General features: G+C 39.9%; 2 protein-coding genes and 1 pseudogene across 5 annotated transcripts in view; 2 read left to right on the plus strand and 1 right to left on the minus strand.

The window, feature by feature from the left end:
* Positions 1-1877, plus strand: part of SAMD9L (sterile alpha motif domain containing 9 like) — a 10670-nt gene extending 8793 nt beyond the window's left edge. For both annotated transcript variants that reach the window (XM_009512236.2, XM_064444615.1), the window contains one exon: positions 1-1877. This exon is cut by the window's left edge and continues 5405 nt beyond it. The gene's annotated coding sequence lies outside the window, so the exon portion shown is untranslated.
* Positions 1878-31653: 29776 nt separating this feature from the next.
* On the minus strand, positions 31654-32920 carry LOC135311792 (uncharacterized; annotated as a pseudogene).
* Positions 32921-99789: 66869 nt separating this feature from the next.
* On the plus strand, positions 99790-240914 carry CDK6 (cyclin dependent kinase 6). 3 transcript variants are annotated; one of them, XM_064444616.1, is made up of 8 exons: positions 99790-100363; positions 102415-102905; positions 131335-131470; positions 159656-159823; positions 200893-201002; positions 224899-224949; positions 228578-228713; positions 230562-240914. In XM_064444616.1, the coding sequence occupies exons 2-8, from the start codon at positions 102673-102675 to the stop codon at positions 230706-230708; spliced, it is 981 nt and encodes a 326-aa protein (XP_064300686.1). In that variant the 5' UTR covers positions 99790-100363; positions 102415-102672; the 3' UTR covers positions 230709-240914. The 3 variants fall into 3 exon arrangements, with proteins under 3 accessions (XP_064300686.1, XP_064300687.1, XP_064300688.1); XM_064444617.1 differs by lacking the exon at positions 99790-100363 and adding an exon at positions 100388-100481; XM_064444618.1 differs by lacking the exon at positions 99790-100363 and adding an exon at positions 100936-100958.
* The last annotated feature ends 2879 nt before the right edge of the window (positions 240915-243793 follow it).

Genomic DNA, 243793 nt, shown 5'->3' on the forward strand with positions numbered 1-243793 from the left:
TAATAGCCAAGCTGTACGTGTTGTGAAAGGACAGAAGTTCTGGTGTTTTACCTTCTCAGGGCATTTCTAAATATGTGATTATTAAAGATACCACTACTTTCTGCTGTACTGTAAAAGCACACAGTTGGCATTTGATGTCCATATTAAATAGATTTTATTCTTTTGTGGTGGGTCTTCTGCTTTATATAAAATTCATCCAGTTTGGTCATTCCTTTCCATATAAATTCCACTAGTGATGGATTTCTTATCAACTCTGATCCTTGCAAAAATCGGCAATTTAAATGCTTAAAGTGGTCATTGATTGCACTATCTCCCTCGTGTATAAAACTGCCTGCTGTTTAGACACAATTAATGTTCCAAAAAAGGAAAAGATATCAGTGAAAAACACCAGAAACAAGAAGTTACTACTGTTACACTTTGCTCTACATGCATACAATTCATGAAAACCAGAGTTCAATGCAATGAACTGCCTGAAAGAGGTCTGCAGGATGGCTTTTTCATCACCCCACAAGTTCTCTTTGCTCTTTGTGTCTGGCAAGGAGGCAGGCAAAAATAAGTGACATGTCAACAGATTAGTAAAAACAAATTGACAAAAATAATAAAGCAGGGGACCATTCTGCTCTAGTGCAGCTCTTCTTTTAGTTGTAAATATGGATAAGGAGTTTTATTTTATAATCCAGACTGCTTTTTAACTCTAGCCAAAATATATTTCTCTTGGCAAGAATGCACTTCATTTTAACCTGTATCCACTTTGTCTCTAACAGTATATTTCTATTTCAGATAGAGTGCTATAGGATCAATTTTCATGATAATACATTATTTGTTCTAGTTAGCCCTCAGGATATGACCATACAATTTATCCATTACTAAAGTATTTACCCTTCCAAATAAAGATAATTTGCCATGTTTTCATGGCAGTTGAAGACTTCAGTCTTCATCTCAGTCAGTCACATCTTCTTGGAACTGCGAATATTTTTATGTGCTGGAACTCCGCTGAGCTGTGTAGGGTGGCACATCGGGCACACCCAGCAGGGTGCGGTGGCAGGCGGCTGCAGGCTGCCTCATGGCGGGAGGCCATGAGCCACCCTGGGCCCATTGCAGCCAGTTCCAGCACTGGTGTGAGCACCCCATCGCCTACCAAACCTCCACTATCAGACAAGTTTAAGAAAAGCAGCAGCTGTGTTGGGCAGGAGAAACGGTGGAGGAGATGGTGTTGGAGGGAGAGGGACGTTGTTGGGGCATGGCTGGAGGCACACTTCTGCAAAGGAGCGACCCACACCAGGGCAGGGACACCCCTGAGGAACTGCAGCCCATGGGTGACCCATGCCTGGGCAGAGGAAACAAGAAGGAAGGAGCAGCAGAGAATCAGAAGAAACGAATCAGAAGCAAGGAGTGGCAAAAATAAACCGCTACACACTGAGACCTACCTCCTCCGCTGCGGGCCCGTCACCTTGGCATGAGGATTGGAAAGGACTGAGCAGAAGTGAAAACAAGGGGAGCTGCAGCTAGGAAGGGGGAAGGAGAGGTGTTGTACTGAAGCTAAAAGGGGAAGAAAGGCATTTCCCTAAGTGTTTGCTTAGTTGTTTGTCTTCTTGGTTTCTCAATACCCCAATCAGTAATTAAATATTTATGTTAATAGGCAATAAATTAAGTAAAACTCCCCAAGTTGAGACTTTTTGCCTGCAACGTGTGTACATTTACTAATAACCCTTGGGATCTGGTACAGTGAGTGCATTACATGCTAGACACTGCACTTCATGCCTGTGTGAGTTTACAGAAATACATATTTTATTGTACATATCAGGCTGTTTGTTATAAAATTGTACTTTTATCAGCAGTAGTCCTTAATAAATACAGATATTTGATAAAACCCTTAATTGCACACTGTGGAACTGTATTTGCTGACAAGTATCACACACAAAGGCTGACAGAATTGCTTTTTACAAGGACTTCCTATTTTCCATTACTTATTAAGACCATTTTTTTCATGGCTCATAACTTTGTTAATCTTTGTATTTTGAAAACTAAGCTCTCCCATGCCAAATATCTGCCTCAGATATTAATTAAAGCCAAAGGCTCTGTAGCTTCCAAGTGTGAGGTCAAGAAAAAAATATGTTGCATTGCCTGTGTGAAACAACTCTACCAGCTTTTTCCAGCACACTCAGGAATTCTTTGGAGTGGTGTTTAAAAAAAGGTTTACTCTGGTAGGAGAAAAAAAGGTAGAAGTGAGGGGACATTTGTCTGCATAAGCTTAATTTTACCTGCTTGTGAGGCCTGAAAAAACTGGCATTTATGGCATATGCAAACTTGGGTTTTAACAGCAGAGTCTATACACAGGTGACAGCCCCAGAAGTTGCAGGTCTGGGCCGTGATGGGCCAAGTCAAAGCCAAGAGCTCAGCCCTGTCCTCAGTGCTGAGTCTAGAAACCTGGAGGAGACAACCTGGTTGTACAGGAGCCAAAGCCAGGTCTGCAGGAAGCAGGAGAGGCAGGGAGGCCCAGGAAGCTGTTTGACTTTCACAAGCTATAGTGATACTATCTCAGCAGCTCCCCCCAGTGCGCTAATGGTGCAGCCAGGCAGGGTCCCCGCTGCGCCCAAGCAGCATTTGTGGACTGTGAACTCCTGTGTAGGAACAGGAGCTGAGGAGTCCTCTCCTGGTGGAGCATGAGGCCTGCAAAACTCAGTTTGAGGGGGGAAAATTGGGAGTACTGAGGATCCTTGTCTATCTAAAATCAGAGCTAGAAATACAGAACATGGAGAGGGCTTGACAACTGGTGACAGAAAGGAAAATTTCCACTAGGGAAGTCTTAGGGGAAACAGACTGGGGCACGGCTGCTAAGATTTAGGTTGAGAACAGTGGCAGGGTCTAGACTAGGCAAGAGGGAAAAAGAACTGAGAAACAGATAGCAGAAGGTGATGGGACAAGAGGCAGATATGGAGAGGCATGATGCTTGAGGGAAAGAAGCTCAATGGAACAAAAAAGCACACAAGGGGGAAGGGAAAAAACAAGGTCAGCTGCTGGCACGCAGACTAGCAATCACACCAGCTGACTGAGCCACAGAAAAGGTGTGCACAGGGGTGTGCAAAGTCCCTCAGTTCTACGTCCGAAGGGGATTGTACTTCCTACAGGAATACTCCCTGGGCCAAAGACTCTCAAGATGTGCCACCAGAGCAGGGACTGTAGGGCTTATAAGGTCAGACAGAACAAATAGAGATTCTCTAGAAAAAAGAATGTGAGGACATGCTGTCTTCTAATAGATAAAAGGCTGATGCAAAGAGGCTGATAAAAATGAAGGTAGTAAAATGTTCTCCAGGTGCCAGGTGGGCATGGAGTGAAAGTAAAAACATACCACAGGAAGGATTCAAACTATACCTCAGAAAAAAAAACAAACAAACAAACAACAACAAGCCAAAAGTATCAGTAAAAGTGACATACTGGGATAGACTGGAACATAATGGGAATCTGTCTTTGCAGGTCTTGAAAAATGGAGTAGGAAAACATTTGAGATAGATTCAATAGTTGTAAGTCACCCACAGACTACTATTTAATAGCCATGATATTTCAAGTGTTTAAATAGCTAAATCCTAAGTTTGATCCACGTAGCCAAAAATAAGTATTTTCTATAATAAGCATCTTTTACTGTTTCTCCAGAGTATATCTTCCTTCTGGAAATCAAGCCATATTCTCTCTCCTTCCTTTTTTCACCATACCTTTTTTTTTTGTCTGGACTCTTCTGCCTATCTCCAAAAGAAGTGAAGGCTTAGGCAGCAAAGGTAGGAAACAACTTTACATTGCTCAGGTAACTGCTCACATCCCTGTTGTATGGCCAAGTGAAAAGGACAAGTCCATTTCTAACACAGTTTGAGCTACCCTTTCTCCATGTTGTAAACATCAGAAGCATACAGACTTTCCTCTGAAATGAATGTAAGACTGCTGAAACAAACCAATTGGGTGTAAAGTGCAGAGTTTTTTTCTGAAATGTTTACACTTAACTTTCTTTGCATGATATCCAATATAATTTGCAGTGTGTATATTTGTATATATACATATATCATATGCATATATAGTATACATACTGTGGGACAAGTACCACAGCTGTTCTTCCTCGTTTCAATTTAATTTGGAGTTCTAAATTATCTTTGTAATTTTTCTCACCATGCTGGCAGCTCTAAATTAACTTTTCTCTTGTTTAATCTAGAAGTGCTAGCATTGGGGAACATGGTGAAAAGATACTGAGCCATGGGGAGCAGTTTAGCTCTATTTATATAATGTTGCATCCAAATATTTTTGAAAGGAACTTACCAACCTGGGACCAGCCCCACATGAATGCATCCATGATTAAAGATGAAAAAAAAATTGAGTGATTGCACTCCACATACACGTTCATGAGATGTGACATCATTCCTGTGCTATTGGACAGGTACAGAGGAATCATGTACATTTGAGGGATTATGCCATGGAGGAGGTAGCTTGGTCTGGGAACTGCACAAACTGTAGCAAAGCTGCTTCAGCAAGGACTACCTTCACCTCCTGTCCCTTATTGTCCTCTTCTCGGCCTTTCTTCTGTGGTATCTCTGACTGTGAAATGACAAGATGCTTTCTTCCCACTCATTCCTCCAAAATCTTGGATCTGTGCAAGCCCCCTGCCCAGATGTCACTCACAGCTGACCCAGTATGGAGGAGAATGAGAGCTGGCAAACCAAGGGTGTCAAATCATTTGTGCCAGGTTGCAGCCATGGAGGTCCCCTGACAGTAATAAACATGCTCAGCTGGTCACAGAGCTTCCTATATCCTCAGATCCTGGACCCAGGGCAAAGACAACTTTAGCATCATGCCACCCTAAATGTATTACTGGGGAAAGCATCCACAGAGGACATCTCCTAGATGCTCAACATCAGAGGAGATTCCAGCCACCTCTTAGAGGCAAAGATGAAAATTATTTTGGTGGTTCTGTCTTCTCTGAAGTTCTGCCAACTCCTGCTGATGCCATAGTCCTATCCCCAGATATTAAAAAACAAAGACTATGTAGCTTTATTGCCACGCTCCCTTCCTTTGCCTATGCAAAGAATGTGTCTCAAAATGAAAGACTTTCCTCTTCTCACCATACGCAATCTGTAAGTAATTCAGTGTTGCAGTATGCAGCAAGAGCATGTCTTTCCTCTTCAGAGGCCATTGTGATTACAGCCTGACAGTCTTGTCGTCAGCCACTCTTTAACTTCAGCTATCCACTTTGAGATATAAGCACATCTCTATAAAAGTATATGATATGAATAAAAAATATGATTTAGCACTCTTTTTATATATATTTCTTTATAATTAATATCTAGTCAATAGGGAAAAAAACCTTTTCATAAATTTGCAGTAGGCAGCCACATGCACTACACGTGCTAGCTGGTAATGTCTGAAGTCTGTCATCTATTCTCCATGTGATGTAAGGGAAGCAATTTCATGCCAATATTTCTTTCTATCTGTAAAATGGGACATATTAATATGTACCCATAGTAAGGATGTAAGAATAACTTAATACTTATGTGTTAAAATTTAACACTCTGGCTGCCTAGTCCTCCTCCTGCCTCTGTCAGGTGGAAGGAGCAGTATCTCTGTTACTCACACTTCACACTTTTATTTCAGACTGAAACTGTGTGGCCCAAGGCTTTATACAGAACAAATATGCTGTGTTTATTCCTGGGTTGTTGGGGTTTTTTCTCACGAAAATATGTATGAGACTTAAAAGACTCAAGGTTGAAATAAACTAAAATATCTGTGGAATGGGAAAATAAGGCAGGAGGAATTTTATCACAAATGAGAGCTGGGCTTATCTACAGGGCAGGCAGTGATGCAGTCTTGCATGGCAGGAGCAACCAAGATGATTTGCATATAAATACAGCAATAGCAAAACTCTGAGGAGAGCCCAGTGCTGGGCAGGCCAGGAGCAGGCCCCAGCCCAGGGAAGCTGTGGGAGGAAGGCCCTGAGGAAGAGGCCGTTCACCGCCAGAAGCTGCCACCACACACTTCACCTGTACAGGTGCTGGATGAGAGATGACCCTGGGTGCTTTTGGTACGTGCAGCTACCTGTGTTAACACTCCCTCACTCCCTCCCCCCAAAAAACCAAAATGGCCACGGACATTTAGTTCTTAGCCACAGAAGAGAAAAAGGGAAAAGAAACCAACGCTCCCGGCCTGTGTCAGCCCCAGGCACAAAATGGCAGGAGGGCGGGAGACGCGGGGGAGCTGCCGCCCGCTCCTCAGGCTCCGCGCGGCGGCGGCCAGCAGGCGGCGCTGTTGCTCCGCGCCCGTCCCGCGGCGCCGCGCCCTCCCGCTGTGGCCCGCGGGGGCACTGCGTGGGCCGCGCTCCTCCGCCGCGGTCACGCGTGTCCCGCCCAACCGCCGGAGGCCAAGGGGAAAGCGCCGCTGCCTCCGCTGATGCCAGCGGGGCGGGAGAAGAGAGGCGCTTTGGTCGCCGTAGGAAGAGACCACTCGTCCTGCGTGAGAGGGATAAGGAAAACGCCACCCACGGGGAGGGGGGCGAGGGCAGGTCCCACAGCAGAAGCTGCACGAGAGCAACCACGAGCAAAACCCATCCAGAGTGGGAGAGGGCATTCCCCTTCGCGACCGCTTGCTCCCGCGTCACAAACCCAGCAGAGGGTGACCACCAGCAGTGGCGTGAGGGGGCCGAGCGTGGGCCTGGCTGAGGGTGTAACCGGTGCCAGGGCAGTGGCAGGCCCTCTCTATTGCTGCCACCGTTTTGGCAGATGCTGAGAAGGAGCAGAGGCCAATGGGGCTGCAATGAGTGTCCTGGGCTTTGTCTAACCACAGAACACCCAAGCTGGGGTGCTGCCCGCAGGGCCCAATTCAGGTAGCAGTGTGGCAAGAGTTAATACATCCTGAGAGAAGAAGGCCGGAGAAGAGAGGCTGGGCTCAGCTGGGGGGGCTTACCCTTGCCCAAGGGGTCCAAGGAGAGCCAGCACCACAGACAGGTAGTTTCTCACTTTGGGTTGATCCCAGCTGGAAGCACAACCCACCTTCCAGCAAGGGGAGTATCAGCTGTGACAAATCCGTATTGCTTTCATTTGAGGACTCTGTTGCAGAAAGCTTTTTCTGATTTCCCTTTGCCTATTGGAAGCACAAACCTTCAGTTTATGTAACCTGTCACAAGACAACTCTGACTTCCCCTTAGGCACTTGCTTGTTCCTGGCTGTTGCTTAAAAGCTCAGACTGAAAAACGTGCTCTTTCCTACTCAGCAGCTGTGTTCCCTAGGAGGAGCTTAGGGCTCCACCACCTCTTGCTGAGCCAAACTGTAGCACCAGCTTCAGTGCAGCTATGGCTGTGTTGGGAGAGGTCTGGCTTCACAGCAGATGGGAGGCTGAAGCAGAAAGCTGCAATAGCAAAGAATACAAAAAGAGTTATGAATTAATAATGATAATAATGAGAAGGAGTGAGAAAGAAGGGAAGAAAGAAGACCTGTCCTCGTGCTAGCTTCCTACCTTCTTCAGTGATAATTCCTGTATTCAAGTCTTGTAACTCAAAGAAATGAGAAAAGAGCACAAACTGACTGTTTTAATTCAAGATGGATACTGTTTATGCATATGATGGGGTCCTGTGAAACAAAACATAGGAAGAGTTACAAAAAATACCTCAGATATGCTCAATACTATGAATGGAATGGTGCATGAGTTACCACACCATGATAAGACTCACCAGTGCACTGCACAGCAGAGGAATGTAAGAAGCAGCAGCTGACATCCTTGGTAAAAATCCTGTTGGCATCAGTGTATAGATTTCAAGATAATGATGATCAGTGTGGCCACAAGGATCATTTGGGAGTTATATGTTGGTATATGGACATGCTTTCCCAGAAGGCCAAGTAGAAGGCAAAGATGGAGGAGGAATGAGAGTCTTGTTAAAAGGGGAAACAAAATGGCATTTTGAAGTCCTGCCTAGGTAAGCTGTTTGTAACAAGTCTTGCAAGCAGGGTTTCTACAGAAGAACAAGAAAATGCAACTAATATTTGTGGGTAAATTTCTTCAGCCTGCAGTTGTCATGAAAAGGCAAGTATTAAACAAAATGGGCATAATAGCAAAAAGAAATTGTCTGTCTTGAGAACAAGCTGAAATGTCAAGGACTTAGAGTCTACGGTGTGCTGATAAGACACACCATTGTGTGAACTTTCCCTCCCAGAGCCATCCATCTCTCTTATCACTGCCTGGAGGTGGTTCTGTGTCAACTTTGCCTGCATCAGTAACTCATTCTGTTCAGCCATCTGTTCCACAGACATCAAACTGTTAAGAAGCCCCAGTACAGCACAATCTAGTCCAGTAACACAGGAACAGAAAAGAAAAGATCTCATTACCATTTGAATTCACAGGCTCTCCTGTGATACACATAGAATATTTTTTATATTAACATGAACATAGTAATTTCATGAGTAAATTCTTGGTTATAGCAAAGGGATTTAAATCAAACACTTAATATGCAACAGCTATGTTGAGAAGCAAAATAATTATTGAGTTAAACTAGGAGTTAAGGTAGTTGTTTCTCACTTTGCAGCCTTTAACTGAGTTAAGAAAACATTCCTATTAACTAGGATGAGTATTACATCTTGCCATTTTAACTGCTAATTCATAGTCTGAATGAGGTAGGCATTTAAAAGCCAATATCTCAGAACAAAATTACGAGTGTAGATTGTTGACAGGTTTCTGGTGCAATTTGAGGTTTCTTGTTTTTATTCAAGTCCATATATGATAGAAACTTAGGATTTTTTATTTTAATTGGCCATGTTGTTTTTCTCAATATGTCCCAAGAGCTTGTAAAGTTATATCTGCCTAATTCAGTGCCTTTTGGTATTTTTTTCTAGGTTTTTTAGCACTGTAGAGCTAAGATAATTAAAGGTCGGAGAGCTGGATTCCATTCTGGCCTGTAAATCTTCAACAAAACTGGTGCTGAACTTTCAATAACAAAATCATTATTGTGAATGATTACTGAGCCAGAGAAAACCATTGATTGACATTCAGATTCTTAACTGAATTTGCAGATGCCGCGAAGTGAGAAGATTTGGTGGGAGGTCTGCGAGAGGCATTGAGACAGGATCTTACCCTCACATTTTTAGAGAGCTCTCCTTCAGAGAAGCATTGCACTTCAGCATTGCTTTTGGGCTTGGGGAAACGGACTGCAGAGTCGTGCAAAGCAACATGCTGAAGCCTCGTTCAAAGGAAAATGAGCGCTGTGTTTAAAACAATAATCCCTTTGCCTAATTAGCATGTGATCTGATTGGTAAATTAGCCTGTATGAAGTTTTTGCTACCACAGCACAAGTATTTTCAGTACATGAGGGCTTTTATCTTTTAAAGATAACTCTTCCAGGAGGCAAAGATTCTGCTTATACATTGATCCGGTGTACCCTTAACACATTATTAAATGTAATCATCTGTTGTGACATACTCTTCGGTGAAGAGAGCTGGATATACAGCCTAATACAGTTTGCAACTGTGTAGCATGCACCCCATCAGATATAGTATACTCTAAGCTGTGTGTTCAATTCCATTATGTTCTAAAGGTTTAATACAACCTTTCCGGTTTTTACATGATGCTCTGACCTACTCACACGTTAATAGTGTACAAAGCCTGTCTTTGGAGCTGAAACTTGCTCAGCCTTGTTGCATATCTTTCATTTCACCTCTATCTGTGTTTTATATAACTCTGTCTACATTGTCTCTTGGAAAGAAATACACCAGACTTGTGTCCCCCAACAGAGCTGTGGTCTCTAAGGAAACTCATGCATTAATTAAGGAATAGTATAATGGACATCGTTTTGTTTTGTTAACCAATACCCCAAGGAGCATTGTTTCACTTATATAAGTATTTTACCCCTCCCCCACTAGCAAATATCAACATATTTCTGTTAACTGTCATGTGGGTATGCTCAAAACAATACTCAGGAGATAAAATTTTGTCTTTTGAAATAGCAAGCAAATTGGCACATGAATGTAATTTCTGTAGTAACTTGGCGCTGTCTTCTCTGGTTACTGGTTGTTGGCTTCCTCCTCAAAATGTTCTAGTCTTGAAGCCAACACCCATGGCCACACACTGGGTGTGCTTGGCAGCTGCAGGGCCCAGATGCCAACCACTGGAATGTATTTTATGTACCAGTGTCTCTGCCTGTGGCTTGGCTTTCTGGCCAGCCTTTAGCAAAGTCTCTTCTCTGGACTCATCTGGCTCCAGCGCTTGCTGCTCCTGCAGCTGTGGAACTGAAGCAAAAGCAATTTACAGATGAGCTGTCTCACCATTCCAGAAACTGCTTGCCTGCACCAGCTCCTAGCAAGATACATACACAGAGTCCTTTTAGCATGTGAAAAAAGAGATGTCCCAATTGCCTGTATTAACTGTGAAGGACCAAGTGCATGGATTGACAGGGGTCTGAAATGGCAGAGCACCCCAATAAACCTGAGAGATGCTACTGAAAGATACTTCTTGATGTCAGAAATGGAAGCCACCACCCCTGAACTCCCGAGAGGCAAACCTGCAAGGGACTCCAATTTCTCTATCAATCAAGTGTCTATTACAAGTTCCTATTTGCTAAGGATCCCGAATAGTACAATATTGGCTCAGCACCAGATATTTTGCTTATACGGTCCTGCATCACTCTCTTCAGCAATTAGTGTGGTGATCTAGGCATAGATTTATCTCTACTATTCCACAAGATTTAAAAAAAAAAAGTAAGTCCACCTGGCAAGCAAGCTGTCGCATTGTGAAGACTATATTTCCACAGAAGATCAGTTAGTGTAGCATGCAAAAATACAGCTTATTACCATATGTTATTTACTGAGTAGCTTTCTAGTATAATTATTAATGCTTTATATTTTGTAGGGCTTCTGATCTTAACTCTTTCATTGTAGCATTCCACTGTGGTTTCTCTGCTATAGTACCCTCTAGACTTTTACGTTTGTCTGGAAAGCTGGCAGCTCACTAAAGACATGCCAAGCAGAACACTGGAGGTGTGTTTTGCCGCACGCCCATGATACAGTAATTGACATAGCTGCAGTTACATGCATCTATCTCCACTAGAGAAACATACCCAGCTTCTGTTAAGAAGGTACAGTAAGAAAATGTTGATGTATCAGATACTGAAACACCCTCCAAGCTGAGACTGAATTGCAACCATTGACTGAAATACTTTTAGGTGTGTACAACACTACAGGAATTAATTTTATACCCCTTACTTGTACTTGCTTTGCTGCACACAAGGGTAAATTCATTGAACAGTAATCTCTCAACTTCCCAGGTTGTATTTAAGAATGACTGTGGCCTGAGAAAGTGCATAGTTGGTTAACCGTCTCATCTTCTGAACTGTATTTAAGAACAATTATGTTGACAGTAGAAGACAACACATCCAGTATATACACTTTTGGACAAGGTATACACACACAGGAATGAAAGAGTGTACGAGACATTACTACATGCTCATCTGGAAGGTGTCCTTTAGGGAAAAATGAATTTATGTTATGTTCTTTAAATAATATTGTGCAAATATATAACCAAAGATTATGGAACTGATTCTTTTCTGCCTTAGCACTGATACAGCTATGTTTTGTAACTATATTTACTTCAGTGCTGTCATTCACAATGCACTGATGCTACTGGGAGCACCATTATCTACTGGTGTTCTAAGTAATCTTTGTGCAGATTTCTCAGTGCACTTTTTTTCAGTAAGGCTTTTTTTTAATAATAACATTAAAATATAAAATTCTACAGTATGGTAATATGTGGTGAGGACTCTCTAAAATTTTATTCTACGTGAGAGTTCCTCTCCTGATGTTTAACCTGGTGAAAAAAGAAAAATAGTCTTACGAATCAGTACAGGCATTGGTAGAAGACGGAAAAGGTATAGTAAAATGGCAAGAGGCTAGTGAAAACCTTCAAGGGAAGATAAAATGTAGAAACATGATGACATATAGAATTTAGTGTAGGTAAGTCAGGGAAATCAAACTACTTGTGCTTATTGATGTTCTATAAATCAGCTGGAAAGACCTACATATTATTTTAAACTTAAAAAATCCACTCCATTTTTAGCACTCATTGAAAAGCAAGCAAGAAATTAAGTCACTAAGACAAACATTGAGAATAACACTGTAAACATTTTAATGCCACATAAATACAGTTTTACCTCTCTAAACTGAGTGTTGAGTTCATACAAGCTCAAAAACAATATGGGAAATAAAACTTTATTTTTACTCTCTCATTAATTCTTACTAGGGCAGAGAAAGATTTCAGTACAAAGGCAGACTAAAAATTTTGAGGCAATTTAGTTTAGGGAGAAGGGATAGTAGAAGAGAAAGTGGAGTGTAGAAAATGCTGGTGTAGTGAAAGCCATTTAGGCATCTTTATTTTGCTTCTTGTCACCCAAAGAGTACATACAGTGAAATTAGTAATAAAGGATGAGTATCAGTGAGTGACGTTTTCTACATTATGAATGTCCAATGCAATTGGAATACCCACTGATACAGAAAGCTTTGCAGTACTTTTTATAAAATGGTTCAGACGTTTGTGTGTATCATATAGATGTTTTCTATGAGATTAAGGAAGACAAAATATCTCAGGCATATCTACCTTCAGTTTGTAAGAACCACATAAGCTAGCTACGGGGTACATTCACCTGAAAGGCGTCTTGCGACACAGCTCTCAATGATGAGCGTTCCTCTGCTGTAGAATGTGACTTTCACTATATGTAAGTATATGGCCGTCATTCTAAACCTGTTTATCAAGGTTTACATTACATGTTTTCATTCATTTAAATGCCTGGAAAGGAAAATGTAGGTCTATATGAATGTAAGATGCTTTTCACCAGGTAAAAGTGAACTCAATATAAAGGTACTCATGGAGGCATTAAGTCTGCCTGTAGCCTGTGCCAATTGATTACCCAATCATTTCCCTTTGGCAGGAAGGATAAAATAAAGACTAAGTCCAACAAAACAGTGAACAATCTCAGGGAACTTTGTTGAATGGCATCGCAAGTGACAGAAGAGGCAAACTTTTCATTATATAAGCTTGTTGTGGTTTGACAACCACAGGTTCCTTCTCACTTTGATATTTCAGCTATTCTTTGAGCCCAGTTGCATCTTGATGTGCATAGAGGCAACTGACACATGGGTCCAATACTTTAAGCAGCGGGTGGGAAATGCAGTGGAGAAGTTACAGAGATGTTATAGATGCTATAGAGAAAGGGTGGGATTAAGTAAAAGGCGTGTTCTCTTGCTTCTGGTATTAAGAGAGCTCATCTCATAAGCAGGCCTACTTAATATTTTAAACATAACCCTCTGAGGAACTGATATTCATGTTTCAGTGAGTGGTACCCTGCATCATGCCATGAGTGAGTTGGAAAATGGTTCCTTTGCTGATGAGAGCCACTGTGCTGTTCACAATGACGTTTCTGACTAGCATATAAAATGGGGGTCCAGACTTCTATAGCAATCTTAACAATACAGCAGTTCAACCAATTTAAAAGGGCTGATCTCCAATTCCAGTAAGATCTTAACACTTCCTTGCGTACAGTCTTTTTTCAGTTCAGTAATGTGAAGTGGTCCTTCGATTCACACATTTGAAAGAATAAAACAAAATCCCACCAGTGTAGAATGGTAGAATGGAGACTCCAGGGTCTCCTTGCTCTAGTTTTACTTCTGTGCAGTTGCATTAGTTCAGTGGAAGTAATCCTGGATTCATGCTAGTTATTCCAACTTGAACTAATAAGACTAGAAATAATAGGCAGTGCACTTCAAAGATACACAGCTGCTTTGAAAGTGTAGAGTCCTCTTTACATGTCATAAACAGGAAAAATCGAAGTAGGTATATCTTATTTTCAAACAAATTATGGGGGCATAGACTACTGGTCAAATTTGAAAGTGAAATGGTCATTCTTGTTTATTCTGAATGGACATGAAGGATCCCAGTTCACCTTCTATTAAAGTACATTTTCCTCGCGCTTCCTGGCCAAATTCTCCTTCCCTAGTAAACAGCACAGCTGTCCATCAGTGGTTGTATATACATGCCATGTAGATGTATATGTTCATAGATATTGCATATGTGCTGTACCTGTGTATACAGTTTTACACTATGTGGATAGACACTGGAACTTCCTGCTAAGTGTGCATGTGTATGCATGTGTCTGCACATGTGCAACTGTCAGAAATGCTCCTTCATATTTATTATGCTATTGAACTTTTGAGATAAAATGACTGGTACAAAGAAGGGGCCTCATTTAAGTGCAATCTTTTAGAGCCCAGCATGGAGTTTACAGCTCACAGTGACATGCAGTCTGCCTGTATTTTTTCTTCTTTCATAGAAGAACATTGCATAGCAATTGGTGTTTGCGTTTACTGGAGTTCACATCTCAGGAAGCCGTTCAAAGAATGCAAAGGAAACCAATGTGTTACCAGAGAGAATATGGAGAAATTAAATAGTTAATTTTTAGTAGGCACAAATCACATTTCCATCAAGTGCAAGCAGTCAGCTGTTATTGTAGGTCACTAAGATACAATGAATTATTTTCTGCAGTTCGTGGAAAACATTAGGCAGCTGTAATAAAGTCAATGGTATTTCCTTCCTTACCGAAACATTACTTCAGCAACCCCCCCTGTTTTGTTAAAACGCCATTTCATGCTTGATAAAATGTAATTGATTTCTTCTTTTTGTATTTTTTAATTTGTTTTATTGATGGCTGCAGATAGGGGAAACACTGAGGGAAAAATATCAGAAGTGTCTTTTCATGTTCAGACAGATGACAATTGATCTAAACTATAAAGGCTATAAATAGAAAGGGGAAGGGAGCACTTCAGTGGCCTTTAAATAACATAGATGTTCAGTCCAGGAAACATACCACAACATAAATGTCTTTTTAAAACATTAAAACTCAGCTTAAACAAAAGCTAGAATATTTCATACTGTAGTTCATGACATTTATTTTTCCTTATGCATTTATCCATAGTTATCTGTAGTAACATACAGAGTTACTGTTTTCAAAGTCTTATCTTGCTTTATAAATATCTATTTATATCCTGCATGAAGTATCTTTAATAAATTCTTTTAGGTCAGACAGTAATACCTCTTTTGCTCTTGTTTTAAGATCTGTTGAGCATGAAGAATTTAAGGGTTCTGGGGAAGTCTGAGTGTATTAAGAGATGGTAAGTTTTCTTTTGGGACACTAATCAGGGGTGAATCTCTCAGAACACTGTGAAATGAAGGACAATAGACCTTGACTGTACATATGCAAAAACTGGTCAGCCAGCTGGTTGTGCATTATGAGGGAAACACTACTTTCTACAGGGAAACAGCAGCCTCAGTGTTTCAAAAATATGCACAGTCCTATGGATTGGCTCACAAATAGTAGCAGCTGGACCTCAAGTTAGGTACCCACACTCTAGTAAGCAAACTAATATTTCAGCGGAGGAATGAGAAAAATGTAGGAATTAGTAAGGGTTAGAGGGGTGTGTTTGGATGGGAGGTTACAGCATTTTCCCTAGCTGGGCAGAGATACAGCTTGGATAAAACCTGAAAATACTTGTGTTGCATTAACAATTGGCATGCTAACTTTTTTTTAACATTATTAGCACTGTATTAATAAGATGGAGTCTCCTTCCCCTCCTCCCTTTCAAACTGCTTTAGCTCCTTCAAATATATGTCCAACTGAATATGAGTTTGGAAATGGCAGATCACACAGCAATTTTTCCTGAAAATTCAGGAACAGTATCCTTGATCCTTTAGAGCTAGTGATGGTTTGTAAAGGTTTTAAAACTAACGTTGCTGGAGTTGGTAGATGTTGGTCCCATCATACTAGGGGGTATTAATATCTCTCTCTAGAGGAATGGCTTGTGTTTGTGTTTGTGCCTGGGAAATAAACTACCTAGCCTAGAACCTGGCTCTTTGCCACCTATTTGCACCATCACAGCATGGTGGCTTTCAGGAGAAGGTTTCCCTGGCAGGGAGGAGCTCATGTTTTAAGGCATTAATTCAGTTGGCATTACACTTATCTCTGGTTTATAATGTGTGGCTGTTAATGCTCTGTCATCCCCAAACTAGTGGGACAAGGCAACTGGTGAAAACAGTAGAAACTGCGAGGAATCCACTGCCTCATTCTGCTACCCCAGACTTCGTGGGTTGCTGCTAACCTGAAGCTGTGGATTTGCAATTGGCAGATAAGGAACACAGCATCTAGTACAATCAGTAAGATTTAAGTGCCTAGTCAGCTACAGCATTTTTGAAACTCTTACTACAAATCTCCTTAAGACCCTTAAGTATTTTTTAATATCAGCCCTCAGCTTCTTACGTCACCCTAGTGAAGCAAGACCTTCCATCTCACATCACACCTTTTGCCCATCTCAGCTATATTGTCTATTGTCAGCTCTTTGAAGAAAACCTCTCTTAGTGTATCTACATAGTGTACAACATCCACCCTGGCTAGTGAGCTCTATCATATCCGTGATCAGGTCTCCATTGGCAACCTCTTAGCATTGGGAATGCTGGGTAGAGCCATGGTTGTTCACATATGCAAGAAAAACTCTACATGGCATAGCTGCAGAGAAGGATTAACATGGTCTGAAGGGGAACAGAATGAAGAAAAGAGGGTGGTTTACTCAAGCTAGCAAAACAATGGTCGATACTTAATCCATATAAGAAAATCAAGAGTACAAGACTGAGGGCTCAGAAAAAGTCATAGAAGCTGGAGGACAATGCAACTTGCTTTTGGAGACTTATTTTGTGACTAGCTCTTTCATTAACATGCAACTTTTAGAATGGGATAGGTTAATTTAGAAGTAGTAAAAAAATTGTGAATTGTGCTGTGAATTCTGGATTAGACGTGCATCAGGAGCAGCAGTGAGTTAAGGGTAAATCAGTGTATACATCATATTCAGATAAGTTTTCTGCTGGTCTTTGTATTCGCTGCTGAAATGTTCGTTCCCTATTACCAGAGTTCTGTTCGTGTTTCTAGGAAGTGATAGTGGTAAGTGGGTCGCTCTGTGTTGATGCAACTTTCTGTGTGCAGTTCCTAATCTGTTGCACATTTTAGAGGACCTGCATGTGTATGTGATGAAGTTAACAAAGCCCAACATACTTCCTCAAATCTTTTCTGCTCTTTTTTTCTACCCACCATACATTTTCTTACTACCTTATTGAGCACTGTGGATATGAATACAGCTTGCTACAGTTTCTTAGAAAGAGCTGACTCTTAGGAGGTTCACCTACCAGTAAAGCAACCAACTCAATTAACTGCCCTATTTTAAGGTTGGAGAACTAACAGGAGGAGACTTCAGCCCAGTATGGAGGTCTGCATGGACGTACACATACTGTCCTGCATCATAAGGCAAACCTGAAGAGGTACAGCTGTAGCTCTCTAGGTGTACTTGACAAAGCTGTGCCTTGGTAATACATTATTTGATGCATTAACAACACAAAAGACTGCTTATCTTTTGCCAAACATTTCCAGAATGTAGGCAAGGGGTCATAACTATTTAGCTGAGACAGGTCAACATGGGAGTTATCTGCCTTTTATTATTACTTGTCTTCCAACTGCATTCTAAAAAACTCAATTTTTTTTTTTTTTATTCTATATGGTCCTGACCCCATAATAAAAGCCTGTTTGTGCCATAGCTTTAGCACCTGGTGCTAAAGCTGTGAAATTTAGTTCTATGGAAGAAAACAAATGCTATTAACTAACACATAATAAACTTTAAATCACAGGTTTGCAGTTTGTCTTAACTAATTTTATTTGCCAATAAGCATGCCTCTATTCTTATACTGAGAGCATTTCTGCATCAGAACCTTATATTTCCTGCAGTTAAACTGAGCAACTCATTGTCTCATCAAGGTTAAGATCACAAGAGTTCATTAGATCATCCAGGCTAATCAGTACATCGCAAGCCATCGCTTTTCACTCATTCACCACTGTACTCTATCTTGTCTTTAGCTAAACCATGTATTCTAAGAAGATACCCAGTTATTCTTCACACAGGAGATTTTTCCTTTTCCCCTTAGTAGTTTGCTCCCTGTTTTGATACCACCAGTTTATACTTTTGTTAGTCTGTTTCCTCTTCTAAGAAGTCATTTTTCAGTCCCCTGATAACATAAACAATTGTGGATTCTTCTTGTACATGATGCTCAGGCAGCTTGAATAGCTCTGCATGTTCTGTGGTTTCTCAGTATTTTTTAAAGCACCTGACACCACGGATGGGATTCATTTAACCTAAGGAGAAGCACCTACGGTGTGCCACAGACAGCCATCTTCAAGCTATTTTAGGATGCCTTTTATAATGAAAAGAGCATCACCTTAAATGAACTCAATTTCATTAACTACAAAAGCCATCTAGAGATTAACACACTGTGAGTGTGTGTGATCAGGTGAGACAAATTCCATTGCAGGACTGTGCATAGTATCATAATGTTGGCCAAGTCAACACAATTCACAAAGGTGCCATCATCTCTCTTGTCCTACTCAATACTCAAAAAAAAATATCCAAGGATTTATGTATCACACTCAGTGTTCATATGAAACTTTATCTCCAGCATGACCTGTAGCTTCTGAGTGTCTCTGCTTGAATAGACATCCTAGCTTTGCAGTCCAGATTTAGTTAGGGATAAGAGCAAGATAAGATACAGGGAGAAGTATCGCCTTTTTAGCTAAACTAACATTTCCCATATAAAATTTTCTTTGCTGTTCCCCAGTCAAAAGGTGGTGTTGCCATCCCTTATTCCATGTATGTCTTCTATTTAGCTGTATTAAAATGTGACTTGCTGGAATGGGCTCAGTTTATTACTTAATCTAATTTCTCTGCATTATTCCAGCAACCATTTATTTGCCTGCTAGCTCTAGCGCAAGTAGTTTCATATTTACTACCAGATCATTTGCAAAACTGCTGAAAAGCGTGAGGCATGAGTCAATGACAGAATTGGTCTCCAGGGAAAAATGGTTCTGATTTGTTAATTACTTTTAAAACTCAGGCCTTCTTTTTAATATTGAATCCATATTAGCTTACTTCTACTCTTCTAGACTTTCCTCACTATTTCAGGATTTCTTTAAGAACAGCATTGACATACCAGACATTTCCTCAACCAACTCTTTAAGGGACTTTTGGGTGCTAGTTATATAGCTTGCTGATTTAAAAATGTTTATTTCTAGTAGATGTTGTTTAATATCCTTCATGGTTACTAATGGGCTGCAAGCTACTCCATTATCAATGCATGAGAAATGTGTGATCTTGCTTCTTTCCAAATATGGGACAGAAACATTTGTTGAGCGTTTCTGCATTTTGGACAATACACATGCATAATTCTACTTGTCTTTTAGAATTGTAGGATTAAACTGCTCAAAGAGTTCTGACTTTTCAATAACTCCTTGTTGCCATTTTTTATTTAATGTAGCATTTCTTTGTGTATATTTACATGTGTATATATGTTGTGTAATTGAGCTCTCTGAGCTAAGAACTATAGAGGGCAGGCATTCTTTTAGTACTTACTTATAGTGGTTTTCACATCAAATACCTTTAGGATCTATTCTTATGACTGGGTTTGGTTTTAGGTGTAAGCAAATAGTGAATGTTAATTTACACTGTATTTTAAAATAGTGTGTAGCAAATACTGTGTTGAGTCATAAATATGAAAAAAGCCTTTGTACAGATATCTTGGATACCTAATTTTACATATTCCTTTGGGAACAAAACCCCTACAGATACACACTGCATTGTGTTCCCACACAAAATGATCCACCACTGCTTACTCATATCAGTCAGCCTGACATGGTTTCTTCTTCAGTGAATGTGCCTACAGGGAGGCCTACATTATTATAGTACTTTTTTAGTAATGGAAAAGCAGTGGTAGCTCTAACTGCACAAAATGCCTTTCAAATGGTTTGTATATATGACTTAATCACAGAATATCACCATACACAGTAACAAATAATAGTAATTCACCCACAAAAATCAGCTGGCAGGATGGAGGCCCCAGTACTTCACCTCACTTGTGAGGAGGAGGTTGGATTTTAAATTCTCAGGTTTCAGTTGGTTAAGTACCTCACTGGTCTCCCAGGGCTTCCTAGCAATTAGTGAAGGGACATAGTCTCCCTCAGAGGAGGCGTCAAAGCATGTATTTCAGTCAGGGCCCTGCTGTGATCAGCTTCTAAATCCTCTCCTTCATCTAGTTCTTGCTTATGACAATGTCGTGGTTTAGCGGCAGCTCAGCCCCACACAGCCGCTCGCTCACTCCCCACCGGTAGATGGGGGAGAGAATCAGGAGGGTAACGCTCGTGGGTTGGGATAAGAACAGTTTAATAATTAAAATTAAAAGAAAACAACAGTAGAAATGCAATGTAAAGGGGAACAACGAGAATTAAAAGAAAACAACAGTAGAAATGCAATGTAAAGGAGAACAACGAGAGGCGCAAAGCCCCGGGGGGGGGGGTGGGGGGAAGGGAGGGGAGAGGGGGAACGAACCGCCGGAACAAACTGCCCGCGCCGCAGCCGCGCGCCTCCCGCCGACCCGACGCCGCGCCGCCTCCGCGCCCCCTGCAACTGCCCCCACCTCAATATATTGGTCATGGTGTCACATGGTATGGAATGAACCTGCCATTGGCCAGTCGGGGTCAGCCGCCCCCACCATGGCCCTGCCCCTCCCAGCCCCCCCCGCCACGCGGCAGAGCGCGGGAAGCTGGAAAGGTAGCCGACCCCCACAGTGAGGAGAATTAACCCCTTCTCAGCCAAAACCAGCACATTCTCCACCCCTTATTCCATACCATTTACACCATGCCCAGGTCCCATATGATGCAATACAACCATACCAACCACCACCCCTCCCCTTCCCATCCTTTAACATAATACACAGACATCATTCCCTTAGTTCATGGACCTTCCCTGTACAATGTCCATTAAAAATGTCCATTGAGTTCATCCAGTCCATGACTCTGGGCTCCATCTGTTGTATCAGTCTTTCCGGGTGGGAGAGATGGTGTGTGGCGTTGGGTCGCTGCATACCGAGTCAGGCATCGTTCCATCACTGCTGCACGGCTTGTTTCATAGTTGATCTTCCATAGGTTGGGAGGCTCGTACTCTGATATCATTGGTACAACACAGAGGTGACACACAGTATTATATAGCAGTTCACATTGTGCCATTCAGTTCATTGACTGTTTTCACCCAAAATCAAATCCCCTTGAGGCACACATCGGATTTCTCCATCCTCCCGCATCACCCACCAAGTGCACCCAGGTCCTCGAGCAAAAGCAATCCCACGAATGGGTTTGCCTTTGCCGGAGGCAGGAAGAACCCAGACTGTTTTGCCCAGCATACTTTTTGTGTGCACTACAGGGACTCTATCCCCTTCCACAGTACGTAAGGATTCTGACTGGGCAGGGCCAGCTCGGTTGGCAGATCCCCTCGTGTTGACTAACCACGTGGCTTTTGCTAAATGTGTATCCCAGTGCTTGAATGTTCCACCCCCCATTGCTCTCAGTGTAGTTTTTAACAGTCCATTGTACCGTTCAATTTTCCCAAGAATTAAAAGAAAACAACAGTAGAAATGCAATGTAAAGGAGAACAACGAGAGGCGCAAAGCCCCGGGGGGGGGGGGTGGGGGGAAGGGAGGGGAGAGGGGGAACGAACCGCCGGAACAAACTGCCCGCGCCGCAGCCACGCGCCGCCCGCCGACCCGACGCCGCGCCGCCTCCGCGCCCCCTGCAACTGCCCCCACCTCAATATATTGGTCATGGTGTCACATGGTATGGAATGAACCTGCCATTGGCCAGTCGGGGTCAGCCGCCCCCACCATGGCCCTGCCCCTCCCAGCCCCCCCCCCCGCCACGCGGCAGAGCGCGGGAAGCTGGAAAGGTAGCCGACCCCCACAGTGAGGAGAATTAACCCCTTCTCAGCCAAAACCAGCACAGACAAGAAAAACATCATCTGTGGTGAGCAGAAGTCTGAACACTGGCTTTGACAAGGTCATTGTTGGCCTGTAGGTGAGTCAGTCTCAGCTCCAGGCAGACACATCAGCGCAGATCTGATACTTGTGTAGCTGGAAATAGAGTGTCCTCTGGAAAGCTCCACAAAGAGAGTGGCAAATATCAGGGTTGGTATTTGTGGTTGATACTGCTTCAGGCAGTTTGTTATCAGCAGTATAAGGTCATTTAGTCTAACAGGTCATTTCTTTTCAAAAGAAAGAAACTAGCACGCCCCTGGTCAGGGACAGACCATGTTCCTAACAGGGTGTTCTGTTAGAATCCACACACACACGACCCTGGAGTCAAATCTACAGATATCAGAAGGCCCGTCAGCCAGGATAAATACATTCAGCAAATCTAAACAGAAGGTGACCATCATCCAAAAGCAATAATAAGGACCTAAGAACCTCTGGAGAGCCAGAAAACATTAGTTATTTCAGAATCACTTGTTCCTGGAACAGGGTTTTCTATTGGTTGACTATTCAAGAACAGGATGAGCTATCTTTCTTTTTTTTTTTTCCAAGCAAACAAGGTTAAAAGTATTTATGGTTAGGAATCAGAATTTTTTTTTAATATTCCTAAAATTGAAAAGTTTACTGTGGCAACCTTTGAGAGGCATGTAATAGCCCAGGTGTGTAAATGTTAGGCAGGCTGCATTAAGAGGTCCTGTTTATGTCTGAAAAGAAGCTAACTCAGATTTACGTGTCCTTTGACAGTTCCATCTTCTGTGCAAACATTTTTTCCTACCCATCTTTCCATTTTTTTGGAAGTTTCTTTCTGGACATGCAATATAGAGGGAAAATAGATGCGTGCAGGTAGAACAAGTACTTCAGTATAACAAACCACGCTGATCTCATTAGTCCTAAACGAGCTCAGGTTAAAAAGGGAAATGTTCACAAAGAGCATGAGAAAAAATATATATCACTTTAACATTTTTGTGTCCTAAAACTAAGAATCAATCATGCCTCTTGGCTGACAGGCCTCTGAGCGCTTAATCTTGAATATAGGCCCCAGCAGGTAACTGTTGGATGCTCTCCATTTGAGAGAAAGGCAGATTTAGACTGTTGCTACATTAAATCCTCCACAAACACAGGGAGTTCTTTTCAGCATTTGCACAGGAATCTTACAGGCTCACTTACACAGCTTACACACAGCACCCACATAATTTATGGCTGTAGGAAATATTGGATCATTTGATACAATTTTACAATTGATGTTTATACAAAGCAAGACCATTCTTTTCACTTGAAGTAAAATTTAAATTGGTTTCATTTTAAGGTGGTCGTGTAACTCATTTTGTTATTGAGCGTCAGTGTCTTTGGCATGTTTCACCAGTTAACATGCAAAGGGGCAAGATCAGCCCTTTGCACCACCGAAGGGACATTTGTCAAAGGTAATTCTATGTGCAAAATTCTTATTAAGTCATGTTAACAAGATTTTTGCCTTTCAGTTCATTTTTGTATGAAGAAAAATAAATCCCAGACAGTGCTGATTAGCTCAATGTCAAAACCATGTTTTGAGTGGTTCCCTTTCTTTCTGTGTCAGTGTGATTGCCCAGCAAATGGTATGCATTAAAATAATGTGTTCTGGATTACATGAAGCATGCATCCAAACAGTGTTGGGATAAAATGTGCTGTAGCGTAGTGTAAATGGGATGGGATTTCTAAGGAACCAGTGAAGATTCACTTCAGGAGTCTAGGTTCATACAGTCAGACTGGCTTTTTTCAGATGTCATTCTAGTGTCTGGATCCTAAATGACTGAAGGCATTGAAAACCTTACCATTGATGGTGTAAGGCACAGGATCAAGCCATTACCTTGTAGATTCACTATAGAGGTATTGCCCTACAACTCATGAAGTCATCTACAATTGTACATAGTGAGTAATCAGTGCCAACTGTGCACCAAGAACTTTACACCCATTTTCAAATAGATAGTACGTCCTGGGTAGCATGAAATCTGTCTCAAGGTTATGTTTTCTTTATAGGATTTTTTGCTTTGACTTAACAAATTTCTAGTCAACTTGAAGTAACATACAATTTTATCATGCTTCCCACCCACCCTGTATTTTTGCAAACTCTGGGCATTTTTCAGTTACCCTAACCTACTCCTCAAAGAAAATTTTAAAAAGGAATTAGAAACTTGAAAAAAACATCTGCAGAACATATCTACAGAAAGAAATACAAGCAACTGCATGGCCACTTCCCCTGTGCTCCAAACTGCCTGAGGGAAAGCCAGCTCTGATCCAGAAGCCTTGTAATCACGTATCTCTAGCTTCGAAACAGACCTCATTTAATGGGGTCTCAGCACCACAGTAATTGTTTCAGGATCAGAGCTGCTTCATGGTTCTGGTTGAACTAGAGCAACTGCCCAGTTATCTGCTACTACCTGAATACCTATGAATTCACTGCACCATGCAGCCAGTAGATAAAAAGTTTACCTATAACCCACAGAAAGACCATCCTCAGATTTTAAGTTTCCTCAGCCAGGGTCCATCATTTTGTGCTATGTCTGTATAACAGCATATGGGGTTCTTGTCTACCCTTGGGCTCCCAGGTGTTGCCTTGATATATGGAAACAAATCCATGTAAGTTATATTCTAAATGTAAAAGTACCATCACCACCCACTTGCCTAAGTGTGTAGCAGATATTTTCAGTAATTCTTGCTCAGTACCCTGTATAATCTTTTAAATTTTAACTTTCTGAGATATTGTGCATCCACAACTAGTGCTGACTTTAGGAAAAGCTGACCTTGCCCTAAGCACAGACAATTCCAGGAGGCAGCCTGACCACAGCTCTGGTCAGTGTGTTGCACAGTAATTTCTGTTTGGGTAATTGGCCTATTTTAATGAATTGGTAGGTTAAACTGCCTCTGTAGTCAGTAGTGCCTTATAGGGTAAATCAGAGCAGGCCACTTAGGAGATTATCTTCACCGATCAGCCATAAAAGGCCCACACTTTTTTCCCCTCTCACTTGAGGACTATGTTTGCGTCATGATCCACTGTTGGGTTGCACAATTTGGCAGAAGTTGAGCCCCCTTGCTTTCTAACCAACCTCAGATAATTCTGGGCGCCTAGGGGCAGCTGGGCTTAACTTCTGAGTGACGTTCAATTGGATGTGTTATCGTGACCAGGTTTGTTGTATTCTCGGGAACAGAATTAAGACTCAAAACGGAGTCAAATGCCAAGTCACTTTATTTGGCCGCCAACAAGTACACAAGAGAAAAGGAGAGAAAGAGGAAAAAAAGGAAAAAGAGAGAGGGAGAGAGTTACAACAGCTACCACCGTGGATCTGCAGCGTCCCATTGGTCCGGTGTCTCTTCAGTCCGGTGGGGGAATGTGCCAACTGGTCTCTGCTGGTTCCGCCTTTTATAGCATTGTCGCGTTGCATAGTCAATGTGCTGGTTTGCATGGCCGCACCTCCCGCTCGGCAGTGGGGCGCATGCGCAGTATCGTCACAAGAGGATGCTCAACGGTTCCAGAGGGTTCCAGGGGGTCCGAGCCCCCCTCCCATCTGTTGTAAGATGACCCTGGGGCCAGGAGCATGTGCAGAGGACTGGGCCTATGTGCTCCAAGACAACAAGATATAGATAGATATATATATGTTCCTTTTGGGCAGAACCTCCTCAGTTGCCGTCGTGGTGAAGCCTTGGTAGTCAAGCCATTCTGCCGACAATGTTGACACTAGTTTCTAGTCCCTTACACCACCCCGTGGCTCAACATTGGTGGCAGATATAGAGAGACAGTAATGAAAGAATAGAAAGAAAGGTAAAATGAAGGAACGGGAGGAAAGTGTGTGAGAGAGAGAGAGCAGTAACAAAGATGCTAGCTACGCAAGCCAAAACATTATAACAATATCAACTCTAAACAAGGCCAATGTCTAACTTCAGTAACAATTCAGTTTCCAAATAAATCAGATTGGGGAGACAAACAGTTTATACAATTTGGACTGTGGATGACACAGATTGACATACAGCTCGAATGTGTTTAACTCCATCAGGTGATACAATGGGTACAAACTGCATATTTGTGACAACACATTGGATTAACTGAGTGAAACATGGGATGACACATGGCAAAAACAGTAACATAGCTAGACCACACAATAGGTAAAATAAGATTTTTTGATCCAAGGACCTCGTGGAAGCCAGGAGAACATATCAACATTCCAGCCTTTCCAGGTTTGGGTGGGAACATGGGCCAATTTCCATATTCCGGCAGTAATTTTTTAAATGACTTTGCCATTGTCATCGATTTTTAAACAGCAATTAGAATAATTCCATTTCCCACAGACCCCACCTTCTTCGGCTAGTAGGTAGTCGAGAACCATGCGATGTTGATAAATTGCAGTTCGCATTTGGGTTGTCTGGTCTGCCAATAGGTCAAGGGCCTCAGCTGTTTGATTGGTGATAATTTCTAATACGGCCTGCAGCCGGATAATGCGATTTAGGTTATAAATGGGTTCTCAAGCACCACTAATCCATTCATTGGGGTTCCAAGTTGCAGGTCCATAATGCTGTGTGATACGTTGGGGGATCCACATGTCTTTACCCCAGGACTGGCTACTCCCATCGGTGAGGGAGGTATCAATAACTTTGGATCGTTTTTCCTCCTTCAAATCATCACATATTTGAATGCCTAAAATGGTCTCCATCTGTTTCTGAGTAAGAAAACCAAGGGACGGATCACCCCAAAGCAACATATTCCTAACCAGTTTGCTGGTAACGCTTTATATGCATGGTTTCCACATATCCAATAGCGTCCCTCGAGGGCCACTGATCCGTTAGCAAAGGGTCCTTTCCAATGTTCCACACGGGGTGAAGGGTTCTAAACCAAATGGCTCACTTTCAACACAAGAATATAGCGATTCCTTTGTGGAGTTTTCACAACATGGTATGTCTGAACAAAGTTCTTCCCACGTTGTCCTCCAACGGGGCCAATCTATTCTATTACAATATTTACAGTTGTAAGCTCCTGCTTCCTGGTCCCAAATACAATCATGGCCTACAGTGTTGCCTCAGCTGGTAATTAGGCATGAGACACCAAAATCTGGAAATGTATTCTGGTATCGCTCTTCATTCACCCACGAGTTCATCCGTTTCATGTGGCCCCTCTCCCACCTGAACGGTTATGCTTATGTTCTGATATGTCCATTCACATGTGCTGTTACCCACAAAGACGCCATCCTTTTGTGTTCTAGCCAAACAGTATTTACCTTTCTCTGGAAATTTTATGTGCCGTGGTGAGTCATGTGAGCTCTGCCATGTTTTATTCCCTTTCGTTTCGCTATATTTACTCACCAACCATTTTGGTAGCAAAGGTATAGCTACCCAAACGGTCCTCCACATATCCAGCATTCTGTGAGGTTACAAACACTTGCTATTTGTTCAGCCAATTGCATAAAAGAATTCTTTATATCATTTCCTTCATCCCTGAAGTCTTTGAGGGGATAACTGATTGTTCCAGGGATCGCAACCCATACAGTACACCAAAAAAACAAAATTGACATTTTGCTCTACAAATCCAGCCTAAACTTACAAATGTCATAAAAAACAATCACAAAAATACAAATAGTCATAAGCAAATGTTAATCTTCCCACATTTGGTTGCGTTCCTGCGGAGATCTCCTGTGAAATGAAACAAAACGTCGGCTTGCCCAGTTTGGGCTTCATCTACATGGTTAAAATGAGGGAACAATCCAGCGAGTGTTAATTTTGTGCTCTTTCCCCCAGGCATCTTCAGCCTTCCAGGCATATTTATTAAGGGGTTCAGCAAGTATGAGGGGGAGGGCCCCATTTGTTGGCATTTCTATCAACACTGGCTGTCCAGGAGAGAAGGTTGGTTCCCTTGGAACACTAAGAGCTTGAGACTTTGGAATTAAAACTGGGGGTTTAGGACAAAAGACATTTAGTCAGGAAGTATCCATTTATTCCCCAGTGATCATTGACTCGGGTAACTGCATCCCAGAGACGCTCCACCCAATGTGGCTTATGAGGTTTCAGAAATCGTTTTAAGAGCCCATTAGTTCATTCCACTATCCCATTGGCTTGGGGGTAATACGGGGTGTGGAATACTCACTTGATTCCTTCTTCCCTTGCCCACTCCTGTACTCTGGTAGCAGTAAAATAACTGCCATTGTCTGACTGAATAGAACTAGGTTTTGGGAGGGAGTTAAACCAAATTTTCAGGGCCCCAGTTGCTCGTGGAAATGCTTTGGCCTGCACTAGGCCAGAAATTACTTCCACGCCTACTAATACATATTGTTTTCCTTCCAACTTTCGGAAACGCCCAATATGATCAATTTGCCAGACCTCCCAGAGGGTCTTTCTGTCTCTCAAATGGAGTGGAAACTCCTCCACGGGATGTCGCTCTAGCCAAAGTCAGCATTGTTCACAAGCTGAAATACAGGTCCTGCAAGCTTCCAGAGTGACAGGCCAGCCTCTGGCATGTGCCTCCTTGTATAAATCTTTAGACCCTCTGTGGCCACGTTTAACGTGTAGCCATTCTAGAAGCCTATCCCAATTTTCTCCTGTTTGGTCCTCCCTTCTGCAGAGGGGCAATTCTGGCCAATTTGTCCGCCCTATTATTCCAATCACTCACTGGAATACCCCCTTCCTGGTGGAAGGGCACCCATGCTATTGTGAAATCCCCATGGTTTTGCAACATTTAAGATTTCTTGCCACCTCTCCTTTTGCCACACTGGCACCCAATTTACCTCCCAGTTGTTCTGTTCCCAAAAAGGGAGCCATTCTGTGCACCCTTTGAATACTGCAAATGAGTCAGTGTAGGTATACACCCGAGTCCCCGCTTTTCCCTCACTATTAAACACCCTCCATACTGCCACTAATTCTTCCAACTTGGGCACTGCCCTTGCCTTCAGTAAGTATTTCCCTCTTAGTATCCACATTAATAGCTACAGCCCGATACTTCCACTGTTTGCCCTCTCATTTGGCGGAGGTGTCTGTGAACCATACGTTTCGCAGCTCCTCCGAAAATGGCGGGGCAATCTTAACTACAGAAGGAGGAGGGATAACCTCCTCCAGAAGGTTTGTCACTTTTTCCTGTATGTTTAACACATTTGGGGTACCTTAAGTGACTGTAAAAACACTATAATAATGTTTGATTTTAGTATACCATTTCCTCGCAGTATCCCTTTGGGCCACCCCGTCAGGGGCAGGGGTCCCTGCTAACACAGGCTTAACTACCTTAAAGGGTCCCCTTAAAACTGTAGGTTGTTGGCGTATAGTTCACTCCGCTTCTCTAAGAGCTAAGCTCACTACAAACAAACCCTTTTCCCAACTGCAGTACTGCTTTTCAGCATCCTTAAAGCTCCTAGAATATAACCAATTGGTCGAATGGGACCTTCTAGTCCTTTCTGCCAAAAATGAATTGACAATCCCGAGTGTGCGAACCCCCATTCAATTTGAATTGGGTTGGTGGGGTGGATAAGGCCCAAAGTTTGATGGGTGCTTGCTTCAAACACCAAAAGCTGCAATGCCTCATCGTGAGCTGGAGTCCATTTCCAAATCATCCTCTTTTGCAACAGGTCGTATAAGGGGCGTGCAATTATTGCAAAGTTCAGGATATGCTTTCTCCAAAAGACCAATAACCCCAAGGTGTGTTGCAGCATCTTTTTACTTTCTGGAATTTTTACCTGATCTAACACTGAGAGGGTGTCCTGAGGAATACAGATTGACCCTCCTTTCCACCAGATGCCCAAAAACTTAACTTCACTGGCAAGGGCTTGTATTTTTCCTTTGGGTATTTGAAGGCCTATTCCTTCCAAACGATTAATAATCTGTCCTGCATAGTCTGCACCAAAGCTATGGTATGTCCCCCTATTAGTATGTCATCAATATACTGATAGACTTTGACCTGTCTTTCTGATGGGATTATTGCCAATTCCTGTGCTAGGGCACAGTGGGCCAAAGTAAGCGAGTGTTTATATCCCTGAGGCAAACGGGTAAAAGTATACTGTTGTCCTTCCCAGGTAGAAGCAAATTGATCTTGATCACACTCCTGGAGTGGAACCGTAGAAAACATGTCCTTCATATCAATGGTTGCTAAAGATAGGGTGGGACTGTTCTTGAATGGTTGCAATTAATTTGGCTATGTTGGGTACAGCTGCAGTCAGGGGGCCAATGTTTGCATTCAGTCACCAATAGTCAATGGTCAGTCGCCATTTTCCATTAGGTTTGCGTACTGGCCCCACTGGTGAATTGTACAGGGAGTGGGTAAACACTAAAATTCTCCGCTGTTTGAGACCCTCAATTACTGGGGCTATCCCTTCCCTGGCTCCTAGCAGGAACAGATAGGGTTTCACATTGGTAATCTTAGAGGGGGGAAGGGCAGGAGCCATTTGCAATAGGCACACCTCCGCCCAAGATGTTTCAGTTAATTGCCTGACCTGGGGCATCATGCCACTGCCTTCCCTTCAACACCTCTATGCCTAAAAGGTTCGTCTGAAAAGGTCCTATGGCTACCATGGTATTGATACAAAAATTCGCAGATACTATCCTTCAAAGTCCAAACCTCCCCGTAAGAGGAAGCGGAGTATCCAGAAAGTTCCCGAAATAAAACTCAATAGCAACAAAGTCACTATTAAGCAGGCATCCTTTATCACAGCGCTGGGCAGCACTGGGGATTGCTCCACCACAAGTGCTCCAGTGATTCGGTAAACTTACAAAGATTATATGCTATAAAGTCACACATAGTCGTCGGGTTCCCAGGATTCATTAACGTATGTAAAAGTTCAATCTGTATGCATAGCTGTCTTCTTTAGTGGTCTTCGGGGGTCCTCCAGTGGTCTCCGATGGTCTTCCTCACCTGTCCGCTGGCTGAACTTTGGGTTTCCTTTGCCCATATATAGCCATTGAATTAGCTCATCAGTCCTTTGGCCTTGGACTATCACAAGGGACTGATTTAAACAAGTTCCTCGAGTGCTTGTGCCGAGTCTATGTTATCAATGAATTTACAAGCTTATTCAAGGTCTTTTTCATCCTATCAGGCACCAAGCTGCATTCTTCAAACACCTAAAACTATCGTTGCAGGGGATGAAACCACAAGAAAACAAGGATGCTTACAATTAAGGTCTGAGTCAGGGATTGTCAAGGGTTTAGTCCTTTCAGTATTGATGGGGGCTTCCTCTCCTGGTAACCACAGTGTCACTGAAGTCATAGGCATTGACCGCGTTTTTCCCAGAGTATTTAAGATAATTAGATTTCTAGATGGGATAGAGATCCCGTACCTTTCTGCTTTGGTCTGCATCAGTGCAGTTATTTGTGTCCTGGTATCAATTAGAAAAATTACCGGTCTTTTCCTGGGTCCTACAGCTACTGTACTCTCACATTCAAGGTGAGTTGTCTTACAAACATCCATCCTCCGCTCCCCTCCTCACCTTCGGGGAACGGAGGGTCTAGTTTTCCACCTTTTCCCTAGTCAGCTCCCCCTCAAGAGCTATCAGGGGTGGAGCATCAGGAACTAATCCGGGAGTGGCCTTCTTCCCTGACCATTTCTGTACAAGTTTTTCCAATTTTTGGGTCGCAAGTCCATCCATCAGGTCTCGAGGAATGCCCTTCTGAAGCCCTAGATGCCATAACCCCTGTCGACTTAGGGGTCTCTCTCTCCCGGGATGATTGTTGCGGAGTGGCCTCAAATCCTGGCCCTTCCTAATTGACAGCGGCCGATTGTTAACTTGCCCCTGCAGACCGTACAACCCTTGTTTCGTTTTTTTTTAACAATCCACCAACAGGGCCGTATTTTCTCCCAAAAGTAATTAATTCCTGCGCTACCTCCCCCCCCCCGTCCACACTTTCCTTCCCGACCGCCCATGGTTAGGGGTTATCCCTTCCAGAGTGGCCGTAGTTCTTTCTCCTTCTGAAGTATTTTAAATTTTCCCGTAATTGGATCCCAATGGGTTTCAGGGAGTCAGGGAGTCCCCAGATCAGAGAAGTCATCCTCTCTGGGTCTACAGGCATCATCATCGGGGAACTCTGGTTGGGCTTGAGCTCCCAATCATACATCATTTGCAGACAGGCTGCTTTCTGCACACTTTCCAATAATTGATCCACCATACCTGTTATGGCAAAGGGATCTCCCCTCTCTAAAGGGTTCAGCCCTCCGGCCCAATACGCAGCCCTCTGGGTTAATGACCATGGGGCTCAGCGATTACCTGTAGTTAAGAACACCCCCGGACCCCAATATCCTTCTGCTTCTTCCTCCGACAACAAAATTCCGTCCCCCCCCCGATAGGGAAACTCTCCACACATATTCTGTCTCCGATTCCTTCGGAGTTCTTGCAAAGTCTTTTTTCAACTTTGCTAGTTCAATTGCTGTAAATGGGACTTTTTTGGTGAGAACTTGAGGACGGTAATCGTTATTGTCCTCATACAAGTAGTCTGTTTTAACCAGTAGATACATGTGAGTGAGGCTTTCTACAGTTTCCCTTGCCTTCTGCAAGTCTTCCTGAGGATAAACTTGCCATGCTCCTGTCTCTGGAAGTTTCACCTCTACCTCCGCCAGTGTATCTGCTTCCTTCAAAAGTTGATACCTCAATTCTTCCTTCAGTATGGCATTTTGATTTCTCTCCTCCTGCAACTATCACTTGTTTTCCTCCAATTGTTCCTGCAGTGACTTTATGACCATCTGCAGTGAGTCTATTGTGACATCGGCTTGACAAAGCCTCTGCTTCCTATCTTCCACCGCTGCTGCCAGACTTGCTCCCAGTACTGCACAAATTACAGCTTTTCCTTTCCCCGGTCTAACCCTAGCTTCCTTCTGCAGTACCCTTATCCTGTCTACTACACTTTGCGGTTGATACCAATGTTTTTTCGCCCAATCTTGTCCCTGAAGTGAGAGGCGAGATCGGTGCGCCTCCAAAAGATCATATAGCTTATCTATCCCTTCGGCCGGTGAAGGGACACAATCGTGAGCATTAACTGCCTTCTGAGTGGCCATTTTACCTAACACAAAGGGGCTGTATCGTCCTGAGAGGGTCACACCTTAATGCTGCTCTCCGCTTTTCCCCTTTTCGCCCTTAGGGGCTCACACCTTAATTGTCCTTAACACAAGGGAGCTATAGCCTTCTAAGCGGCCCTTTTACCTAACACAAAGGGGCTGTATTGACCTTAGAGGGTCACACCTTAATGCTGCTCTCCGCTTTTCCCCTTTTCGCTCTCAGAAGGTCACATCTTAATTGTGCACTTTCTGTTCTCCGAGAATCCTGTCCGTGGCGCCAATTTAAAAACGTCACGATCCACTGTTGGGTTGCACAATTTGGCAGAAGTTGAGCCCCCTTGCTTTCTAACCAACCTCAGATAATTCTGGGCGCCTAGGGGCAGCTGGGCTTAACTTCTGAGTGACGTTCAATTGGATGTGTTATCGTGACCAGGTTTGTTGTATTCTCGGGAACAGAATTAAGACTCAAAACGGAGTCAAATGCCAAGTCACTTTATTTGGCCGCCAACAAGTACACAAGAGAAAAGGAGAGAAAGAGGAAAAAAAGGAAAAAGAGAGAGGGAGAGAGTTACAACAGCTACCACCATGGATCTGCAGCGTCCCATTGGTCCGGTGTCTCTTCAGTCCGGTGGGGGAATGTGCCAACTGGTCTCTGCTGGTTCCGCCTTTTATAGCATTGTCGCGTTGCATAGTCAATGTACTGGTTTGCATGGCCGCACCTCCCGCTCGGCAGTGGGGCGCATGCGCAGTATCGTCACGAGAGGATGCTCAACGGTTCCAGAGGGTTCCAGGGGGTCCGAGCCCCCCTCCCATCTGTTGTAAGATGACCCTGGGGCCAGGAGCATGTGCAGAGGACTGGGCCTATGTGCTCCGAGACAACAAGATATAGATAGATATATGTATGTTCCTGTTGGGTAGAACCTCCTCAGTTGCCGTCGTGGTGAAGCCTTGGTAGTCAAGCCATTCTGCCGACAATGTTGACACTAGTTTCTAGTCCCTTACAGTTTGTCATAACCAAAGAAGAAGTTGACCCTAAAGTGAATTCTGCTTTATTCTGATTCTGATGTTCCCGTCATAGTTATGTTTCTAGGTGTCTCAGACATACAAGAACTTCAACTAGTTTTTGTCACGTGTGAGCAAGTGAAGGTCAAAACCAGAAGAGACTTGTTTGAGATGATAATACTAAGACAAAATATTGATATTCAAAACACTTGAAAGTCTCCAGTCATACCAGAAGTTTTATTTTTGTTTCATTTAATTTGTCCCTTTCCCAGTACTAGTAACTTCTGGACTGTTTCCATCAAACTTCTTTATTTCCCTAATTGCAGATTTTAAAAATTGCAATATAAAAACATGAAAAGAAAAGAAAATAGATCTTTTCTTATAAAGTCCTGGGTGTTTTTTTCACAACTGTAGTCAGGGGAAAAAATGCTTTTGGAAGGTGTGTTACTTACCTCTGTGCTCTTGTTTGTTTGCAAATCCTACTTCAGGTTGTTCCAAATTTTTTTTGGATTTCAGATTGCTTTCCTAAAGATGCACTTCTCTCCACTATGTTTCTAGATCTGACAATTATTTAATCAATATGCTTTATTTAAGATTTTTGCATAGATGTCAATTTCTACAAGATTTTAGTTGCTTTGGGAGCATATGATGATGGAATGGGTTTATGCTCAAAGGATGATAAGCAGCTAATTTATATCATAGAATAAGTTCACTTTCAGACACACTGTGTAAGTGATACGTACTTTGTGCATATTACAGATGTTCCATTTCTTCTTCTAGTGAACTTAATTATTTCAGTGGAAGAAAATACTATATCTGCCTTTTTCTCACTAGCTAAACTGCCTTCATGACGCCCTTTCTGATCCTGTAGAACTGGAATGGGATACCATTAGTTTATGTCACTGGATTTGCATTTGGCATGCAAGGACCGTGGGTGGTGTTGCATGTACACAGCAAAAGCACAACTAAGTTTTAGACAGATTTTGGACTTAAAGACAATTTTAAAATACACAAACACCAGATTACATCCCATACTGTTGCTTTCTCTCTATTCCCTTTTCTCAGTATTCCCCTCACTATTTTCTGACTCAATTTTTTCTGAAGATATTTTTCTTTCTCCTTTTATTTTTGTATCTTCAATTCCTTTTATTCTTACCTTAATCGTTTTCTTTCTTTTCTTCTTTTCTTGCCACTTGTTCTTTCCCTTTCTCTGCTATTGTTTTTTTTTCAATTGGAGGATCAAAAAATGTTGCTGGAAAAATCTTACTTTTCCCTAGGTCAGAGCAGCAGCAGTACCATAAGTAGGTCTGATTTTCAGCTCAGTTACAGGTTGTGTAGAAACCTGGCCACTATCAACTTGCACTCACCCTGTACTTCTGGCATGATTTTCTTCCTTTTGCAGAGCATATTCAGTGACAAAGTTACGACATTTTCCTCCATGCATGTATCTAAGAGGTCCAAAGTGATGTAGCCAGGAGTGGTAAGGAAAAGCATCTTGGAAAGGTTGATGCAAATATATTGTGTCAGCTACTGTGCTGTTCTGCACTGACACACAGTGCTGCTGAAGTCCTTCCACTAGTGCATGCTAGAAGAACAAAAGTAGCAAGCTAAATCCTCTGCTGACAAGCTAAACTTCCCACTTCTTCCGCCAGTAGATGCTTGAGTTCTTGGAATCCTTTCTCTGCAGCAGTCCTGAGTAAGGCTTGCTCAAAGTTAAGTGAAAACCATACACCTATACCAGCTCACATGTGGCTGGCAGCAACATGCTTTCCCTTTTTTTTGCCTCTGCTTTATGACTTCTACACAAACCTCATTATTGCTATTATTGTGACTATTCATGAAGCATATGTTGCATGGCATGTTGGATGGGCTCATAACACAGATGTATCTTACATTCTTAGACTGCATGTGATGTCATGACTTTAATTATATTCAGTTGTAAAAATTGTGACTTGCTGCAGTACTGTGCATTACAAAGAGCCTGAAACAGAGCACTGAACAAGCTAATACTGCACCACAGTGAAATCAAAAGGGAAAAATATATCATTCTGTGTATATTCCGGCAGAGATTTCAAAGTTCAGGAGATGTCTATCTAGGCAATGAAAAAGAAAGCTGTCTTTCTGGTCGTCTGTGGCATGGGGACTTCAGCTGTATATAATAGTTTATTTCAGGAGTTTTCAACCTTTTTGTTTCTGGAACTTCGACAGTTCCTTAAAACTTCTGTCTTTTCATATTCCTGGAAGAGTGCAGCACGCAGTACTTCTAAGGTTTGAGATTCATGATGAAATACAATACACGTTAACATTTCCACCTCTTTTAAAGTTCTTAAAGCCTAGGTGCCACCTTCTCTTTCCATGCATCTTCAAGCAGTTCCATCTGGACAGTCAAAGTCAAGGCAAAAGTTTTCATATAAGACTGTGGCACAATATTAGAAAAATTCTAGTTTTATGATGTCTTACATCTGTATGTGATTCACAGCTAATGTAATGATTAGACAACATGCACAGAGGTCATATTTTGGTGTGACTTTCCATTACAGGTATAATACCAGCACGTCTACAACAGTGGCAATGCACCATTTTATGTGTACATGAGCAGTGTATGTGAACCAAGATTAAAACAAGGAATGAGTAGAACAGAACCAGTAAAAGGAGACAGGTATACATGGGGCAGATCGTAACCAGATTACAAAGGGCAAAAAGAAAATAATGTCTCTTAGACTGGAATATAGAACTGAGCTGGCAGACATCTCCTTATAACTCCCATGTATCCTAATATGATAGCTAGCCTTGTACCCTGATCACCAATTCAGACCTCATCATGAGGTCAGAATACCATTTTTGTCTTCTGTGTCAGAAGATGTTTACTGTCTCTATTTAATAATAACTTCTCTGACAGTTCACCAACAACTGCCCGTGTTAGTGATTCATGATAAGAGAAAAGCACTGGGGTCTTGTGAGGGAGAGTCACAGCTATACTACTAAATGGAACAGGTTTGGGATTGTTCTCTTGTTCTGATGCACATTTAGGCCACAAGGTTGAATGTGCATCATTTAACCAAAAGGAGTTAGCTATGTGTTCATGCATCTTACTTCTCCTTCATCCAGCACAAGGTGGACGCATCTGAACTGTCTGAACTGCAGACAGTCACTCTTACAATGATTCACAGTCCATGTCACATGCCTTTCCCAAGCAGTGGTTGGGGAATTGCTGACTAGCACAAACCAAAACCACGCAATGTAACAATTAAACAGTAAGGAAAACTGGGGATCCTGCCCCTGCTTTGATCATTAATATAGGCAGAGCTAAAAGTGCCAAGAACAGGCTGTATGGAAATAGAACCAAGCAGCAATATTTCTGAAGACAGAACTGTTGAGGGCTATGAAGCACTGGAGCAGGTTGCCTGGAAAGGCTGTGAAATCTTCATCCTCAGAGATATACAAAACTTATCTTAAAAAACCCCACACAACCTGATCAAAGTTTGATATTTGCCCTGCTCAGCGAAAGACCGGTTAGCACAAAATGTTCTCTTTGGATAGGTCCTTTACTGCTAGGGATTCACCAGCCTATAAAGTCAGGAAGGGAGATGGGGAAGCAGACACACTATGACTGATGGATATCTTGGATATTGCAGCATGTTCCTAAACGAGCAGCCTATTTTGTGGCTTGCCATTATTAATCAAAACCTGTCAGGCATGGGTATGCTGCAGATCTAAAACTGCACTTCACTGTAAACATTCTAATGACTACTTCCAACATTTGGCTTTCATTAAAGCCAGAAAAGTCTTTTTAAACTGTTTTTCTAGGACAAATATTGGTAACCTGGCCCTCCCAACAGAGTTTTTTTCAGCTCTGTTAACTTTTTGGCTGGAGTTTTTCTCGGGTTTTGTTTGTTTGTTTTTTAAAAGCCTCAGGAATTGTCTCTTTTGCCTGTCCATTTCTAAAGCTCTAAACTAGAGCCAGGATTTGGGAGGACAGAAACACAGAACCACAGAAGAATTTAAGTTGGAAGGGACATCTGGATCTCACCTTGTAAATTTTGATGCCCTTCAGCCCTCAAGCACTTAGATCAGGTTGCTTAGACCTTGTCCAGTCAAGTTTTGAGTATCTTGAAGGATGGAGATTCCGCAGCTTCTCTGGGCACGTGTTCCAATATTTGGCCACTCTCATAAGATTTTTTTCCCCCCTTCTATCTGATCAGAATTTTCATGTTCCAACTTGTTTCTGTTGCCTCCTAGTCCTGTCAGTAGTCCTCCATCTACTCTAAACCCTTCCATTAGATAGGTGAACATGACAATAAAATCCCCGTTAGATTTCTATTCTTAATGTGAAACTAAATCAGTTCCCTCAGCCTTTCCTTGAAATCATGTGTTTCAGCCTTCAGCCAGCTTCACGGCCCACCACCAGATTCATGGTAGTACATCAATTACTTTCTTGTACTGGGGAGCCCCCAAACAGAACACAGTACTAAACATCTGGTCTCACAAGTGCTGAACAGGAGAGAATGACTTCTTTCAATCTGCAACCAGCTACACTCCTGCACAGCCCAATTTGCAGTGGGTTTTCCTCACCATATGAGCAACCCAAGTGTTCATCCTCAGCTCCACTGGGATTACGAGGACACCAATACTTTCTGCAGGGCTGCTTTCCAGCCAGTCGTCACTCAGCCTGTACTGCTGCATGGCTGATTCCATCAAAGGTGCAGGATTCTGTTTTTAGGCATGAGATTCGTGTCAGTCTCTTTCTCCAGATGCCCTAAACAGCAGACCTGCCTTTCACTGTATCTCACTGTACTCCCCGCAAGATCATGTTGTCTGTGAAGCTTCTACAGGTGCATTGCATCCCAACATACAGGTCTTTATTTGACATTAAATAATATTGGCTTCAGTATCAGATTGGTCTCTGAAGAATATCACTGGTAACCATTCACTGGTTGAACTTCGTTCACAACGCTTTGAGCCCAGAATCTAACCAGTGTTCCAGATATCTTTTGTCCATCTAACCAAACAATATTTCACTGATTTGACTATGGGAGGCCACACCAAAAGCCTTGCTGAAGTCAAAGTAAACATCATCCTCTACTTTCCCTCTGTCCATAAAGCCAGTCATCTCATCACAGAAAGCAATCAGATTGAGCAGACTTATTTTGCCCATGGTACATTTACACTGGCTGTTTCTAGTCACCATCTTGTCTTTCCAGTGCCCAGAAATGGCATCCAGGAGGATTTGTTTCATAGTCTTTCTGGGATCAGAGGTGAAGCTGACTGGCCTATAAATCATCCATCCTTCCCTTCTTGAAAATTAATATGATATTTGCCTTTTTTCTGTCATTAGAAATACCTATATTGCTTGTTACCATCACATTGGAAATATAGCAGTAATCCTATGTACTGAGCTGTGTTCTGGTGACATAGTCCAGCTTTTCTTGTTGATATGGTCTCAAGATCCTTAGGAGAAAAGCAGTAAAAGTGTAAAATATGCTTATTGTTGATGTGCTCAAGTATTTTTTTTCTTACTTGAAGTATAGATAATTCTCCAGACATGTCTTACCTGTTGTCTGTCATTCTCTTCATGGGCATGAGCCACAACAAAATTAACTTTTTTTCTTTTTAGCTCTTCTCTTCTAGTAACTGGTTGAAATATTGAGCAGGCCATTTGTGAGAGAGTAAGATTAGAGCATCAGTTGATGATGAAAGTGAACTGATGTAGCATAATACCAGTGCTCAATAGCATTCATATATTTACAATTTCTAAGACTGGACACTTGAGAACACCTTGAGAAGGGTTAGAGCTTACAGGGAACCGAGGACAAGGAGGCACAGTGGTAAACTGAGAAGCTTTCTGAGAACAAAGTTAACCAAAATTGATACTATTTTAGGGATGCCTGGCTTAAAAAATCATGCTCCTTCTTGCTTAAACAGTCTCACTGTTTTGTTCAGCTGATATAAGTAGTTCACGCATTTATTTCTGAAGTACAATTCACAAGGGTAACATTAAGCTAACAAATCTGTCTGGGGGGGAATCTGTATCCTCATTACTCATCTGAGTCAGGCCAAAGAAAAGTCTTTAACTGTTCTTTTCACTTCTGATATTGGTTTTTGGTTTTGAATACAATGTTTGTTAGTTGGAGGAAGTCCAACAAACTGAAGAGAAATTTAAATGTACTACTACACAAAAGCCAGCTAGAGCTGAAACAATTTTATACCTAATAGTTGGAAATGAGGCAAGCATAACAAACTCTAAGCAGTTTGTTACATTCTGTGTAGGAGTCTGTGGCATTCTGTGAATCAGAGGAGCTGAGCCTTGCTTTACATCACTGTGGGTCAGAAGAAAATCCACTAATATCAGTGAAATGATTGATGCAAAGCCTGGATGTGTTTAACCAGAATCAGACCTAAGAGGAGAACATTTAGGCTTGAAAAAGCTGATTGGGATTTATATAGGCTGTATTTAGTTAAAAATATTAATGTTTGCAAAGAGATTTTGGAATGGTGAGAGAAGGTACAGGAAATTTGTTGGAATTCAGTAATGTACAGAAAATCCATAGCTGGGGACTGATTTAGCACAGTCGGGGATTATGCAGATTCCAAGCCCAGTCACATACAATAGGAACCACTATGTCACATCAGAGCAAATAAGGAGAAATGGTAGGGTACTTTTAAATCATTAGAGAATTTGGGAAGAATAGATATTGAGAATTACTTTTCTAGCTGCAGAAAAAAATTTAAGGAAAAAAGTAGGGAAGGAAAAAAGAAAACACTAAAGAGATTATAATAGAAGACAAATCAGCAGATTAGAGGAGAAATTGGAAGATTAGAAAAATGCGTCTAAATCTATACAAAATCAATAAAACAAAAAGGGAGAAGCACTCTTAAAGTGGGAATGATTTATGATGGTGTAAATACAATGCCCCAACTCAACATTTATAGGAAGGAGATTAATATCTCTTGAGAAGAGACAGGTTTAGGTATATTGGGGGGGGGGGAGGGAGCAGGATGTGCAAACCAGAAGATTATAGGCACTACAGACAGAAAAAGCATTAAGGACAAATAATGTATATCTAAATATTTTACATTAAATGATCAAGGAAGACTTGAACTTTTGACTGTGGCAGGAAAATGACTAAAAGGGAACTGGCATGGAAATAAGTGAAACTCTGAAATGAAATATGTAAAAATTCATTGGGATTAGAACAAGTTCCTGGAAACTAGTATTTTTATGAATGCATACTTCCAAAACTTGAAAAGATAAACGAGGAAGCTGTAGATTAATTGACTTAACAACAAGCATAAGATAAAATCTTGGAAACAATCTTAAAATATATGGTATAACAGCAGATGCAAAGTACATTTTATTGTCTCAGGCAGATGCTTAACAATTTCACAGAACTCTGAAGGCACAGCTTCCCACATTGCATGGGTGCAGTGAACACAAATGTGAAAAAAAGCACTTGACACAGCCCAAACCAGTATCAATACTGAATGAAGAAGAGATGAGCGAGAATAAGAAACTATGTGCTTAAATACAAACCAAACTGGCAGAAGAGCAGTAAGAAGCAGGTCTGAAGAAAAGGTACCAAGAGCAATTAGAAGTAGGACTGAAGCCTTCCACAATGGCCAGCACATTCTGCCATATAGTCCTGGTGTAAATGGATTACTATGGAAAATCAGTCCACTCCAACTCTTTATGTGGCAGGAGGAGAAATATACCTGCTAGTAAGATTAATTTAGATTATTTCACTGGCACAAGTTTGGTTTTAAAGCATCAGATGAAGCTTCAGGAAAAACAGGTAGCTCATGTTTTTGTCAGGTCCAAAGGTCGGTTTGGCTGTGTTCCCTGGAAAGTAAAATGACAAAACAAATGCATATCCATGTGCTCATAGCAATGACTAAAGTTTTGTAACCCAGCTGGTAAAACAAAATATGTGCTCAATCTGACAGGCCTTGAATAACTTGCACACAGTAAAAGAATACCAAATATTTCTCTGCTGTTGAGGAGAAAGATATTTTCTGGCCCTCCTTCGATGTGAGAATTGGATATTTTCCCATGTATATTTGTCATCTGTATTCTGAATGGACAAAAAGGCAAGATAACACACACTGCACTCAGACTTCACCCTTACCTTGATAACGGAAGCTTGCACTCGCTGGCCACTGAAGACTCTTTTTCCGTACTATATTTTTGTATTTTTGATGTTCTTCTGCTAAATGTGTCTGTATCAGTATGGGGAGCTTCCACAGAGGTGTAATCAGTAGTGATACCTGTTCACCAAGTTGGGGAGTTAATTGCATTTTTAGCCTACTGAAAGTCATTCTGCCTACAGCCTGCTGCTGGAGAAAGATTTGAGGTTTCAAGTATAGGTGCTCTTTCCCCTTTACCACAGAACTACCCCAAATATGTACCAGTATTTAGGGAGTAGAGAAACAAATCTTGAATATAAAGAGTGAGAATCCCATGACTGCAGCATTGACCTGCTGCAAGGAGATGGACTATCTAGAGCTAAGGGTGTGCACTGAAAAGTGCTTATCCCAGCTACAGACTGGCACCAGGACTCTTGAACAAACTATACAAACTGCCTCCCTTCTGCTCTGTACTAAGGTGTGCTACGTGGATTCTCACACTCTTTTATCTTACTTGTACCTGTAAAGAGAAACGGATACCTAAGTTGTTCTTATGCAGCTTGGCTAACTCACCAGCCACTGTCTCAGACAGGGTGTTCAGAAACCACCCAGACCCAGGGAATCTGCCAAAACCTATGCTTGCATTCCTTATGGTCAGTACCAAACAACTCACCTGTGCCTTCCAGTTTACTCCTACAGAAACCAGTTAAGCATTCAGATCCTCACACAAGACATTATTGGAGCTGTAAACATAAAATGCAACAACTTAAACTGAAGTTCTGCGGAGGTGGATTACCACAGCTTAGTTAAGTTGCCTTCTGTGGACTGGGTTTAAAGATTTTCATTTTGTTATTTCAGAAGCATTTAAACAACAAGAAATAAAGGGCTTTTGCATGTGCTTTTGCACAATTGTGTATATTGCTGAGACCTTAGTCATGTGTGGAAATATCAGAGTCTCAGAAGATGTAATGGAAAATGGAGAACTTTTAAGTGTACAAAGAACACAGTTTCCTTACTCCAATAAGAGAACAGTTTATACCATCTGGTATAAAATATACGCTAATCAGAGTATCTTACGTTCAATGCTGACACGAAATAGTGATGCCTTTAAAGACTGACCATGTTCTTTCACCACGGCAATTTAAAAGCTTCCTCATAAATATTTATCATCCTTCCAATCTGAATCTCTGAAATAACTGCTGCAAACAAACTTGTTGGCCTTGCCCACCAAGTCCACAGTATTTGGACTATTTTGCCTCTTTTTATGTCACCCCATCACTCCATATGGTGCGTCAAAGATGCCAGCTTTTGTTTTCCATTTATCTGCCTCTCTCAAATCTGTTTTCCATGCTTTCCTCCCTGGTGTTTCCTATACGTAATCTTCATAAGCTTTGTTCCTCAGCTGGGTCACAGGACCTTTATTTTCTGCACTGTAACTCTGCAAGACCTGTTTCCAGAACAATTTCTATACATGCAATAAACTAAATGATTGAAAATAGAAAACCTGAGGGACAGTTTAGAAGTCTCTTTTCTTTTAGTTTTAGAAAAACATTCTCAAAATTGACATTGTCAGGATGTATTCGGTTGATATATGGCAACTTTACTTGTACTTTTTTTTTCTCCTTCAATCTACCCAGGCAGTCTTTACAATAGGACACCTTCTCTGGTGTTTGTGTAGTATCCATAAAAGCAAATGACAATTTGTGATTTGTTTTAGTAAACAGCTATGATAAATAGAGAAATACTCAATTGTAATAACCCTAGAAAAAAGCATGCTCAGTCATTTATATGGAAGTCATAGAAAGAATAGTAATCCAAAGTCTTCAGCTCCAAATACAGACTTCCTGTATTACAACTTGCTCTGGATGAGCCCCGAGCACCACACAGGACCTGAACTTTACTTCAAATCAATGTGACAAATTTATCTTTGGCCAAATTTTGTGCGTGGAGTTAGGCCAGATGCAGAGTTGGCTCTGTGTCTGTAGTCTTAGCCTGCCTGGAACAAAAGTTAGACAGCATAACAATTGCTGTTAAAGGTCTTGGATTTGTCTTAGACATGTTCAAAAGCATCAAGAGGCAGCTATTTCTCTCAAAAGACAAATAATTGAAGTCACCATTAACATTTCTTCCTTCCAAATATAGGCACAGTGTAAGGATTTTGTGGATTTTATGCCAGTTAATTCTGTTGACTTCAATAATTGACGTGACTTTAAAAATCATTACACTATGACAGTGAAGTTTTACTAAACACTCTATTATACTAAAATTTCTTTGAGACATCTATTACTAGCTTACTTGCTCCCTATGTTATTTGTTGCCAACTGTTGACATATACAGCAGCAAATTTGATTATTTTTGTGTATGACAGTATTTGAAAATGTGCACATTTTCTGTCTTTGTCCATACCACCTAAACAGTTTTCATTTGCTGTCGTAGAATCAATATTTTGTCTACAATATGTAATGCTACTTTTTAATACTTGATTTTCTAACATAAAAATTAATTACTCTGTTAAAAAAATAGGATCTTCATCTTACACTGCACTTCAGGAAAGAAGCTGAGAAACAAGGCTGTAGCCATCTCCCTCCAGCAGAGTTAATTGTTTGATTTGACAATGCAAAAGGAAGTTGAGAAAACTGTCTAAAAATCCCATGCCATAAGTTAGCACTTGAGTTTAAGGAATCATCCTTTAACTGACTATAGTGAAACCCATTTCCCTAAAGTTCTGTGGACACCATTCTTCTAGTCATAGTAAAATAAATGAAAATGCTCCCTATTTTATTCTTATGTGAATATTGATCTGAAAGTGCATATGTCTTTTGTGTGAAATTGTACACATTAGAATTGTGTTGAGATTATTTTTTAGTTATTCACATTAATTCTCAAGAATTTTGTTTTTTAATATGCAGTCGGAAGCAGATTTTCCCATAAAACTGTCAAGGTTTTTCAGTCAACTTATGCTGCATGGGAATTTGCACCTTTTCCAGCCAATTTTTAAGCAGCGCTGTTCTATATTATGATAAACTGAATCTGAAGCACATAATCAGTCAGTGGGCTGAACCCCAGAAGTTGTGATATAATCTGTTGTCACATTTTTGGCTTTAAATGTCAGCGCTATTACAAAGGATGAAGATACTGATCACACATATCAGTATCTTAAACAATCATTCACACATCAACCACTGAGACGTTAAGCATGTCCATCCTACTTCTATGGATGATCTTCAGGGTCATTTGTGATCACAGTCACCCTGTTTGCTTAAACTCTGCATGATTCTGTCTGGAGTTGCTTGTTCCAGTAGCTAGCTTGTCTCTTCTCACTCTATTCATCATCCCATCTTCTTTCTCCATCATTCCTGGTATGAGTCCCAGCTGTCAACCCCATACTTGCTCAGCTGGTCCCAGTTTTTCATTATACTTCTAACAGTCCTGACTCCCAGTCTCGGTCTTATCATTTCCTTCATAGGCTATTACCACAACCCAAGTGCCTCATTTCTCCTCCATGGTCACTTCATCCAGGGTGTTCTGAACTTTATGGGCAGACTATTAGGAGGCTCTTTGCCTTGGAGTCTAGCTACAGCAGTGAAAGCTTGTCTTTGGCCATGGTCTAATTAGAATCCAGGCCGAAGATTGTGATGATCATTATTATAGGCATGATTGTAAGCATGATCAGATGAGACAGATTATTTCAGGATTTAAGCAAGCAAAGCCCAGGTTGTTCAAATTCTTACAGACTGGTCTAATTTGATAAGATTTTCTAGACTCCAAGAAGTCATGTCCTTCACACATCCCTGCAGCAAAATATGGCGTTTAGACCTGTTCACAAAAGCCCTTTTAAGAATTTATAATGGAAAGATAATATACTGCTGGTGATCTATTTCTTGGAGGCATCTGAAATGTTTCTGCTGCAACATAGGCTAACAAGACTGAGGCAGGGGATATGGATAATTTAATTCCAGAAGTCATATTTTAATAAAATTATAGCCTTATATATATATAGCCTTATAAAGCGTCAGAGTACTTCAGCTGTAGGCAATGTTATTGGTTTTACCTACAGTGCTGAGAAATCTTGCTGTAGTGTTCCTATTAAATACCAGCTAGATCACTTTTTCCTGATGTTTTGTCAGTAAAAATTAAAATATTACCTCAGGAATATGACTTTTCAACTGCAATTAGTTGGTTATAGAGATGATGAGACTTTTCATCTTTGACAATTTTTAAATCATCTGTATTACATTAAAGCTGAATTGCAAAATCAAGTAAGTTCCTAATAAAGGATTCAAGGTTTATAGTATGGCTTCTAACTGTATGTAACACTTCTACTGCTATACCTAAAGCCAGGTGTAGCACATAGCATTCAGGTCTGTAGCATATATATAATAGTCATTAATCATTTGTTAGTCTTCATAATCCCTTTATGAATGTTCCCTTTTATGCAATATGTGAAGAAACTGAAGACTGGATCATGAGAAAGTTTACATTGCTGCTCTGTCATGGGTTATGTTTGAAGAATTGGATGTGACATGCAATTTTTAAGATCTTTTTAGCAGAATTTTGCGGTTGTTTTCTCCACCTCTTTCTGCTGCTCTCTACTTTTATCTTCTCCTTTCTGTGTCCATTTCACTTCCCATCTCCATATCCCCTTCCCTCTCAATTCTAAATGATGCTAGACAGAGGAACAGTGGAGGAGTCTGGAAAGATTTATGTCAATAGACAACTGAGGTTTTGTTTAGATTTGTAATTCTTGGGCCATTCTCTACCAGTTGATCTTGCAGAATCTTAGACATTCTCTCCCAGATAGGAGTTGCTATTTGATTGGTTTTCAATATAAACTAGAGGACAATTGCTTTTTTTACTCAAGTTAAAAATAGGACTTGGTTGTTTTCCCCGATAATGACAGTCACCCTGGAGACAGGCAGCCAGGTGGAACTGAATGGGCATCATCCCTGCCCCCTTTGCATTTGCTGCATCCCCTGTCTTCCCTTCATAGACCTGTGTCCATCTGCATCACTTTCTCTAATCTGTCTTAAATCAATCAGGTAAAGCAAAATATGCCAGAAATGGCAGGCTGACTGCCACCTGCTAGTTTCTCAGCAGAAAGCTCTCACATGGTGCAAAACACCAGAGCATTCTCAGAATGGATCCCTGTTTCCCTGTAGAAGAAAAAGTCTAGTTATATTCTTCCACCTACACATTCAGAGTAGCTAACTCAAAGGGGTCATGTTCAGGATTTGTGTCAGGATGGCCAAGGTCAGAATCAGGATTTTACCGCTGTCCTTGTAGTAATTATTGTCCTAGAATTGCAGTCAATTTCTGGTGGGAAGATCACTTCCTCTCCAAAACAGTTCCTTCTGCAATGACTCGCTCAGCTGTGGAGGAAGATCTGCCAGCTGAAGTTCACAGATTTTACTCATATGTGACACAGAGGAATTCTGAGCCCAGTTGAGTGATTGAGCCTGTGGTTTAAAATTAGTAATAAACAAGTAATAGGGCATGAGGCAGTTACCACTGAGACAGGGATGGGAGAGAAAAAAAAAAAAAAAAACCAACACAAAAAAACTGAGTGATAACACTTAAAGTATATCTCCAAGCCACAAAACTGAGAGATGACACCTTTCTCCTCTCCCACAGAGTTCGACATCTAGTTTTCAGATTCTGGCCTCTGAAACTTCTGGGTCTGATACTTCGATTTGTTATTAATAGCAGGGAAAGAGAAAGAATACAAGTTCATAGATACAATTTAATTTATACTCAAATGCACATTTATTATTTGTGCCTATATTTTGAACCAAAAAGTCCAAATGAACATGTATTGCCACCTTATGCAGTCCTGGTCACTGGACTCTTCTTAAATCATGGAGAGGAAGATTAAGTGGTTATTGTTGGATTCTCTGCGGTACAATGTGTCCAAAACTGCACTAAGGTGATGTCAGAAAATGCTACATTTTTTCCCAACTATGAAATGAATTATGGGGAGATAGCTCACCAGAGCCAGAATTGTTAAAACAGCTATTTTGGTTGATACACTGTTATCCAGCCAGAAAGCACAGGTGCTTTGTTTTTAAGTGTTTTGGGCTTTTTGTTTGTGGTTTTTTTTCAGATGCTGTGTTTCAAGGTTACATTGACCATTTCTTCTGCACTCTCTTCAGGATTGAAACTGTAACAGTCACATATGTTGAGAAACATCTGAAGAATTCAACCTTCTCCTGTTTTCTTTCCTAAAAACAGATCAAAGGAAAAGCTACAATGCTCAAACAACTGATAAGATCTATGATGGTCAGGGCAAATTTCTGTCTGACTGTTCAGAAGAGATTTCAGTGCTATTTAATAGTTTTTAACTATTCAGCTCTTTTTAGTGAGAGATGTGAGGTGTATTTCCTCCAGTGTGACTCACAAGCTCCTTAAATGGGTGACATTAGTTTGTCTAAGCACTCTCAGCCACTGTAATTCCAGAGAATGAAACCTCAAGTTAGAGTTATGGCAGAGATGAACTATGGACTCAGTGCTCATTCAGATGGTTTCAGATCAGCAAATTCAACCAGTTTCCTAAAAAATGTTGTGCATTCTCATTAAGTTAGTTCAAATCTTCAGAATTTCTTGGTTTTTTTTTTTTTGGTTTAAGTTTTTAAAAATGCCATTTTCATTTTTCATTAGTTTTAAATCATCCTTAAATGAGACAGCTGGGTTACATTGATTCATTTAGGAAATTGGTTATTTTATCCAGCTATGTCATCCTGAATCACATATTAGTAAAATATTCAGAGATTTAAATTATTTTGTTTTCAACAGGGAGGCAAGTATCATCTTCTGTCTCCCTAGGTAAGGAGCACTGGGCCAAGTCCTCTGCTGGTGTATATCAGCACTGATCAGAAGTTATTCTATGTCTCTGATCTGTACCACCATCTCCCTTCTTATCACTTATGCCAAATATCAGAAGAACGCAGGCAGGAGGGTTATTATGTCTACTAGCAGATGGTGACTGCTGAGGATGTAGGCTACAGTCTGAGATGCCATTCTCCTGCCTCACAGGGAAGGAGAGGTTCTAACACCTCCAGATACAATAAAGGAAAGACAAAACCTCCAGTTTCAGCACTCTTCTGCCCTTTCTTTGTTCTCTATTTATGACGCGTGAAGGTCTCTCAGAAAGAAGTCCTATGACCCATAAGTGTTCCTCCAAAGAAAATCTTGTCCTTCTTGCTGAATAATGCATAGGATTAAATTCCACTGCACCTGGGGAGGAGACAGTGCCCTAGTCAATTGAGAGATACTGGACTGAGGTAAGGCTGGTTTTGGTTGTTGTCTTCTGCAGCCTTGCTTTAAAAAAATAGTGAATTGTCTGGTTAGTTTTTACCCTTGTTTTAATTTTATTTTTCATCTTCCAGTGACTCCCAAGTGGGGTGTATACTTGCCTAGAACTGTGCCATTAATAGAAGTAATATGTAAAACTTCTGGTCATGCCTTCTTCATCTGCCCAAACCTTCCTGACTCCCATTTTACTCTGTGTAAGTGGCAACCTCCATCATACTTGCCCCAGCTCTTTCCCATTCCATTACTGTGAGAAACATTTTGAGTCCAGCACCAGCCATGTAGCCAACAAAAAATAAGTGTGGCAAGGAGGGAGCTTCTTATCTAAATTGCACACTAACGCTGGAATACGGACCTTAATAACAGCTGTGAGAGGTGAGAGCCTGAAGTCTGGGGTGTAAAGCTGGGGATCTGTACAAGCAATGAACACATTTGATCTCAGCTTGTAGATACATACATGATATTTTTTCTTACCTACTCCAAACAGGAAAACAGCACCCTCTCCTTTTAAGATAGGGACCTAGGTATCTGAATCTTACCTCCTTGTATTTTCCCTGTTCCGAACAGGCTGTGTCTTGTTCTAACCAATTAATACTGCAGTCAGTTGTGGAGTGAACTAAAACTGGAGATTTTTCAGATCCCTCCCTCAAAAGATGATGGCTGAAATAGATAGTCATTGGCAATGTTCCTCAAGGGGGCATTCTAATACATTATTTATACGGTTCACGTAGGATAAGAGAAAGCCATCAGGGTATTGATTCAAATAATCCAAAAATCTGAACTAAACTGAGAGTAATTTATTTTTCTACAAACAGTGTAAATTAGTAGGAAAAACAACCCTGAAAAATGTAAATCTTTCAATAAAATAAGTATATGTCTGTACAAACCCTACAATCAAAGCCCATGGAGCAGATCATCTTGAATGCCATTATGCAGCACATGCAGGACAACCAGGGGATCGGGCTCAGCCAGCATGGGTTTATGAAAGGGAGGACCTGCCTCACTAACCTGGTCTCCTTCTATGATAAGGTGACCCACTTAGTGGATGAGGGGAAGGCTGTGGACGTTGTCTACTTGGACTTTAGTAAGGCCTTTGACACTGTCTCCCACTGCATTCTCCTGGAGAAGCTGGCTGCTTACGGCTTGGACAAGTGCACTCTGTGCTGGGTTAAAACCTGGCTGGACGGCCGAGCCCAGAGAGTGGTGGTGAATGGAGTCAAATGCAGTTGGCGGCCAGTCACGAGTGGTGTTCCCCAGGGCTCAGTGTTGGGGCCGGTCCTGTTCAATATCTTCATTGATGATCTGGATGATGAGGGGATTGAGTGCACCCTCAGTAAGTCTGCAGATGACACCAAGCTGGGTGGAAGTGTCAATCTGCTGGAGGGCAGGAAGGCCCTACAGAGGGACCTGGACAGGCTGGATCGTTGGGCCGGAGCCAATGGTATGAGATTCAACAAGGCCAAGTGCTGGGTCCTGCACTTGGGTCACAACAACCCCATGCAACGCTACAGGCTTGGGGAGGAGTGGCTGGAGAGATGCCTGGAGGAAAAGGACCTGGGGATATTGGTTGACAGCTGGCTGCACATGAGCCGGCAGTGTGCTCAGGTGGCCAAGAAGGCCAATGGCATCCTGACTTGTATCAGGAATAGCATGGCCAGCAGGAGCAGGGAGGTGATCGTGCCCCTGTACTTGGCACCGGTGAGGCCACACCTTGAGTACTGTGTGCAGTTTTGGGCCCCTCACTACAAGAGGGACGTTGAGGTGCTGGAGCATGTCCAGAGAAGGGCAACAAAGTTGGTGAAGGGTCTGGAGAGCAAGTGTTATGAGGAGCAGCTGAGGGAATTGGGGTTGTTTAGCCTGAAGAAGAGGAGGCCGAGCGGGGACCTTATCGCTCTCTACAACTATCTGAAAGGAGGTTGTAGCGAGGCAGGGGTCGGTCTCTTCTCCCAAGTAACAAGCGATAGGACAAGAGGAAATGGCCTCAAGCTGCACCAGGGGAAGTTTAGGTTGGACATTAGGAAAAATTTCTTCACCGAAAGGGTTGTCAGGCATTGGAACAGGCTGCCCAGGGAGGTGGTGGAGTCTCCATCCCTGGAGGTATTTAAAAGAAGGGTAGACGTGGTGCTTGAGGATATGGTTTAGTGGTGGGCTTGGCAGTGATAGGTTAGTGGTTGGACTCGATGATCTTAAGGGTCTTTTCCAATCTTAACGATTCTATGCTTCTATGATTCTATTAAATATTGAATTTGTGTTACCAGAATTGGACTCTCTTCAGATTTTGTAAAAAAGAAAATCTGTGAGTTACTGCAACATACCTGCACCCTCAATGAGACTGAGTTGCTCACAGATGAGAAAACAAATTAATATTATACCATTATCTGTGGAGCCTACAAAGAACATTGCTAAAGTACAGAAGATTACAGTTCATTTATTTTAATTTAGTAGAATGTCCATGTCTGAAAAGAGATAAAAAATACATTTGGAATGAGAACAAAGCAGAAAAAATAAGGGATGGAATTAAATCCAAGAAAACATGGAAAACTTCAGACTATATGGGATTCCAGAAAGTTTTTTATTAAGTTTACAAATTAGTGCTAATGGCTGCTCCTCGGCAAATAAGCAAATCAGTGTTGAGTGATGCATCTTTACAAGCTAAAATAAGCAAAATCATCTTAAAATAATTCTAAATACTGGAGATACATGAGAGGTATTTGCTTAAGCGATTACCCAGTGTCATTAGTAACTGCAGACTCCAACCTATTGGCAGTTAATCTCGCAGTTTTGAAATGGTCCCCAGGAGCTTAATTCATCTCAACCAAGCAGAATTAACTGATGGTAGATTGTTCTGTAATACTGTGAAACATGTAAAACAACCATGGCATAACCCATAACCATTTATATAACCATATTATGGTTTGTAGCCCATAATATATGGGTACATAACCCATAACCCGTACATAAAATACCTGAAGAGGCGTTTGAATGAGTCAGCTTAAAGTTTGTCTTCTACATTTTACACTGGAAACAACATCTTGTGGTGACTAGTTTCTCACAAGAGCTTCTTTCATAGGATTGGACTTCTATATAACAAGCATATTCATTTGTATCTGCAAAGGGGGTAACACTGAACCCTTTAGTCCCTATAGAGGAGAATGCCAAAAATATCACTTCCTCATTATCTTATTTTGTATAGCCATTTTTTACACATGAATAAAATTATTGACTACAGGAAATTAGCAATACACTTATAGCTTTGATAGAAAAAAGTGGATGTTATTTTAAAGGGTAAAATTAGGCTAACAAGAAAGTAGAACAAAAGTTTCCCACCACACTGGCTGGTTACAAATTAATTGGGCTGATTTAGACATTTTAGCAGTCTCCAGCACTTAAAGGTATGGATTTTGGCTTAGTTTGAAGCATCAGAAGTGGTAAGTATTTACTAAACTAAGCTGTTTTCAGTTGATTGCAATAAAAATAACAGGAACTGTTAAGGCAAAAGGTATCATGAGGTAAATACTTCTTACAGAGGTGAAGCCCCTCTTTCCATTTTATGGGACTGTTTCCATTTTGCACTAGATCTGCAACTGGCTAATTTATATTATCCTGTGTAAGCTGAAATCAGATCTCCTTTCATACCTTTTTACAAGTTCTGGGCAATTACATGGGGGAGGTTACACTGGAGAAAAACTGACAAGGAGCATTGGATATGGCAGGCCCACTGTATGAACAGTGATTATAAGATGATCCCATGCTAATTTTACAGTAGTTTTGTGTTTGCAGATGGTTAGGAAATGAAAGTGGACAATCACTGCTTTTCGTATGTGTTCCTTTACATTTATTTGAAGGATTCCTAGGAAACAACTTCGCAGAAGTTAGCAATACCTTCAGAAAGTCTTCTGGCAACTCAGGAGTCCTTAAATTATCCTTGGATGAACAGATTTTTTTTTCTACTCATATTTTTAATGATTTGGGAAAAATGAGCCAGATGTCATTTGGATCTCCTGCAGTACCAATTCCCAGCCATTGCTGAATCGGCAGTCAGGCTCAGGGAGGACTCTGCTGTGAGGAACACTAGGTCCAGAGCAGAATTAAGCAGCTGCAAATGGATATAGCACTCGTACTTGCAACTTTGATTTAATACACCAGACAAGAAGCTGAAACTGCCACTGGAGAGAAAATTCAAAACGCACTTGTCTTTCAAAAAAAAGTTGACTCTTCAGAGAGGTTTATGAACTTTGTGCAGTTATTTTCTGGTAGCCCTTTGTTGTGATTTCAAAAGAAATACCTATTAAATAATTGACAAAAGTAGGCTTTTTTCAGCAAATGCAATCGATATAAGGTCTAACATCATTACATTCTGCTGAGAAAGCAGCACTCCTGAAATCTGGAACTACATTGCATCAGTCAAACTACCAGCCAGGCTCAGTCATAACATGCTTTGCTAGAATGCCACAATGAGTGCAGTGAAACAGAATCAACAAAAACAGTTCCATATGTAAAGACAGGAGTTGAAACAAGGAACCTTCTTTTTCCAACTGGCCTTCTCACATAAGCTCTTTACATACTATTATGAACTTTTGTTTTAATCTCAGTCTTTGCTCGTTTAAAATGCCACTGTTCTTTTGCAATGTTTTAGCTTCATCTGTGCTGAAACACATCTGGCATGATAGATGATAGCTGCTTTTGGTTAATGCATGGATGAGGAACTCTGTCTTTTCTGAGGCCTTTTAGACACACTTGGCAAATTGCATACCTGTACTACACGGTGTAATGTTACCCAGGAATAAGGAATAAAAAGATCTCATGACTGGGACTCATAAAACAACACTGGAGACCAGACCATGGATTCCTCACCCCTGCTTTAATCCAAGAGACACACATTTACCTGGTGGTGAGTAAAGATTTCCATGGACTGTGTTTGGAGCCTGCTCTGTGGCAGGTAACTTACGGTACAGTTTCAGAGGGTCATCACGAGTGAGCCTAGATGGAGAAGGTAGTATGCAACAGTCGAAGAGTTTTTTTGGATGCTTAAGGAGACAGTGTGAATTATAACTACAGGTTTTTGCAAGAGAGAACTTCACTGTCTCCATTAAAGTAACAGTTTTCCAGGTCTAAAATATCAGTGTGTGAGTTTGTTATCTCAGGAGTTGGAACAATTGCTGAGTTGCTCAGGAAAATTGAAATAACGCCAGTGCTTTTGTCTTATTATGTGGATTTTGCTCTAGAACTAAAAACATTTGTATACAACTAGCAGTTAGGAAGATTGAAGTTGTATTACTCTTTCTGGGCCTTATCATATGATACATTTAGTTTAATGTCAGATCTTTAAAACCAATTGCAACAAAGATAGCTTGTCATAACTAAAAGAGAGCAAATAACACCAGTCATATCTGGCTAGCCACCTCTTCATTTCAAAAGTAAGACCATGTTCACACTACTTGCAAAATGGTGTAAGATATCTCTGGTTTAGTTCTGTGTGGAAAACGTGTCCTAAAAACATAACTACATTCAGCAGAGCTTGCAAGACAAGTGCTGAAGAAGATCTAGCATTTAATGAGTGCAGAGAAGAATTAAACGTATTTTAATTGAAGGTATGGAACTATTTGTTGGCTATGGGTGGTTTTGACAGCTCTGCAAATGTGGCTACTGCTTCAAAATTCACACTGGTAAATTTGCTATTGAGCTCTATGTAGAAACCACAGCATGATGTAACACTGCATGACTTGACTGGGGGCTGAACACAATGGACTAATTGCTAAAAGCATGTGAGAAGAGCTCCAAAACTAGGAGACCAGCTACAGACATTTGACTTGAACTGTTTAATGCTTTTTCTTTACATTTCTTTAACAAGTATGAAGTTGCCTTAGGACAAAATATTTTCAGGAAGAATAACCTAGAACTGGTAAGACAGAAGGGAAATTCAGAAGCATTTTTTTTAAGCTAAAACATCGGACAACTGACATAGAAACAAGACCCAAAGACCTCATTGCCACGTCTACAAACTAACCCGTCTACAGCTGTCAAGGCACTCAGGCTACTGAGATGAAAAATGTGACAGTGTTTGCTCTACTTGCAAAAAGCTGAAATAATGATGAGAGAAGTCTCCCTCTGGTATATCTCTGTCTAGGATACCACAGCTTCTGTAATTCTTGTAGAATGAATAAAAGAATTCTATCTCTCTGCCTTGCTGAAGAAATTGTTATGAAGACTGGAAGAATGAAAAGGGAGGTTAAAAGAAATAGTGTGAGGGAAAAGGAAAAGCTGACTTCAGTCTCATGGGATTTTTTTATCTTGCCCCTGAATCTGTCACCACAGATTATGTGGTTTAGGAACCCGATCAGACCAAACTGTCACTTGCCTCCTACCCACATGTTGGTTTCCTTTGCCTAGAAAGGAAAGGCGGGTGCCTGTCTGCGCCTTTTCTGAATACAGATTTTCTGTACAATTGCATCATGCACCCAACTGAAGAACACAGAAGTGCTCTAAGAGCCTCTGCTGGACATAGGCACTGAGTTCATTGGAAGCAAGAAAAGCTTCCTTTTATTTAATTTTTTTGTTAATATCCCAGAGTATGCATTTTAGGCAAAAGTTAATTTCATTTTAGTTAATATTAAACAAACTAAAAATTCATCCAAACTAGTTATCAGGCATGATTGTTCCCACATGCTTGGGACATCCTACTTATGTAGAAGGAATTTCCTTCTGAAGGTTGTCACTCCTTTCCATGAACTCGAAGGGTGCTTTGAAGGCTCTCTTAAAATAGACACCTCACTTTAGATAGCCAAAATAAAACCTACCCATGACAGTTTAGACACAGACCAGTGAATCCAATAGAAAGATTAATGAAAACAAATAAAGTCAGCAGGACTGCTTAAATTTAACCATCTGGCATAAGTTTTCATGGTTAATTTTGAAGACAAGGCTGTTCAGCACCTTGCAGAACCATTACTTGTTTTACACCTAAATCATACATAAAATATAAGTACATGCATATTTATGTGCTGAAGAAAGATCAGGTCATAAAGACTTAGGAGAAGATGTGCTGGAGCCCAGCTGTCAGAAACTCCTGCTGAGCTAACCATCTGTCTGTAATCACACATCTATCAGATTTCTGTCTGTAATTACACGTCTGACAATGGCCCCCTCGTCCCGCATGCAGACTTCAAAGAATTCAGGTTTTCTCCTGAAAAATATGATCTTTCCTCTGCTTCCTCTTTCTCCCCCTTTCCCATTCTCATGTAACTCTATGTACCTTGATTAGTTCTGCTTTTTTTGTTATTTGGGATGATTACACTGACGTCATACAAATGGAGAATCTGTGTTTATTCTGAGGAAAGAAGAATCTTTTGAAGATGCCAGGACACTGTTTGTTGGTAAGGTGACACTTTCACGGAGCAAATTGAACTTGCAATCTGCTTACAAATAAACTGCTATGAAAGCAATTGTCAGTATACTGAATATCAGATTTTAAGCAGTTCTCTAGGATTTTGTTACATTTTACTATTGCTTTATGGGTTCTCAGATTCACTTAGGCAGAAGTGTGAAGGTACTAAATTAATGCAACGTAAAGGTGATCTAGGATGTGTACAGTTGTTAGTAATTAACGTAATATATACCATTCCAGTGGTGACAGAGGGTTATGCCTTATATGATTAGTATTAAGGGAAAGCATGGAAAGTAATCAAATAAAATCCATCATATGCTGATTTGTTGTTACTTAAAACATACCCGGGTTGGAGTCAGGACCTTCCAGAGGCTTCTTCTTCTCCACCTGGTAATCTCCACCTTGCTCAGTCAGAGTAGGATGCATGTCTCTCCAGTATATCATTAATACGGCTGCCAGGGCCACAGAAAAGAGCTGAGCTTGCAGCATCTACCATGTTTTCTCATTCTCTTGCCCAGAAGTAAGGAAGTGAGCTCAGGACTCAGTTTCAGGTCTCCTGTAAGACTTCTCTGGCTTGTCCAACATCTCCTGGCTCTTTAAAAGAAACTGAAATAAACTCTGTTTCCTAAGATTTGTATTGGATTCATGCTGAGCAATCCTAGTTCTGTGCCTGCCATTTGGATTCGTTGCACCTTCCAAGAAATATAAAAAACATCCTTTCCTCTGATCTAGATCCACACTCTTCATTAGCTTCAACCCTCTTTTTTTAATGACTTCCATTTAGCCCATGCATGAAATGGCTACAAACATTATTCTGTCTTCTTCAAGGAATATCTTCAGCTTGGACTCCTCCTTTTCATTAGCCCCCCCTAACACTTCTAAAAGACACTTCAACACTTCTAAAAGAGATGCTGAGAACCCCAAGAACTGAGAAATAAGGAAAAAAAATGAAGAAAAATCTCAGAATGTTAAATAGTATCTAGTTCCTGGTTAAAGAGCATCTAGCAGTGAAGTATAAGAAGCCAAATGAAAACCAGAATGGTAAAGTATTTTGTTTAGAACAAAAAGCTGGAAGAAGTACAGGTCAGAGCTTTAAAGTGTGGCAGTATGCTGAAAAAGAATTCTGTTAGAAGTTTATGTAGGCTTCATTCACTCTTGGAAGTGTACAGCTCTACAGTCCCCCTTAGGAGATATGGGATACAAGTTTATGTTGTGTACAATTGAAAAGGTTCCTGTCCTTCTACTCATTTATTCTAGGGAGAGAAATAGGAAAGAAGATATTATTTCATTCTTTACTTGGAGCTCCTCTTCAGCAATTTGAACAGGGAGGTGGACATGCTTGTCCTAAGTGACTTCTACATTTACCCCACTGATATGTTAAAAAGAAGCTTTTTAGAGCTAGACACTGAAAAGTCACTGTAGATTGAAAATCTTTTAGCCTCATGTAGGAGGGACACTATATACCCCACAGATGAATAACAATTTCGTTGTTTCGTGATGAAGCTACAAAACCTGTCCCTGATACTGGTGCAAAACAGAGAAGAAAAGGTTGGTAAAACCACTTTGTATGGGTGATGGCACAGCTGTAGCAGGACCTTTCAGTTCTTGGAGTACACACCTTTATCCTCCCAGTATCTTCCCCTCTTACAGGATCTGAGGATTATAATGTTTCAGAAAATGATAAAGACAAGAAAAATCTCAGCTCTAAAAAAGAACATTTTTTTGAAGAAGGCAATGGATCATATCCTGACAATCCTATGTATTAAACCTCTCAGAGGATGGGATTGTCTGGCATAATTATTGATTTAGATAAAGAAGGCATCGTTTTGTGTGTGCATGCAGTCACGAATTACCAAATTACAAACTTGCTGTCACTCCCCACAAAACAGGGGATATTAATAACCCTATTTATGAATTGCACTGTTTGTTAAACTACCAAACTCATCACCTTGACCCCAGATGACTGATTCAGGTTTGGGTTGCATCAGTCATTTGTATCTTGTGTACTTGTCTCAAATGTATTTGCATCAAGTATATTTGTCTAGGTGGATAGGATTCATCACATCTGCATTTAGCCACCTGAAAGTTAAATGTCTAGTCGAAGCTCATCCTCAACACTTTCTCTACTGTGAGTGGAGGGAAAGAAGCCCCCTAAGATAGTTGTGTACGGTAGGTTGGCTGAACCACCTTCTGGAGTTACCTGTGGTTTTGCATTGAGTATGGAAGGACTCTAGATGCCTGGCTATGCTAGGCACAGCTCTTAAATGGCTAAAGTTAGGCAGGATAAATTTCATCAATCTCTGCATGAGAGTTCAAATTCTTTACTGCTGCTCAGTGAGAGGACGCTTACCTCATGTTTTGCAGTTTTACCTTAAGACAGTTAGCCATTTTGACCCCTCCCCTCTTACCCGTAAGAGAAACAAACAGACAAAACCCTCAAAAGTGCCTGTGTAGCAGTATGAATAAAGAGGTATTCAGAATGCATAAGGCTTTGCACAAATACTCCTTGCAGTATTCACTCGGCTCTTCTGATGTCTACGTATACGTAAACGGACTACATGAGTCAGTAAACTTTTCTGTATTATGTTGTTAACATCCCTCAAGCCTAAAAGGTTGGGCTGTCTCTGGGGAGTAAAAACAGCTAAATTTCCGTGCTTGTTTTTCAGGTTTTGACACAGAGAGGGTTGCCAGCAAATGTGTGGTAGTTGTGGTTTTTGTGATGCGGATACTTGGACTGACAGACATATTTAATTTTTCTACTGTATGCTCATTAGATAGCAATAACTTTCTGTCAGTGTTGCACTGTTCTACACACAAATCTGTGACCTGGACCAGGAAGCCTTCACAGTCCTTCACTGATCCCTGGAGCGATGCTGTCTTCCAGTGCGTGGTCACTCATCATAGAAAAAACTTGATCTAGGCACAGAATGGATCTTAAGAAAAAGAAATGGAAAAACTGCTTGTGTTTATTTGCAAAAGTGTAAATTTTAATATAATTGCATTACTATCAAAGGTTTTAAATGAGTTGTTTCAAATACTCTGTATTCAAACAGGTCAAGAAAAATGAGCCGTTCTAAAGTGCTCTGTGAGCTATGCTCTTCTTGGAGCAGCTGATTTAATATCTGCAGCTGCTGCTAACAAACAGAAAACCAGTCTCCTTTATAACTTCATTTTACTGTAAGTCAAACCTCAACTGCAAATATTTTTTTTTTAAATAATCAAGTGCAATCTGATATGCCTGAACAGCAGCACTTTATTGCCACTTTATCAGTTAGAGTTCCTTTGAAGGGATGCTGGTGACCAAGAAAATTAGCCAGATCAAAATGGTTATAATTGTTGACTTATTTAATCAAGTACTAAAAAAATGCATGTACTTGTATTGCCAGTGATATATTATTAACAAAACGTTTTGTTGCTATGCCGTTCTTCCTGCTTTATTGATGGTTCTTTTCTATCTCAGATTAGCAGTAAGCCATACAAGCAAATCTTACTTGCATGGATCAAAAAATTTAAAAACATAAGTTGCCTATTTGCTTTATTAAACACAATAAATCTACTCAACAGAGACATCTTCCTTGCTTTTATGCATTTCTTGTTGACAGCCTTTTCCAGAGTCTCTCAGTGCCATGGTATTATATTGCAGGTAGGTCGTCACGGGCTTTTGCAAAGGGTTCCAGGCAGCAATGGACATTGTGTTTTCACTTCCCCCTGTGATTTGACTGTCATACTGCAGGGTTTCTATTGTAAACACGACAAGGGTAAAAGTGCATTTTTTTCTCTAAAATTTGGAACTATTTGGATATTTGAAAGAAAAATCCAGCCACCCCGAGTGCAGTCAGAAACCCCCAAAGCACAGTTTGGGCAGCTTCACCTCCAGCACAGCTGTCTAGGCTTCTTCTCTGCATCTTCAAGTCACACTCCCCTGCACTTCAGAGAAGGGAGAAGGACCCCATCACAATATAAATGAAACATATATTTTTCATTACTCCTGTCACTGGAAAGTGCCAACAATAACCGATGGATTTACAAAGAAGAAAATCAGGTCCTTGTCCAGAACAGCCAGCAGCCTGGAGTAGGTGTTTGTATGTGCTGGAAATTACAGGCAAACAAGGTAAGTGAACATTGAATCACGTAAGCAAACATTTAATCACCAAAAGAGAGAGAATTAAATAGCATAGATCATTATGTCTGCAGTCTTTAGCTTTACTTTTTTACAGTTAACTGTTAGTTTTGTCTCATTGGTTGTTAACAAGTCTGACTTGAGAACACGCAGGCCGATGGGGGGAAGACCTCTGCTAGGGCTAAGTTTTGAGGAAGGTTTAAGCGTGGAGAATTACTGGTACCTCATGACTTTATAGAAGGATGTCTAAAGACAAAAAATACAAAGAGGAATTAAAGAATAGTTTTCAGACAGAGATCTGGAAAAAAAATTCGGACTTAAGGGAAGTGAAAAAAAGTCTAACTTAAGGGAAGGTAAAAAATTCTGAATTTACAGAAGCACTAGTGGAGATTGTCCTGGGAAGTGTGGAACCCCTGTTGTTGAAGGAAATACTAGGTTAGACAACATCTGGTAGTGATGAGACAAGTCTATCTGATACTGCTTCGAGGAGTGATTCTTTTTGTGATTCTTTAATAAATACCTTCACAATGATGAAGGGGCTTGAATGTGGGACTGTTTTTAGTCTGGATCTGTTTCAGTCCTGTCTTTGTAATGGAAGAAGTCAGTGAAACTTTTTTTTGTATTTAATGTAAAAATTCTTCTTATTCTAGAGCTGTCAAGGTTTGATTTTAGGAGCTTATATATAAATAAATAAGATTATTTTGGAGATTGACAGATGCACACAATCCAAGAGGCTGCCCACTCTTAAGCAAAAATTTGTACTGTGTCCAAACATTTGCTTCTATCCACTTTTGAATCTGCTATGACCTACCTTCATATTACTTTGGAAGAGGTGTGAGTTAGAAAGTAGACAGAATATTTTTCTGACTTCTCTCTGGTGTTACTTTGTTTTTGCCCTACCTAGAGAATGACATTCACATCATGAGTGTCTAGAACTCTTTTCAGAGTTGGGAAAATAGGAAGAATTGGTTCACTGTTCAGACTCATTCTGAAAGTTCATTCCGTATGTTCACTTCTACATGTTCATGACTGTCCAAAATCTGCGTGATATTTCAACCCACTGCTTCTGAGTGGTGCTCGCTGCTGAATTTCGAAGCCTGTACAAAGGCAACAGAGTAGACTGTCAATTCTTATTATGATTCATGTCATTCTAACTGATTAATTCAGTGAAACATGGCATAATCACACTAGGCTAGACATATGTCAGCAAAATTATATTTGTGAAAAACACAGGACAGTCCCAGCTTTACCCTATTTGTGGGGGGGGGGGTGTTTTGAAGGGGGCTGAGGGAGGTTTCCTACCTTCGTTCATTTCTTGGACCTCTTTCCCCAAAATAGGAAGAAAATTAGATTAATCACTCTCTCCAGAGTGATGAGTTTAATGAAAAATTATGTTTCTTATATATAGCAAATTTGCTTTTATCTATCTTTACCTTCTTCTCAAGGCAGGTACAGCACACTCCGTTTCTTAAAGCTAACTTTAAATAAGGATAAAAGCAAAGAGGCCTCAGCAGCCTGCTAGACTCTTTTTCAACATTCATCTTTCCTTCCTGTCCACAGCTCACACAGGGAAGATGTCAAAGGTGACAGCTACTGGAATTTTGCAATTAAATGTTTGTAACATAGGACCATGTCTTTCATTCCCAGAGCAGAAAATGACCATTTTGTTCCAAATTTCAGGATTCAAAAGGCAATTATGTAGGAGAAGAATATTGCTGCCTAATTTTTTTATGGTGCAAGGGAAATTTTATTTTTTTAACACGTATGTTTTATTATGAGCTGTGTCCTGTTGGCCTCTGTCTGTGGTGGACATCCATCACAACTAAACACAAGCGTTGATCATTTGTTTCTTGAGAGAAAAGATGAGTAAAGTATAGACTTTACTGATAGGAAAAATATCAAGTCATCAGGAGTTATTCTGAATCTTTCTTCTACCCCCCTTAGATGTATTCTTTGACTTTTAAAAGAGGAAAAGGTTGGTATGTTAATACTAATGGTAAGCACTCAGAAAAAGAGAGACAAGGGAGAAACCTATGACTATATGAGAAAAAAAGGCATGTGACAGTATCTGAAGTAACATAAGGAGCAGAGTACTAAACTAGGTCTTAGTCAAATAACACCATGAAACCTCATAAATTTCTTACCTTCAACAGAACAAATGAGAAAAGTAGGTAGATTTTTTTGTTCCGTATCTGCACTGAAAAAATTTCATTATAAATGTTAAAAGTATCCATTGGCTATAAAATTAGAATGAGAATTTAGAGTATTAATTCCTTTCAAAATCTCCGCTAAAGCTTCTGGCTGTGATATTTTGAAAGGCATGAACCTCAGAGCTGGGAAGTCATTACCCTTGCATTCTGCTTGAAGACTAAAATACCTATTCAGTATTATAGCACCAAAAGTCTTTCAGTACTTCTTATGACCACTTGGCTTCTCATTTGGCCAAGGCTGAAAAATATGTATCTATCACATCTTGCCATTGCCTCTTATAAAATGTGCACAGTAATGTATGCAGTGGAACAGAGGAAAGGGAGAGAAAATGGAAAAGGGAAATCCTATCATAAAGGACCCAAGAAAAATACTTGTTGACTTCAGACTAGACTATCAAACAAATCTTTCAAGGTAAAAGAAACCCTTGGTCTAAAAATGTAGTGTATTCAGCCTGCACAGGATGCTTGAACAAGCCTGAAAGAAAAGTTCTCTGACTTCTAGAGGCATCAAGAACTTCAGCAGCTTCCAGTCATGAGATGAACAGAAAAGACTTCGGTCCAGGCCCGTCAATTCCTACACAAGAAATGCAATGGCATTTGCAGGTTAGGATATACAGGGCTGGGCTGTATCACTTCCAAAGGGCGTTCAGCTGATCGGGGAAGGGCTGTGCACAGTGAGGGACAAGGACACTGATAAAGAGCTCTCTCTTCTTAACACAAGCCAGGTGGATGGACATTTATGTAAGATGTTGGGCCCATATTCAAACTGCCCAACTTTTGACACATAACTGAAACAACTGAACTACAAGCTTAATTACTCTTGTTTAAGCTTGGTTCTTACCTCTGGAGGCATTCTGTTCATCTAAGGTCTAAATTGCCATCTAGAGATTTCTAGGTCTTTCTGGGATGGGGATTTTATTCTGATTTCTTAGCTTAAGTCTGAGGTTAGGTCCAAAAAGTCCAGTCCAGAACCCACAGACATTCACTTTTGCCCAGGGAAAATGATCCAGAAGTTGCTGTTTTACTCTATATTAAGAGCTATAGAAAAAATGTTTGTTCTCCTTTTCCTCTCCTTTTATTTCTCTTTTTTTTTTAAAAAAAAAAAAGACCTTATTCATAGTGCTTGCTTTGTTAAATAAGAACTTTAAAACGTTTGACAGTCATTTGTCCTGTGTATACCACAAAGAGTAGACAAGCTGTGCTTTGCAGCAGTTAATATATTCAGGGCACTTAGGGTATGAAACACTGCAATGAATCCTGAACAATTCCTGCTTACCTTTCTGCTATGTAAGCTAAAGGCATGCTTTACTTCTTTCAGAATTTTATTTTAGCAGGTGTATGTTCCTTATTTGAGCAAAGAACATTTTTCCAATCGTTTTTATTTTTGCTTCTTTGAAGGTAACTTCCTGGAGATAGATCCAATTGCAAAGAATGATTCACAGGGTCCTTGTCAATCACTAAAAATTGAAGTTAGTGATGGAAAACTGATGTGGTCAGAAGATGAAAGAGCTATTTCTTCATTTTTCTGGGATCTCCAGGGCCTTTGCTTTTCCTGAGCCCCTGGATCCTTGTATTCCTGCTTACATCTCAGTGTTATAATTCTGAGATCAAATTGTTAGTTTTTTCAAAGATAATCTTATGTAAGCAAAAAAAGACCTCTGGGTAACATGTCAGTCCCTTTGGAGCCTAAAAGAAAGGGTGTCAAAGGCTCAGGATACAGATGAGAGACAATTCCCATTAACTTCCAGTGGCTGACAGGTACCTAAATAACATTTGTATGTTCAGAAATATTGCATTAGTCCCATTTTTAATAGTGTAAGGGGCAAAGGCAAAAATCCACCGGAACTTTATGTTTGCATTTTTACCTACGCAGCATTCCCCCTTCATGGATGCAAGTATTTTCAGCGTAAACCTCCTAAGGGACTCTAGGTGAACTTGTAGATTAGCTACTCAGAATCTAGAAGTTGCCAACTAAACCTCTCAGTGACCTCTGCTTTCAAAATTTTAATCTCTCTTTAGGAAATTACTTAGACTAAATTAAATTTTGGAGTCTAACAAATTTTAAAACAAAAATACATTTTAATTCTACACCTTAGCCAGTCTTCAGAAGCATTTCTTTTTTAACATTTAATTTCAGGGGGAGTTTGTAGGCTTCAAGTTTGGTCAGATTTTGACAAAATTTAAGACTGTACAGTTTAGCTTTGTGAAAGAAAAAATTACAGGGTTTAAACCCTAGTCGGTTAGATTTTAAAGCCTAGCAGCTGAACATCATAGGTGGAAAGAAATCCACAGATTTCAAATACAGGTCTTCCTAACTAATTTCAAACCTTACCATATCTGGTAAGCAACTCTTGTGCTTCCTGTTGAGGTGCTGGGCATTGTGGCAGTAGATCCATCTCACCAGCAGTGCGAACAGAAAAAACAGAAAACTAAGTTTCAGTGTGTGGCAGTGAATGTAATAAAGGAAAAAAGGGTTTGATTTATGAAGGAAAATTTTTTAATAAATAGAGCAGGAAGGATGAACTTCATGTAAACCAAAATGGAATCAGGCTGCTGACACTAAAAATAGAAAAGGTCACATGGAAATTTTTTAAGTTTGAAGGAAAGCTGGCAGGTGAGGAAGATTTTGGAATGCTGCATCCTCTAGATATGAAGTTATAAAACCCTGTAGCCTTGGTAAAAGATAGAAGAGAAGTTGATACAACTAAAGAAGAAAACAGTGAACAACAGGCTCAAGTAAAACCTTGTTTAAGCAGAGAATATAAAAACAGACAAGCAGGCTGACAAGAAGCTTATATGAATTTCGACATATATGCTATGAGTCTAAAAACAGCTGGATGAACTGGAATACTAGTTGATAAATGAAGATATTAAAATAGCAGGTAGTAGACAGAAATTGGTGAAAGCGATGAGACAGTGAAATATTGAGGGTGTAACATCAGGGCTATCCCAGCAGTCACCCAGCTCAGAGTGACAATGACTATGACATGCCAAGGGAGGCCAGGGCACCCACTGGGCAAAAAGCACAGTAATAACTGAAAAGTTTGTTTATGCCCATGCAGACCGAGTAAATATCTTGAAAGGTTACAGTGCAGAGACTGAAATTTTTTCTCGCCCTCCTAGACTAACTAGTTAGCAATTCATAAGGGAAAAGGCAACTCTTGATATAGTCCTAAGCAGTGCAAGGGGGACTGATGAAGAACCTGCAGGGTAGGAGGGATAAAAACATTTTTTATTTCAGGGTGCTTATAACAGCAGGAGTCAAAGCATGCTACTGTCTTCAGTAGCATTTCATTTCATTAAATTGACAGCACTTTTAAATATAAAATTAAAACTGTAATCTAAGAGGGTAAAATATTTGCATGTGGCATGGAGCTTGTTTGCTGGCAAAGTGAATGTATAATATCAATCCAAAGAGGCTTTTAAACAGTCACACAAAAAAGCCTCCAAAAATCATCAATACTAAACAGTAGAGGAGAATATTAGAAATGTAAATACAGTGGTTGCTCCTTCAGAAAGTTGAAGTTGTGTTCAGGTAAGGAAAATGTTAGAAGTATATAAGATTCAAGTTAAGCAAGTTAACCGTAAAGCCATAATAAAACAGGCCAGGTTACATTCTGAGGAATAACTAGCTGAGCAGATAATAACTACTAATAAAAACTTTTCAAACATATCAGAAGCAGGAAGCCTGTCAGACTCCACCAAATAGGTGATCACAATTTAAAGGAAGCACTTGAGAATGATACAGTCATGGCAAAGTTGCTAAATGAGTTATTGTATTGACATTCATCACAAAGAGCCTTAGGGAGAATCCACACTGCCTTTCTTCAGAAGTTAAGAGTTTGAGGCACTGTATCAAATTGACGTGTCAGCAGAAGAGGTTTCAAACAAATCTATCCAATAAACAGGAACAAATCACCAGAACCAGATGTTCTAAAGGAACTCAGATTTGAAGTTGCTGAACTACGGAGGTGTGCTATTTAGCTGTGTCATCTGTTAAGTTCAACCAATACCAAACTAAATTAAAGGAACTAAAGCTGGCCAATATACTTCAACTTTTAAAGGGGTTTTAGTAAAGATTTGAACAACTGTTCCTCTGTAGAAAAAAATTGTATAGAAATACAAAAATATTCAATTAAAATACATTAGAAGATATTAGAAGTGGCTTTAACACACCTTCTGCAGAAAAATTGTGCCTCTCCAGGCCATTGAAGAAAGCTCCTCAACAGAAATTATTATAAGTGCCATTGGGGGAAGGTCATTCCATGAATAAAGTAGTTGGCAATCAGGGGACAAAGTTATGAGTAAGTAGATGATCTTCGCTACCTGCAGAGTTTCAAGGGAGTTGTACTACAACAAGGTAAAAAGAAAGCTGTCATGATGCCACTTGATAAAGTAACAGCACTAAAAATGGCCCTGAGAAGAGAAATATTGGGTCCATTTTGCTTAGTTCCCTGAAGGCATCGGTTCCATGCCTAAGACTGTTCAAAAAAAGCAAATACATGTTGGGAAAGAATAAAGTGGGAAAACAACATTATGCTACTATATTATCATTTTGTGCAGAAAAAAAATCAGTATTGTTTACCTTTCTGCAAAGCCTTTTCTAAAAATCTATGAAAGAACTAGAAGAGGCGCAAGGATACAATATTGATAATCAGAGCTAGAGAAAGACTTCTATATATGCAGAGATTGCACAGATTAGGACTTTTAGACCTAGAAAAGAATCATTTACAGAGGATGGAGTTGAGAGTGGTGAAAGGAGAGGAAAACTGGAAACAGTAACTTACTCATTTACACCTATCTCAGAATAAGGAATCCCCAGATAAAATTCTCAGATGGCAGATTTTAAGCAAACAAGAGGAATATAAAGCATGCAATTTCATCATACAGCTCGTTGTCCAAGATGCCATAAGTACCAAAGTCTAAATGGCTTCTAAAAGCATTTACAGAAAGATTGTGATGAAAAGACATCATGTGGCTCAGGAATTCCCCAAAGCACAGATTTCCAAAAACAATACTCCTATGAACACTATCTCCCCATATTCACCCATTGTTTTATCATTTTCTACAGTCATTTACCTTTGGCCATTGGCTTAGTGAGACCATTGATTAACCCAATGCCCTTATGCTTTTTCTGAGGGTTCTCCACACACCAGAGCTGAGGGATATATTCTTCGTTGCCTTATGTCTTTTAGGTGACACTCTCTCACAAGTCACATTCTATGCAGCTAGTAAATCCACAACTGGGCTTATATATTATCTTGGTGGAAGACAAAAAAAGGTCTCCAAAGTTAATGGCTGCATTTTCAAAAAGGAAATTGATGCTTCCATTATAATTTTGTCTTATAAATTCTTTGGAGCAATGGTTGCTTTCTATTGCTTTCTGCTTCTTTCATGTAGCATAGCTAATTCTGAGAAACAAGAAGGCACCAACATAATTCCTCACGGTTCAGAGGAGAGATGTCTCTGCTCTTCCTGCTCCTAAATAGCTGTGCAGTTATCAGTACAGATCTCCAGGCCATAGATCAGAACTGCCTGTCTTCCTGCGTTGTGGCCATACTGCTCAGTGACTCCAGATGTTGCTGCAGATGCTGAAATAATAGAGACAAATCTAAAATCAGACACTGTTGAGCATTAGGTTTTGTAAACCTAACATGAGCTTTTCTTCTTTTAACCAATCTAATCTGCCTCCAGGGGAGTATATTATTCTGTTTTACTTTTGGCCTTCTTTCACTGGCTGACCTCCCCCTAATTAAGCCAACCCATTGGAGGGCCAGCATCTTACAGCTTCTAAGACATGCACGCCCAGAAAGTCATGTGTCTTTTCTGCTTGATCTGACCTTAAAATTAGAAGAAAAGGATTAAAAACAAGCAAATGACTCTCCTAAGAGAGAAGGGAGAAAATCCAGCTGCTGGCAGGCACACAGCAGCAGCAGAGCAGGAGCACATTCCCCCTCGCCTTCATCCTGGGCCCCCGAGTGAACACTCAGGGTGGTCCCCAGGGAGCTTGCATGGACACCACAGTCCACCCGGCACGAGCTCGCTGTCGCTCCCACAGGACTGACTGCAGAAGCACAGCAACAGTGTTGTGATGTTACATGAATAACCATTATGTCACCTGATGGTGATTTTTATGACTGTGTCAAGAAATACCGGAGAGAAACAGTTCAAATAATTTAATTAAGCCATGCAGCACTGAGAACAGCTGAAATTACAGGACACCAGGTTTCATATTGGCACTTCTGCCAACATGTGTTAGAGAGAAAGTATTTCTTACTACCTCCATATGAAGAAAAGTCCAAATATAGATAGAGAAATTTCAACTTAAATTGTCATCTTTGATTGATGTGTTTAAGTTGAGGAAGTGATACTGTATCTAAAGCCAAAGTACTGGAAGATTTTGCCAGCACCGTGGTCTGGGTACATCCATATTTGAATGTGGATCCAGCCTGATATTTTTCCTGTAAAATAGGCCTATGGTACTGTACTGCTAATCAGTTCTTCCAGAAAAGACAGACACACAAAACCTCCTCATTTCATGTAGAGGCACCTGCTTCAATGAATGATTACTTTGTTCCATTATTTTATATCTACACTTATCTTTATTGCAACAATGAAATAATTCTTGCAAAGCACATTCTTGAATTGACTATGTATTTACAGTACATAAAACCACTGAGACATTTACCTACTGATTATCCCAAGCATATACTTCAATACTTCTCTAAATACAACAGGCAGAGATAGACTATAGCTTTTACTTGAAATAAGACGTCCAATTTTTCAGACTGTTTCAAAACTATATTTCTTCTCCAGCAACAACGTGCTTTTGTGCCAACTCCTAAATAACCATAAATTTCTTTTTTATAAACCTTAATGAATACTTGGCCAAGACGCTGTAACTATTGGCTTCTACCTTTGAGCAGAAATGGAAAAAAAGTATACACTGAGTAAAATGGAAAAAAGATCACAGCAAGCCCAATGTTGCATTTTGCATTTAATGTGAAGGAAGCCTTGTTTTCGTGGTGTTGCAGTTTTCACTGTTTTTAATCTTAAAGTGGCTAATCAATTTAAGGTAAGTGGCAGGCATTTGGCCTAGTTCCCAGGCTCTGCTTTCCTCTGAGAAAAGAAAGGATTCAGTGAGACACACAGACAAGGGGCATCATCGGTGGCTCTCACATTCCAGGCATTTTAGCACAGATTAAGTTGGAATGGTTTTACTGTTTACTGAAATCTCCTAGGTGTTGCATTTTATCCCCCTCTGGCTGTGGTTATCCAGGTTGAGCTTCTCAGGTCAGGACCTCCGTAAGAAAAATGGCTTGTAGAGCCTTGAAGGGAAATACACAGCACAGGTCAAGGCTCCTTATTAAAATGCAATTTCAGCAGCTTACTGCAAAATGTAAGTCCCCAGACAACAGGTAATTTACCAGTGAACTTTTTTCCTAAAGCTTGCAGCAAGGCAAGAGCTGTTTTACATGCATTCCAGAGGAAAAAGCGAAGATAATCTTCTTAACAAGGACAAAACCTCAGCACTTTGTATGTTTGGAAATAACCAGCAGATAATTAAGTGTTATTTTTAGCCCTTTTTTTTTCCTTTTAGGTGCAATAAATTAGAGATTTCAGTGCCTAATAACAAATTCAAATTTAGCTTTATTCTGTAATTGTGAAAATTTAATAGATCCTTTTAAGAACTTGTGTCTTCAAACAATACCTTTTTATAAATATAAGTTATATATTTTAACATAGTCACCCATTTTGCAGACACTCAGGGCCAGATTTCTGGAGATATTAGTGTGACAAATTAGGTCAGGCTTCCTGGAATTGCACATGCACAAAGGGCACTGTGTGGGAGAGTTCGCACTATTCACATTCATAGGAGTTATCAGATGTGCGACTGTTTGCAGTATCAGGATCAGAGGTACAAGAGCGAGGATATGACAGTTGTTGGCTGTTTTCTTACTGATAGCTTTATAGTTTAAAAACAACTTCCTTACCTCCTCCCCTTTTTTTCAGTTAGTTATGCCTCTGAAAACAAATGAAAATGCCCAGTAATTTTTGTCCAAAAGTGAACTGGTAGTTTCGGAAATTTAAGCAGAATCAGAGCATGAAAAAATAGGGGGGTACATTTCTTTTTTTACGAGTTAAGACATTTTTCAGATATGTATTTTAACCAGTGTATAAACAGCTTCTTTTGAAATTGTCAGTCTTTCCACAGCTTGGGTTTTAATGACCCCTAATAACACATTTGAAGATATTCTGTTCCTTGAATGATATATTGAAGAATAATGTTCCAGATGTATACATAAGCGTGCATATGCATGTCAGTGATTTGACTGAACTGAGCTGACCCTGCCGGGTGCCTCTGGAGTCCCAGCCTCACAGAAGCACACTGGGAGGTATCCACACATTGCAACCAGGTGCCAGTGCCTTTCTGGAAAGCACCATTACGTAGTCCAAACCTCCATCATTAATGCCTTTTTTTCCTCAGTTCGGTCTTTAAAAAGCAACGGGTGAATTCAATGAGGAAATTTGCTTGTTTAATCGAGCAAGTTACATTAAGAGGGGATACAGTTGTAGTCTTTAACTAGGAGGTAATGAAGTGGTCATGCAAGGAGAGTTTGTGAAGGCTCAGATAGCCATCAAGAGCAAGTAGTGCTGAAAAGCTGCGTACAGTCCACACACACTGAGAGACAGAGAAGGAGTTAACAGCAGCCCCTAGGAGGGGCAGGAAGCTGACCAGCTGTATGCAATTGCAGCTGCTGCTATAAAAAGGCTTTGCCTTAGAGGGTAGGGAGTCACACTAGAAGGGAAGGATATTTTTCTGGTGAGCTTAATTCAGTTTTGAAGGGATGGAAGTGGGTTCCTGATGGTTGGGCCTAGGGGTCTCTGAAATTTGGAAGACCTTACAACTATTTGGTGGGTAGTGTGAATTTGACCCTGGTTAATGGCTCTTGCTCTTGAAGTTGTCTAGCAAATATGTGTCTTATACTTTGTTCAGAAAGCTGTTTCTGTAAGGCTCTATGTTCCTGTTTAGCAGGAAATTGTTGAATACTGTGAAAGATAACACTGTTATCTTGTATTGATTTTTCTGTCTACTGCTCTGCAGAAGCCTAGTGCTGATCCTTCTACAGGGGGAGATTGTTTTCTTATGGGACTGCTCTTATGAGGTCTGTGGAAGAGAACTAGGTCTAGGTAGGTCAGGAAGGGGTGTAAGATGCTGACTGTGTAAATTGGTAGCAACACTCTCCCAGAACAAGGCTACTCTTAATAGATGGTTAGGCTGTAAAGGGAAGGAAGCATCTTCCTAACAATCCTTGAGGAAATGACTTAAACCTTAAGGGGAAGAGACCAGAGGAAAAGGGCTGCTTTATATAGCCCTATGCATAGGGACATGTTTAAAAAGCAGGTTTTTGACTTGACATTGATTTATTCCACATATTGCTGTCCTCTTCCTCCTACCAGCATTTTTATAAATTCCTCTGTGAGGGATAACCCCAGCTGAATGTGTCCTAGTAGTACAAATAGATTTTTTTTTTTACCCCAATAAAATATATTAGCATTTTATCAGAAACTATAGGTGAGAGTCTTCCATCTCTGTTTTTCAGGTGAAGGCATATATGCAGGTCAAGCAAAGAAAACAGCCATAGGTAAATAAAAATAACTTGTTACCATGATGCTACAGTTCAGTTGCTGGAAGACTGCAGGTATAGCACATGGCACACAAAGCCCTTAGCCATTCTTGGACACCAGCTTTCCTCTGCTGGCTCTACAGGCTGGCTGGCTCTTACTTTCCTTTGGCTAGTCTGTGGAAAACAGAGAGGGTTTTATTAACCAAAATTGCACTGCTTGGGAATGGTTCGTAGCTTGCCAAACTAATCACAGCAAAGTGTCACAAGATTAGATTTGTCCTGGCTGAGTAATCCAGACTTCTCTGAGACAGAAGGCAAAAAGTAGCAGAAAAGGAGTAGGACAAATAAGATCTAAATAGGAGCTAGGACCAGTTTTGCAGCAGGGTGCAAAAGAAATAGTGAGTCTGATTCCAATTTGTATTTGAGATCCTCTGATACCAGTAGATGACAGTATAATGGAGTTCAGCACATACGAGATGCTGATGTTTGCCTCTCAGATTGCTTGCGTTGTAAGTGGTCATGCCAGACACAGCTAAAGAAGCCTGAGCTCCTTTCTTTTCTGCCACAGTAGGTCGTTGCACCTCTAATGTCCCATGAAAAGGCCATGGCTGAACTTGCTTGCACCAAGGTGCAGTATAATGGTAAACTCAACTCCTAACTTATGGTGTGCAGGGAAAGTCCCAATTTTACAGGCACCATGAATTGCATGTGGCATGGTGGCCATTATTTAAGGGGATGGAAATCAGCAGCTGACTGATAGTTTTGGTTCCTTCCTTCTAGCCCAGGTCTTCACGTGGGGCCCATTCAAAAGAGGTTTTTGAAGAAGGCTTCACTGTTTGTTTGCTCAGGGTTTGTCTACATAAAGCTCTGCTATGCCTCAATGATTCTGTGACGACCTTCGTGATGGCCTGTAACTAAGATGTCATGGATAGGAAGACATTGCTAATCAGTGAAACTGCTACACATCCCACATGAATACTCTTTATCTACCCTGTACATGAAGTAAAATATTTTCTTAATTTCATTGTGTTCAATCATTAGTTTAATTCTGGGCATACAAAGAATTGTTCTACTTAAACTTACTCCTGTCCAAATGGCAAGAATATGAGGAAAAATGATTTTGCCCTTCATTCACATCCTACTTCCATCCAAATTAACTTTCAACTGTGGACACTGTTGAGAAACTCTACCTAGCATTCCTATATTACAGAATAGTTGCACTTGATAAATGAGGTAGGAGGGGAGGCCTAAACTCTATTAAAATGGTGTATGTTGTTGTTTGGAGTTTTTTTTATTTACCCAAGCAGGCTATGCTGAGGCATCATGCTGTCTCTTGCAGAATGCATCTGAAGTTATAGGCTTGGAGAATGATATCAACAAAACAAACATTAGGTCAGACAGATGCTTTAATAGTTTAGTTGACAGAATACCAAAAGAATAGTAGCCAAAAGACCTTCATTTAATCCCCAGTTAGGTCATTTATTATTATTTATTTTTTACAAGAGCAACATGATTAAAGAGGAGACTCATCATTTGGATTATAGCATTCAGACACTCATTTGAAGAAAGCCAAAAAATGGGATTGTTGATTGCTTATAACTGAGCTAATTTCCCAAGCTGTTGGCATGACAGGCAGTATTCTTTTGACTTCAGCCAAATTTTTCAGCAGGGAAATCCTATGAAAGTTCTCTTTCTTCTGAGAGCTTGGTAGGAGCAATGCTCTGTGGACATCTGGATTGCAATTGTTAAATCAGGTCACTTATATCTTTACCAAGCTCCTGTATTATTTCAAATTAGTGTGTGGCATCCCCCTCAAAGGTAAACTGGAATATAATATACTGTGTTTGAAATCTATACCCATGTACTTGTTTAATAACCTAAAAAAAATATTTTAACAATTCCATTCACTTTCACAAAGTTTCTGTGATTGGTCACAAATAATTATATCCATATTTAAACCTACATTTTGGAACATAGGTACCTCTTAGGGGCAGTTTTCCATTAAGTTTGCTTTAAGGCTATGAAGCCTGACATTTCTCATGCTCCAGGTCACAATGCACACTTTGATATGAATCTATAAAATATATGAATAAGATTGCTTTTAGAAACATATGTCGATTTTTCTGAGTATATCATGGTTTGGATTTTTTTTTAAAGGTCTCTTATTAGAAGGAGCTTTGGGTGAATAGCAGGAAGTTCTTCAAATATTCAGATGCTTGAAAGTAAATCAAATAGGCCAGGATATTTGTTAATTAACTTCCCCACCAGAAAGCTGAGAGAGTAACTGTGGAATTCAGATGTTAGCTCTGCATTACTGTAACCATACCACACATTGCATCAGCTTTTCCAGACAAATTTAGAAGCCAAATTTTAAGACTCATGCACTTAGCTAATTCATTCATTGAAGAATTTCCAAGTAAATTTTAAATCTATTAAAAATGACAATTAATTTCCCTAGAGTATTCAAAATCTTCTGTAGATCCTGTCTTTTTTCCTAGGTCCTGTATTCTTTTTGTGTGTGTGTTTTGGGGGGGTGGGGTGGGGGTGGTGTTTTGTGTTGTTGTTTCTTAGAGATGAGTTTTTACAGTTTTCAGGCCTCTAGTTTAATAAAAAATCAGGGAAGGGAGGAAAGAAAGAGAAAAATGAAGGAAAGAAAGGAAAGAAAAATACTGTGGCATGCAATTGTAAAGGTATCTGATAAGGTGAGTCCCACTTTTTCAACCATTTTATTTAATGAGTCCAATTCATCCTGTATCTAGTTCAATTGACATTAGCTAGGAAATTCACAAAGGATTAAGTTACTGTTGAGTGCCATAAAGCAACCTTGCAAAAGTTCTTTGACAGTCCGGTTTAATAATATTTCATTGCTGTTTATGCAGCAAACAGAATATTATCTTTATGTCACAGTTCTTGGAAGAAGGCAGATAGCTTCTTGTTTATTAGCGAATTTATCTGCAATAAATTACAGATGCACCTGATGGCATCTGGGTATTTATCTGAGTCAATGGTAGATGCCTCAATCTAGAAGTTATAGTTATTTCTTTCTTTCTTTTCTTTTTCCCTTTCATTTTGACCCTCGTCCAAAACCAGCAAAATTCAGAAAACATTGACAAATATTTTAAATTTTTTATGAATCAGTTAATTTGTAGAAAATTTAAAAATAGGTTCATCATAGTTTTTCCTACCCTAACTTATTGCAGATTTGTACAGTGTACTCAGTAGCCTGCTGGTGAACAAACTGAATCATAACTGAAAATTTCAGAATTGTCATGTGCTGTTTTTCCTGTAAGTGACATTTTACTGATTTTTTGAAAATAGATCGTCTGCTGTGCAGTGTTGGGATTTATCTAGCTGGTTGATCTTGGTCAGACAGTCTTGAAAGGAAATGGAGCAAAAAAAAGAAAGCCGGGAAGTGCTGGGTAGCATAGATGAGCAAAATCTTCACTTCATGAATGCAGGTAGAAAGCTTTAGGACAGCCTGTTTGCTTAAAGACTCCATGACTTGTAGCCTCATATTGTTGTATTCTGCCTGTCTAGATCTCCCCATCACATCAATTAAGTATTTCATTCTTCTCTACTTCCCATGCTGAAACTTTAATGTAGTGTAATTGTTGCCTACAGGTGGCTGGCTTTTCCTGGTGGGTGTAGCAATACCTGTTTGCAGCAGGTTTGCAAAGCATTCAGGAGTCCTCAAGAATGAAATACTACATGCAGTTCAAATGCAAAACCTAGTAATGGGCTTTTGTAATTCTTGTAAGTAAATGCACTTCTTTTTTTACTTTCTTGTAAAGAAATGCACTTTTTTTTCAGTTATTTCATGGCATTCTGATCATTTAAAAGGAGAAAATACGTTCTTCCCATGACAAAAGGTATTTTTAAAATAAGGCATACATTTTTTACATTGGAATAGTTAACCACTAGAAGACACAGGCAAAAGAAATAATTCATTCTTCATCTCTTGATGTATCTAAGTAAACAATAGAAGCTTTAGTGAACATTCACTATAGTCAAACACAAAGTATTATGTTCAGCACAGACTGAGTGACATTTAATAGACTGATGTAGATAGTGAGAGTAAAAAGCTATGTCTTGTGATATATCAGAGGTTAAAAGAAATCCCTGTGCCCCCTTCAGTCCTTAAAATCTATAATTAAAGGGTGTTAAAGGCCAGTTTTGCACTAATGGAAACAGAGAACAACCAGAGTATAGGACAGTGGTCCCCATCAGAGCTTGTCTGAAAAATCAGAATATTGTAACCCTGTTTTTACAAGATATCATAGGATGAATGGTCAAGATATCCACTTACCTCTTATTCAAAAGATACAGCATATCTCCCTTAGTATTGTCCCAGTATTAACCAAGAAAGTAGAGAAGCTCCCACTGAAATATCTGTCCTCCAGCACCATAGCTTACATTCTTACATTCTAGTGTTATCCTAGCTTAATTACAGACCTAGAACATGTCATTGGGTATAAAATAATCAAATTAAGAAGTCAGGTAAAATACTTTATATGAATGTCAGTGGAGAAAATTCTAGAATAGTACTATTGCAAAAGCACATGGACTAATAATCTGAGTGCATTTCATCCTGGAAGATATTCTGGAGCAACCTAAACAATTTAGGTGATATTTCTCACTGGGGTGGGTAAGAATGGGAAATCTTAATTTCTTAAGTTGTGAAAAAGATGAGATTTTTAACAGTATAAACAGTATACCCTTCAGGTTAGAAGTCATATCTGGAATCTTAAAAACTGCTGCATTACTGTTATTGTATTAGTATGTATGTTAAAAAAAATTATCTAAGAAGGTTTTTGGGAAAACATGACTACTCAGCCTCCTCACAGTCTTATGGCAACTGCAAAGTGCAAGTACACATAATATAACCTGACAGGATTTGGGTAGGTTATAAATCTGTAGATAAAAACAACCTGAGATATGTAATTTACATGGATTTCAAAAAGCTTTGATAAGACATTAACAAGGAAGTCAAATAATCATGGATCATTGGGCAAACGGCTTGTCTGGATTAAAAATTTTTTAAATGATAAAATCAAAGCAGCAATGAACAGGTGCTCTTCAGAGTGATAACAAATAATAGTAAGACATGCCAGTTGCTGCTGTGGGTAATGGTGTAATTTGATATGCTTAGAACATGTGCCATGAAAGAGGAAGTAAATTTTCATTTTGAAAAGGTGTTATATTCAAAGTTAAACACCAACTGGAGGAATAGGAGATGTAATTGGCTATTTTGAAAGCCTGCTGCCTTTCAGAAGGATTTGATAAGACCTGAAAATGGAAATAAAATAATCTTGGTTTTCCAAGCCACTTTTTTTCATTGGAACAAGATAAAAATGGGTAAGTATTATAGGGAATGGAAATTCAGCTGCAATTGCTCATTCAATTCTTGTACCTTGGTTGAAGGTGATTGAATACCAGAGATGAAAACTATTTTTGAATCAACATATGAGAAGTCATACTTGCAAGACATCTTGTGTCTGCTGATAAACTCTGATTCTTTGCTTAAGAATGAAATAGAATTACAATAAAATGTGTTTTTATTTCTTGTCAACAACTAATGTTAGCAATGGTCATTTGGGTGTATAGGGGTATTAAATGCAATACTGTCTTACCTTGTTGTTAGAAGTTGTATACGAAACTTGTTCATTGTCCAAGACAGAGCAAAATAACTAGCAAAGATACATTCAGTTCTGGTAAGGTCTCCTTTGTGTATCAACTTACCTTTACAGTCCTCTAGTACAGAGTGAAAAGATGGATAACATAGAGGTTAAATGGTCTCAGGTACATGCAGACTTATAAAGACAAATGTGATGTTAATCCTAAAGAAAACAAAACTTGAAAGGCACCTTGACTGAAATATTGAGAATTCTCAGGGATTCCACAGAAACTCACAGCCCATCTGCTGTCCCCAGCTGTGCAATGATAGACCAGAAAAATGCAAAGGCATTTCCGACAAAGATAAGGAAATATCTCCTTCAGCAGTGTGTAGTCAGACTGGAATTCAAACTGCAGAAGGTAGTTGCAAAACTGCTGCAGTTGGATTTTAAGAAAGGAATGTTCATTAGTTGTTTATTCATTAACGTTTGTAGCTATACAAGCCAACCCTGTGGTAAGAGTGTGCAAACTTCCTACCTCAGGGCATAGGAAATCAAGACTAAACCTTGCACACGTAGTGTTTGACAATGACAAGCAGTGACTGGTTAGGAAGATTCTTAAACTACTGCATTTAGTGATAGCTTGCAAATCTGACACTTTCCTGCCTTGAAACCTGCTCTTGAGGCCAGGCTGCCTGTGTGAATTGTTGCAGCAGCAGTTCTCAGGGTTCCCCAAGCTGGACTCACTGTGAACCTGACCTGAGCCATGGACACAGTCGGCTTAAAGTTCAGTCCTCAGAGCAACACCAAAGAGAAGGAAATGTCTCTGTGAATAGATATGACAGAGTATGGAGGTGGGAGAAGACTAATAATCATCAAACAGTGCAATGTCTGCTTAATTTACTATCAGCAGCTTTAATATTCAAAGGCTCCTAAAATAATCAGAATGTTTTTCTCCTTTTCTTTCAGTTGTCCAGTCTGAGCTGTTCTTCCAGGTGCAACTGTTGTCCTCATTCCCATGACAAAACATATCCCCTTGTTCTAACTTCTAAACCTTCCACCTGTGCCCGTGATGCACAAATCAAGTACCCTTTTTGATCAATTATCATCTCCCTGTTTTCTGTGCTTTGTTTTTTGTTCACATCCTCTTCATTCCCTGTGCAGCTCTCTTCAGGCTATTTTCTTCATAGTCTTAAACATCACCATCAAAGGACTTTTCCTACTTTCTCTGTTCAGCATGCCTTATCCCTGGGCATGAAAAAGTCTATACCTAGTGTAGGAAATTACATCTAGGCCCTAGTTATCTAGAGCACTTCTTGCACTCCATCATCTTGTAATAACTCAGAAAAAGACATGCCACTTACTTTATTGCCTGAATAGGAAGATATCCAGGTATCTTTTTGCCTTTTCAACAGTTCTGCATCTACAGGCTTGTACTTCCTACCATGAACTTCATTGGACTTGTTTTGATGCTGGCCTGTTGGGAGTAATTCAAGGAGTGTTGCTCAAGATCAGTATTCACCTGTTATATTCTTCTAGCTCTTCCTCATTTCCAGCCTTTAAATCATGTTAAAAGACAGGAAAGAAAAAAATTATTTTGGATTTTTTTTTATGTAAACAATACTGAGTGAGCTCAGGGCAAAGCGTCCATCTGATAACCCATCACTTTAGAGATGCCCATACTAAGAAAGCCGACAGCGCCATGCATTGAAAACAGTTTGTGGCTCAGAAAAGCAGCTGAGAACCACCAAGTGAAAGTGGATCACACTGGGCTGCCCCAGCCACTTCCAAATCTCTGAGGGGTTTGAGCCTAGGTGAGTCACAAAGTATTGGTATCCCTTTAAGAACCTTCTTCTGTAATAACCAAACCACTTTGTAATTGTTCTGCACATTAACTTACTACTTTGTGCCTTGTACATTTTAAGCTCTTCAGAGAAGAATCCATGTTAACTTCCAGCACTCTGTAAATGATGAAGTCCCCAATAACATCCAGAGGTGTAAATGAACAGAGATCTACTAGGGACCAAGGTGGCAGAGCAGGATAGCTCATACCCAGATAAATGTTGTCTCCAGGGACTGTATTCTTTAAATGCCTTAGAGCTCGCATGAAACTACAAGTTTGAGGAAGAGATTTTGTGGTAGAGTTGGATGTAAACGAAGACAGAACTGGTAATGGTTCATGTTCCATGTGATTCCACAAGTCTGCAAGTCCGTAATATCACAGTTGCACCAAAAAAAGTGAAAATACTACATTGCGTGCACATTCTGCCTATATCTAAGTGAAGATATAACAAATAATAGCAGAACCAAGCCAAAAACTTTTCTTACTCCTGCTTAGTGGATATCCTTTATTTTTTTAATGAATCTACTATAATGCTATATTCACAGAAATTTATATGCATTGCTTTGGGATGCGTTGTGAAATTTGGATGAGTAGCTCAGATACAACCTTACAGAATAGACCCCACTGTTGAACACAGTTGTACTGGATCACCCTGCAGGTGTCTCCAGTAACAGAAGTGTGCTGTGGGCTGCAACACAACTTTAAAAGAAAGAAGAAAGTAATCTCGATATTCTCAGTTTGAACAACACAGTGCAGTACAACATAGCGCTGACATGTTTTAGCAAGGTGATTGTTAGCTGATGGGAGCTCTGTCCCTGACACAAACCACAGCAGGCTTTATCTGTAGGAGGCAGCCCCTGTCACTAGGTATGCCAGTACATGTTTCTCAGATTTGTTGAAAGTCAGCAGCAAAACCTCAAGATGGTATTGGCCATCCAAAGGAATGAGAATTCTTTTGCAGGTTCTGCAGTCCTAGGTTAACAACCCATTGGCATAAAAGTACAGTGAGAATTCATTCACCGCAGTGAGAAAAGATCCAGAATGAATGGTCTCTTGGATCCCCATGAAAATGATAGCAGAAGGATAAGGAGAAGGATCTGGTTAGCGTGTCCCGTCTTGAGTGTTTGTTCCGGGTACTGACAGCAAGGCTAAGAGGTTGGCCAAGTGCACATTCAGCATTAGCAGATCTCAGGGAACTCTGTTACAGAGCCAAAACCAAGCTGTGCCATCTGAAAGACAGAAAAGGTCAGGATTTTGACATCTTATAATTTGGCTAGTTTTGAACAGATCTACATAGTTCCCACAAAAAGCATTTTCTTGACTCCAAGATTATGCCACTGCCAAATTTCAAAGCCTATTTGAAAACCATGGAGATATGGAAACTTTTCAAACAAAATTTTAATGTGGTTGAAAGCATAAGGCATCCTAGAGATAAGGGGAACACATACTGCCTGTTTTGTAGTTCAGCTGCCTATAAAACAACATAGCAGAGATCCTTAGAGAGTAAAGGTAGACTTCCTCTTCACAGGCAATGTATATCTTTTTTTCAGAGCTGCTGTAATCCAGAAATAAACTATTATTACAGCCCTGTTATATGTTATGATAGATATATTCAAGAATAGCTGTATGCAGCAGAGGAAAATACAGGTTGAAGGGGTGGGTAAAAGGATAGATACTTGTTAAAGCTCCAGGATGAAACTCATTTAAGTCAAGAACACTTTGCGCTCGGATAGTTAATAGCAAGCAAATCAGGCAATGCAGAGGGAATTTGCGGTGAAAGGATCCCTTTCAGTCTATATTTCATGGTTCTCTTTAAGGAAGGGTCCCCTCTTTTATTTTATTTTTAGATCAGTGTCTTTTATAGCAGTCATTGTGCTCCCTGTCCCTCCCTCTGAAACGACAGGATGGGTTTCAGTTTATCCCAGTGGGAGCCCAGCAGCCTGGAAGCCAAGTGGTTGGATATCTTTGTAACTGCTTGGCAATTCCAATCAAGACAAAAGTTCTCCAGCAGGTTAGAAAGATGGATTCAATGACTATGGGGCCAAAACAAACCAACAAACATTGGCCAGATTAATCCCTCAGTGTAAGCTATTAATTGTGCTTTGGTATGATAAAACCAAGAATGAATCTGGCACCTGATGTCTGCCAGTTCTGTCTCGAAATAATTCTGACCTGACTTTCCGAGGTACCCACAGTTCCTGCTGACTCCTTTGGGACAGGTAACCACCCAGCACGCCCAAAAATCTGGCCAGTGATCAACTGTAAATTTCCCCACAGTATAAGATGCTTTTTAGAATGCTTTCTAAGGCACTTTGTTGAATTCTTGAAGATTTATCAAATCTGGAAAGAACGTATGAGGGGGAAAACACTGGAAGCTTGATCATTTATCATTTAGCTGCTGTGATAAGTGGAAAAACTGAACAGAAAACCAAAAAGGTATATTAATACTGAAGTGTCTAGCTTTCTTTCTGTACACATATAAAGTACTTGGGGCTGGGAAGGTACCACACCCAAAACTTCATTTTTCCTCAAGCAACCGCCTGTTTTCTTTTTTTTATGGCCAGAGAAAAAAAATGTATTGACGTGCCCTGATCCAAATATGCTCCTGTGCTCTGCTGTGGCTCTGTGTCATTCCCTCATTGATATGGCTAGGTCTTTAGTTGTCATTGTTTGTCAGTGAAAATACATTTATTTCAAAGACCAAATTTGCATCTTCTAGGCTTCAGGATAGTTTGTGGCAGTGTGTCAAAGCCACTGTGGAAAAAGCCATGTTTAAGCTACAGAAATATTTCAGTCCCAGTACAGCTGTTATTGACAAATGAGTCACAGAAGTTGTAGAGGCATATTCATTTATTAATTTACTGGATCTAATGCATTACAACTAAAACATTCATCATATTTAACATACAGCATATTGTACATTTGCTAATAACTAGCAAAGTAATTTTGTGCATTTTAAATTACTTTTGCCACCACACCTTAAAAACACTAGACCTTTTTTGGGATACCAATTCAGTTCTTTCCTTGGACAAGAATGGAGTTTCTCCTATTTCCCCAATATTTCCTCTTTATTTCCTTGTGCACTGAAGTCATCATTCAGTTAACAGAAATGAATATGATTCCAGGAACAGTGCTTATTAGGAAACTACTAGTCCAGAGCCAGAAGAGGGAGCCTAGAGAGCAAAATATTGTTATTTGTTTGCCACCAACTTCAAGGCTGAGTTGTTTTTTATGTTGTGTTGGTTTGGGTTTTTTAATAATTGTTCCTAAATAGATCTGCAGAGGGGCATAGAAATGGGGATAATAAGAATTGTCCTCCTCAAGCTTCACTGTTATACAAAATATCATCAAAGAGTAGAATGCATTGACCTTTGATCATCAGATTTGGAGAAGACACACAGATGCCATAGTGCAAAACTCAGCCTTTATTGTGGATCTCAACCATTCCACTCCCACCTTTTGTAGATGTTGGCAGGGAATAAAAAGCATTTCTACTCCTAATCTTCTTTTTCCCCAGTCTCACCTCCAAACCTTTATTACAGTGTGGGTTTTTTTCACTCCTTCATTGTCCTTCTCCTTATTTTGGCCACTTAAAGAAATGGGGAAGGGTCATCCCTGGTGCCATGTTTGCTGTTAGCTGTCATGTCAGCTATCCCCTGTCCTGTTTTATATGGGTCAAAGGGATCGCTCTTGTAAAAAGCACCATTCTCTGTGGTCCCCAACCACAGAGAGGAATTCCCTTGGCTCCTCTTGATTCCATCAGAGCCACACATGATGCCCTGAAGCTGTATTTTATGGCTCCAGAGCCACAGGCTCAGTATTATTTTGCATGGTGGAAGCCAGTGTTCCCTCTTGAGAAACAAATATCTTTAGACTAGATGTGAAGTTCACTAAAATCAGTTTCCCTGTGTCTCGGGACCATTAGGTCATCAATATCAATCAAGCATGAAGAAAAAGTAGAGGGAAAGAAGCAGTTGATGAAATCCATCCTGAATCCTTGATTCACAGGAGTGAGATGTACTTTTGCAAGTCCTGGCAGCACCCAAGAACAAAGTCTTTTCATTCATTTATTTTCCTGAACAAATGCTACAGGTTGCCCAGAGATGATGTGGATTTTCCATCCTTGGAGATATTCAGAAGCCATCAGGACATGGTCCTGGGCAACTAGCTTTAGGTGACCCTGCTTGAGCATGGGGGTTAACAGATGTTCTCCAAAGGTACCTTCAACCTCAACCATTCTGTGATTCTGTGGATACAATAAGAACCAACTTCAGTTTGTAGGCATAATTTAAATATGATTGAAACTGAAAGGTAACTATTGTTCTTCTCAGCTTACATTGGTTTATGGTTTTTACTATCTTGAAAAATATGTTCAGCCTTCTCTTGCTTTGTTTAGTTTTAGCTTCTCTGCTTAGTTTCCTTAGATACCAGATCTCAAAATGCCACAAGTACAATTCTTTGAAGGTATTTGTGACCCAACAGAAAATGCTGAACATCTAGAAATCTCATTCTTTTCTGCACTGCAAGGGGATTTCTACTTCAAAGGGGCTGAGAAGGAGTCTGGACCAACTATATAGCAAGACTAAGCTGAAAAGTAGCTTCTTTCCCAAACTGATCACAGAATTTGATACCAACTTCAAGAGTAATTCAGATGCTCAAAGAAACTGACCTCATGGTTTAGTACCAAATTTTTGGATTTCCTAAGCTGTGTGTTTTAAATTGCTACAATACTTTGCAATATCATCAAATTTTTTTTGCAAGACTCTCTCATTACCAACCATTACCCTCTAAGTTTCTGAAAAAAAAAAAAAAAAAAAATTAAAAAAAAAAAAAACAACTGGTGGAAGGAATCACTTTTGAGTCTGGTTTCTATACCACTGACAATAGGCTTGAACTGTGGGGTCCTGTTGTTTAAAGGGTCTACTTAGATAAAGCCTGTTCCCATCAAAAATACCAACAAAAAAGCAAATTATGCTGAACCTAATTGACATAGGTTATTGTAACTCACACTTTTTATGGAAACAGGTACAAATCAGAAGAGGTTTCCTTCTTATATAAAGTGGAGCCAGCTTTTGAGTTGCACTCATTCCAACTCCTATTACAGTCAGTGGGTCTGCCTAAAATGTTGTCAGTACAGATTTTTGCCCATAGAGTCTTAGTATTCAGCTACGGTTTTTGGCATGCTTTGAAGCAAAGTATTTTTTCCTGTTTTCTAACATTAATCTCCCATCCCTGGATAAAATGAACAAACTCAAAAAGAATGGAGAGTCGTCGCATCCATTTCAAAAGGTAGTTAGTGGAACTTAGAAGCTAAAAGCAAGCCTTTGATAGGAAACAAACCATGCTGATTTAAAAGAATGTTTAATATAATAGTATATTTCCTGTAATTCATAATCCTTACTTCCTTGAGTCTGAAGTATTCCTTTACCTTTTATAATTCTCATTCTCCCTTCTGGGGTTCATGAAAGAAGATACCGTGTATCATTATTTCCCTTTAATTAAAATCAGAAACAGCCCAGAATTGAGAGGTGCCTGAAAGAGCAAGGGAAGAGAACTTTATGGAAGCCTTTGGGGACAGGATCCCAAAGGCTACTCTGAATAACCTAATTTTAGGCATTTGAGAAGATCTGTTTGGTTTTTACAGTTATGATCATGCACCATTTTTTCAAGATGTGTATTGTCATCTCTGAAAGATTTTTCAGACTGAAGCCTTTAGTAACGTTTTGTTTGCATTGGAATAATGATAAGTCTCTTTAATTTTTTGATGTCTAAAAATACCCAATGGTCCAATTTTCCCCTAAAGCTCCTAAGCACAGCGTTATTAGTGATACCTCAGGTATTAGGGGTTTAGACCAGCATCTGATGATAAGGTTCCAAAGCTGAACTGCTCAGGTTAGTTTAATGGTTTAAATCCTACAGTTTGCCCGCTCTAAAAAAATATATTGGTTGATTTTCATCCCTCTGACTTGGAGGGCACAGAGCATTCGTCGTGCTTTTGGGTAGGTGCAGTTCCCCTAGAGAAAGGCACGTTCTCCTACACCAGAGGGCATTCATTTCACCTACATTTGGTGATCTAAAAGCTAGGTGTTCTGTTTAGAAACAGATAGATACTCATAGCATGAATCATCTTGCCTTAAAATAGATGGTTAAGAGCATTAGTATGAATAATTCTCTGGAAGCGCCTAGCCTCTAGTAACCATGGAGAGAAACTAGCCAGTTTGTTTATAGCAGCTGCCTAAATTTTAGATAGCTAGAACTCAGGAAGATGGACTTCTCCATAGTTTCTGACTATTGCATATCTTTCAGAATAGCTACGTAAGCAGACAACTCCTATCAGACAATAATCTGCAGCTATAGGAATAACATTTTGAAGGTGCCTCTGCCTGTTGAAAGTGGTCTTTGCTAGCATGGCAGGGAATGACCAGCTCCTGCATGTTGAGCTGGCATGTTTGCTCGAATGGTGAATTCCCTGTTCAATTGTATATCTGCTGTGCTAGAATGCATCTTAGAGATCTATTCTTACTCCTTTACATATCAAAATACTTACTTATTTCATTAGAATTTTTATTTATATTGCATTTTCAATCCAGGGACCTTAAAACACAAATGGGGAAACAGGTTTAAGGAAGATAAGTTCATACTTTTCCTCCATTTTAGTTACTTCTATGCACTTCCAAAGTCTATTTCATTTAATTAGGACTGCTATATATTTCTGAGGCATCAAGAAAGGTCTAGCCTTTGACTTCAGTGGACTTCAACAGCCCTGTTTACCTCATGGGAATGTGGTTATCCAGATCCATTTTTTTCTTATGTTTACCCATGGATTCAGCTTTGGCAGTTACATGCTTTTAACTGCCTGTACACAGGCAGATACAGATCTCCAGTGAAATTGGTTTTTGCAATTGGAAGACAGATAGCAATTTGCTCAACTTCTATATTCCAAATGGCTGAGCTGGTATGGATATACTGCAAGAGTCTCTTTTAGGCTTTTTTTTTTTTTTTTGCTGTGAAGTACTGTGCTGAATTCACAGTAACCTTGTTCACTTAAAATTATAATTTTACAGATTCATTGTCATGGGTGAACTTAGCAACAATTCACATAAACTCAAATTTTTCAAGAACAATGTATGTTTTCCTTTCTGCTAAAGAGTTGAACAACTAAATAAAAATCAGTTTCCAAATATCCAATGTCCAGTGCATGGGAAGACAAAGGCACCATGATGGTTATTCAGAATAACCACTTTGTAGTTTCATTTTAAGTTTGTACATTGGTTATTACCCTGCAGCAAAAGGCAGTTGTGTGCTTAGTCTGATGTGTGTGGCACTGACAGCTTACTTTGCTGAGTCAAATTTCTTCTTGGGTAGCTGATAAGTGATAACCACTGTTACTGGTTTCATTCCTATGTTTTTTCTATGTTGAATCAGAGTTGATATAACATTACTGAAAAATTAGTCTGTTGCAGCACTCTTAAATTTGTTCTTTTGGATGATGGGCACTAGAAATTTCATTGGTGGATAATAAGTGAAATTAGTCCATAATCTTTACCCTCAGATCTCTTTCTTATGGTGCATGAATAAGTCCCCAACCCATTATGGAGATATAAAACATGACTTTGGAAGCAGGAGCCTCAAGTTAGACATCTAAATAATAGACCTGTTTTTTAAAATCTTTTGAGTCCTTGAAAGCCTCTGAGTTCCCAACAGCTCCCCTGGAAGCTCATGCAAGCTGCTGGGTGGACTTTTGAAAGCCAGGCATCCCATTTGCATGCTTTTCTCCCTTGAACTTTAAGTAGTTTTTTTAGAGGAGCTGTCACATCTGATACAAAAAGCTGTCGCTTTTGATGCATCCCAGTGTCTAGGATTTCCAGCTAGCTCTGTGCCTTCTTCCCTTATTGTGGTGGATCCTATGTAAAAAAAGAAACATTTTAAACATCATAACTATAAATGCAAATCACCCTATTAATTAACTGTTGGTTCAGTCCTAAAAGGTGCTGAGCCTCTTTTGGAGGTGCAGGAGCCTTGAATTTTCTTTGCCTTCAGTGAATGGGAATTCAGCTCCTCCTTGCAGTCTGAGACTCCCCTGAGCACAATTTTGTGGCAGGCAGAACCCAAACTCTTCAAGAATGATTCCTTTTACTCTAATGCATCAATGCTTGTTCCTGTATGAAGTGGAAGAGTCTTTGACATACACAAGTACCCTTTCCCTTTCTCTCCATCACTCAGAAAGTGGCTTTACTTGTCATTATACTGTAGTTTCTGACACTTAAGGATAATCTGTGTTTGGGGGATGAGAGCATGCTCCATGCCCTGGAAAGTATGTATATATGCTAGATAAATGCTAAAACAGTAGCAAGAGATCACTAAGACAATAAGGAAGGAGGGCATGGCTGTATCAATAAGTACTTTTATTCCATAAGCCTAGTACAGAGCAAAATGGCAAAATGGGGGAGACGAGGGGAGGAAGGGTACAGCAGAATGTCTGTGGCCTTGCTGCCTGCTCTGCCTGCACCAGAAGATGGGGACAACCACTGGCAGGAAGGGGGTGCGATGGCACTGCTGGTAGCCATGCTGGGCAAGCTGGACCTGAAGCACCAGAGGTCTCCGGTGCTTCTGTCTCTCCCTCCTTTTCCCTCCTGCAGTGGCAGCAAGATCCAGCTCAGCTCTGCAGAGTCCTGTCCTAGCTCGTCCCTTAGCCCTGCCGCTCCCTTTCCTGTGGCAGGAACAGCCTTCTTATGGATCAAGGTGGCAAAATTCAGTTTTTCCTCCATTGTGTCTGCCTGGCACCGTTCTTTTTGTCTCTCTTTTCCTATGCCTAGATTTTGTGCAATGTCTTTACTGAGTTTAGCAGTTTTGCAGGGCTTCACAGTGTCTTTATATAGAGTACATCAAGTTTAGGTATGAATGATCATTGCCTGGACCTCAAAACTCACTGCGTCTCTACCTAAACCCCCAAATCTAATAGTTTTCAGGTTTTTCCCAGTTTTACCTAATTCAGGGGTGTCTCTCTTTTTTTTATATATATTAACAACACTGGAGGGGAACATTGATCAGTTTTCTCAACTGAAGCACGGCCAAAAGAAGTCAGGGGATGCATTCTTTGGTCATGCAAGGCATAGTAAGAAAAACAGCTGTCATGTGATCCCAGCATTTTACACTGTTTTTAGAACAGCAAAGAAAAGGATTCCCATTTTCCTAAGGAGACTGAAGCTGATAGAAAGAACCTGGACAGAAGCAATATTTTCTGTGGTGCCACATGACTTTTTTTTTTTCTTTTTTTTTTTGCCTTTAGGCATGGTTTCAAGAGAAAAGGCAGTCCTATGCAGCGTGTTTGTATTTTAGCCACCGCATGCTCATGTAATAAAAAAGTGAAAACTGCAATAAGATTCTTATCTTGCAATAAAATCCTTTGGATAATTAGTCTCTGATAAACAGTGGTTTAAGTACGGAAAAGTACTCTAACTACATAATAAATGTAAGAACACCTTTAGTTTTTAACTGCAACAATCTGGTTTTCTCTGAATGACAGGTGTTATGGCAAAGCTGTTACTCATAACTGTTAAGAGCTTTCAAGAACTGTGGAAACAATATATAAACGTATGCTTGGAAAGAAACCAGTCTAACTTCTGCCTTCAGGTAGACTTATGAGAAGCCTGTTGTTCTTCATAAATTTTTAAAATTACTCTCTTAATGACTTTTGTATTACATTACTATTGGACATTTCTGGAAACAGCTGTATCCCCAAATGCAGAAACCTGGATTACTGAATTCAGTGTACTTCAGTTTAGGCAGCAGGAGAGTGGGAGTTTTTGGGACTGTGATTATAAATCTGGACATCCAAATTCCTTGCAAGTTACATTTTGATGCATTAGTCTTTCCTGGAATTGAGACATATATAAGAATAAACTGAAACATCCAGTCACAGAATTAGTATAAAGATGTTCGCTTCTCAACTGTGCCAAAGGGTAGATCTGGTCGATGTTTTCAGTTGTGGCATAAAAATAGATCAGGGAAATTTATCAGTGAAGCAGAGAGACTTAGAAAGATTTCAGTAAGAGCTGCTTTTATACCAGTAGTGGACAGGCTGGATGAAGCAGGCTGTATATACCTATCTCCTTTATTGGATTCTGTTCTTGCTTCTGGTTTGTTTTTTTCCGTTAAGTACTTAGAAAATATGTGCAGTAAATTTAGACATGGCAAGGCTTTTAGGAAATTAAAAAACCAATAACATAGCTATGTTAGTCGGGTGTTAGAAATCTCAGGAGTAGGTCTAAACCGGTCTGCAGTGAGGAGCCCTAGTAAGTCACTGGGTTCTGTCTGTCTGTCCTGGTGGGAAGGTGCTGCAGGTCCTGTCCAGCCCAGAAATCTGGGTTTACTTTCTGCAGAGAGTGGAGCGTAGAAAATAGGGAAAGGAGGAGGAAGAGGGAGTTGTACACACCCTGGTCTTGCCCTGACATGGAGTACTGCAGCACTCCCAGGTCTCTTAGCTTAGAAGGAGCCCAAGTATTTGGTACAATTTTGTTCATAACTTTGTAATTTATTAAACCTGATTTCAATATATTTGCATTATCACAAAATACAGAATTATACAGTTTAACCCTCAGGTAATTATTTTGCCTTTTAATGTCATCTTTTTTTAATACCTGGTGAGGTTTTGTCAGTGATGTTAGATCTTGTTCAGAGCAAAATATTTGAGCTGTGTGCGTACACGCATGTGCGCCTATGTACACCCACGCTTGAAAGGTGATGCAATTTCCCATTAAGTTTGGGGTATTCTTAAATAGGAAGAGAAAAATAAAGATTTTACTTCACTGTCATAAATAATGACAGTGGTCCCTTGAGTAGGACCCTTCACAATCTTCACCCTGTGAAACAGGGATAAAGGAATCTCATTAGCAATGGCTGGGCTGGTGCACACACTGTTTCTTAGTTCCTCAGCTTTATGTACTAATAGCAGAGGCAAGGCTAGGAACCTGAACTTTGGGATTTTAATCCCTAGTTCTAGGCATCAGACAATTTGCTTTATCTTGAAAAAGTAATAAGAGAGCAAGGAACCAACAGTGCTACGCTTGAACTCCTCTCCTAGGCATACATTATTAACCACTGTCAGAGACAGCGCTAAAGAGAGCTTTGTTCAGACCCAGTGTAGCTGTACTTTTTTTTTTTTTTTTTTAAATTGGCTGTTGACATTATCTGGTACCTGAAATCCCACATTTACCCCCTCTGCTTGGTATAGAAATTAGAAATGTGACAACCTGACATCACTGTTGGCTTTTAATAACTACTGCACGTTGCTTGCACCAGGCATGAAAACAAAAAATTAATTTTCTAAAGCAGCTTAAGGAGAGTATCTCTTGATGAAGGCCAGACTGCATACTCAGAACTGACCATCCTATAATAGCGGTCGTACAAGTAGGGAATATTGGCAGGCATCCATCGTACATAATCTACTGCATAATTATATTTGATAGAAGCTTTCTGGTATGTGTGGATAATGAACAGCTCATGTATTTATGAATCTGGAATGTTCCTAAAATGAGTTAGTGCATGCTCAACATTAGTTTCCCAAGTCTTTTTCATACTGTAGTATTACATTACATATACTAAACAGATTAAACTGTATTGCAGCCTTAAGGGATACATTATTCCTGTGGACAAGCAAGGGCATTTATGCAAGTAACATTGATTAATTTTAATAGAAGTTATGCACGTAAATCCATGTGCAATGAGATCACATTATACTCTACAGAATACCGGCAGAAGTGCTTTTATCCTGAAAACAAACCTGCCCACTATTTGCAAAGTCTGATTTTCCTTTAAAACAGTAGACAGCAATACTTTTAGCCACTGTTTTCTACGTGACTTCAGCATACATTGTATTTTGTGCCTGCTATCGAGATATTAAGGTCTACACAAATGTGCGTATAATCAAACCAATAACAGTGGCAATTTGGATTCAATAGCGCTGTATTTCTAAGTTTATATCATGGGCAACATTAAAGAATTGTTTACCAGGAGCTATGGCACTAGGGTGAAACATATAATCCACAACAGCCTCCATAGCTCTCGAAAAGGGAACTACTCCTTCAACTTTACATGGGTATAACTTCATAGAGATAAGAATAATATAGTCAATTTTGTAGGCAGGGTAATATATGTGGGGTATAAATATATATTTTTAATAAAGTTTCTAATATAAAGTGCGTGGGGTTTTTAGATGATGTGATAGGTAAGTATATTGACATCACTTACCAACATTCGCAGCATTGTGCTTGTCATTTATGACAGTTTACACGTAAGTGGCATCACTGCATGTCAAATACAGGGAAATTATACTGGCTGGTATAATTTGTTGTCATTCCTACTAATTTTGGTTGCTCTTAAAGTTTTGCCTTCCTTCTTATCCCAGCTTTCTTACCCATGGAATTGTGTAAGGCAGACCAAGCTTTCCCCTTTCCAAATTGTTGCTATTGTATTTACCAGCTAATGGGGAAGAAACGGAGGTGGGTCCACTGATGTGACACTGTAGGCAGCATGCTGAGTATTAAACACGTGCTACTAAATGTCAGAGAGTAGTTAGCTACAGGGTTTCCATGTTCCCAGTGCTTTTCCAGAATATATAAAATTACTTATCCAAAATGTTATGCATTCCATGCAGCTGTTGTTGGTGCGTATATACTGTTACTGTCTTTGTACTGAGGAATGGTACGTAATCAGGAACACATACAGCTAGATGGGAGATGATCTCAGAATGACCTAGTCCATCTCAGTTCTCTGGAGCAGGATTAGATCATTCCCAAAAGATGTTTGCCTCTTGTGTTTGCCTGACCCTGTGCTAGAATATTTGTACTTAACTATATACTTGGTCTTTAGAAAGTGTTTTTTAATGCCTAACATAGATCTGTGCTGTAAATTAAGCCCATTTTTTGTTGATATAGATCAAGAAAAAGTACAGATCTTATAGACCTGTATAAATCAATCGGTGATACAACATAACTCTCAGTTATTTCTACATAATAAAACACAGCTCCGTGTTGCAGATGCTGAATGGCAGCCACTCCTTATCCCCTCCATTACTTGACTGATAAGACATGATGCTTCTTTGGTGCTTTAGGGCAGCAGTTGCCTACCAGCTCTCAGCAATTTTACACTATTCATTTTTTCTGCAGTCAAATGCTACAGAATTTCAGCTTAATTTTTGATATATTTATTTTTACTGACACCAGAGATTGTATGTGGTCCTATTTCTATTTGATTTATTGGCTAAATGTTCATTAACTTACAGTGATATCATACTTTGGGTGTGTTCCTATCTTGTACACCAGTTTTCTAGCACCCTATGACAAATGTTACTGCATTTTTCATCAAGCAGGAACAAATATGCAATTTCTCTCCAAAATGTGACTGTACAGATGGCATGCTGGGGTTCTGGGTGAACTGGCAATTTACTTAATTCCCAAGTGTAGCACAAAAAAGGCTTACTGGCCACCCACTGGATAAATGCTGTGTGGCCTCTGGGATAAGGTAGGTTCTTTCTGCATGACAGAAGGAGACCCACAACAGGAACATGTTTAAGATCTTGGTCCATGCATTATCTACATTCAAAGTCTGCTCCCTTTCTCTGAAACACTAACAGAAGAAAAATTTATAAAATCTTGTATTAGTCACTGTTACCAACAGATAAGACTATGTTTACTTGGGGTCAGATCAGCTGAGGAAAGTCCTATTTTTTGTGGCCAACTTTCCTGATCACAGCTACACTCTAAAATAAGTCATATTGTGAGTAATTTTTTGAGACCCGAGTAACACAAAACATTTAGGATTATGGTATACAAACCAAACAGGGTTTTCTTTAAAGCTTCCCCAGACAACATCAGTTTTCACAGCTAAAGATCTGTCTCTGCTTCTCTCCTACACTGAATGGAAAAAAAGAGATTAAGAGGAAGCATTCTACAAAAGGCATGAAGAAAAAAATAGATGGCAATGCACTGAATATATATGCACAGATGTAAATACACTTATCTGAACGAGATGTAAAAGCCACTAAAACAAATAAAGACAGCAGAAAAAGCAAGGGGGAAGAATCTTACCCATGCCAAATAGTGTAGAATATAATGCCAATGAGCAATGACTGCAAATTAGGGAAAACACTTGGAAGAAAAAAAACCACAGGTGCCTTCTCTACTGTGTCCCTCAGTCGTTGGCTACTGCCAACTTCAGGGTGGCCGATACTTCTGTCCCTATGAGCCCCATTCCAAAAAGAGTCTTAATCTTCAGGCCAAGACAGATACCCCTTGGCTCAGCACTGAGCTGAAAGGAAGAGTGCCAGCAAGAGACCACAGATGGGAGATGGCACCGGCTCCTCGGGAGTCCCACCTCGTGCTGCATGCCGTGGGGTCCCGGGATGAGCTGGCAGCGTCCATCTCAGCAGACCTGCTGGCTTGCTTCCCACTGTCACTCCTGTTAGGGATTTGGATTACCTAGCAGCTTCCACAGCGGCACAGCCCAGCTGCTCGTCCCGTGGTGTAAAACGTGCCACCAGGACCCCACTGCCTCGGGCACCTTCTGCAGCCTGCTTGCCACGGTTTTTCTGCCCCTCTGCTAGATGATAGGATCAGGACTCCGTAAATCTCCATCATCTTGCTTTAGTTCTCCCCTGCCAATTTGCAGTGTGATTTTCAGCAAACCTTTCCCCTTCTGTGTCCTTCCATTTCCCTGGCTTTGACTGCAAGGAATTTGGTGCAAAGGCTGCCTTTCAGTATGAAGCTGCATAGCATGGAGTGCAAGAAGGGACCCAGTTCCTAGCTAAAGCTTTGAGGATACAAATAGCGGGCTGTTTTCCTGACAGTAGGTATACATTTTGCCCTTGATCTTCCATTGTGTAATAATCCCCAGAGTCAGCTTTCTGAAGAAAGCCAGCGAAGTTCACTGGCTCTTGCCTTAAGAGCTGGGTAAGAAAATACGGCTGGTGGATTCGCTGAGGTGCATTCCTTGGAGTATTCAGAGACTATTGGAGCAAACAGGTTCGTGTTAGTTGTAGGCATGCTTTTCACATGGCACGTTTCTTGGCCACCCCTGCGACTGGTAATTACTAAAGCATACACAAACAAATATGGGGAAATATGTGTATGCTTAAATGCCTAAAATTATGTTATGGTTCTTTGTACTAAGAAACAATAGCCCCACAGTATAGTTTATTACTGTAATAACGGAAAGATACAATTTGTGAAACATAAAATTATCTGCTCTAAACAAAGGCTCTGATTGAAAGAAAAATATACTAAATAATCATACTGTAATTGGCTTAGATACCTTAGTCACTGCCAATTATGCAGTGACTGCATACTTTTACATGGATTAGACATTGTTTTCTCTCACTTCCATTAGTTAAAATATCATGTGAATGTTAATGAATTCTTTTTCTGTAAATATGATTTAGGGGTTTTTTGTGTTCATGCTCAACTACCTAAGAAGGTACATATGGAGAATATTTTAATATTTCACGTTGGAATTAATTCTCAGTGTTCAGTTATATCACATTTCTCATTATGCCTATGCTTCATTAAAAGTAGCTTTAAAATATTTAGTCTATATTTATAGTCCATTTTCACCCACATAACACAGCTAATGATAGGTGAAAAGAATTCTTTCCCAAGTTCAGTATGAGATGTGATATCTGAATTATGTTTTCAGGAATAATTTTCTGCGCAGTATAAATACTAACTGTTTTGTCTATAAAACCTCTTTCGGCTTGCTAAAAGGAACTTCTAAAAAGCCACAATTTATGCTACCATTTTAAGTCAAATTCCGGCTACTGCAGGTTCTAAATATTCATATTCACAAGAGTTGACTGATGTCTCTCTGCTACAACAATAGTTGGTCTCTCATCAGTTCAGGTGTTTTCTTGAGGATAAATGCCCAGAAAAAATGGTTAAAAATCATATTAACTGAGACTGAAGATGCAAGCTGACAAACAAAACCCAGCAATAACACCGTAATCAAAGTAAACGATTTTCCAAAAGCTTTCTGAAAATCTGTACTTTGAAAAGGATGTTTCACACTGTTTCATATAACACTTCTTGTAAGATCAAACTGTGAATCCCCGGCAGAACCTCAGCTGTTCCTGAAACACAGATAAAATACACAAAGCAAAACAATACACTGTGCCTCATCTTTTCTGAAAGTCTTAGTCTATTCATCACACTTCTTGGTATTGCCCACCACTACCAGCTTATTTTAATCAACTGCTTTATACTCATTCTGGTAATTGCTTGTTATCCACTTCCACACCACTGGCTTATTCATTATTTCCAGCAAATCATTACAGACCTCATTTTATGAAAATGATTTCTATACAGCATGTAACATAATTTCTTTTTGGTTTTAATGGAGTTTGATTGCAATTTAATTCCAGTTCAAAAAATATATTAGAATTTTCCTTTTAAAATGAATTTCAGTGTAAGTTGCTTCTCTTTCTCACTGTGATTAAAAAAAAAAAAAGAATTAAAAATAGTGGAATTAAAAAATACTGAAAAACATATTTTTGGAAAGAAAAAGTTGATGGAAAATCAGAAATTTCTTTTCTTCCTCTTTCAATATACATTCCCAAATTTTTGTTTTTCCAGAACAATAAAATACTTTAGAATTCAGTAACTTTAGAATTAGCAACAAATGGTATTTGGAATTAATTTCATAACAATATTTAATAAGCTTCTTAAGACATTAATTTCTAAAAATAGCTGTAAATTTCTAAAAATTAAGATGTTTTCAGTTATAAAAGAAATAAGGGATTTATTAATTATTCTATGAGGAAACCTCCGTTGCTGATAAAAAATAAACATATATTATCTATTCTAAATCAGAAATGTTAAAAGTAGAATGTTGCTTTCATGAAAACAAAAGATTAAACATTTTTAAAGGTTGTTACGAAAAGGAAAAAAACCCTTTATTTAAAGTGTATTTTTTAATTATAACTATTCTAAAATGTATATTATTTGAAACACCTTCTTGACTTTGAACTTTAAAAACAAATAAGTACACTTTATATTTTCAAAGAATTCCAACAATTTGGGTAAGTAATTTCAGCCTTTACAACAAATTATTTGTAATATCCATTTTAGCTGATGTTTATATTTAATCATGTTTGGAAATTTCTTCCTGAAATCACTTAACTTTTATATAAAAGAAAACAGAGAAATTGGTTTAGGTCGTTTTAGAGGTTTGTATAGCTTCTCTGAACTCTGTGCTTTGGGGGACAGAGCAGTTTGGTTACCTGATCTTCAGGTGGAGAGAAAGAAAAAAAAATAGTCCCATCATTTTTTTTAGAAGTCCCTGAAAAAAACCTGAGGGCCATATAAAGCCACTTTAACTATGCGGCACTTCTATGTTTTAAATTCATTGTTTGATAGCAGGAGCATTATAATCTCCCATGGCAATCGCTACTGACATCGCCACACAGAAAGGCAGGAAAAACACTTCTAAAGGACAGAACCATTACATATACTCCCCCAAAAGACTGGGAGAATGTGGGATGAAAGGGGGAGTTTGTGTGGAACACTGTTTGTTAGGAGAACGATAAATCAGCACATCTGAGCACAGAGGTAAATGTCAGGGGGCTGCAGAAATCTCCTTTCCACGTTCATCCTGAATGGGAAGCTGCAGGTTTACCGGCCAAAGGACCCGGTGCCCCTCAGTCCCCTCTCGGGAACAGAGCCCGACTGCAGTTTAAAGTTCCACAAATCTTCAGGGGGAGATGGCAACAAGACGTCACTTCTCCTTCCCCAGAAGCGAAGCCTTTTGCATGTAAAGTGGAACAGGTAATGCCCCTGCAACCTGAGGAGGGTTTTCTGTACTAAGCTTGTTACAGCTGCTTAACTATTATGAAGGAAAGGAAAGGAAAGGAAAGGAAAGGAAAGGAAAGGAAAGGAAAGGAAAGGAAAGGAAAGGAAAGGAAAGGAAAGGAAAGGAAAGGAAAGGAAAGGAAAGGAAAGGAAAGGAAAGGAAAGGAAAGGAAAGGAAAGGAAAGGAAAGGAAAGGAAAGGAAAGGAAAGGAAAGGAGGAAGATACATTTAAGAAAACTATAAATGTTACAAAACAGAAACAGGGAGGTAGTGTGTGTACATATGTATCTTGCCAATGTGATGTGATCTTCTACAGCTTTAAAAAGAAAATATTTGTTCTGTGCATTTGGATCTTTGACACTTTCACATTATGGGATTTGCTGTTAACTTTGCTGTCTTTTTCTGATAAATCCTGGACTTCAGAAGTTGTTGAGGAATTTCTGTGATTTAAACTAAAATATATTATGAGCATAAATTAAGTTCTTGCAAAGTATGTGCTGTCTCCTGCAAACACTCACATGCCACTGGCCTTTTCTTTGAAGGGGTGAGTGGTACCAGGTCCCTCTTTTCTCCAGGGGAAATCAGAGGTCTCCCTTCTGTTCTCAGCCCCCCAGATGCTGCTTCTAAACTGCTCAGAAATAGGAAGGGCATGTGGAATTGCTGGGGTCACTTTTGGAGCCAGGAAAACAAATTTTATTTAAGCTATAGGATTTCACGTATGCTTGGTAGCACTGTGAGTCCAGATAGAGTCATCATGTTATATGCTGCTTTCTGATATGAATTCTTTTAGCTTCTACAGGATTATATCTATTGTTTTACTACTTCTTAATCGGTGTATGATGCCAAGTCCTCAACCTACACTTTTTGAGTTATAAACCCAGTCAGTTAAATTATGCTTCCCGTTCTCGGAGGGGATCTGAGTCCACTCCCTCCCAGTTAAACTACCATAAAAGCTGGTCCTGGAGCTGGTCCATAATCATCCTTGAGGTCCAGAAAAGCATGTGCTGGTGGGTACCAGCTGGGAGAATGGGGAATTAGGCACTCCAGATGTGTGTTTTCCCCCACAGAGATGGAGCAGATCGGCATCTGTTTTGTGATTTTTTTTTTTTTTTCCCGGTGGTGAATTTCACTATTTGTAGGAATCGGCTCCCTACAAAACGTTCTCCACATCAGAGAACAGGCTGACTACATGCCCAGCTCCTCTGCACACCCTGCCCTCCTCGCCCCCCTGCCCCCTGCGTCTCCAGCCGCAAGCCTGTCGGGGCAAAGACTTCGCTGGGGGGGGATTCTTCAGCAACGAAGTTTCTTGATGCTTCCCGAAAGCATTCATGAGCGCTTACTTCCTGCCGGAGCTCTGCACTCTCTGTGAATAGAAAGTTGCAAAAAAGCACAGAAGAATCCGCGTTTTTCTGGAGAAAAAAAAAAATAAATATGGTTATTTCCCAGGAAGGGGGGGGGGGGGGGAAAACCCCAAACCCTCAAAGGGTTATTTCCCAGCGCTAGGAATGAGTCAGGCTCCTCAGTGCTGCCGCAGCCGGCTGAGCCCGCGGCCGTGCAGCGCCGAGCACGGCGGGGCCGGGGCCGGGGCCGGGGCCGGGGCCGGGGCCGGGCCCTGCCGGGACCCCCCGGGGCGCCTCGCCCGGGGCCGTGCCTGGCCGCGGCGCTCGCGGCGACCCTTGCGGTATGCGGCTGCCTTTGGCAGAGGCACATGAAGGATTTCATTGAGTGTGAAGACAGAGAGCAGAGACAGAAAGCAGAAGGAGGCGGCTGCAGCCTTTGTAGTCGGGGAGGAATGCGGAAATGTTGAAGCACTATGTCAAACTTTTTTGAAACGGGGTCAAGTCACATTCAGCCAGCGTGGGAAAGCAAGGGGAAAAAAAAAAGTTGAGGAGAGGGGAAAAAAAAAAAAAGCAAGCTGCTGCTGCTCCCAGGCTGAGCAGAGGCCGAGGGAGCCAGCGAGGGGAGGCAGCGCAGCGCAGCGGGGCAGCGGCCGCGCCGAGGGCCGGTGCCCGAGCCCCGAGCAGCCCCGGGCAGCCCCGCGGAGCCCCGGGCAGCCCCGCACCGGCAGGCTGCGGCCGGCGGGGCTGCGGTCGCGGCGCTGCAGCTCCCCGGGGACCGCCGGCCGCGATTTTTATTTCGCGTTTTCGTTTTCCCCGGGCAGGGTGGGGGCGGGAGAAGCGGGCTTGGGGGACGAGTGCGAGCTGCCTTCTGCGCCAAGGTGCGGTCCGGCGGCGGCAGGAGGATGCGAGCCGAGGGCGGCCGAGCCGCGGAGCAGCTACCTGTGTGGCCCGGGCGGCCGCTGCCGGGACCTGCCGGAGACATCGCCATGTGAAGGGGCAGACCCCGGGCCGGCTCTCCACCCCGCCTCGCTCAATGGGAGGTTTGTTTTAGGGAGGACTCACCCCCTCCCTCCCCAACCCCCCCCCTCCCCCCCCCGCCCGGGGCTGAGGATTATTTGGGGATCTGGTGGCGGTGGAGGCGGCCGTGGCGCACACCAGGTAATGCGGGGCGCCCATGTGCTCCGCGCACCCGGCCAAGCGGCGTGGCCCACACGCCGCCCCCCGCCCTGCCCGGGGAGCCCACGCCGCGCACCCCGCCGCGGACGGTACCGCGGACGCGCCCCTTCGGCGGCGGGGGCCGGCGGCAGCTCGCCCCGCCGTGCCGCCGCAGTCCCCGCGGGGTCGGCGTGGGGGCGCCCCCCGTGTCGGTGGCCGCGGAGAGGGCCGCTGGGGAGGGGGCTACCCGGCTACCCTCCCGGGGAGCCACCGGGGGACCCCTCAGCGTCCTGCCCAGTAGCCGAGCCGGGCCCCCCCCCCCCTCCGTCGCCCGAGAGGAAGCGAGGGGACGCGGTTCCCCGCATGTCCCCCGCCGCGTGTGGGGCGCCTGCAGAGGGGAGCTCGGTGCCGAGGCGGGAAGGGTGGATGGGGACCGGGGGGCGCCCCCGGGTACCCCGCCGTGCCCCGCGAGAACGAGCGGTAACTTTCCACCCGGCGCAGCGGCCGCGCCGAGGAAGGCCCGCCGCCCCCGCGGCCACGCACACGCGCGTCGCCGCTGCCCGCCGCCGGGGGGAGCCCTCCCGCAGCGGCGCGGCGCGGCGTGGGGCGGTGCGGGATGCGGGGCGCGGGCGGGGGGCTCCGGGGCAGGTGTCCCCCGGCGGCGGCGGGGACGGGGACGGGGACGGGGCGCGGCGGGCCGTGATGCGGCCGGCGCGGGGGTGCGGCGGGAGCGGAGGTGCGGAGGGCGCGGGGCCGCGGTGCGGTGGCGGCTGGCGGTGGCAGCCGAAGTCGGCGGGGCAGGGTTGGTGCTTCTGGCTGCAGCCGGGGAAAAGCGATGAGCGGCGGGCACAGGCTTCGTTCAGATTGCGCTTTTCATCTGCAGCTAAGGTGTAAGATGAGCGTAAAGGTAGAAAATACCTCCGGCTTTATGTGTGGATTCAAGTTAGGGGATCCCCGACCGGGCTATCTGGGGCGCTTTAATCCTAGCACGGTAAAAATGCAGTGTAGGAGAGGGTTACAGCCCCAGAGGTCATGATATTATTATATTAAAAAGGGGTAGGGGGGAGGAGAGGATTCATGTGGAGCTTTGTGAGGGGAGAAGATTTGCCCCAAGTCCTGCAGAAAGTGTGGATGAAACTGGACGCAGAAGGAAATGCTTCTGCTCTCCAGCCTCATGCACTACAGAGCAGAGTGTGCTGTTCCTGAAGACCATCTTTCACCACACTGTTCTGCAAGGAACTGCCAGTCACACATCCAGCGGTAGCAGTTTCCACAGCCAAAACACTTGCATGTTCATAAGTTTGCTAAAGCGTACATTTCTGAATCTACCTTTAGCACAGAATACTCGGTAACATACTGTTATCGTCTTCTACATATTTCTACTCCCTACAGGCGCTTTGACGCAGGAACTTGTCTCTTGCAATGTGTTTGTGCAGGGCTTATCACAGGGGAGAGCAGATCGAGGCTGAAACCTCCAAGTGCTATCATTTATAAATAAGTAACAGTACTATAGCATGGGATATATTTCCAAGACACCACCACTTGTGCTGAAGAAACCGTTGAGTCCTGCAATCCTGACATAAGTTCCTGGACATGACTTCCTCTCAGACATGCAGTTAGCTCTGCCATCCCCACCATCTCTGTCTCACAGGCTCATCGTATTCAGCCCATTGCTCAGTAAAATCCCACGGCACGGGGTTGCTCTGTAGCTGCGTGTTGTAGCCTTCTGTGCAGAGTATGATAACTGTGTAGGGTTGTATCAGCCACGCAGGAACATTGATACATGTGTTACCCTGGTGGTTCACCTCTTCCTTTGCACCATGTTGTTGCTGTGCCTGTAGCTATCTACTATATTAGCATAATTTTCTCACTTATTGAATGATGCAAAGTAATGAAATAAACTAAACTCACTTTTCTTCCTTGCTTTGTCTTCCAGATCTAATTGGCTTTACGCAGACAATGCTCCCAAAGACTGTATGATAATTCCTGGTGGCCGAAAGAGGAGGCACATTGGGGCCTGTACGGAAGAGGAACAAGAACAGGAGGGCAAGAGCTTCCTACTGCCCCTCTGGCAGAGGTACCAAGTGTGTGGCATATCTGCAACGCGAGCAAAGCACTAGTTTTCAGAAAGCAAGCGAGACTGAGAGACACCCCAAGGCACCTGCAGCACGGGAGGAGGAGGAGCAGCGCCAGCATGGATAAGGACAGCACAAACCTGGCTGACCAGCAGTATGAGTGCGTGGCTGAGATTGGGGAAGGAGCCTACGGGAAGGTGTTCAAAGCCCGAGACTTGAAGAACGGAGGTCGCTTTGTTGCACTGAAGCGGGTACGGGTGCAGACCAGCGAGGAGGGGATGCCGCTGTCCACCATCCGAGAGGTGGCGGTTTTGAGGCACCTGGAGACATTCGAGCACCCCAACGTGGTCAGGTGAGGAAGCGGGGCAGGCGTCCCGATCAGCGGGGTCCTGTTTTTAGTACATTAATTGGGCAAGCAAGAGTTTGGGTACATAAATGGACTGGACACTAGTTTGGGATTGTGGATGAAGTGAGCACTGAACTGTATAAATGGAGTGTGGTTTGAGGTTTCAGCAGGCCGTGGCGCTGCCTGCCAGACCTCACCTCATCCCTGTGCATTGCCTCCCACACACACAAACACCCATCTCCAGAGGCATAGGTGTGTGACTTAAGTGTTTGAGTGGATGGGCAAGGAGCCATATATACACTATTTCCTCAGGCATCAGAGAGAATGAAAAAACCCCAACGTCTCCCTGGTTTTGTCTCAGGTATTAGTTCTGCCAGCTGCAGCTGATTTTTAACAGCTCTATTTGTTAATGAAATCGCAAAGAATATGAGAGTGGCAGTGCAATGTACGTTTTACCTTTTTAGATGCTTTTGTATGGAGTTGCAGATTATCATGTTAAAGAGAAGTAATGCCTTAAGACTTCAAGCTTTGCAGGTGGCCGTACGGTTGCATACTGTTTGACTGGTACTAATTTCACCATGTGCTGATGATTATGCTACCAAGAGTGCAACAGTACAGACATCAGGCCTTGCTTGCAAAATGGTGGCAATGGCCCCAGGATGTCCTTTCTGTCATGTTGGTAGCATAAACCCCGGATGAATGACCTGTGTTCTTGAACAGATTCTCTCAATGGTAAGGCTGGCCCTACCATAACCTTTTTAGATAGCTGGAAACCTCCAGCAGCCTGTGAGCATCTTTTGTTAATATTATGAACTTTAAGAAGTAAGCTTCACTTTGCAGATACCCATGCATGTAATGATCTGAAGCCAATCAGCATCTTGCTGATGGTGCTGTATTAACAATATTTCCTTATTTGCATTGTTTTATGCACATATTGCATAGCAAAGAGAAAATATTTTATACTTCATTAACATCAAGCCTCTTTCAGTCCTAGAGAAATAGATACTCTGAAGTTAGAGGTGACCTTCAAAATGGCATGTAGCTGTGATCCTCCTCTTTCAGGGTCTGAGATGGGGGGGTTTTAGTAGGTGCAAGAGGAAAGGTGAGATAGAGAATAATATTTAAAATACAAAAGCGAATAGCTAGAAATAAATTCATTTTTGTCCATCTCAAGGCAGCGTAATACCACAGTCTCATTTTTGTCTAAACTGAAGGGGCAAAGCATGTGCATTCTGAAATACTGGTAATGGAGCGCGGTGGTTCATCAGGCTCACTGCAGTGAGCAATGGGATGGAGGCTGCAGCTCACACTTTTCCACTGCTAATCAAGCAAATCCACAATTTGGCTAATAACCATTATTTTGACTGGCACCTGTAATGCCAAAGGCTTAGTCAAGAAATTTCAAAAATGGGGGCTTCTTCATGTGGACAACGTGGAGTATTTGGTCACCGAATCAAGTGGCTTAGTTTGCAGAGGAGCGCACGCAACGTTCTTCCTTGGCAGTAGAGATAAACTGAGAGTTCTCAAAATCTCTGAAATCCAGCCCAATCATTTATGAGAGTAAACGAGGATTTAGTTGTCCAGGTTTAGACATTCACATATTTGAAAATTGTAAACCTTGTTTGGGAATAATTCAACATAACAATCCTTATGAATTTTTCTGGCATTGGGATCTTTCCATATGAAGTAAAAAATGTTTTTAAGAGCTTTCTAATCCTGAATTCAGCAAAATCATGAAAAATAAAATTCTTGTTTTCCAAAGAGCTATTTGATGAACTGACTATGCAGCTTGTTTTACTTGGGTTAAGTGCAGTGCAATCTCAACATAGCGTTGCATAAACATATTGAAGCTTAAAATATTTTTACAAGTTTGAATGAAAATTCATTCTCTGCAAGCAGTAAGTATTTCAGCCAGCAACATGAGAATGTAGTTTCAATATAAAAATCTCTGAAAGTGCGTTCCAGGTCCTCACAGTGGTGTTGTGAAGCCTTGACCTTTTGCCATAAGCAGCATTTCAGATGCAAGGGGTTGGGCTGTGATATATCAGGATGCTTGGGACCTTGGCTGCACACCTTTTTCCACAAACAGGCAGGGGAATATAAGAAGCAGTTTCAAACATCATCTCTTCTAAAATGGGAGGAATGCTATTTAAAAACTCATCTCTGTTGTGCATGTTTTTAATCTGTAGAGTAGATTACGCTGTAAGTAGCACTTTGGAGTGGCTGAAATCGTATCCTTACAATGAAAGATTATTTGAAAATATTTAAATGCCCCAGTTCCGTTATAAAATACAGTAGAAGAGTTTGTAATTTATTGAAATTAAAGGTCTGTTTTTGTAGTATGTAAATATGCTCAGAAAAGGAAATACTGTAAAAGAAAATCTGCAATTTTAAGCAGCTGACCTAGCTGTACTTAATTATTGAACAAATTTTGCTCACAAAAATGTTCATTGTTTGGGCAGGCATTCTGGAAACTGGTATCGTGGCCAGGCTAGTAAATAAAAATAATGGCAAATGCATTGTCTATGTACTGGATTAAAGCATACATCATTTTCAGAGCACTGAGATAACAGGACAAATATTTGAAGTCAGTTCTTTTTTTTTTTTAATGTTGAGGGGACATCTAACTTTTTTTTGAATATTACAGGCAACTAGCCTGAGAGAAATAAGTGACAACTGCAGCTATAATGTCGAATCTGTTACCTCTGAGTAATGGCATGTGTGATCCCTGAGTTGCTCAATGCAAACCGACAGTCATTCTGTGAGTCAAGATTTAGACAGACTTCAAACCAGATGATCCACAAATGCCCTGTGCTCGGCTGTGTTACTCTGGCATCAGCTGACAGCAGTGGCAGAAATCACAGGCCACGTCTCATCACACTGAACTCAAATGGTAGGTCTACGCACCTCCAGAGAGTACAGCAAGGAGCTCAGCAGTCCAGGGCTTCTCTGTCTCCATGAAGTGGTGCTGAACCTGAAGAACAGTTTGGTAAGGAAAAGGCCCAGTACTTGCTAGGCAGAGGTGGAGCTCCATGTCTTTGTTGGTCACAGAACCATGACGCAGGACCAGCATTGCTACTGCAGCCCAGGTTTGTCGTAGTGGTTGTAGATTCCCTTCCTCTAAAATCCTGATAAATGCTTGGAGCCAAAACTGGTTTGCTGTGCTTGGCCGTGGGGATGGAAGAGAATTTTCTCCAGAAAGTAGAAAAGTCTAAATAGCGTAGAATAATTTAAAACAAAATATTTATCATATTTTTCCATGCTAATTATGAGAGTTTTGTTTCACATTCCATCTCTCCAAGTGTGTCATTTCTGTATTTGTACATTAAAGAGATGCATTTTTTGCAGCACAGTTGCTTTTATAACAATAGATAATGAAGTCAGATAAGACTTCACTGCAGAATGAAACAGAACAAGGTGCAAGATAAGAAGTGAAAGGAAGTCTTATCTTCATCGGAAAAGTGATGGTAGTGGAAGACTCTGGACTATTGACTATAATGTAAATAAGGCCTGGAGGACTGATCTAACATTTTGTAAGACTGTCAAAAATAGTATACAGAAAGGCATGGGGAAAATACAGTTAAAACGATGATTGGTACATGCTTAAAATCCTCTCCTGTACACCTTTGCCCTTGTATAGAGTTCCCTTCCATCAGGACACCTTACTCTGTTCTATTCATCTTCACAAAACAAAGTAAAAAATAGAATCTTCAAGAGTAAATCTTACTGTGAATTGCTCTAAAATTAGGTATGTTGTAGGTATTGAAATGTCCTTTGTGACTGGTAGGATGATTAAGGTGCTCTTCTAGCTCACCTTTCAGATAACAAGGTATAATGCTTTACTAAAGCTTTACTATATACAGTAGTTACATCTGGCAAAAGTTGGTCCAGCACTTACGTAGCTTAGTGCTGTTCTGTTTAGGAAAAATGAAATATATGTAGACAAAGGACAGACTTTGCCAGGAATAAATGACATATTAGTTTCAGGAAATTCCTGTGTGTAAAACTGGGAGTATTCCCTGCTGCAATATATCTGTAAAAATTCTTCTTGTGATTATAATGCTAAATTCCGCAATATATTGTGTTCATTTTATCTCTCTCCTGCTGGTAATCAGATGAATAATTTTCCCCTAATGTTAATCATCCATCAAACTGTGAATTTGCACTCTGGGAAGGTGATACACAAGACAGAATAATTTTTGCCATCCTTGTTTTCTAACATATATATATTTAACTGTTTTAACAGTGTTAAAAATTAAGCAAATAGAGCAAACCTGGAAAGCTGTATATTTTTGCTCCCTGACTCATATTTTTTTGATATGTACAGCTTTTTTAGTATTTTCATGGGTCAGTAAGTCTTGAATTTTAAAATAACCAAAATTATACTGAGTATAATGTATTAGAATATAATCTAATCTGGGTTATTATTTCAAAGACAAGTGTCAGAAATCCTGCCATTCGAGGTCATCGTTGCCATATATACCAAAATGGAATTAAAAAATCTTAGTTCTTTCCTTCCTGTTAGCTTGCAGAATAGGTGTGCCAGCTAACTGACTTAGGTTCAAGAGAAAGATCCGCCTAGCTGGAAGCGTAGCTCTATTCCTCAGTCTTTTTGGTATAGGGATCTGTGCGAGGGACACCCAGTAATTATGAGTATTTTCACAATTATGCCATGTTCAAGGTTTCATGTTATTTTATATCCACTGAAATATAAATGACACTGTAAACTGCCCTCTGTGGTACAGTAATACAGTCATGCTGCTTTTTCCCTGCTTTTGCAGGCCAGTGGTCCATGCCATTACCTCTTGGTTTGCACTTGAGTGCTTGATGGACCTCATCAGCTTGATGGACCCCTGGCAACCTGAGTGGGGGGGCGAAGAGGCTGGGGCACACTTGCCTCCCCCATTCTCATGTGCCCTGACGTAATGACCAGCACTTGCCTCTCCTCAAAGGTCCCAGAAGTGTATAATGGCTTAGTGCTTAAAATTGTTATACTTAGAAGGTGTCTTTATAAGCGTCATAAAATTCCCTGTCCAACCTGATGGAGCATTCAGAACACATCTGTAGCAGCTCATCAATACCTAGCTAACCTTTTGCAAGGCAGTTTGAACTTGTAGTTGTTTTGCTTTGTTCTGTTTGTTAAACTGAAATGATTTGGGAACATACAGAGGGAAAAGAATTTCAAAATGCAGTAGCTTTCCAGTTTGTGGTGACGCTGATATTGGCTGCTGGCTTTATTACTGTACTGTTATTAAGTTTAAAGGATGATCTTCTCAAAATCATTGAGATGTTCCATCCCGTCAAGTGAAACATTTCTATTTTAGGGGGTGTTTGCCTCCAGTGAATTCTGCTTCCTTCCTCACTTCCTTTTTCTGCCAAGCTAATGTTAATCTAGTGTATGACATCATTCTTACGGATCAGCTGTGCGCTGTATTGTGCGATACAATTTATGTTTCTGTCGCACCACTCGTATGGCATCTGGCAGGCCCCTGGAGAGAAAGAAATGGTTACCTCTGCATTGCTAGGTACAGGGATTTTCTTGCACGCAGAACGAGTAAAATAAGATGCAGGGATGGAACGAAGCAGAAGAAACTGAACTTGATACTTGCCAAGGTTGAAGGGATTAATGTGGCAGATGACTCTCAGCTGAGGTAGAAGAGGTGGATGAGTAATGGGAAGGAAAAACTGAATGAGCCTCAGAGTCAGTTTTAGTCTAACACAAACAGGATGGTCTTCGAGGCAGATGTGAAGACGGGAAGTGCCTTGGCGGGAGAGAGGCATTTCCAGGCTGGAGAGCGGTAGTGGCTGGAGGGGAAGGGAGATGGTCCCTGCACTGACCGGCCACTGCAAGGAGGAACACTGCAAAGGTCCTGGGGAGCAGGGGAGCTGCCTACCTGGAAATACAACTTCTCTCATGGCAAGAGGGCAAAGGGGAATGATGTGGCTGACACTGAACAGGGTTTGGCAGTAGGTAGGATTTGGAGAAGTCTGTTTAGTTGGCAGAGGACATTGAGAAGTGACTGCACATGAATGCTGGTCTGTCATCGTCTACTTGCAACCCTAGCATACACAGAATAAGCACGTACAAGGAAAATAAGTGATATTCTTCCTGTCCATATTAATTGTTTATTAGTAATGGATGTGATGATTTAGTTTGAATACATGGTCTGCCAGAAACAGGACAAGATATGAGCTTGTCAGGAAGGAAGGGCTGAATATTGAATAGCCTTCTGAGCCTTAGGAAATTCAGTTTCTGGAGTGAGTACAAGCTTTCTTCAAAAAGTATTTTATCTTATTCTCAATCTAAGCTTTTTACAAAAAACATGTTTTCAGTCTTTGTGTGAGTAAATATTAGTCATTTTAGATTATGTCCAGTGCTCCCTTCCTTCTTTAAATCTGTGGATGGTTGTATCCATGCTGTTCTTGGAGAGATCTGGTCTTGCTGGGTCCTGCCCAGAATAGGAAACCAAACCATTGCTGGTGGCAGCCTGTGACTGCCAGGCAAAACGTCAGCATCCCCCGGGTTTATGAATTGGGGTCCAGGATTCAAAACTGAGCCTTGAGAAAGACAGGAGAGTGGATGGCCCATCCACCAAAAGGGCCAGAGTAGTTTACTTGGGACTTAACAGGTTGCTTCATGGTACCTACCGCCGGCTGAAAGGTGGAACAGAGCAGGGAGAAGGAAAGTGCTCACTTTCCAGGTGTTTGAAAGAGAGTAGGATGGAGGCTGTAACTTAGCAAAGCACTAAGAGAGTCATTCAGGTACACTTGGTGGGATTTAAGTCACTGTTTGAAGTTTAGCGATGTTAAGTGCATTATTGAACAGAATTAGCTATGGCATTAAGTATGCACTGAATTTTAAAATCTTTTTCTGAATAGATTTCAGGGACAATGTACATAAGAATATGAATCACAGATATTGATTCTTATTCATTTATTAACTGAAGCCTTATTTCCCAAGAATTTTTCTATTAAAAGGTAAAATAGATCATGCAGAATAAATAATATCGCTGTCCTGATATAGCAGTAACATGAATTTGGCATCAAGGGTGGTATTTGTAGTAATTCTTAGTTGGTTTAATTTAGTACCAAAGTTTTAAAATTAATTTATAAAGTTTCATAACCCTAAATAAAATAGAAGCTGCTGTTCATTCCATAACTTGGTAGCTGTATATAAAACATTTGGTTTTTACTCATTATCTGACATCTAGTTGTTTTCCAGTTTTGCTGAACAAGGTGATTCTTAATGATCTAACATTATCAAAAGATAACTCTGCCCATATACATATATAATGAAGCTGTGCTTTTTCATTTGAGATGAAATTTCTCCTCTTATATCAGTTCTTCATATATTTCTCTTATAATCTGAAAAAATATTTTAAATTATGCATACATGATTATTTAAGAGCTATACCTTTAAACTATAAAACATTTGTACTTAATAAACAAACCACTTTAGAGTTTTCCAAGGAGTGTTTTTTTCCGTCTTGTACCTTGACATTTTCCATTTGGGAAGCTTTTGATGAGATGATCATCAAAGAGCGGAAACGTGACTGTTGATTTCTGAACTGTTTCAAAATACCTCATTGCATCCAAATTATTGTATTGATGTTCCTATTTATTTATTTACTCTTAGCCTTTGAAAATTTGTCCCATCCTTAGAAAATGTTCACAAGAAAATATTCCACTAAATAATCCTTTTAAAATCAAGCCTTAAAATTCTAACACCACAGTTGTATTTTCTTTAGGTGGAACAAAGAACATTTTATATGAGTAATAAAACCTCTTCCATATGATGCTTTAGATGTCATTTTAGGGTTTTAGAAAAAGATGGGTCTCTAGCCTAAGAAGCATCCCAGATAATTTTAGGACCAGATGATGATTTCAGATACCTAAATACAGGTTGTACTGGAACGTGCCAATTTGCTGATATTGGTGGAGTTGCCCTGGGGTAGATTTCCCATGACATACCTAGCAAACAATTTACAAACTTGCCAAAAAGTTCCGTACTGTTTTAAAAGCGCTCATACAAACACTGACTGCTTATCACTCTGGATTATCATTAACAAGTGACTGATTTTTTCTTAGTAAAAGAAAATAAAAAAATAACTTGCATATGAATTCATCTTTGCAGGAATTTCCCATATATAATGACTGAAAATTCAGTTATAGTGCAGATGAATCACACTGGGTTTAAATGAAACCTATTGAGTTTGGACTTTTCCAACATTAGTCAGTGCAGAATGTTACTTGTTTTTATAGAAACAGAGAAAGGAAGTGAGAAATAGAATGGAAAAGCCTATGTGATTTTTTTCTCTCTTTTATGTGAAGTTTTGGCTAGTCTTTTAATATCTATTTGAAGTGTGGTCACTATGATAAATATCTGAAGGTGTCTGTTGCTGTTTAACAATGTCAGATAATTCCCTTCTCTCTGAAATCAATTAATTATAAACTGGAAATTTCAGTATTTTGTTCACTGTTTCTTAAGTTAGCATATTTCTAGGAGCTTTCTGTGAATGTAATTCCTAGCTGCACTGGTGCTTTTGTTTCTCTTCATCAGTGGAGCCAGGGCTCTACTGTAAGGATAGAATTCTATCACTATTTTTTTTTTTTTTTTCACATTTGATGTGGTATTTTGCATACAGCTGCAGAGTAGACAGTTACCTTTGAAAAGAACATTTGGCTGGTTTAATTTGATTAGAGCAAACCACCTCAATCATTTCTGAACTAAGACCGTTTTCATTTTAACTTGGCAGTAGGAGTTGGGAATGTACTGACTGTGCTTAGATGTTTGGGGGAGTTATGGTTTGGATACACAGCTACGACCGAAGGGAAACAACCTTAGAGGACTTTGCCCACTCTGCTCCTTCCCCATAACAAGGGAGGGCTGTGAAGCCATTGAATGTCACATTTAACTTTCACTCATTATGATACAGAATTGTATTACTTGCGAGTGTTTCTACAAAAAATTTGAAACTTTTAACGCATAGAAATACATAATCATACATTTGAAAAAACCTCCATGATATTAAAAACAGATATGGGATATGAAAGTCTTTTATTTACAAAAAACTACATCCCTAGCAACAGCATTTTTAATAAAATCCAGCATATAAATAGAAGTATGGTGGGTTTCTCATAGATATATTGTATCAATGTTAAAATTGTATACTTTTTTAGTAGGTCTTTGTACTATTCCCACATTCTGTCATTCTCCTACCTTTGACTTTCTACCCCTTTCCTCATCATGTAAATATATTATGATGGGGTTTTACGTTGCATATTAAAGATGAAATTAGATTCTTCAGATTTACAGTAGTATGTTTTTTACTTTTCAGTTGCGCTCACTGGTGATCAAATAATTTCCTAGACAACTCTTGTGGCTCTCTAGAATATCAGTGTGTCTCATAACAAATGACAGCCCTTCAGTGAATTACAGTTGAATGGCATTCTCCAGAAAAGATGGTTTTTATCTTTAAGTGCTCTGACTTTGCAGTAGTGGATCATCATATAGACAATATTTTAACCAGAAGTTTACAGTTGAAGGAAGATCTTCTGGTTATTCTTGTATTATGTTCTGAAAACCAATATACACAGTTAACTGTTCATCTATGTGAGCAGCCTGACACTTGCTATTAATGGGGAAATTGCGCCCACATCTTCCAGCTAATCCAAGAATGCAGTTGTAAATTTAAGGCTTGAGTTTCCACTGTTGGAGTTAAAGTTCATAGACCTATACTGATTCAAACAGCTCATGTTGAACTGAATTATGTTCAAATCATAAATTCCTAATGTTAAGATGAACAAAAATGCATTAGGACAGGCGGACTGTGCAGAGGTGTCCCATCAGGCACGCACATTTGTGACTTTACCATTCAGATTTTAGGTGCTGCAACTACCGAGTTTACCAAACTGGGGAATAAAAATAGTTCTTTCATTGGGAGTTTTTTCATCAAGATGGACTCAGAGGTTCTGCCGAAACATCTCTCTGAAACATCACTCCTAATTAGATTCCCTTTTAGCACTACAAATAATTCCTCTCTACCTTAGTATGTAGTCTCTGAAATGTTTGATGTCTATGTTGTCACCTAAGCAATTTGTACAATGCTGTGCTTACCCCCAGACTCCAGGTTACATCACATACATGGTCTTTTCAGTGCTATGTACATCTCCTTTCTACAAGAGAAAATGCTTCTATAGCTACAATTAGAGACATTCTGATTTCTGTACAGCATTGAAAGTTTATGTCTAACTTGTTATTCACTAGCACAGTGCTAGAGCCTTTATTATTGATTTCCAGGTTTCTTCGGGACGGTGAAAGTTAACGACCTGTATTATTTTTCTCTGGTAGGAAGTAGGTTATAAGGTGAATCTCATTTTGCTAATTTTATCTAACAGCATACTTTGTATTTGTGATCTTTACAACGTAGAGTCTGAGCAGCATCTGCACTTTTAATTAGTGTGTTGTTTATCCTTAGATAACCTTCTAGATTATTAATAGAGATAGGCCTACCCACTTATCTCTGTGGTTTCCTCACAGACATCTCAAATCAATTTGTTGCCTTAATGTTTATCTCTGCTTTAAAACGCTGAGCAACAAGTCTTGATCAAAGCAATAATACCCATAACTAGACAGGTTTGAATCAATGACTATAGTCTGAAATCAGGATTAAATGTCTCATTAAACTTAAAAGATTTGGCATTCTTGGAAGGGCCCAGACAAGTTAGTACTTCTGCAGAACTGAGCACCTATATCTTTTCATGGCGTGGAATCCTGTTCATCACATTGCCTTTACGTTTGTAACATCATTAAAGAAGAAGAAAGAGCTACCTGGCATTGCTGAATTTTCTGCTGCTTATTATTCCTGCTGTGTCTCTTCTCAAGAAATCAAGAAGGTTTTATTACTTTTACATTTATTTGGTCAAAATAAAACATCTTTTAGAGATGTCAGTTATTTCAAAAGCATATCTTTATGCAGCAGTGAAAAAAAGCCCAAACAGAATGAGGCTAGAACTAAAGACTACGGCAGTACAACAGCAAGAATAGTTAGGAGTTGCACCGAAGAGTCAGGTAACCCATTTGACTAAAAATGAAAGATATTTGTGGCTATAGATAAAACCCAGGTAGGTGGATAACACTGATGAAGGAGTCTCATTAGTAGACACTTTAAGTATATTGAAATGACCCAAATCAATAGGATATTGTGATGTCCCTAATAAAATAAATTTCAAGGACTGCTTGGTTTCCAGTAACCCAAAGCTGAAAGTGGACAAGACCATTTTGCAGAAACAAAACTTAAGTTATAAAAAGAAATTTAAATCTTCTGCCATCCTCTAGATCAGTGAAAGGATATTGAGCTTATAATTCTGGAAGAAGCTGGAAAGTTAACTAAGTTTACTAAAACAGTAATAAAGGACAATTTCAACCACTGTTCATAATAAAATGGAAAAATGAGACAAGGTTTAAAGACAAAACTTACAGACGCCGTCAGTGAAGCAGCTTTTCCTGGAGTGCAAGGAAAAGAGCTCTCTCTCTGCGTAGCCTGAAGTAACTTGCAGTAGCTCATTTAAGAAATTCTTATAGTCAAGATATACAGTCATAGCGACCACAATAATTAATCTTATATATTTGGGAAAGGGATGGTTCCCAAACTCGATGTAGTAACAATAGGCTTTAGAAAAGAAAGATTAAGGAACAGGGGGTAATAAAAAATTCAACAGTCAAGAGGAAGGATATGAAACTGCTTAGATTTAACATGGTAGGTACTGAAATAGAGGTTTGTAGCAACACATTTTGGTATTTGGGACATACACCTTTCCCTGGTGTGATGCTCTTGTCCAGCCCCTGGAAATCCTGGCTGCTGCCTTGGATCTATAGTTTCTTCCTGGCTACTAGATATAGCAGGACAGTTTAAACATATGGGTTCCTCAAACTCTCTGGAGGAATGGGGAATGTCAAAAGGAGACACCAAACTTTGTCTACTCCTTTTTATGACTCTGCTCAGTATATCATGATGGATGCACAGAAGATGCTCATACCCATGCATAAAAAGGTAGAACAGGAATGTAAGATAACCGTGAGCAGATGTTTAACTTTAACCATCTGAGTATTAAAAGTGTGCTCCATCCTAGTCCTTTAGAGTCTTCCCATAGTGAGTGCAGGATCTGCTTTTGGAGAATAGTTCATCCCGCTCACCCGCGGTACCGCCCCGGAGCAGGATTAATTGCCCTCTGCAAATGCCTGCCTCTCTCTTGTTGGCTGTGGAGAGAGCCCGGGTGGCTAATGCAGAGTAGACGCCCAGCTGTAGCCTGCTGCAGCTAGATGAGATTAATGCCAGTCAGTACGGTCCAAGTTTGAAGGTGAAAACACTACTAGGGATTTTGTACAGCAAATAAGAGAAGTTACAAAAGGAAATAGGAGATTACTGGGGGACGGGACGCGGGACAAAAAGCTACTGTTGAAATCAGAGGGCACTTGAACTATGAGAAATTGGAGAAGGTAATTGAATAAGAAATAAGTATTATAGGGAAACTTCTTTTTTTTACCAAAGTCTATAGTATACGGATTGTTGGTAAGAGTTTGTGCAAGACACTTTATCAGTTGGTAAAAATTATGTGCTTTTCCTAATAGCAGAGTGTGGGTTTCTGTGAAATGGGCTGGCTTCAGACAATCTGCTTCTAGTTTGCGCTTGGCATTAAAGTACAAAGAGGCACAGGATGTAGCTGGAATGGGTGGGCATGGCCTGTACGCAATTACCCTGTACCCAACGTTAACCTCCAGCAGAAGCCATTTTGGTCAGAACTTGTTAATCTTTTACAAGGGGAGGAGTAGCTGAAGATGTGTGTTGGATGTGTTAGCTATGGCCAGCCATGCGGCCTACGAGTGGTTTAAGGCACCTTTCAAAGTTTTGTCAGAGGTAGTTTCTCTTGCGTATTTTTCTATTTCCCTCCACTCTGCCATACTGGTCTCACACAGGATTTGCCTGTGTGGGCTAAGCATCTCATTGCTGATAAAAATCTGGTGCTACACGTGGTTTCATTGCCTCAAATGCCTTTCAAGCAAATTACTTTATTGTACAATTGCAAGTAGTTGGAAAATTCTGGTTTCTAACTTATATTCTACTCTGAATTATCCAAGATTAGAGTGCTTGGAAAGCAGCGGTACTATACCTTTGTCTTTTGGAATAACTTTTTTGAATTTAAAGTTTTATTTTTCCATAATCTCAAAACATGTCAGCCCACGTTGCACGGTAATAGGCTGCAAAATTAAAATCAATCAATAATGCTAACAGATTCTGGTCCATCATTTTTTATGTTGAATGTCTTTTGGAGCTAGTTCTTTTATAGCTTGATTTACAAGTCTCGAAAACAGCTTTGTTATTATGGAACTACTGAGACAATACGATTGTACTAAAGCAAATAAGCTGCTCTATTAAGCTGTTCGGATATTCATATTACGTGTGTGTGTGTGTGTGTGTGTGTGTGTGTGTGTGTGTGTGTGTGTGTGCGTGCGTGTGTGTAGAAGAAAACCCATGATAATTTCAAGATTTGACTGCATTTATACCACGAGGTTCAGAATTCTTATTTTGTACCATGGGTGACGATTGTTAGACGTGTAGGACTTCAATTAGTTCAAAGTCTGTGCCTTAAAAATGCCTGAACAATTTTATTCTTTAAAGTTAAAAGACAGAATTGAAAGGGAATGAGGGCAAGGCAGGAGAAAAACCATCCTGAAAGCTAACTGCTTTTAAAAGTTACATGACATTGAAATTGGAACTTGGAACCGAAATGTCATCTCACTCCTAAGTATAATAAAATAGTAGATTTTATTAAATGTATTCTGGAAAGAGTACATTAAAATTATAAAGCCTGATGTGAGTGGCAAAGAGCCCAGGCAATATCCAAAAGTGTAAACATCTAATGGCTTAACTTCACTGGGGCACAGTGCTGCAGCAGGCAATTGGACAGGGGATGTCAATATTTAAAAGCAGCAGAACTGATTTTTGAAACAGATGGTTTTTCTTCTTCCTGCATGCAGTACAAATACGTATTTTTAAAGGCTTTAAGGAATATTTAGATTATAAGATTATGTGTCTTCTTTTGATATTGACCCTTTTTTAATTTTTCAAATCTTGTGAAATCTAAGGTCACTTTGATCTCTCTTCTTTCAGGCATGAAATTGCCATCTTTAAATTGCATTATTCACTCAGTTAGGGAACCCATTCATCCCAGAGCACATCCTTTATACAAAAAATATTGCAGTATCATCTTGTCAGCTTTTAAATGGAGGCTTTTCTTCAAAAGACTGTTGAGTTCTTGAAATAATTGACCTAAAATTTTCTGAATGGACATGATTATCATGGCATTTCTAATATATTGATCACCATCGTTTTCACAAGCTTGAAAAAGTGTTCTTGTGCTTTGGAAAATCTAAATCCATGTCACTTCTGTGCCTTCTGGAGTAAAATCACATGGAATGTACTGTGCTTAGGTGAATAGTCATATACAGTAGGGGTGTGCGTACAGAGGCATTCATGGAAATGAAGGCTACTGTGTCTTCCTGGATTTAGAAGAAAAAAATGCTCTACTGTGTATGTTTCTTCCAGATGGACTTGAGGCAGTTATTTCTCGGTCAAATATTTTCCTAATCCAGACACAGGTTCTTATTTCAGGACATATAGATGCTAGTTGTGATGTCTGAAAACCAAGACATGCCTGCATGAAAAGTAGGTAAGGGAAATCACCAGAAATTTTCACTTTTTTCTTCACAGAGTCACTTCAATTCTGTGATAACTCAGAAAGTGGCTGAATGGACCTTTATAAAACATATGAACTAAGTCATTTCTAAGTGGAGACAGCTGGGGTCTATTTAATATCCTGTGTAAAATGGTAGAGGTCAGCTTCCTGGCATAACTTAGGAGTTTTATTTCACGAATCTCCTACTGCTGCAGGGACCTGGGGTGATGGTGAGGCTCTCAAACTAAAATGCACTGTCAGGAAAAGCTCCAGGGCCGTAGCTCTTGTTCTAGCTCTGCATGAGGTGTGGGATGATAGGAAGCGTCTTGTGGCCTGCGGTATCTCTGCATCCTCATAGATGTCTGTTGCGTGGGTGCTTATTAATGCAGGCAACTAGTCTCATTTTTTTGTTCCAATCCTATTATATTCTTAAGATTTAGGCATTAGAATACTAATTGAAAATCATCAAGAAGTTACACTTTGGACAACAAGTGGTTCTCAAATGTACTGACAACCCTAAATACCTCAGTTATTTCGGACCTTGGTTCCTAAATCATTTATCTTGACAGTTTTGTGACGTCTTTTTTTCCCCCTTGCAATTAATGCAGCCATATCTTTACTATCTAAGATCATATATTTCCTTAATGTGTTCCCTGTATCTATTCAATTTAATTAGTCTTGATTCCTTGAGTTGTGGGTGAAAAAAATTTTATTTGTAGGCCAGTGCCACAGGTAAGTGTTCACTACACACAGAGAAGTTACCCAATATAGCAATTGATATCACTGATAGTCCAGTGACACTCTAATTAAAAGCCTGTAGGGCAATAAGCATGAAAATTTGTATAAAACTTGTACATAAATATGATGTCCAGTATGATTACCTACATTTCACAGTGTGAAAATTTGGCTTTTCCTTGACTACATATTTAAATAGAAGATAAATGGAAGCTCTAAAGAAGAACTAAGAGGGGTAATTGTTTCTGGAAAAAAAAAATGGTAGTGTGTCACTGGAATAGGCAAGCTGATCACTGCCAGAAAAGGCTTTGGTAGCCTGTGCTGATTCTATGGACCCTGTATGGTGTGTACTGTTCCCTGTTTAGACAACTGTACAAGGGCTCAAGACCATCAGCTGTGGTTTAAGTTTCTGTGCTGTTTCTCCAAACAGAGGTAAATAGGATGATTGTAGGTTTTGGGCTGGATTAGAGAAAATAATGAGGAGCAATTCCTTCAGCCCTTGATGTCTCTTGGCTTATTCTTGAAATAAAAATAATCAGATCAATATAACAATTCATATAGGGCTTAGAAAGGGTTAGAACAATTTCCATCTCACCCAGTACTTTTTTCTGAAGTGAGAAAGAGCAGATAGCTTAGGGAATGGTGTAAGCACAGGACAGACCTGAAGTGATAGTTCCTGGCAAATGAAGGCTCGACAGTTTTGACACCGACTTGCTCTATGATCTTAAGTAATCTCCGTCCACTGCTTTGTAAGTCCATGCAGAATTTGCAAGCAGATGTGAGCCAGCCCTGCCTCATTCCCAGGCAGATGCCTACTCGCTCTGCCGGTGCTTTGAGCCAGCTGGAAGCTGCGTAGCCATGTTAGCGCTGCGGAGCCTCAGCCATTACGCTCTGCTGTCCTCCGATCTTCCCAGCTCGGCTTGAGCTGACACTGCCTGCCTGGACATCGCAGAGCACGCTCTCCTTTGCTTGCAAAGCTTGGGTAGATGTACTTTGTTTTCATTTGCCGAGACATAAAAATGTTTTAGAGTTCCAGGAACCAGACCTTGTTTTTGCAAGATTTATTATATTTGCTCATTTCTTTCAGAAATGTGGAAGACATTGTTGCAAAACAACCAAAATACAGTTTTGTCATGTATTTATATCTGACATACACTATCATTTACAAAATGCTGAATTTATTTCAAAACTACCCATGCATTACAATGTAAACCCTCATCTCATGCTGCTGAAAGACTCCCCAAAAGAAATAGTTGCCTTTGCCCCGAAGTAGTAAAACAGTCGAATAAAATTTATTGCCAGCTCAAAATGCTACTAACACCTCATTTTCATTGCCAAACTCTGCAAATAATCTTTAATTTGTTTTCTTTTACATATGTGTGCAAGAGCTTAAAGGAAATACTTAAAGAGCTGTACAGCCTATAGAATACTTCACTCCGTGTGCATTAATCTTTAAATGGCTGGCTCACAGTGCCATGTAAACTGGCTGGAAAAGGAGGAAATGTGTAACCATCATCTACCTGAAGAACTGGAGGACAAAAGCACCTGAGAATCCTATAGAAATAGACATTTTTCATTTTCTTTGCATGTGCTATGAATTAATTTAAAGTTTAAAAAAACGCAGCTTAGTAGAAGAAATGACATGACAGCCAAGGAGCTTGTATGGCCACGTGTGGATGACTGTGAATGGGAAAAAAAGCAGCCATGAAGTCCACATTTTTAAAACCTTCTGAGATTTAATGTCTTAAATTCTGATGAAACGTGTAAGGAATTTGCATGCTAATGGAAATGAGGATCCCTTTTTATGTATCGAGTGTTTAAGGGCAATTGGCCCCTGGCTAAATTTATTAAGCCAGAAAAATCTTGTAAATTTCTATTGAAGATTTATTAGTCCCATTTGTTTCTGTTCTGTACAACATGAATATTAAACTCAATCCTGCAAGTTTGTCACAGGTGAAACTCCCTTTCAAATTAAAGGGAATTCTGGACCTGAGCCAAAGCCAGTTAAATACATGTACTAACTTCATGAGGCTTAGGTAAAGGCTCTTGTGTGCAGAGTGTTCTAGGATTGATCCTGGTCTGTGGGGGTTGAGTGAGTAGGGCAGAGGCATTTTCAGTGTCTTTTGGTTTTTTTTTTCAACTTCCCTCGCATTTTGTTTTAAGTTCATCATGAGAAGAAATATTTTTAAATATCTTTAAAAAACAATCAAACGTACTCTGGAATTCTGCCGAGTAAAATTGCTCAGTTATAGTCTTCCTGGGAAAGAGTCATCTCTCCTAAATTCAGTTAAATTCAAGCACCTTGTCTAAATTAGTCATCTAGGCGTCTTCCACAGCAAGCAGGGAGAGACAGTACTTCTCCCCGCCCTGCTGAGTGATTCAGCCAACCTACTTCTTTCCCTTGAATATATGGAGGCCTACACGGCCCATTCAGACTAACCACCAAACCCCTAAGCAGCTCCATTATATGAGTTGTATCTCCTCCACGGCAGCTGAGAGGAGAACTTAGAGGTCCATGAGCTCTGCTAGGCTCTTGTGTAGAAGGATGGCATTTGATCTGTCTGATGATGGGTAGCCAAAGACAGCCTTCAACGGAGTAGTTAGTTTTCTTGCAAGCCTTAAATCCGCTTTCTGTATGTGCTGAATTTGTTACCTTAACTTTGTATTCCATTAGTTCTGATGCTTTGGTTTTAGAATAAATATCCCCTCACTGTCTGCTTTCTCTTATAAACTTAGTTTTTCTTTTAGAATGCAACTTATAGAGGAGTGCAATGTTTAGGTGCATAAATCTGGCTGTCTCCCAAAACCAGGCCAAATCTGTTTGTGTTACCCATGTGAGCAGTTGCCTTTGTCTTTTGATTTTTGGAAATCATCCGAGCGCTATTTACTTTTGGGCAGATGGGATGGGATTCGTAGCACACCAAGCGGTGGTGGCAGGACACGGTACAGTGCCGCTGGCAGGTCAGTTGAGTTCACTGTGCTCCCTTCCAGGTTTTGCTGAAGTGAATGGAGGAATTCCCTTTGTCTGAAGTTAACGGTGCCCCTGACATCACAGCACACAGGCTTCTTGGGAATACATCTGGCATCAAAGCCTGGTCAAAGTCATTCCCCAATGAATGTGTTGTGCTTCAACAAGCACTGTGAACTGTGTCTCTATTTTATGTCTTTTAACCTCATGCAGGACAAGCATGTGTGGAAATCAACACACAAAATGTAAGACACCTTGTGGATTTTCACTTGGTCTATTGCTGAATGTGGCAACTGCGTTTGCTGCCTAACCACCGTGCTTGCGTTGGAAGTGGGTGGATATGTCTGGTCCATTTTCAGGAAATTTTGAGCAGTTCTAGTGAATCCATAAACAGGTTCTTTGAACAGATTTAGACATTTTTTAGAAGTTGTTTTCATGCGGTTTAAATATCTGGTGTTAAATTGCTGTTTCCATTTGTAAGATAACAAGAACTGTTCATATATGTTGCTGTTTTCTAGTCCCCCGGGTAAAGACTGGGAAAGCAACAGTTCACAGTTTTGTTCATTTCAGAATTTAAGGAAAAACAAATATTGTGATAAACTCTTTGGAATAAATTACGAACATCGTTTGCAGAGATGTATGGCCATATTCAAGAATGAACTTGAGTCCTAAAAGTAATTAAAAAGTTAGGAAGGAGAGACTGTGGTACAGATAAGGACACTGCGGTGCAAAAGGGGAGCTCACATGCAGGGCCCCAGTTTGTACAGTTCTCACTTCATGGGTGAGAGAAGCAGACCAGGAACGACAAACACCAGCTATCATAGTAGATGCTGATTTAAATGGCATACAGGGATTTACATGGCTCTGTCCAGGTAATGACTGGCTGAGCATAAGGAAGAGAAAAATTACCTTTTTTGGCCTTTTGTCTTTCATTCTATGTGCACAATGAATTACCTTTTTTTTTTTTCTTCTCTGCTTTCATTTCTGAAACATACCAGGCATATAAGGGAGACGAAGCTTTAGATGATGTATACTTCCTTAGAAGTCACTTAGGTTATTTGCATGCTGGAAGTTAAGCACAGCGTAATTTTCTTCGGTAGTTAAGGGCTAGTGGATTGTGCAAGATCAAGACCTATGACAGGTTTTTTCTGCTTCCCTAACTCCAAAATTGCATTTTTGTACTGACAGATCGAGAATTTTTTCATAAAATACTGCTCAAAGCTTGTGTTATGTCAACTGACTCTGCTGTCATAGCAATAAACAAACAGACACTGTAAGAAGTTTGCACCTGATTTCCCAGAGTGGTGCTTGTTTCATTCTCTTACCAAGTATTTTCTTTGCTATAATGTCATCTAGAGAGCCAAGAATGTTGTATTTAAGAAATAATACGTAATAATAAACCCAAATATAAACAAATGGGCATGACTGAGCCATGCAATGTTTTACCCTGTTTTACTCCCATGTATACTAATTGCTTTCTGTTTAATACATGGATATACAGCATGTTACATTAGAAAGCCTACAGATTTCCTTAATAATTCCTTGAACACATTATAACAACACAATTCAAAGGACTAAAAAGAATTAATTTGGTTTTCAAATTAACAGCTGTCTTTAGTATTGACTTTGTGCATATCAGTATTGTCAATTTTAGCCAATTTAGCCTTTTATTTTTCTTTAGGCTTTTTTTCCTTCTGTTTTCCTGCTCTTTTGCTTTTGCAGTGGAGTTCACAGTATTGTTGAACTGTGGAAGTTTTCCCTTTCTAGAAGTCAGCTCTTGATCCTTCTTTGAGAAACACAGACCATCTGGTCCTATCTCTACCTATGAGAAGTTGTAGAACTCTATTTTCTTACAAGGCTTTAGGGTGTCTGTGTCTCACAAATCATTACAAAAATACTTCTTCTGAGGAACTTAATCAAAACTGTTGTTAATGCCAGTAAAAGAACAACAGCAAGACATTTTGCACCTAGTGCTCTCTCTCCCCTCCTCATCACCCTCACCATAGCAGCTTTGGGCTCCTTTCAGCTGCTGCCAGTCAGTAGTGGCCCCTCTTCCTAGGAAGTGGTAGCAACATCATCAGGGCTCAGGTGTATTTGCACCATTTGGCAAGCCCCCTTACTTTACTTGTTCAGTGGCTCTGATGGCTAGATTTGCCCTTCAGGAGTACTATCAGTCAGGCTGTGGTTGCTTGTATTCCTGAGGGCTTAGCATATGCTGGAAGGTTAATTTGAATTCAAACAGAACTTGAGTTTTATGTACAGCTGCCATCCCTCAGTAGAATTGTGGCTGTAGAGTAACCTGGAAGTCATTCAGGAACAGCAGTCCCTGCATTGATGGTAAGCACCAAAAGAGTAGACCTGCCATCTTCTATGGTACCTTCTTGGTTTTTAAGTTTCCCCATGCACATCTGAAATGCAACAGTTGGAACCAAATTTGCACTGGAATTACTTACCACTTTAAAAGTGCTGAATTAAACACCTCAGGAACTGCTGTGATATTGCAAGGATTTAAAAAACTGTATGAGATGGTACAGAGTATCAAACAGGACGATTGATTTTTTGCTGTGGATAATTTTTATATGGAGTTAGAGGGTTATTATTTCCTTTGTTATTTTTGATAGGTTGGCATCACCATTAAGTCTCAAGTGTAGATATATTAGATTATTAAGCTACTAAGGAATGAATGATAATTTATACTGTTGCAAAGTCTTCCAAAGATAAGTTGTTGGTTTTACTTAAATCTAGGAAAGAGATGACAGCTTAGATTTAGATCAGGTAAGTTTGGCTCAAGCAGGAATTAAAAAGATAAACTGAAATGTGGAGTCTGTAACAATCAGTTTGACTGTGAGCTACACATGAATAAAGACTGGATTTTGTTGTATACCATCTTGCACCAGGTACAGCTGGGAGTCCAGAGTAACTTCTGTGCTCCTTTCATATGAATTAAACAAAATCAATATTCAGGCATAGGTTTTATTTACATGTTGAGCAATTTAAGGAATGTAAAAAGGAATGCAGCTTTTCCTGAGGAAGATATTCTACAGAAAATCTAAAGCACTTAATAAAAGATGCACATGCACTGCCAGTGAATCAGAGCATCTTATTTTGTACTTGGAACTGGAAGCGTATGGAAGCTTACTGGAAGCTCCGAGTACTGTATGATGGCAGTGTACATGACTCTGAAAGGCAGTGTATGTTCGCTTGCTCAAGGATCACATGAGAGCACTATGAATAGGTCAGACAGCTATTGCTGATCCTAAACAATCTGTCAGCAACTGTCTTCATAACAGGCCATGTTATTTTTCTGTTTTGGGGGTGACTTGGCCTGTCCCTCGCAGAGAGAATCTGACAGTCTGTTTGGTAAGGCAGCGCACAGGAGTTTGTGTAGGCACCAGCTGGCTGGTATTTTCCCTTGGTAATGGCAATTGCTCACTGTGTGGCCGGTTTGGATTTAAAATCAGTTGCAATGAGATGAAGCTGGACTGGTGAGGAGTTAAGGACTTCAAAAACTGGTGAACTGTAGGACGAGTCCTGAAAGCGAAGTTCTGCAAGGCAGGATATTGTTCGAATTACCAGATCAGTTTCTGGTCCCTGCCTATTAAAGGTAATCTCCCTTTGCAAAGAAGGTGAACAAGAAATGGCAGTGTGAGGGCTAAAAAAGACAGCATGCTGCTATAAACAAAGAGAGGTGTAGAGAACATCTTGTCAGGCGTATTTTTCCCTGAAGTAAAACCCTTAACAACTGAATCTTTTAGTGACTTGGGTGGCACAGTGAGTAAATGTACTTGGCCTTTTCATCTTTTGGGCATAAATCTTGGCTTCTGTCAAAAATGAAAATTAGTTTTGGTGGTTTCATCAGAGCAGACATTTGTCTGCATCACAAAACCATTCAGTCTGGCACCAGGGCTCGTCGTTGCTCGAGTGGGGCCCAGCGCAGGAGAGCAGGGGTGTTGCAGGTCAGGGCTACAGTCGGTACTGAGCGTTGAAAGCTTGCCCATTCAGCCCACACTATCGGACTTTAGCCAGTGCTATTTACTTCGCTTTCAAGAGCATCTATTTCTCTCTGTCACTTTCTCTGTCTCTCCTCCTCACACACACTTAAAGAACAAAACCATCTTTTATACAGCTAAGCATTTTAAATAATTTTTCCAAGTCAGAAAGAGAGAGAGACTGGAAAAAATTACAGCACAAAGCTCAGCTTGCAGATGAACGATTGCCTTGTCATCCTAATATCCCCCTTCCTTCCCTTAAACCTCACTGGTGAGTGGGCTATAAGCAAGAATATGGGCTGGGCTCTGCGGGAGTAGGTCTCCAGGACCGGACTTTCTGCTGCCTTGCTTTCATCATGCAATTGCTTCTTCGCGGTAGCTCTTTCTGGTCTGGGCACAGCAGATAATGAATGAGTGACTGCAGAGTTGAAAACATCTATCTGCATAACATCTGCTTGTCCTAGATAAATTCATTTATTGTATCTGATGTTATGTTCTGCCCTTTTCTGCTATTTGCCTAAAAGAGGTTTCTTCTGAAGGCAAGAAGAGATCGTGCTACTCTTTCCCGGAAGGGTAGCGGAGCAGGAAAAATGTTCACAAACTCCAAGAACCCAGCAGAAATGTAGAGATTAAGGATTTGAAATGTAAAGTTGCCATGAGCTGTGTTGAGATACCCAAGCTAATTTTAATTAATTGAGTTTGACTCTAGGTGTCTGATGGCTGCTGGATGGAGCTCATGGTGGGCTAGCTTACAATCACACTGTACGTTTTCAGTACCAGGGTGGGTCAGCTGAGCATGGTCTAAGTGTCTCTGCATTATGTTGCAGTCTGCCATGGAGGTGTATCCTAAGTATTGATGCGCATTGCTGCAGCTGCAGCTGGCATGACAAGCACATTGGGAAGCTCCTGAAGACCCCATACAGTTTTGAAAATGGAACTTAGGTTTTGCATTATTATGTGGTTTTACAAATGTTATCCCAGAAAAAAAATGCACTTAGAATATGAGCTACTTTGAATTTAGTAGTCTTTTCATCTGCATGTGCTGTTTTTTTCTGTCTAAAAGTCCTTCACTAAAGCTCCCTCGAGGAGGAAGAATCTACCTCTGAAATACCAGCTTTCAGAGGCATGGAGGAGTAGGTGATTGCTGATTAAGATGAGACAAAGCAGCATGTCCTGAACAAAGGGAAAGAGCTCTGTCATACGTTTCAGAGTGTGAAGCTCTATTTCCTGTTTTGCTACATGGGACATGGTTCTCTTAACGCACATGTTCCACTCCACTTGCCCAGCTATTGTCTTCTTCAGCTGAAATACGACCCCTTTGTTACAATACATTGGGTATATGTGATTCCAAGTAGAGACTGGTTGCTGTTAGCAGAGTCTTTTTCCTCTTCAAAAGCAAGAAAGGAGAAGGTAGCTAATATTAAAAGCATGGGGGAAACTGTTTTTTTAAAAGAAGTACGTAGTTTAAGAAGTTGGGGTGAACAAAGGACCTGCTGCTGAGTGGCTTCCAGAGTACCAAAGAGTCTAAGGCTGCTGGAAATTTAGACTCAAAGGGTGCCTGACTGTCATTCTTCGGTGCTTTTAGATATGAGGGACTGAAATTTTCTGTCCCCTTGAAAATTACAGACTCAAAGGAATAACCTGAGCCAAAGGCAGTGAAAGCAGAAGCTGTTCAGGCTGTTGTCCCCCACCCCCCATTCGTCAGTAAACCTCAGTCATGACCTGTAATAGTCTTGGTATCCCAATCTTGTGGCATTTGCATAAACACTGTCAATCATACATAAATTCTCTGCTGGTTTTCTGTCATGTGGATAAATACCTTCCAGAGTTAGGTTGAGACCACCAGACTCTTTCCATCTGAATCTTTGTCCAGACTTATGAAACCTTAAAACTGTAGCATATTACTATGCCACTACTTACCACACCACAGTCTTAAACATTTCTGCTACTCATAAATCAATGGCTCCAGTTGTCTTCCTCTGTCATGCACAAGCTAGGAAGTAACTCTTCCTAGGAAGACACTGTTCCCAAGAAAATTAAAGTAAATCCATGCTACTGAAAAACTTCAGAGGGCAAGGACTGTGTTTTTGTTTAGTGCTGTGAGTGACCAGCAAAGTAAAGGGATATGTGTTCATGTTGAATTAATCCTACTGCAATAAAAATAACAATAAGCCTTTGGATGCATTGGCAGCAAGTATCCAATTCTTTGGTCTTCCCTTTGACTATGATCTGGCTAATTTTCCAGATGTACGTACTCATCTTTTTGACAATAGCCAAGAGAACTGATGCCCCTACAGTTTTCAGGTCTTACGGTCAGATCTGTTTTTTGGTATTTCTTGCACGTGGCTTGGGCTGATGGGTTTGATCTCCATTGCTGTTATCTCAGTTTGCTCAGGAAAAAAATGTTTATTCCACTTCCAAGTGGGTAACTTTGTAGCAGTTCTCAGAGCATCTCAAAAGCAAGTTCAGTAACGTTTAAGGACTTTATAGAAGCAGTTCCCAAATCAGTAGCAGTCAGTAGACGCAATAGTTTTCAAAGGAATTGGCATAACTGTGTGTTTTCTTATAAAAACATTAAGCATTCAGGCTGTGTATTGTAAAATGAAGATGAACTGAGATTGCATTTATCAGATTACATGCTGTAAGAAGCTATGGAGAGTTCAAGATGCATCATCTTGTTTTCTGCATTCAGAAAACCCAAAGTATTTTTTAGGAAGGCAAGTATACTAGGTTATAGTAAGATCCGCCAGGCACCAGACACCTAAAATGAAACAGAGTCATAGATTTGTAGCTGATAAGCTTTTTTTACTTTAGTACAACTAACTTGAAAAAATGTCTGCATTAAAACACAGGTAGTCTGTAAGTGTCAGTTCAACAATGTTCCAGTTCTGATCGACACATCAGGCGATGTATGACTCCCAGCCAAACATCTTGTTAAATACTTGCAGGATTTCCCATAGCGGATCTTACTTTAATCAAATAATTCAAACGTTTCTTTTGTAAGTACAATAGACGGGCAGGGCTTGTGTTTACAAAGTATTCAGCATGGAAATCCTGTATTAATTGAGGTACATTTACTTCACTTAGGACAGTGTCCACATGGTAACTCTTTAAATGAAAGGCCTTTTGCTGTTGCCTGTTCCAGAGAGGCAATCACATGCAAAACTAACCCGTCACATACAGAAAATCATGAGGAAATGGCTCGAGAGATGTGCACTGTTGACAGCAGAGATGTTCCTAGCAAAGAAGACAACTTTACGGATGATTTTCTCACAGTGGATGTGAAAGAATGTAACGTATAGAAAGTAGTTTTGTCCCTATGGAAACCACTAAATAAAGAGGCTGTATCTTTCTCGATCTATTTCCAGAATAATTAGCATAGGCAATGCCAGATGTTGTCTTTCTGTAATGTCGTGGATTCATATAAGCTGCACTTGAAATTATTATCTTTCTAAGGCAGCAGCTGTATTTTCTGTGAGTAAACATAATGTGCTTCCATCCAGCCTGGCGCAGGATCTGGAGTTTTTATTATTAACAGTAAAGCATTTAGAGTTTCACATAAAAGGTGTATAAAAAGGAAAGATAATATTATTACACAGTAATAGGTGACTAGAATTGCACTCCTCTGAGTTCCTTATTTTACTGTGCCAGAAAATGCCAGAATCAAAATAGGCCACATACAGAAGAATTAAACAGAGAATCAGCATTTCCCTCCACAGTGACCTGGAAATTACATGTTGCTTCTATATTCTATTCAGTGAAATCTTTTTTTTCCTTTTTTTTTGTCTTGAATTATAATTCTGCTATAGTTGAGAAGATAATTTTGCCAGTGTATTAAATACCTGGCAAAAAAGGTGTTTTAGAACATTTTTAGGTAAATGTAGGTCAACACAAAGGAATCATACAGTTGGAAATATTTTCCAGTGTTTATGTTCAGATGTTCAGACCTGTCTGGCTCCTCTCTATTTGCATGTGTTGGGGTTATAGGCAGTCCGGCTACATTCCACATTGATTTATATAAATATATTGCAGATTATTAACCTCCAGCCAAATACCAGGATATTTCACTTTTCAGGAAGGTTTGTGACTTTTCACAAAACTGGTTTACTGTGTACAAGACATCTATCTTCCGTGTACGCCCCATTAAGGGAACCATAAAGAGAACAGTATTTGTCTTTATGAGAAATGTGCCGAGACATTTGCTGTTACAGTCACTATGTTACCATAATAATTTAAATAATATTTGTTCATATGATGATTACAGATTAAGTACAGATTAGTCTTCCAGTAGAGAGAGGGTGACAGTCTCTTCATATTCTGTAACTCAGGTTTCCAAATTATTACTCACTGAAAAGCTTCTTTAAGCTAAAAGGAATGTGCATGCATCCGTTTTCAAAACATGGTGGCAAGTAAACAGTTTTAAAGTGTCTGACCAAAGATTATTTAGGAAATGCTGTTGAAGTGGGACCATGGCCGTAACATGTTAGGTCTGTGTCATCTCAAGTGAAACATACTGCTCTCTTACACCTGGATTACGGTCTTCACAGGTAGTGGTGCCAATTCTTATCTTCCCTTCTCTTGTGGAATAATTTGAAATTAAAGGTAAGAAGTAAAAATGCAGTGCAAACTGTTTTTCTTGTCTGTTTGTCAGATGTCCTCTTTGAAAAACAATGACCTGTGATCTGTTGTCTACAGGCTACTAAGCCTTTAGTCCTAGGACAGAGAACAAAAGTATTACTTGATAGTGTTATGAGAAATCCTGCACTTTGCACAAAGTAAAGAAGCAAGAGGGAAAGATACATGTAATAAAACAATGTAACTGCTGTGGTGTTGACCAAAATAAGCAGTAGTATCAACGCTACTTTGGTTTGTTATTAATGATAGGTTCTTCAGTTTAACTGTATAGACTTTCTTCTCAATAACTGTATTCATATACTTTTAAAACCTACTGTCACCTAATAAAAGTAGTGATTGATTTTCTGCCTCGCTTCAGAGGGAAAGGCAATCTGATCTGTACAATTTAAAACTAAATGAATAAACACATTAGTAACGTATGTGAGCAGGGAACAAGCATCCTTCCATCTGTAAGATGGTTTCCTATTGTGATTTTGTAGAAGTGGGGCTTGGGGAAGGATAGCAGAAGTCACTGGTATGAGTATAGGTGTGAAGTACAGAAGGTACTTTGTGAAAAAGATAAAAGAGTGATTAAAGCTGGTATAGTACATGAAGTGAAGAAGATGAGAGAAATGCTAATTAAAAAGAGAAAACAATAGAAAATAGAGTAATCAGATAGGAATGTGACATTATGAAGAGCTTCGCAAATTAGGTTGAATTTGATGTTGTGCAACAAGGTGAAATGATAAAGAAATTTCAGTAAAAGAATGACAGAAAGCAACAAGACAAGAAAGTGTTCTCAGTAGTGGCGTCTCGTGCACAAAGCTTTTTTCCAGACTGTATCCTGACTCTGAAGGTATTCCTTGCGTCCAGGAAGTTACAAGAGTAACCAGCAAAACAATTCTGTTTCTGCCAAAGCAGATTTAATTATAAAGCTGAGTAATGCTGAACATGGGGGTTATGTGGGAAGAAACTGAAGGTACGTGCAAACACCCTGTATATTTTTTATCAAAAATGTTTCTTGCAATTTTTTCTTTAAAAGACTGTAAGTGCTGCAGCATAGAATGTCAATAAATATCAAGTAACTTTCTGTGTTAAATCTAGTTGCTCTGTCCAAATAATATTTTCTTTTCATGTAATTATTTTACTTTGAACAGCCGATGAATTCTTAATCCTATTTCAGAATCCACACATGAAAGAGAGATATAATATTATTGATGTATCAGTAGTTATCTGATGAATCAAGAGCTCAAAGATTGCTCTACCTTTGGAAAACTCTTTTTTCCATTCTATATACTGTAAGAAACTTAAATAGACATGTATGAACTGCAAGGTGTGTACGTCTATACTGGTTTTTGTATACTTACCTCCTCTTTTCTTTTCCTCCTTTCAGATTGTTTGATGTGTGCACTGTGTCACGAACAGACAGAGAGACCAAGTTAACATTAGTGTTTGAACATGTGGATCAAGACTTGACTACTTACTTGGATAAAGTTCCAGAGCCTGGGGTGCCTACTGAAACTATAAAGGTATTTAAGAAGAAAGACTTTGGATATTATTTCAGAAAATATTTGATAGGAAGGGCAAAGAGATAAATCACAAAGACAAACTGCATTTTGATTCCATAGGATTATGTTATATCAAAATTGAGTAATGCCCAGCTTGGGACATGAATTGCAGCACAAAGATCTGTATTCGCTAATGGATGCAATCTCTTTTTGGAAATGTTGCACTTGTTTTTTTTTCTCTTTTAGATTTATAAATCCACATAATCTCTACTTTTTTACCAAATGTAGCATTCTAAATCATTGACAATGACCTTTGCCTGCAGCTGTAGGCAGGCGATTCTATTATTGTTCAGTCCAAGACTACTTGAACCTTCTGTAGAAGGTGTCTGGTAGAGTGCTGGATATTGTTAGAATGGATAAAATAAATCCTGTGCTCCCATCCCCTTCCCTTTGCCTTTTCTTTCCCCAAGAGACTCCTTCTGTTTCATGTCCCTCTTGCCAGAAATGTTTCTATATGCTCGAAGAGCAGGAAATGTTCACCATGGACCTGTGGTGAGCTCTGCAGAGGATGTGCTCCAGGAAGCGGGTAGCCATGACCAGTTGTTGTAGAAGTTGGGAAGACTCTCAGTAACTGGTTTTCCCATCATGTTATCTCATATTCTGCATGTGTAAGGGAGGACCTGTTCCCAGAATAGGGCGTTTTTGCATTGTTGGTATATAAATATGCATACCAATTCCTCTTCTCTCCTGGGAATCTCACAGTGAAGTGCTACATTGAGGATCATAGCTTGAAATGTTTGACAGAATGCTTATGCCTGGGAAGGGAAGCAGAGGGATTGGTGTTCCTACATTTTGACTTTGTCTGTTTAACATTTCTTTTGATTTTTTCTTTTTTCATTAGGAGAAATAATTTATGCTTTCAGAGACGGATTATCTTGCGTTTCTATAAGTACTTTCTGGAAGTATGTTGTGTCATCTGAGTCTGGCAAAAGTCCTGAGGGAGGAAAAGAAAACATGAAACTTATCTGAAATTTAATTCTTTTAATATTTTTTTTGTTAACAGTTTCTAACTTAGGAGTTGTTTGATCTTTCATTATAAAATTAGACATAAAACTGATAAAGATCTTTTAACTTGTATCAAAGTCACAAATGTGTAACATCAGTCAGTTCCAACAACCATGTTTTCTATGCAATCTTAGTGGATAAAGTAAAATACAAAAAAAAAAGGATACAACTTTGATTCAGTCCCAGCAGAAGACTGCAATGTACCTCTTGCATTTGAAGGACTCTTTTATGATAATGCTTTTAGGGTTCTACTTCCTTCTAGCGCTTTGAAGCTGCCTAAGGGAACGGTATTTCAATGTAACTAACACTGTGAAAATAACATACAAGGTGACTGACGTATTATCTAACTAAATATATTGAAATGGATGGGAACTGAATGACCAAGCCTCTGAAATCTCAGTTTGAAATATCTTTCGAGCTATATTTCATTTAAAGCAAATAGACGAGGTGAGCATTGGACTAGAAAGTTTGTGATTTTCTAAAAGCCTGTTCTAAATTTGCACTAGTAGACTGTAATACGTATGTGTGAACATATATTTCATGAAGTTTATATACTGGTGAAGGAAACTGTTGGGTTTACTTTTGAAAAGCACTGTTCTGTATATGTGGTTTACTAGTTCAGCCCAGTTGATATATCTGATAATCTGGCACAATAAAAGAGAAAAATTTAGCCACACAGAAACAAGGAGGAGCAATTCTGGTCTTTTATGTACAGTGCAAATTCCACTGCAGCCAGGGAAATTAGTGAGTGTAATAGTCAGCTTGTGGTACTTACAGCTCTTTCTAAATGGGTGAGGAAGATGTAAAATTGCTGTTTACTTGGTCATCGCTGTTGATTTCAACATTTGCACAGTAGCTGATGTGTTATTTCTTGAATTCTCTTTGGCATGGGAAAAAGAGAGGTTCAGTTAACTTAAGTTGCACCCTGTTGCTTCACTATTTATGTGAAAAAACCCAGTTTATGGAGGTACTTTTTCTGATAGGCAGGGCTGATCACATGAGGAAGGGTCTCAAGGCTTATTCCTAATTCATTTTGATACCTTTCTAATAATCCAGTGTTTATGGATATTCCTGGTAGAAACTGAAGCAAAGCATAGTTCTCCTGGCTCAGGGAAATATGGCCATTTTGCAGTAACTGAGCATTTAACCCAGAGCACATACATCGTTAAATGACTAATCTGACTTTTTATAGTTTGGCTTTTGAGGTTAATATGGATTTGTACTTCATTTATTTTCCAGAATTGCAGACAATTTGTATAGAGTATTTCCCCTCCCCACTAGCACAGTACAAAACAACTGCCAGTATTGTGAGACCATCTGTTAAAGTTCTGCATGTGTCAGCAACACAGAGGTGCCAAATGAGCCAAGTAAGCTCTGGATAGCTTGAAGTTGAAGGATCTAATATACCTCTTTGGCACCATGGTGTAAACTCAACAGTTGTTAGTGCAACTTGAATGACATAAAATTACTATGAGAGAAGTATCAGCCCCAAAAGATCTTTTCTGTGTGAATTAACTACTATCATTACGTATCATTTGTGGGAGGGAGACTCAGTTTTTGCTGGTTTGGAGCACGCTGGAGTTTTTAGTTACCAACTGTCAAGGAATATAAGTTACAGTGGTACCATTTTAAGAATTTCCTTTATGTTTAGCAGATAGTAGTCAGACTGTAGCAGTTCAGAGAAACTAACCATATGGATCATTTAAACACAACTAAAGCTTTTGTCTTAATGCAGCTCAGCAACGCCTTTCTAACGTCTAAAGCCCGGCAGCAGGAGTTACCCCAGAGGGTATTTTAGGAACATATCCCCAGGTGCCCATAAAATGACAGAAGAGAGGCAGTTTCCCTTTGAGGCATTGCCAGGTAGTGGGAACACTTACCCAAGATGTAGGGCAGACGTGCTCACTTACACTCCCTGTCACCAGGAGCAGGAATGCTGTGCCTATAAGCTCTGGCATCTGAGCTCTAGGTTATTCTGGAAAGAGGTATTTTAAATCTTTTCTGCTGAAGCACTTCCATTATTTTTTAATGGAGTATACTCCATGGAAATACCTCCATGGGCTAGAGGGATGGAGAACATGACTCCAAATACTTGTGGACATGGCATTCACCTTTGCAAAAGAACTACATTCAAGCCCTTTATCTAATTAATTTGTCTTTGTAACTACTGGATTATAGTCCTCACCCTTGCTGGCTTCCTCTGTCAGACCTGATTAATATGTGTTCCATACAGGATGAATTAGAATCAGCAATGACAACATCTTTCTTCTTTCCTCTCTACCCATCATCTCCTCCCTTCTTTTCTTCCTGGGATACTCTTTAACTTTAGGGCAGTTTATGTGGAAATGGAAGGTATGAGTTAAGTTTCCTTTGGGACCCAGCTGTTAGTCATGCACAGGTCTTTAGTGATGTTAATGGTGTCAGCAGCCGAGTCTCTGAGAGACTGGAATCATTAGGAACTTTTGTTAGTTGTCTTAAGGATAGTGGAAATGGGAATGACACGTCTCTGCCACAGAAAGATTTTTTAAAAAAAAAAAATAGTTAACAAGCCACTAAAGTATTTTGATGTGTTAGTCTTTGGGACCGAAGCATGTTTAAGCTGGGTGGTCACATTTTGATGTGATGCTTTTGAGGCTGGCGTGGTTTTTTTGATCCTAAACAATTTGGATATGGTTATGGTTGTTATAACACTAATTACATTTTTAGTATGGAAATCATGTGCGTGCAAACAAGTTGGTGTTTACTGATTTAAGCTATTGCCATGTATATAACAATATTTAGCTTTAAATTATTATATGCACGTGATGGCTTGGTATATAGAGCTGTAAATTAAGTAGTTTAGGAATGGCTCTTTGGAGTTCCCTCCAGTCATCTTGTTCTGCTGGGCCAAGCAGTCTGTAAGAATGAGAGGTGATCACAAACTGTTGCTGAGGCTCTTTAATTTTAGTAATGAACAAAGTTAACTTTGCAAAGTAATGCCATTATAAGTGAATTTGTGTTCTTCTTGCAATAGTTTTCTTACAGCTGATCAGAACTTTGCCTATCCAAGCTACATGTGCTAACTGGGTTATGCCTGTTTCAATCTGACAGTCAACAGAGGAGGGAACAGAACAAAGGTCTACGGTATAGCAGGTGCATACGTTATCTACCATGGGATGTTAGAAGAGCTGGGAATGTCCTTTTACCCAGGTCTGTGATCTGTGAATCTTCATGGTATTCCCCCCGGCCTGGAACAGGGCAGCCAAATCACAGAGAGAACAGTGTTTAAGGTATATCCTTTTCTCTGGTCTCCTGGTTCCTCACTCAAGTAAATGGCTTCTGGGGATATTATTCTGTATCTCCTTTGCATAGGAAGCCTACATCTCCTGATCTGATTCAGGGATCCAGAGTCTGCTATTTAGATGCCTAAAATTTAGAACGTACAGCGGTGAACCTGATTTCCTTTTGTGGATTTATCTGATAGGAGCCCAAAACCTGAATTTTAAAATATTACCCCCAGTCCTAGCATAAATGTTGCTGTTGCATCTCTGTGCATTTCCTGTAACTTACATTACCTGCTGTCAAACCAGGCAGACTGGTCACATCTTTGCAAAACTCTTAGAAAATTAATATGAAGAAGTTGCTTCTCAGAAAGCAAACCAGTGTTCAGTGTTGTGAGGTGAGTCATCAGCCATCTGCCACAGTTGTACCTACTCAGTCGGTCACGTATGAGATGTGGAGCAGATGTCACACAATCATGCAGTTCTGAAAACAACACAAGATATTCCAGGAAAACAGATTCGCCAGTACTGAGAGTCTTCAGAGTATGGCTGTGTGTAACAACATCAAAGTTAAAAGCCACTAAAAAAAGAGCCTACTCAAATTAATAAGAAAGATACTAAGAGAAGAGCTGTTACTAACATTTTCCTGTCAGTACTTTTGTGGTAAAGAAAGAAGCAAAACTTAGTGAGGAATTTAGAGCCCACAAATAATGGATCAGAGGCCCAGCTGATTCTAAGAGGTGTAAATCCATTAGCTTCAGTTAAATTATGCCTATTTACAGCTGCTAAGGATCTCATTCTTTGTGGAGTATTTTGCAGTAAGTTTTGTTTTGAATCCATATTATGAACTAAAGAAGAGTTGCCCCTGTGAATAAATTAAAAACAAAGGGACTGAACCAGATACATTATTGTGGGATAAATCTTTTTTTTTTTCCTCTGTTATTCTGCTACCGGGGGTTGGACTGCTGCATGGAAAGGTAGCATGAGAGAGCAGGTGCCCTGCGCAAGTGGCAGTTCTGAAGGAACTAAACCTTAAAAAGAGGATATTCTCCAAAGGGTGGTGGTTCCCTCAGTTGCAGATGTTGTCATTTCTTTCCCGTACTGTGCTGCATGTAGAGACACAGCCACATCTCATTTGGTGCAGTTGTGCAGGTAGTCATGTACAGTCTGACCGAGGGGCTAGCAGGAGTCATCATTCAAATGAAGGGACTGCTGAGCACAGGATGTTACAAAATATAATGTCGTATCTGTACAGTTACTTCTTAGCTTGGACCTTTTTACTGTCAGTGTGCAGCCACTGATTTTAATTATGGTGGTGTTAAATATCTCCAAATCCCTACCGTCATCATCGTCTATGATCTCCAAACTCAAATGCAAACATTTTCAAACTGATTATAATGTATAGCTGGTGTTTTGCAGTGCTGTAGCCCAGGACTGCCCAGACCTCCATTGCTTGCAAACTGAGAGCTCATAAAAATGTGAGGCACTCCAATAATTTTAAATCACTCTGTCCTGACTAGAGTGATTTAAAATCATTGGCACGCTTCACATTTTTAGAGTTGTTCCAGTTTGGAAAGCAGTCAAGCAACATTGTAGCATAATGCATGAAAGCAACCTGCCTGAAATAATAATTTCAGTCTTTCAAAACAATGACACTGAATTAGAAATGTCACTGTGAAAAGATGTCTATCAAGGACTCCTTAAATAGACATCTCAACCTACTTTTCTTTTATGGCCCAAACTCTCAAGGCAGCAGTAGAGTCCAGTAGGGCCTTGAGGGACTCAAATCCTTTCTGAAGGCAAAAGGAAGCTATTGTTTTCAATAGATGGAGGGCAAGAAATCATCTTTATTCAGAAAGTCGAAGGGAATTAAGAAACTGAAGAGATTCTGAATTGTGGGAAGGGATGGAGATTGAGCCTTTGGTAAAACAGAATTTATGATCAAGTCATTGCAAAATTGCAGTATTAAAAACACTGGAAGTGAAATGTTGTTATCAGCTCATTTCATTTCTGTTAATTCTGCAGAGCTGGACATTGATGTGATGCAAAAAAAAGCTTACAGATCCTACTGCTCTGGATTCCCTTGAGACACTCTTGGATTTTTAGTGACACTGGGTTTTTGCTATTGGAACATCAATGTGGTAGCAATTGCTAGGTGAAATGCTTTGATGATACTGAAAGAAAGAAAGGGAGCATGTGGTAGGAATAATGCTCAAGGAGGTGTAAAAGTGGGGCTAGTCTGCCAGGCAGCACGTCAGAGACAGGGCCATGCCCTTCCATAGCGAGCCAGTGGCAGTTACTTGGAGTGGAGAGTATTTCTGAGATGCTTTCCTTTGTCTCATGGTGGTGGTGGTGTATAGTCGCAACTTTCTTGTAAGTCCTGCCTCAGTGATCAGCAGAAGCATCACTCAGGTTTTCAAAGTCTGTCTCTTCATCAAAGATGAGATGCTACAGTTAAAGCAATTAAGATAAGGCTGTTGCAGCTCATGGTGCACATAAAGCAGTGGCAGAACAATAGACTGAAATGTTTGGATTTACCCATGTTCTGAATCTTGCTTACAAGCCATATGTTACTTTTGACAAGTAATTTGGAGGTCAGACTGCAGCAGATGTGAGATAAAGAGGAGACATTCAAAGAGCCATTCTTGATTTTTATGGGGGCAGATAGGAATCACTTTCTTAACAGTAGTTCAGCACTGGAAGGAAATCAGGCCCCTAAGCCTCTGCATGCCCACAAAGCTATACTTCACCCCAAAACAAGCATGCTGAGATGGGGAAGAGGAGACAGAATGACACATACTGTGACAAGGGAGATATTTGGGAAACCCAGCCAACATATTTTTTCTTGTTGAACTCCAGATTCTAAGGGGTGAACTCAGCTGATCTGGGAGAAGCAGCATTGCGGCAGGATACCTTTCCCATCTCAGCCAACACAAGTTACTGCAGCTCAGATTCTCTATACTAGAATATTCACAAAGTGTCCATATTCATTCACAGCAAATATACAGCTATAGCGTACAATAATTCAAAAGTTGGCCACAGACAACTCATAGCTAATAGAAGATAATATAGTAATCAAATAAGCTATTTTTTTTAATAAAACTTTTCTCTATTCTACCCCAAGGGAAATTTAATACTCTTGCACTAGCTGTATGCACTGCTTTTATGCAAGTGAATAGGCAGGTTATTATAACCCACAGTAAAAATCAATTTGAAGCACGTTACTTCAGTGGCACACTGATTTAGTCAAGATATGTTGTGTTTGTTTCTTTTCCTCTGTAACAGAGGTATTTAGCTAATGCCAGAGAACAAAGTCCCGCACAAATGAATAGGGACAGAATTTTTCGTGTTCCATATTTTCATATGTAGAACTTAAAATTAGCTTTAAGACTTTAAAAGTTATTTATATATATAGGCACATAAACATACGTACATATATAAGTATCATTATTGTGAAAGTCCTCTAACATATTTGCAGAAAAAATGTAGGTATTTGAGCAAGTGAGAGAAAGGGAACGGGAAACTCGGTGATCGTCACTCTACTGACCATGAAGTTCATGATCTCAAAATAGTTGTGGGCCAGAAGAGACCAGACCTGGCAACTCAGATGCTTAGAGAAGAATCAAAAGTAGAATAATACAGAACGGGCAGCACCAGATCTCCTCCTGTGCCTAGGGAGTGGTTTGGTGTATATTGTTGTTACATGTATACACATGAAGGCATACTATACATACATGTACATGTACATATATGCACACGTATATCTGCTGATTCCCAGAGTCCATCCCATAGACTTATGTTTCAGCTCATTATCAGGTACAGCTGAGCTGGACTGAGGGCTCTCATAGTCATAGGGAAGGAATAAAATGGGGCCCAGCCAAGGCAGCACTTCTCCCTCCTAATCAGTTTGTCGGATCAGACACATGGAGACCGCCTGTCCCACCGACCCCTGCAGGTATCAGAACAGGCACGGTTTCTCCCTGCGTCCCATCCTCTGGCCATCAGGGGCAAAACTGCAGAGAAGCACCAGCCAGTGGCATCAGCCAGCTACACTCAGCTGCAGAAGCAACCAAAGCCAAAACCTCTGACACCAAGAGCTTCCAGTGATTTCAACTCGATGTTCTCTGCCTGTACTAACCCCATTTTTTCCAGGCCTTTCTTCCTTCCATCCTTACCTTCCACCTTCATTTTTTCACCTTGCTATACACTGTATAGCACTTTTCTGTTGTTTCCCTCCCTCCGGAACTTTTCATCACTTTTCTTTCCATTTTGCTTACCCCCTCCTAACTGACTCTACTCCCCTAAAAATGTAATATCATGGAACTGTCACACTGTTTCTCCACCTGGGGTCTGTCTTGTCCATTTTATTTGTGAGCTTTTAATGGAAGAGACTGTGTGAAAACCCTTGACTGTAAGTACCCACCATAATAGCTCCTCCTTTTTGGCTGGCCTTTACACAATACCTTGTTAAACATGAGTCGTGATAATCAGATCCTACAACGCCATTGTTTGTCTAAAATAGTGCTTCTCCTCTGCTCCGCTGTTTCCCCACCACAGCAACTTCACACACATTTACACAACTGCTTCCTTTATATATCAGTGCTCTGTAATCAGCTTATGGTTCATGTTACAGGTTTCTCAGGTTTCGAGGTTAAATAAAATGAGCTTTCTTCCATTTTGAGAATATCTTCTTTTTAAGAAGTCCAAAGACACACATTGTTAGGAAGTTAGCAAGTAGCTGCCAGAAGACAGAAAACTTGTAATGGAAACACAAGTGAAGTAACAGAAATACTGTTTGTTGTTTGCTCTTGGTGCGATAGCAAGGGAAAATATTTAGAAATTAAAATGATTCATTTACTTGTAGTTTTAGTAAAGCAGGCATAGTTTTGTAATATTTGCCAATGTCAGTACTCCAGAGCACAACTATGGGTCAAATCCTTCTGTGGTGTAACTGTTGGCTTTTTAGGGTTCCTCCAGGGGTGAGTGTGGTGCAATGCTATTAGCATCAGTTAGCAAGCAGCCTTTAATTTGTTTTCATGCAAAGCCTGAACAGTTTGCAATTAAAAAAGAGCAGATTACAAAGGCTCAAGCTCCTAGATCAAATCTGTCCATAATTTTTTGGTTGGAAGCCTTATCTAAAGACTCATAAGCATCAGCATTTTAGGTTTATCTTACCTCTCTGTTATCCTTACAGCTGTACAGTACTACCACATATGTCAATATACATAGAACATTCAAGCTCATGCTGGAATATGTACCTGAACCTTCTGGTTCAACTTCAGACCTTAAAGGAGAGACCCCGAAGGGAGCAGAGGCTCTGCTCCAGCAAAGCACTTAAGCGTCTGCTTAATTTCATGTAAACAGATTGCTCCAGCTTTAGAAGTGGGGTTGAAATTAGAGGAGCTAACAGAGGAGAATCAGTTGTTAATCTGTACTACTGACCTGATGAATTCCAAGGTTAGAGCAAAGAAGAATTGAAACCGTTGTTTCCCTAGTCTCTGATTAGTCATAAACATGCATTTTGCTTGTGTTCAAATGCTTTGTCAGGGCAAGGAAGTTGTCTTCCCTCAAAACTTATGTGTAAGCAATGTCTGCGCCTTTGCAACCAGACCCCTGACTATTCAAAAAAGTGTGTCATAGTTGGTCATCCAGTAAACTGACTCAATAACAAAAAAGGGCTCCAGAGGATCACAGGTTTGATAGACTAGTTTGTTTATTTATCTTTTCATTAATATCACAGAATCACAGAATGGCAGGGGTTGGAAGGGACCTCTGGAGATCATCTCATCCAACGCCCCTGCTTGAGCAGAGACACCCAGAGCAGGGGGCACAGGAATGCATCCACTCAGGTTTTTAATATTTCCAGGGAAGGAAACTCCACAACCTCTCTGGGCAGCCTGTTCCAGTGCCCTGTAACCCGCAAAGTAAAGAAGTTTTTACTCATATTCAGGTGAAACTTCCTGTTTTCCAACTTGTGCCCATTGCCCCTTTTCCTGTCATTGGGCACCACTGAAAATAGTCCCGACCCATCCTCTCAATACCCACTCTTTATAAGCATTGATAAGATCCCTCCTCAGTCTTCTCTTTTCCAGGCTGAACAAACCCAGGTCTCTCAGCCTTTCCTCATAAGAAAGATGCTGCAGTCCCTTGATCATTTTGGTAGCTCTCTGCTGGACTCTCTCCAGTAGTTCCCTGTCTTTCCTGAACTGGACACAGTACTCCAGATGTGGCCTCACTAGGGCAGAGTAGAGGGGGAGGATAACCTGCCTCGACCTCCTGGCCACATGCCTTTTAATGCAGCCCAGGATACCACTGGCCTTCTCGGCCACAAGGGCACATTGCTGGCTCATGGTCAACTTGCTGTGCACCAGCACTCCCAGGTCCTTCTCAGTGGAGCCACTTTCCAGCAGGTCAGCCCCCAGCCTGTACTGGTGCCTGGGGTTGTTCCTCCCCCAGGTGCAGGACCTTACACTTGCTTTTCTTGAATTTCTTGAGGTTCCCCTTGGCCCGGCTCTCCAGCCTGTCCAGGTCTTGCCGAATGGCAGCACAGCCTACTGGTGTATCAGCCTCTCCTCCCAGTTCTGTATCATCAGCAAACATGCAGAGGGAACACTCTGTCCCTATGTCCAGGTCATTGATGAATATGTTGAACAGGACTGGACCCAGCACAGACCCCTGGGGAACACCACTAGTGACAGGCCTCCAACCAGACTCTGCCCTGTTGATCACAACCCTCTGACTTCTGCCATTCAGCCAGTTCTCAATCCACCTCACTGTCCTCTCACCTAACCCACACCTCCTAAGCTTACCTATGAGGACGTTATGGGAGACAGTGTCAAAAGCCTTGCTGAAGTCAAGATAAACATCTACCACTCTCCTTTCATCTACCCACCCAGTCACACCATCAAAGAACGCTATCAGGTTGGTCAAGCATGATCTCCCCTAGGTGAATCCATGTTGGCTACTTCTGGTGACCTTCTTTTCCACTATATGCCTGGACGTGACCTCCAGAATGAACTGCTCCATCACCTTTCTGGGGATGGAGGTGAGGCTGACTGGCCTATAGTTCCCTAGGTCCTCCTTCTTGCCCTTTTTGATGACTAGAGTGGCATTTGCTTTCCTCCAGTCCTCAGGCACCTCACCTGTCCTCCATGACCTTTCAAAGATGATGGACAGTGGCTTAGTGGTAGAATCTGCCAGCTTCCTCAGCACTCGTGGGTAAATCCCATCAGGGCCCATGGATCTGTGAGGATCCAGTTTGCCTAAATGATCTCTAACCCAATCCTCCTCAACCAAGGGGAAGTCTTCCTTTCTCCAGATCATAACTGTTCTGGCCATAGAATTTATCCCATTTGCCTTTGAAAATCATGACCCCTGAGAATATGCATTTAAAAGAAACAGCTGTTTTTTACCATCATGACCAACTCATTAGAAGCCAGTGCATTATATCTTTATTAATGTTGACCAGTGTGTTTTACCATAAAGGAGCCATTGAAATTAGTGGCTTAATTGCAAAGAAGGTTACTGCTCAGCAGTTTTCACTGTTGCTAAATATGCGACTTTACAAACAGCGCCATAAAAATTCTAAGTATTTCTAAAATGTCCCACTTCTTTGGTCTATGCACTAGGAAGCATTGCACTGTAACTTTAAAATGCCAGAAATAATCAAGAAGACATGTTAGCCATCTCTTAAGAGCATTTAATTTCCAAGCCAATAAATTCAGCTGCTGAATTTTTGTCCTTTGTTTTAGGATGTGACAGTTCTGTTGCATAACTACAATTGAGGAATCTCAGAAGGCTCTGAAATGTTACAATATTCTGTGGATGCAAATGCAGAGTAATTTTTCGTTTAGTTTTACAACAGGGAAGGGGCACTGGAATGGCAGCATGTTGCTTTTTTTTAACATCTAGTTTATGATTCATTCTAAAATATTCTTTCATTTGGAATTAACTTCAGATATTCCTGTTCTGACAAGCAGAGTAAATATTTTAGCAAGGACTTTGTAGAGAGAAATTTTGACAGTAACATACTCCTCCCTTACTGTTACAAAGGAAATACTTGCTATCCAAACCCAGAGTCGGCATTTTAATGGAAATGGTTCCAAAAGAATACGTAGGATGTTACAAATGTAAAATGCATTTAATGAAAGAGTATACAGATGTCTTTCATGTATTTTAAATAAAAATGTCTAATTTGAGACTTGAGAAAGTCAACAGTGATCTCTGAGCCATATGCTTGTTATTACAATAGTATGTTGTGTATAACTGTCATTCAGCGAGAAACAACACAGACCAAAAAGGAAAAGACACATAAAAACATGAAGTTAAAGGAGGAGAGACCATCTTAAAAAGCATTTTTAATTAAGTTTTTGCCTTGATTAGAATATATCCCTTTCTTGCTTTTTGTTTGCTCACATAATTCCTGCTGATGTCTATAGGGCTTATTGAAGACATAGGAAAAGGAGAATAGAGGCCAAGCTGCGTGGGCTATAGTGAACCAAAACTGCAAAGAGATGCATACTTGACGGAGAGTTTAAAATAAAAATAAACCACAGTTTCTTTGCTTGGTTTCTGGAGCAGAAAGTCGCAAAACAAGCAGAAAACTTTTGGTTCTTGATGAAATGGTTAGTTTAGCTTCCTTACCTCAACTACTCTGAGCGCTTCAGACTTTAACCTTCATTTCAATCAAAAGGATTTAGACCTAATTTGACTTAGGTTTACATCTGTGAAATGAGGGCTTTGGAAAATATTTCAGAAGTTGCTTTAGCCATACGTTTACATTTTGTTCTTTTGCAAATGTAGTGGAGGTAACCTTGATTTGCTAGTTAGTGGAGTCACACTTTATTGTGACAGAAAACTAAGAACAGTCCTTCAGTGAAAATAACAAAGACCTACCCCATGGTGATTGATGAGAATGTTGTACAAGTGAAATGAGCTGGAAAGTCATCATCTTGTCTTTTCCTTTGCCACAGGAAAAGCATAACAGAGATTTCTTTTCTTCTGGTCGTGATAAGGAATCTAACGAAGCATAAGGAGAGGTTACGCAGCATGGAAATGTGTTACACCCAGCTGCTCACTAGCTTGCAAAGCCGCAATAAATAATACAGTTGCTATTTAATAAACAAAAGAAAACAGAAGTCCTTTGATAGTGATCCCTAGCCTCTCTCATTTGCCCTTCTGAAGATACCGTTTGTTTCTACTTAACTGACTGTCATTTTGGAATAACATAGAATTTGATCTGGTATTGTATTTGTAATTATTTTTTGTTGACAGGAAAACCAAAAGACTTCTCTTTCTAGGGTCTGATTCAGCAAAGCACGCATGTATGTACTCCAGGTTGTCTGGGTCGTAGCTACTTTCATTCTCATAGCTTTTCCATGAATGGTTACAGTGAAGATACACAAGAAGACATGTAGTTTTCTTTTCTGGATTGGCTTACATGATCAATAGCACACTTTTTTGCTTGTCACAAGTTACCCTGTTGAGAAATGATGATGCATTTGTCACAAGCTACATCTGTCATGTGCATTATTTGTGACACTCACTTTCAAAAGTTACTTCTTCATGGAAGCATTTTGTTCCATTGATTGGCTCTTTTTACAAGTTAACTTCTAACGTATCTTTGGCTTTTTATTAAAAATCTCTGAGAGTTTGTTTTGTTTAGCATTCAGGGAGGTAGGGGAAGGGGGAGAATATTGTGCCTGTGAAACACTGGAGGCAATCTTCTCCCCTCTCAAGACAACTGACTCTCATGTTGCACCTTTCCCCCATCCCCAAGCCTCACCCTCACCCCCAAAGCAGAACTGATTCTTGTCTATTGTGCTAACATTAAGAAATAAGTAGGCTCATAGCTCATTGTGTCACTACAAGTTGAAGATGCCTCCTTTTTCAAGAACTAGTCAAGTGTTCAAAAGAAAACAAGGCAAGGTTTACACTAATTTACACTCATGTAAATCAGTGTCATTTTGCTCAGAACTGGAGGAGCTATGGCCCATGGCACTTCACTCGAGACTCGACAGATCTGTAGGACCATATTCCGCCACTGCAGCCACAGCAAACATCTCAGGCCCATCATCACCTGTTACAGATTGTTATACCTGAAATCCAGAGATGAGCTGCTGAGGCATGCTAATAACTGTCGTCTTCTGCTGAAGTACCTTGCTCAGTAATCACCTGGCCTGTGGGAGGCAGCAACCCAAAGAGATGGAGTAGGACCACAGGGCCTGAGGGTGAGTGTGGTGAGAGAGGAAATGTCTGAGTGGGATGGGGTGCAGTGAAAGCCTGAAGATCAGGGTCAGAACTGGGGGTGGGGCAGAAAAGGGCAACAGGGTGCATGAAGGGATGAAAGAAAGGAAAAGGTAGGAGGAGATCAGTAAAGGAGAAAATGATAGACCGCGTAGGTGAAAGGGAATGGGCAGCCGTTTCCCCAGTCTGGTGCAACTGGCAAACTTCTCATGCTTTCAGTGAAAAGACTTTGTGTACTTGCTTGACTTGTCTTGCAAAATCTCTATGCCTTGTCTGTAGGATAAAGTGCTTGCCTGTTCCCCTTGTAAAGCTACTGATTTTTTGATTCAGCATAATAGAATTGCAAATGAATTGCTACTGGGATATGGAGAACAACTTAGTCTGCTCAGTTCTTCCAAGAAACAATTATCTTTTTCCCTGTTTTTTATTTAGGTGTACTAAGGCATCAGTAAGATTCTCATCCTGAAGACTATTTTGACAGTTCATACAATGCTATAACAGCATTGCAAAGCTGTATGTACAATTCTTGGATTGGGGCTCCTGGACAAGCTGGTTCCAGTAAGACACTGTCCCCTCTTGGCTCTTCCTTGAAGCCCATTTCTGCCCATAACTTATATCCAACAAATCTTTCCTCTTGTGTATATCCCTAGTTTTCTTGAAGGTTGTTATGCCTTTATAACCAAAAGCAAATTCTAGATCTTTGGAGTACTTAACAAACATTAACCAGTTAATCTTTGCAACGCTCATGAAGCAGTTAACCATTATCCCTGAATTTATAATATGGAGCAAGAGAGGCAGCAAAGTTAAATGAACTCTTGTGACTAGAGCTCAGCTAGTAATTGACCCCAGTGTTGAGGCAGGGTACAGCGCTGACAAGCATTACTATACTTCTGCCGTGCAAGTACATTACAAGCAAAAAAAATTATCGAAAATTGGCTTTTAAAAAGTGCACAGCTGAGCTCTATTTATTGTGTATTCCCTGGAGAGGTTAGGAAGGGATTGTCTTCTTACTTTCCTCTGTGTTCACATCTTTAGTAAAAACTGTTAACTATTTATGAAAACAGTGTGTAACTCTCTAGAGAATAGCTGTATTTTGATGTCTGGTGTCATGCTGACACTTTTGTCTCAGAGAAGTTGGCTACATCTCTCTGAAGGTCCTGCTGGTTCTGATGAGTGTGGGAGGAGGATGGAAATGTTAAGAAGCAGTGGGACCATCTCAGGTCTTTGAAAATTGGTGGATAGAGTCCCAGTGACTTCATTTGGGCTTTGGTTGTGCCTAATATAAGGCCATCTTCTTCCTCAGCATGCAAGTGCTGTTCATGACTATGCTGAATTCCTAGAGGTTTTTATGATGGAAGCAATCAAAATTAATTAGGCCCAAAGTCCAAACTCTACAGTAACCTCAATTTCTAATTCACAAAAGTCACTCGGCTATCCTGCCAGCCTCTTTTGCAGTGCCTGAGCTCTTATCTATCTGTATATGTCACCAAATAGATTTATATATATCAGGAAGTGGAGCAGGCTTGTGTTATAATAAGTTTAAATGAACTTTATATTTAAAAAAAATTGTGGGGCTGAGTTTATAGCTATGAAGGAGCCATAGGAATTAGGTGCCCAAGTCCTACTGATTTTAAATGATGTTTGGGTTTCTAATCTATAGGATCCTATTTACTGCTTTTTTCTCAGTTTCAAAAAAACATAACTTACCTTCTTGTTGCCACACAGGTGTTTCATAAAGAACCTGTGCATTTTTGGTAGATACTGTTTAAAAAAACAACTGAGAGAGAAATTAAAGGAACAGTCTTCTTGAGCCTTTTGTGTCTAGGCAAGGATTTGACAGTATTCAAAAAAGTCTTGGCTGAAATGTTCAAAGCTGCCTTGGGTGTAGGAGATCTGGTCATCCATATCCCCTGGGATACTTACAAAGTCTCATCCTTTGTTGTTATGTATCAGTGTATAAACAAATCTCAGCCTTCTTGATGGCACACTGCAGACAAATCCAATGAGAATTTCTGCAGAAATGTCAGTAATGTTGCCAAGGTGTTGATAGACCATTAGGAAGAGTAGTCTGTCATAAATCTCTATGTATTTACATAATTTGAATGCTCCTCTGGACCAGAATCCATGTGGTCTAAGCTGTTTGCACATGATTTTGAGCATGTTAAGAAGTTAGTCTTAATTCTGAGGTTAGTCCTTCTTGTGCTCAGGTGGCAATGTAAGTCAGTCATCTTCCAGGGCCTTCCACATTATCCCTCATGTTAGCTTAAGTTAGCAGCCCCCAGAAGATAAATCTCCAGATTTACTCTTCTAGGAGACTTTACCTCCTAAGTCCAAAGCTCTTTGTAAAGTATTTTTCTTGATGTATGTGCACAGCATTGTTTCAGCTTTCTAATCACTGACCAGCTGGCTTGTTAGTGAATAGAGCTGTGGGCCCCTTGCCACGTTTCATGTGAGGTCTTGGCTGGGTGGCCAAGCAGGCAGCCTGCAGCCAGTGTCAAAGCAATTCAAGAGGTATTGGCACAGCAGTGTCCCCATTAATTTCTGCTTGTCACATGCTGTCATGCAAGTTACACCAGAGAGGAAATGACCGTTAAAAAAAAAAAGTATGCTTGTGGCACTTGGTCCCTTGCAGACGTTATCCCCGAGGTTAAACAAGTGGATACAATTAGCTGCTATCCACAGACAGCTGCAGGGAAGGAGAAGCCGAGATCTGGGCCCCACAGCAACGTGTCTTTCCTGTTAGTGAGGAGTGTCGGCTGTCAACATATGCCATATTTTTAACCCTTCATGGAGTTTGAGTAAATTAAAAAGAGCTATTATGACCAACAGCATCACAAAATTGCTGGTAAATAGCTGTAGTGCTGATTAACAGTGTTCTCTTCTAGGGAAGGGGTTTTGTTTGTTGGTACCATTCTTCATAAGGACCAGTGTGATCAGCGCTGGAGGAGAACCGACTCGACGGTGGTTGATAACTTACTGTAGTTTGTAGATTCTGGCAGGGAGTGAGACAGTGATTTCTGTGAACTCCTCGCAGAAGCATACTGAAGCAGTTAAAGGGAATGACATCCAGCTTTGTGGATTTTCTGGGTGGACTAATTTCTCTGATTACATCAGGAGAGCTTCCACAAGGATTGCAACAAGTGATCATATGCTTAGGATGTCCCAAAATACAGCTTGGGAATGCAGAAGCAAAGTCTATGAAGGGGAAATGGCAATGATGTCCCACGATGAGAGAAGGAAATACATACTACTAGAAGCAATCAAAAATGTTTTTTTAAAAACTGAAAGCACTAAGCTTTACTAAGAGATGATAGAGATAGGGGAGTATACACGGTGCTCCAGAACAGATTGACTTAGTCAAGTGAAAGCCTGGGTTTTACCCCAGAAGGAAGAGGCTCATGGCATCAGTCAAAGGAAGGATGACGTGCCTTCTTGAGAAACATAACCATTAAAGAAGCTGGAATTACATGAAAACTCCAGAATTCAAACTGCAGCTTTGCCCCAGCTATCCAGCTTGACCTGATGTGATGCTTAGATACCAAATTTTGACTGGTGTCAGTCCCCAGACATGTGCCAGAGGGGCTTCAGAGCCCTGCATACCAATTACATATGCTATTTCAAGTCATTTGTATGGGGCTTACCAACTGGGTGAGCCAGTAAAGAGTTTGGGGGATTTCTGCGTTCATTTTAGTCCCCATGTCTTCTTCAGATGGTATGAGGAATAAAAGAACAGAGTGGGTAACAACTGTCAAACCAGGATGTGCTGTGAGAGACTACTGTCTCCACTACAGTTTTATGAAAAGCTTGTAATAAAAGAAAGGAAGTTTCCCAGAAAGTATTAGGGGATGTACAGAACTGTTATGATATCATCCAGAGATACAGGGAAAAAATCTGTTTGTTTGCTTCTCTGGGCTCAGATCTATAAATTCTGTTAAGAGCTCTGCCTTGTATTGTTTTTTTCCACAAAGAGTGGAAAGGTTTGGTCAGTGAAAAAGATTGTTAATCACAAAGTTGCATTTACCTGCTGTAAAAATTTCACAGCCGGGACAGGTCTTGGTAACAGTGCCAAATTTGCCAATTTCTGTCAAATTGTTAAAAGAAAATTCCCCTGTTCTCATTTAATTTGCATGTATTTTCTCTTAAAAATACCAGTAGCCAGATAGAAAATGTTATGTGTTTCATTTGCATGTCTGGTAATTCCACTTTGATAGGAATTTTTGGTACGCTAAATCACTGAAAATAAGTAAGTAGGACAATAATTACATAGGTTTCTTTTCAGTCATGAAAATTCTTATAAAATATGAAAAATAACAGCTTATAAAGTAAAACCTGAGAGATCTGTACTGCAAACTGACTTTACAGGTGTTGAGCTATAAAATGAGAAATTGATGTGAAAGGACTTATAGACACTTAAATGAATATTGATCTGCCCAAAATGAAATGCATCAACATGTGTGGCTATACACGTGTATGTACGTATGTATCCTGCAGATGTTAAATACACATTTTATATACTGAATTTGGTCTTCGGTTCACAACTACTGAGATCAGTATGAAAATCTGGGAGTATTAACATACCAGTAAAACAGACATGTACTAAGACTGAAACTTTTAAAGACCTCTGAAATATTAATCCAGGTCTCTATTTTAAGGAGGACAGACAGAAGTTTACTCAGAACAGCTCCTTGAATACAATCAGGTGCATCAGTTAATCTAGTCTTAGCTACGTCGCCTTTGCTGCTGGTGAGCACTGGTGTTTGGGGGGTACAAATTCAGTGGTTCCCTTCTAACTCAGAAGGAGCAGTGTTTGATTTTAAGCAAAAGGACTAGAACATGTTAAACCTGCTGTGGTGGCCATGAATTGAATTCAGTCTATGAACAGGAGCAAGACAATAAAAGGAAAATGGTGCCTTGGTATATTGAAAGCTATTACATACATACATAAAGACCAGTCATAAGCTTATGGCAATGCAATAGCATTGTTAAGCCTCAAACTTTTTCAAAGACCACCATGGACCTTTATAATTCAGTTAAAATTTTGCATTTTTCCTGAATCTGTGCACAGTTGCAGTGTTTTTGCTTGAGACTGACATATAAAAATTTTTTTACGGAAGAGTAGTCAGGCATTGGAACAGGCTGCCCAGAGAGGTGGTGGAGTCACCATCCCTGGAGGTGGTCAAAAAACATGTAGAAGTGGCACCTGGGGACATGGTTTAGGAGGCATGGTGGTGTTGGGTTGACGGTTGGACTTGATGATCTTAGAGGTCTTTTCCAACTGTAATGATTTCATGACTCTATGATGATATACAGTCAGGTCTGTGCATAATAGTAACATCTGCAAGTTTTTCTAGATTGACTATTAACTGACTGACTGAGTATTGTATACCTCAGTAATTTATTTAGGACTTTCTAATCTTGGTTACCTTACTACTTCTAATCGCAACCAAAATAGTCTTCAAAACAACGTTTTAAAGTCTCCTGTCTTCCAGGTATTGTAACTCTTAAATTAATATACAACAGTTCTAGCCATTAAAAAAACAAACAAACAAACAAAAAACCCACCCAAAACAACCCAACTATACTAATGTCAGTGTTTATATTTTTTTGCAGTGGACTAGCATGGATAACATTGCCTTCAATGGGATTATTCAAAACACTAAAATGCATTAATACATACATGCCTACTTTTGTGAGTGTGCATGTCTGTAGGGTTCTTCATCCTAACAATTGGACAATCCAGAATCACTTGTCTGATCTGTGCTTTCTTTCTTACAAAAGTAGTTTAAAATAGATTAGAAACTGTTTATCAGAATATATTTTTTAAAATCTGTTAATCTACTGTGAGTGTACTAAAGTATCTTTGATAGGAATAAAATAATTTTACTATTAAAAATAATTAAGTGAGTATTTATTTCATATTTTAAAATATATATAATGGTTAATTAATTTTCAATAAATTGTTTACCTTTAGGTTAGCAGCATACAAAACACCAACAATTTTTAGACCAATTCCTTGCATAAGCTTGGCAGATATTGGTTCCCTTCTGCTAATAATACACTAAGTGAATCTGCTGTATTTTTGTCTCCGCACAGCATTTTATTCTATGAACAGAAAATTAACATTTTATCTTGTACAGTAAGGTTGATTAATGCAAACTAAGTGAATGGGTCGTTTGGATTTATTGTTCTCTTATCAAAACAGTGAATATATTTAAATTGAATATGCTGTGAAGTTCACGTTCTCTTGGCACTCTCTAGTTAATTGACAGGAGTATCACAGCAGTCTTCTTTTCTGAGGGCCGACCCTTACCCTGTGAAAACTTTAATGGAAAGCAATAGGACTACTCCGAGATAAACTGGTATCCAATATAAGGGAAAGTAAGAGTTCTATATTCTGGGTGTGTATTGGATTGAGTCATGGGTGAATCCTGAGAGGCTGTAGTGTGGCTAGGTAAAGGCAAAGAGTACAGCCTCCTCCTCCTCCCTGATCTGAATGCCCTGCAGGGAGACCGATCAGAATAGCTTTCCCCTGAGAGAAGAAGGGAAAGGGCACAAGGGCAGGGATCTATCTGCCTCTTACTGTGTCCCAGCCGCTGCGCCCAGCCAGCTGCATGGAGAAGGGAAACCTGCAGCTCCAGAGGCTGTGGCAAATTGCTTCTGTGCTCCCACCATCACAGACATGGCATTCTAGGTAGGCTGGTGTGATGGGTTCCCAACCCAGCACGAGGACAAGGTTTAAAAATCACTGCATTTAACAGGGAGTCACTACTAATGCCTTTGGGATTCAGTGTAACAACATTAATCATGTCTTTTGCTATTCATGTATCTGTACTGTGTAATTCCTCAGGAATGCCATTGTTTTTTTGGCATTAATTAACGTTGACTGTTTGTTACAAAGTATAACCATAGAAGTGCTCTAATTATTCTGCTTCAAAAATAGGCCCCAGAGAATCTGAAAACTCTTTAAACTTTCATTCCAGCATGTTTAAAAAACACCCTTTAAAATGAAAGCTATCTGATGGTTGGGGGTTCTGTATAAACCTGTAGGATAAGAGGGAGGCCTCGTCCTGCTCCTCTTCTGCTCAGAGAAGGTCCTGCTGTTCAGTGAGAGGCAGTGAGCCTTTTCATCAAACTAGCTTGACTGATTCATTATACATTGCTGTCTAAAACTCGTCCCCTTTGTTTACACTTGAGGTTCTCTCTTACGCAAATACTCCTACAGGAAATGTTCAGGACGAGTATCCCAACCAACACCTGCCATCCAAACTAGGGACATTCCATTCAGCTCAGCAAAAAGAGACGAATGACTTACAGATAGATGGAAACTCTAGGCAAAAGATGCAGGTCATTGTGCAGGTGCATGAGATACTCCATAGAGGAGCAGGAGAAGAGTTAGGAGATTCCAAAGGATTGTTGTGTTTTACAAAATGTTAGCACAGAAATTGAGTGGGAAGAGGAAAGTAGGCAGGTTAAAATAATAATAAAAAAAAAGACATAAAAAGCCTGTATGTTAGTACAAATTTAGGGACTGTTGTAGTTGACAAGGATCTGTACTGTGTTGCTTTTATTTGGTGATACGACTGAGTATATTTGTGGGCTTCCACAGGCTTACTTTCTCTGGTATTAGGAACTCCTATCACCATGACCAAGGGCAAGCTGGTTAAAGGTTTTTCTTTCTTCACATACTAGTCAACCGAGGGAAAATGTGAGCTTCACATAATGAGCAGCCGTTCATATGTGTATGTTACTGCTGGGTGCATGTGTTCTCTGAAGGAATATTACTCTTGGTGTTTTCCTTCAGGTTGCATCACACTATGTCCTCCGTTACAAAGTCAAAATCTAGCATCTATACCTTTACCATGGTGGCAGGTTAGCCTACCTCAACAGCCAGACTCCCACCCAGGATGGCTACAGAAAATAGAGAAGAACAAGGAACAAGAAAGCTCATGGGCTGAGAAAAGACAGGGAGACTGCTTACCAATTACCATCATGGGCAAAATGCACTCACCTTGGGGAAAATTAACTTAGTTTAATGCCAATTAAGATAGATATTTAATTGCTAATTCGGGGGGGAGGGGGGGTGGTGGAAAGGCAAACACTCAAAGAATACCTTCCCCTGCCTTTTTCCAGGCTCCACATCACTCCTGACTCTCCCCACCCTGAGCAGCACAGGGACGCACATTGTGAGGGGTTGTGTTCAGTCCAGAGCAGCTCTTCTCTGCTGCTCCATCTTCCCCACACTTTCTGCCAGCCCCAGCGCAGGTCCTCTCCACAGGCTGCAGTTCCCTCAGGAATATCAACCTGCTCCAATGTGGATCATCTGTGGGCTGCAGTATGGATATCTTCTCCACCATGCAGTACCTCCTCTTTCTTCTCTTCCTCCTTCTCTTACCTTGGTGTTCCCTGCGCTGTTTCTCACTCCTTTTGTTCCCTCCTCCTTTTTCCCTCCAGCCTTTTCTGCCCTTTCTGAAATATGTTTTCACGGAGGCACTAGCACCTTGGCTGATGGGCCCAGCTGTGCCCTGTGGTGGGTCCCTTGGAGATGGCTGGAACCATCTGTCTGGCACAGGGCAGCCCCTGGTCTTCCCTGACAGAGGCCCCTGCAGTCCCGTCTGCCAGCACCTGGGCGCCAACACCCAAAACAACCCTGTACTTCATGTTTTCTTTGAGTAGATACTTGAATTGTTTGGTCAACAGCCATGCCACCTTCTTTTGGATTAGGCAGGCAGAGCACTACAGAGAATCTGGCTGGTCTTAACGAGTAAGTTACTGCAGGTAATTGACAGATATTTTAGCTGGAAGTCAAGATGGTGGGTGACTCGTAAAGGATCAAAGTGGTGTTTTGAAAACCAATGACTTGGAAGGGATTTATGGATCAGAAGCTGGAGGAGGGTTAAGAGCGGAGAGTGAAGCATAGGGTCAAGAGGGGATAGGACAAGGAGGAGACAAAAGTCTGTAGGAAATCAAGGCTTTCTGCTCCTGCTCCCCCTGAGTTGGGAAATGTGAGCTGTGAAGCCGGCCTTTGGCAGAGGCAGCAACAGCAGCTGCTCAGCCTAACCCAAGCCTATCCCCATCCTCACTGACGCCAAAGGCAGAATATGCAGGAACATACTTCTCTGTATTGTTGAGGACCAAGACATAATAAGGTATTGCTTGAAAAGTTTATCATAACTTGGTCCTGACATTCAGTGCTGATAAATTCAGTAAATATCAGACTAAGCAATGCCATCATTGATACCATATATGGTGGGACATGCAAAAGATGGAGCATTTCCATAACAAATTTTGCTCCTGTTTCCATTAGGAGGCTTCTACAAAATTAAAGCTACGTATTTGCCTCTAAAGAAAGTGTATTTGTTCATTGCATCCCAAAATAGCTCAGTTTTCAACTGAATTACAGATAAATATTTTAGATTTGTGCATAGGCCACATTGAAAATGTAGCCTGAAAAGGGAAAACATTCTAAACCCATGAATATCTGAAAGTAATCACAGTGGAATAATGTATATATCTTCAACTTAGGCAACAACCATTGTAGGTTTTATGAAGCATGGCAGAAATCTCTGATCTGAAACAGGAGCTATTCCATGTCTATGTTTGAAAACATACAATATCCAAAGAATATCTGAGAGACATCAGCAGAGGTTTGATCATGACTCATTAGAGCTCGAGTTTCTCAAATCTGCTGAGGCGAGAATCTTCTTGTTTGCCGAATAGAATTGACGATTTTTCTATTAACTTTTGAATAACTACCACAGAAAATTTCTCAGGGAAAAGCAGACATGGAACAAATTAATCCTTGAGGCACATGAAGACTGTCTTGCAGTTATTTCTAGGTCTTGGTAATTGAGATAATGGTGGGTAATCATCACTAATAAAAATGGATGCATTTCCGACAGATGAGTGAATTATCCTGATTTAATTAGCTAGTGATCTGGCTTGTACATGTTTGCAGCCTTTATCTAATTTGCTAGCAAAGGTTAGTATCTTCTGATATTAGTTACTGTATCAAAGAAAACGCAGAGCCCAGACTGAGTCTGATGTTTATTGCAAGGGGCAGACTAAGAGTATGAAGTAATTTTCCAAACGTGAGGCCTAATGGTTTTTGACCATGCTTATGTACAGCACAAAATTAATCATTCATTACTGATAAAAAAGTAATTTAAAAACTCTCTTTGTTTGCTTTGATATTGAAAATCTATTTAACTCTATTTGTGCAAACAAATGCCAAATTCTGAGCTGCACAATTTGGTATTCTGTATTTAAAGGGCATAATAATAAGCCTATGTCATGTGATATTGGTTTCTGCTCTTTTTCTAACTGGCTGAGAATTTAAAAACAGGACAATAATGAATCACAAATAGCAAATGGTGTTTTTACATCAAAGTGCCCTTCTTTACATACATGAACCTTTGCGCAGTTTTTCCAAGATAATTTTTAACTGAAATCTGTTCATACATGTAATAGTAAGTAATAAGGGATGGCAAAAGAGCCTAATCAACAGTCCAAAATGAATACTAGAGAATAGACTGTATGAACTAACTCTGAATTTCCTGGAAGAGGAAATATAGCACTTTTCCCCCCAGATTTCCTTCTGCTTTCTAATACCTTTTAAATTTACACTTTCCTGGTACACTTTTCTGTGGCACGTGATTTTTTGTGTGTGAAGAGAACTCCAGTAAATTATATTATTCTTTTGAGTCCTGGGGGGGGAGGGAAAGATATACCAGTTTCCATTTTCAAATATATTTTTTTTTCTTATCTGTGCCTGGAAGAAGACTCTGAATTTAGAAACTGAATACATTGCTTGCAGCTTGCAACTAGCAGAGCAGAATTGCATTTGCTGAGCTTGAGGAAAAAAGTCGAAACAAAACCATCATCAGTTGTAGGAAAAAAATATTCTTGGTAAGTTTGGTAACTGCAGGAATGAGTTTACATACTTGACAAATGAGTAGGATACAGAAATGTCACCAGAAAGGGACTCGCCGGAGTCTACTGACTAATGTTAAGTTCTCTAAATTATTTTCTTATTTTATCTGGTATTACGTCTACCTGGAATAAAAAAAAATAAGCCCCAAATTCAGTGAAAGCATTAAGTACATACTTAAGATAATCATGCACTTTAATGTTCTTGGTGTGTTCTTTGCATCTGCAAGACTGATCCAAAGACTGTTGGGATTTGATTTAAATTATAAAAGCACAGAGGGAGCAGATATGACATGTATGAATTCTACTGATGACTGAAACCTGCAGAGCTGTAGTTCTAGCTCTTCTACATATTTATGAACTGCAAAGGAAAATCGTATAAATGCAAGAGGATTCAATACACTTTGTTTTAAAGGTGCAAGCCCTATTATACTAGTTATCAAAATTACCAAATCTCAATTTTTCTTGGAGAAGTAAAGGGAATAAAAGGCACCAGCTAACAGGGAATGGGGTTCTCAGTCTGCCACCATCCTTCAGACATGATAATAATTAAATGCTATCACTGCATCCGTATTCCATGGTAGTATCTCCATCATCAGAGTCTTCAAACAAAAACTGATTACTTTCTGAGTGGCCCACTGTTACTATTGTTTGGCAGACAGATTATAGGCTATATATAGACATGGCCATGTTTTATCAGAGGTCAGATTAGAGCTTCCAGCCTTAATATCAATACATTTTATAATACTTTCTGTAAAGATGGTCATGGAACATTATCTGAAAATAATAATTTTGTATTAAATTATATAGCAATGTCTATAAAGTGTATCTTAAAAGTGCATTCAGCCAAAGCAATATTATCAAGTTGAATGTTTTGAGCTATTTTTAAACCCATTTTCAGATATAATTCTTTTTAATAATGTGCCTTGAATATTTACTTGAAACATGCCTTCTTCTCCATAGAGGAGAACAAAGACCATCAAATTCCATTTACCCGTCTTTCCTTTTCTCATGTTTCATGCTATCCACCTCTCCAAGATCATTTTGGTTGCTAATAACAGGATTGGCAGACACCCTGCTGCATGGCTTATGCAAAGGGTATATCACAGAATCACAGAATGGCAGGGGTTGGAAGGGGCCTCTAGAGATCATCCCGTCCAACCCCCCCTGCTTGAGCAGGCACACCCAGAGCAGGGGGCACAGGAACACATCCAGGCGGGTTTTGAATGTCTCCAGGGAAGGAGACTCCACAACCTCCCTGGGCAGCCTGTGCCACTGCTCTGGTACCCTCACAGGAAAGAAGTTTTTGCTCATATTTAAGTGGAACTTCCTGTGTTCCAACTTGTGCCCATTGCCCCTTGTCCTGTCATTGGGCACCACCAAAAAGAGCCTAGTCCCATCATCCTGACACCCACCCTTTAGATATTTATAGGTATTTATGAGATCCCCCCTCAGTCTTCTCTTCTCCAGGCTGAAGAAACCCAGGTCTCTCAGCTTTTCCTCATGAGGGAGATGCTCCGGTCCCCTGATCATCTTCGTAGCTCTCCACTGGACTTGCTCAAGCAGTTCCACATCCTTCTTAAACTGGGGGGCCCAAAACTGGACACAGTACTCCAAATGTGGTCTCAAAAAAAATTAAAAAATGTGCATAATAATGTCATGTTCCAGAGACAAGACCACTCTAAGTTGCATGATTTCAATTTTGGAAAATAATTCCCTTCCCTGCACTGAATGTTCCATTCTTTTCAGGCTCAAAAGAGCTGAAGAAAATGAAATGACAAACACAGAGCTGGAGTTTCATGAACTCAAGTCAAGTGCATACAAAAGATGAACAACTTCTTTATCCTTTTTGTTTCTTACTTGTTGCAGCATCTTCTTGTAAATGCCTGTTTTGCAAATATAATTTTCAAGTTGACAGTATCCTTCTAATTTGGAATTCAGGGGATTTCTAGTATTTGGTTTTGAGTCTGTTGGTTCATTCCTTTCACGTTACTAAGATTAATGTGAAAACAGTACAAATTAAATAGTTCTTCAGCTGTGGAAATGTCATAGAAGTTTGCATCACTATAACAAAATAGAAGGTAAATGAGAACTGTTACTTACGATTATTACACTGGTTTAATGAGAAACTTTGATCTAAATGTAGTTTGTGTCCTATTCTATAAATTCTATACAACAGGTTTTGCCAAGTATACTTTTTCCCTCTATAACATTAAATTCTGGCAAATTTGTAATTTAAACAGTTCTGATGGAAACAAATCCTTGTGCCTGTTGAAGTGATGATAAAATTCCACTTCACTGGGGCAGGACAAAGCAGAAACTTGTGAGATGCAAAGTGGTGTGGTATAAAGTTAAGAGTGAAAAGCTGCTGTGTATTTTTCTTACTTGGACAGCATTCTTCTGAAGTTGTCCTGGGATTTACAGACATGATTTTGCTATTTCTTTTAACTATGTTGACCAGTCTTTATACTTCTATCAATCAACCTCCAATAATTCAACTAGAAACAATACATTAACTTGATAAGGACACCTGTTGAAGTCAGCTGGTTGTAGCAACATCCTGTCCATTTTATATTACTAGTTAGTTTTGTCTCCTGTACACATATTTAAGTCAATTTTTATTAAATCAATTTTGCAGATTATGACAGGGAGTTCACTTGTTTGTCACCTTATCTTGATAACTGCATATTGATTTCTTCTTTATATCTAGGATATGATGCTTCAGCTGTTTCGGGGACTGGATTTTCTGCATTCACATCGTGTGGTACATCGGGACCTGAAACCCCAAAATATCCTTGTAACCAGCAGCGGGCAGATAAAGTTAGCTGACTTTGGCCTTGCAAGAATCTACAGTTTTCAGATGGCTCTTACCTCAGTGGTAAGTTTCTGGAGGCTTTTGTTTTTCTTTTAATGCAGCAGTGTACTTTACTCTCTATGTTCCTGGCTTTTTATCCAATATTATAATGCTGCTTCTAAAACCATCTCTGCAATTGAAGTTACTTGTGTCTCCAAAACAATTGCCTTTCAGCCAGGATTGAAGTTGTTGTGGTTACTTTGTACAAGTAATCAATTACTGATTACTGGTTCTAAATTAAATCATGACTGATTACTTAAGGATAGGTATGTGCTGGTTTTCTGAAACTCCGTCGGTCTCGCTTCTGTTGTGATACTGAATTCTTTTGCATATTAAGCCAGACAGGTAGGGTGAAAGTTTCTGAAGTACCTATTTTAAGATAAAACTCCTGCTGATCCCCAGGTATCTTGCCTGAAAAAATACAGATACTTGTGAAAATGCCACACTGTCATGCCTCTGATTTTCCATCTCCATGAATATGGGTTCAGTGCTTGCTCCCATATGTTACTGAATGATTCCAAATAGAGCTGGGCTGGAGGCAGCTCAAGCGGACCTGGCAGACAAAATCACAGCAGTTTCTCAAGCCAGCTGTTAAAGAGCATGTCCAGTATCCCTACACCCCCTGCCACTGTTGCCCCTCTCCCAGCAGCTCTCCTGGTTGTCCTTGGCTCAGACATAAGCCCAATCGCTGAAGGTCTGGCCCTCTCCTGCGTTAATGCTGGTAGAGAAGCCCTGCCAGTTCCTTGCTTTTTGACCCTGTTTCCACGCTTGCTGGCCCTGCCCCCAGAATCAGCTGCTGTTACCTTGGCACAGCATCTCTGAAGTGTATTGTAGAGTAACCGTGCTGCATGCGTGTTGGGTGTCATTTGGTTTTGTAGCCTGCTCATGAATTTTTTTGTTGCCATTTTCTATTCTGAGTATCACAACTGCCATGACAGTATCACTTATGCTAGAGACAGGAAAGGGACATCTGCTGAGAAAAGAAACTGAAAGGAGTCCACTTTGCATTTTCCATCATATTGTAGAAATTAGACTGGCTCACATTGATAAAAAGCAATCTGTTGTTATTATTAGTTACTGTAAGAGTCTTCCTATCATTATGTGATGTAACTATGACATCCTCTGTTCCGGATTCAGTGTGAATGAAGGCAGGAAGCAACAGAAAATTATATCATCACCTTGCTAAACATAGGAAAGATTCTCGTTGCATAAAGCATATGTAAACTTGTGTTTTGGGGCTGTTTTTTTTCGTTGCCTGTAGGATGTAGTCTAACCAGAGCTGGAGGAATCTCTCTGCTGAGGTCAGTGAGAATTGATCATGGTGTAACACAGCATTGAAGAAAAGGAGATAAAGGTTTTGCTGAACTGCTGTAATTTTTTATTTCCCAGTTATCAGTCAGTGACAGCTTCAATGAGTATTTCTATTGATCCATAAAACTCTTTAACATTGCAGAGTTTTGTAAGGCTTCTGGCAGGGCATTTTTTAAAAGTTCTGCATAAAATTAGGAAAAAATATCTACAGAACTGAGCAGGAGTTCTTCCTGCATAGGAAGGAAGGTCAGAAGACCCAGAAATAGAGTGCATCTACTGAGGCAAAAACATACCAAGACCTGCTTGTAACAGAACATTGCCAGAATTGCTATGCGAAGCATGTACATATGCTCTAGTATCTAACACTTGCATGCTAGAAATCATGTTGCAAAACCCATTAGCTAGTACCCTTAGAGCTGCTGTGAACGAGTCATTCAGACTAAGGGATTGTCCACATGCAAGTTTGTACTGTGTTTGCACAAGCATTCAATTGTCATTGCAGCTATGTTAAAGAGTATTAAAATAATTGAATTATTCAGTGACCAATGACAAATAAAGTATATGGGCATAGGCATGAATAATGGCTTTCACACCTAGTACTTAGTGTATCATTATTTTCTTATTAAAAAACCAGCTATGACCATGGCTTTCTCAAGTTAAAAATTTATTGGTTTTAAAACACTTAGTGTTTAACACCTCCAAAATCAACTTTTGTCTGGGTATGTAGAAACCTATAGGGGAGTGTTGCTTACAATGTGATAATGTGGTATGGTTTTAAATGTCAGTCTTCATTGCTCCTACAGACAGAGTGCTGGTTAGAAACTTTTACTGAATGTGTATTAGCTGACACAGGCCATCAGTTTTGCTTTTCTAAATGTAACTTTTACCTTTGGCTAGCTGCTTTGGTGTGCAAATTCTTCTCTTTTTTTTTCTCCATTGAAACTCAGTACCAGAAACAAAACTGTAAAAAAACTCTTCTGTTTTTTAAACATGAATATATTCTTGACTTTACCACTCCCAAAATAGTCTAAATTGCAGTTCTTTGCCAGACAGTGACTAAACTTTCATTGACTTCAGCAGGACCAGCTTTGTTTTGAAGTGTTTGCAGAAAAAGATGTTGCATTATGAAAGACAGCATATATCTACACATACCTCAATTAATAGAAGTCCTAGCTTGCAAGGATTTGCTTCAGAGTTATATTGAAAAGTGATAGTGCAGACAGCCCAGTGATAAAAGGCACATTGCATGCGTTATCATTGTGATCAATACAAGGGCTCTGCAGCATTTCCTTCAGAAGAGAAGCTTACTGCAAGATAAACTACAAGAATCATCTTTTGAAGTATCAGATCATTCCCAAGATGCATCCACATTCATTGCTCACAAAGAAACTCTTCAGATGGGACAAAAAGAGCTTGCCATGAAAGTAATCCAGTAAAAACTGATCCAGCCCAAGTACTCTGGGTGCTGCAAATGGTAACTTGAAAGCAGTCTCCCTCTGATAGCCAGTTATTTCCACAGTGCTAAAGAATCCTTCTGGCAGATCAGTCATCTGGGCATATTGCTGTCGTTTAAAGAAACCTCTTGATATTTCTGTCAGTGAATAAATAAAAGATTCAAACTAATGTTACACAGGCTTGGGGGGGCAGGGAGAAGATCACTACTCCCAGCTGTGGTCAGACTGGGAACTGATACAGGTCTGAAATAACAGCACTAGAAAGAACGAGGTCAGGCGGGGGTGTCTCAGATGGTAGGTAGTCCCACCTACCTACTTTTGCATGCTTTTGGTTTCGTACAAAGTTAGACTCTTTCTCAAGTGCTGGTCTCAGCCCTTGGGGAAATTCTGAATAGGTTTTGTGACAACAGAGAAGCTCCATAGGACAGAGGGAGTGGATTGATGTGACTGTGTAATTTTAGAGCTTGATAGCAAAAGCTGTCACTTTTTTTCCTGGTGCAGAAGAATGGCTACTCAGTTCTCACTTGCTCTGAGCAAAGGAGCAAGTGGCTCTCTGGAAAATCTGAAGTTACATTATGAAAGAGAAATAAACCATTTATCTATTTGTTGGCTTCTAACTGTCTTAAAGAAAGGAAATGAAGCTGAATCATGGCACACAAGAATGCTAAGGGAGATAAGTGCACACAGTTGTGATCCCAGCATCTAGGTGGAACTGAGGCTGCCCAGCTTTTAAAACCTGACCTGCACCAGGATCTGAGTGAAACTGGCAAAATGTTAGTGTTTGTAACACACTCATAATACTTTCTTTGAAAACATGTGTGCTTTACCTTAGATGGCAGCACCACTGATGGTTTTTTTTCCCATGAAATGCAAACAAAATTGTTTTATGATGTCTTTAAAAAAAAACCCAGTGGTTTTCAGATTTACTGATCATCAGAAGGGAAAACACATCACTTTCTCTGCTGATGCCCTTAAGTTGTTGTATACCAGACTCAACTAAATTGATGGTTAAAAAGGGAAGACACAAAAAATCCTGGAGTTACTGTCAGTGAATAATTTTAGATTACACTAGCATTTTATTTTAGTGTTTCTTCAGGATAAAAACTTTCCATCCATTTCTGGCAGTCACTTCAGCACAAATGGTTTACATGTCACATCATGCAGGAACTTGGATTTCGTTTTGTTGGTATAGTAGCAAGGGAGCATAAAATAATTTTCACTAACTGGGCTTACTTTGTAAAAATAAATATATAAATTAGTTACAGCAACAAAAACAACAATTAAAAAAAGATAGAAAAACCCTCTTCCAAAGAGGAATTACTGTTTTCCTGTTTTCTGCCCACTGTTGCATTGTAATTTTCTAATAAATGCCACTTGTTAGTAAATAATGTGAATGTAAACACTGATCTGAGCTAATATGATAGTTGAGAGCACAGTCAAAGAACTTTTGTTTGCTTTGCCTTGTTTTGGGGATTTCTTTTGCTCTTTTTTATGGCCACCTGTTCATGATACTATTCTTCCCAAAATCCACATATTTATTTGTATGTCCATTCCTATGTTGAGTATGTTCCAGCAGACCCAGAGACTGTTGCAGTACAGCTTTAACCTGAGATGCACTGGGTGTCCCTAAATGGACCTGATTCAGCAATCTGTCTACAGTTCACAGTTAATATCAAACATAGGAGTAGACCTGTGAAAATTAATCAAGCACTTGCCTCTAGTGAATCAAAGTCAAAATCTGGGCTGTGTTAAAGAGTGACCTAATGGAATCAGTACAGTTTCACTAGTTTTTATTTCATACATAATTTGATAAGAGCATGAATCTTCCTTCCTCTGACAGGTAGAAGTGACATTTTTTTGATATGCACTGAGCCTTCACTGTTGTGAGGAAGCACATCACCTTAGGTCTGAGCCCTGATCTCCAGTTCTTTCATGGTGCATTTCTCCAGTCCACCAAAATGTCCCTGAAAAGGAAAATGAGTCACAGACAGACACCCAGAGGATCAAAATATGTTGTTGAGCTTGTCAGTGCTGCTGCTGCAAGGTTGTGGCTATTTAGGAATGCGGTATGATTAAATTGGTTGGCTTATTTAAGGAAAATCTATCTTCCATACTAACAGAGTTCTGCATAAAAAGTCCATGTATCTGGCTTTGTGAAGAAATGAGTGCATTTCTCTGATATTTTAACATCTGGATAGCTGAAGGAATCTTTATTACATCCTCCCAAACACCCTATAGGAAAGTTATCACCATCGCATAAAATGAGTCATTTATCTCTGGAGCCATCTTAGGAACAAAAATCACTATCAGCACATTGACAGTGAAGTCTACAGCTGACTAAAAACATTTCAATATATATTTGCGTTGACTTCACTCAAATCGGATGTTCACTAAGAAAGCTCAGATTTATACGAAAATAACAATGAAAAAACAGATTGCTCAATGTCACAATATTATCAAAGGGCAATGCAGAAATACACGTGGACAAAGTTAGGAAATTAGAATAGAAGTTCCTTTTATTCATCTGCATTATGATCATATAAGATCATTTTCAAAACTGACTATTAATTTTTGCTGCCCATCGTAAGAAACTTGAAAGTTTTTAAGACTTGTTTGGAAGAGCAGTACCAGCTGCTTTCATAGAGAGACAGAGGATTTATGGCAAGATTGTTATTTTCAGAAACACATTCTAGAGATAATATTCTAAGGGTGCTGTCTCACAGTCAGCATAAGGAGATGTAACATTTCTACTGCTGCTGAAAGGATGGTCCTGCTTTTGACTGCATGCTCCCATCGCTACCCTTGCATCGGCAGCTGTAGTCATGTCCTTGCAGTCTGACTGAAAATAAGCCCCATAAAAAGTAGTTATTCATTTTCAGGTGGATTAGCGGATGCAAATCACTGCATGGCCACATGAGTGAAAGCACTGACACGCAGGGGAGGGTGAGTAGAAAGATGGGGTCATCCACTCTGTAGACACTACAGTCTTAGATTTGTTGGAGTCAGTTATGAAACCACATCTGAAGTCTTCAGCTGAGGACTCAGATAACTAAACTAACTCAAAGGCGGAAATGTTTTTCAAAACCTCGCAGCTCATGCTGACTTACTCTGTTTTGAAGATGTTAGATGAACCAGTTACTGGTTCATTTAAGGATCTTACTGTATCTGATTCTAACAATACTTCTAAGGGTATCTGTATCAATGTTTGAAGTGTTTTTTTAGCCCCTCGGTGCCAAGGCCTGGGTTCAAGGCTCTGTGCTGTTCCTCCGCAGCTGATGCCACAACTCACCCTCGAGACCTGTCAGGAATGCAGGGAATGCAACCCTCTGATCTGATTCAGGCCCAGGTTTATCACAAACCATTAAAAGCCTATCTTTTAATCTTTCAAAGAAAGTAAATTATTTCACAGTAAACAAGCAAATTGGCTCCACATGAGTATATTTTCTGTTCCAGAAAACTCCTTTCAGAGCTGCAAATATTAGAGTATATATCATGTGATGACAGAGTTTGTCCACACGGAGCTGAGCATGGTTTGCAGCCCTGCAGCTGCACCAGTGCAACATTGCAGAATAAATTTTCCTTGTGCTGGTGGAAAAGGGAAAAAAGGTACAACTTTGAGCACAGTTCGTATCAGAACAAAGGAGTTTTGTGCTGGGCTGAGCCAAAGGCTGACTCTGTGCACTATCAAAGGATAATGTCCAACAGAGGATGCTTAGGAAGGAAAGTAAGAACGAGCTTTCAGCAATCAGAAATTTAGCAATTTCCAGTGCTTGAGATTGTGTCTGGATCATTGTCTATAATAATTACTGAAGAACTCATTCTCCATAAATTAATCTACTTACTTTTTCAACCATTTATACTTTGGGCGGCAGTTAATTTCTGCACTGTAAGAAAAGCTCTTTTGTTTTAAAACTGACACCTGATGATTTTACTTAGGTTTGTCTTAATTTTGCTTTTGTGAGGCATTCCCTTTTCACCTCTGGGAGAAGTTTGGTATTATTTTGCAGCAGTACAGTTCCATTGGTGCAAGAATAATGTACTCAGTACAAATAGGCCTTCACATGTTGATGTGAAGATAAAGTGAAATGCTCTTTTGTCTTTTCCCTTTATTTTCCTTCTCTTTCACTTAAGAAGATCCAGTAGATACTACTAGTAATGGTATGGTACTGACTTACAGTTTTCATGCAAATATCTGGTGAACAGACTTTAGGATGTAGAAGAATTGAATTTGTAAGGAACAGGCTGGGCTTAATCTGCTAAAAAAAAGGGGGGGGGTGTAAAAGGAGGAAAGAAAGGCAGAAAATTACTACTGTATATTTTCTCTATACTACAAAAAAGCTTCCTGCTATTGTGTGACCGTACTTCTATCTTCTGTTTTCAGATATAAAAATATGTGGTGCATTTCCCCTGCCCAGTGATTTACATCTTCTTTGTGCTATTTTTCTGTTGATTTAAGCGGGTCTGTTTTTACATCTACTCCCAGAGATAATTGAGTGGGTTGGATTGTAAAAACAATTTGATTGTTTGACAAGGGCTCTCCCTGTGTATTTACAAAACTGTTCCCACATAATTTCAAACCAACCTGAAACACTAAAATACAGCCTCAGGTTAATCTCTTATCAGAGCACACAGGGTAAGCAGGCATGGGCCTGTTTGGTACTTGAATGTGAGACAGCCAGAGGAAGAGGAGCAGAGAAAATAGCATACTCTCCATGGAGCTCATGCTGTTCCTGAGTGAAGGCAGGTGTCTGTACACTGCTGACAGAAATGCTCTTAGGGCTTAATATATAATAAAAATGACTTGCTGACACGTTTTTGCAGTGGCAGGGAAGTATCCGTAAATTTTCTCTGTGCACTGGCCAAAGTCCTGCTGTAGAAGGTATTTCTGTTTGAAAATTCCCCTGTACAGGTACACCCGAGGAAATTTCTCTTAGCGTAACAATATTTAGTATTTGTTCAGTGTTGCTGGCATGGAATTCTAAAGCTCAAAAGCAGAAGAAACATGAAATCATCCAGTCCTTTTGTGAATCAGGCAGGATTGTTCTCTGTTATGTCATTTCTAATGTTTTGCCCATGTTAATTTTAAATGTGCCAAGAAATAGGGATTCCATCGCCTCCCATGGGAGCCTGTTCCAAAACCTCTATATAATCACTCTCAGAAAGTTTCCTTGATGTCCAGCCTTCAATTTCCTATTCTTAATTTAACTCCATTATATTCTTTGTTATTATATGCTGAATGGTAGCAGATGGCCAAGGCCTTGCAGTTGGCTCTGTGCATTAGAGAAATTAGTTACATATTGCTGTATACATTTGTCCCTGCAAAATGTGAAAAGATAATTCAGTTGATAAACAGTAGAAGTATAATAGTCCAAGATTATCCAGATTTCAGTAATTATAGGGCACCAATTAATTAAATGCGATTTCTCTAGACTTCCCATCTTCTAGAATTACATGGATAAATCCAGAGGAAAATTTGTTATGATAAAAGAATTATTGAGCTACAAGGTGAATTCCTCAGTTTTGAGGATCTTACAAATAGCTTGGTACCAAGGCAGGCTATGAGTCACCGTTTAGATACATGAAAACAGCAAATGGAAATGTAGAACTGTTACAAGTAGGATTCTTTATTAGAAATAATACTGATGCTACAACACAAATTAGTTGATTGGACCTCATCTAGAATACTGTGAGCTGTTCAGTTGCTCTGTGGTTGAGAGATGATTTTGGACAGGAACAGGTATGGGGAAGGACAGTTTTCTGTCTAACGATCAGGGACGCTATTTTCTGCTTATTAACCTGAATTAATTTAACAAAATGAATCATGAGAGTAGATACAATTGATGTCTAAAACCATCAGGAAGGAGCCAGAGGGGGACAACGTAAGTTACAAAAACAACGGTGGCATAAGAACTAGTTAGTTTAAACTGGGCTTAAATAACTTTAGACAGGAAGTTAGAAAACAAGTAGTGAGATTCTGAAGCAGCCTACAGTCGGACCAGTGTGCAGGCAAGAAAGATAACTGATTCTGAGAGTGAGCTTGATGAGTGTCTGTGATGCAGTTGGCAAATCTTGATGACTGAGGCAGTCCATTCCAGTTCCATATCTCTGTATTTGCCCCTTCAAGATTTCATTATGTAGTCAACTTTATCAAAGAGATGCACTTCATGAGCTCCACCCTGAATGGAAACAGCTTTCAGCAGGTCAGATGGATTGGCATAAATGTCAGAGCAAAATCATTTTCCAAAGAAAGAAATGGTGAGCTACTTAGCTTTATTAAGACGAGATGGAGCAAATAGTGGAGATGGTCTCATAAACCGAAGGAGGCTACAGTTAATATAAAGGCTGTCATGAAAGCACAAAGAATTAAAATGAGATATAAAACAGAGAGACACTCCACTAAAGAAGCAAAAAGATAACCTGGAAGTTTCCCAAATAGGGATGAAAGATGATCTGAAGGGAAAAATGGAATCTTTGTTGGATCAGCAAGTTGAAAAAGTCCAGATGGAGTGGGAAGTCTGGTTGTAATGTTCCCCGTCTGGAAATGGGATGAACCTGGCAAGTCACATCAGTGAACAAACAACAACCGACCTGACTGCTGAAAACCTGGTCAGAAGGCTTTCCATGAAATGGGATGCCAGAGAAGCTTGGATAAACTTGGAACTGGCTGACAGAAATAACCTGCAACAAGGACTTGAGCTGAAAATTCAGCACATGAAAGTAAACAGAAACGTACGCTACTGTGGAAGTAAAGTGAACACCTGGACCTAAAAATGAACCTGTCAGGAGACTGTCTGTTTATCATGTGCATCCAGCAGACTTATATTTTCGCAGCTCAAGTAACAGAAATGCCTACTGAAAATCCTGGGGAAGCTGACTTCAGCATTGTACTCTATATAAATGGTGAGGAAAAGGAGCATAAATGAGCACTTCTGGTAGCCTTTCTAGGTAGCCCAGCTCTGTTGGTGCTTCAGAATTTATATTCGGCCTCAGCTGTTCAGATCTGCCATAAGGCCGTGATATATATATTCAGGACAGCCATCAATCTGAGTGGGCTTGGATACTACCAAGAGCTAGAGAGAGGAAGAAGACAGGGACACCGGAGGACACTTGCATTCTTACAACATGTAGATACCACAGAGCCTGACAAGACACATTAGCAGTGATTGGGTTTTGCAATCAAGGTAAAGCAAAGCAGCCAAAGGCATTCTGGGGATCTGTAAGATTTACCATGGAAATTTAATATTTTCTTATTGAAAGGAATCAGAAGGTGATACAGCTACCACAGAATCTGCTTGTCTGAAACTCAAGGAGAACAGTTCTATGTTTAAAAGACAATGGGAAATGAGAATCTGATCTGATAAATTACATTTGTAGTTAAGTAGAAAAAATACTCTATTTGCTTTCTAAAACAAGAAAAGTTGACATCAGTGCCAAGATTAAGAAATAATTCCGTTAAATATAAGTGTCATGAAAGATGACCGCAGTATGCTTTTCAAAAATGCAAAACCAGCCAGGACATATTAGTATATACCAAAAACTCCCAGTATAATTCAGGAAATCCCTCCAGACTGAAAGTCAGACCTTGGAGGCATAAGCAGTGGCTTCAGTTTTTGTTTAGGTCAGACAGATGAGTAGCAGTGGTTGAAATTGGCCTGTTAAAATGTATAACTGGCTCTATGAAATGTGCAGAAAGGTCATAAATTAGGTACTCAATAAGACACACTAAAAAACTCAAGAAGGAGATTTGAAAAGAAAACTTGTAATTGTTCTGAAATGCACACAGAAGTTGTCCATTGCAAACCTGGGAAAACAGAATTTGAAAATGGAGTCTGTGGAATTCAGGTGCAAATCGGAACAGCTAAACTAGCACATAAAATAATGATTGCTTTGGATTTTGCTATCTCTGTAATGAATGCAAGACAAAGTTGTTCTACAGATACAGTCTATGAAAATACCCTTTAAAACTGTGATCAACATGGGAGAACTGATTTGTGGGCAATTGGTTTCCAGTCAGCAAGTTATTCTGCTCTCCAGGGCAACTATCGTAATGACATAGGAATCTTATAGTAGCTTTCCAGTAAAGAAGAAAAAAAAAAAACAAAAAAAAAAGACTGCATACTATTTGAAGACTCACTACATTTTTGCATTTAAAGTTCAGATTGATTTGAAACAGGATGAGTTTCGAATACTTGCTGATCCTGAGTGACGAAGAGCAAATGATAAAAAGAAAAATTGAAACCAACTAACATTACAGAACGTGAGCAATGAATCTAGTAAGCACAGATACAGGAGAAAACTGATGCAAAGAAGGAGGGAAAGCAACCACCTGCAAGTTCATACTGATTGTGTTCTGAGGTCATACTGTAGATTTGAAAGGGGAATAACAAGGGTAGGGACTCTCTGCTTAGGAAGCAGGAGATATTTTTTTGATTTGACAAAGATATAAGTTGTACCATGTGGGCCCCGTGCAAGATTGTAACCATGGAAACCTGTTGTGTAAACAGCTAGTTCATTGTTGACCAGCCGGAAAGAAGTTTTGAAGCAATATGTAAAAACAGAGATGTGCCTTCAGCCGTTTCCTGGGATTTACCCTTACCTGTGATTCAGAAGAAAATGGACAGCACTGTATTTTGTATGGCTATTAACATCCAAAGTTAATCCCTTTAACTTAAAAGAATTATTACAATGAATAAATAGTACCTTTAATGCTGTAGTACTTGTTTTTTGCCTTGACTGTTGGCAATAATGTCAAACTGGTGCAAAGGACGGGGGAAGTACACTATCCAAACTATCCAAAAAACTTTGAGGGCAATTCACAGCAAGAGGTCTTTGGCTGGGACAAGTTGCGTAGCTGGTGGAAAATACAGTCCATGGTATTTCTTTCTCCTATTCTGAACAGATTCATCTCCTGTACTTCAGGTAAATGACCTGGTTTTGGAAGAAACATTTTTAACTGCCTTATTCCTAGCACAAATGATCTGAAAATACATATATTCTGTTCAGCAGAACAGGGGAAGAATGCCTAGTAGATGGTGAGTTGCTTCCAAAAGAGGTCTTTTACCTATAAATGGGGAAGTTTCCACTAAAGACAAGAAACTTGCAGCTGTACAGAACTGACAACTCCACAGTCACCCACCTGCATGGAACATTGTGTTCCTATTACAGAAAGTTTATTTATTCATTGACCAAAATCGCAAAATTATTTTAGATTAAAAGCTGTATAAGCAAACAAAAGAGTAAGACTTTTTCATTTTCAGTGTTGGAAGCAGTTGTTGCCAGTTCTTCTCCCTTTGCCTATCCCTTTTCAAAACCCTTTCAAAACCCTTTTTGGCTCATACTGGGCACACATTCCAGAGCTTACAGTTCTATGCCAATACTGACACAGAAACACCACAGACCTAGGTGATGATCTCAGTAGTAAGGAAAGAACTTATGCCACTCAACAAACAAACCAGACATATAGAGGTGCTTAAATCTCTACAGTATCTTCACTGTCATTTGCATGAGAGAAAGTTTGAGGATAGGATAGATTGAGTGCCTTGGTGAAGTTCTGATTGCAAGGGTGGTCCTAAGTAGAACCATGATGAATCTGTTGGCAAAGAAACATGCATCCTCAAAAGATTTTTATATTCTTCTTTCATGTAGTACATAAGGACAAATGTTTATGGCTTATCCACTGGGACAGCTGGAATGATCCCCTGTTCAGTTAAAAGCTACCTAGGCAAGAGTATCATGATATGTGAATTGAAACATTGTTTGGCAGGTGGAATTTAGTATCATCTTTGGATAACTCAATGATGGTAGCAGATGGTAGTAGTCTGGAAGTTAAAGATGAGATACAGGACCAACAGGAGTGGAGAGAAAGAGCAGGTGATAATTACAGGTATCTGTGAAAGAAAGATTCAGCTGTGCTTGTTAAACTGTTGCCCATTTTGGGATTGGGAAACCCCCGCTCAAACTAAAGGAAGAATTTTACTCTGTGGAAGGCATGGAGAAAATGGAAAACAAGCACAGGGTATGCCACAGTTGTATGGCAAAGAAGTTTCTTCCTAAGAGAAAAATAGATCCAGCTACAGGATCACTGAGGGTAGCACTGAAGCAGTGGCTACTGATGTGTTTGTACCTCAGCATGGAGGAGAAGCCCATCAGTCAATATTAGCTGTTAGCAGTAGGCCATTTTTTGAGGTGGCTGAGGATACATAAAGCAATGAATCAAGAAGCTTGACAGTAGCAGACATTGTAATGAATTAATTCTTCACTAGGTGCAGGATCCCAGGCAAACTACACACAAACATAAAGGAAAAATTCTGTCAGGAATCTGCAATTTTGAAACTTTTCGGTCAAAGCTGGGGTTTAGCTGTGTACCTTTGCAGAACAGCATAAAAGGGACTGGAATCAGCATATCATATTCATTCCAGTAGCATACAGAAGTCATTAAAGCTATAGTGTGCCTCAACATTCATTATATCTAGGTATGAGCTAATGATCTACATTTACATCATGCACACTGCATCAGTCTGCAGGGACCATGATTCTCCTGACAGGAACCAGAGGGATTTGGACCACTTGGTTGATGCATCAACTGACCTAATTTGGAAGACCTCACATCATGGTGAATAGGAAGCCAATAGATAAACCCCGTAGTAAACTCAGAATTGTCTAGCCAATCCCCACTAAGCACCTATCAAATATATGTACATATTACCTAAAGAAAGTTGAAAAAAATGTAGCAGTGATATATTCCCAATTAAGATAAAGCAATCAAGGTGTGTCCATGTGTTCCTGACACCCTATTATTGTTAAAAGCAAAAACCATTTCTTGGGGATATCTGAGAAACAGCTGAAAGGAAATTGGAAAAAGGAGGAAAAACTGTAAGGAGACTTGGAAGGCTGTATGAATATCTCCTGACATAGAAATACTGTAAGTGGGATTTATCTGGCCAAGTGTAGACATCTAACTCTAAGCTAGTCCACTAAGTAGCCTAGTAGTAATCAAAGGAGATCTCCTAATCAATGTAATCAGTAAAGTGAAGAGTGAGTTATCTCAGCTTAAAGGCAACAGTTAACATAGGTCAGATGAATCAGACTCTAAAAGTACCTACTTCTTTCCACTGACTGTCAAGGGTGACAAGTTCAGATGTGAATGTCTACACGATATTCAGATTTGAAGTCAGATGAATCCAGCCCAAGTCAACATTGATACCATTGCCATTTGGGCTCCTGGTGAGTCATAAAGAGCATCACTGTCAAGGATTCCATCAAGATATGGGCAGAGCTGAGACAGCTCCTGGTGAAATGAAGTCTAATTGAAGCATAAAAGCAATGGTACATTTTTGATAAATCTGTAAAAGCAATTAAGCACTTTCTGGAATATATGGCTGAATTAATAATAACCACCACCCAAAATACATGATATATGCAAGGCCAGTTAGGAATCTAAGCCATGTGGGTGAGCAGGTTTGACTGAAATCTGAATGGAAGTGCAGAAGAGCCAGTGGCGTTTGAGAAGATATCTGTGAGAGTGAGAGAAGCAATGGGAAGCAGTGCACAAATACACACACACACTCACTTCATGTCTTCTTGCCTCTCCTCACCTAGTCTATAAAAAATTAACGAGTCCTCTATTTTAACTAAATTTTCAGGCAGAAGATGCTATAAACTAATACAGCCTGAGAATGTTGTGTTTTTGAAACACATGGAATGTTTTTCTTCTGTGTATGCATTGTTATATACATAGAGAAAGATTTTGGGTTGTAAGAAAATGCAAGGCCTTTGGGTGTAAAATAAATGCAAGATTCTGTGAGAATCTTCTACCCCTAAAGGTAAGGTGTGAGTTTGAAAATGAAAGCTATCCAGAGCTGCCAATGTATAATATCTTTAGGAGTACTGTAAATCAGCTGAGTCTTTCTAGAGCGGTATGAATGTCTCATAATACTACGTATGGCAATAGTTTTCAGAAAATAATTTAGTAATATTTTTTAATCCACTTGGAATATCAGTAACATTGAGATAGATGCAAACTAAGTGCTAGTTTGTACTAGCACCACTTCTGCTGACTGCCTCCATGGAACAGGCAAGCTGGCTATTTAGTTCATTCTGGTACAAAGCCTGGCAATTCTTAGGTTATGGTGAACAAAAATTTCAGCTCCTTTACAGGGTTCACTACAAAGTATGGAAAACAAGTAGTTTTTTCACAAAATGTTAAGACCATTCATCTCTTTTTTTTTTTTTTAAGTGCTTCTATTGAACAGTATGACTGAGTTCTTCAAGTGCAAGAAAGGAGCATGGCATGGATTTCATGTTAGAGTGCACAGAGTCATGCTGAAGGTTTAGAAATTCCAGTGGAAAAACAGATAGGAGAACCTCTGAATATTTTTTTAATTTTGGGGGGAAACTTTTTCAGGTGTTCTATTTGAATAGAAGTATAATCAAACACACTTTTCTTGACTATTCCATATTTTTAAACAGCTTCAATGTGAGTACTTGAGTAAATATTATATATATTCATTAAGAGTAACATATATTTCTTATGTCCATTTGAGCCAGTGCAGTTTTGGCTACCTTGCAAATATAGAATCATAGAATCGTTAAGGTTGGAAAAGACCTCTGAGATCATCAAGTCCAACCAGCAACCCAACACTACCATGCCTCCTAAACCATGCCCTGAAGTGCCACATCTACACGTCTTTGAAATACCTCCAGGGATGGTGACTCCACCACCTCTCTGGGCAGCCTGTTCCAATGTCTGACCACTCTTTCAGTAAAGACATTTTTCCTAATATCCGACCTAAACCTCCCCTGATGCAACTTGAAGCCGTTTCCTCTCGTTCTATCACTAGTGACCTGGGAGAAGAGACCAACACCCACCTCACTACCGCCTCCTTTCAGGTAGTTGTAGAGAGCAGTAAGGTCTCTCCTCAGCTTCCTCTTCTGCAGACTAAAGAACCCCAGTTCCCTCAACCTCTCCTTGTAAGACTTGTGCTCTCCAGACCCTTCACCAGCTTCATTGCCCTTCTCTGGACACGGTCCAGCAACTTACATTACTGATCACCTCAGAGAATATGCTTCCAACACTCGTACTGTAATTTCAATGACAGTACTTATCAGAAGATTTACCTGATGCTTTTTAACCTTGCTTTGTTTGGATATCCATTTTTCATGTGCTTCTTACATGTTCTGCTTCGTATTGCATTTGCCAGGACAGAACGAATCAAGTCATTCTTAAAATGCAGATGATGATTGCTGGAAAATTTGAAAATCTTGGTGTGCAGTTTAGTATGCTGGGTTGATCTGGGTGCCATGTTACATTAAGAAAAAGCATATCTGAAAACATGCTCAGTATAACATCTAAACAGAGGATCAGAGGTAGATACGTATCTTCTAAATGTAATGGCATTTTCCTTAATTTTGTTTACATCTTTATATTCTGGCTCCATAAAATGAAAACCAGCTTGGAAACATAGCTTAAAAATTGGAAGTGCTTTACTGGTTTACATTTTCTTATGGCCATTGCAGTAGGTCGTAATAGCCACATACTTCAGCTGGTACAAATCAGCATGCCTTCCTCAAACTAAGCCAATTTATAAGGTGAATAAGGGGACCTGTCTTTACATTAACAGTGAATTTTTTGCATTTGGCTTATTTTTATTTTATATTTAAATTTTGTACTTAATTGTCTTTTTGTTTCCCTTTCACTGTCTGGTACTGCTCTGATACTATTGCTTTGAAATGAATGGAACTATTTAAGTTAATAAAGACACAGCTGGCACTGTGTAGATTCAGTGCTACTAAGCTATGGATAGACTTAAGTGATTTGTGACACTAAAGACATCCTGCACCTTATGTAATTTAAACACCAGAAGAATTAAATAAGGAGGGGCCTGTGCACAGTATCAGTTCTTGTGGGAAAATATGCTTCAGTGACTTACTGGCACTGGTTTTGGAATGTGGCATTTAAAAGTACCTTTTTACAGTGGGAAAGAATTTGGTCAAGAATAAACAGTCTGACCTTGTTAAATGGACCAAGGTCTGTACATAACCTAGTTCCAGAAAACTAGTTTTCACCAGTCTGTGAAAAAAAATAATAATTAGTTTATAAAAAATGCAACTAGATTTTCTAGAGAAAAATATGGAGATGGATCTGAGTGAAAAAAATTGTTATTCAACTATGGACTTATCTGGGTTGTGGGAGGTTAGCTATGAGCTTTAATGTAATTTCAGAGGACATCAAAAGCAGCGTTGTGCCCTGTAGCCAGATAAATTCAAGTCATATATGGGATAAGTGAATAATTTTCAACAGAAATCAAGGCTATTTGTATTACCATCAACATCTAAAAATGTAAAAACCATGAGTTTGTAGTAAAACTGAATTTAGAGTATGAGCTAAGTTTTAAACACAAAGCTTGGTATCTCCAGTCTTAGCCATTTGACTCACAAGGATCCTTTGATACAAACAAACAAGGTAAAATGTGGAGCAAGAAAATTACTCCATTTTGCTTTTAGCTTCAAATTTTGCTGACTGTGAACCGGCACACTATTACTGAATCTCCATGGTATGAAAGCCTAGCTTCAATGCAGTCAATGGAAGACATCCCTTAACTTCACTGTGGCCAGGATCTCATTCCCGGTTTTCATATTCTATTGGAAAAATACAGACACTTTCTCTGAACAAATATTAAAGCTGCTTTGGAGGAGTGGAGTACCTTCAGAAATGGTATTGATATATACACCTATCCAATCCTGTGGTTTTGGCCACAGAACTCTCACAGATACTTTGTAGAATACAACCTCTTCTTTTTTTTCCCCTAGTGTTAATACAACGGTGTCAAAATAACATACTGAAATTCTCAAGGCCTTGCAGACCATCCATTTTTTAATGCAAGAGTGAATGAAAAATCTTGCAACAGTTCAAGAATATGAAGTAACATTGAAAGACATTGTTGAATAATACTTTGAGTACATAATTTTAAAAATTCCATAGCCAGTTGAAATCCACTAACACTACAATCATTGCTGCATAAAAATTAAAAAGTATCTGTAACTGCAGTTGTGAGGAAAACCGCTGAAATAGTAATATTTCCATGTTATAAAATTAAATTCAAGGTAGGCAGTAATAGAAAAGAAGTAAAAGAAAAAAAATATGTTTGCATCAGATAAGTTCAGGTTAAAAATTAGAAAATCTGTACATTAAGTTTTGACAAGTTTGGGTAAAGAATCTCTATAAAGCCAGGAAAGAATAAAGCCTCTCTCAATGTAAACACTGTTTTCAGATTTTTATAGTCAATGTAAACATCTTCTGAACTTAGCCTGAGTTTCCTGAATTCTGTCTCGCTCTACTTTGTGTTTACAACATCAGCTATATATTTACCCTGCAGAGATTTCATGAGGCCCTGAAGGGGGTGGAGTTCCCACCCTGCTGTGAGAAGGCTCTGTGCATATTCTATGTATAGTCACATTTGACAGATTGACTTCTGCAGTGCTCTAGCATCAAACCATCAGGTTCTGAAAATGGGAGTTGTACGCTGCTAAGTCTGAATTTATGCACAGATTTACCCCCTTCTCTAGTGTTGGACATTACCACTAACTCACAGAAAAGCAGGGACAAAACCTACAGCTGTTCGTAGAATTTACAAGCGATGATAGTTTTTCCCCAAACTTTGATTTTATTTTTTTTTTTACTTTATGTGTAGCTGTTCTCATTTCCCTTCTATTCTGAGTGTTGTTTGTCATCCAGATCTGCCTGATAGCTCCAGCCTTCACCTTTTTATAGAATGGATTCACCAGGAAGGGATTAAGGAGCTATTATTTGCCCTTTTCTGCATCATTAGTGTGCAGGATGGTGTGCAAACACCAGGTTGTCTGAGAGGGGAACTGCTATGCTTATGCAGCCCTTGCTTTTCCTGCAGTTGATACACCGCAAGTGTAACCTGACCCTTCACACTATTAGAAAGTAAAATGCATAAATCTTTCAAAAAATCTCGGATTCATACAGAACTGAGGAAGCTATTAGATTGACTATAAATAAAAATGTTCATGATAAGTGGGTACTAATTCATATTTATATTGAGTATTCAATATCACTGTGTGTATTGTGGCACTTTTCCTCCTGGGTACTCCACTATTAAGTTTTTCTTATTATTTTTCCCACCAAGGGATGAAAAAAAGATTTTTTAAAATAAAAGAACTATGAACATCTTCCCATATCATAGGCATGTACAATCAAAAATATGCAAAATACCAGAAGCTTTTTAAGTAATTTTAAAAATCAAACAGATTTTTTTCCTCTATAACTTCAGTACCATCACAAGCAGTCATAGTAGGCTACAGTACACAGATAACTAGTATGAAAAAATGGAAGGCATTTTATACTTTATCCTGAAGAACAGCTGAAGGTGAAGACAACCATGTATTTTGTATTTAATATGCATTGAAGTAGGCTCTCTGTCCACTTGCTGCTTTCTGTGAAATTGTAGTGAGTTCAGATCTTAATACAGTTGATATCCTGGTCTTCTTTTTCTTTGTCAGTGTTGCTAGTCAAATCATCATGGTGGAGATGCTTTCACCTTGTACCTTGAAATGTTCACGAGATTTACATCAGGTTAATAATATGAATAACTCAAGAAGCAGTAGCTGCAATTAAGCTCAGAAGTCTGAAAAGACAGCATGAGTATTGAACAGACAATCATATCTGTTGGATCTAACATTTTCTTCTGAGGATTCCCTACAAGTCATTTAGGCTCTGGAACCCATTCAGAGGTGTAAGCACAAACCTCTCAATAATTCCTGGTGAGGCACATGCTAAAACGAAAAAGAGAAATCCTTTAATCCTGATTGAACATTCTTTTCAGGACTGAAATGTCTGGCTCTGAACACTGCTTTGGGTATTTCCAATAATTAATATGTCTGTATAAGTACGCTGTCCAAGTGACAAGCTCAACAGAGCTCTTCCTGCATGCTTCCATCACAGTCTTCAGGAAATGTCCATTGCATGGCTTGTGTATGTATACATATGGCATTGGGACAGTGTTTACACTGCAAAGGATTCCAGATTTGGTCAGTGGTATTGAGGGTGATGGGCTGTAAAATGCAGGAAATTATACGACCATTCTATCAGGCTAAGCTAATTCAGAGAAACTATGGATTTATCTTCTGACATCATGAAAGAACTTGTCCACAGCTAAGCCTTTGCTGTCACAATCCCCTTAGCAGAAACTATTCCTTTTGAGACTCTCTCATTGTGGAACAGAACATCATTGTGTTAAGAGCTGTACAAATTTGAATCAAGATCTAGTTATCTTTCATAGCCTTTTTTGAAGACATTTCATGATATTATATATTTTTGGCCAAGCATTAATTTTTTCCACTATGATAAATTCCTAGTTAATATAGTAATTCTTCCTATTAGTCAACATAACTATTTTAATCAAGGATTTTAAGAATATATCCTGTTCTTCAGAGGAAAGAAGATTTTTTTATGTGAGTGTATTACTTTCCTTTCATATTTATAAGCATCCGTGTGTAGATGCGCATATTGCCCTTCATTCTCAGGGTTTATCCTGTCGCGAATGTAATTTAAATTCATGTAAATTAAATTACTGAGTTTTTACATTAGTATTCAAGCTTATTTGGTCAGGAAGTAAAAATGGGGAAGAACTTGGGAATTGTGGGAGGAGCTTGATCTCTGTTACACCTTTAATGACTTATCATAAGTATACTGTAATATTTTTTAAAACTGTAGTGTTCTGGCTAGAATACAGCCCATCCTACCTCTTGAATTCTGCTTAGTGCAGTTCCTAGCATCTATGTTTTCTGCAAATATTGTATATTTGATGGCACATCCCTAGCAGTCAATATAGAGAACACAGAGGGAGCTAGGAGAAGAGAGAGCAAAAAGAAAGTGAAGAGGCATAAAAAGACTGGGACAGTCATTGCATTGACAGGGAAAATAAGGCCATACTAAATACAATGACAAGCATTTTTTTGTTGGGTTTTGCTTGGTTGGATTTTGTTAATTTCTTGTTGCTTTAGGCCAAGGAGTGTTTGAATTCACTTTTATTTCCAGTTGCTGCTTCGCCTTCTGGATAGAAGATGCTACTTTTTTATATGCAGGCAGTTTAATTTGCCACATAGCTGAAATTCTTTCCTAGTGAATATGTGAAATATTATACCCTGAATTTGCAATTAATATGACAAACGACATCGGTTTTGTTCTATTCCCTGCTATAGGTGCTTCACAGACAGAATCATTCCAACTCAATTAAGTGCTATTTTAAAACTAAGTAAAAGACATTCCAGAAACATTTTAAGTCTTGCCCTCATTTAAAACATCCTGAATTATTACATTATCTTTGTGCCCATGTGGCCACAACACAAACTCTCTTGTGCTACTTTCCATTCCTATGATGGGTTGGTGCATGAACTAATCAAAACCACTAACGTCTATGTTGATCACTTGCAGACTTAACATGGCAGTATACCTATTTCATAAAAGAAAAATGAGTGAAGTTAAGTAACATTTCCTCAGTTGCCATAGAAACAACTACATCTTATATAGGATACTTGACTGCTTTTGGGCCCCCATCCTTTGATATGCCAAGTGGCTTTCTGTGAGCCCTTAATGTCCTCATCGCCTATTGAAACTGCAATCAAAATCAAGCAACAAGAACTTAAATGCTGTGACTTGAAGACAGGCAATTTCTATCTTACCTTCATCTACTCGAATTACAACCTACTACAATTGGATTCCTTTGAACGGTCTGCAGCAATGAAGAGGTAAACTACCCACACGGAAGTCAGGGCCCCAGTTCAGTGTGCTGAAATTAACTCATATGGTGGGATCTTACAGCATCAGATGCTGTCCCTGGCAAACAAATGCACTTTTTGAGTTGTGGGGAGCAAACTTTTGCATCACGTTATCCAGTTTGGCATTGGTCTAACCTCAGCTTAAAAAAATGGCATTGTTTTCCAGGAAAGCAGAACTGACAAAGCGCTGCCTATGCACCTAAGCCTGCACAGCCAAAATTCCAGCTGACACAGTATGCTGACCTTAATATGAAAGGGAACTTCAATTCGATGTCTATTGTGTTTTCAAATATGGAAGAATGGCTTTGTGTTCAATGGATTACCCCACTGATTGAGACAAGGAAGCAGATGCTGCAAGGGCATATAGAAGGAAAGAATTTCATTTCTCCCATTTTATTATAATTCAGAATCTATTCCATGTAGCAGAGCAATTAATACAGAGTAAAAGCCCACAAACATGTTAGGACCATGAGAATTTCCCAATAGACAGAGGTACCGGTACCTATGGATAATGAAACTCCAAGCACCTTCCGTGTCCCAAAAAGCAAATAGAAAGGATGGGGGAGGGAGAAGAATCATGAAGGGAAGTCTTTTTATTTTCTTCTTTTCACGTGAAGGTTTATAATTAAAGGGGAAAGTAAATTAATTACATGAATATTAAAAGGTTACTCTTCTATTCTAACATTTGGTCACAAGTTGTCTAATGAAAAGGAATGCAGGCTGGAGGGCTGCCATGCCTTTGCTTCTTTCTGCAGAGGGCCACAGGCTGAAGCAGTGATTGTGCGTGACAGATTCTGGGAACAATGAGCCTGCGCACAGATCATCCAGATGGAGCATGCTTTTCTAAATTACACCAACAACAGGGTGGCCCACAGGCAAACAAAATAGTTAAACAATACATAATAAAGTTTTTATTTGGTATTTCCTGTGAGCCTCTGCCAGTTGCCAGGGAGTGTACTGTATTTTTCTTTTGCTGTATTAATTGTTGACCACAACTGGCAAAGACCCAAACTAGCAGGGACAGATAAGGGGGGGAAAATGGCATCTGGACACTAAAGCCTCAAGTGTACTGGGAAAAAAAAGCACAAAAAATTACAGCATATATCTGGAATTTTCCAACTAACGATGTGCGGATGTGGTAGCGCTAGGGAAAAAGAGCCAAACTGAGCCTGCTTTGTTCACTAAGAGAGGCCCCCTGTAACATTCCTTTTAGCTGTGCATATTTTGGCTTCAGTTGTGCAGTTTTAACTATATACTGTGTATGGAGCAGTTCAGTTGTTGCTGCATGAATCTAATGATTTTGTTACAAGAAATAAAATCATGTCAATGCATATGCATTTTTGTTGTGAGATGTTTAAACAGAGGCTGTGTTTTAAATGTTAAATTACAGGTGTTACGTTTTCAGAGGGAAGAGGGAGAAATTTTCATTAAGTACAACCCATCACAGCAACAGCTGCAAGGAGGAGACCCTCAGTAGCAGTGAATGCTGCCTTTTTAAACTCATCAATTAAATCAGTCCTTACAGTTATCTGGTTTAGGGAAAAGCCCACAATATAGCATTAACACTTGGAAAAAACCAGGAGACTGCATAAACATGCTCGTTTGATACTGTTTTTCTATTTTCTTTGTCTTTATAAACAGTTAAGGTGTTGGCGTCTTCTTAAGGAATTTTTATACTCCTGATTTACTATACGCAATGTAGTAAGTGATTTTGCTACTATTACTACATAGCAAAGAAGATAAAAAATACAAACAGGTTGCTGTTATTTTCTTCTACAGTTAAAATAGCCTTGCAAATATTAGGCAGCCTCTCCAAAGAAGGAGGAAGTTGATGTGAAGACTACCGATACGTATAGAGAAGAGAATCAATTGCACTAGGCAGTGACAGGGTTTGCATCTACAGCAGGTCTGTAGTTCAATTGATGGAGAAGAAATTATTGTTATGAGCTTAAATTTTCATATATTTCTGTGGCATTTTTGGATGTACTTGGACCATCTTCCAGTGACCAGTGGCCCTTATTGCCACAGGCTTGTTTTCACTTCCCAACTCACATGCTCTTTCTGGCGTTAAGTACTTTGTTTTTTCTTTGTTTGTGTTTTTGGTTTTAGGGCAGATTTTTTTGCGATTGGTTTTAGCTGCAAAATATGGAAGTCATCTATTCCGTTATTTCTTTGTACATGTGCAGTTTTCTTCTGTAAGAAAAGAAAAGTATATAAAAAGAATGGAATTTATTCACTTGGCACTATATTCATATGCACAGTGGTTATCAGCAGGGCTGAACCTATGGATCAATCACATAGATTTCTTCAATCTGAGCTAGCAGAATATCTGGCCGTAGTGGATGGCTGTCATAAGTAGCTGATTAAACTAGAAGAAGGGAGGATGCGTTGCCAATAGATTTCCCAGATTCCCATTCATCTTCCAACACACAACTACTGCTATTCCTTCCTCTCAATCCTGTATTCCTACCTCTCCTCCAGCCCAGTCTCCTCTTTCTACTAAGTCTAGCTCCCAGCCCAAATCCACTGTGAAGCCTGCCCTCCTACTGGACTCCAGACATGCCCCTCACCAACTTCACAATCTCCACCGCTTTCAGCTTCAGGCCTTCCTCAGCAGTCCCCATCGTTTTAAAAAGTTTTTGTCTGATCCCAGTCTCACATGCCTTACTGGTCATTTTTCCGTCTTCCCTCCATATCTCCTATTCTTCTTTCCCAGGCTGTGTCAGTTACCCCTACTCTCCAAACACACTCCCCATTGTTCTTCAATCCAACAAGGAGATGTCTTAATCTCTTCTCTTAAGCTGGCTTTCACACTCTCTTCCCCCAGTGTGTCCAGTTATTTTCATCTCTGTGGGCGAGTCTGATAGGTTCCTCTTTAGACATGGTATAGACCATTTATAGAGTAACAGGTTTTTTGCACTCAGTCAAAAGCTTGAGATGCCATGATGTCCTGCTGAGCCCACTGGAGCTGGCCTGAAGCATGCTTGTTGAAAATAAAACCTTCCTAAAGTGCAATAATTATACACTAGTATAAATCCTTACTGAGCATGTGCTGTTTTTCAGATTTATGACATGGCCAAATTTGGAGCCAAGTTCTACAAGGACAGCAAGAGGCACCTCCTTGACATAGAGGCCAAGTTCCATAGCCTTTGTTCCAAAATACAAGGGCAATAAGGGCACCAGAGCTTCTCAAAAAGAAGGTCACTAGAATTTAAGATGGGCAAACCATATATTTTTCCCTAGCCTCAGTCATGGAAACCCCTGAGTGGCTTCAGCTGAAATATTCCAATAAAGCTGAGTAAATTCCAGAGAGATACAGCAAAGAAAATGTTATTGTAATCAGTGAAGTTTTGGTGAAGTTAAAGGCTGCTGAAAAGAGAGTCTTCCACAGATAACTTCAGTAACAGGCCATGCTAGAATCTTGAATGTATCATATATATGTTTCTTCTGATGGCCGTCCCCTACCAGAAGGAATCTACTGAGTTATGAGAAAGTCTCAGAGGACTCTGTTTCCCTCAGTAAAAGCCAAGGTGCAAAATCACTCAGTTTTTACTAATATATATGCTGTTTCTTATGCATGGATCCCTTCTTCATACCCTTATAACCAAGCATTGTGTATCCTGCCACATGTGGAAACTGATTCTTATTCACTTGAAAGACCCTCTACACATTTCCAGTCCCTAATGGCATCTATAAATGTAATTTATCCATGATTAGAGACGTCAGCTGGGTACAAGCTGTCAAAGTGGTGTAAAAACACTAGATGAAGAAAAGGGTCAGATCTATGGTAGACATGAGTATGACTAGCTACTGATCACTGACAGGCATGAGACTCATTAAGTCCCACTGAAGTCAGTGAAGTTCAAGCACAGGTCTCTGCTTAGCAACATAAACATACTGATACCAAAATTCTTTTCCAAATTACATATTTGTCTTTTTTCTCTCATGAAAATGAAAAATCACATATTTGCAACCTTGTGAGCTACTATTCATCATAAAATATGTAAAACTTCACTGGAAGTCAGATTAATTTGAATAGGCTTCATTTCCCCTAAGTACACTGGTTCCTTCTCCAGTCAAGGACTCAGCAAGTTTTTTAAACTTTGGAAAAGAAGCTGATTTATAGATTACTTATTATGGGAGCAGTAAGTAATCTACTTTGTACTTGCCTGAGATGTAATTGATTAAAATTACATTTGTGCCTCACATGTGAGCTACAACACATGGCATTCTTGTGTACAGCATTTCCCGGTCAACTGTTGTTCGTCCCAGGTTCTAGAGACAGGAACAGTAGGATAATTAAGAGAGGTCATCTGCAGTACTCTACATTATTTTTCAGCATGAAGATTACACCCCATAATGGAAGAAATACTGTGAGTCTCCACATAATTGATTTCAAGGCATGTTGCCAGACTAACACTTCAATCATTCAGAAGAAGCGCTAGAGGCCTCTCTTATTGTTGCTGATAATACCTTTACTGTAGCTGAAAAGATTTAAAATCCATTCTGGCTTTTTTAATTAGTTGTGCTTCTGTTTTCCTTCTGCTGGATTATGCTAATGGGTCTTGTTCCTACTTCGTTTCAAATAAGTTTCATTTTCAGATTTTCTTGCAGTAGCCCAAAACAAAACAAAGTTTATCTGGTGTTTAAAGATGATTTCTAAATTAAAAAAGCTTAAGAAGGGGTCCTTTAGATCCATGTTTTGTAAAAGCTTCATATTACAAAAACTAACTTGGTCTAAAATCAGCCTGAGAGTATCCTTCTAAAAACAATCATACTGTTAGCTCTTGAAAACACTTAGTTTCTTATCCCACAATCATTAATGATTTTAAACAGTGGTAACATAACCTCATTATATTAACAAAAAAAAAAATATTCTAAACTAAATACGTTCTTTGTTTGCTGTCATAAAACATTATTTTTCCTTGCAGACTGGCACTTTCCTAGAAAAAATCAAGAGTATTTGTCACATGGCATTCTATATTCTGTAGAAAACATTGGTTATTTCTAAGTTCTTGTTTCTAAAACTACTTTTTAAAATACTAGCAAATAAAACCAAGGATAGATCTAAATATAAATTATTCCACTCTCTGAAGATGTCTTCCTCTAACCACCCTGAGCTTCCACTGAAATCAGTAGGAATTACATGCGTAGTTGGAGTTAGGCTGGTGTTTTTTATGAGCTGTCCAGTTGACTTTTTTAACATAGCTTAATAACATTAGCCTTTTCATGCATGACATTTTTTGTCTCAAAAGAATAGATGAGGTCCTAGCAGCTTGTTCTGTACCTTCTCTACCTTTCAGTTTAGACCCTTAGACCATGCAACAACTTTAGGGACTCCCGATCTGTGACAATCCCAGAGCTGTTGGTACTCGGTCTTGGTTTTTCTGCAGAAGCTCTAGCTTCTAGCACTGCTTCTCTCTTCTGTCCTCCTCAGCATCCATGGAGCCATGCATTGAAGGATTTCCTGACCACATGAGGATGTTATTTACAGGACTTCCTCTGAAAGTTCGTGGAGGGGATGTTGCTGTTCCTATGTGTCTGTAAATGCCGTGAAAGTTTTCTGGAGGTGTCAGGCACTCTTATTCCCTTGCAGGGAATATGTAGGGGGATTTTTGCATTATTTCTTCTGAGGACAAATCTTTGTGGGGAAAAGGCATGGACAGGCATCATGGTGATGATGGGAAAACACATACAGACTATGAAACTGATTATTCCAAGGTCATCTGGTGGTAAGGTTGACATTATCACAAGAGCTCTTGGCTCCCTCTCTGAGACCATTAGCACATTTACACTAGTTCTTGAATATTAGTTACCATTTGATTTATTCTCCCCTTTCAAAGATAGATTACATTTGTGATACACATTTTAGAAGGCCTTTTTTGTATGTCCATTTTTATGAGGACTCTTCCTGAACAGTTAGGAGCCATGAGTGATTCAGAGAAGCAAAAGGGATGTGACACAGGAGGAGGTCTCCTGAATATTGTATTTTTCATTCTCAGGCAGGAGAGGAGCAGAACCATTTAAAGCAGTAGATCTCAATTCCACACCAGGGGCTCCCCTGTGTATCTCCATTGTTCTGATGGTGACCCCAGGAGAAGGTATTGCCACTACCAGCAAACAACATTGTTACTGATTCGCCAGAGAGAACTAAAACATATCTCTGTAAATTGGATGTTTCCTCCTCTCCTGCACACTCAGTACGCTCAGAGTTTCACAACCCCTGTGCCTGTAAACTGATGTCCATTGCCTAAAGCTGAGAACATTGACTTTGTAACATGCAGAACACAGCTAAACCCAGTTCTGGACTGTTAAAGATACATCTCAATGCCACAGCTCCAACAGCAGATGCAGAGTACCTACATTAGTCCACACTCTTTTAACCACTGCTGAAATCAGAGTCTGTCAAACAGATGCCTGGAAGCAGATTTGGACTCTCAGAGAAAGAGTTTCCTCTCCAAGGCCTCTATGCACACAGTGTGCAAGGGGTTAACAAGGGAACTACTTTGAAAACAGAGGCAGAAGGTCATTGTCGGCAACAGCAAAGACTCCTACAGCCTGCTATGGAGAGCCTTTCACCCGGCATTTCCCACCCAGGGGATTGTAAACATTGGCTTACAGCCATGGAGTCCTACAGAACTTCTCTTTACTTTCAGCATATATTTGTACGTCTTAATGGAAACTGAAGCACGGCAAGTTATTCCTGCATGTCCAGAAGGAGAGAGGGAGCTTCTGTTCGAGTTAAAGAGATGAAGGAAAGAGCCATTACTCATGCTGGAATCTGAAAACATAGAGATATGCTTGTTTAGTGGTACTTCACATGTAACATAGCTGCTGTTCTCAGGCAAACTTTCTCAACTCACAGGAATGTGTAGAATGCTGTCACTTAATCAGAATCCAGAAGAGCTCTTTTATCTGCCATTTGTTAGTAACTAGCAATATTGTTCTTATCTCATTGTCCTTTAGCCTCATGCAGTGCCCTCAGACATGAGAACTTGTAACATGAAAGCACTCATTACCTTGAACATTCCTGTTTGTATTGTCTTAAGCTATTACCTCTTTAGCTTAAATAAGATGCTTTGTATCAGTTTTGAGAGAGTTGAGTCATCTGTAGAAGTCTGTTCTACAGCATCATTTCCACAAATAGAACATTTTGTATTTTTTTAAGTCTATAACCACTCTGGAGTAGTCTTCAGTGACCTAGACTAATTCAGATATTTTTCATCCAACTAATACAATATGTTATCTGTAATTAATTCCCCTTGGAATCTGGCTTCTTGAAAATAACAAATTAATCATACAAGCTTTAAAGTTAAAATTGGGAAATAAAGCCCAGAAAGGTCTAATATTGAACCAACTGTAACATTCTGGTTTTCTGCTAAATCTTCAGAATCTTAATATCACTTTAGAAAATCCTCTAGTGTTTATAAGTGGAGGAAATTTTCTTTTGGATTCTTTAAAAATCTTGAGCTTTGCTTTGTACTGTGAATCCTAAGTTTTGGCTAGTGAGTGGTATATCAAGTGGCATTTATGCTGCTTCTTTCTCCACAGCATAAAACAGACTGCCATCTTCTAGAGTTTTTATGAGTGCTATCCAGTAGAGTCAGAGAGATGGAATACAATCTGCCTAGATCCAAAGTAGAATCCAGCCTGGTTAATGTAATTAATGCCTGCTTTTATTTTTATCCAATGATGGTCTAATGTAAAATGCATACACATTCCAGAGAGCAGTATCCAGAAACTCCTTGCCCCTTCCAGCTGATTGTTCTTAAGCACTCAGCTACTTTCAGACACAGTCTTGCCCCATGACTCATATACTCCTGGCAAAATAGTGACTTGGCTTCAGCAAAGGCAAGGAAAGAGCTGCCACCAAAAAACCCCTAACCTAGTGGTCAAAGTATTTGCCTGGATGTAGGAGGTGCCAATTAAGTCCCCTTCAGGCTGTTTCCACTTTGAGATTAACATAATAACATCTGTACAAGATGTTAATGTGGATGCAAACACATGTTGCTTCCACCACCACTCTTAGTTACAGGCTTCACCAGTTAGGACTCCATATGGACTGTTGAGAACATCCAGGTATCTAGGCTATCTCTCTGCCTAAACATGCATCACACAGAGTACAGCTTCAGCTGAAATGCAGATGCTTCTTTCTCCAGCACAGGCCTTTCTAGTGTGTGTGACCATCTACACTTAAGACACACAGACACTTTCAAACTAAGAAGAGGAATTTGATGAGTAAAGATGCCTACAAAGCTCATAGCCTTGGAAAGTCATCAGATTGTGTCTAGCGTTTTATTGGTGTTAAGTTTATTGCTACTTAAACATGACATTAAGACAGCCTGAAGACTCCCCTTAGTCTTTTTTCCTTTCTATCCAGTCCTTGGTTTTGTCATGAAATTACATGTCTACAGCAGGTCCTTGTCCTGCTGATATTTACTTCAAAACTCACTTCATTTCTGATGGTCTGTGGTATGCTTAAGTATGTATAAACACATTCACCTACCCATATATTGCATCTGTATATAGAAGGTTCAATTTTTCTTTTTTTCTGGAAACCTGTATAATTCTAGACTTCTTTTCTATTTATTTTTAGAAAGAAAGATGTTTCATGAGGGTTTTGTTTCCCAATTGTAATTTCAAGGAGCCCTTGAAAGGCATTTCACAGGAGTTTCATGTCTATGGTATCATTTACATTTTTACTTCAATTTAAGGCCATACATTTATTTAAAGCCATAGTAAAATCTACTGCATTTGATTTCAAATGTAGAACAGATTTGCAGTGTTTAGAGTTGCCCAAATTCTTTATGCCATAGGTGTAAGAAGTTCCAGCTTCATGTCAGCCATCATGGTGATAATAGGATTGAAGTCTGCACCTTGTGAAGTAGTGAGGGCAGGTACATCCCAAGAGGAGCTTCTACTGCAGAGAAGCTGCCTTCTTTGCAACCCTGGGTTCCCTTTGGGTTTTGCTGTAATACAGGAGGTTTAACTGTAAGCTATCACTTCACATGAGCATTACTGACAGATGTTGCTCCACCATCCCTTTTCTATACTATACCAGGATATGAATGAAATTGGTACTTTGCCTCCAGGCCCCTGTTCAAGACTTGGTAGAGTCTATATCACTAGGAGCACACGTTTCCACTCCCAACAGGGGCATCACAGCCCCAGTCTACTTTGGGGAAGGAGAGCTGTGTGGCTGCATGATACTGTATCAGGTGCTGCGGGAGCTCCCACCGTACCATGCCATGCTGCTGGGGAAAGGTTACAGCTCTTAGTGCTGCTGGTAGATGACTGCTTCTCCTAGGAGCTGATGGGACATAAAAGTGAAGAGAGCCCAAAGTCACAACAAGAATTTTTAACGACTGTACATAGTAGAGATATGAACTTTCTCCTACGTATCAGCTTTATAAGTTATCCAAATATCTTAATTTTAGATGTGCCAGAGACTACTCTTGGCCAAATCAGACTTGCAGTATAAAAGAACTTGGAGAAATATTTTCATTTTAATTGGGACTGAGCTGGGATTTTTTACCTTCAATACACATTCTGGGTACAGATCAGGTAAGCCCTTACTCAGCAGCTGACCCACTCATGCGCCCATGTCCTCTGCTCATCCTACCATAGGCAAACAACATATACCTCTCTTGCTTATACGCCGTGATTGCTCTTTGTATCCTTAATTTCCTGTTCAGCTCTGGCCATTAACTCGAAGCACAGCAACAGTTCGTAAGTTTCATTCTCAACTGAATGAAAACAGTATCTTGTAGAAGTTGTTTGCACCAAGCTTCCCTTTTAAAGAGTCCCAAGCTGAAAAAATAATTTTATTCATAGTAGTCTGTAACAATTCAGAATCCTAACAAAATTCTGTGTTAAACTCTGACCCAGTGGTTACATTTGCCTCAAAATGGTACACTCAGTATTTCTTTTTGAGAGTGACTCATTTGTTCAGGTCAATTTTGATGGTTGTGTTTCATTAAAAACTTTTTAATTCCACCTTCTCTCTCATCTAGAAGCAGCTGTAGAGTGCACGGTAAAGCCTCTCACCTAGAGAACTGGCAGTATTTCATCCAGTCTTTGAAGTAGTATTTTCTTTGTGCATTGTCTCCTTTTGTTAAAGATGGTTTGAAACAGAAGTGGGCCTAAGTTCCATGAGAGAGAGGCCTGTGGTGGCCTTCATGGTTTTGCTTTATTTAGGTTTTTTCTGTTCAGAAGTGAAGTCTACACAGCACCCCAGGAAGTGGGGAACTTTTTTCTATTAACCAGACTCTGGTTTTCTAGTAGCAATGGAAAGCTGGTCTTCATTATAAAGCCAAACCATAAGTGGTAAGGCTCAGATTCTCTAGTCCAGCCATGATGAACTTGGGAAGAGACCAGGCAGCTTCTGGGGATCTCAGCATGGAGCCGACCATGGTTTGGTCTTTGGCACAAGTTAGGGCTACATGTTCTCCTTCTCCCAGGGACTGGGTGTTAGTGATGTGAGAGACTAGAAAGGCTGGATTCCACCCAGTGGGAATATGTAGGGTGCTAGATGAGTTGGTTTTGTGGCTAAGGACATAGAGTAGAGCGAAGCAACTGGAACAAGGCCCAAGATCTTGTAGTAGGGATTACGACTGTTCCCTCAGCTAGCTAATGCCAACAGGTGCCTGACGTGAGTGGAAACATGCCAAATTGCTGCAGCCAGATCCAGAACAAGACCTGTATTCCAAGGCACAGTTGCAGGCTGCCACCTTTTTAATGTTTTGTTTCTTTTGGTATGTGGAAGGAATCATCTTCTTTCGTATAGTAGATGTTTGACTTGATCAGCATAAGAAGCCAATGGTGTTTATTTTTTTTCTGCCTTTGTGGTTTTTTCAGCTCTGGGATAGATTATAAGAATTTGCTGTTTCAGTCTACAGATTTTGTTTGGTTATTGAGTCTTGAGCATGACTGAAAGATGGCTACTTTTTTTAAAGCCTGTCACTCTCAATGTTGTCAAGTATCTCTATAGGTAAATACGTTTCAATATCAGCACAAGCCTCACTGCATGCAAAGCTGACCACTTCTGTAAATAACTGAGCTGTCCCATACCCCATAGAAGGCCGCTCTGCAGCTCGGAGATTAGGGCATCATGGTTTTGATTTTAATACACAACAAACCCTGGCAGGTCTTTCTTTGACTTTCACAGGCTCCGGGTCAGGTACGACAGCATTGCTGATATTATTTTTGCTTCTTTCTTTTCATATAAAGATAAAACACTTTTCAAGTGAAGTTTCAGGTAGTCTCTCAGAAATGTTCTCTGTATGATGTCAGTAGAGAATTCTATGAAATATTCTGCTTAAGGGAAATATGTTTCCTTGTATTAGTTTTGAGGTAAGTTCTGAATTATCAGTAATAGTTGAAAATATTACCTCATCTGAGAGCCAGTTTCTCTTTCTAGCAGCTGTTGCACACAGCTACTTAGTGCGCAGAGACTTTTGAGGTAAAAACCACTGAATGTAGGTAAAGTATCTTCCCCTAGTGTTTATATACACATGCATGACGTGCAAACACACACACACACGCACTCCTGCTGACAACGGATGTACCTAGAAATATTCTTCAGCAGCACCATCACACTGTGTTATGTGGTTCTTCCTAGAAATAAAAAAAAGTAAAATTCTGATTAGTTTTGTGTGTATAAGCCATCAAAGAAATGAATGGCTTCTTTATTTGTCAAGTTATCTTACAGTAGATGCTAAAACTTGCTTTCTTCAAAGCACAGATGTTTTAGCATCAAAAAGAGGAGGTCACATTCTAAAATAACAACTTGATAGTGGGTGGTACATGTGATCAGAATTTGTGTCTTCTCTAAATAGGTAATCTTTTGCTTGATGATTTCGCTAATGAAGTAATAACAACAGTCCTTCCACTTCTCAGAAGGCAGTTAATTAAACTTGTGCCTAAAATGAAGACAAATGTGAATAAAGAGATAAAAATGCTATTACCATGTGCACTTCATGAGATCCTTGAAAGAATGTCATTTATATATATATTAAACCTTTTGTCAAGAAATAAAGTGCTTTCTAAAAGCCACCATGGTAGTTTAGCTCACTTTTACTTTAAAAGGGAAACTATTTCAATGTTTCCATAAACAGATAAAATTCAATCATCTTTCTCTAAGAAAGAAATGTTCTCTCCAGCCATACCTATCTCCGCGATGGGCCTGAAACCAGTTTCATAATAGTAGAAGAACTACTGCTCAAAAAAGAGATTAAACAAATATAATTTTTCAGTCTGATATTATCCCTGGAAACCAAAGCACATTGTATAATGTAGTGATTATTCCATCGTAGTTAGAAATAATAATAGGTCTTCAGAGATAAATTAGAGTCGTAGGCTTGCTTTATAAATGCAGAATGCTCAGCAAATAATTTAAGGGTAGTCATGGGAAAACACAGTAAGACAGTCCTCAGCAAGTGAAGCAGACACACTCCTCTTCCAAGTAGGGGATGAAAAATATGTTGAAATATATTTCATATGTACATATGAAAAAACATGTTTTTATATGAAAAAAGTTTTTATACAAAATATGTTTTCATATGTACATATGAAAAATACATACCAAAAGTCATTGTACAAAGACTAAAAAGCCTACACTACCATCACCTGTCTTGGCCTTACTACACCTTTTGGACAGGCAGGTTTTGGAAGGGCTGTTATCCCATGCTGGAGGTTGCTGTGCAAGGTGCTGCAGGGTGCAGTGAGGCATTATCCCTCTCTCCTTTCCTCATCTCCTCTCTCCTTGCTCCCCCCTTCCAGCACACGCCAGACTACCCCTTCCCATATCTCCTGGGTCTCAAACACACACACAGAAAGTTTGCCTATATGGCATAGGTGTGCTCTGCTCCTGCAGGCCTTTGGGGTGTCCCTGGGGGGCATGGGAGCAGAAGGGGAGGTGGGGAATGTCCCCACTGCTGGAGCAGAGCAGCTAGGGGCGATTCTGCGTGCAAGAGGGCTGGAGGCGGCCAGAGGTCTGCCCGCACAGCACACAGCAGGGCCACCTTGGGCTGCCCAGAGACGCACAGAGCAGCATGCAGGGCAAGCGTCAGTGCCTGTGATCCTGCAGAAATGCCATCACCTTGTAACTTAATGTCACCTACCCTCTGAATTGCCACTTCTGCCCTGCTCAATCCTGGTTGTCAGTCACTCTTCCAAACTGCAGGTAATGAAACACAATTAGACAAATTCTTTCTTTCCCTAAGCAATTTTTAATATTACATTGAGTTAATTTAAAGTGTTGTTACACTGTAAGACCAGTGAGCCATTTTTAAGCATATTCATTTAGGAAATTACATTTCTTCATTTCTGACTCTGTGGAGATTCAGTGCAGTGTTTCTAGCAAGTGAGAGGTGTTTTAGGGAGAGAGAGTCTCTCTGCAGTGGAGATTGAAGCCAGGCTTCAATCAGTATGAAAGCCTGATTCTTAGCTGCCGGTAATTCTGTCTTCTCCAACTAGTCTGTGGTGAAGGTGTCAGGCTTAGTCATACAGTTGAGGAGAAATTACTACAAAGTTTGAAGAAAATTGCGCAAATCATCTTTGAGTCCTAGACCTCAAGAAGAAGCCATGCAGTAGCATCTCCATAGTGAAGTTGGAAGGATTCCTCTTTAAATCTTCCTGAACAGTTTCAGGTGATCGTTTTTTTGTGAAGTTGGGAGACCACAAAGCAACACTAAAGAGCTATATTCTACATACTGCACCATATATTCTATAGCTATATTCCCTCACTTTTAATCAAAAAAAGGACAAAAATAAATGAAAAAGAGTCAAAAAGATGCTCCAAAAATAATGTGAAAGTTAGTGAGAACTGAACAAAATAAATAAGTTTAAACCATGTTAGGGAACTTAAAAAATTTTACAAATACTCTTTCATGAGGCTGAAATGCTTTAAGTGATGAAATGACCCAGTGTCTAATGGCAAATATAACTAACAAAATCAGCACCAAAAAGAGTACAGTAGAAACTACAATCACAAAAGCAAAAGGTTTGGAAGAAGATTTTTATTTGGATTCAAGGATACTTTGTATTAATTTAAGCATCCTGCTAATTGCTTTGTGGCACGATTTCTATGAAAGCTAATATTTTAAAAGGTTTTATAGGCCTTTTCAAAGTTCCCTCAGAACTAATCAGAGTAGAAATAGTCCCATCCAGCTGTAGATGTCTAAAAGGAAGATGTCTACATGTAGGCCAGTCAGCTAGATTCTCCTAGGTGGTAGGCAGTTGCAACTTGTCTTCATCCAACGTGTACAACACAGAGTAAAATAAGATCAGTTGCTGGGTGAGATGAGGAGTGGGACGTGCCTCCCCCACGCCGTCACCCTCCTGGAGCCCCCTCTGAATCAGCGGAGATGAGGGAAGCATAGCAAAATGCCTTCTTTCTGGAGTGAAAGGAAGACCCGGGGCCACAGCGTGACTCACTGGCTAGTAGATTAGAGAGTGCCAGGAAACATTCGTGGGTACTGGAGCTCAATTGTCTATACTGTTAAATTATTAGAATGGTTCCTGGCATGGTTTTGAGTTATGCCAAGCAGCCTTTCCCCAGACAGTTCCTAGGCACAGTTAAGCATGGACCAAAGACCATTCCCAATAAGCAGTTTGCATGCGGTCACCTTTTTTGGGAGGCTGAGAATTTAATAATATGGACATAGGACACTCTGTGCCTGTTGGTCTCGGTGCCAAAGGAACATTTCCTGTCCCATTTAATTTCCTAGCACAGACATAGCCGCTGTGTTACAGTCTGATCCCTGCTTTGTTCCTGTAGCTGTGCAACTGAGCATTGGTCTGTACTTAAAGTCTGTGGCAAACCAAAATGTAGTCTTTTGTGTCTATGTTACTCAACCCCATCCCTAAACCTCTGTTTGTCTTTGTCTTTTTTGAACTATATGCTATTCAGACAGCAACTATATTTAGAAAGGGCTGTGTATTGTGCAGGTCCATTTAAATTAAGTAGTTATCCAAAAGTTAAAATCTGCTCTGTAAAGTAAATGGAAATTAAATGAGACTGACACAATGCCTAGGTCTTGCGTTCGCATTGCTAGTGAGCAGACACTTACCACTAATTTGATTTTTCATCAGAAACAGGTACCATTCCAAGAGCAGGACTGAAACTCCTGGGGCTAGATGGCCCCAGATAGCAACATCTGTCAGGTGTAATAAGGCAGAAAGCTTTATTTCAAAATAAAGTTCTCTTTCTTCTTTTGACTCTAAATGCAGTTCTCCCCTTGCTTCTCACTGAGCACATTTCCTTCTTTAGTGGGTCAGACACAGCCTTGGAGGCCTTTTGCAGATGTTCTTTTCCTTTCTACTGCCTCTCAGTTACGCATTTCATTTATTTTCATCCTGCAGTGCTGCCTAAATCTATTGACATTTGAATTGTTAGAAGCAGTGATCTGCAGCTACTGATGTTGGTCATAACTGATATCATCCCATCTTATCTGGGTAGTGGAAACATAAAATGTGCACTAGAAAAGGAGCACAGTTACTCCTTTAGGTACATACTTCTCTAGTGTATGAATTATTCTCGATCTTTTTGTATGTAGCTTAATCTATGAAAAACAAATGTCATAGGCTGTCCTCAGACAGGCAGAGTGGACTGAGAAACTAAAGGGGGAAAAGGAGCTAATTTGGCCCAGGAGCATTTGGAGGCAGTTGGAAGAAGAAGGGACAAGATGTGAAATTTGGGGGAGTTCGAGCGTGCAAGGGAGCAGACGGGGAACGTGAGGAAAGGCAGAGCACATGGGATGCAGCGGGGCAGCAGGCCATGTCCACCCGGGCATTTGCACGTGAGCAGCAGCGGGTTAGGCCTGTTCAGTGACACTTGTCAGGGGGGCCACTGGCATGTGGCAGAAAGGCAGGGGCAGGGGAGAGGAGCCAGGAGGTTGGGGGACAGCGGCGGGGGAACCTGGCTGTTGTAAGAGAGAAGCTAAAGAGGCCAAGTAGGGTAAGGAGAAGCGAGAAGGAGGCAAAGGAAAAAAGTTTTTTAGATGAGAGGACTAAAGTGCAACATGGTCACTAAAGCCTACAACCTCCAAAATACTTAGGAGTCTTGCACTGAATTTAGGATCTCCATCAGCATGCGGGCATGAACCCCTTGCAGAGCAATCACCATGTGCCACATTACGTGTATCTCAGATTTTCAGGAGAGGCAGAATTTAAGTGAAATGTACCTATGCAGGTGCTTGCTTTTTTCATCCTAAAAATGGGACTTTATCAAGCAGCCCTTTATCAAGTGCTCTGTCTCTCTGGGAGAGCCTGTCTCACTGGTGGTGTGGCTTACCTAAGCAAAGCATTTTTTCATTCTAAGTCAGAACTGTGCTAAAGAGGAAGCGATGATCTAGTTGTTCAGCCTCACCATATCCTGTGTTCAGAATAATTTTCATTTCTACTTATCTGCAAATGTTAATGGAATGTCCACAAATATTTTCTGTGTTTCTATGGTAAGAGAGAGTGTTCATACACTGTGTCAAAACCACTGCATCATCTGCATCACCCTGTGCTTTTCAGAAGACCTTGACCACTAAGGGAGTCATCTGTGGTATTACTTGTGTGCAAACTGACATTTGGTACATTTTGATCCCTCTTAGATTCACATTTTGAAACACAGACTTGCATATTACAAAGCATAAAGGTTACTTGGTCACTTTTATAATTACACTGTAATGACAGGGTATATCAAAACAGCTCAATGCAGATTACTTCCTCTGACTATAAAACAATCAGGCATTTGCTGGAATTTAACTGTAAGACTTTGGAAATAATTTTTTTTAGAGGTTTAAGTTTCCAAATTACTCAGAAGTAAAATCTCCCACTCCCCTGTGTACGCATGCATGGAGCGTAGCAGGGTGCAATGCTTGAGGAACTGTGCCAGTAAGTGGTCACGTGGGAGAAGCAGCTAATGTGCTGCACGCTTCCGCAGCCTTCTGAAAACAGCACTGTTACCCCTGAGCAAGCACCCAGGGACCAGCCATGAGCTGCAATGCTTCTCTCAGGAAAGGAGCACCTGTCCTTTGCCACATTTCCTTGGAAAAGGTACTTCAGTTTGGGGTGCACATTGTCAGAAATATTCAAACTGTCTCACAACTGTGCTTCCCCCAGTCCTTTGCCTATGGCAGTGCAGAGCCTTAATGTGGCAGGGCTGGTGGGACTGGGGAAAATAAAGCACCCTTTCACTTTGTGTGAGAAGAGCTGTGCAGATCTCAAACCAGGAATCATGAGGTTTGGTGGTATTCCCAGAGATCAGAGATCACACAGCTCTTGGTCCTGATGCTCCGTCCAGCCACTGATAAACAATAATGGGTTGAAAATGTTATACCTAATTTCTCAGAGCAACATTTCTTCAATAGGCTTTTCTGCAAATGTACTGAGAGTATAAAAGTGCAGTTCAGTTTGAAAGGTATATCTGCATCAGGAAAAATACACGTTTTAGGAGGAATTCTGTCTGACTCAGGGCAGCTCCAGAAAAAATCCCTGACCTCCAGTTGCATTTGTCTTCTTTCCGTGGAGTGAATCTCTGAAGAAACTTTTTTGGTTTTTATAGAGAGAAATATTTTGGAAAAGCATCACTGGTACCAAATCAGGAACAAGACAAACTGAGTTAAATAATGCCCAACTTCCACACAGGTGTCTGTTTCTGTGGACAGGTATCTGGAAGTCTAGCTTGCCAGTGCAGTACTTTGTACTGTGTTATTGAACTGTTTCAAAGACAAATTTTATGAATAGAGATCAAAGTGTTTAAGAGGACTGTTAGCAAATATGACCACTTGTGCAAATATCCGTGAACCTCCCTTCAATAGCTATTCAGTAGTTCCAAAGGCTGTCAGGGCATGTAATGATTGTAATAAATGTTGTATTTGCTTTTGTTTCAGCTGGCTTTGACCAGCAAATTCGGCTGATTACTTCCATTGTTATTTTTGCTTAGAAGACAATTATATTGTTATCATTAAAAAACCCCTCTCTTCTTACACACTTCTTTGGATTGGTCTTGAAATTCGGAACTCACTACCCTAGTTAACATAATTTTAGAAGTTATTTTCATTCTTATCTTTGCAGTTTTTTCTTTTCAGTGCTTTTGCTTTGTTTCATTCTCCTCCTGAATGCTGCATCTCCCACCTTTGTGTCTGTTGGAGAAACAAACCAATAATTGTTGAGACCCTCCCTGCCCCCAGAATAATAGTCAGAGGTTTAAATTATAGCACACACTAAGTAAAGATTGGTATTTAGCTGATCATGATGTGTTGTTATGGCTGGTTTATAACTGCATTCAGGAGCAGGATACTCCCGTGACTCTGACATTATATTCTAGCAACATAATAGCTCACACAGGTCTCTGAAGAAGCTCCTTGTGTTCTTTCATAAATATGCTGAAAATACAGTCAGCCTCATCTGTATTTGGTCTACTTGCAGGAAGCAAAAGGATAAATATAAACTGCCCCATCTCTGTTGTGGCTCCAATGTGCAGGACTCATCAAAGTACATCGATGGAGCAGTGCCAGTGAAATTCCCACTGGGTCTCTACAACATGTTGTGACATGACCACCAGGACAAGAACAGCCTAAAAGCAGATGCTTTACGTGGCATATGTCCCTGGGAAGGAGCATATCATTTGGAAATAAACCGTGAGAGAAGTTAGTGCTGGTCTAATCAGCACTATGTGGCAGAGACAGTCACAACTATAAAGGTCAGGAATCTGCCAAGGATCCCTGTGCTGTGTTGTTTAGTTGAAAACTGACAGTTTAGGGTACCTCTGTGTGCAAGGAAACCACAGTAGACAGCCCTGAATGCCTTTGGTAAGGGTTTGACTTAATCTGTATCCAACTGATAAAAAAATGTCATAGTTTCTTCAGTTTCTTCAGAGAGAACTTTTGAGACAAGTGAGACATGTTTACCGAGGCTGGCCTGTACACTAGAACTAACCCCATTTCTTTTACAAAAAATAATTCATAAACTATGGAGGGCTTAGGATAGACATAAGCTACAGGTCCTGATTTGTCCTATGTGTAAACCCATGGTATTCCCTAGCTTATTTGTGTCCAGTTTGTCTCTGTTGATTACATCTAAGGCGTCCACAAAAGTTCTTTCAGAACTTCTTCAGAAAAGAAGGCCTTGTTGAATAGACTAACATTTGCTGTATGGAGACTCCAAATCTCCACTAGAAATTGTCTGGGGTCTGTGAGTTGAAAAAGGTGCAAAAAGTTGTTCTGGCAAGGTGCTGTGATATTGTGATATCACTACCAATGCTGTTTTCTGATATTTTATTTTTATCATACACTGATTTGCACTGTTCTTGACAAGAGATGGTCTTCTGTACTTGCTGACTCATCATTGCTGAAGCTGTCCATACTGAGATTTTCCCTCAGGACCCTTTTCTATGCACTGGCCAAAACAGTTTGCCTTAATCTGTGAGTTTTTACAATTTGGATTAAACTAAATGGGAGCAGGATATGCAACACTTATGAGGTTGTAATTCTGTAGCTAAACATCCTCTCTTTTATGTTCGTTTTTGTTTTACAGGTTGTTACTTTGTGGTATAGAGCTCCTGAGGTTTTGCTTCAGTCCAGCTATGCAACACCAGTTGATCTTTGGAGTGTTGGCTGCATATTTGCAGAAATGTTCCGTCGAAAGTAAGAAATACCGTTTTATTTTCTTCATGTTTTTCGTTTGAAATTTGAAAAAATGTGCAGTAATGTCTGGTACAATACGCTGGATCACGTCTACATTAGAAAGGCCTGATAGGTTGTTTTATTTGTAGTGTAAAATGTAAATATCCACTGCGAATTCATACTTGTTGACATCTTGGATTCTTTCTTTTTTGATGGGAGTCTGTCTCAGCTCTTGGTAAAGCCTGTACAAGCATTGTTGTATTCCTGTTACACCTGAATCCAAATGCAGATAAAAGTGGGCTAGAGAAGCTGTTGGTCAACTTGAGTAAACCTGGATTCTGGAAAGGATTTACCATGAGGAAGGCATGGCACGGTGGTCAACAGAGTCTTCTTGCTCTGGATTTTGTGCATTGGAACATCAGGTGTTTGCTCGTAGTCCCTTCCTGGCTTATTTCAGATCTCAGAAGTCCCTGTAAAGTTGATTTCTAGGGGTAGGAATTTTCTGAAGAATAAGCTATTTATCCTGAGTGTAAGGTAGCAGAAATGTTAAATGTAGTCCAAAAAAACCCCAGATAAAAGACCTTTTTTTTGGCTGATTCGATTAAATTGGCTGTCAGAACTGTCTTGCTACAAAATATTAGAGTTCAATGCAGATAAGTTGTGAATGTGAGTGGAACACTTGTGTACTGGTCTTTCGTCATGGAAGGACACAAATATGGACATTGTACCGTGGAGGGTATGGAGAGAAACAAACCCCCAAGAACCTTAACAAGGTAAATATGTCTTGATATTAACTCAATCACACACATTTTGGTTGAGCTTACTGCAAAACATGCACGTTGTCATCACCTGGGTGATCTCCATGTAGAAACTGTATAGCATGTTGGCAACACCCACTGTGAAATCAAAGAATATACATAAAGAAAATTTGAAAGGAAGTGATACACTGGGTGGCCTAGAAACCAAAATCAGTATAATTTACAAGGAGAAGCCATACTGCAAGGGTCTTGAGAAACAACTGTTCCATTTATACAATGTGAAGATCAAAATACTAATTGAAGTCTTGCAAAATAACTTTGGGATTCTACTACTCATTAATGTTAGTATATGGAAAAGTCATTTTTCTTGGGCTTCTTGCCTGGTCAAATGGCCTGGGTAGAATTATTATACTCCACCCTCTCTGTCTCTGACTCAGAAATGAGGTCAGAAAATGAGAGAAAAAAAAAGAATGTGGATTTTAGGAGTATCAGTTAAACCCTCCATTGTGAACTCGTAAAGATTTGGTCTTATTCCACATGCTGCCAGGTTCACAATAGCATGAAGCCACTGATATTTTTTCTGATTTAAATAGCAGAGTGAACAACTTCATTTTAGCATTTGCAATAAGACTGATACAGGACAAACAACTGAACACAGAACTTTATTACATGCTCAGAACTCTTTCTTTTCTCATTTAGTTTTCAGTATTCTGACAGATAAGAAATATTGCCATATAGAAGCACCACAAATTTAGTTTAATTTTTCCTTTTTTGATGTATGACCCTCACTGAGTCTCCAAATCCAATACAGTAAATTAAATTAGAGACAGTTAATTTTTCTACTTGTTTACAAATGCAAATATTACATCAAGATTACAAAATCAGAGTGGTTTTTTTTTTTTAATGGAAATGAGATCTGACTTGAAGCAGAGTTTGACAAAAACAGGACTTCTATTATTCTTGCCAAATGCAGGGTCAGTCTGACATTCTCAGTCCTAAATTTGGGAGAATGTCAAAAACTGTAGAGGTCAGGAATCTGCCAAGTCTGTATGTACTATGTTGTTTCATTGGAAACAATATGACTTTCACATACTGCCATATACAAGCATGATTTGGAAGACTAATCTCAAGGCTCATTGCCATAAAGCTACAATGAACAGCACTGAATGCTCTCTCCGTGGACTGTTGTATTGGGTTAATGTTGCAATACTCTCTGTATGATATATGTTCTCTTTCTGATTCTCCTAACGGATTGCAAAAGAAAACCCATGTTACTATGACCTTGATAGCAATAAACTGTAAAATTTTGCAAACTCCGTGGATTATTTCCAAAAGATTGAATAAATGCAACAGCTATTTCTGCTGGAATATGGTAGTGCCCGTGGCTAATACCTGATCTGCATTTCCACTGGTGTTGGTAGGATAAGAGTACAAGAATGCAGCTAAAGCTTAGAAGTAGGTGTTGGTTTGACATTAAGACAACCTTTTCTTTTTACTGTCTTACTGGTTACTTGTTGCCTTTTTTCCCTACTGTCTTTTGCTTTCTCTTTGAAAGGTTTTAAAGCTCTGTCATTTTAAAGAAATGTACTGAGACTCCTCTGGGGTTTTTTATATCATGAAGACTGGAACGGGTTTCAAAATAAAACACTAGACAACATCACAAAATATATCAGAATCCTGTTTATGCCAAGAAGACATTTGACAGTTTGAGTCTGCTAGAATGTAGTTTTGTAGGCTGTTACAAACAGCCAAGGTGCTGTAGGTTTGGACAAGCGTAGGAGAGAGGTGAGCTCTGTATGAATGGTCCGGTCCCTATGTTACAGGTTGCTATGCCTCTAAGTGGAAGACACCTCTTTTAATTTAAATCACCCTTAATCCAAAACAGTTTAAGACAAATGATTTGTTTAAGAAATTGATCAGAAATACACAGAAGTGTATAAAGGAATTCATAGACACAAAAAATAAATCTCTGCCTAGATACACCTAGAGTAAATGTGAACATTTCTATGTCTTGGATGATTCAGCTAAACAAATTACACTTCTCAGCTGAGGACTCTGGTCCTCCTGCAATCTGAGGTTTGTGCAAAGTCATAGCTATATTTAAAATATGCACATTTTAATTATGGTGCAGATTTGTAGGCTTCTGCATACATGAATGCACAAGGGTTGTATCCTGAAAGCCCTTGCACAGATTCCCAAGGATCCTACTCTACTTACAGATCAACAATTAATTGCTCAGTAGTCAGGTGTTTGTTATGTATGCAGAACCTATTCTGCTCTGTGCATCTTTTTCTGTCCATGTGCACTGCTGATGAGAGCATCCCCAAATAAAGCATTGCTTGAAAAACTCCTTATATGGTAGTTTCAGTTTTTAAATTTCCTGTCTAGTTAAGTAGGTTGCAGTAAATTCTAGACACATTTGGATGACTGTCCTTATCTAACAAAAATGTAAACATATTTGTTACAGTGACTGTTTTCTTTGTGATTTAAAAGCTGTGGTACATTGATAGTAATAACCAGTAAGGAAAATTGTAAGGTATGCTATGGCTTGCTACCGTGTGTCAGAATCCTTCAGAGATACGGCTGGCAGGACTGACGGGGGCCCGATGGCATGGGGGCATCCTTTGGCACAGCAAGAAGATTAGCTTTTTTTTTTTAATGTTTAGGTAAAAATAAGCATTACTTATAAAAATGTTTCACTCTGAGGCTGAGTATTTTCCTGGCCAGTAGGAAAGGGCCTTGTACCTCCTACTCAGTGAACAACTCGTTAAAGAGAAGGCAAACATGGGAGTAGCATCCACTTCTGTCTGGATACATGAAACACTTCCAGCTGGCTCAAGGACTGTGGGCAGCTCCAAAGCAGGAAGCCATGACCAGTGTTTTAGAGAAGAAGGGACTGTCTCTCTTCTTGCTTGGATTAGGTAATACTTAATCAAAGTGAATGAGTATGAGAGGGGAAACCAGCTGGAATCTGAAGCTGGGTGAAATGATCTATAAAAGAAAGCAGGGATCACCAGTCTTGGACTCTCTTCTGAGTAGGCAGTGTTGAGAAAAAAATGTTGAAACATTTCAATGCTTAGTTCTTAGTGTATCTATACATGCCCAGTTGTCAAAACCTCAATCCTATACAATTTCAGTCCTGCACAGACTAGGGTGTTCATAGGTGTGTGTATGTGGGACTGATCAGTCAGATACCTATACAATAATTGCAGATAGGCAAGTTTAACTATAATATTTCACAAGCAACTGAGTTTGTCTTCCTTTGTAGTAAATATAGAGCTAAAAATCATCAGAAGAGACCATTGATTTTTGTAGCCTATGGTATATTCACAGCCCAGTCAAGCTGAAGAAGTCATACATTCAAGAGTGGCCGGTGTTGTGACTGCATTTGCAATCTTCACAAACATTAAAGGTACCAATTCAAACGCAAAACTTGAAAGACAGTCCTCTCCCAAAAACCTTTCCACCGCTCCAAACAAAAAGTAAAACAGTATTATCTCAGTGTCCCAAGCTTCATCCAGCCAAGGGAAATTAATTCCATGCACATGGGCTTCTTACTGAGGCTGTTCATGCACCAGGTCCATGGTGTTTTAATCAGCCTGCTGTTGGTAAGATCATCAGTCCCAGAATTTCATAAACCACAAGATTGGCACAAATAGCATGAGGTTATTATTTATTCACTTTTAAATATTAAATCATGTTTTTAGCAGTTGTGTCATTTTTCAGCTCACTCTGCCAGCTCCTAATATATGTGAGACAGTTATTGCATTACCAACCATGCTTGAAAATTGTAGCAACAGATAAGAGATGTGTGACTACTAAAATAACTATGCACAAGTTCCCTGGTGGGCACAAACAATGGACATAGGGGAACGAGATATAGGCATGTAAGTCTTCTTTCAATGGTATACATTTGTCCAATTAGAGGAATTACATCACTGTGTGTAGAAAAGCCATGAGCCTGGGACTTCATTCCTCTAGTTAATGTATACAGATGTGACAAAATCAAAGCTTAGAGCCTCGTCAGATGATAAGGCTGTGATGCAAGCACTGGATTTGGGACCTACAGGCTGCCTTTAATCATAAAACATTTAACAGGTTTAAAAAAACTAGCAATACACACATATTCATTCTTAGATACTATGTCTTGCAGTATAGAGTAATTGTAAAGAATCTTTAATCCTAAAATATAGTAAATCTTTATTCCCCTTTCCAAACAAGCCATTACTATGGCTTGATTTTGAAATGTAGCCGTCAGACTCCTGGCATGTACCTTTTCCAGAGTCAGGTGGTAGGATAGGTCTGTGGAAGGAGACGGGGTACCCACCTGCCCCTGGATTCCACCTCTACTTGTGAGCAAGGGAAAAGCAGTTGGCTTTGCAGCTTAAGTTTCAGTTAATGCTTTGTGGGATAAATATGGTCAAGTGGTTGCAGTAGAAAATAGCCAAGTGTAACAGGAACACCTGTTTTTAAGCTGCCTCCGAAACCTGAAGCTGGATAGGAAAGTTTGAACTTCTATCACTGAGTGAAAGAATAACTCTTTTTAGCTGGATCATGTGGTAAAATCTTGGCTTCACTGAAATCATTGTTGAAATTAACCCTGACTTCAAAGGGGATTGTAACCTCTCTAGAAACAATTCAGTGTGACAGGGTGGCACGAAGAGTAGCAGAGCTGATCTCTGTTAATGTGCATAGCACACCGCTTAGTTGGAGTGATCTCTGTAAAAGACAGTGTTGCAAACTGTCAAGAAGGAGAAGGTATTGCAGTGTCGCCCCAGCTTCCATTCCTTGCACTTTTTTCAGTGACCCTGTACAAGATTTCAGTTGTCTTATCTGTGAAATAAACCTCAACAGGTAACTCCCCTGGGCTGTGAGACTTTCATTCAAAATAAGGGTTGCAATGTATGTAGGAAATATGAAGAACTGTCAGTTGAAGAGCTGAGACTGGAATTTGCAGTCTCTCTCTTCTGGTCTTTATGAGACACTGTAGCACAAGCAAGAAAGCGCATTCAAGCTAAAGTTGCAAGAGTTTAAGCCACTCTGGTAGTGTGATTGTTGTTGTCTGTCTGCTAAAATATTACAGACACACAGATAAAAAAGGTAGCTTCAAATGAAATCAGGACATGAGTATGTGAGCTACTGTATGCATGTCCTTATCCAGAGAAGGAGGTGCCTACTCCCATTTGTTACCAGTAGGCAACAAAGTGATAACTCATAACAGAGCCTGCAGGTTCTCTGGTGCTTTGAATGGGAGAGGCAGCTTTTATCTCGGAAGAGGTCTGCAGTCCAGTTCATCCTTGAGTCTGTTCTTCTGACTAGCATCAGTTTCATCATGCGCTCATTTGGTCTGAATTAGCAGTTCCTATAGGTGCTAATCTCTCACAGATGTATTCTTTTAAGGTTGCACTTTGAAAAAATTAGGTATACATCTGGCAACGTATGTTCAACAGCAGAACCACACGTTCTCAACTGCCTAAGCATGTTCTTCATCTGGAGAACGAAGTGGAATGGACAGTGGGATTTGGGGAAAGTGATTCACAGAAATTGTGCTATTGCAAAGAATTGCTTGGAAATTTGAAGTACTGTGTCCTCTACTCCAGCCATTTCCTGGGTTAGTCATCCCTTGTGATGAGTTGCTTTGCTGTTGAATGGTCTTGGGGAATAGACAGTATATCCGTAACTTTGCAAATGAATGCATACTTGACAGAATGATTTATATGTACTAAGCGACCCTCACTTCAAATTAAGTAACAGTATGTCATCACTTAAAAATGTTTTCCATTAATATTGTTCAATTATCCAAAGCACTGGGGGAGCAGAAACATTTGTTTAAAGCCTGTAATCAACAGTAAAAAGTGTCATATACTGGAACATTCGCAGAAAAATACTATGCACCTTAATATGGAGCTTGTTTTTCTAAGTATAGTACATATTCTTGCCATAGCCCACGTGCATCAGCGCAGGCAAAGATGTGACTGAAGATACTTCGGTTTGGACAGGACCAGAAGAAAGAGACCACATATTCATATCGCATGCCATAAATGAAACTCTGTCTTAAACTGAAGTCAGTGGATAAACTTAACATGATTTATGTAGGGTAAGAAATAACGGAAAAATCACCAGGATTTCTGTAGGGAAGGATTATATACCTTGTCTTTTTAAAATTATATTTATTAAGAGTTGTTTTGCACGCTATTGTGAATTGTCACCAATTTGGGTTTTTAACTTCTTGCTATATGTATGGATATTGCAGATGAAATCCTGGTCATACTGAACGCAAGAGAAAGAAAGGCAACCCTGACTGATAGCAGTGAAAACTTCACTTTTGTTTTACCTTTCTGCACATACAATAGTACCATGAACAGAGTCTGAAAAGAGACTCTAAAGATTAATAAAGAGACTCTAACATATGACTACTGCCATGCAAGGAATACCTCTGTGACAGGGCTTTGTTTCATTTTAGATGCATTTTAATTCTTTGTCAGTTATTTTCCTGTGTTTCAGCGTATCTGATCATTTAGTCCTCACTGTTTTAAGTGGGCACCGTAGCTACGCAGCAGTAGGAATATTTTGCTTTGCCTACTAGATCCTGTATTTCTCCGTATGGTAAAGTTTCTACCTTTTTTTCAGCTCTTAGCTTAACCTTCTTTTTTTTTGTGCTCTGTTGTCTTATTTTCGACACATCTCTGCAGTGCCTTTCAAAAGCAGAGAGAGAAGAATTGTAATATATTTTCAGATCTTCTTTATGTTGGAAAGAAGAGAGAAATAGAAAGAGTAGAAGAGAAATCCATGAAAGGGAAAAAAAAAATATGCATAACTGGATATTGGGAGGGAAGGTATAATAAACCCAAGACAGTAAAGTCACGTTAAGTACAAAGCAACTGAGTAAATACAGTCACAAATGCTGCTTATAACTTGGGTTTTCCAAATAAACTGTCAAGCATCTTAAATGTAGTTTAAGAGGGAACTGTTCCCTTTATCATGCAGCAATTTTAAACACAGACTTTGCAATCATATTATCTGGTGTTTTCCAGTGAACCTTAAACCAACGTATCTAGTGGACCAAGAGCTCGAAAGTGTAATCATTCACTTGTCTGCTTGCTCGCAGTTAGATGTTGATAGCAGGAAAATTAAAACAACAATTTTTTTTTTTTGCTTTTCTGTTTTGTCTTTAACAAGCAAAGGTGGATGTTGTGGCTTAGAACTGTAAAAGCTACACAGCTTGATTTGCAACCTTTGAACAAAGGTACTGTACAGTTCTGGCCTGAATTTGTTTTTGCCATTTTTGGAAATTATCTTGTTTTGTTACAAGAATGATTTAAGATTGCAAATGCCATAAAAGTTCACCACAGTCCAGACCAACTGTACTGGGAGAAGGTTCGTTCCTTGGAAAGATCTTGTCAGTGTTCAAAATTCTGTGCTTTGCACTTTTCCTCCTTTATTCTTCTGCCATTCATGTGCGTATGGGTGTGTGGGAGGCTGATGGTTTTTCCAAACCAGACCTAATAAAATAGGATTTTTTCTACTCCCCAGATAAGTGGCCAGCCTATTACAAAGATTTTTTTCAAGCATTTTTTAAGTTGAAAGGACCCAAGCCACAATTTAGCTTAGTGACCTTAGTGATTTGATGGAACAACAATGACATTTTGCTTCAAACTTAACTAACAAAGGAAGGCAGAAGACTGCACTTGTTCATGTTATTCCAGTTTTCAGATAAGCAGGACTGTTTTCTGTTTAATCTGACCTCTGAGGCAGAACTCCCGTTGGCTTTGGGCAGAGGACAAGCGCCCATTAATGGAGAGAAGGGCAAACAGTCGGAATAGTACCACTAATTATCAAGTACAAAACAGATGTGAGTTTCCAAGGCAGCATCACCCCATTAAAAGTAAAATACCTTGTTGGTTTCTAGCTCACATTTTCCCTCAAGCCTTTTCTAGCTGATATCTTTGTAAGTGTCTGCAGTTGGGCTGATTGATAGCCGTTAGTCAAATCCAGTAACTGTATCGGTCTGTGGTTGGAGATGAGTGGTAAGTGAGTGCCAGGCCATTCACTTGTGGTTTTCCTTCTAGTTTCCAGCTGTGCCAGACTTTCAGTCAGAGGAATAGATCTGTTGGTAAGGGAAACCGTTGATAAACCATAGAAACCAAAAACTGTCACTACCCATGACAAAAAAACAGAAGGGAACCTTGAGGCAGGGGTAAGAAGACCCGCAGAAACGGTGTTAGCTGACCAAGTTTAATTTGACTGTTAAGTTCAGGTGTGGGGTCATGTCAGGCCAGCCAAAGGACCAGGGCCAGGTAGCTCTGGGCTGGCAGCCGGTGCCACATGCAGCTCAAGCCCAGCTGGAGTTCACAAGAGAGAGCTCCCCTCCTGGGAAGCTTCCCATAGCTTCTTCATGTGCAGGTGGCATGGCACGAGTCTGAAATCCCCCTGAACGTGTCATCCTTAAAAAATACACATTTCTTAGAGGGGCGATATTCCAGCCTGTAACAATCTGAGTGAGCCTTGCCAGAGGTCAGAGGAAAAGACCTTGTGGCTAGGAGAAAGACCACAACATGTCAGTCATGGTGTGGACATTTTTAATTCCTTGTTATTAACATCGTAGTGTTTGTAATGGATGTTTGGAAATGCAGCTGGCAGCAGAAGTGCCTGGGCCCCTCATGCTGAGCAGTGCTCAGCGCAGCTGCCTGTCAGTCAATGTGAAGGTGCAACACCTTTGTGTCTTCTGGGGCATCTCAAAGACAAGTTCATTCCTGGGATAAGCCAGAGCAGACTGAGGGCTGCTTTGATGGTATCCCCAGCTGCAGACGGCTTTCAGCAGTCCCTCCACCAGCCAGCGAACGGGAGAGAAGCAGAGTAGTGTTACCCATGCCCCTGCTTCTCCAGCCTGGAGAGGGATAGCCAGCTGTACGCTGCCCAAAGACTCTCCTTTTGAAAGGGTCTCCTGGCTCTTTCACACAGCTTCCCTCTTCAGGAACTTGGCTGAGAGAGGCTTTGCTTTTTGCCTAGAGTTTGGCCAGGGGAAGCTCTGTGTACTTTTATTTGACTCGTAATAGAACTAAACATTGTTTTTATTTACTTTTCTCTTTCATAAGAAAATGGCTACAAAAAGGTATTTAAACTCCAAGTGGGTGTACGGGATCCATTCCTGGACACTGGTGCACTCCGGTGAGAGGGAAGAAAGACTAGATTTTAACTGTGGCTCATGTTGCAGAGCTCCCAAGTATGGGGTTTTTCCAAATTGAGTGTCTAGTCAGAAATTTTGATCTGGGAAGCTTTGCTGAGTTTTCTGTATGTGATTGTCCAGAAGAGAAATCTAATAATAAGCTACCATTGGTCAGTCGTAAAAACGGTATGTAAGAGTTCAGAAGTATATAGGACAAATCTGCCTTGCATTTGTGTGTTTTCAATAGCTTTGCACTAGCACTTCTTCATATGTAGGTGCTCACCAAAGCTGTTAGATGTTCTTTACTTCTAAAAAAATTAATAAATATGTGTGAGAAAAGTGGAAAGTGCACTTAAAGGAACAGACAACTGCAGGAGTTTAAAAACAGCGGACAGCAGCGCAAAACATGACCGCTTTCTGAAACATCGTACTACTTTGTACCAAGTAAATAATTGGCTGTGAGAGGAGAGCTCAAAATGTCAAAGAGAAAGGGAGAGGAAGTTTGATATTTAGATTTCTGGAAAACCATTTCTCCAAGGGAACCACAGTGCTCAGAGGCAGCTCCCCGCCGCCTTTGTGGAAAAGCTTACCTACGCTGCAGGGTTCAGACCACTGCAGAGAACTTGCCAGCTGGTCTGGGAGTCTGTGCTTTGGCTGTAGTTGCAGATGTCAAAGGCTAAGACAGAGTCCTAATCTGGGGAAGAAGGGAGGTGGCCACAGCCTCTCCTGCATGTGCGTGCTGACTGCCACAGAGCAGCACACATGGTGCCCACAGGTAGCTGGAGCTGCCTTTGCCACCAGTCCTCAGGGTCCTGGTTTTGGCTGTGTTCTGAAAAATAGAGAAGAGGCAGGGCAGGATACCACTCACACTAGTTCCTGTCCCTTCTTCCTTTGAAGCCACAGTTCGCCTTGTGATATGAATACATGTGTTGTTGCCTTGCTTCTGATTTTTGTTTGCGCAATGCCTGTGGCACTTCCATCACATTCGCTTGCGTGCTCTGCCTGACCTGCTGACATGCTGGCCATGTACAAATGAGTCTGTGTGAGACACAGCCACTATGGTACGCTGACTCTGCTAGAGACAGAGCCAGGATTTGACAAGTCGAGGGCTCTTGATGTCAGCAAGTGACATGCCTGGCTGCCCTCTTATGCTGGCAGCATGCTTCATTTTGCAGTCTTTGAGGAAATGGCAGGCTGGCTATGCATGGTCAAACCATATGACTTCTTCCAGAAACTCATGCATAATGTGCTCTGCTTTCCTTTTATAGATGCACTGAATGCATACCGTCCGGAAGCAACTCTGTCAACAAGACAATGTCTGATGCAGTGTTTCTTCTTTTACTTAAATATTCTCCATATTCATAGCTTCAATCCTAACATATCAGGTTTTTCAGTAATAACTGCTTTTGGAATATAGACATTTGTCAAATAAGAATTTCATCCAAGGGCTTACTTCATTTCCACTCATTTATTCTACTGAGCTGGAGTAAATTGGCATGAAGATTCAGTTACTATTGATTTTGACTGAGTCTGAATCAGTTACTTAAAGATAAATGACTCAATCGACTATATCATCTAGAATTTGACCAAGTATAGTGAATTATCAGAGCATTTATTATTAGATTATATCCATGAAACAGGTTTTATTTTTATGTCAGTACAGCATACACACTGTTCTATACAATTGAATAATTTTTTAAGTGCTGTTCGTATCCAAATAATTGGAGTGCAAGCTTTCAGCATCTAAAGAAGTATATGTAGCAAGAGGATTTTCAGTAATGTTCCTATCTGTAGCTGTTAAATTAAGCCTATTTGGCAGTGATGAATCATACTCTGCCGCTGTAAGAATGAAGATACTCAGTTATGCCTAGATCTCATCAGACCATTGGCAATGAAAGTATATGTACAAAGTCAGAACTGTATCCTAGCTGGGTGTCCTACCCACTGAGGCACAGAAGCAGGCTGGCTTGCTTCTCTCCTGCCTTGGAATCAGTTTTCCTTTTCTGAAAAGTAACTGCAAAAGGAGAGGTAGGATGTTGGTCATCTCTTAGATCTTTTAAGAATTTGATGGTGAGGGCACTTTGCCGGAAAGTGAGAGCAGAGTTTGAAGAAGGCCCAGACTTTTTGGTAAACTTTCCATTTTTGGCAAACACTCCAGCCACAACTGTATGAAAAGCAAGGCATAAAATGGCTTACCGTGGAAGGAAGCTTTCAACCAGTTATTCACTTAATCCAGAAGAGGATTCTTGTCTTTTAATTCTGAGCAAATCAGATATTTTTTTCAGAAATGACAGCCTGGATCTTGGGGAACTCCTTGTGGTGGACATGAAGGTAGTGAACAACCTGGTGATGTGGGGACTGAAAAGTTCAAGATGTGGGGTGGCTCAAGGACCTACAGGTGCTCTGTACTTCAGAGACTGAGGAAACATTGATTCTGTAAAGACAGAGTTGTATGCTATTCCCATTAAAATAATGTCAAAAGCCAATAGCGTTGTGCGACGGACAACACAGAAGCAGGGCTATGGCTCAGTAATGGCAAAGCAGAGATAACAGCATAAAAGTTGTCCCAAAATTAATTTGGGAAGCTTTGAAACACACAAGTGGACAGCATAAAGTGTGTTAACGCTGCAGTTGCATAGGGGAGGATGGCATCTGAGCAGTGTCATCACCTGGAAGTTCTTTTTTGTTTTTTCTCTTTAATATAAGAAATTAACTTACTCTTTCTTTTGGTCAGGATTCAAGTGGGAAAAAAAGAAGATGTCATGTGAAATCACTAATAGCTTGAACAGGATAAGTAACCGGAGAGCTCTGAATAAGTGAACTCAGCTTACTACCCACTGTCATGAGCCAGTGAATGTAAATCTTGCAGCTTCTCCAGCCTGAGTACCAGAGTGTATTGTATGGGACGAAGTATCGCTTAGGGCAAAGTTATATCTTAGTTTAATTGGTCTTGAAAACTGTATCAGTTTTCCTTGCATGGTTGCTATACATACTTTCTACCTTAAATGCTTATCACAAGTTTTTCTGCAGGTGTCTATTAATTCACTTTAAGCCAGCACAGCTGCTAAAAATTAAAGTATTTTCTTCACACCATCCTTCTAATCCACTTTCATGTCTTTTGACACTCAGACTCAGCAGCTGGAGAAAAAGTTTGAAGTTGAAATTTCACCTCTGCTCACATAACAGTTTACTGTTTAGTACGGAAATGTTTTCCCTGCTTTCTTGTCTGAAGGGTTGTAATCCCCTTTCAGAGATTTTTTCCTGACCAAGAGTGTTTTATTACAGCTGAATGTGATGAGACATATTAGCTACGGGGTGGGGGGGTAGAAGTTCTTCTGATGTTTCATGTTTATCTGAAAATTTAGAGAGGCTTAGCGCAACAGGTGCTATTAACACCTAATATGGGGGCAAAAGAAGTGATCACAGATCAAAACACGTAGTCAATACCACACAGCAGCAGCACAAGCCCAGCTGCAGGGAAAACCCAAGGATTCCGTCTCGTAGCTTGTAATGTTTCTACAGGGGGAAAAATAATCCCTTTTTCTTGTATTTTATTCTGGGCTGAGAATATTATGTTCTAGATTGTGTAGAACATTTTGAATTCTATGTTTCCCTTCAAATATGGAAATTTTACATCTGTTGGCGCTCTCTTGTCTGAAGTCTCAGAGAGTGCCCATGTGCAGCCTCTGTTACCTCACTATCACTCTGTCACTGTACTACTGCAGATGACAGGAAAGATTCTGTCTTTCAGATTTTTTTCTGATGTTTTTATGTTTGGATATTTGCTTTTCTGCCTTATTCTCCCCAGATCTAGAATTTAAAAATAAAAAAGTTAGACTAGTAATTTAGTCAAAAGGATGTACCATTTTATGTGGGACTTATAATGATGGAATTAAAACATCATTTATAACACTGTCCTTTCTCATTATTTTATGTTATGTATGTAGAGTATAAGCTCTTCTATCTATAGGGTATACTTTAATCTGTGATGCTCCTTGCTTAGCGTTATTGAGAAAGAAAGAAAACCTGGGAACACATACTTGGATGTTAATTTGCTAAGTATCTTTGGGCAGATTTAATGAATCAGTATGGGTAGTATATGTGTTCCTTTTACATTAACTTGCTTCTCCTTTGATATAGAAGAATCAGGGGTAGGTAAGAGTTAGTTTCCTTCAGGCAATAATTATGTGTGCATAGACTTTCAGCTGGTATAAGAATGACAACACCGTTAAACATTTGGTTAAAAAGAGTTTATTCCAACAGCAAGCAACCTAATGGCCCAAATTTTTTTTAGTTTAAAGCTTTACTGGGAAAGCAGTCTGATTGAAAATATATTCAGTTTGTGGAATATGAATTGGATTTTAATTAGAGGGCCTCAGACTTGAAAACCTATTATATATCCCCTTGATTAAAACTAGTTCCAGCATTAGAGGCACTCTCAGAGCAAAGCCCATTTTAAAAGGGATTTTTAGACCAGTAAATATGGTAAATGTCAACTGATGAGCTTTCTCAGCATCATCTTGGCATTGCAAGAAAAGTTGTGAAACTATTAAAAAATTAATTCTGTATCTCTGAAAATTGTGATCTGAATAGATTTCCAAATGAAATTTCATACAGGATAAAAAAGTAGATACTTCATGAGAAGATTGCTTTCATTTCATTTGCGTAATTGATAAAAACTAGAAACAGACTGAAACTCCTGTTGCTTACCTTGAAGGTAGGTCTTTTGCTGTGATACAAATGTTTTAAAACCACTTCTTTAAAATACAGCATTATAGAACACCTTCATACTCTGTCTAAAATGTGGCATTTTGGAGTGCTGTCTGCTAGATTTTTAAGTGAGGAGAAAATTATTAGTTAATTGAAAGAAGTGCTGAAAAACAGCTCTGGCATGCTCGGGAAGGAGGATTTAGATCTTTTCAAGGAAAATATGGGCAAACATATTTCACAGGCACAAATACCTGGAGGTGGGCATCTTCCTGAGCTCTGTGTAGACACACACACGCTGCCTGCGCACAGCATCCTGCGCACTGATTTGCACCATTGCTTATGTAAGTGAACTGCAGAGAAAGGAGCCCTCTTGACTCCTCTCCATCCACATAGGACAGCATTTATCTAATCCATAGTTCAGTTAGTTCCTTCAAACCCTAAAACTGAGTTGCACAAGTAGAGCAAAGAAGCATGGCAGTTTTAGAGAGTGCAAATTTAGGACGGGGACATGAAATAGATTCATGAGAGAGAACAGAATACAGAAGACTAACTACACAATCATGTATCATCAGGATGCTATAAAAATGCAGAAGCCTGCAGTTTAGTTATATAATTAAACTTCAAACTGCTGACTGACAAGATAGATGTAATTTAACTGTGTGTAGTGACGGGTGGGTGTTTAATACACAAACGGTTAAATCATATTGCTGGTAGAACTGTCAGTACAAACAAGAGGAATGCTTCTTTTTCCACTCCAAGCAGAGACCATACATTTTTTTTCCTTTCCCTTTTTCCAAGGTCAGTTGTGTATGTATTTCCAGAACTTATTTCAAATGTTGGACAGTTTTAAAAATGCCACTGTTACATCATGCTCCCTAGGCTGAGATAATGACCCTTAAAGCCATGGTGAAATAAATCTACAAATCTTCTAGAGATGCCAATGTTCACAGATAAGAGAACTGTGACGTGCATGCTGAGGGAATAAGTGAAGGACATTCAACCTATCAAGGCTCTTCCATTTCAAAAAGTAGCATTAAATGATAATGAATGCTGAAGCAGTTCTGCCCAGGAACAGATGAGATCTGCCCACGTTAGAGCATATTCTGGTTGAAGATAATATCTGCACTCACCTTAATTTTGGGGTTTTATATATGTGTGTATCCTTCTGTTGAAGCACTTTTTTTTCTTAGAAGAGGTTGTGAAAACAGATCTCACTTGGCTTGATCCTGGGATCATTGATGTCTGTGATAAAGTTCCCTTTTATATCGGGGGGGGGGTGGGGGGGTGGGGGGTGAGGCCCTTCATTCCCCTCCAAGGCCACCTGGGACCTTGAAACATGATGCTTGCATGAAAGGTGTAAAGCAAATGTTAAGCACCCAGAAAAAGATCCTCCTTTGCCCAGTTCCTAAGGGAGCTTTGAAGATGCTTATATTTTCTCTCATTTATGCTCTTTCTCTTGCTTTTTGCTGTATTTTTGATCAACAACTGAATCTACACAGGAGGCTGGGCCCGTCTTTGGTCGTAAAGCTGTACACAGTGCCTCTGTTTGGTTTCCCTTTTACTAGTGTTTCCCTTTCACTTATGCATGCAAAGGGAACATGCATATCCATCTGCAAATTCCTTGTGATTGGTCCATTTTACAAGTCTGCCTCTTCCCAGGCTGCCAGCGTATATGTTAAAAACCCACAGAATGTCCAGCATCTCCATGTAATACAATAATTTGCAGCAAAGCAGTGCAAACTTTTCATGATGAAAACCCACACCACGAAACATTCATCTGATGAGCGATCTTAACCCCAAAGTGGACTGCCAAAATGATGCCTAATCTTTTTTAGTGTTTTATCTCTCATTATTCATAGTCTTTTCTATTTTACCTTTTAACTCCTCTTGCACACCAGTGGCTTGCAGCTTCCAGCCACATTTCTAGCAGCTTCAGACCTCTATATGAACAGTGTCCTGGAAGCTTGCTGTACCAGCTGGGTCTTTCCCTTGTTGGCTGGTATCTACACACAGCTCAGAAAGCACCTTGCTTTCTCAGTTCAGGCAGAAATCCCGTATGTTTCTTAGGAAATAGACTGTATGTGCATTTGGGGGTCAGAATATTATCTTTAGTTTTAGAATTAATTTACTTCATTTTAAGTACTAATGGGGAGCAAATTCAACACACTACAGCACTGGAAGTTTGCAGTAGGTTTTTATAAACTACCTGTTTTTCTTTATCTGCTTCCGTCTACTGGGTAACATAAGAAACTCCAGAGAAAATAATAATTATTGGAATCCCTTTGATGCATTAGATCTGATTCTAATAATAGATTAATACTGACACAGCCACAGTGATCTTAGAGATAGTATTAGTTATTGTGGTACTATCCTACTTGAAGAATCACAGATTTTGAGTAAAACAGTTGGGCTGTTAAAGACTAAAATGAGAAACTCAAGATGGCTGATCTGTTTTCTGTCAGATTTGAGCTGAAGAGTATTTCCTCAGTCATAATGTTTATCTATGTCATCTTTCTTCTTATATGTAGAAGAGAAGATAAGTTTCTTTAAAGTTTTGAGCAATTTGCGATCAAATATAATAAGCTCTACATGAAGTAACTTCTTCCTATGCTGTGTCTGGCACCCACCCACACAAAGATATTATTAAAGGGAAAGGAGAGGGAGAAGTACAAAGAATGTTACGTTTAAAATGAGAACTCTGAATTGCACAACAGCTGAGGCAAGTCACTTGTGACTGGAAGTGGGTAACTGTCCAAAGCGTGCAATGTTGTCAGCTGTGGCCTGTTTTCAGATTAAGGTTTTATACTGTACCATATCCATTTTACCTATCAGAATGGCCAATGGTCTTCATCCTTAAGCAGTGATACATGTTTTTTCCTTTTATCTTGCCTTAGTTTCTCTTTTCATGCCTGCAGTACAGAATTGTCCCAGGGATCTGTCAAAGAGAAGCAGTGGTGGGAACGAGGGTGAGGAATCAGCTCAGAAATAATCCCTCTGAATAAAGGTTTCCACAGGACAGTCCAGATCATGTTATTTCTAGTCATCTCATAATTCTAGTTTTAGGTCTTATTTGTTTTTAATTCTGAAAATGAAAATATTTTATTCATAACAAGTAACTAAGAATCTGACAAAATTATTTGCCAGCTATTCACATTTTCTAATATGAAAAGAAAAAAAAACATCATTTAAATATATCTCTGAGTCACAGACTATGTAGCTTGGCAGGTTTCCCGTGGCACGATGCAGGATTCCTTGGCAAATGTTTCTTGGCTTTAGCTTTTTTTAGTTTCTTCACCATCACCTTGTTGCTCATATACACACAGACATACAATGTCCTAGATGTAACTACTACAACCTTACCAAATTCTCAGATTCCTTGTACCACTTCTGTAGACTGCTGCTATATTCTTTCCCTTTACATTTTTCTTTCCACTATGTCAAATTATCATGGACTTCATCTTTCAACACCGACCCCATGATGTCTAATGCCTTCAAAGCAGCAGCTACCTGTTCTGAAACCACTGCTTTTCTTCCCAGCACTTCTCCTTGCCATCTCTTCAACCAGACTGCCTAAGCCCTACTTGCCCAAAAAACAAGTTGTACCTTTCCCACCCATGATGCTCTTTTTATTTTAGGGAGTTCTTGTATGACTTCACTGAGTACATGTGGATTGCCAATATACAGACTGTTCACTGAGAATATTGGACATATATTCAAGGCAGTAATCAAGAGATTATCCTTATTGTTTTTATGTGATAACAACGAAGGGAATGGGATTCCCATCTGCTGTTGTCACCATGCTGAGCAAATGGCCTCGCAGAAAGAATCCAGATAGTTATTTTGGAAGTTGTTTCTCACATATCTGGAAAGATACAAGGCTTGTCTAGTCTTGGAGACGCTTGTATTGGAAAGTCCAGAATTGTCATGATAGATCTGTAATATATTTCTGGACTTTTTTTTTCAGTATTGTTTTTCTTCACATGACCTTTCTTCCACGTATCCATTTTACCTGTAGTTTAATAACTCAGTGACAGAAATTGAAAGATAGTTTCTAATCAGAGTGTCACTAATTGGTTCAAACTGTCAGCCACTATCAGACCTGCAGAAATCGTTTCCTCAATGCATGTGGTTTTATGAGACTATTTTTTTCCTTGTGTCTGCACTGCAGTATAGACTAGAGGAGTGCTTATCAATACCTTTAATTCCATTCTTTCTGAAAATCCTAACTTTTCTTATGAAAAGTTGCAGACCCTCTTTCCTTTGTAGACCAAAGGCTGAAAGTGAAGTCTAGAAGTAACGTGGTTGGTTTACAGTTAAACCTCATTTATCTCTTGGGTGTCATTGCATTGTCAATGTACACAATATTTTTAGAATTGCTTTGGCATATCCAAGGAGTTGCACCAGGGAAATTTTTTTCATGGAGACTTGCTTAGGAAAGGTATATATCTCAATTTTTACTGAGTAGCACAGACATGAAACGCAGCATCTATAAAATAAAGTACTCAACCTTTCAGACACCAATATCCAGTTCAGATAGATAGAATATTCAGTGAAGGTGAAACTCAGCGTGAAACAACATCATGAGCTGAGTATATTCCTTTGGACAAGAGAAGAAAGCCTAAAGTTGCTGAATGGTGAAATCTAATTTGTTCAGCTACATATAAGCATGAGAGCCTTTCAGCCAGAAGATTAGTGGTGCAAGTCCTTTTAAACTATAAGCAGATGGTAACTTTTTCAGGATTTGTGAGGTTTTACATTGCAACATTATATTGTGATCTGTATTTTTATTTCTGTATTATCACAGAACCTTAGAACAGGTGAGGTTGGAAGGGACCTCTGGAGATCGTCTGGTCCAACCCCACCCCCCCTCAAGCAGGACCACCTAGAACTGGTTGCCCAAGACCATGTGCAGATGGCTTTTGAATATCTCCAAAGCGGGAGGCTCCACAACCTCTTTGGGTGACCTGTGCTTGTGCTCGGTCACCCTCACAGTAAAAAATGTTTCCTTACATTCAAAGGGAACTTCCTGTGCTTCTGTTTGTGCCCGTTGCCTCTTGTCCTGTCACTGGGCACCACTGAAAAGAGCCTGGCACCATCTTCTTTGCACCCTCCATTCATGTGTTTATATGTATTAAAAAGATCCCCCCTGAGCCTTCTCTTTGGGACTGTTTAGCCTAGAGAAGACTCTAGGCTAAACAGTCCCAGCTCTCCCAGCCTTTCCTCATATGTCAGATGCTCCAGTCCCTTAATCACCTCTGTGGCCCTTTCCTGGTGTCTCTCCAGTATGTCCATGTCACTTTTGTACTGAGGAACTCAGAATTGGACCCAGCGCTCCAGGTGTGGCCTCATCAGTGCTAAGAAGAGGGAAGGATCACCTCCCTCAACCCGCTGGTAATGCTGTTCCGCATGCAGCCCAGAAGTTATATGCATGTTTGTGTTGGACTGCCATATAAAAAGGTAGATAGATTTATCCTGTAAAAATAGTCACAATGCAGACTCATAGCTAATATTCATTTAACTGTGCAGCTGCACATTTTGTACCTCAGGAACTAAGGTACATGCTTATTAACTCAGGAGGAGTTTATTTTAGCAGCACAGGGTAGTAACACGGTGCCTCCAACTCATCTTCATATCTGTAGGCTAAGGGCATTCTGGTCCTACATTAGACATGAAAGGGGTTTTCTTCCATTCGGTGGACACCATTCCAGAGACAGTAGATAATGGTCAAGCTCCAAGGCCTGGAGAAGGAGTGGTCAAACACGATGGACACTTGCAGATTCCCTGTAACATTTTCCTCCTCCCGTTTCCCTAAAAAATCAAAGAAGCGGCAACCAACAAAAATAGGAAATTATGGGGACACAGCAACATCTGAGATTTCTTGAGTAAATCTCAGGTCCCACCTTCTTCCCTACTCAAGTACGTGTTTTGTAACAGCAATGGTGTTGGAGCCCTCAGAGCATGGATTTTTGTAGGAAGCAAAGTCAGGGAATGTTGAGAGGATCAAGGAACTACACAAAAGGCAAGTGGGTCTGCATGGAGAGCCCTTTCCATCATTGCACTATCCATCTTTCCTGAGACACATGTACACACAGATTTTAGGAGTTGAAGTCAGAGGACAGATTCACATCTTCTACCACAGGAGATTAATCCAGCTCCATGCCTTTCTCAAGGAAAAAAAGGAATTCTACAAAATCAGACTCTCAGAGTTTAACCAGTCTTACACAGATTATCATCACAAAGAGAACACATCCCCAGTTAAGCACTTCTGGATTGAGCTTGCATAAATAAACCTCAGGGAGTGAGTGGGTGAGTGAGTCAAGCGAAAGATACCAAGAACAAAGGTGAAATTTTGCATTTCTGTGGCTGCTGAGTATGCTCTCAGTTCAGTCATACTGTGGAAGCTGATGTCCACCTTTAAGAATAGAATTTTTTTTAAAATGGCTTGAAGTGAAGGTTTTCTCGTACTGGACTTGCAGTGCTGGCAAGTATTTACCAAAGATTAACTAGTGCCAAAATGTGTGATCTTCATACGGCTGCTGATTAAGTGGATCTACTTCCCCAATCATCCGTCCAATATTCCAATTGAACCTCCAGCCAAAATTCATGAGGCAAATTTCATTACATTAGTGGTGCCTAACCTGGAGTTGGCATTCTGTTGTAGTCATGATGGTGGGATGGATAGGAGGCTGAAAGATTAATTAATAACACTTCATTATGATGAAATATCAAAGTATGTTGGAAGGTCACCTTGTGTTGTATAATTATATATTCAAAAGAATTTAAATTCTTGCTTCAGCCCTTAGTGAATCTGAGGCAGCAGCAACGATGGGAAAAACCTGCCTTAAAAATCCCAAGAATCATACTTGTTTTGGCATGACACTGCCTAAGGTGATTTGCAGACAAGGCTGACTTTGCCAAGCTTTCACATTAACACAAGGTTCAGCATACATTTTAAAACATTAAATCAGCTTTCCATTTGCATGGATAGCATCATTTGATTGTGTAGATTTTGTTAGTTTAAAAGGCCCCAATATTCTAATGCTGGAGCCAAAACTAAATACTCAAAGTAGCCTTATGTTAATAATTTTAAGTAGTCATTCAAAAAACATGTCTAAGATTGTCATATTGTCTCACTTTGGAAGATATGGACTGTGTCTGCTGCCACAAACAATACTAGGATTGTAGCTACTGACCATTTTGAAAATCAGGCTCAAAACTTACAGCAGAAGTAGATGCTCCTGTCTGAATGAAGTTAAGATTTATTTGTTTGTAGAAGCCAGTATTGCTGGATGCCTTAAAGCCTAAAAAAATACAGAAACCTCTAAGTATGAGTTGAAACGGTCTTGCCAAAGAGGATGCAGTTAGTAAATATCATGGATATCTAGGAAGCAGTGCATCCCGTTATTTATGATTTATTCGGAATCAAAATAAATAAAGCCCTCTATGGACAAGTAACAGACTACTGCATTTACCCCATCAGTGTCAATCTGATGTTGTAGGGTTTCAAATCAGACTTGACGAAATTGTTCTCTCAATTTCCCTGTGCAAAGGAGTTTGCAATGTAAGTGGATACGACATGACTTGAATGGCAGCGAACATGAAAGAGACAAAATGCATGTTTAGTTCATCAAAGATGGTCAGCATGTCTTCCAGTTATTGCTCTGCTCTTTTTCTGGGTAGCACAGATTTCTGCAGAGATTATTAAGTCTAACTGAGAAATGTCACAGTGCTCTGCGTCTACTTACTGTATTTGGTGTGGACCCACAAGGTAGGCAGTGACATGGAGCTATTGTCTATGTGAGAGTGTGAATGCGAATGCGAATGCGAATGCGAATGCGAATGTGAATGTGAATGTGAATGCTTCAGGATGTGAAGCGCCATTTTTCAGAATTAACTCATGGTTAGCAAAAGGAGATCCAGATCCTACACCTCCTCCTGCGTATGGGCAATGAGAGAGGAAGGGCCATAGCTGAGTACTCCTTGTTCTCCCAGTGTAGATGGGAGAGGTCTTTGCCTATGAAGAGCAACGGTGAAATTATGTCTTTGGCTATCACTGCTGTTAAGGACCTGTATCAGACAGAAGAAAAGGAGTATGCAGAGAGAGACAGGAGAACTGATGTTTCTCCAAAGGCTGCCAATGAAAACATGGGAATATGCATTGTTTGTCAAGTCACAGGTCTCAGTTGATCAGTTTTGAGAACTAACCGTAAGTTTAAAGCATGCACTGTACTCCGAGAGCTGTGCTCCAGAAGAGGTGTGGCCCGGCTATCAGTCAACCCAAGATAATATCTCAGTTTGCAGTGTGTCGGAATTGTGTTTCTTGGAGTAATCTACCATTTGTTGAACCAAAATGGTACACAACATCTGGGGCCTGATCTTCACAGATGCCCTCATTCTTGGCCGGATCCTTAATCATCCATCAGTAATCTGTTGAAATGTCTTGGGAGTTTGAACATAAAATCACACTGTTTATCACACCTGACTGAATTCAACACAAAGATGGCAATATAGCCACACAGTCTTACAAATCTGAATTTCATAGGCACTAGTATTTTATAAATGATGAGTGAAAATATTTGAAATTGCACTTTGGAAAGAAAAAGTGTGTACCACTCTCTGAAAGTATTTTTAGTTGTCGTTTTTTTCTGAAAGCCTTTTAGACATTCAGCCTATTAATTTGTTTCTTTCCTGAACATTTATTTATTTACGCAGCAGAAGTATTCCTCTCCTTCAAGGTAAATTCTGTACTGTTTCACAACCCATTCTTTACAGACCTTCATAAATCCATTGTCATTTATTTGACCCCTTAAACCTAGGAACACATTTCCAATATACAGTATGCAAGAAATTTAATTTTGAATTTATATCCATAATAATTAATCTCTAGTTTTAGTATGTTTTAATTGATTTCATGACATTCACTCTGTTATTGTCTCTCTAAACAGCTATTTAAGTATGTTCTTTATAATGAAAGCTATTTTGTTAATGATATAATTCATAGGATAGTATCAGCTGAGAGAGAGGAAGTTATTTCATGTTAAAGGATGCAATTAAATTTTCAAAAGTAGCATATTCAAAAATATGTGTCATCTGTCCCCCTTTCTATCAGTTCTAGCAGAAACTTGAAAGGTACACTCACAGACTGGATAAAACATGGAGGCAGAAGAAGTGAGGTCTCAAAAAAATAACATTTTCACCTTACGTTGGCAGCTGTCAATGACAAATGTAAATTCACATTAATTAAAGCAAGTCACATCCTAAAAATATTTCTTTATTCTTTCAGACCACTCTTCCGTGGAAATTCAGATGTTGATCAGCTAGGAAAAATCTTTGAGTAAGTAATAACTAGTTGCATTATGTCAATATCTGTTTAATATTGAAAAACTGTGAGTTTTTTTGCCATGTTTTTATGCAATAATGTGACTAGAACAAAGTATTCCTAGAACATATTTCCTATTGCTACCGTATGCAACATAATATTTCCGTGTATTCTGTGTCAGAGTGGGAGGAGGAAGCAACATGGAACATAGTTCTGCAGAACTAACAGCCATCACCAGGAAGTTATGAGAGACTTCTGTTTCAGGCTTCTTAAATCTCTTAAACATATTGTGCATGTACCACTCATGCATATTCCTGAACAGTTAGATCCAAGAGTTTCTCTTCACATAAACAGACACAGGGGTTTTATTTTTCAGTAATTTCTTTGTGTATTTCAGAAAACGTTAGAATACTTTAAAATTGTTATGAAACTGAAATCCCTAAGATGATTACCAATGGCTTCTTTGCAGAAAAGGCTTCTGTACCTAAGAGAATATTTTAGTTTTTAAAATATATGTGTAGCCTGTTAAAATGATTAACAGTCCATATTTTGGTCAGGAAGGTAACTGTGAGAACAGAAGGAATATCAGCATTTTAACATGTGCTTTGTGAGAGATGAACTAATTGGCTTTATTTTAAAACCATTTTACAAAATATATAAGAATCATGGAAATTTAAGATCTGATGTACGTATGATAGGGAATCAAAGCCACATAGGGCCAGTCCCAGCTGGAGAGAATGAATGCCCATTTGCCTATGCACCTCTGGCTTCCCTTTTTGTTTGGAGGGGCTGCAGAGATCCAGGGATCTCAATGAAATCAGAGATAGGTAGCAGAGAGAGAGAGAGAGGGGGCTGAAATATTATGCTTTTGAAGATATTCCTAAGAGATAGTAAAATTTCTAAGGAGAAGAGCTTAAAAAGAACTATTAATGAAGTTCTCTGTTTTTCCAGTTCTCAAATCATAACAGATCTGTTTCTAAGCATTTTCATTATTTAATATGAAGTTCCTAATTTGCAGGTCTTGATTTCACACAGTTGACTTCCCCTTCCTGCATACCATACCAGTGTATGTGACTCACTTGCGTGGTTAATTTGTCATGCGCTGAATAGCTCTTCCTGCCCAATCCAGAAAAATCAGTCCTGAAAGTTTACTTTTAATTCTTCTGCCAAAGCTACTCCTTTAGTCCTACAATATTCTGCTTATTAAATGAAGACAGTTTTGATACATGCAACATATTTTATAATTTAAAAAGACATAGCTGTGACTTTGTAAATTATTTTGATTAACTGGCCTAGGATTAATCCCATAGCTGCTAACCGCAGCCTCCAATGGGGATCTTTCCATCCCTAGGGGCTGAGATTACCTGTGCAGAAAAGAATTCATCAAGAAGAGAAAATGCCATGCTAATATTAGAAGAAATTCCTTATTGCACATCTACTTAAAGAGAAAGTTTGTTTTTGCCTCTTTAGTGCAGTTCTCCTTAAATAGTGCAAAATTTTTTCTTGGGTTGGGGGGGGTGGGGTGGTTATGCTAAATAGTGTTTATTTTGTGTTTTCACAGCTGGAGAACCCCCTACAGTTAGGCATAGCTCTTCTTGTAGGAGGATTGTTTCTTTCTACAGTAGTGACTCATTCTGCAGACTAATTTGGACAGAAAGTAGTTTCAGGATTTTTGTGCAATCTGGACTGATGCATTCCTTCAGATAATTGGGCTGTGGTCTTCCTTTGCGTTACCTGTGCATTCTGATTTGCTTCATGTAAAATTCCACCGTGTTTGAGAGTAAATGCCTCAGAGGTGGCCCAAAACAATTTCCAACTTTTCCAGGACACCATCAGCGTGTGGGATATCCTCATAGATTTCAGGCTCAATGCTGCAATGGTTTGAGCAGACTTGTCTCCCATTGTGATCAATGGGAGTGGAAAGTACTCAGCATTTCTCAAGACCAGGCCTGAACCTTCGGCAGGAGGTGAAACTCATCCAAGATACTCCCAAACTTAGTCACTGAAATGGTAGTGCTACCAGACCAGAGAGAGGGCATCTGCTGAGGCGCTCATTATCAAGAGTTGAGTCCTTCATAAGTGTGTAACTAAAAATGTCTCTCCTTTCCACTCTCAGTCTTGTCCACCCTACCTGTCTGACAGGCCGTCTCCTTTTTTCTTTTTGTTAGCTTTGCCTGTGCTTGTGCTTATTCTGCCCTGTTCATGCTCTCTCATGCAAACGTTAAAAAAACCTGGGACTAGCCAAACACATTTGAATGGCAGGTTAAACTCCATTGTTATTTAAAATATTTAACTCCCCCATCTTCCTACGGTGCTATTTGTATTATAGTTAATACGGGTTCAGATCCTCTAACAGCTAATCGCATGGCTTTAACCACCCCGTACCCCCACTGTACTAGTGATGATAAAAGTAAAATTCAATTTTTCATGCAAATTTAACTTATCATTTCCCAAGAGCTGTGATATCTCCAGACATAGTAAAATTAAATTGTCCTGAGATTTTAATCGCTTTGTCCTTCTGCCGTGCTGTTGCTTTGAGGACACATTAATTTTCAGAAGTATTTTAGGTAAGAAAAATTACAATCTAAAATCCATGTAGGTAGATGCGGAGTAATTCCACTAAATTCACGAGGTAACCTATGATTTACATCAAAGTGTTTGGCCCATGGCCTCACCCGGTCTTATTACCAACCTCAGTAAGAAGGAAGGTCAATGCTGCTCCCTAGTGACGCTTTTTCATGTTCCTTCTTGCCTTACCCTGTCAGCATTTCCATTAAAAATCTCGATTTTACAGGCTGTAAAAAATTATTTTCCCTGACTCCTGACAAGTACTGTATGGTCTTTTCCAGAATTTCCATCAGAAACTGGCATTTCAACCCCACAAATATTAGCATCAGACTAAAAATGTATGAGATATGATCCATCGTTGCAGGTTTACCTACCATTTATTTGGGCTTTAAACCTTAGCATGATTATTTAATATGTATAAATATCTTCTAGGATTTAAAGAATAAAAAAATAAATTAAAGAAATAAATTAAAATATTCTATTAAAGGGTAAAGAAAAACTAAAATACAGTTGAAAGTAAAACCATAAAGACACTCAAGGCCTATGCCACTTCTGAACTGAGACTTTAAAACCTGTATTGTGAAGCAAATTAATTGTTTAAATTTGGGCAACAATTACTGCACATAGCTTTGAAGCATTATGAAACATCCCTTTTATTGCCTTACCCTCATCTTGACCCACACTCTTCTCTTAGTCCCTATTCTTGTGAATAAAGATCCTTGCATGCAATTCCCCTTTGAAACTTACTGCTTTTAATCATTCTGGAGTGACATATCTTGCACCATCCAGTCAAGAGCTGAGCAACTTTCTTCAAAGCACTCAGCCCTTTTTCAACAAAAAGGCTAAGAAAACTGAGACCTAGGCCAGAGAATTGCACCGGCCACAGAATGATTTCTACTAAGCACACTGAGGACCTACACTCATCAGCCTCTATTCACAGAGATCAGTGCACTACTCTACGATTAATCTCATTTAAACAAAAAGACTTACAAAGTAAACTGCCACTCAGTATAATCAATATAAAGGGGAGACTACATAAATGTTCAGACATAATGTTATGTTTTTAATTTCACAGTGTAATTGGGCTCCCAGAAGAAGAGGACTGGCCTAATGACGTTGCCCTTCCAAGAAATGCTTTTGCTTCCAGACCCGCACAACCTATTGAAAAATTTGTACCAGATATTGATGAACTGGGCAAAGACTTGCTTCTTGTGAGTTTCTATTTGTTGTTCGCCAAGCCATGTGACTGATAGTTCCCAGTGTACATGCAACACGCAAAGAAACATTTATGTTTCCATTTAATGGGGTTATTAAAGAAAAGATCAAAAGTAGGTAAAGTCATGTAAATCTGTGAAACCAGCACAAAGATACCACTTTGGCTCAAGAGGTGTCAGAGCTAAGAAGAGTTAGAGAATAGGAAACTGGTCAGGCAAGTACCTGTTTGATCTGTCTTTAGACCTTGTGCTTAGATCATTACTGACCACTGTTGTGCCCCTGATTCAGCCATTCTTACAGTATAAGCCTGATGTGAGAACAAAAATTGATCTACCATTTTTCATGGTATAGTGGACCCAGTACAAAGCAGAAAATAGGCCATAGGGGCAGATTACATCTGCATGCCTTCTACTGAATGCTGAAAACTTGAGATCTGGAATTCACCAATTGTTGCCTCTTACAAGTGGCAGGATTAAATGGAAGCAAACAAATTGTGCTGGTACAACTGGTAACACTGAACTCAATTAAATTATTTCCATCATTTTGTAGTTATGTTATAAACCCCAGCCCTGAAGTTCAGTCTTGGAATGGAATATAGGGAATGGCCTTGCCTTTGTTTGCCTTATGCTGTGCTTGTTGAAATCTAGCGAAATTTTTCCTCTGGAAGCCTTTAAAAGACCTTGGTTGACATGGGCTCGGTAGAGTGGGCTCAGTGCAACTCTTGAAAGACTTGCTGTATCCCTTCAGGGACTCCCTGAACTGCTATATCTGGCCAACATTATCTGTACAGAACAGCAGAATGTCCTCCATTGTCCTTATGACTGCAGCTCCCAGCTGCGATAAGCTGGACTACATCTGGACTCTTGAAATGACAGGGGAGAAAAGCATCTGTTGTGCTTGCAGGCAGCCTAGAAATGGAAGCTAGACATGGGACAAGAATTAGATTCCTGGAACAACAAGGAATAAAATATGGCAGAGAGCTCAGTGAGTGTGAGGCATGATGGGGGGAGGAAGAAGACAAATATCTATGCCTAGAAGGTGAGGTGGGAAGGGAAGCTGTTCCTGTGAGGCAGAGATGAGAACTGGGAGCCATAGGTGAAAGGGGAGAGTAGGACTGGAAGTAACTGAATTAAATTTCAGAAGTTAAGTGATAGACATTTTGACACAAGAAAAGAAAGTAGGAGTAGGAAGTCGTTAGATAAGGGTAGTAGGAAGAATACTATTTGGAGATGAATGAAGGAAGAGAAGAACAAGGTATAAAACACAGGGCTATGGGAGTTTTCAGTGCTGGCTGGACAAAGGCTGGGATAAAGATCTGGAAAGAAAGCAAGCAAAGTACAACTAGGAAGAAGAGGGAGAAACTGAACACAAAACATTAGCATACAAAGGCTATGAAGTCAAAGACCAAACACCTATAGAAATGCTGAGCCTAGGAATGAATCTTATGATGCCATCCATGTTCGTATTACCACAAAAGAACAGCACATTGAACACCGAGGGGATTCAAAGGTTGTTCATGAATGGTTGCTCCCTGCAGTCTGTGAGACAGATGTCCTGAGCATGTGAATTCAAGAAAACCTGCATTCTGGGATTTCCTAAACTATGAATACTTGAATTTTCCAACTTGTTATTTTCTATTAGCTTTGGGGAGGCCATACTCATACACTATGACCCCACTGCTTATTTTAATATGGATGGCCATCTTATCATGCAGCACCTACTAAGATTCTGTTGTGTCTCATACCGACCATAAACTGAAGGTATCATGCATTAATGTATATATGCAATGTTAGCACTGTTAACTGTACAATTTGGTTAAAACCAACTTCTTTTCATATTTACAGAAATGCCTAGCCTTCAATCCAGCCAAGAGAATATCTGCCTATGTTGCCCTCTCTCACCCATATTTCCATGATCTGGAGAAATGCAAGGAGAATCTGGACTCTCACATGTCATCCAGCCAAAACTCCAGTGAGGTGAATGCATCATAATGCTGACTGAAGATGAACCACAAATGAACAAGACATGTAGCTGACAAGGCCACTGTCCCATACCAACCACATAGCTGTTCTAGCAAAGAGCATTATTTGGAGGTTCTATGCACTTATCTTTTCTTTTGGGATTGTGATGTGCTTATCCAGGAAATCAATCTAGTTTACTTTCATCAGAGCAACAAAAGGGCCAGGGCTTTGACCTGCTCCCATTGCAGCTTTATGTTTGTTTTGGTTTTGTTTTGTTTATCTACCTGGGAAAATTCCAGAGGAAGAGAAGCTGCTGACTGGTTTTGCTGCCATTTTATCCTTTTAATATTGAATGCTGCCAGTGTGGAGTAGGATGATCAAGTCATTGCCAAAACATGATGCAATCTCTCTCTCTAGCTGCTGAAGCATGATTTGGTACTTTTTTATTATTATTATGTGATCTCTTACAGTGATATTTAAAGAATGGCATTGAAACATCAGCTCTCTGCAACCTGCAGTTAACTGATACACGCATTAATACATCCAGCTGCTGTTAATTCATAGCATATATGCAGGTGCTTCCCCACCTGAAAACTTGGATGGATTACTTTATCATTTAATTGCTCTATCAAAATAACTGTGATGATGGTCATCAAAATAAATGCCTCAACTTTTAGTTTTTTTCATACACAAACAAGTTATTATCTAGCTACGTTTGTGTGCATGTTGAAAAAAAACAAGTGTTTTAAAAATCTTCTAGAGTCCTGCTGTTAAAGACTCTTTTTTCCAAATGGTTAGTTTGTGTTGAAATCCAGGCACGTTCTAGCCCATCATCTAACCCATCATTCCCCCCTGAAAACAGCTGCAAGCACATTTTCTTTCTCTCATTCCAAATGTTCTGATATGCAGCTCAAAGACATGAGCAGAGCCAATGAAAAACAATACAGATTTTCACCTTCAACCTGTTATGAATATCATCCAAAAGGAAACTAGAAAAAATATTTCCAGTTCAGAAGCAGAGAATCCTATACCTGTAATAAGCACAGATATATGTTTGTGCTGAATTGTATGCTGTATACCGCGCTGCCTTACCTGCAACACACCCCCATGCATCACAAGTGCAGGAACATTACTGTCTCAGAGTCCCTCAGATGTCATTTATTAAGCAGACTTGTTTTCTATGCAGAAATGCATGAGCTTCTCTCCTAAACCACCATGTGGGTATACTGGCACATGCTTTTCCAGTAGGGTTAATGTGCCATTATTGAATGTCAAAATAACTAAGCAATTCACATGCCTTTACAGCACAGTTATTTTAAATATTACATTAAATTTTTATATTTAGTATTTTTACCTTAACTAAAATATATTTTCAGTATTTTAAAAAGAAACTTTTATTTTTTTAATACTGTACTGGGAAAAAAGAAATATTTTAAATCCATAAGAGCTGTTCCCTAGCACGACTTTAGTGCATTTCATGGATAGGACTTGGGGGAAAATATTGATCCAACGAGTTAGCCCGTATCATAAAACCATAAATATACACTATTGCAATATAACTGATGATAAGTGAGGCAGCTAGCTTTGCTTACTCCTGTGATAGTCCCTTAGGCTTCTCTCTTCCTCATCTCTATTTCGTCTTGTCTAGCTAGTGAGCCAGCATTATATCCTCATTCACAGCATGCTTGGCAGAAGCAGGTCCTTAGCAGTGAGTTGAGCAACATAATTTTTCCAGCTCTGGCATGGGAACTTGTAGCCATCTCCCTGGCAGGTTTCTCAGGCCTGTGACAGACTGGCTGTTGTGGCAAACTTCACTGTTAACTCCCTTTCAGGTATCTGCACTGTCTGGGACACGGCCCATTGCTAAGGTAGCGAGTGGATCTTATCTGTCTCTTGGATAAAGCTTTTTGTTACTGTTGGACACATAAGTATGTGGTGTATGGTCTGTTTTAAATAACACAATTTTTAAAAGGACCACTTGCATGCATGCATGCAGTGGCCTGTGCTTTTCTTCATGCCCAGAATGATGCCTGTGCAAAACCTACCAGCATGAACAGGCAAGTTGCAAATTAGGCCTGGCAAGAGCATGCACGAGGCATCTGCACACAGAGATACTACCGATGCATAACACAAGGATTTTGGAAGCTCTATGAGCAGCAAGCTGAAGGCCAAGGAGCGGTCACAGCAGCTAACCCTCTAATCTTGGCCTTGCCTCTGTCATTCTCTCTGTTCCTACATCCAAGGGGAACTGTGAACCCACTGCACTGGTGTTATCTCAGCCCTATTCCTCCACGGCCAATGGACCTGAGTGTGAATAGGTTTTAACATTCATAGAAAAGGATGGGCCAGAATGACATTTTTGCTAACCGTTTTTAAACACTAATTAGAACAACAAACAGGAGGCATAATTCAAGAGAATCTTGTGACAGTGAAAAATAGAAAAGTTTTGTACACAGTTTAGCACTTTTACAAACATTCCATAATTTACCTGGCGCCAAGTTATCATACATACGTTATCAGGGCATTCTGCTGGTGTGGCTTTCCAGCAGCTGTCAGGGAACTCTCCCAGAGCTCACCGACAACTAATATAGAGTGAAAATGTAGGGGAGGAGAGGTTGTTTTCAAATTAGGTTCAAAACTCTCAGATAGGGATGTGCATCTGTTCTGTGTTAGAAGAGCTTGTTGTATTAAGCTTAGTGAAGCAAAGGCTAGAAGAGAATATGATTGCTGAATATAGGTGCGTTATTAGGGTAAAACATTAAGGAGGGAAGAGAACACTTTAAGCCAAAGGTTAGTGTTGGCCCAAAAACTAATGAGAATATGGAAATCACAAGGAAGTTAATTACTGAAGCAGTATTTCCCTATCAGTAGTATCAGAAAAAGAGCTCAGAGAGCAGTGGAGTAAAGCAGGGGCTGGCTTACGGACTCAAAAGCAGAGCTTCTGCAACAATGGTGCTCTATGTTGTCTAATACAGGATCAGGTTATAAATAAGGGTATTCAGGAGAACTGCTTGAGAAGGGCTGCATTAGTGCTCATGTTCTGGAACATCCTTCCATGGGAATGGCAGGAACGAGGAAAGAAATCTGTCTTGGCAGGGTTAGAGAAAAGATTTATCTAATGGGGTCCTTACTACTACCGATTAGTACTACCTGCTAATGGTAGTAAGGGCCTAGATTCAAAGGACCAACAACTTTTCAAATTACCTCCTTTTCAAAATCTCTTTAGGAAGAAATTCCATTTGACACACCACAGGCTTAGTCTTATCCCAGTCTTCTCTGCCAAACCACGGGGCTTCACTTACATGAGTAAACTGAGAAAGCCCATTCTCTGGCTGGGCAAAGTGCTGGCACTGGCTAAAATCATGCCAGGAATCATGCTTATAATTTGACAGTACAGACAACTGTGGGACTGTGCTTAAGCCCATGCCCTTGCTCTTTTGATTTTACTGGTATAGCGCTAGTATTTAAGTACCTTTACTCATTACTGGCATACATGTAGGATGTAGGAATTGTGTACACGAAAAAAAAAGTGCTCCTTGACACGCATGTTCTAGACTGATGAAAACTCATCATACACCCTTTAAAGAAGACTTCAGTGTGCAGTTCTTCTTAGCAATAACTATGCCTGTGCATTTCTACAGGAGCAGTTCAACAGCAGCTAAAAACCACTGAATAAGAAAAAATATATTAAAAATAAGTATAGGTATTTAGCTTATAGAGCACCCACAGCCAGGCACTGTGCTCTTCTCAGCAGAGAACAGGGTGTTCTAAATAATGGAAGGAGCAATTTCTGTCTCCCACCAACCTTTTTTTTATCACTACTACATAATTCTGCAGGAAAAAACATACCCAATAGCCAAGGAGGAAAATATCACCAAAGCCAGCTACTGAAGTGCTAATTGATGAACTGTAGCAAGACCTCTGGAACAGCCCTTTTCTCTCTTCACCCTGCCTCGACACTCACTCTAGCCCTCCAATTCTTCTCCTTCAGCTTCCATAAGGAAACAGGCTTCAGTGATGCTCACAGGTGCTATTTCCAACAAGATTCTTCCAAATTTTCAATAAGTACACAGTGTCAATGTCCCTTACGTCCTTATTACCAAGTGTTGCTTCTTTTAGTCCCGTAGCCCAGAACCGATGACTAAGAAAGAATCCCTTTGTGCACCTCCTTGCTTACCCTTAGTTTTGCATACACCTGTGTTGCCTTCGGTGTACCAAGTAGAATTCTAGAAATAGGGTTTGTGCATATTTCTGTGTAGGCTGTGCACACACTTCAGCTCTTTTTCAGCCTATTAGTCCACAATGGTGAATGTTAGAGTACCTTTCTATGTTGTTTCTGTCCTAAAAGACACCAAAACCCAAGGACGTCATGTTTGCAAAATACTGAAATATGGTGCTATGTGTACAGACCCTTTCACATGAAAGGAATCAGTAAGTTGTAGCATTTGAGTATCTTGGGCATGAGGAATGGTGTCCAGCATCATAATTCTCGTGTGGTTTTTACACTCGATGGTTGTTTGTTGAAGAAGAAGAAAATACTGTGCCATGCTACTTTTCACAGGTTCGCTCACTCACTGTCTTTGGGAAGCATGTTTTATTATATATATAATTCTCTCTACTGTTAGGTATTAGGTCAAGTTTAACATGGAAAATAAAGAGAAATCATGCTGTTTTGGCCTTTCAGCCAACAAACTTGGAGCACTTATCTGACTCACAACTGAAAACACATCAGTTGTCAAATATGTATATGAATCATAAACCACATAGTTTGGTTTAAAAGGCCATGTAAATTAATTATGTTCCATGTATAAGACACAGCTGAATAATGAGGAAGTTTATTCTAAGAACTCTGTTTTATAGAACCACTTTGCTAGTATTTTTCGTATACAGTAGTTTCAGGAATAGATTGATTTTTGTATTCAATGTGAATTAGAAGATACTAGGCTATTAGAGTGATTTTGTTTTGTTATGCTTGAAGCTTGAACTGATCACAAGCTTAGGAACCTAACATATTTATTTTATTGCTACAAAACTGCTTCTAAATATCAAGATCTTTTTTGTTGTTAACAGGATTTCACACTTCTCTTAATGTGTAAATGATTTTCTGAAATTAGTGTATTAGAAAAATATTTTCCAAACTGCAGTTGTGTGGGAAAATTTAAGAAAGATATTTCACAGAGAATAATAACATGTTATATACTGAAATCTTCAGCAACTGACTGTTAATAAGCTATCACTTTTACTTCTTTTTGATTACTAAGTATTGGAGTATACAGATTACTTTCCATTAAGGAAAAATTCAGAAACAATCTCTAGAAAAGTAAATGGGACTTTATATGTTTAACCTTCCAATCTCCATTTTCATATCCAGTTTTTTGTGCAAGTACAGTTCAGGTGTGCAAAAACACAACAACATTTTTAACAGTCTCACAGGCTGTACAACTCAAATATGAGTTCTATTTGTGAGCTATTTATTTTATTATATCTCTCTGTTTTGCAAATTGTTAGATAATGGCTGTAATATAATTCTAGTTTCTGGACCACACTCTGTAACCATCAAATCCCGGTAATTTATGTAAAACAATAAGAAGCTTTCTCATTGATTTAAATGAACTAGGCCATTAAAAGAAGAAAGATGTGGACATATGAACTGACAAATATACTTTTGCCAAATGTTATTTCATCCCTTTAGTTTGAAGCTTAGCAAGTATTACATACTGATATGCAATATATACACAATATAATAACCATAAAAAACACTTAGGAGTAGTGTGAACAGGTAATATAAAAAATGTCTCATCAGGTTCTTGCAGAAACCAGCTAAAAGTCATTCTTTTAGCTGAAATACTCAATATTTTGAAACTGATATATTTTTCCATTAAAAATATTCTGGAAAATTATGTGCATGTTTTTAATTCAGACAATGATAGGCACCCAAACAGAACTGAATCAAATAGGAACTTGTTCTCAAAAAGGATTCTGTAAGGCGAAGTAGATACCATCAGTTCCTTAGGTATTCGGCAGAAGCTGCAATTAGCCAGCACCATGCTTAGATGAGCCTTTTGTTTCTGGGAAGAAAAGCCCAAGGTTGCTGTGAGTGAAGTTACTGGAAAACTTGCTTTGACTTAAATAAAGCCCTTTGAGAGCTTCTGCAATATTCAAATTTCCAGCTTTCCTTGAAAGACTGTGCAAAACACCTAAGATAACCCAAAACTCCCTAACAATATGGCATTATTTCCTTCAGATTAAATGTTTTATCTCTGTTAGAATATATTGGGGGGCTTCATCCAGCCCAATGTCAGTGAGAGTTTTGCATGGCTAGAGAAAGTAAGAAGAGATTCTGCTATGGATATTTTGATACTGAATGATTGTGGTAGAGTAGATCTTTTTGTTTTCAAAAAAGATCAGACAAAAGATATTGCCTTCTTTTTAAAAAAAAAACAAACTGACACTTAGTAAAGATTAAAAAGGAGATTTTTAAGGAACTATTGGGAAAATATTGCTGGGATAAGGGAAAAGGAGCATATTTATAATGTGAAAATGTAAATATAAACAATGTGTATTAAATATGCATTGAAACTGATAATTTTTCACTGACCTTGCGAAGTTGATAGGGTTTTATGGAAGAAAAGAATCCAACTATGACCTTATCCTAACTACCACTTTAATATTCACTTGCCCTAAAGCAACCTATACTATTTGACTGAAAGGAGAAGGGAAAACAAGTAACATTTAAAATGTGATTTACTTTGGTGACATCTACATGGCTATGCTGTAAATCTCTCAAGCTCGCCATCCATTTTTGAGTGAGCTAAATTGACATCCACACTATTTAGTTTTCTGCACCTTAAACCAATCCACATGCCAGAAAAAAAACTTACTTTCTAGTGTTTACATGGATACGTGCTCCCATTCACATGCTTATGTTAAACTCAGCCAAAGAGCGCTGTCTCTGCCACTGAATGGGAAATAAATTTTCACAGACGGCCAGCTTCCTTCGTGCAATTACTCCTAAAGAGTTTGTAATTAATGTTCAACAATATGCAGCCTTTCCTCTTATTCCATGTTTCATATGTATGTCATGTTATGCAAATCCTCAGCCTTTAAAAAAAAAGAACAGTTCTTGACTGTTAGGATCAATTTTGAGTAGCTAGATGAGAGGGGAAAGTTGTGAAGTGCTGCAAAGATAGGAAAATGGGCAGAGAATAGGAGAGTTCTGGACAATTCTGGCAAGCGAATATGAATATGTGGAAAAGTTATGTGTAAGTGTAGGGGGAAGATTTTTTCCCACATGTTTTTTCTCCTGTCATTCACTTTCATAAGCATAAGATGATAAAGCAAGACTCTTGCATAGGATTTTAGTTCCAGATACTTATTATGCCAACGCGAGTCATGAGTTCCAGTGCAGTTTTTCAGCATAGCAACAGCTCCACTTTTTAAATCAGATTTTGCAGAATCAGAGGGCTTTCTGTGTAAATAGATATATTTTTAAAAAGTCTTATGAAACAGTTTGAGAGCGGGTTAAGCTGCACAAGACACTGCCTGTAGTTCAGCTGCAGACATGGAGAATGTACAACCGTAATGCAGGAGGGTCACTAACAGTGTCCATTAGTGAGCCATATAGTTGTGCATTGCAAGCCGACTCCTGCCACAAATTGAAAATCCTTTGACAATCCAAAATGGCATGCTTTTGAGCACTTGGACTTTGATAAGATTATCTGCATGTGGTTTTGCTGGATTAGTCCAGGTGGTTCACCGTCTTACAGGAGCAAGTCTGAGGGCCTGGCAAGTCTGTCTGACACCCAGTGTAATACTGCAGAACCATTTGCAATGGAAAAGGCTTTCCATAGGTTGTATGGCAGAAATGGAGCTTTCTGAGCTGCTGTGCCAACCTGAGAGCTACCATTAATTATCGTTATGCCACCTCCAAAAATAGAGACTACAAGGCCTGTGTAGCATTTTGTTGTGTTTTGTCCATGTGCGTGGGTGGCTGGGTAAGTGTTGGCACAGAGCGGCTAATTTTGGTACTTCCATTAAGCATGAGCAACTAGGCTTGGCACAAAGACAATTTCACAGTTCCAGGGATGGGAAACCTCTAATTCTACACAGTAGTTCTCTGGCATTTGTTAAATACATACAGTGATAGATCACCCGGCCACTCACACCATCCTTTCCTTATCCCAGATCATCCTACTGTGACATTGTGAAAGAAGCCCTGGGGAGTCTACTCCTCAACAGTCTTTCAACACCCTCCTTCCTCTCACTGCAGTGACACTTAATTACCTATCACTTGTATCCAACCCTGCTGATACTTCCACAGCCACTTAAGAAGCTTCGAGCTAAATTACTACCTTGTGATCCTGCAGCCCGCCAGTCTGCAGGCAGCCAATGATTTGTATTATAGTTTTTTCTTGCTTCTCATTAGGAACTGGGAAATACTACAGTGGAATATGGCAAAGTGTGTGCTACTTTTACACTCTTTGGTTCAAGCAAAGAGATGAGCTAGAATAGATTGAACATAATGTGTTTGATCAGCCAAAAGAATTTTTGATTCAGAAGATTATTAGCTAAGTATAGAAGATCCCTGGACAACTGTCTGTGATGTACGTGTTTACAAGAGCAGCCAATGATGCTTCTGTTATACAGAAGTTTTTAACAGACACAAACAAGACTAGCAGTGCCAGCCTCCTGTTGCTTAGCCCGCTTCCCTTCCCCTTCCCCAAGATCACTATTCCCAGGGAGAGGTTTCTTTCCAGCATGAGGCAGAGCAACTATGAAACAGTTCTTCCTTATATGAAGGTCCCCAACTCTCAAGGTGACTTGGGTGCATGTAGGCAGTCAAGCTCATTCCTTTGCTTTTTGCTATGGCAGTTTTGAGTAGAGAGCCCTCCACAAGTACTAGGGACAGATGGACCTTACCCCCAATATACTCTCCTGAGTCTTTCCAGGATCTAGAGGGGACAGTATGCTTACTGTTTCTATGACAGTTGACTTTTTTGCATTTTAAACAGCAGCATTGTAAGAACTCCCCTAAGAAACCTCCCCTACTACACAAAAAAGATGACTTAATTCTGGGCGTGCTGTGGGAAATGACCAAGTGTTTTATTCCAGGTGGATGATGATGTATCTCAAACAACTATCCTTCATCAGTGATAGAAAAAAAAAAAACAAACCCAAACAACAACAAACTGGATTCAAAATATAGCCTGGGTCTGCAGAGTGCTAGCTGAATAAGAAGTGCTTCTCAGTCTTTTTCCAGCAAGATCCAAAATCTATCACAGTTTCTTGCCTGACTTTCTCTTGGAGTCCCTTGTAACAAAGGTAGCTGTAACCATGGGTTGCAACTACAACAAAAAATACATTGGAAATTGGATGCTGGCAAGAAGTTTGTGGATGTGAGGCTGCACCAGATGGCTTATATAAGCTCAGTGGGGATGTGCTCGTCTGAAAGTGTTGAACGCCGTGCACATTTTGAACTGAAGTTACCTATTATGACATGATAGAAGGACATCAGTGTCATGAGATTAGAGGCTGAAGGGACTGCAAAGATTGATCCATCCATTCCTTTTTCTCCCTAGATGTGTAGCAACCCAGCGGTTTTTCAGCTTTCTTTTGGTTTGATTTGTTTTATTTCACCCACACCGCCACCATTCTCCTTCCTATTGTGCATAATAAGTCAAACAGAAAAGCATTACTCTAGATTACGAGCTTAAAACCAGAGCAGGCCAGCACCGTCTAATAATTTTGATCACTCTCTGGTGGTCAGTATTAAGTGAATCATTTGTCTCTGTTTAGATTCCAACAAAGAGCATTCAATATCCGTGACACCTTCCTTGCATTCAGCACTGTTAAATAACCTCCTGTCATTCTCTGCAGTGTTCAAAATCTAGCTTTGCCTGGAGACTGAGCTCCCCCCCTACAACCCACTTAGAGTCATGGCAGTCTGGGCAAAAGAAGTTTACTTTATGGCGGTGCTTTTCGGTAGGGAATGGGAGCTGGTTCCAATTGAAACAGGGCCTGAAAGAGTCTGGAGGGCTGCTAGCTAGGCAGCTTTCACAGGCAAGGCAGTCACTTCGGTTAAAGCGAGAAACATAATTTAAAATATAAAGATGCCATTTACATTTCTGATAGAATCTGTTTTCTACACAAAGCTGCATGATTTTGGCACTGAAACCAAGCCCACAGGCACCTGTTTATCCTCTCCTTTCAGTCTTTAATTTCTTTGTAAATTCTTTTCATGCATTCAGATTAATGTATTTATGGTCCCTTTCATTCCCATTCATTTAAGTGGTCTATATCTGCCACTGAATCTCATAGGGGTTTTATTTTTAATGTAATATTTAGCTGCATTACTTTGAACAGCTTTAAATGTATAATGTCTTTGAATGCTCTAGTTAAAGAAAAATTATACCCTCAGAATGGTGTCTTAGAAGTTGAACTATATACTTTGGAAATGATGGTTATAACTCCCGAAAGCATCACAGCGTGCTTTCATCTGTACGTCTGTCTTCTACTTTCTGTGTAACAGTGTGTATTTGTATTTCCTCACTAGCTTGATACGCTTCAGTCTGAAGGCCCAAGTATGCAAACACACGAGTACTGCACCTCACCTGAGCAGTCCCACAGAGCTGAGAGGGGTTACTCCTGTGAGTACAGTTGCTCACAAAAAGTACTTGCAGAAAAAGGCTTTCCTTTGGTAATTGACTGTAGTTGTGAGGACACATGGTTAATACCAGCACCAAGACACCAGTAAATGGGGTCAGTGTTTATTGAAGATGTGGGCATATTTATCTGCAAGTCATTTGACATTAACCTAAATTATTGCTATTATAATTCAGTATAGTATTTCTTATGAAAACACACTAGTCCTGTGAAAGGGTAGTTGCGAAATTTGTGTCGAGTCTTGCTGCTTTATTGTTTATTTGCATTTAGTATACATTTCAGTTGTTGAAGCGAAGCTAGTTTCATAGAGAGGCAGAAAGCTACATCAGTCAAAAAAAAAATACAAATAAGCTTCATACTGTACATTGAGTTTTGCAACTAGAGTAGTATGTATGTTCAGATGTAGTATTTTTTATGCTTTAGGGTATCCTTGTTTTAATATGTAAAAGAATAAGGAGATTACTTTGAAATGCTATTGTAGAGCTAATTTTACACATAGTGGCTGGGGGGAATGTTGTCTGAAAAATTAAAATTAGAAGACATTACATAGGCTGCCTTTGGCTTTGTTTTGTTTGTAGCAGGTCCAGCAGGTATCTGTTGATTCCAGATGCTTAAGCCAGGGGCCAAGTTTGTGTGGCATCTTGTAACTGAAGAAAGCTTTTTGCAGTGATAAAGCTGCCCATCTGGGCTTTAAGTGAGATTGTTGGCTAAACAAAAGCATAAAGGTGGCAAATGTAGGTACTTTTTGTGCGTGGACAATTGCATGAAATAGGATTGGGGTTTCAAAGTATTTTAAATCATTTAGCATCATTTACTCTTGTTGTAACTCCACTGACTACAGTTAAATTAAACCAAGAATTTGACCTCGTAAGTCTACAAATTTCAGTGTCGGGCAGCTCAGGTCTATATAAAGATACTTAAGCTTAGTAAATCAGCAAGAATATTATATAAGTGGTAATGTGTGATAAAAATCTTAACTCTAGTAACATTTCTCTGAAAATTTCTATTTGTTACTTTTTTATACAAAAGTTCAGAAGTGCACTTCTTAGTGGCGTTGGGATACGTGGAGAAAAGCATGATGCTGGTACAGAAAAGTATCAGAAATAAGATTCAGTTCTTACTGCTCCAGATGCTCCATGTGTGCCTATCGTACATGTTACAAATCCCACTCAAGTTAACAGAAGAGATGTGTAAACTAAAGCCTGTTTGTAACCCTCACGGGATACTGGTTTCAGAATCTGCAAGATAAGTTATGGTCTCAAAAGGCATTATTAAAACTTATGTTTTCAGGTTTACAGAATACTATGAACAGTGAAGACAGCTTCCAGAGTAATATTATTAACTGGTATTGCATCAGACCAACAGCCATTAGCAAATCAAAGTCAGTCTCGGTACCTTTACTTCTCACATGATTTTACAAAAAGAACATGAAAAACATTCAGAAAGTTAAAACAGCTTCTGAAGCTTTTTGACTTATTTTTTCTCCTTTTCCCCCCTTCTTTGTAATAAAATATAATTTGCTCTGGAGGTATCTAGGATTTGGTAATTCAAGGAAACATGCAAAGCGGTTTCGAATACGTTTTTTTTACATTCACCTTACGGCATATACTCAGCTGGTGAAAATCAGCACAGTCCTGTTGACTTTGCAGCATTTTATCAGCTTATATCAGTGAAACAGCTGACACGTCAAGTTTTAACATTTCAAGTCACTTTACCTACATATGCAGTAGGATTTTATTTTGCAAGGTGGAAAGTTACCTATGGTGCAAACTGTACTACCTAGACTACCATTGATACCTACTCACAGGACATGATTTCACTGTATCACTTCATACTTGAAATTCACGATGTTCTTTTAATCAGGGTACAAACATGAAAAGGTGCGTGTGTTACTGTTTCTTTTAAAGGTGCATCATTTTTTATTCTGTGTGCTTAATGATTACTATTCAGTGTTCTTTACATTCTTTGCATTCAGCATTAAAATCACCTACGTGTGAAACAGTGTCACCTACAGAGGTACAGAAAAATGTAACAGTGATTTCTTGAATTGTTACTCAAATGTACTGGTTTACCTTTTAGTCAGCAATATGACACCAAGGGGCTACAACATGCAAACTGTGGTATATAAAAGTATTGCACCATTGCTGTACATGAAATCTTGCAGCCTCTCTCCTCTTCTTGCACAGCTGCTCATTTCCATATACGCGTTGGGGAAAAGTAGGTTTCTGCTGTACAGAATGGCTGGGAAAACCAAGCCCTTTGATCTAACTGCATGCCTGCTCTCTGTCCCAAACGTCACCCTATGGGGCTTTCTGCTTTAAGAACCCCCTCAGCTGCGGCTACTTTACGTTGACTGCATTGAAGTTCATGGGAGCGTACTCTTTGAAGCATGCACCTTACCATATAACATACTCTTTAGCTTTTACAAGTTTGTAAAGATGGTTGACTGCAAA

The sequence above is a fragment of the Phalacrocorax carbo genome, chromosome 2, assembly GCF_963921805.1.
Source record: "Phalacrocorax carbo chromosome 2, bPhaCar2.1, whole genome shotgun sequence".
NCBI classification, from domain to species: Eukaryota; Metazoa; Chordata; class Aves; order Suliformes; family Phalacrocoracidae; genus Phalacrocorax; species Phalacrocorax carbo.

Excerpts from the sequence above, each read along its gene's own strand:
- CDK6 (XM_064444616.1), top strand. The coding sequence starts at position 102,673 with ATGGATAAGGACAGCACAAACCTGGCTGACCAGCAGTATGAGTGCGTG. Across the intron at positions 102,906-131,334 it reads GAGCACCCCAACGTGGTCAG|ATTGTTTGATGTGTGCACTG; the intron begins GTGAGGAAGCGG and ends TCCTCCTTTCAG. Across the intron at positions 131,471-159,655 it reads TGCCTACTGAAACTATAAAG|GATATGATGCTTCAGCTGTT; the intron begins GTATTTAAGAAG and ends CTTTATATCTAG.